This window comes from Cryptomeria japonica, chromosome 3 (genome assembly GCF_030272615.1).
Source record: "Cryptomeria japonica chromosome 3, Sugi_1.0, whole genome shotgun sequence".
NCBI classification, from domain to species: Eukaryota; Viridiplantae; Streptophyta; class Pinopsida; order Cupressales; family Cupressaceae; genus Cryptomeria; species Cryptomeria japonica.
This window is the reverse complement of record NC_081407.1, coordinates 449,129,740-449,418,097: the sequence shown is the minus strand read 5'-3', so window position 1 is coordinate 449,418,097 and position 288,358 is coordinate 449,129,740. Positions and strand designations below refer to the sequence as shown.

The 288,358-nt window shown below is 37.0% G+C and overlaps 1 pseudogene; it reads left to right on the top strand.

The window, feature by feature from the left end:
- Nucleotides 1-114,193: 114,193 nt before the first annotated feature.
- Nucleotides 114,194-266,703, top strand: LOC131056691 (photosystem I P700 chlorophyll a apoprotein A1-like; annotated as a pseudogene).
- Nucleotides 266,704-288,358: the final 21,655 nt, after the last annotated feature.

Below are 288,358 nucleotides of genomic sequence, written 5' to 3'. Positions count from 1 at the left end.
ACAGCATTTGGGCTTAATGAGTTTACAAACTTTCTAGAACAAATAAACTTCATAGCATTGGCCCAAATTTACGGTGCACAGAGGAGTCATCTTAGGAATGGGCCTCTCAAGGAACTTTTTGTGAAAATAGGAGGGTTAACAGTTGTAGGACCCAACACACAAGAGCTCTTCTCATTAAGTATGTTTACCCTAAGGGCTAAAGGAATGTATTGGGCACTTTGTCAAGTTTTAGGAGAAGATGCTGAAGCAAATATGCCAAATCATTACTTGTTAATGATTGCTCAGATCCTGAATCCTTCTCTTGCTATCACATTTGATTATGCCTCTTTCATTGCCGATGCTATCCATGGAGGGTTGATAGGAATTAAGAATGGAAAGGTGGACAGACCTTTCAGATGGTATTCACTCCTAATGCATCTTTTTCTCTTCAAAGGTGGTGACTATTTTGCCAGTGGACTAGACCTGGTTAAGGAGAAGGAAGGAGAAAAAATGCCAGTACAATTATGGAGTACTGTGTTGTCATGGGACAGAGAGGATGCTAGTATTTTGAAGTTTGATAAATATTTTGCATCCAAAATAAGGATTCTCCACTGCTCTGATAACCCAAGAGTCCCCAAGGTTCTTCTGGAATTCATAAGACCAAAAGAATTCGTAGAGAATATGAAAATTGTTCATAACTGGGGTGACATTTATTTATATCCAGTCTCCACAGTTTTCAGAGTTTTTGGTTTCAAGGGCACCCCATTTTTGTTACCTTACCAGGTTCCTCTCAAAGTAGGAATCGTAGAGATCCTTAGACAAATTGGTGGCTTGCAAGAGGCAGAGTTGACAGGCAGGGGTAAAGGGATTATTTTCCCTGCAGCTACCATAGCTCACCAATTTGTAATAACAAAGGGAGGCTGGAATTGTTTTGAGGATTTCCTCAAACCTTATCATCTATCCACTGCAGTGTCCAGGTGTGCTAATCCAGAGGACTTCTTCAATGGTATGTTTAGGAAGAAGGTAGCATGCAAAGGTAGGCCTCATCAATTCCAGTTTCCTGAGGACCTCATCAGAAATGAATTTGATCTAGATGAGCAGGAACTAAGAAAAGAAAAGTGGGTGGCTTATAAGAAAGCCCTGGATTTTGTGCATCAATTTGATGCTAGCTATGACCCATTGTCTAGCTTTTTCCCACTAGAAGAGAAAATAAAGTTTTTGATTGTTTGTTTTGAAGATGTGATGCAGACATTGAAAGAGAAGAGGGAAGCTATAATCAAAAGCAACCCTGAGAAAGCTAGAGTGATCCTTGGTAGGTCAACTTCTAGCAAGCCAATCCGTCCTGGTGATTACACACTGCATAAGAAATCAGGTTACAATGTGCTGGTGCCTACAACAGGGGAGCCCTCCACCTCCAAAGGAAAGAGGAAGATACAAGATGTCATTGACATCCAAGAGAGCCCAAAGAAGCAAAGGGTGGGAAAAGAAGTGTAGTCAGATACACCTTTGTATTCCCCATCTCAATCCCCTATCCATATAGGAAATGAACAAGCAGCAGCTGAGCACCTCTTGTAGTTGGGGAGTTTAGGGGAAATTGCATACACCTATGATGAAGTGGAGGAAGGGATGCCAGAAGAACCCAATGATGCTGACATGGATATCACCTCCATTGAACTTAAAGGCCAAGAGTGGGATCCTGAGATAAAGAAGGCAAGTAGTGCCTTTCTAGCTGATAACAATTTTGTCACATCAAAAGCATTCATGCAGTTTGTTTGGAAACAGCACATAGATAAATATAATGCTAGATGTGAAACAAGAAAGGCTGAGTAGCCCAATAAAGATCCAACCTCAGTGGAAGAGGAAATAAAGCAAGAGATGATGCAAGAGTTTAAAACCATCACCCCTGAGCAGGGAAGAGATATGGTAGCACAAGCTGGAGTGCTTATCTTACCAGAATGGGATATTGCAGATGCCTTGGTATTAGATGCAGTAAGAAAAGAGACTAAACCCATGGAAGGGGTTACTTTCAATAAGGATAATGCTGCACTAGTCATGTGGTCTCTCAAGAGAAATGAGAGCAAGAAAGGCAAAGACACCCTAGGGTCAAGTTACCTTGGTGGAATGATGGTGAAGAGAGTACAGAGTACAGGGGTAGTAGAGGCTGCCAGCACTGTGTTGGAGACTACAAAATTCAGTGTTGTAGTAGCAGAGAAAGAAGCCAAAGAGAAAGAGGCCCTCCAAATTAAGTTGGAAACAGTTTTAAAGGCCTATAACAATGCCAAGGAGGAGGTAAGAGGTAAAGATAGAATCATTGCTAAGTTACAGAGCCAGTGGACGGGACAATACCAACAAGGTGAGTCTTCAAAACTGATGATTTCCTCTTCTCCTACAAGACCTCCGCCTACTGGCCCTATCATTGAATTTCCACCATCTCCAGCATCCTCCAGCTCTCAAATGATTGAAATCACTCCCCAGGAGTTAGAAAACTTGAGACAGGCTCAGGCTCTATATGCAGAGAAATATGAGAAAATAAGGGCTACAATTTCCAGTTTTGCAGATACAGTGAATGCCTCATTGCTTTATAACAATGTAGGTAAAATTATGGAAATATGGAATGAGTTGAGGAGAGACAAGGCCATTTTGACACCTATTTTTGATAGATGGAGGCCTAGGGAGCAAGATCTAGAGTTCATGTGTGTATCCTGTGATGAAGCAAGAGCCAATCCCATCATCAAATCCACTTCTAATGTCGCTAAAGTCTTAATGCAATTGGCAGCAGAGGTGGATAATGTGGATAGGAAGGTTAATTTGTGCAAGGAGTACACTGATCAAGTTTTTGAGTTGCTCCCAGAAATTTTTGCTAATCAGGATCAGTTAAAAGACAAGAAAATATGGCTTAAGGAGATAGAAGCCAAATTGTCAGCAAGAGTTAAAGGAATCATTGATCTTGATGATACTTCTTTCTTTGTTGTGACAATACAAGAGATAGAGAAAATTAAGTCACATTATGGTTTTCTTAATTCAGAAGTCAACAAACTGAGGAATTCTTGGAAAAGGTTGACTAAAATTAAAGATGATGTGATTAATTTTTCATGGCCGAGAGAAGAGATATATAGTGAGTGGGCAACTAAATATGCCACCCATGATCCAGAACAGTTGGAGAGCGCCCCTGGAAAGATAGAAGAGGTTGCAACCGAATAGCTTGTTGAAGAAGCTGTAGAGGCTAAAAAGAGCTTGTAACTATTTTTTTTGCGGAAAACTTGTAACCTCTTTATTGTTGAAAAGAAATGATTGTAACAAACTCTCCTCAAGAAGTTCGAAGCTTTGTGCATCCATATTGTTATAAATGGATACCAGGACTAAGGGAAAAGGGATCACAAAAAATTGTAAGAAAACGCTGCAGAAATTTATTTGAGCTTTTCTAAGTATAATGGAGAATCAAAATGTATTGTAATATTTCTTGAACCAAATATCAATATACAGACCATCGGTTTTGAGCAAAGCTTTGTGTTGTCTTCAAGTTTGTTTACAAATTTGTTTATTGTTTTCATTCTGAATAATCCAGGGTTATTCTGTTTGAATGGAATTGCAAAGCAATTTTAGTATAAGTGTTCATTAGCTTTTCTCTTTAGGAGGAAAATTAAAGAGGCAGGGATCACTTATACCAGTAAACTCTCTAGAAGGAATTTTGAATTCTAATGACCATAGCTTGGTTTATAATGCTTGAGTTCTTGTAGGTGTTAGGCATACACAAGGATTGACAGAAGCCAAGCCGATGGGAAGCATAAAGATGTTTTGTTTGAGAAGTCTTATTTGAGTTTAGATGACTCTGTGACCTTGGATAAGGCACTGGTATTAATTGAAGTCATTTATTGCATGCTTTGTTGATCGAAATGCTGAACTTAAATACTATTTCCACTTTTTGTTTTTAGTTGATTTCAAGGTGAATAGACCCGCTGGTTTTCTGGACTGGTTTGCTGTGGGTTTATGTTTGAAAGTGTGAATTTAATTCACAAAGGTATACCCACCTGGGCTCTGAGTAAGCCCGAAGTGTAGAAGGTCTAATCAAACCTTGTCATATGTTGTCTTGAGAATTTCCTTATCTTTGATGTCTTTTCTGCACCAAGCTTGAATCATATTATTTTAAGGATGTTAAAGGGAATCATATTTTGAAGACAACAGGTCCTCCATCTATTAACACTCTTTTTACTCAATGTTTATAGACTAAGACTTTGATATGGAGTAGAGTGTTATGCGGATGATTCAAGGAGAAATTATCATGTCCAAAAAAGGTAAGGTTATGAGGCCCTGTCATATGAGCCACTATGGCTTGGAATCTATCAATGTCTAGATCTTTAGGAATGTTTGTTTCAACAAGTGCTTTCTCTAAGATGTCCTTGTGTTTTGGCAAGATTTTGAGTAACTTGAGTATGGATATTTGAGTGAGATTTCTCCTCAGTTGATCAACCAGATTATATTGAGTCTTGGGGACAGTTGTAGATGTGGATGTATTCCCTTTCAAGATGTATTTTTGCACTCTGGTGGTCACATTGATCGACGCATGTTCTTTTTTGTCCTGATTTTTATGACATTTACTTGGTTGCCATCTGTCGATATGTGATTGATGGTGTTATTGTATAGGTGATTTATATGATCTCCTCCAGTATCGTTTGATGTTGAAGCTCCTCCCTTGTTATAATTTGGAAGAGGATTTTTAAAGGCATCATGGTCACAATTTGTTTTGAGACCATCAACTATTAAATCTCCTCTATTGATCATGTCCTGAATGATGTTCTTAAGCCTCATGCAATCATTTGTGTGATGTCCTTTGTTTCGATGAAAATCACAAAAATGAGAGTCATTCCACAAAGGTGGTTTGACCTGGGGTTCAAATTTGTTTATGGCTGGCAATGTGATAATCTTATTCACTAAGAGTTCTCAAAACATTGATACTAAGGTTTTCCCTAATGGTGTGTAGATGTGTCTATACAGGAAAGTGTTGGTGTTGCCTCTTTGGTTTGCATTATTCCCTCAGTTAGTATTGTTGCCCTAGTTAGTATTGTTGCCTTGGTTATTGTTGTTGGTGTTTAATGTTGAAATTCCTTGATTGGTATTATGTGTGTGAAAAGTGGAATAAGGATCTGTAAGCTATAAGACATAACACTTTAATTAAGTCATTGCATACATGGTTAGACAGATATAATCATGAATATAAAAACCATAACAAATAGACCTATTGCCTTCTAAAAGATGCGAGTATAGACTTGCTCTTAGATTTGTATAAGCAATACCAGTGACTAGACTACGCCAAGATGAAGGATTTAATCTATATGAGCATAAGAATAAGCTAAATGGATGCATGATGGATGCAAGATTATGCTAGATGAATTCAAGCAATCATAATTGAACTAAATATGCAAAAAGCTAAACTAAGATGCAATCATATCAAAGCACGATATCTTCAATGTCTCTAGAGCAAAAACTGCATAATAACAATAAATCTCTAGGGTGTTTTGAATGAGAGATGAAGGCTGAATTTATAGGAACTCAAAAGAAAGACCAAGGGTCAAGATCAATTAGCAATGAGCGGTTGAGATTATTCAAGAAAAAGTACAATTTAGGATAATTGAAATAATTGAGAGATCAGAATTAGTTAACCTTGAGATAGATTCCAATTATAGTTTGATTGAAATGCATTCAGCTTATAAGTTCGAGTTTGCATTGGAAATAAAATTTGGTTGATTCCATGCACTTGAGATAAAAATAGGTGATTCCATGCACTTTTCTTTATTTTATTAAAAAAAAAAAGCCTTTTCAATGCAACTGAACTTCTTTTCTCAAAAGCTTTGAGTTTTAATTTTAGAGAAGATGATTAATTCAATTAAATTATTTTTCTGATTTTTCAATTTATCTCAATTTAGAAAAAGAAATATCTTAAGTTTTATTTCTTTTCTTTTATTTTCAATTTAACTCTTTCTTTTATTTTCAATTCCTCTTTTTGTGCTAAATCTCTTTTTGTAAATTAATTCCTTTTTTATGATTAAATGACAAATTTATTTATTAATTAAATACTAGGATATTTAATTAAATAAATATTTAATTAATATAGAGTGATTAACTTGCCATCTAACATTAATGAATGAAGAGTTAATTGATTAGGTACTCAAGATTGATTTAATTGCCTTTTGGTTAGGGCCTTGGTGATGTTGTTGAGATTAGGGGCCCATGGTTTAGGTGACCATTTTTAGGGTATTTAATTGATCAAAATGATTTACTTGGAATGATTTAATTAATTAAAAAAATATTTAATTAATATAGAGTGATTAACTTGCCATCTAACATTAATGAATGAAGAGTTAATTGATTAGGTGCTCAAGATTGATTTAATTGCCTTTTGGTTAGGGCCTTGGTGATGTTGTTGAGATTAGGGGCCCATGGTTTAGGTGACCATTTTTAGGGTATTACATTTGCACCTCTTTGAATCAACATGCGAGCAGTGTGTTCGTTCAAAGAATAGTTGATATCTAGGAGATGCCAGTTTTGAACTTGATTGATCACGAACTAGATGAAGAGTGAGATGTTTAGCTTGATTTCAAGTGATGAAACTGAATAGATTTGATTAAAGCGATACTGATCCCGAACTTGATTGAACTAGAACCGATGAAGAGAAAAGATATCGAACTTGAACTTGATGGATCAAGAAGCGGATCTAACTTATCTAGGACTTGATTGAACTAGATGCAACGAGTGAAGATAAAACCAATCTTGAACTTGATGGATCAAGACACGATGAGAGAAAAATAAACTATCCAGCTTTATTTGATGTGATGAAATTGAACACCTTCTTAGATTGAGCGTGTGATCAAAGATACTCTTTAAACCCTTGATTGAGTTTAAACGAATAATCAGCTTGATGAAAAGCGATGAAACTGATTAATGTTAAGAGACTGATTCAAATGAAGACAACATCAGCTTGATTTGATGCAACGAAACTGATATTGCCTCTAGAGATTAATTTGATTCAGATGATTGAGAAATCTCAACTTGATATGAAGTGATGAAGTTGAGATGCTCCTAGTGATAAGGTCTTGTTTATTGTTCTATAAAGATTAGCTGTTCAACTTGTAATGAAGATTTTGAAATAAATTCTCGACTTTGAGGATATGATCATTGATGATGATGATGATATCATGAGTATGCCCCCTCAGAAGCAAAATCAAAATATAGCAAGAGTCAATGATTTTAGGCAATTTTTAGCGATGATAATGATTTCAGCATGAAGATTGATTCAGAGGATCATTTGAAAATTTCATGTTGATCGATGAGAAATTAAGTGCAAATTGAAGAAATAATGATCATTTGATGAAAGTGCTAAGTGGTCTTAGTTGTGTGAATTTGACTAGGACGATGATCTCGGATTTTGATTTCAATTCTAAAAATGGAATCAGGATGGTCAAATTAGTTAAGGGTACAGTTTTCACGTCCATCGGAGAAAGTTTGAAAATTAGGGTTTAGTCTTTATAAGGGGCTCAAGTGTCATTTTCAATTCATTTTAACCTCTCCAAGTTTTAAATTTTAAAAGCCCTCTACGAAGAAAAATGGCCATTCTGATCCTGGAGCATCGATTCAAGTGCCAAAGATGACATAATCGACTGTAGAACTATGACACAATAGTAAGTGATCTATCTTTAGCTTATGCATTTCCTAAATTTTTTATTTTTGTTGAAATTTTTCCATTTTTATTTTGTTGAAAAGTTGTTTCATGTCATTTTGTCGTGTGGTAAGACATTGTGTCTCGTACGACAAACTGTCTTCTTTCTATTTTGTCATTTGAGCATATATGTTTTGTCATTTAGTGTTATCCTATTGTTCGTACGAAATTGTTCTTCATAGACCATTGTATTGTGCGAGAGGATACCATTTCTCATATGGGAATGTTTTATCATGTGGGATGTAATCCTTACTCGTATGATTTTCTGCTAGTTTGTGGAAACTCATATGAAAAATAGAAAGCATTTTTAAGAGTGAAGACATGAATTTTTTATTTTTTATTTTGTATATTTGGATTCACGAGCATGTTTATCATATGTTTAGCGCAATTTGGATGACTCGTTGATAATTTGTATGTTTGATTTTGCAGATTCGATTGCCAAATATTGTGTTTCAATGTGTATATCCACTGACGATGAGGCTAGTTCATGATTTATTAGATGCAGATAGAGCACATATCGATTTATGTAGTTTTGCGTACCTTTTACAGATGTCAGATATTCATGTGAATCATAGGATGCTGACTGTGCTAGTTGAGCATTTCCATTCAGAGCATAACACTTTCCATTTATAGTTGGAGAGATGACCATTACACCGAAGGATGTGTACAAGATTTTAAGGATTCTGTTTGCTGGGGACAAGGTTGACTATGATTCTACTCATCGACCGAGTGTCTTAGCACTGAGATGGATATTTCATGATGAGACCATTCTGGAGCATGTCATCATGTGGGATGATATGATGAGCAAATACGGTGATCAACATCCTCTAGCATGCATTCTAGCAGGTAATATTGGTTGCTTTGTTATGCCTGATAGAGGACAGCAGGGTTTTCTTTATGGTTGGACTAGGATGCTTGAGAGGTTGTTGACTCAGCCTAAGAGATTAGGGTGGGGATTGTGTTTACTCACCCACATGTATCATGAGATGCATGAGATCGCCTATAGAGGGGAGAAGAGTATGACGGCAGGAGTTTTGGTTCTGTAGATTTGGGTCTGGGAGCATATCCCAGTTTGTAGGTCGATAGTAGATGATTCATGAGAGGATGGTCAACCCATTGTTTATAGATATTTAGGATATGTTACTCAGCCCCACCTGGGCAAGACAGATTATTGGAGGAGATAGCTCAATGATTTGATCATGGTGGTGTGGAGACTGTATAGGGGTCTGGAGCTATGGGATGATTGGAGAGCTCAGAGGAGGGACATGTTCATGACTTGACCTCTCATTGGCCAATTAGTATCTATCATTGGGTGATTTGTGGTATCTAGAGTGATGAGGCAGTATTGGAGACCACGAGGTATATCCTAGGAGTTTACAACTTATGCCTGATATAGGGATGAGGAGAGACAAGGATGGGCCCCGAGACAATCATATGTGTTGAGCATGCAGGAGTTAATGATGTTACAACTATAGTGATGGGATTACTTGGAGGATTTTGCAGATGTGGGGGTATTGTCCCAATACAGGGATTGGTTCCAGAGGCATCCTTTTCCTCGATTCATGGATCCTGGATAGCATGTACCTCTTATAGAGGAGGCTAAGGATGAAGCCCCTGCATAGGCAGAGGTATAGGGACAGAGAGAGGAGGTTCCTAGGTGGGCAGGAGGTGATCCTGGTGCTAGTAGCAGTAGGGTACCAGCTGAAGCGAGACATCGACAGAGAGGGGAGGGTTGATCTCTAGGGGCTATTGGGGTTGAGGCCAATGGTGCCAGGGCAGTAGAGGGTGGAGGTGAGGAGGAGAGAAAAGCTCCTAGGTAGGTGAGACAGCGAAGAGATGAGCAGGGAGGTGGAGAGGGAGGCAAAGAGCCTATGAGAGAGCAGGGTGCACCAAACGCAGTATGGTCTCTGAGGGCTAGATTGGTAGGTTTGTAGTCACAGTTGACAGTGGCGCAGACACAACTTGTAGAGTGGGACCAACAACTTGCTGAGTTCAGAGCAAAGCGAGATACTCTCCAGCAAGGTTTTGCATCAGACAAGTTGGGCAACCTATTATGTTGCCGAGTATAGTGTAGCAGTCCCAGTGGCACAGTAGGTTGTTCCATATTCTCAATATATGGCTCGATTGGAGGGAGATAGGGCACCCAGACAGGATGTCGGTTAGTAGGCACCACCTCCTCCACCTAGTGATGAGGGAGAGGTAGAGAGATAGCTTGTTATATCTCTTAGATTTTGTTATATATCCCATTTTTGTAGCCTATACGATTCTTGCTCCGATGAGACATTGTATATGACAATTGATATCATTTGTACTCTTAAGACTTTTATGATGATATATATGAGATCTTGGTTTGATTTTATCATACTTGTGTTGATTTATTATGAGATCTCTTTATATACACTTTATTAGATATGTAAGCATATCTTTTTCAGTATGAATGAATGCAATGGATGTAATATGGATGTTTATTTTTGTTTCTTTTTCATATGCAAATGGATGATGAAAATGAGTAACTAGTAATGCAAATTTTTAGTTTTCTTCATGAAATAATATGAATGCAAATAAGTAATAATGAAATATATGGATCTATATAATATGTTCATGTATGCAGCTAACATCTCAATACACAAATACTCTATCATAGAAATGATGATGAAAAAGAGACCACTTAGCTTAGAAATGATGATGCTTCAAACTCTCATTCAGAAGATAAAGAGATCATTGTTATCATGCCAAAATCACTCGAAATGCATAAAATTTAAAATTAATGCAACCTAAACCTAGTCACTAGATATGGAATACTTAGTTTTCATCACTAGGCATTTACAAACATAGTAGGCAAAATAGAGTTCATTCCTTTATATATGAAATATTAATTATCTTGTCCGCAATGACCCTTTTTTTTGTTCATATCCTTGGACAGATTACACATGCATCCGAATTGCACATTAAAGAAATTTCCTCAAAATAGACAAAGAAATAATGCCAACCTCCCTGTAGCATACAAATAAGCAGAGTTGAGGTATGTGTGGTGATTTCACCTTGAAGTGAAGACACTTATCACAGACACCCAGTTGATTAGATGTTTCCAGATCATTGAAATCATTCCTACAAGCAAAAAACAAAGAAAAAATATTATGTCCCCAATCCTTGCTCCTCTTAGTCAAGATAGACTTCCTCAAGTTACTCAGAGGGAATAATAATTGAAAACCAATATAAAAGATAGCACACAAAGAAAAATTCATGCATATCTCAAACAGTTTAGTGGTTGTTTTCAGTTATCTTGTTTTGCTTGTTTACTTAGTGATAAAACTCTTCAGTAGCTTGGAGACAAGTGACTGACTCGGATTGGATGATCGAGTACCACTAGCAGAAAGATGACTTGGTTGATACTGCTTAGGACATGTAAATTGATCAGTTGGTTGCCCTAAGACTAGGACATTGATTGGTTTCAAGCCATGAGGGTTCCAAAAGAACTAGATGTCACAAAAGTGAGTGAAAGATATGTACAAGTGAAAAGATGCAGCAAAGCAAGAATGAATAGGAAATGCCAAATTGGAGTTGATAGATGGATCACTCAAGTACAACAGGTGCCTGTTTACCAAGTTTTCACCTGCTTGGCAAAGATGCTTTTTTTTTTTTTCCAGGACATTTTAGGATTTTTAGGTTTTTTTTAAGGACATTTTAGCTGTACAGGTTGTTGGAGCCGAGAATACTAAGTGAAGAATTTCTTCAAGTGGATGGTGTTGATCGATTCATGGAGCTTCTCTCCTTCTGATGTTGAGAGTTGATAGGCACCAAAGCCAAAGACTAGAGTAACGATGTAGGGACCCAGCCAGTTGGGTTCAAACTTCCCTTTGTTGTCTCGAAACTGTTGATTTTTTAGGATTTTCTCTCAGAACAAGGTCACCAACCTAAAATTCTCATTGTCAAACTTTCTTATTATAACCTCTAGACATTCTCTTTTGATATGCTCTCAGATGATCAAATGCCACTTGTCAACGTTCATCCAGCAACTCGAGTTCTTGTTGTTGTTCACCAAAAGTGATAACCCAAGAACACCTGCAATTGATCTATGAAGTAGCCAATTCAATCTATGAAGAACTTCAGGGCTTGGACAACATGACAAGGATTTGAATCCATCTACTCTTCAGGCTCTGCAAAACCTAGGCAGGTATACCTTTGATGCTTAGAATTAAACCTATTACACACCTATGACAGCATCAACATAAACAGATAGATCTCACTAAGGCTCCAAAACAAGTAGTTTATTGCAGATGGGCTAGATCTACACATAAAAATCAACTATACTTGAGCATGAGATAGATGAAACATTTCAAAACATAACACAAACTAAAGGTATTCTGATTGGATTTTAAATTGGTTTGAGAACCCCTTTAATTGCAAGATCAGTGCCTTACCCAAGAGAAACAGAGTCATACATCAAACTATAAATGAAAGCTTCGATTGCAAATCCATCTTCATTATTAAATATTCATGCATTAATGCCTTGCATAAATGCATTACTAAGATCACTCACAAAATCATCAGATCTTGAAACTATATTCCATTTTTTTATGATTTATTGTAGAATTTAAATCCTTCCTTGAAGAATCCCTGCAAACAATCATAACTATCTCCTTGAGATAACAAATTTCATCTGCCTTGAGGATCTGATTTGATAAAATGGAAATACAAATCTAGAGACAATCCTGTGTGAATTTATATATGCCTTACATACACAAGACCCTGCAACTAAAAACACCTATAGCAAGAATTGAACTCCATTACTGAAGGAAAAGCCCTGCCCTATACAATCTTCAAGAACGCTCAAAATTGGAAGCCATGAAAACTGGAGCCATTCTCACAGAATTCTGGAACCCTTACAACTGAGAAGAATTTGGAATAAAAAGAGGAGAGAAGAAAATCAAATCTGCAACTGAATTGCCAATTGTCTCCTCTCTAACTGAATTTTGTTCCCATGGAAACTACTTCTAAAATATCTCACATTTGTCAAAATTAACTTCATAATTGGATTTCTCACTCTGAGAGCTTTCCGAAAACATATAACACTTTATACTTTGGCAAAAAATTGAGCCCTGGGCTAATTAATCCTCAACACAGACCCATCATTTAAATTTTTCGAATTTCTCTATAGTTTAAACTATATCATTTAATCATTTTAAATTTGATTTTTGCCTCCATTTGTGCTCTGACGCCTTGCCACATGGTGGGATCTGATTGGTCGATGGGGTTGATCGGATGCCACCTAGGATGACACCTCATCTTTTGCCACTTGTCGGCCACGTCATCGCCACTGGGTGCTTGCTTGTATGCCACGTCATTGCCACTGGGTGCCACCTCACCGGGACCCGCCTGCTGGACCGCTGACTGTACCCGCCACCTGTGTGCCACATGGACGGCTGTCGTTCACTCTCGCTATTTCGTGGGGTTTAAACTACTTGCATCTTCCTTCGCGAAATAGCGCGAGCCGTTGATCTCTCTTGAACTTGCTCGCTCGTTAACCCGGCCTTTGTCTGCAAAATTTTGCACATTTGCCTCGAGAAGTGTGCCTGCATGGGGTCCACTTGGTCTTCGTCTAGTCAACTCCTCCATCACCTCGGGAAGCATGCTCGTACGTGGGCCCGCCTTGGGCACCCATGGGCACCTTGTGTCAAAAGCCTTTATGGCTTAGACATATTACTACTATGTGTTCTTGCATATAAACATTTAAAAATACCACTTCCCAGCCAATGTGGGATAAAGCTATTTGCCTGGGAACACATTTTGAGCTTTGCCTGAGACTTTCATGGCTGCCAACGGTATTTGTTTGAAGAATTTGCATTGTTTGAAATTATCTAAGCTTCCCCAAAACCACTCACGCCACTCAGGAGGAGTTCTTGGCATTATGCTTGCTAATGGCTTTGCTGGAGGGTTTCTTAATGCCCATTCAATGCCGCACAGGAGGGAATTGGCTGGGCTTCATGTCTGGTAATTACAATTTTTTTTAAAAAAAAGTTCCATTGCTGCACCTCACATGACTCTCCATCTTGCCATTTGCATTTCTTTTAGAATTTAAATGGCTTCTAATGCCACATAGGAGAGGAAGGTATTGGCGTTGTGCTTACCAATTGAAAATGATTTTAAAATTTCTGAATCTTTCACCCAGCTTACCTCTCAGAGCAATATGTTTTAAAAATTTAAATGGCCCCCTTTAAATACACCCATTTTACATACTATGCAAGGGATAAGGGATGACTGCTGTTGAAATTGCCATTTGTTTGGGGAATTTTTGATTTGTTGTTGCTGCCACACAGAGGCTTTCACGTGGGGCTTTGGAGTGTTTTCATTTTCTTTGAAAGCCTCGGTGGCCTTTGCCAAAGCCATTTTGGAAGCTGCAGAGAAGGTTAACTCCACTCCACAACCTGCCATTGTTGCATTTGCTTGAGTTCCCTTGGTGCTGCTCACACATGGGAGGGAGAGTGCTTCTGTCATTTAACATGCTGCCCACTTTTGCATACCATGTCCAGCTTCTGTTTGCTTTTGCTTTGCATTGGCATTTTAACATAACTTCTTCAATGCAATGTTCTTCTTTCCAATTTGTTTGCCGCACAAGGAATGATGGTTTGCAGTTGCTAACATATTTGCATTGACTTTTAATTGCCTTCACTACATTTGCTGCTCTGATTTTATCCGCGAATGGTAAAAAGAAAATTCCAAATGCATTGTTGGTGCTATGCTCCAACCTGGTGTTCCTCATCAAATTTATTTAATAGCTCTAGCCTCAAGTGTATTCTCATTCTTTCATTACTCTCTCCTGGAAAACTTGCAAGTAATCTACTCCAACTATGGATGTCAATATCATTCTGGAATTGCTTAAAGGGCCAAGTCGCCAATAAAATAATAAGGCACAGGCATGATCTAGGTCGGGCCCCAAAGTGGGTCCGACTAAGTTCTTTATTTTGATTTCACGAAACTAACCTCTGGAATGACTCAGGAACTTGAAACACACCTCTGGAAATGATCGACATCATTTTTAGATCAGCCGACTGAATTTTGCAACCTCCAGGCGATTACGCCACATTTTTCGCATTTAATCGCGAAGACGTAATTTTCAAACCTGTCAAAACACCTTTCTAGAGCTCGCCATCTGACAGGCGTGTACTCTAATATACAAGGATGACTTCTACCAAATGGTTTCTCAAGACGAGTCCCGAGTGAAGAGATATTAATTTCTGAAAATGACCAACTGGCTTTGTCGACACTGCGGACCTGATGAAGTCAATGTTCTGGCAACACATGATGCCTTTCTCAAAAATATCAACACATGTTCCGTAGGCTCTCAAATTCGGAACATAGGTACCTTTAAGTACATATTAAATCTTTGAATTCTCAGTTCGATCACCCGACTGACAAGATGCAAACGGTGCGCTTACCAAAACGGCTACATTAACTGATCTAACACTGGAAGTGCGGATAACTAAATTTGATGGCAAAATGAGTCCTTTTGAAAACTGATCAAACGGGTTGATAAAAGCTTGAAATTTGAAATGTAGCTCACCATTTATACCAATATTATCCCGGAACAAACATTCTGACATGACATTCATGGGACATTTTTACACTTGTGCAAACCTCACAGACTACAAACGGATTTGGCTATGAAAACGGAGCAAACGGATTCGTTATGACTTGAAATTTTGTAGGCTGACTCACATTTATGCATATAATTGAATCCATTTTGAATTTCTCCATGACGATCAACAGGGCAAAAGATATAAACACCCAAAGTAGGCAACTTAATAAAATTTGCACTTGTGCCTAGAATGCACTTTCAGCTCACCCCTCGAAATGGGTACCTAGTAAACTTATCCAAATTGAATTCTGAAAGTTGCACATCACTAAATAGGCCAAATGAAAGGTGTGGGACATGAATCCCGAGCCTTACCCTCTGAAGATCAACCGGCTCCATTTTACCCCCTTGCTAACTAGGCATTCAAACTGACTTATTTAGGTACTTTTCTGACATGCAGAGCAAAATTTTGAAATAGGCCTATAAACTTGACTCAGATTTAAATACTCCCAACACTTGCAATCTAGATATTATGTAGTCTTCATCAATAACAAGACTTTACAAAGAAACTCTCAAAGATGATATTTCCACCTCAATAGGTAAGACTGCTTCAGATCCATACACTAAAGAAAAAGGTGTAGCCCCAGTAGGTGTTTTGATACTTGTTCTATAAGCCCATAGTGTAGGATTGAGCTACCGATGCCAATCATTTCCAGATTTATTTACTATTCTGTGTAAGATAGTTAGTAGATTTTTGTTAGATGCTTCAGCTTTTCCATTACCTTGAGGGTAATATATGTATGACCAGTGTTGTTTGATTTAAATTTTTCACAAAGATCATCTAGATCTTTGTTCTTGAAACGTCCTCCATTTTCAATCATAATGGATGAAGGTATCCCATACCTACAAATTATATATTTAAGGATGAATAGAGCTACTTGTTTACCGGTTCTTTGATGAGTGGAACCACTTCTACCCACTCAGTGAAGTACTCAGTGGCAGTTATAATAAACTTGTGTCCGTTAGATGATGCAAGATATATTTGGCCAATGAGATCAAATGCCCATTGTTGAAAAGGACAATGTGTAATGAAGGGTATGAGATCCCTTGCTGGAGCATGTATGAGGTTCCCATGTAGCTGATACTTCTCACAAGTTTTAGCAAATTTGATAGCATCTTTCTCCATATCTGGCCAGTAGTAGCCAACACTTAGTAGTTTCTGAGCTAAAGTTAGACAGTTTGAATGAGATCCACATATACCTTCATGAACTTCAGATAATACGCATTGGGACTCTTTAGTTTCTAGACAACTAAGAAAAGTACTATCCAAACCTCACCTAAATAGGTCATTAGCGATGATGACATACCATGAAGCATTTCGGATTAGGTTCCTTTTCTCATTATGGGTAATATTAGTAGGGATAATTTGGTCACGTAGGTAAGAGTAAATGTGGCTATAGTGAGATGAGTCATGTCCAATAATAGTACAGACCATCTGGGACTCAGGAGAATCATAGGTAGGATAATGTAACTCTTCCACCAGGAATTCAAAGCAAAAATTAGATTCTTGTAACTTTGTTATAAATGCCAAGGTGGCCATAGCATCTGCTGCTTTGTTTGCTGATCTGGGAATCTACTGAAATCATACAAAAGTAAAATATTTCTTGAGATCATCAACCATTATTTTATAGGGCATCAGTTTCCTATCTCTAGTCTAATATATATCATTGATTTGGTTGATGATTAGTTGAGAATCTCCATAGATGTGTAATTCAACAACCTTCCATTTGATAGCCAGCTTGATCCCATTTACCAAAGCTTCATATTCTACAATGCTGTTTGTGCAAGGGAAGAGAATCTTGTAAGCCTTTGGGCTTGAATATTTTTGAGGAGTAATAAAAAGTATTCCAGCACTAGAACCATGTTGAGTGAAAGACACATCAAAGAACATCTTCCATGATCATTGAGTGAGGTGCATGATGGATTCATCCATAAATTCTATGTGCAAAGGTTGATTGTCTTCAAGTGGAGCATCAACAAGTTGATCTAAAATGACTTGTCCTTTGATGGCTTTGCATTCTATATATTCAATATCAAATTATGTAAGAACCATGACTCATTCAGCCAATCTTCCTGTAAGTGTTGCTTTATTGAGAAGATATTTGAGCGGATCAATCTTAGCCACTAGCTTAATAGAATGTGCTAAAATGTAGTGTCTTAATGTATGTGATACAAAGACTAATGCCAAACAATATTTTTCTATTATAGTATACTTCATCTCATAGGACACCAAGGTTCTATTGATATAATATATAGCTCTTTCCTTTTTATTTTCATCCTGTTGTGCCAGAAGTGCCTTAAGTGATGTATTAGTAGTCGATATGTGTAGAATCAATGGTTTACCTTGAATTGGTGGCATCAATATTGATGTATTAGAAAGGTATTCTTTGATTTGTTGAAGGTTTTGCTCACATTCCTCATCCCAGTTGTATGTTACTCCTTTCCTTAATACTTTTGTGAAGGGTTGAGCTTTATCTGCTAGCTGAGAAATAAAACGTCTTATTAATTGGAGACGTCCTTGTAAACTTCTCATTTGACTGATATTCTTTGGAGGTGGCATTTCCATTATGACTTGGACCTTCTCAGGATCAACCTCAATTCCTTTCTTTGAAATAATGTAACCAAGCAATTTCCTTGATGTTCATCTGAATGCACACTTTTTAGGATTTAGCCAGAGCTTGAATCTTTCCTTTCTATCTAGAATGAGGCCCAGTTCTTAGATATGTGTGGATCTCTTCATGGTTTTTACTAGGGTGTCATCTACATAATCTTCCATGTTTTTATGCATCATATCATGGAAGATGGTGGTTACTACTCCTTGGTAAGTTGCTCCTGCATTCTTTAGTCCAAAGGGCATGACATTCCAGCAAAAGGTTCTCCATTCACATGTGAAGGCTATCTTTTCTTGATCCTCGAGAGCTACCTTGATCTAATTATAACTAGAGAATCCATCCATTAATGAGTATATCTCATACCCAACAGTCATATCCATTATCATATAAATATTGGGCAATGGAAAATCATCTTTTGGACATGCTTTGTTGAGATCCCTTAAGTTTGTGTAAACCCTAATAGATTTGTCTGCCTTTGATACATGTACTATGTTTGATATCCATTCTGCATAGTCTATAGCTCTGATAAATCCAACTTTTAGCAATTTTTCAAGTTCAACCTTGAATAGCAATGGCACATGAGGATGCATCTTATGGAGTTTTTTCTTGACTGGTTTAACTCCTCATGTAATAGAGAGATGATGCATGATGAGATCGGGATCTAGGCCTTGCATATCAAAATATGTCCATGCAAAGTTGATCTTCTTTTCTGAAAAGAGGTTGCTGAAATCTTTTAACTCTTTTGTTGATAGTGATTGAGCTAAGTGAATGATATTCGGTGTCTCTTGACTCCCAATATTTACTGGTTGAGTTGGTTCAATCAATATTGAAGACCTTTCCTAGAAGTGACTTGGTAGTATATCAAGTATCTCACCCTTAGGTACGTCCTTTATTTTTACTTTTCTTTGTTTTGATACTGCCACAATGTAGTTTTTTCCATTAGAACTTTTATTTTTCTTTTTTTGATTTTTGTGACTTAGATACTTGATGTCTATTTCAGTCATATTCTCACTGTTCTCACTAGTGGAAGAGTCCATTGGTTCAATTGCATTAAGATAGTAGGCTAACGTGTAATCATTGCCAAAGATAGGTACATTCAAAGGTTGGTTTTGAAGAGTGCAATCAATTAGTTTAGGATGTGCCAAGGATAAGGTTTGAATAGGTTCAAGGGAGTTCACGGTATAACTATCATAACTTCGGACCAACAAGTCGAGTTCCAGAAGACTACTTTGCGTAAGTGTCTCGAAACCAAGAAGAGTTACAACATGATCATCAAAGTGCACGTTAATATTTAGTTGACCTAATCCAACAGACCTACTCCTAGCACCATTCTCTGCTCCAGACTGGACTACATATCATGGTTTGATAGTAACAGGGTCAGTAGCCAGAATCTCGACATTCATGATAGAGTAGTCATAGTTTGATGTCGAATAGGTATTGTCATAAATAGAGCTTATGTCAAATTTATCAGAGTCATAAGATGAAGTTTCTGACTCTTCTTCAAGTGATTGAGTAAAAGTATGTATAGTATCAATACCTACATCTTTGATTTTGCAAGTTCCTTCGTGATTTGGTTCATGGATCACTAGTATTTGACATACTTGTTGACATGGCTTTGATGACTCTGTTAGTCTCTATCATCTTTTCCATTCATCTTCCTCTAGACTAATGAATAGCCCTACTTTGGTAGCCTCTAATTCTTCTTTTGTAGTTCCATACCTAATTTGTTTCATCTTATTAGAGGGAGAATTCGCTTGTGATCTTCCTTCTTTCAACTATTGTTCATAGTCTTCTTGTCTTTTTTGTCTGATTTCTTCTATCTCCTTTTGTAGCTTTAAGTGTATCATCTCTTGTGCTTCATCTATGATATCACTAGATTCTTCAAGAGTTTTTGTAGTAGATGTATCTAAGAGATGATCTGGACCCCATTCATACACATTCAAGTCTATTTCTGAATCATTTATTTGTTGTCTACCTGTATATATGATCAGAATATTCAGTGGTGCAAACAATTCTTTAATTCTTTCTACCTTTTCTCTCATATCCTCTGGGACTTCTACTCCTTGTAGTGTTATTGTTGATACAATAGGAACTTGATTACCAACTACTTCTATTCTCTTGATTGCCAATTCTTCTTGTTCATTTTCATGCTCTTCTTGAGTTTGTTGAGTATTGATTTCCTGTGGTGTTGAAGGTAGTATCTTTTTCCTCCACTTACTATGTTTCTGATCTGATGACTTTATTGGATTGTATCCTAGTCCATCTTTATAATGTGTAGACTTAGTTTGTATCTGAATAGGTTCAACAATATCTTCTTGGTGCTTGCCTAGAGGACCGGTACCTGAATATCCCATTCGTTCAATCATCTTATAGCCTGAACCATATTGTGTCGGGCAAATTTCACAATGGCGTACTTCTTTGTTTTTACTATCTTCTTTGAAAAGCCATTTGAGAACAACATCCTCTTCTATTTCATCTGCAAGGGAAGTAGAGGATTGTACAAAGAGACCATCATAAATAACATTTGGAGTTGAAGTTTGTGGTTTCATAACCTCTAATGGTTTTCTTGACTATATTGGTGATGGAGGGAGAGAGATTAGTGAAAGTATAGGTTTTATCTTGTATCCATCCATGCTAGTATCTATGATTTTCAATTTCCTTTCTAAATCTTTCATCAAACTTTCTGAACTTTCAGCAGTAGAGGCTTGTCTATTATGAGGAACAAAGCTATCAGCACTCTGAGTTAATGCATTACAGGGGTAGCTTGTATCGGTAGGAATACTGACTTCAACTTTGATATAAGAAAAATTCAAGCACTGATGATATGTAGATGGTACTGCCTTCATTTCATGAATCCGTGGCCTACCTAGTAAGATATCGTATGAAAGAGGAAGATCAAGCACTTGAAAAATAGCATCTTTTTACAGGTCCTACCCTGAATGGTAATAGTACCAGACCTTTAGAGGTTATTTCTTCTTCATCATAAGTTTTGATTGTTATTTTCTTTGTTGGATCAATGACATTTTCAGAAAAGCCCAACTGTGTCAGTAGATTGTAGGTACAAATATTCAACCCAGTGCCTCCATCTATCAAAACACATTCGACTCGATGTTTGTGGAGCATAGCTTTGATGTGCAATGGCTGGTTATGTGGGTGATTCAGTGAGTTGTCATCTTCTTTAGAGAAAGTGAGATAATGAGGCGAAGTCAGGTGAGCCACCATATATTAAAACCGATCGACATCTAAATCTTTTGGGACATTATTAGTGAGTAAAGCTTTGTCAAGGATGATGAAGTTAGCTGCTTAGATTTAGTTGTGATTGTATCTGGTTGTCTATTTGAAGAAGTCGATAGGTTTGATGTTGTTTGATCAGGAGTTGAGGAATTATCTCCTTGGAGAGTAACCTTCTTTTGAGAACAGGTCATAGCATTTGTAGTTTGTGCTTCATTTTTTTTGTCTTTGATTATGATCACATTGCAATATTCAGGTTGGGAAGATTCAATCATGTTGATCATATTGTCATTGTTAGTGTAGGTGTAATTGACCTTGGCACCTCCTTTTGATTTTGAGGAATCACCTTATTCATAAATAGGTAAGGGATATTTAAAATATTTGTGATCAGAATTAGTCATGTGATTTCCAACAACAATTTTTCTAGCGTTGATGAGGTCTTGAATCTCATGTTTGAGATTCATGTAGTTGTTTGTTTGTATGACCCTTGTTTCGATGGTATTCATAGTATTTGTTTTCCCTCGACCATTTAGGTTTAACTTCTGGATCATATGGCCTAGAGTTGTTTGGAAATGTTATCAGATCATTTGCTAATAAAGTTTTAAAAGCGGATTCATATGATTCTTCCAAAGGAGTAAAGTTGTGTTTAGGTTTTGAAAGCCAAGGTTTCTCTGTAAACCACTCTTTTGATTTCTTCGGAGGATTTTATGTTGTAGTTTCAGTTGCTTTGAGTGCTTGTGTGCCACTAGCTAAGTAAAATATTGTGGATTTTGGTTTTTCTTTAACAGTGTCTACCACTTCGTCATTAACAATATTTTTGTTGTTATCTTTTCTATATTTCCAATATTTGTTCTTTTATTTGGAACTATAACTTTGTTATGTTTCTTTCCAAAGTGAGATATCTCCTTTCTTTATAAGAACATCTTCCATTCTGAGGGCACTATCTACCATTTTGTTTAATGAAGGATATACTTGCATTTGGATACTATATTTCAATTTAGGGATCATGTTATTGATGAAGATATCCATCTTCTCAGAATCTGGAATAGGCCATGAATATCTAGAGAACATCTTTCTCCAACATTGAAGAAAAGTGAGAAAGGGCTCTCCTATTTTCTATTTGGTATTGCAAAGCTCAATCATGGTGACTGGATGATGAATGTTATAGGAGTATTTTTGTAGAAACAATTGGATTAATTCCTCAAAAATTTTGATTCCCATAGGTAGGCTTGAAAACTATTCCATAGCTTGCCCTCCTAAACTTCTCGAGAAAAGGCGCATGAGATGTGTTTGTTCGTGTATGAATTCCATACATAAAGCACAAAATTCTCTGACATGGTCTTGAGGATCTGCATTTCCATCATATTTATCAAACTTAGGAATCTCAACTCTTGAAGGAAATGGAGGCATGTAAAGGTTTTTGTCAAATGGAAATAGGCATATGGTGTCTACAGAATATTGCTTTGATGATTTATCCTTGTTTTTCAGTTCTGTGATTTCAGTCTGTAACATTTGTAATTGTTTGTTTACCATTTCTAAGGGTGTCTCTTCCTCTTTAGTGATAAGGGTTTCAACGTTATAATCAGTAGGAAATTTGGTGCCTTGTTTTGCTAGTTCTAGAAAATAGTCTTATTTTTCTCTAGCCATGATAATCTTCATCATATTTCAGAAATGTTTATCGTTTAGACATTTATTTATAATAGTTTTTGTACGTTCATAGGCTTTGGAATTGCTTGATTATGAATCACTATCAATAGCATGTATGCTAAGGTTGTCATAAGTATCATGTTTAGCAGCTTGTCTTTCTTGCCTTGCTCGAGACATGGTGGGAGATAAGGGTTGATCAAAAACTAGTATACTTGATGATGAAGGTTTATTAGTGATAGGGTCCTCTACATAAAATGGATTATCTTGATATAAAAAGGATGGTCCTTTGCCTCTGTCATCTTTTTTATGAGAACTTCTGGTTCGAGTAGGCATTTATGACTGATGTGAACTAGAGATATATGTGATGCAAAAGTCAAGATCAAATTGGACTTAGTTGTTCATTTTAATGTAGTGATTGAGAGAATAAATTAAGATTTAGTCTAGTTTTAGGAAAGATCTATCCTATGTAAGACGTGGTCTAAGCACCTTAGGTTTGATAAGTAGTTGATATGAACTAGCTGAAAGATGATCGACAAAATCATGCAACACAATGACAGGGGGTACACTATCAATATTTTTTATGCTCAGGATTATGATAATCAATTTTATGCTCAATGTAGACTAATTTAGGCAAGTTTGACTATTCTGGACTGACAAAATCAAGAATTTGTATGATAGAGTTTATAGACCCAAATGATAGTTTAGTGACTTTTGAACAATAAAGACAGTTTCTCGTACGAGTTGATGCCTAGATTCGTACGATAGGTTGGTAGCCTCCAGACAACAATCCGATGGGTATGATGATTATTTGTACGATAGAAAATAGAGGATCAAATGACAATTCCCTAAACCCGAACAACAATTCTAACAGGGCTAGATAACAATTTTGTAGTTTCGTACGACAGTTTTTTATAGAGGCAGTTGACAAACTGATAGGATCAATGAAGTATTGTACAATAATACCTATGTAGTAGGACAATAATTTAGAAGACTCATATGACAGAGGACTAGATAGAGATGAGATTCTGACAGATAGAGTTTCAATGACTGGCGAAGACCAGTTTTGGACACGGACAGAGTTTTGACGACTAAGGTAGACTAGTTTTTGACATGGACAGAGTTTTGATCATTGAGTTGTTTATTGTTTTCTCCAGTTTCAGTTTCAGGGATGAAAACACAATAAACACGCAAGATGTATAATTACTTCAATCACAACACGCTAACCCTATGAAATTTGGCTTAGAGAAGAAAATATTTGCTTTTTGACTTAGGTACACACCCAATAGCTAATCAAAATATGGCCTTTGAGTCTCATGCAATGGATTCTCAACGCCGTATTAGCCAAATCCAAATGTTAATGGGGGCACGATATGGCAAATGTCTTGGGAGAGTTACTATCTCTCTTGCACAAAGATTATCCCCCTTTCAGAGGTGAATTGGGTAGTCTCTATCTTATAGTTTTTAGTTAGGAATTTCATTCGAAATTACCCCTTGAAGTCACACATGTTGGCATTATGTGAACCGGTATGAGGACATAATGACACTGTATGTTGTCATTGATGTCAATATGATGAAGAACTAGTATAACACTATGAACCAACATTTGTGCCAAACTGGTATAACACTGTGAACTGGCATTTGTGTCAAAGTGAAGCGGTGTGCTTGTTCATGATGAACCAGCATATAGTTATGGGAACCGGCATATGGAAGTATTGTATGACTACTGGTTGGTATTCTCAACTTTAGGGTTTCTGGTTGATGTGCTTCAATCTTGTGTGGCTCAATCGATGATATTATGTGATGAGTTAGCATTGTAAAGAAGAACAGATCATGTTGCCATGCAAGCCTATGTGCGTGAAGGATCTTGCATGAGGAAGATTGTTCCTATCTACCTTGTGAATGTGAAAAGTCTGTAAAATGGTGAAAACATGTGATGGGTTATCAACCGCCATAAGATTGGTGGAAATGGATGATGGAGAATGTCTTGAGTGTGGATCAAGATCTGCTGCATTTAATGCAGTGTGCTCAATGATCAGGATTGAACCATTTGAATTCCTTAACCTAACAGATTTAGGGTTTAGGGTTTATGCTACCAACCTATCTGTTTTCCTATAAAGTTGATGTTGTGTCTCTTTCTGAGGTTGTTGGCAAAAGTTGTGTGTGTGTATCCAAGAGAAGGGATACGTGATTCTTGCCAGACCAAAAGGAGAGAAGTGATACCTGCAGAGTGTAAGTGCAGAAGGTAAAGAGGAGCCTAAGCAGATCTGCATTCGCATTGAGTGTTGTTACCAGATCATTGTAATACCTGTTGATCTCTAACCACCTCAACAGTTGGAAAATCCCTTAACAGGGTAGCCTTAACCGGCTTGCCAAAAATCCTTTAACAGGGTAACTCAGAGCTACTGAATTCAGAATCCTTTAGCTATTGAGTTCTTGAAATCCTCTAACAAGGTAACCTTTAACAGGGTTTAACCCCATCCCTTAACCGAGTGATCTCTAACAGGATCGGTTCCTAGAAGAACCTTTTGTAATGTCTCTAACCAAACAAGGCTCCTAACAGAGAAGACTTCTAAAGAGTTCAAAAATAGCTTGTGGGTATTCATCCCCATCGTGGTTTTTTCCCAGTTGGGTTTCCACATGAAAAATATGTGTGTCATGTGTGATGCTTTTATCTTGTGATGCTTTGCTATTGTGTGTCAAGCATATGATGGTTCTGTGTTTTATGCCTGTCAATAAAACATGTTGAACTAGCTGTTATTATGATCTAAAGATAGATTACTTGTTTATGCATAAGGGTGAAATGGTAGTGTAGTCTCAAGTTGAGTGAAAAGCTAAGTGAGTAACCGGTTAATGCTTGTCTCAGACATTCTTAGCTTTACCGGTTACACTCTGTTTCAAACCGGTGTCACTGTCTGCTAGTCATTTGAAGTGTTTGTTGTCAAACTAGTTTTGGACTGTATTTTTGTCTGTACTGACTCACCCCCCCTCTCAGTACTAGTTTGGTACTATTCATTCATCATTAAGTTATCAATTGGTATCAAAGCATTCTCCAGGTCCTCTATGCTATAAGCTTAACCGCTTTAGGTAAAGATCCCAGTCTAATGATGAAGAGGGAAGGTCCAAAGTTTAACAGAGAAAATTTCAGTATATGGAAAGATGGAATGAAGATATTCATCATAAGCATGGGTGCTCAACACTAGAGATATGTTGAGACTATCTATGTTGCTCCTACCGGTACCCTTACCGATGACCAAATGAGAGAGATGCAGGAGAATGGGCAAGTCATGGAAGCCCTAATCAGTAGTTTATCTAACACTAAGTTTATTGATGTTCAAGATAAGGTATATCCCAAAGAGGTATGGGACACTCTTGAAAATATCTATGGCGGTGATGAGCATGTAAAATAGGCTAAGGAAGCAATCCTTAGAGGGAAGTTTGAAGATATGTGGATGGTTGAAGGTGAGACCATTCAACAGTATGGAATAAGGATCAAAACCGTTGTTGGAGATATCAAGAGTGTAGGTGGTAAAATAGAAGATGCCACTATTGTAAGCAAAGTCCTGAGATCCCTATTGTCGGTCTATGCAATAAGGGTTGCTGCTATTGAGGAGATGAGATCAATAGACAAGACTAAGGTATCCTTAGACTCCATCATAGAAAAGTTGACAGCCTATGAGCTAAATAGTTTTGATGGTAGTGTTCAAAAGACTAAATTGACTTTTAAAGCTTCTGCTATACCATCCAGAAAAGGAAAAGAAGCTAGCACTAGTGGTGAACCAAGACAGAGTAGAGAAATGGATGATGAGGAGATTTTGATGGCATTTGAAGCTCTCCTTGCCAGAAAACTTCCTAAAGGAACCAGAAAATACAAAGGTAAGCTACCTTTGAAATGCTTTTCTTGCAACTGGATAGGACATATTATTGTAAATTGTCCTAATGGAAACAACAAGGACAAATCGGAAAGGTTCAAGAAATTCAAAGGAGGAAACTGGAGAAACTGTTTTGTGGCAATTTATGAAGGTGTCACGGATGAAGAATCAGAGGATGAAGAAAATGAAGATATTGTGTTTGTTGTTGTCAAAGAAGATGTGTCAGACAAGAAGGCTCTTGTCTCCCGGTTTGATAATTCCAATGAATTGGATCATTGATAGTGGCTATTCTCACCATATGACTAGTGATCAGAGCAAGTTTCTATCCTTGGAGGAGTATGATGGTGGTGTGGTTTGCTTTGGCAATGATGCACCATGCATGGTCAAAGGCAGAGGGTCCATCTCTCTGAATGGAAAGAGTAGTGTTGACAATGTGTATTGGGTTGATGGTCTCAGACACAATCTTCTGAGTGTTGCCCAACTGAATGACAGTGGCCTCACTCTAAAATTCAAGAATGGAATTTGCAGAATCAAAGGAAAGAATGGTGAATTGGTGGCCACCAGCATGCAGACCAAAGGTAGCCTATTTCATCTGAATGCAAATATAAGTACATGTCTTATGGCCAAATTTGATGATAGCTGGATATGACATAGGAGATTCTGCCATGTAAAATTTGATAACATTGTAAAGGCCAATAAGATCAAGGTAGTTAGAGGGTTGCCAATGCTAAGAAAACCAGATAATACCTTGTGTAGAGTGTCAATTGGGGAAAATGTCTTCCTCAACTTTTAAAGGTAAATTTTTCACTACTGACAACTTGCTTGATCTTGTGCATACTGATTTGTGTGGTCCCATGAAAACTAGAAGTGTGCAGGGTGATAGGTACTTCATGATTCTCACTGATGACTGCTCAAGAATGATGTGGGTCACATTCTTGAAAGACAAGTCTGAAGCCTTTGTAAAGTTTAAATCTTTTAGAGCTTTGGTGGAGAAGGAAAGTGGTAAAAGGATCAAGTGCCTGAGAATTGATCAAGGAGGGGAATTCACTTTCGATGAATTCAACAAGTACTATGAAGAACATGGCATCAAGAGGCAATTGTCTACCCCCTGGACTCCATAGCAGAATGGCCTGGTAGAGATGAATAACCAGACTATGGTTGAAGTAGTTAGAACCATGTTGATTCAAGGAAAGGTAACTCACACCTTTTGGAGAGAAGTAGTGAGCACTGCAGTCTACACAATGAACCGAGTACTCATCAAGAAAGGTAAGGAGAAAACTCCTTATGATTATTGGACTAGTAAGACACCTGTGGTTAGCTACTTTAGAGTGTTTGGTAGCAAATGTTACATCAAGAGGAGTGAACACCAGAGCAAATTTGATGCGAAATGTGTTGAGGGAATATTCCTTGGATATTCCACCAAGAGCAAACCTCTCAAGTGTTTCAACAATAGGACTCAAAGAATTATGGAAAGCATCAATGTAAGAGTTGATGAAACCTCTGAGAAAACTAAGGAAACCGATAGTGAGCAAGCGGTAAATGAACCGGTTGCAACCTTCTGGGAACCGGTTGTCAGACAACCTAGTACCAGCAACAGTGTTCCTACACCAACAAATGTACATGTTGATACTGATGGAGATGAGGATGAAGAAAAAAAGCAAGAGGAATCTATCAAGACCATTCCTCGGTATGTCAAGCTAAATCATGATCCTAATTAGATCATAGGAGATAAGGATGCATGAATCCTTACAAGAAGAAAGGTCAGAGAAAACTCATGTATGATCTCTAAATTTGAGCCTAAATCATTTAAAGAGGCACATAAAGATGAAGACTGGATCAAGGCAATGGAAGAAGAACTTGACTAGATACAGAAAAATTGTACAAGGTCTTTGGTACCCAGACCGGAGCATAAAAATGTCATTGGTACCAAATGGGTCTTCAGAAATAAGCTGAATGAGGATGGCACAGTGATTAGAAACAAAGCCAGATTGGTATGCAAAGGATATGCTCAAGAAGAAGGAGAAGACTATGGAGAAACCTTTGCTCTTGTAGCCAGATTGGAAGGAGTTCATATGCTTCTTGCATATGCAGCTTTTAAAGGCTTCAAAGTATATCAAATGGATGTAAAATCTGCATTCCTAAATGGTCTACTTGAAGAGGAGGTGTATATAGAGCAACCAGATGGGTTTTCCCTATTTGAAGGCAGTGACATGGTGTGTAGGCTACATAAAGCCTTATATGGTCTAAAACAGGCACCTAGAGCATGGTATGAACACCTGCATTCCCATCTTGTGAAGATTGGATTTGAGAGAACAAGTGAAGACAACAATATCTACTTGAAGTCTAAAGGAGATCAGATCCTGATCTATGAGGTATTTGTTGATGACATTATCTTTGGTGGATATGACAAGATGAGTCATGAATTTGTAGATGAGATGAAGAAAGAGTTTGAGATGTCACTCATAGGGGAGATTAAGTTCTTCATTGAACTACAGATCCAGTAGATGAATGATGGAATCTTTATCACTCAGTCCAAGTATGTCAAAGTGGTGTTGAAGACCTTTGACATGGAAGATAGCAAACCGGTTGGTACACCGATGGTGACCGGTTGTAAACTATCCAAAGAGGATGACTCAGCATTGGCTAATGAGAAGGAATAACGATCAATGATTGGTAAATTGCATTATGTAGTGCATAGTAGACCGGATATTGCACATGCAATTGGCATTACTACAAGATTCCAGAAAAGTCCAAGAGAATCCCACTTGGTTGTAGTCAAGCGGATTCTTAGGTATCTGAAAGGAACTATTGACTATGGGTTATGGTATCCATACAATAATGATTTTAACCTGAAAGTGTTCACAGATGCTGATTGGGCTAGTAATGTAGATGACTGGAAGAGCACAACTGGTGGTGCATTCCTCCTTGGTGGTAGATTGGTCTCATGGATGAGTAAAAAGTAGAGTTGTATCTCTCACTCTACAGTGGAAGTGGAGTATGTTGCAGCTTTCATGAACTGCACTCAGACAATTTGGATGAAGCATGTATTGAATGGCTTCAAAGTTCCTGTATCTGAACCAGTAAGTATATTTTGTGACAACACTAGTGCAATTAATATCTCCAAGAATCTGGTTTTACATTTTAGAACCAAGCACTTTGAGCTTAAGTATCATTTCTTCAGGGAAAAGGTTCAGAACAAAGAGATTGCACTGGAGCATGTTTCCAGTAAAGAGCAATTAGCAGACATATTCACCAAGCCTCTCCCAAAGACTACATTCATATACTTAAGAGGTGAATTAGGGTTACTGCCCCTTCAACAGGTGAACTAAAAGCATATGCTCCACATCAGTCAGGTATTGCATAGTCAAATTTATTTTGGATTGATGTGTTGAAGGATGCTACTCCTCAAGGGGAGCAGCATAATGGAATAGGGTAGCTTGTGCCTCCACTTTGGCATTGTTGTCAAAGGGGGGGAAGATGTGAAGCGGAGAAGATATCTATAGAAATTGGGGGAGAAGATGTGAAGCAGAGAGATATCTTTGTATATTGCCATCAATGCTAAAGGGTGGGATTGTTGGCATTATGTGAACCAGTATGAGGACATAATGACACTGTATGTTGTCATTGATGCCAATATGATGAAGAACCAGTATAACACTGTGAACCGGCATTTGTGTCAAACTGGTAAAACACTGTGAACCGACATTTGTGCCAAAGTGAAGTGGTGTGCTTGTTCATGATGAACCGGCATATAGTTATGGGAACCGACATATGGAAGTATTGTATGACTACCAGTTGGTAGTCTCAACTTTAGGGTTTCTGGTTGATGTGCTTCAAGCCTATGTGGCTCAACCGATGATATTGTCTGATGAGTTAGCATTGTAAAGAAGAACATATCATGTTGCCACGCAAGCCTATGTGCATGAAGGATCTTGCATGAGGGAGATTGTTCCTATCTACCTCAGGAATGTGTGAAGTCTATAAAATGATGATAACATGTGATGGGTTATTAGCCACCATAAAATCGGTGGAAATGGACGATGGAGAATGTCTTGAGTGTGGATCAAGATCTGTTGCATTTAATGCAGTGTGCTCAACAGTCAGGATTGAACTGTTTGAATTCCTTAATCTAACAGGTTTAGGGTTTAGGGTTTATGCTACCAACATATCTGTTTTCCTATAAAGTCGATGTTGTGTCTCTTTCTGAGGTTGTTGGCAAAAGTTGTGTGTGTGTATCCAAGAGAAGGGATATGTGATTCTTGCCAGACCAAAAGGAGAGAAGTGATACCTACAGAGTGTAAGTGCAGAAGGTAAAGAGGAGCCTAAGCAGATCTACATTGGAATTGAGTGTTGTTACCAGATCATTGTAATACCTGTTGATCTCTAACCACCTCAATAGTTGGAAAATCCCTTAATAGGGTAGCCTTAACCGGCTTGCTGAAAATCCTTTAACAGGGTAACTCAGAGCTACTGAGTTCAGAATCCTTTAGCTATTGAGTTCTTGAAATCCTCTAACAAGGTAACCTTTAACAGGGTTTAACCCTTAACCAGATATTGTAGCCATCCCTTAACCGGGTGATCTCTAATAGGATCGGTTCCTAGAAGAACCTTTTGTAATGTCTCTAACCAAACAAGGCTCCTAACAAAGCGGACTTCTAAAGAGTTCAAAAATAGCTTGTGGGTATTCATCCCCACCGTGGTTTTTTCCCAGTTGGGTTTCCATGTGAAAAATATGTGTGTCATGTGTGATGCTTTTTATCTTGTGATGCTTTTCTATTGTGTGTCAAGCATATGATGGTTCTGTGTTTTATGCCTGTCAATAAAACATGTTGAACTAGCTGTTATTATGATTTGAAGATAGATTACCTATTTATGCATAAGGGTGAAATGGTAGTGTAGTCTCAAGTTGAGTGAAAAGCTAAGTGAGTAACTGGTTAATGCTTATCTCAGACATTCTTATCTTTACCGGTTGTACTCTGTTTCAAACCGGTGTCACTGTCTACCAGTTATTTGAAGTGTCTGCTGTCAAACCGGTTTTGGATTGTATTTTTGTCTATATTAATTCACCCCCCCTCTCAATACCAGTTTGGTACTATTCATTCATCATTAAGTTATCAACACAAGCATTATTGAGGCCTATAGCCCGACAAGGTACCAAAACAAGTTGTAGTCATGTAAACATGATTGAGACCGTGAGGCCCTACAAAATGCTTGATATGAGAGATCTCAAAGAGAAAACTCAAATAATCCCATCCTCTGAGACTTTAATCACCAGAGGCCTATTTATTAAAGTGATTTGGAATGTTCAGGTCTAGCTATACTCACTTGGGTCACTCTCATAGGGTGATTAATTTTTCCCACTGTGATAGGCCTGCTAAAGGTACACAAATCTCAAATTTAGAAAAAGCCTCAAGGGTCTAGATTTCTAATTGTCTGTAAAAGACAAGAGCATACTCTCCTACCTCTTTGATTTTTCTTCAAGCACAAAAGATAGATTTTTTCATTAACCACATAGCAATTTAGGTGCCTAAAAAAAATGAATTTAAAGAAGACATGATGTTCACTTGAATTTCCTCAGGCAACCTGCAAAGACAATGAATCAGTAGTCATATTGTCTTTGTGCGACAAGCATTTTCTTCGACAAGAGTTCTGCAAAAAACTAATTAGGTTGTCAAAATTTCTCAGACAAACAAACAACAAGCCAAGGTCGGCATTAGTATCATAAAATTTGAATAAAGAACCTTAAGACTACAATCTATTTTTAACACAAAAATATAGAATAATGTATGAAAATTCTCACCAGTTCATACGATAATTCGCACATGACCTTACGATACCTGCAGTTTGTCATTCGGGTCTGTGGGAAAAATCGTACGAGTTTTTGCAGTAATTGTATAGACCAAAATCTAAAAAATAAATCTGAAAAATGAAATAAAGTTAATCTGCGAGGCCAAAAGATGTAGTCTTCTGCCCCACAGTGGGTGCCAAAAATGTGTGTGTGAAAATTGGAATAAGGATCTGCAAGTTGTAAGACACAACACTTCAATTAAGTCATTGCATGCATGGTTAGATAGATATAATCATGAATATAAAAACCATAACAAATCAACCTATTTCCTTCTAAAAGATGCGAGTATAGACTTGCTCTCAGATTTATATAAGCAATACCAATGACTGGACTACACCAAGATGAAGGATTTAATCTATATGAGCATAAGAATAAGCTAAATGGATGTAAGATTATGCTAGATGAATTCAAGAAATCATAATTGAACTAAATATGCAAAAAGCTAAACTAAGATGCAATAATATCAAAGCATAATATCTTCAATTACTCGAGAGCAAAAACAACATAATAACAATAAATCGCTAGGGTGTTTTGAATGAGAGATGAAGGCTAAATTTATAGAAACTCAAAAGAAAGACCAAGGGTCAAGATTGGTTATCAATGAGAGGTTGAGATTATTCAAGAAAAAGAACAATTTAGGATAATTGAAATAATTGAGAGATCAGATTCAGCTAACCTTGAGATAGATTCCAATTATAGTTTGATTGAAATGCATTCACATTATAAGTTTGAGTTTGCATTGGAGATAAAATTTAGTCGATTCCATGCACTTGAGATAAAAATAGGTGATTCCATGCACTTTTCAAGAAAAAAAGTATTTTCAATGCAACCAAACTTCTTTTCTCAAAAGCTTTGAGTTTTAATTTTAGAGAAGATGATTAATTCAATTTAATTGCTTTTCTGATTTTTCAAGTTATCTCAATTTAGAAAAAGAAATATCTTAAGTTTGATTTCTTCTCTCAATTTAATTCTTTTCTTTTATTTTCAATTTAAGTCTTCTTTTATTTTTAATTCCTATTTTTGTGCTAAATCTCTTTTTGTAAATTAATTCATTTTTTAATGATTAAATGGTAAATTTATTTATTAATTAAATATACTAGGATATTTAATTAAATATATAGAATAATTGATCAAAATGATTTACTTGGAATGATTTAATTTATTAAATAAATATTTAATTAATATAGAGTGATTAACTTGACATCTAACATTAATGAATGAATAATTAATTGATTAGGTGATCAAGATTGATTTAATTGCCTTTTGGGTAGGACCTTGGTGATGTTGTCGAGATTAGGGGCCCATGGTTTAGGTGACCATTTTTAGGGTATTACAGGTATTTTGTGGATAAGTGTTTGTGCCTTGATTAACACTTTTTTTTATTTTTGTTAGATGGTGGGTTACCTGGTAAAGCCAACACTGGTTGTTTGGACTTCACATTATTAGCATCAACTACCCCATCATTAACAATGTTTTTGTTCCTTGTCCAAAATCTAGATTTGTCTAAGGTGTTGTTATTTTTTGGATTGTTAAAGGGGTTAATGTTTGATGAGTTAACTCCTTCCTTAAAGAACTTCAATGTTCCTTTCTTGATGCAGGCTTCCTCCACTTGGATTCCGTTTTCTATCAACTTGGCAAAAGATGGTATGCATTGGAGCTTGAGTTGATAACTCATCTCACTATTTAGATTATCGATAAAGATCTCTATATTTTCCTTTTCAGGCACATCTCAAGGATATCTCAAAACCATGCATCTCCACCACTAAAGAAACACCATGAATGTTTTGTTGTTCTTTTGTTTGGTGTTACACACATCCAACATGGTGACTGTGTGTTGAATGTTATAGGAGTATTGCGTGATAAATTTTTTTACCAACTCATCAAATGATCTAATGGGAGGTGTGAGTTTAGACAACCACTCCATGGTTTGCCCTCCTAATCTTTCTGCGAATAGTCTCATTAAGTAAGTGTCATTGTCAGAAAACTCTAGGCTTATGGTATAAAATTCCTGAACATGATCACAGGGATCACTTTTACCATCGTACTTGTCATACTTAGGTATATCTGAATTTGGGGGAAAAGGTACCATGTTCAATCTCCTGTCAAAAGGATAAGGATAGATCTCATCCAAGGAGTATCGCACCTTGGTTCCTTGTTGCATGTCCTACATTTTCCTTTGCAGTGTTTGCATTTGTTGTGTAAGAGCGACCATGGGTGCATTTGTACTTCGAGGGAGAGCTTCCTCTCTCTCATTAAGATTGTCCCAATCGTGGGCATGGTTGTGTTCGTGGGTGTTGTCTTGTTCGTGTGTGTTTCTTCTTCTCATTGTTGGTCTTGATAGGCATAATTTCTAGACCTTGTTCTTAAAATGTTTTCGTCTGTATTCCTTAAGTTTTCGGTATCAAAATCTTCATGAAGTCTAACTCCTTTTCTAGTTAGCATGAGTAGATATTTTTCCTTGTCTTCTTCAATAAGTCTTTCCATGAGCCTTTGGAATGATGGGTTTTCTTGACACTCTTGGAGAAGTTCCTCGGTGATCTCTATTTTACCCATATTAGCATACTCATCAAAAGGGTTGGATAATCTACGACCCATACTTGATTCTGGTTGTGATTCTCTTTGTTTGTTTCTCTAAGATCGAGTGACAATGGGCATTTAGTAAATTTCTACAATGATGAATTCTTTGTCTTCTATGGGAGTTCTGGGTGGTGTTGGCGGTTCAGTTTGAGCTTTGTTATATGTGATATAGAATTGTGGGAATAAAGCGAGGTGATCCTTCCTCCACAATTTAGGCATTGGTTGAATGTCACTTTCTAAATATAAGCCCTACTTCTTAAAGGTTCCTTGTCAAACTCCTTTGTTTTGCCTTGGATATACAATCGCATGTGACGCAAGAATGAGAAATGTGATGCAAAGAGTTGGCGATTGATATAGAGAAACTTATTCCTTCTTGCAAGTGCCTTAGAACTAGGTTATCTCTTCTTCAACTTAGTTTTGTGATGAAGACTTATTCTTCTCAAAATATGAGTCGTCATACACGAATGATCAAAGTTTAACATTGATGTTGGATTTGGATACTTTGTTTGAATACTCAAGTTTACTTTATCAAGTAGAGGTTTAGTTAGATTCGCCTCCATGACAAAGTGTGTCAACTGATATAGATAAAAAATTTCTGATATGGAAACTTGATTTGACAACTTAAGAATTAAACTAGGTATGTTGTTTTGATAGAAATCCGTTAGATGGTGGAACCTTGATCACTGTTATGATACTGCTTGATTTTCTTGGATTGAGTCTTATCTCGAGCTAGTTTAATATTTGAAAAACTTGTTCTAAGAATGTTATTTTGAGTTTGGAATTTTCTCACTGATTATCGGATTTGAAGTTTGACTTTTGAGTTTGCTAAAGGACCTAAAAGGGTGTTCAACATTATCGATGAAATTTTCTTGAAATGCCTGATTTGTTCTCTATTTTTCTTAGTTTTTTATCATGCGCTAAGATAGGGACCAGATGCACTAATGAATTTTCCAGATGTGCCACGGAAGATTCTCTATGCGCTAAACTTCCTTTCCTACGCATTATTTTAGAATGTTTAAAACTGACTTGGTTGGATGAGTTACGTGCTAATATGTCATGTTTAAGCATTGTTGTTTGATTTGAAAGTACTATGATATGTCTTGAATGTGCTATGCTGATATCTGAATGTGCTAGACTGATGCTAAAAAGCACTACTAGAAATTTCACTAGTAAGATACTGGTTATGCACTAATATGACTACTGAAAGCGCTAATATTTGGTTGAAATGCGCTACAGAATGGTTGCTACATGCCAGGAAGTTGCTCCTATGCGCTAATCTGCCCTGATTTCTTTGCTTCTGTCATTTTTGAATTTTTAACACTTGTGTTTTTTATGGATGACTTTCTGAAAAATAATTTGCAAAAATGACACATAAGAGATAACAAATTTTGCCTATGCTAGACAAGTAGTGTATGTTATGTGAGGATGTGTTCAAATCCTCGATGTTTTCACTGGTTTAGATAACAATTAAGACAAATCAAGCAGACTTTTTATTCAAAGGTTATCAACAACATCATAGCCCACCAGTCTCGATACTTTGTCAACTCAAACAACCTTGTCACCCCCTAGAGGGCACCCATTTTTTTGCCTTTTGCCAAAATTTAACAAAGTGAATTTCTTTACAATTAAGTAGTTATCTTGGGAGATATATGGTGAGTGATCTTGAAGGCAGATTCTTCCCCACCCTTGCACTATGATGTTAAAAATGACTAGTAACTGAATTGGCTCAAAGTTTCTAGTGCTAAGGTTTTTAATTAGGCTTTCATTCAGTATTCAATGATAAACTCCCTCGGGAGGCTTCCCAACCTTTAGAAAAAATGCTTTACGTATCTTAAAGATACTGGGGGAAGGCTAATCACTGAGCAAAACCATTAAAGGGGACTTTTGTCGGCCTCCACATTCTATTATAGTGGGTTGGAACACTCGATGATAAAGTCATTTCCTACTTAGGTTGTTCCCCTCTCACCGGCCATTAATGGCACTCTAAGAGCAACTTGGGAGGGCAGGCCTGATAAAGGATTTAAATGTTTGAAATAAAGAAAGCATAAGAGTGGTTTGGCTTTTTGGTCACCCAATTAAGGGGAGAGCATATACCTTCCACTTTCGAGACAAAGCAAACAAGGTTCTTTTTATCCTTCAAGACAATGATTTTCTAACTTCTACATGGCGATTTTGCTCCAAAAAGCATGGTGTTCTTTTTAACTTTTCATAGCAATGATTTTCTATCTAAAAAAGTGAAATCCTGGTCAACAAAAGAAATCGCGATATTGGTCAACAAAAGGTAAAGTCGATAAATGAAAATTTCTTTTGCTTTGCACAAAATAAAGTAAGGTTCTTTTTATCCCTTGCAAATGAAAATGAATTATTTTTATACACCAAAGGAAGATGAAGTTCTTTTTACCTTCTATAAATAGAAAAACAACTTGTCTTGTTCTTTTTAAACCCAAATTTGAAGCTTTTTTGCCTAACTTGCAAGAATGAAAAGTTTGTTTTGTTGTTCTTTTTATCCAACAATGAGATTCTTTTTAAATAGCCAAATGAAGATGTGGTGAATTTTAAACCCAAAAGACCAATGAGATTCTTTTCAAATTTAAAGAAAGTGAATTCTTTTTATCCAACCAAAAAAAGTTAGAAAGAATTAAAATTCCTACTTTAACTTCTTCTAAACCTGCAAGAAAATGGTTAGTTACCTGTAAGAAGAAAGTTAGTGAAAAATAGAATCTATGGTGGGCTTGCACAAGCCTAAATTTTCTCCTTTCAGTTACAGTTTTTGTCTTTTCTCTATTAGAGTCATGCACTAGATGGTTGCATAGATGCACTACAAGATGGTGCAGATGCACTACACTGGTTACTGAATGTGCTATGTTGGCTACAAAATGTGCTACACTGTTGTTCAAACATACAAAATAAAAATTTGAATGTTATGCACTAATAGAGGGTCTAGATGTGCTACGGAATGGGTGTTACATGCTAAACAGTACATTGAGGGCTCTTTGTTTGCTCTGAATGTGCTAATGAAAGGTATTGACGGGCTAAAACAACATTCCCGCGTGCTTGCAATCTTTCTCCTACATCAAAAACAATATGATTAATGGGGTCGGGCCCCACGGTGGGTGCCAAAAATGTGTGTGAGAAATGAGGGCGACATAAACATGAAAGTTAGTTTCAAAGATCCACACACCAATGAGACTCTCAGTGCAAGTTATAGGAACTATATTGAATAGCTCAACTTCCCAAGGGGTGTCCCATTATTCTCTATCTCACAGGATCCCTGAAGGCAATGCCTTTTCTCTTAGGTCACTGAGCAAAGTGACTTCAAAATGACAACTCCTAGAATGAGTGATATTTGATTATAAACATGAATGCATTCCTAGATATGTATGCTATTGAAACTATGATGACTAAACTAGCATAAATATGATGATAAGATTAGCTAATTATCCTAGCAATGATATACTAGTCTAACATAGATATGCTATGATATTAGATTGTTTCTAAATTCTATTAAGATGATTTATCAAAGAGAGGCTAAAATGCTTAGTAAAATGACTATAAGTTCGACACACAAAGATTTCTATATCCAAATGAGAGAATGAGAGCTCTATTTATAGGAAAAATAGGGCAATGGATGGTCAAGATTGGATAATCTTAACAAGGGCTAGGATTGAAAGTTAATCAATCCATGTTTACAATTCTTACCAATGAAATGGTGACAATTGTCAACAAGAGGTTTCTTGAGAGGAGATGAAAGAAGAATTAAATGCTTGAGAATATATGAAGGTTACCCTAGGAGGTAAGGGTTAAGGTTAGGCTAGGGTTATCCATTGGATAAAGCTTTTACCCTAGAGGTAAACTCTTGTGCAAGGGTTAAAGCCATGAATGCTTGATAGGACCCTTGGGTTAGATGAGGGTTGAGTTAGAGAGAAAGTCTCTAATCATGCAAGAAGGTTGAGTTAACCATTAATGGTTATGTAAGAGCCTTAAATGGTCTAGAAGACTTTGAGGGTTAACTTGTTGAGGACATAAAGCCTTTAATGGTTTTCAAAGACTTTGGAAACTTTGAGAAGTAACTTCTCTTTGCTTATTGTTGTGACAATATTTAGGAGATGGATTAGGCTAAATTGGAAGTGATTAGAAGAATCTAGAAGGGGTTTAGAAGGCAAGTGGGAGATGCAGGAAAATGCAAGTGGAGGAAAAAGGTTTTTAATTAAAATAAAATTACTTTATTTCAATCAAATAGATGCAACTTGCATAAATACAAGTGGGAGACATTAAATAAATAAATTAGATTTATTTATTTGTAAAGATCAATTTAATTAAATGTAAATTTAATTAAAAAGGGACAAAGGCGAATTAATTAAATAAAGTGACTTATTTAATTAAAGCTTAGAAAAGGCTTAGTTGAACTTAATTAAATAAATTGAGTAACTTATTTAATCAAATAGATGAATATGGAGAAATTAATTAAATAGAATTTAATTAATAAGGGGAATGAGGTTTAAAATGAATATTAAATATTCACTTAGGAAAGTGGTCAAATTTATACATCTAAAATAATTAATTCAAATCACAACATACTTTATAAATTGGGCCCTTGACTCTAGTTGTGCCTTTTTATCATTTTATCCTGATTTATCCTTAATCGTACCCCAATTGCATCTTCCAAAACGCATCTCGCATATTTATACATAATGGTTTGAGTCATCAGACTAGAATTAGGATTAGAACATCGTTATCTTGCATCCCTAGAAATTCAGGATAAAGTTGTCGAGACTTGAACAATTCACTCCCCTTGGTCATGGGAAAGTTTCCTTGAATTTCCACTAGTAGAAAAACAAAAATAAATGACTAAAAAAACTAATAAAAATTGCCTATAAATGACTAAACTTGGTGATGCGACCAGTGGTATTTTATTGTCGTCCATTTATAATGTGACCAAATTTATGACTAAACCATTTTAGTCATTTATTGGTTGTTTTGATTGATCAATTTGGTCATTGGTTTAGTCATTAATTGGATCACTAATTTAACCATTAATTTGGTCATTGATTTATTCCTTTTTTTTATCGATAAAAGGTCGAGGCCAAAGAATTTTATTAATTTAAAAATAGATAGAATTACATATACACCTCCATTCGGTGTGGCCACCAGTAGGAAAGAATGGAGGGAAGAAAACCTCCGATCTAGCCCAGATACCTCAAGGGTTAGAAGAATGTGATACATAATGGAGATACAAGATCACGATGAGAACATGACCAAAGTAATGAAGATAGTATGTAAAAATCCTCTGGGAAAAGCTGAGCATCAGTTTGCCCATCAGAGTTTACTTTAGTGGCAAATATTCACCAATGGCGAATTTTTCACGTTGGCCATGTCAGAAATGGCGAATATTTTGTACCGTCTGGGGGTGGCCATGTCGCCAAAACATTATCAATTTCTATCAAAGTCATGGCCCGATCGCCATATGTTTTATGCAAATAAATGTTTCTATGCGATGATTTCGCCAATACAATATATGGTGGACACACGGTAAATTTAATTGTTTTGCCTACACTCTTCAAGGTTGTCTTAGTAGATGACCTTAATTCGCCTATAGGCATGTGAAGATTTGTTAGCCAGGGGGACCCAATTCACCTGACATCTTGCTGATGCATGTCTCCATTCACCCCAACTTTCACCAACTATATTGTATTCGGCTATTATTTGGATGACCTATAATCGCCTCAAAAATTACATAAGTCATATTTGGATGACCTATAATCGCCTCAAAAATTACATAAGTCATGTTATAGTTACGCGGGATTCACCAAATATTTGTATACCATATAAAATTCCCATGGAATTCACCATATAAGGATTGGTATAAATACATGCAAAGATTAGATCTATCTCAACACAATCTAGTGGGTTCTAGGTTCTAAATTTTGATCAATAGCGAAGTTTCAAACCAAGGAAAATCATTGTTGTTGAGTCGTTGACTGTATTGACGACTGCTAGTGACCTAAAGCCTAAAGGTGAGCAATCATATTTTTGAAGTGGTATATTATACATTATAGCCTATTATTGCTTCTTTAGCAAATTGATATTTTTTTGGCAGCCTTTATTTCATTGGAGATGTCGAATAGGAAGAGGGGTAGGAAACCTGAATGTGGGGAAGGCTAGGAGAGGCCAACAAAAAGCAGAACGTTGTCTTCATACTTTGGCATTGGATGTGAAAATCAGGAAGGTACATCATCACAAGTACAAGTACAAAATTTGCCACCTGCACTGCATGTTGAAGATGGCGGCGAACCTGATATCTCAGATCAGGATGATCTTGAAGAAGATTATCTGGTAGATACCCAAGTTAGCCGGAATGATATAATCGACTTGGGTGATAATGCCATTGATGATAATGCACAGAAGGGGAAAAGAAAAGCCATATCAAAAAAGGGTGAACCACAATCAAAAAAGGATCGGGAGTGGGATATGTCAGTGAGGAATTTTTAAATTAATTAGGCATCAAAGTATCCATTCATTGAACCAGTCGAGAATCCAATTGAAGGCAAGCCTCCAATAGAATGCAAGTGTAAGATTTGCACTTGGAAACATAACAAGGAAATTAGGTTGCAGCTAAAATTTGACACCATAGAAAAGCATATGGGTAAAGTTTATGAAAAAAAAATGATAGATGGGGTTGAAAAATCAGTGATAAGATGGAAAACAAAGGATGAATGTAAGCATGTGAGGAATGCCGAAGAGTATTATTTTCATGAGAAATTACAGACAAAGCCTGCTGAAGTTAAAGGTTCTATTGAAGTTGTTTTTGGAAAAGCAATGCAAATAGAACAACTGGGGAAAGTTGTTCAGTTAAGCATTGTTTTTCATATTTTGAGCAGAGGGCGTGCTATGACAGATTTCCCATCAATTAGTGGTTTATTACACTTTTTGAAAGTTCCTAACTATCCTAATAGACACTAGTCAGTAAACAGTGGATGGAAATGGGCAAGTTGTCTTGCTGAGGTTGAAAAAGAAGATGGACAAGAAAAAATAAGAAAGTCAAACTTCATTGCATTTTCTTTAGATGAAGTTACCGCAGTAGACAATACTTCATGGGTATGCATGCATGTTTATACTATAGAGAATCATACCCGCCAACCTCATCTACTATCTGTTGCTAAAATGAAGGAGAGTGTGATAGCAGAAAATTTATTTCAACTAGTAAAGAGAAGTTTAATTGAATATGGAGGTATGGATGACATGACGGTAGCCAAAAAATTGGTTTGTGTTGGAGCAGATGGAGCTTCAGTAATGCAAGGTCATAGGAACGGACTTTGTACAAAGATTGAAACTTCATTTGCACCATACATTATTGCAATTCACTGCATGGCTCACAGAATGAATCTAGCTTTTGGAATTGTGAGCAAGTTTGCTTCAGTTAAAAAAATTGAACTTTTAATCAAAGAGCTCTACTCACACTTCTGTCGAAGTCCCAAGCGATTTATGGAATTTCAAAACTTTGTTGATGGATTAACTGATGTTAACAAGCTTCTCAAGGATAATGATACGAGATGGATCTCTTTGGATGGTCCAGTGTATCAAGTGTTTTCAAAATATCCATCCTTGATTGGACTATTTCACACAACTCACGACGAATCAGATCAATCAAAATTTCCTGAACTTCTTGGCAGGTTAAGTAATTTAGAGACACTCTTAACTTTAGCAACTCTTCTGCCCATGCTAGAGGAAATGAGGAATATTATGAAGGTTGCCCAAAAAAGAGCTCTGTATATTGCAGAATATGCTACGCTGCGTAAGATGACATGTCTGACCCTCAACAATCTCTATCGAAATCAACCAACACTATTTGATGAAAAATTTGTTAAGTGGTAGACACTCACAGATTTGAACAATCCTGATAACTTTTTATAAATTGATGCAGATGGGGAGGTATGTGCCAATGTATGAGGAGTTGAGATACCAATGCACTTCTATACCACGGTCGACCCCGAGGTACCAGGAAAGCACCCCAGGAAGAAACTAGCAAGAGTTACAAAGGAAGATTTTGACAAGATTGTTGAGACTGTAACTACTTCTATGAAGAAAATTGCATATGATCTTTCCTCACAAATTAGAAGCATATTCCCTCCTGACAACCTACTCGAAGCCATGTCTATTGTGTTTCCTCATTATTGGAGCCTCAACAGTGCATCTGATTTTTGAAGTAAGCTACTGACTTTGGTAAAACAATTTTGCATATCCAGAGAATTTAATGGAGTAACTATAAGTGGAATATTAGATGAAACTCATCTCTGAGAGCAATCAGCTCATTTTGCATGCATTATGAAAGAACAATATGCCAAAATGGATAACCCCCGCGAAGAGGGATCAGTAACAAGGGTTTGGAAATATATAGCTGAGAACAAATCCTTGTGTGATTCAATGCCAGAATATGTGAAGCTTCCTGATTTATGTCTTACCATGATATTGGGTTTGGTGGAAGATGAAAGAGTTTTTAGTGCTTTGGAGTTCCTAAAATCAAAGCTAAGAAACAAACTAGACAAAAATTTGAAAAATTGCTTGAGGCTCTATACATCTAGGTATGATGTCCACATTTTTCCTTATGATAGGGCACTGCAAATTTGGAGGTCCAAATGTGAAAGAAGAGGTTTGAGTAACAATTCAAACCAAAGTGCCAGTGGGACTACTGGAGCTACTGGTAGCATTGAGATGCAGTTCGGCAAAGATATGCAGACTCAGACTCAGAGTGAAGAAACCACAGGCGAGAATCAAGAAAGCACTGAATTTGATGAGGATGAATGGCAACTGTAAGAGATTGGTATTTATTAATCTTATTAATGTATCTCATCATTCATATTACAAAAGCATATTACTTTTTGCAATTAGAATTTAATATTGATTTGTAATTATATTTTTCAACTTTCTATTTCTAGATTTAAAATAGCATAATAAAAAAAAAACCATAATGTGTTTATTGATACAGAGATGTTTAGTGTTTATTTATACATGTTTGAGTCTCAAATCTATGTGATACATTTCAAAACCATATGATACAATTCATTCAATAGTAATACACATGTCGAGAACTTAGATTTTCATTAATTCTTTCAAAATATAGCCATATGATACAATTCATTCAATAGTAATACACCAAATTCCAATCTGTGTGATTCTCCATACCAATTGCAAAAGTGAATACAAAGTTTCATAACCCTTTGAAAATGACCCTGAATTCCCTTTTATAAAAACAAGAGAGCAACAACAACTCCTATGTGATTCTCCAATGTCCATGCAAAAGTGAATACAAAGTTTCAGAAGTAGAACCCTTTGCAAAATTGCAAATGACCCTGAATTCCCTTTTATAGAAACAAGGGAGAAACAATAGCTTCAGGTCGAATTGCAAGTTTACAACATGTGAACACTAAACATCCAAATCACAAACTCAGCACATATTTATATGGCCATCACAGGCCGTATTAGCAATTTAACATCTGCTACATGTTTGATGTCTCCTGTTCAAAAAACAGAGTTCAAAATTAAATATTAATTCACGCCATGACAAATTAAACATAGATAATAGCAGTGCCTAAAACCTACTAATCAGAAATAGAGAAATGCATAAATGTTAAAGAAAGGGAGAATTTGAGAATACAAATTTACTAGCTGAAGTTTTGCACTGTGCATTAGCGATAGCAAAATAAGAAAATTATTCATAAAATACAATTCATTCATAGGCTGGATTAGCAAAACAACAATAGTGAGTGTTGTTTTATTCCTATTCATAAAATAAATTCATAGGCTGGATTAGCAAAATAGCATTAGCCAGCGCATCATAGATTCATAGGCTGGATTAGCAAAATAGCAAACAGAAAAAACATAAAACCTTGAAATTAAGAATAAAAGAAGAAAATTGTGCAATACATACTATGATTCTTAAGAATTTTGTGCTAGTTTTTGTAGGGTGCTCCACTCTTCGTCTGATGGAAGGTCAATATTCTGTAAACTATGGAAAGTCAACTACAACTTCGTCAACATTCCATATTTATAAGATTTACTTGACATCACTGTTTCATCCAATACCATATTTAGAGTTGTAAATGGTTGGATGAATTCCAGAAAGCTTTTGGGAGTTGTGTCCTTTGGAAGCAAGTCTAATTCAGACTTCATTTTTATCTCCATGATTTTTTTGTAAGCTTCTTCTCCAATGAATTTATTTGATGTGTCAACAAGCTTAGGCAAACCAAGTTTAATCAAATTATTTTTCTTTTCTTGCAGCTTCACTATCTTTTTTCCACAATTGTCCATAACTTCTGATGTTTCCCTTAGCTTCTGGCATTTTTGAATGATAGATGATGTCTTAACTGTGGCATCAATGCGGCTCTAAATTCCCTTGGATGCCAAGTAGCTGTCACTGGAACTATAGACTACTTTTAGAATCTTTTTTGCCATTTCCTCTTTTGAATAAACATGTGTGCTCTTTTCATAGTGCCCTTTGATTTTTATAAAAAATTGTCTCATACTTTTAGTCAATTGAAACCATTCACACAACTTCTCACTACTCTGCATTATTCACCACCAAATGTTTTCTTGTATATACTTCATTGTATTTTTCATATTATCTTTCAATCTATCCTCCAAAGTTTTTATTTTATCATTTGCATTGTGCAGGTCTTCTTTCATTTGTGGACATTTTTTTCTTTCTTCCTCTACTTCCTCTTGCAAATGTTTTTCTTTTTCCTTTCCATGATCCAATAGGTCCTGTAACTTTCTCATTTCAGCGGCAACAGACTCATAACTTTTGTATAATTTTTGAAAACTGGCTTTTTCCTCAACAATTTTTTTACTACTTTTAGCCAGTTTTTCAGTCAGGTCCTTCAATTCTGCATCCTTCTTCTCCTGCTCTGCAATTTCTACTACAGAGCCCGAATTTTTAATCCTTTTCTGTAAATCATTGCACTTGCTATCTACTGCTTTCCTCCTTGATTTTTCATTTTTCAGGTCTGCCTGTAACTTTTCTATTTGTTTCTCCAGTTTATTTTTTTCTCTCTCCACCTTTAGCAGTGTAGTGTAGACCACTTCGTTAGTCCTTTTTGACACACTAATTTTGTCCACATTATGTACTTTGGAAAAATCCATTTGGAGGGTGCTAACTTGAAATTGAGAGGGATCTATCTAACTATGTGGTGGATTTTTATCTTTAGATGTGTCCGAGGGCATAACAACCATGAACTCCGTCATATCTTTCTGTGGGTCATATGTTGGAAATACCCTATTCCTTGCAGGTTGTTCGTTTACAACTTCAGACATGAAATTCCTATGAAATGCTTTCTTTTTTCTTTATTTGCTTTTGTTGTGTGTTCATATTTTTCATAGTAATCACGAAATTGAAAATCTGGGCTTGCTAAAGCAATTGAATGTTTGAAAGGTGACATAGGAATACCATAGGCTCCAGTTCCACTTATTCCTATGGTTTTATCTAATGCTTGACTAGGATTACCAACAATAGTTCTTGATGTTGTCCCACTCCCACTGACACTTTGATGTGTAGTTTTCATAGTCTTTTGAGGTGTGTGATCTGAAGCTGCAAATGATTGATTTGTAGTATCAGTGGCACTTGATATAGGATTCTCAATAGTATGAGATTGAGTATCTACCTCTAGTGGCCTCTTGCGAGAGATATTTTGTTGTTTCCCTTGTCCAACACCAAAACAACTAGTATCAGTAGTAGACCCCATGCCAACCCCACCAATCACAATGGCACTTGATTGAACAATAATAGGAATACTATCCCTAGATTCCCCGCCAGTGGCAGTGGCACTTGATTCACCACCAATGGGAATACCATGATGTGGTGGTGGTTGTGGATTTAAACCTGAAACAAATGAAGGTGGACCCTGAGGGTAATGAGTAGTACCTATCCATGATGAATTTGAAGAATCAAGTCCAATGACTGGTTTATAACAACCTTTTGATTTTGACTGTGATGGAAGTTGTACCTGAAGTGGATACCAAATGCCATCTCCTCTGGCACCTAGACCACCACCTTCAAAACCCATTTTGTCCACAAGGTTTGCCCCTTTTCTATATTTTTCTTTCATGGACTCACTGACTCCACCTGATATTTTTGGGATTATAGTAGTTGTTGGAGGGGGCTCAATGACAACCTCATGCTCATCATCATCATCTTCAGTTCTACCATGCTCCATAACCCACAATTTGCTAAACTCTTCATCCTCGACGATGCTCTCAAATTCTGCACTTGTCTTTGGTTCACCGAGATTCCTCCTCATAGTCCAAAAATCATTTATTTTGGTTTGAGTGAAATAATTCTCTTTACATTCATGCAGAATTGATTTGGGAATAGATTTTTTAGATGGATTAGCACATTTTAGGTAGAAATTGTAGGACCTCCTATTTTGGATGCCCTAGCCCTCCTCTATTGTCCTCTCTATGTGCATTTGCAATGCCATAATTTATGATGAAATTTCTTCTATTGAAATGAAATTGTCAGCTGCAATTTTCTCCATCTCTTTTTTAACCTCAACCCAGGAGTCCTTGTTTCTAAGCTTTTCTAGCAATGGTTTACTTTCATGTTGACATAATGCTAAAGAGTTCCCATTTTTCTTAAGCCTTGCTTGAACTACACCGATTGGATCATATTGCCAGAGACCCTCATCGCCAAAGTTAAAAACTGTCAAGAAATCATGTGCCACAATGAATGTTTTTCTCTCAAATGTGAACCCTCCACATGAGAAAGGCAAGGAAGGAAATATGCTCTTCTTTTGCTGACCATGGAAGTGTCTATCTGTGCTCTCCAATTGCCGTACATACTCTAATGCAAATACCCTCTCTATCACATGTATTGGAAGTCTGTATGGTTTTACTGCCGATCCGTAAAACCTTAACATAGTGAATTCTTCCATGAAGAACCAGTCAGCCAATTCTATTTGACTTCCGAGTTGAATGCAATCTCTACAAGACACAGGCAACCTAGGCATTGGAGTGCTTGTAATTTCATTATACATTGGTGCCAAAAAGAAGTCTACAAAATGTTTGTAGTTCTTTCTGTTATCATGCATCCTTATCTTTGGGGTCCAATCATATATTGGACACTTTGTCCTATTCCCAGTCTTCTCATCAATCTTATATCTCACAATTTGAAGCTTCTTGGTCTCAAATATTGCATGATACTTGGATAGAAGGAGATAGCACAAGTAGGATGAGAACCTAAATGTCTTACAGGAACCTTTTTTGATCATTAGTAATTGTTTTTGCATGGATTTTACAATGTGCTCAATAAAATTATATCTTACTGGCTGACCTGCACAATGGATATTATAAATCATTTCAAGAAAGCTTGCACCCACTTCCCTATCATTTTCCAATCCCAAGCAAAACGACAGCAAGGAAATAGTATCCCCAACCCATGGAACAAAAATTTTAGAATCATAAGGAGGCTTATGACTCTGATCCAACACAATACCAGTACCAATCTTTATTAGAGCTTTGATAAATGAATCTCTGCGACTTGGATCAAGACTCTCATAATTCTCTGCTAGCTTTTCAAGGTCAATTTGGACGTTTGAATTTTGGGCTTCAAATCCTAGGTTCAACAAACCAGCAAATTCTCCCTCGTTTATAGATAGAATTTCCTCTCTCATAATTTTTGGTTCAGACCATGACAAAATTAGGGCAAGGGAATACTTCAGGTAACACCATGCTTCCCAATCCAACATCCCACGATGCGATTTTATTTGTTTTTTGTTGTAACATTGGGTTGAAAACAGTAAATTTTGCCCTGGATGCATCTGCCGCCTTACTAGACAATGTATATCTAATATCTATGCTATGCTTTTCACCATGGATAGTAGGGTCATAAATATCATGGTATTCATCAGTGAAACTTGGTGTTTTAACCAGTTTGGTTCGGTACATTTTGTTTTTCACTTGGCTTCTTGTTGAACTATTGCTTCCCGTTTTCCCCATCACTATTATTGTTAATAATTCTAAATAATGCTAGATAAAAACCTGAAAATGCTAACCCTCAAATTGGACCACGGGATTACCAAAAGCAAAAAAGGCGGGATGTAGGTGTTCTAGATTTTATCCAGAAATTGGAATTTCTATTTCACTAGATTGGCACAGACAGTCTCTGTTGCAACTTGCATTTCTCAATCTAGTAGTTGTTTCTGAATCTCCCTCGATTTACAGGTTTGTCCAAGAAATGAAAGACGATTATGATTTATGAGTCTCTTATTTTGAAAACTCTAAAAAGTAGAAAAGTAAAACCTAAATGGCAAAATATCAAGAATCATGTTGTAATTTTATTAATTACTATTAATAACTATTCGATACCGAAGGACAAAACATTCATTACTTCAGTATAAATTCCGAGGACATTAAGAATCATGTTGTAATTTTATTAATTATTATTAATAACTACTCGATGCCAAAGGACAAAACATTCACTACTTCAGTATAAATTTTGAGGACATTAAATGTAATACGTTCAATTCTGGGCGAAGTTCTCCCAAATGTGTTCACTTCCCACATTCGAGCTGAAATCCACCCTAAGCCATTGATCTTTGCTCATCCAACGAACGAGGGACCAAGGTAACTGTTGTGACTTTACGGGTCTATTTTTTAAGTCTATTTAATAATTTTAAACTTCCGTCCGAAAAATTGCTTTATAGACTTACTTATATTTAATTAAATTTAAAACGTTTCAATTTTGGCTGAAGTTCTACCAAATGTGTTCACTTCCCACATTCAAGCCGAATTCCACCCTAAGTCATTGATCTTTTCTCATCCAATGGACGATGGTACCTATTGTTAGTTGTCGTGGGTCCCATGACTTCTACCAGTTTTCAGGCACGTCACCATACTCATGTCACTTTTCTGAGCAAAGTTCTCAGAAATTTGTTCACTTCCCACATTCACCCTGAAATCCACCCTAAGTCATTGATCTTTGTTCATCTAACAGTCGATGGCACTTGTTTTAAGATGTAGTGGGTCCCACGACTTCTGCCATTTTTCTAGCACGTCACCATAATTGTGTCACTTTTCGGGTTTGATTTCTAGTCTATTTAATCATTTTTTACCTTCGGTCCTCCACCCAAAAAAAAAGATTTATAGACTTAATTATATTTAATTACATTTAAAATGTCCAATTCCAGGCAAAGTTCTCAGAAAGGTGTTCACTTCCCACATTCAGGCCGAAATCCACCCTAGCTGTTGATCTTTGTTCATCCAACGGTCGATGGTACCTATTTTAAGATGTAGTGGGTCCCATGACTTCTGCCATTTTTCTGGCACGTCACCATACTCGTGTCACTTTTCCGGTTTGATTTTTAGTCTATTTAATCATTTTAAAATTTCGCTCGGAAAAGAGATTTTTAGATTTAATTATATTTAATTAAATTTAAAATGTCCAATTTCAGGCGAAGTTCTCAGAAAGGTGTTCACTTCCCACATTCAGGCCGAAATCCACCCTAGCCATTGATCTTTGTTCATCCAACGGTCGATGGTACCTATTTTAAGATGAAGTGGGTCCCACGACTTCTGCCATTTTTTCTGGCACATCACCATACTCGTGTTACTTTTCGGGTCTTTTTTTAAAGTCTACTTAATCATTTTAAAATTCCGCCCGAAAAAGAGTTTTATAGTCTATAGACTATAGACTTTCACTTAATTCTATTTAATTCAATTTAAAATGTTCAATTCTGGGCAATAGTTTGAGATAACTATTAAATATAATGTTAATACTATTTGTAATTAAAGATGTGCAATAGTTTGAGATAACTATTAAATATAATGTTAATATTATTTGTAAAAATTTTAAATTCAAAAATAGTATAAAACATGGAACTTAGTTTTGAGAATAAAACAAATAACTAAATAAAAATATAAATTTTGATATGCAATTTGAAAGGTAAAAGTTTAATATTAAAAAGAAAACATTCAATATTAAATCTAAAATATTAATTTAAAGTTTAGCAAAATTCTTTGAAAATATGTTTACGATATATAATTTTCAAAAATAGTTTCAAAATATATATAAAATTTCAACATAAATTTAGTCTATTAATTTAAAAAAATGTGCAACTGCAGTTCTCAACCTGTTAAGGTGAGCAAATTTGGAAAGTACAAATGCCAAGGTGGCGATTAATTATTGCACAAGGAGTTGTCTGCGGCATGCCGCATGAAAGGAGGAAGGGGAGGATGGCAAGAAATATTTTTCCTGATCTCATAGCATTAATGTCTTATCGTGCACATTCATTACCCAGCCTATAAGAGTTAAGACGGAGGTAGATTTTTTTACCTTTTGATCTGTGTACCACTTTTTTCTTTGAAGCAACTGCAGAACAAATTTGTAGTTCGTAGAGTCGTGCCTTCTATAAGACATTTTTTGCAAGAAGTGATTTTGAAATTGCAGGTGAAAATGGAGGCCAATTTCACACTTCGAACAGACAAGAAGTTGGTGCCCTTTTTGGGCAAAGTATCTGATAAACAAATGCAAGGATTGTTCAGGTTTAAGGAGGAGAAGTTGTGGACAGCAGCTCGACTGATGCTTGCAGAGGAGGTGGCACATATCAGTCACCGGTATCAAACTAACATGGAGGTTTACTCTCGGATTATGGCGTGGGCCTATGAATTCGAACCGGAGGTGGAAAAGGTAAAATTCACATTGGTCAAATTGATTGATGGGGAGTTTTTGATTAACCTAGATTCAATCTTGGAGTGGGTGGTGTTGGGAGTTGGAATTCGAATTATGGAAGGGAATGACTAGGAGGAATTGCTTCCTTTTATTCATGGCCCAGAGGATGAAATCAAATATCAGTGCCATGAACGAGCCTGAGTGGGGTGAGAAGCGATGAAACTCTTTGTTAAATTAACGAGGGTGGATGAAGTCCTGAATGCTTTGTATGTGGTGGCAAGGATGGAGGTTGGTAGGGCATTGAGAGATAGGGCTGAAGAAGGAAGGGCCATACAGCTATTGGCAAGCTTGGAGGGTGACCCTAACTTCAGGTTCCTAAACTACATTCCAAAAATGAAAGCTGAAGCGGCAAAAGGGAAAGCCAAAGCATCGACCTCCGAGGAGGGAAGGGACTAAGAGGAGGTGACCCAGGGGGATAGTGAGACTAAGTGAGCAGCCTATCAGCAATGAAATAGTTTTTTTGTATGCTTGCTATATGCTGTGGACAAATTTTGTATCTTGAAACTTTTCAATTAATTGAATGAAAAAACCTTGACCGATAAACTTTTGTATCTGGCAACTTTTGAAATTTTGTATTTTGAATGACTATATAGTAATAGTATATATTTATAAAATTATAATCAACCATAATTAATGTACAAATAATTAATGGAACGAATTGAATTTTTTTTTTTATAGCATTACATAAAAAGATCACGGTATTAAATTTATTTCCATTGTTTAACAAATAATTGAAATAACATAGCTCATATACAAAAAGCTTTTGAAAGAAATTAATTAATAAAAATGAAATAGAATTATAGAAAGCATTTTTATACAAAAAACATTTGAAAGAAATTAATTAATAAAAATGAAATAGAATTATGGAAAGCATTTTTATATCCATAAGATTGTAAGAGGCAAAGTGAAACAAACTGGAATGTGAAAAATTATCATTAATATTTATGCTTTTGAAATTTACAATTTTTTCGTCAGAGACTTGAGTCCCCCAAAAACTTAAAAGCCAAAATGAGTGAGCCACTGGCACTCAGCCTATTAGGGTTCAAGGACATAGTAAAAAAAAACTACAGGAAGTGGAATTGTTTACAATTTTGCCCTAAGAATCTGGCCCTCCTTCCATGTAGAATTCTTCAAACAGCATAAGTTGAGAGAATTCTTCAAGCCACAAGTAGTTTGGAAAGTTGTCCAGGAGGAACCATTTCTGGAGGAAGTCCCTACCAATCTACGCCCATTTTCTGTGACGCATCAACTGCTCTATATTCAGGTTTAGGAGAAACGGTTGCCTGGCCACTAGCAGTGTTTGGTTAGGGAGGAGAAGCTTGGATAAATCACTCGCCCAAGGGATCCCCACCCCTACTTTTGCAAGAACGACAAGAGTAATGTCATCTACAAGGAAGTCTTCCTTATAAACCTTCCTCAACAACATCAGCATATCCACCTTGTCTCCTCCCAAGTCCAGAAGAGACGCTAAGAAGTGGGATGTAAGGTCCGTGTTAACATAGTACCTATTTTCATTTCACAGAAATTCTCTGCCCAGCACCATCTGCACAGCTTCATTGGTGAACGACCCAACCTCCTTGCAGACTGATTGGAGGGTTGGGTCTCTAACAGATCCTAGAAAGGCCCTTTGGTCTTCTATAGAAATGCTTCTCAAGTGGATGGGAGTGTCCATCTTGAGAAAACAGATTAACAAATTAAACAACCTAAGCAGTGAGCCTATAAACCTAAAATACTGTGAGCTCTGACGATTTATCTACCAAATGGCAAAGGCTAATTGAAGATGAAAGAAGTAGATATCGTATATAAATTGTTGAAGCTCTTGATTGTAATAATTACTTCTTTAACAGTATTAACTGCTATAATTTTTTTTTTAATCTTTCATATCTCTGCAAATCTTTCCCATAAATGCACGAGTGTGCAAAATTGGAAACAGCTATGAACCAGTACCAAATTCGCAAGTATCACATTAGAAGTCGTGGGGATGGAGTGGATTGCCATAAGTGAATAGAGGGAATGAAATTATCGATCGTGATTCGTGACATTTGATACATGTCTATTGAATCCAATTCCATTCCGGGCACTTTCTGGTGAGCTATGTTCTCTTCAGAAAATTGGGCCAAAATAAAACTTCAGCCATTGATATACGATCATCAAACGGTTTAAAATCATTGATAGATTTTAGGTATGTGTCACCCTTTACGTGTCAAAGAGGCCACGCTTATTAATACATCATGCAGAGTCTAGACTCAATGTATTATGTGATGTGATGTACTGATGTGATGTGATGTGCCTTGTCTATTAATGGCAATGAATTTATGAAATCGCCAATGAATTATATATTGTACCATAAATAACAAAATATTCGCCAAAACAAATTAAATAATTTTCAAGTGGTGGATAAAAATCGCCAATACATTTAAATAATTTTCAAGTGGTGGATAAAAATCGCCAATACATTTAAATAATTTTTTCTTCGGAGTAAAATTTTTCGCTCATACAATTATATATTTGTTTTTTTCAACAATAATTATTTGCCTCCCACAATAAATATTTTCCCCATAGAACAAGGTATTATTCGCCAGAAATTTATGGCATTTTCGTACCCTAGAAAAAAAATCGCCAATACAAAATAATTTTTTCGTCATTTAAAATTTTTTTTTTGCCATTGATATGAAAATTTCCCCCTGAAAATAATGTCTGATTCACTAGGATTTTACACAGTTGCCCAGGGGAGGGTTTCTTAAAGTTATCCCTGTTGCCCATCTCATGGGGTGATGTTGTCATTTGTGCACTGCAGTTCTTGCTATTACTGAAACACATGGTCAAGCCTACTCTACTACTTATGCTGCACAAAATCTTAAGAAAATCTCTCACCAGAATGTTAGAAAAACCGAACAGGTCAACTTATACAAAATATCATACCTGCTTGGATGGTCACCTGTTAGGATACATAGCTCAAAATATTAGTCTCAAAAAATCTCCAGAAACATAATGCGAGAGTGATTACCCATCAAAGAGCATAAACTTAATATATATTAACGAGGCAAATTCCATAAATAGAGATGAGGATAGCTAGGTAAGTGTAAGTCCTACAAGAAGGCAATATCTACATAAATAATAATACCTATATATCCATGTTCACATATATCCGAGAGCAAGATATGCTAGCATGTTTATATACCTATGCTCATTAAAGTAAGGTATTGCCTCCTTCTAGTCTTAAAGCTTATCCTAGTAGAGCGGCAGTACTAAAAAAGCTAAATCTAGGAGTGATCAAATATAAGGAGGAAATACTTAAACATCTGAGAATGAGATGGGTGCCCTTAAGAATTATGAAGATTTCGATGAAAATGAGGAGATCAGTGAAACCACAAGGCTCATGGACGATGGCAATGGTTTCATCGAAACAAAGGTAACGATAAAACATGAGATTTTAAAGGAAGATAAGTGATGCCGCCTGTTGAGCATCCATTTTGAATAATTATCTGTGGAGTAGCCACTAATTAATAAAAGAACATTTTCATTAATACCATGGTGGCCCACAAGTCATCAAACGGGTACAATAGCAACCTATAAGATAACCGGGTCCAAATAAAATCAATGAGACCAACAATGTCTCATTGAAAAAGAGGGGCCATCGAAGAAAGGAGGCACCGACGAACTTCAGAAAAGACTCATCGAAGACAGTGATTTCATCGACAAAGATATCAAGGAAAGCAGATAAAGTTTTCATCAACGGGAAAGGGACTTCGAGGAGACAATACCATCGGTGCAACATAAAAGGGGCTCATTGAAAGGAATGTTCCATCAAAAGAATAATGTCGATCAGATAAAAGGCAGCTCCATCAATAAAAGATGTCGATGAGGAAATAGGTTTCGAGGAAGCTAAAAGGGAAGCCTCTGATATGCATGGTTTCACTGATGCGACTTTATCGGTGGAGAAAGGCTTCGGTGAGACAAGAGGTCCACTCACCGATAGAGAATGTTGATTTTGATGGAAGAAGAGATTCAATGGAACAAATAAAGGAGGTCACCGAAGCCCGAGGCTTCTTCAACATAAAACCCTAAGGAGTGCAAATAATATCGATGAGACCCAATGGTATCTCATCGATGTAGAATGGCCATCGAGGAAAGGAAGCATCAGTGAACTTCAGAAAGATTCATCGAAGATAGAAATTCCATCGACATAAGATGTCAAGGAAAGCGGAGATGGTTTTCATCGATGGGAAAGGTCATCGAGGAGATAATACCATCGATGCAATATGAAAAGGTCTCACCAAAAGGAAAGTTCTCATCGAAGGAATAATGTCAATTAGGCAGAAGGCAGATGCATCGATAAAGATATCGATGAGAAGATAGGTTTTGAGGGGACTAAGAGGCATTCCTCTGATACACAAGGTTTAACCGATGCGACTTTATCGGAAGAAGAAGATAAGGGAGGCTAAAGAAAGGCTACGGTGAGACAATAGATCCAATCACCGACAAGGCATGATGATTTCGATGGGAGAAGGATTTCGGTGGAGCAAATACAGGAGGTCACCCGAGCCTGAGGATGCTTTGACATGAAAACCTAATGGAGTTCAAATAATATCAATGAGACCCAACGATGTCTCATCGATATAGAAGGGCCATCGAAGAAAGAGAGAGTCGATGTACTTTAGAAAAGACTCATCGAAGATAGAATTCCATTGACAAAAGATATTGAGGAAATCGAACATGGTTATCATTGATGGGGCAAGGTATTCGAGGAGATAATAGCATCAGTGCAACATAAAGGGGCTCATCGAAAGGGATGTTCTCATCAAAATATTACTATCGATCAGACAAAAGGCAGCTACATCGATAAAAGATATTGATGAGGAAATAGGTTTCAAGGGAGATAAAAAGGCCTGCCTCCAATATGCCTGGTTACACCAATGAGACTATATCAGTGGAAGATGAAAAGGGAGGAAAAATAAAGGCTTTGGTAAGACAATAGATCCATTCACTGATAGGGCATGATGATTTCGATGGGAGAAGAGTAACGGTGGAACAAAAAATATTTAAACTGAATGTTTGTCTGAGTATCTATATGTAAGTACAGGGGGGAGGAAGAGGAGTAAATAAGGGATTAAAATAGAGTTTGGGAAAGAGAAACATAAGGGGTAGAAAGGAGAAACATGCTACTGACACTTTAGGACATGAAGACAAAAGAGGGGGGTGCCTTAAGGTGGCACAAATAGGAGATTGATGCCATCAGCTCCCAAGTTGGCCAACTCATCTGCTCTTGTATTGCCCTCCCTATAAATATGATTGACTATGAACCTATCAAAATCTCTGCATAAGTCAAGAGCTTTTGATAGAAAAGTATTTAGTCTCCAATTAGGCATACTACCTTTCCTCAGAGCATTGACAATTATAGTCGAGTCTCCTTGAATTTCTAGGTTCTTAACTCCTAGTTTCTTGCATAAATATAGACCCTCCACCAGGGCCATAAGCTCCGCCCAGTTGTTGGTGTTGATGCCAGCCGGAGATGCAAGGGTTGCTAGTTCCTTGCCTTCCCAATTATGAACAACACATCCTAACCTTGTTTGCCCTGGGTTGCCATGGGAAGCCCCATCAAAGATTAGCTTCATCCAGCCTTCGCCTGGGGGCTGCATCTACAAGCATCCCTTGATCGAAGACTTGATATAGGACCATCTCCTACAAAGGGAGGAAAGGATAAGCCTTCCCAATGTTTTATCATCTTTTCATCCCAATAAGTGATAGATGCATTCTTCAATGTGCCTAAAGACAGTCGATTGTTCATGAGCTCAATGATAGCTAACTCTATCCTATTAATGATTCTGGGAACCTCTAGTTTTTCATTCTTAAAGAGACATCTATTTCTCTCCTTCCATAGTTCCCACATAATGGAAGAGGGAAGAGCTATCCATAAACCTTCAAAGAGACATCCACGCTTGAGGATTGTTGTTGATTGGTCATTTATTTAGTCATTATAGCCATTTATTTAGTCATTCTAATCATTAATTTCCATCAATTAGTAGAATATTTTGTTGGTTCCCAAACGGGTTTACACTGCGAGAGGCAAAAAACAAGTTCATTCTTCAAATATCTATGGAGAAGCCAACTCCAACAATTAAAATCCTCAAGAACTTGGACCAACCGAAAAAGATTCAGACAAATCCTTCTACACTTTGGGCTCTGCGAAACCCGGGAGGGTGATCCCTTAGTGAATTTTATTATCTCTACACCATACTCAAAGATTCACTAAAACAAAGCAAATGATCTCATATGCAGGCTCAACAAAAGGGAGAATGCTCAAGGATGGCAAGTCCTTCAATGATCCTCAACCTAATTGGAGCATGAGATGGGTAGAACACACAATAACATACATGAATTGAAAGGTATTCTGATAATCAACAATTTGTAACAAATATAGATGAATGGAGCATAAGATTGACTGCAAAGACTTAAAACAAGCCAAGATCGGTACCTTATTCCATTGGGTGCTTGAATTCACAAGACATGAAATGATTTATAACAAAATTATATTTAATAGCATTTAGATCTAAGAAAGTATTGCCTTACAATATTTCTTATCTACAATCCCAACCTAGACTACTTATCAAATCTCTTAACAAGCCCTACCACTCTGCAATCTTGTTTTAGCATTTAATTGATCCCTTGGATTAAAGCATAAACAAAAATTGCATACATCACAACAATGCACTGAATGAAAGAAACCCCTTGATTTACTTCATTCAAAAGATGATAGAATTGTACACTAGAGAGAAATATATCATAATTGTATTTCTATTGAATAAATTTTCTATTTCTATCATAAAACAATTTGCATCTGACTCCTTCAAGAACCTGCAAAAACTAAGACACATGACTCATTATATTTTGCTCTGCAAAAGGACTTTACACTTTGCTCATTCCACCTAAAATTTACTACTTGGGACCTATGACTCTGACCAAGCAAAACCCAGTACAGAAATCAAATTTGGAACCATGTCTCATGGCCTTGAATTCCCTTTTATAGAAACAAGGGATAAAATAAGCTACGGGCCAGAGGAGAAACCTGTCATTCAAAAATGACCAGTCACACCTGATTCTATTATAAAATATTTCATAGCTTCTCAAAATATCCCAACTACTTGCAAATATTCTATATGCTCTTTACCATCCTTATTGTTGTGTCGATGAAAATCTGATATGGGCTCACAACATACTAGGTTCGCTCCCCAAGGAAACAACCGTTGCAAGAATACAAAACTACCACACACACCAGAAAACCCTAACACTGCACTTTGAAGGCCCATTTCAATCATTTTAGGTTCTCAAAAACTCTTTGCCCTCAATTGAAAACCTTTGGTAATTAGAAAAGAGCATAAAATACTCTTTTACCACCCCTCTGTGTTAGCAGACCAAACCAGGTCTACCATTTTGTTCTTGCGTGCAAAGAAATGGAGCCAAACTACATTTGAAAGAAGTTTAAATCTGAACCGTTGATCTTCCCTCATGTTGGTGCATCAAGCAATCAAAACTAGTCAATCTGACATTGACCATCAACCATGGCAAGTGGACTCGTGAAAGTTATGACGTAGCACCTCCAAGTCACCACCACCTTATTGTTGTCTCACCACCATCAGTGACCCCATCGTTAGCTACCTCGGCTCACCTTGGACATGTGGCATCATCTCGTGATGTCGCGGTCCTTAAACTTCGTTCATCTTCCTTCATGAGGTTATGATGGTTGTTAGATCTGTTTGAGCTTTATCTCACTGCCACTATGACCGCCTTCTTAATCCCCTTAACAGTCAAGCAACCTTTATGCAAAAAAGAAAACATCTTCATCCATTACAAACATGTGCAGATTGATGAACCATTAGTAACTCAGACCTTACCCGCTAGGAACCGGTAACATCAAATGGTTGAAAGGTTAAACCGCCGGCTCACCCTACCCACTTAGGACACATGGCATCATCTCATGATGTCGCAGTCCTTATCTTCCTTGCACCTTTGACTGTGGGGAAGTGTGGGCCATAGGATCTGCTTGATCATTAATATAAAGGCTGAAATATTTATAAGTTTAGATAGGAAAACATAAAGGTGCTTGCTAAAAATAATAAAGGGGGCCTGACCATAGGGAAACTAATGGAGATAGGAAAATACTAATAGGGGCCCAACATTTAATAACTTTAAACCTGGAGAACACAAGGCCCCACCAATGAACTTAGACCCTCAGCTTTAATGAAAAAAGGTAATGTGGAAATAGAACAATCTTAGGGTTTAAATAAAAGACATAAATAAAACGCATAAACCCTAAACCCTAAACCCTGTGACAGAGAGCAAGACTAATTCAAAATGACCAAAATTTTAACTAAGGCATGAAGATTTTTTGTGCAATGATTTTTTAGGGCTATCATATTTAATCACTAATTTTCGTCAATTGGTAGCATATTTAGTCACCGATTTCCATCAATTGGTAGTAAATTTAGTCATTGATTTCCATCCATTGGTAGTATATTTAGTCATTTTAATCATTATTTTGTCCTCAACTAGACATATATTTAGTCATATTTATTCACTGATTTCTGTCAATTGGTAGATATTTAATCAATTTAATTATTAATTTAACATTAATTAGTAGTATATATAGTCATTTTATTACAACATGCTAGAAGATAAAAGATTTTTCTATTAATTATAAAGAGGGCACCATACAATAAGTCTGTTACATTAGTTGTGTAGTACATAACCAAAAAAAATCTCACAGAAGATAAAAGATTGACTCAACATCATGATAAAAAAAAAGATCATCCGAAATAAAAATAAATAAATAAATGCAATTTTAATCAACTGTAAGCAATGGGTATGTTACTTGTAACCTTTAAAATATTTACATTTGCATCTCCCATTCCTTTCAAGTTGACTCCATGTACAATAGATAGTGAGTGAATCTGCCCAATTCCCATAGCAACACCATCAAATGGATCCAATACCATAACTTTATCCCTTTCTTGGAGTTTATCAACACATTTCTACAAAAAACAAAAAAACTACACATCATATTGAGATAGAAAATATTTGATAACTGTGAGATTTTGCCAAGATCAAGAGGCAATGGAAAGCACAAATAAGAGAGACAAAATATATGATAGAAATAAACAATATTCTATCAAGATGAAAATACTGATCAACTGGATCATCAATCGATGTTGCATACAATGAATATGAGCCTGCTTATATAGGCAAGGCTATATGGATATGTGAGCACACAAACATGACATGTGGATCAATAAGAAACAATAGTAGGTAGGAAATAGGTGTGGGTAGGTAGGAGAAACAATATAATATTCCACATGAGGTGGATCATCCACTAAATGTGGAGTGTAACAACAAGATCACATCATAAAAGGTGGAAATTCTCCTACACACACTATACCAATGTGGCACAAACACCCAAGTGTCTCATACCCAAACTACTATGAAATGCATTTCCTAAGTAAACTTAAGTAAGGTGTAATAATATCCAAGATGAATAATTATTTACACCAACAGCCCCCCTTAAGTGAAACTTAGGGGAATGCACTTAAGTCTACAATGCAACTAAGCAATGCAAGATGGGTCCTGGCTACGAGGCCATGTTAGGTACCCATGTACAAATGCAAATGCATGCAAAACAATGCAAGGAAATCTCTCACAAAGCAAGGAAAGAGAGAAAAACCCAATGGGAAAAAACCCTCCCCCAAAAGAGAGATGAAAACTAAATACAAAGAACTCTCATAGAAGTATGTGAAGGACAAAACCCCATGAGGAAAAAGTCCCCCCCATATGAGAGAAGAAGAAGAGAGACTAGGAAGCCCCCCCTCAATCTAGAATCTACACCAATGATAGAAGCTCGAAGATGAATGAAGAAACTACTCCATGAACGTCAAACAACATTCCTCCCCTTAGGAAGAAACAAAACCAAAGGTGTATCCATGAAGTCTTCCCAACCATGAAGGGAAGATGAAGCAAAATACTCATGATGAAAGGAATCTCTGAAAACTGCTCAAGTGTCCCCATGTTGATGTTGAAAGGTAACCCCTCCAAAGGTGGTAAACTGTGCCACACTGCTAAAAAAGGCACTCCAAGTTCTAGTGGAGATGAATGTAGAACAATATCCAAAGAATCATATGTCTCCTCAAAAGATAAAGAGACCTCCTCCAAGTGTTGTACAAAAGTATCCACAATCATGTCAACCTCTAAAGATTGATCACGTAGAGAATGCACAAGAGGGTTAGAGTTATCCCTCGCAACAATCAAAGAAGGATCATCTTTATCAAAGAAAAGATGAATGTCATGAATGGTGTCTCCCAAATCTACAATGTAGGAGTCCACAACCAAACCTGCAATGTCTGTCAAGTAGGCATCCCAATCAACTGAAGCTGGAAGACATGAAATATCCTGCTGCACTGAATCATAAGAAGGCAAAACTGTTGCACTAGCTACATCATCAGGTGCAATAGGTGGTGTGATATCAATAGAAGGAGATGAAATGCAAGGCTCAAGAACGGGGTCACATGTGAGAATCCCCAAGTTCAAATGCCCAAAGTTCTCCTCAAAATCTGAATCATCAACATAGGAAGAATCAACCTCATCAATATGACCAAAATCTGAAAAAGAGTACAGCCAAGATGAATGATCAACCACCCCAGTCACAATGATTGCTCCACTCTCCAAGTCTCTAATGATAACTGAATCAGGTGTGAACTCCACAGTTTTCCTAGTTGCCCCATGTGTGATTTGATAGATGGAAAGAAGGTTATTTGTCAAGTGGGGTACACACAACACATCATTGAAGGAGTTATCCCCAATGGAAATAGATCATTTCCCAATCACATCCATGTATGTATGATTGCCCATCAAAATTTGTGGCATGTGGCAAGGCTCAAATGTAGAAAACATAGACTATGAAGATGCCATATGATAAGAAGCCCCTGAATCTAGAAGCCATCTCCCTAAATCATGACTTGTAGTAGCACAAAGAGCTTGTCCCTTTCCTTTATATGTCCCAAAAGAGTGATCCTTTCCTTTATCCTTGGAAGAAGAAGCCGATGTAGACATTCTAGAAGGTAGGTTGATTCTATTCTTCTCAAGAATATTCTTCAACTCATCAATATCCTTCTTATAACAATGATGTTCATCATGTCTTGACTTCTTGCAATATCCATAAAAAATATTGTCCTTATATGATTTCCTCTTAGGTGAGAATGGTGAATCACCTTGTTGTGGAGAGGAATATTGTGCTCCATCTTGTTGTGGTTTAGACTTACATTGCTTTTGATTCTTGTCTTTTCCTTGATTACTTTGATTCCCTTTGTTAGCCACCAAAGCTTGTGACTTTGAAGATTTGAGAATCCCCATTGTGGTCAACTTAGATTGTTCAAGTATCAACATCTCCGTGAATGAGTCAAATGAGGGAGAAGTGTATGAGGAACTTTGAGCTAACCTATGGGTGTGAAAGCTAGATACAAAGGTTGCATACTCTGAAGGAAGCTTTTCCAACAAGTTATAAACCAATTGAGCATCCTTTTTGTCAATTCCACAATCCTTTATCTTTTCTCTTAGCTCAGTTGCTTTTGTGACATAATCTTGGATTGTATCAAAATCCTTTGGATCCAAAGTTGTGAGCTCACTATCAAGCTTGTAGCCCTTAATCTCATCAACTTGACCATACAATTTCTTAAAAATATCCCAAGCCTCTTTAATTGTTGTACACTTATCAATGTGAAAAATGAGCTCATCTGATACATACTTTCTAAGAGTTCCAAGTGTCATAGCATTCTTAGTAAGCCATTCAATTTGAGTATTAGGATCAGCCTTAGGATTAGGTGGTGTTGTTATAGCTTCATTTACATAATGAATGAGTCCTTTTTCCATTAGTTTACTCCATGCCTTAATTTTCCATGATGCATAATTATGAGGAGTTAAAAGTGGAAATTTAGGAGAACCCATAGCACCAAAATGAAAAAACACAAGATAGAGAGAAGCACAATCACACAAGACACCCCCCAAAATACTCAATCGAGAAATACCCCCAAAATGGTGATTTTGGCACTTTATACTTAGTGCGTATACAATGGGCCACTTGCAAAACAAGGAAAAGTGGACTTCTGATTTCAATTTACAACTTCTCAAAATGAGATCTAAGAGACTTCAACAAATACTGCTAGTGATCTAAACTAAGATCCAAGCAAAATGCAAGTACCAAATATGCCAAAAATGGCCAAATACTAAAAGTACAGTTTCTACTTAAAATCACTGCAAATAGATGGAAGATTATGAAAGTAGATGAAAAAATATGCACTTTCAAAAAAAATGGCACCTGAAAAGGAGTCCATATGAGCCCAAACGAAGCCTCCAAAGTTGTAAAAATTGGGATTTCATGATTTTTGAAAAACCTGTATCCAAAAATCAGAAAACTCCTACACCATTGTACATTTCATGAAATTCTACCCCAAAACAAAAAAAAATTCTCAAAAAAACGAGTCTGGATGAGTGAGATATCGCTATTTGAAAAATGTCTACAAAATTATAATTTCTGGAAAATTTCCGCCGCAGCGTCAAACTTCAAATGCCTCTAGATTTGGCCTCCGAAGTCTGATTTGGATGAAACAAAAGGCAAAACTGACTTTCTTGGACCTCCTAAATCCAATGGTAACCTCATATTTGACCCAGCAAGCTTCAATAAAAACCTACAATATAAATCTCCAAAATACACAACCCCAAATAGCATCAAATTTCTCTCAATTAGCAAACCAATGACACTCTAATGGCTCTGATACCATGTGAGATTTTGTCAAGATCAAGAGGCAATGGAAAGAACAAATAAGAGAGACAAAATATATGATAGAAATAAACAGTATTCTGTCAAGATGAAAATACTGATCAACTGGATCATCAATCGATGTTGCATACAATGAATATGAGCCTGCTTATATAGGCAAGGCTATATGGATATGTGAGCACACAAACATGACATGTGGCTCAATAAGAAACAATGGTAGGTAGGAAATAGGTGTGGGTAGGTAGGAGAAACAATATAATATTCCACATGAGGTGGATCACCCATTGAATGTGGAGTGTAACAACAAGATCACACCATAAAAGGTAGAAATTCTCCTACACACACTATCCCAATGTGGCACAAACACCCAAGTGTCTCATACCCAAACTACTATGAAATTCATTTCCTAAGTAAATTTAAGTAAGGTGTAATAATATCCAAGATGAATAATTATTTACACCAACAATAACAAACAGATAAAAATTCGATAAATATTTATAAGAAACTGAAAAATGACAAATCATTTTTTCTATGTGCTTTTTTTGTTCTATTGATTAACAAAGAAGCAAATTTATCCTCTTGGGTCGAATTTGATAAAATAGGATACCAAAACATGACTGGAACTGCTAATGCTACTAACTAAAAGCTAGCTACTATAAGACTACCTAATCCATATGCCACCCATATAGGCCTCAAACAACAAAGATCCATTAATGGAAGCCACAAAGAGTACCTACAACAACAAATATCAATAATTTTCAAATTTAGGACAAGCATTTTCTGATTTATAAAAAGAGAAGATAATAGTCGTAGTCAATAGGACAAAGATGTATTAACTCAGAATAGTAAACAATGAGTCTCAAGGATGAACAATAAATAACATTGATGGCCATTAAGTCTTCAATCCAATAAAATTGAAATGAAATTCCTAAAATATAAAGCATTTACAGTTTTACATGGATTTCCCTCTTTAGATCATTTGCTTTTATAGAAGGATGGAGTTTCTACTGAAATAGAGCAACATGCAAATCTTCATCAGCCTTTTATACCACCAAAAAATCCACAAATTGGGTGTTGATATAAACCATATGAAGATTTGTACATAATAAGGACAACCCTAAAATCTTCAAGAAGTTGTTGTAGAATGATTTAAAAGAGTGTTTGACCGAGATCTACATTGAGTTGGGATCTGTGTGTTGAGGAGCTTTCAAGGCCATTTTTTGAAGTCATGAATATGTTAGGTTAGTTCCTTATCTTGCATTTATTTGAGTTCATTTATGTGTGATAATATCTTGCAATTATTGAGCATAATGGTCTAGAAAAGTTTGTTGAGGAAATAGTATCTTCCTCATTTGTTTTAGATCAACATTCAAGGGTTTAAAAGATAGTCTTAATACCAAGAATGTAGTCTTTAGAGAACAATATCTCTAAGTCCTACCCGAAGGACAAAATACTCCATTTGCAGTCACATGAGGTTATTGAGGTTTTGAATGAAGTAAGGGCAGTCATACAATCGAAAGACCAAATCAGGTCAAGATATGAGAACTTTGGATGGAGCAGCACATACAAAGACAAAGAAAAGATGAAAAGGTAGTCTTTGGCATGAGGAAAGCTATAACCAAAATATTAAAAGCAATGATACACAAGATTGATCACAACAATAACACGAATGAGATAACCATCAAAAAGAGCAGAAATCACCGTCAAGATACAACAATGAAGGCATGAGGAAAGCTACAACCAAGTGTACAAAAGAGCCATTCATAGTGATAGGGAAGAGGAAATAGATAATGTCTCACCATCAATGAAGGATCTGAGATAAATAGAAAAGAGTGTAAGGATAGTGAACGTTCCTTTAGAGAGAGTTAATAAGGATAGTTTTGAGCTATAAGGACAAATGCCTATATAATAGTGAAAGGACCTTAATCTAAGATAGCAAAATAATAGCCTATGTAAAAGTTCAAAGCCCAATGAATAAGGACAATGAACTAAAAATTAAATACACAGTCCATTATTCAAATTTGGAGAAAGAAAAAATTTGGAACATTATGGTCATAGTCATGAAGATAAGGGGCTATGAAGAAGGTCCAATACAAGAAAAGTGGATAGTCATGATCATAAATAAATGATATACATTGCAATCATAGTAAAGTTATAAACAAAAAGTGAGAACATTCATGGAACAACTTAAGGTTTGATAGGCCAGTGAGGAGAAAGTTCATAGAAGCCATAAACCTCATCACATTGACAGTCCTTCAAACAATTTGTGGGTCTTAAACAATGCAAGGTGTCTTGACTATTAAGATTATTCATAAGTAAAGGAGAAAAAATCACAATTTGGAAATCAACATCACATGAAGACAAATTAACTATGGACAATGATAGACTTAAAAGGTAGTGTTGGCAACTGAAGTATAAGAACATGCAACAAGATAGATAGTGCATATATCATTACTAATGAACAAAACTTGGAGGTAAAAAATGTAGTCCCTTACAGAAAAAGGAAGTCTTATTGACTATCTTAAGTTAGTGAGCTTATAATAAGAAACAATTAGTTCAAAGATGAAAGAGAAAGAGCCTCCTAACTTAGTAAAGTGAGCTATACCAGTTAAGGAAAACATGGTAGACTTTTTATTTTGAGAGCTTTGCATAAGCCTGATGTTTTCTCTTCTTATATACCCACAAATTTTACTTGCATCTGAGTATAGAAAACATGTCACTAATCAAAGGATGAAGGCTTTTTCTATTGTAGGCCTAGAAAGATCACTAAAAGATGAAATCGCATATGAGTTCTAAGATAGCATTGTGGCAATCTTAGTATACATAACAAAACTCAATCATAATAAGGAAAGTGCATTCAAGAAAGTGTGAGTAATGTTCCTAGTCCATATTAAGAAATCTTAGGACAATGAAAATGTTTCAAGAAATGATTGCTCTAGTTCAAGAAATGACTATCATAAAGGTAAAGGTTGTAGTACAAATGATCTAAGTAATATCGCCATCAAGGTAGAGTTTTTTTCCAAATGGTAAATATAAACTTGTTAATAAAATGACAGTGTATACATGGTCTACCAACAACATGAGCATACATAGAGTAGTCCATTGATGAATATGGCAATCAACTACATGAAGTGCAAAGCCAATGCCATCAAATGTGCAAGTGTAAGGTGATAAGGTTTTCTTTGAGTAGTAAATGATGAGGTATTTGTAGTCACAAGCTGAAGAAAAAGTTAAAAGCTTCCATATTAGTAAATACCTCAATCTTAAAAAGGGTGCAAATAAAACAATGATTCTAATAAGAAAAGTCACAAAGGACTTACATGAAGAGGCTACTAGATTCAAGAGATAGGGTACATGCCTCATAGTAGGATAGAGCAATAAGAGACAGTGATAGAAGTCTCTATAAAGATAGAGAATTCCAAGTCACAGAGGTGCAAATAGTAGTCCAATCAAATCATCAAGAGCACAGTTATATAGCATACCCAACTTGCAAAGAGAAATTTTTTAGACACTATGCACCACTGAGAGGGGGAGGGGGTGAATCAGTGGTTCTCAAATCTTTTCCCTTTAGCTATCCTATGTGAGCATATTAGTTATTAGATCTAACTATGAACAGACTTACCGATTAGTGAGGATACTAACTCAAATGAAAACACTCACAAGGGGACATCACATAACACCAGCATATACAAAGAAAACTCAAGATGGGAAAAACCTCAGTGAGCAATGTTGCTGGAGTCTACTGCTCCAATATAGCCTCAGAATGGAAAACATTGTTACAAAGTTTAGGGCACCAACCCAAGGAGCACCAACCCAAGGAGATGCAACCCCTACATGATTTATGGGTTACAACCCAAAGGAGCACCAACCCCTGACTTTAGAGCACCTACCCAAGGAGCACCAACCCCTGACTTTATGGGCTACAACCCCTGCACCGAGCTACAACTCAGTGTTCTTAACGAAAACTTCAAATACAAGAGTAGTAATCTAGTTACAAGTGAATCTTGTAACAACTCAAAACAAACTTCCCTATTGGTAAGGTATCTCCTCAGCCTTACCAGTTCTTTGCTTTCTCCAACTGAATCTCTCTTCTCATTGTTGCTGCTCACCGGTTTACCTTCCACTTTTTCATTTCTCACTCCTTTCAGCTGCTCTGCTACACTCCATCAGTACTACACTCAGTTGGTTCTATGTTTGCCTTCTCTTCAATGTTTTCTTCTTCTTTGTCGGTATGAACACTACCAGGTCTGCACTTCTACCAGTTGACCTCTTCAACCTGGTCTTCCCTCACACTCAATCTTTCCTCTATCTTCTTGGTGATTACTTCATTGATATGCATGTAGCAACATGATCCTCTTCTGTTCAACAACCCTTGACAATTTCTTAGGCTTTTTTTTTTGTAACCTAGACTTCCTACCAAAAACCAATTCAAACTTGGCACCTTAGGGTTTTCTTCACTGATCATGAGACATATTGAATCCACTCAAATGTGATCAGATCTCAATACAAATATGTCTATCTGTACATATCCACTATTTTCGTGCCTTCCAGAACACACCTTCCTATTTCAACAACCTACAATCAATCTGTCGGCATACTTCTTGGTCAATCATCATTAATGGCATGTTGGATTGCTTCAACTACTTTGAACTACTTGATCAGTTGATCCTCAATCTTCTCTTGTCCATTTAATCTTGAGCCGCACTTCTACAACTCCACCTTGAGCTTTGCAGTCATCAATAATGTCAGACCAATCACAACTACCTCATCAACCTTACTTCATCATCCTGTGCATGTTTCATCCGCCACTTCATGCAAGTTTTCCACTTCATATTCACATGGCATCACAGTTGGTATCCACCTCATTACACTATTCTATCGGTTCATGCCTAGTCACCGAACACACAAATAATCGGTTTCATCTACTCGTAAATAAACCCTACCGGCACATAACGCCTTGCCAGTAAACCTTCATGCCTACACCATTTTAATTTTGCTGGTGTAATACATCAACTAGACAACAACCATGTAAGTCCATAGTAGCTATCAGGAGTAACTCATCATGTGTAACTCCATCATATGAAATTCTTCCACTCTTTCACATTTTGCTCACTCAGCTGCACTCCTCTTTATCAGGTGAGAAACTTATCTTCTGTGTTTCTTCTCTGATGATTCACCAGTTGACATAACATGTCAACTAACACCTATGTAGAATCAGATAGATGTGTCTGTCGGTGGACAACATACTTTCCTTCTTGCCAGTGAGACACATTGATGGCACCAAGTCATCATGCTCCAACTACTCTACATCAACCTTCCTTCAGCATCTCGGTATCCCATGTATATTCTTGCAGACATACAATCATTCTTCTCCATCAACCGGTTCTCCTTTCATCTCGTTTGTCAAGATGACAAACACACCATCTCAATTCCTCATTCTTCCTTCACTGTCCTAGTAGCACACCTTTATTGCCTAGTGTGTATTTCTGATCTCATACCTTGGAAGCTTCCTCATCTTCCATTTGTATAACTGATCCCTTCATTCAATCACCTGCCTATCTCAGGGAATCATTATGTCGGTACAAGTGTAACTTTGCTGAGTGGAGGATACATCATTCACATGACATATGTCATCCTGCACATAGAGGGAACATACTTTGTCAACCTATCACCAAGCATGTGATAGCTTCTTCATCTGGTGGGAGTCCTTCTAGTTATCCTTACACTAGCAATTTGGTGGCCTGATCATACTTCTACTTCTCCTATAGTATTTTGCCACTTCAGCATGACCAATGCTCATCATATAATCTCTTCATCCTGGTTGTATGCAACACCATATCAATACCCTTTCTATAGAGTGATCAGTTTAATGCACATATTCTTCCTTTTGCAAGAGGATGGTCACTAGGTTGTCATCAATGACAACACATTAATTCTTCTCCCAGACCAATCCATCTTCTATACCGATTGACATCAAACTCCAATGCCAACAACATCTTGTTCACTAGCCGACATCAATGTCAGTAATATTAGTAACATCCTATACCGGTTGACATCAATGACAACACAATGCCAACAATCTCCCCCTTTGGCATTGATGTCAACTCATGTAGTATCTGGTATACTAAAGTAACTTTCTCCCCCTTTGACTACAATGGCAAAGGGCACTATAAGGATAACATTTCTCCTTGCATTTACTGAGCACTGACAGGAATCTTTCTCCCTTTATTATTGGGTGCATCTCCCTCTTTGAAGATTATGCACAACATCATCTCAAATGTCATGCCCAAACTTTTGGGCAAAAACGGAACAACAATTTTTTTTTAAAACATCATAAAAATACTAAATACTCTAATGTTTAAAATGGAATAAATAAGTTTTGTCTTAACAAAAGGTTGACTCGGGATTAAATGGAATGGTTTCCTAAAGTTGATTTAATCAACTCAATCATTATAGCGTCAATAATTAGAGTAGACTAATTATTCCCTAAAAAGGGTCATCACAACTTAATTAATAAATTAATTTTCCCTAATTAAAATTCTTCAAAAAGAATTGAGAGATATTAATTATCTCAATAGTATTTAAAATACTCAAGGCTAAATAAAATAATGTTAACTCATATTAAAAATAATTAATTGAACATACATGAATACGCTTTTAAATTTTAACTAATAAAGTTAAACAAATCAATTATAATATTTGCCAAATAAATTCATTTCATATTTAAGATGAATTTTCATTCCCCCTAGATATTAAATATCAACTATTGGCCTAATATGTTTAAATAAACATTTTACTTTTTGATAGAATCCAATACTTAAATTTACAAAGAGATTTTAACTTAACTTAAATATATATATATAATTTAATTTAATTTAATTAAATACAAATGGGTTCTACCCATTTCAAATTGAAAAGGAATTTCACCCTCATTTTTTTTATATATTAATTAAATATTTGGAACCCTAACTAGGGTTGAGAAAACTCTATAACTAAACTCCCTTTTTTATTCTTTTCAAAATTTGCTTTATCAAGCTAACCCTAACCCAAAATTGGGTTAGGGTTGCTTGTTCTTCATTTTTTTTTTGTGTAGGGAACCAGGGCATCTCGTAGAGGAGGCCGAATAAGGGAATGGTGAATGGTTTGAAGGGGGGCCATGGGGGTTGAAGTTGGAGGCAACGATCATGAAGGTTTTATACTAGCGCAGGAGATTTGTGAGGCGGTTGGCACCTATGACTGCCGCCCCACAAGTCGGCCGGGGCGAGCCCGTGGGTCACGGCCCACAGTGGCAGCCAAGGTCGCTGATGTGGGTCGTGGCCCATAGCGCGACCATGGTCGCCGCCCACAAAGACGGTCGAAGCCACTTTGTGGTTTGCAACCACGGTCGCTCTACGGTTCGCCGCTCATAGAGACGGCCGAAGCTGCTCTATGGGTTACAGCCCATAGTGCGGCCGGGCCAACTCAAGCCTCTCCCATTTTTTTTTTTATTATTATTATTTTATTTTTTAAAAATAAACTCTAGAAATTTTACAATGTTCATAATAATATATTTAATAATATATATGTATATATATTAAAATATATATACATATATATATATATATTAAAATATATATACATATATATATATATATGTTATTATATATATTATTAAATATATATGTTTAATCAGCAGAATGCATCTTTTCTTTTTGTTTCAGTTTAATAATAATACCTTAAATATATACATTTTAATATAAGTGTAGCATATACATTATTCATTCTTCTAAAAAGAATACAACAGTTTTAGAAGAAAAATTTAAAGACATTAAACTTAACTCTTATATATATGTATATATGTATATATATATATATATATATATATATATATATATATATATATATATATATATATATATATATATATATATACTTGTATTCTTAAATGACTTAAACAACATTTTCAAACTTAGAGTAGGATAATTTTGTTTTCTATCAAAAACACATAATTAACATTTAATTTAAAATAACCAGATCTAGATTTGTTTACTTTCTACAATACATGTATTTACAGATTAGGAAAAATATGACAGTAATAGAAATTATTAACAGCTACAACTATCTTTATCTAATTTATTTATTTTTCTTATCATTAACAGCAAGATGTAAAGTAGATTAATATTAACTCTAAAATGCCTATTTATTTATTTTGTGTTTAAACTGTAGACATAAGCAATATTTCATTTCTTTTACTAATAACTGCACTAAAACATTTTATTTATTTCATTTATTTTTACAATAGCTAGTAGGCAGAAATAAATTCCATTTCTAATCTATTCCAGGCATAAAATACCAATAAAGAATAACTTAAATATCTATAGAGAAATAACTTCAAATTTTATTCTTTCTTTGCAAGATCATACTCTAATAAAAATACATCTTATTTCATGATAAAAATTAGTCAAATAAATACATTTAATACATCATGGTATTTTCTTACAAATAGGTAGATACAAAACCTAGCCTCTCATTTCTACTAAACAAGAGCTTCCCAAATACACTTATTTTCTTTTTTTTTCCCAACTATTAAAATAAACAATACGATCAACCATAGATTTTTTTTTTCCCAAGCAAACGTGCAATAAAAACTTGTAGGTTGTGACCATGGAGGCTCACCTCCCAACCTAGGCTTACAAGAAGCCACCCCCGAGCTAGGATAAACAAGGCTAGATGGGATCCACACAATCAATACACATACAAGTAATAAAACTCATAACAACATTAACACTCCCAACCCAAGGATAAACAACATCACTTATGTGACTTTGCAAGTGGGATGAAAGTGGACTAAATACCTAGAGGAGAATTATGCAAGTAGGAGAACATGATGTCATTGCAAGGCTACCAAAAAGCACATCCAAAAGTTCCAAACGTATCCCAAACAATTCCTTACGTCCCCCAAGGCATACAAGCCAAGAAACTCCCCTTATGACCCCCATTGCATAAACAAAACACTATGCAGCAAGGGTCCCATAATTCTTTGTAAATCACTCTCTTCCAAAGAGAGCCTCTACACTCATAGGTTGTCAAACAACCCTTCACCCCAAGGGTGAGTATGGCCTTGAACACCCAAAATAATATTATAAAACCACAATAACACAAACACAAAAGGAAGAACTCAACATCTTCCTAAACATACTAAGAAATCAACAATGGGAAATGGTGCAGGAGCACCCAGGCCAACCTACAAAACTGAGAAGACAATGAAGATACCAGAAAGATTTTATGAAGCAAATCAAGTTGATTGGAGAGTTTTAGAGCCAATAATGGCTTTTGAAAGCAATAAATCATATGTAATGTGTAAAAGTCCTAAAGGTCCTGATAAAGGCCCTAGGACCAAAATGCTATGTAATTGGGTTAATGATGCCTAGGAGTCTAGATAGGTTGAATAAGGGTCTAATATGCTTTAAATGATCATATCATGATTAAAACCCATTGATTTGATAGGTTTTAGTTGATTGAAGTATTAGAAATGAAGTTTAAAATTAAAAACTTGATTTCCAACGGTTAGTTCCAGTTTTGGAGGGAAAGTAGATTATGACTTGTTTAAGCACTTTAATCATTCTAATCAGTTGGGGATTGGTTGCAGCTAGTTGGGGAAGGACTTATAAAGTCTCTTATATCATTTTTGTGTGGTTGGATGATGCTGGTATGGATTTGTACGAACTATTCCAAAAAAGCAATAAAAATCTCTTTATTTCCTATCAAATATTGTGTTATTCATGATTTCTTTGCATTGATCGGTTAAGGGGTCACCATTGTTGTACATTGGGGGTTTATATATTATTCCTTTCATGTTTTTGAGTTCATTTTGAAGTCTTGAAAGTTGCATATTTACATTTATTGTTGACTGTCCTAAGAAAACCAGGGATTTCTCACTAATTTGTGAGACTCCAAGCATGTGTGGATCCATCCTATGAATGCACAGGTCTGATTCTCATAGGGTGGATGCCTAATCAAATGTACAATAATTTCCTAACCTTTTATTTATAGGAAGGAGTGAAGAGTGCAGGTGTACACCATGAAAGTTGCATGAAAGTTGAAGAAAAATGACTGAAAATGTGTGAAAATGAAGGCTAGAGTGTAGCAACAGAGAATCTACTTGAACAAGAGGGGTGTTTTATGTATTGAAGTGTCTAGAAACACCATGGTGAAGGTGTTTGAACTTTGGTTGAGCCTCAGAAGTGACTGGAGGTGGGATTTTGAGAAAGCCCTAGTTGTAAGGTTGATTTAGTGAGGTTTTTGGAGTTTGGGTATCTAGGAGTGCAACCAAAACTTAAAACCTAGAAAATACTTGGATTGAGACCATAACAAGAGACTGTACAGAAGGGTTAAGTCTGGAAGTGAGTTTGGATTGTACTTCCTTCACAAAAGTGACCTAATTAGCCCTCACAGTGACTAGGGACAACAATTTTTTGAAGGCTTTGTTACAAAACAACCATAGGCCATATTTTGGGTGTTGATAGAGGTTGATATTGGGTTTCTAAATCAGTCATAAAATTGGTCCATGTTTTGGGAAATGTGTGTGAAAAGAGCCAAAAATAGTCCACCAGGCTACTAGGAGACTAGGCCTAGTGAAGGGCTAGATTTGGGTTTCTGTATTAGTTGATGAGTTGAGGGTTTGAAAACCTTAGAGACATGTTGGTTGAAGTTATTTGATGAGTGTGGAGGTGGAGGAAACACCTGATTAAGGTGAAGACAAGTTTTGAGCCTATTGAGGCACTTTGAGCATTTGAAACACCATAGGAGTGTTGGGGTTTGGGTCCATATTCCACTTAAGTTACAAGTTTACAACTAAATCCTCCATCCTATGCATCAAGTGGTATCAAAGCATCAGTAAAAGATCTGGTGCAAGTTTTTTAAAGTTATTTATGGCACCTAAGAATCAGTTGGCAAGAGAACTAGAAGAATTGAAGGAAATCCTAGAAAGGGAAAGAAGGGAAAGAAGGGAACAAGATGCAACAAGAGAGCAGGCTAAGGCAAGAGAAGAAAGACAATGGAGAAGGGAGAGAGAAGCTATGCAATCAAGGATAGATAATCTTGAGAGGAATAGGAGAAGAGAAGAGCAAGACAACCTAGAAGGCAATGTAAGGAAGTAAAGTAGCGGAAACAACTTCCTACAATAACCTTGAGAGGAGGGTAATGCAAAACTTTTTCAGATCATTACAACAGTTACAGAAAATAGAAATAGATATAATAGCATTCATACCACAACATAGTGATTTACGTGGGGAAAACCCTTTCGGGAGAAAAACCCCACCCTCCAAAAGCAGCTCAATATTTTATTCAGCAATCAAAACAGATTACAACATACTTGCAGAGCAAGCTCTTCGCAGGAGTACCACTAATCAGAGATTCAGAGGCAACTCAATAGCCATAAGACTCTTACACACAACCTCTATCTCACACACCTCATAAATAGGAGATACAATACAAGAAACCGTCAAACGGTATTACAAAACCATGGGCTAAAACCACCCAATAAGGTGTAGCCGACCTTATCTCCCTTCTAGATGCCCTATGACATGTTAAAGCACACATCAACATGTGTCGCTCCCTTTTTACAGCTCATTTATGTATTTGATACAAATTATTTTTCCTATTTCAGGAGTACAAACTTCCGGAGGCCATAACTTGAGAACCGGGTGTCCGATTAACGAACCGTTTGAAGTGCCGGAAAGCTCGCGAAGTGCTCTATCACCTTGTAACCCGCTTCGCCGGTTACGGCAACTTTTCAGGGCGTTTCGGAGCCTCTAAAGTCCCCAAAATCAAGTTTAAACATTTTATTGCACCCCTCCAAGATGAAAACTTTAATATCTTCAAAACTAGCTGTGACCTTGCGACGCAACTTTACCGGAATGCTTATCTAGCCAACCAGAAGCTTCAGGGAGAGTTTCGCACCATTTCGTGCTCAAATAAAAACTTACTATAAATAGTAACCTCGCATAAATGCAAGGTTGAGACACCATTTTTCCCAACAAATCTCCCACTTGTTGAACACCTTGCATGAGCGGAAGGGAATGTCAACACAATGAATCAATTGCTAGGGGCCATAAGGCCCATAGACTCTGAACACCATCTGAACTTCTCTGTGCTCACAGCCTTAGTTAAAGCATCTGCAACATTCATCAAAGTGTCCACCTTAACCAGCTTCACCCTACCATCTTCGACCATATCTCTAACAAAATGATACTGAACATCAATATGTTTGGTCCGGGCATGAAATGTCGGGTTCTTAGCTAGGCTAATTGCACTCTGACTGTCACAGTAAACTGTCACTGTACCTTGTTTTATTCCAATATCCGAACACAGTCTCTTAAGCCAAATGGCCTCTTTACAAGCATGAGTAGCTTCCATATACTCTGCTTCAGTAGTGGATAAAGCAACCACAGCCTGTCGCTTACTCATCCAACTAATTGCACCACCAAACAAAGTAAACACATAAGCACTGGTGGATCTTCTGCTATCAATATCACTTGCCCAATCTGAATCCACATAACCATGGATATCAAGGGAAGTCATGTCTCCAACTGAATTACCATGATAACACAAAGAATACTCTGAAGTACCCTTCAAATATCTGAAGACTCTTTTGACTGCATCCCAATGAACTCTACCAGGATTAGACATATATCTAGAAAGTACTCCCACTGCTTGGGCAATATCTGGTCTAGTACAAACCATAGCATACATCAAGCTTCCAACTGCACTCTGGTAAGGCACTCTGCTCATGTCTTCCATCTCCAATGGGGATGTAGGACAATCTGAAACAGATAGTTTCGTTCCAACTGTAAAAGGAACACTCAATGGTCTACAATTCTGCATGTTGAACCTCTGTAACACTGAATTCACATACTTACTCTGGCCTAGCCATAGCTTTCTGTTCGCCCTATCTCTTCTAATTTCCATCCCAAGAATGTGCTTTTCTGCACCAAGATCTTTCATTTCAAATTTAGCAGCGAGCTGAGACTTCAGTTCTGAAATCATACCTTTCCCTTTACCAATGAATAACATATCATCAACATACAATGCAATGAATAAGAAATGATCACCATAAGATTTATAATAAACACAGTGATCTGATTTAGAACGTTCAAATCCCAAACTCAACACATATGTATCAAATTTCTGGTACCACATCCTAGGACTTTGTTTGAGGCCATACAAAGATTTCTTCAATTTACAGACCAAATTACTTTTGCCTTTCACCACATAGTGCTCCGGCTGTGTCATATAAATATCTTCCTCCAAATCACCATGAAGGAAAGCAGTTTTCACATCCATTTGTTCAACCTCTAAATCATAAGCAGTAGCAATAGAAAGCAAAAATCTAATAGACGTCATTTTTGCAACAGGAGAAAATATCTCACCGTAATCAACACCCTCAACCTGAGAGTAGCCTTTTGCAACTAACCTTGCTTTATACTTCTCAATGCTTCCATCTGAACCAATCTTTTTCTTGAACACCCATTTACAACCAACAGGTTTTCGTCCTTCAGGCAATGGTACAAGATCCTATGTATCATTCTTTTTCAAAGCTGCCATTTCTTCCTCCATAGCAATCTTCCAGGATTCTGCATCATTCATACCTAATGCCTCTTCTACAGATTTCGGTTCATCCACACTAGTATTCAAAGCAAAAATACATCTCCAATCATCAGGTGAATACCTTTCAGGTGGTTGTCTATGTCTTGTAGACCTTCGAACAAGCTAAGTTGGAGGTTCTTCCTCCTCTTCTGAAGATTCAGAGCTAGACTAGCTCTCCTCAAATTCTTGCCTATCTAGGGGTCTCGATTCAACTCTTTCAGGTGTAGAAGGAAGTTGAATCACATCTTCTTTTTTAGTCTGTTCTGGCTGTAATGTAACAGAAGGAGACTTAATTTCTCTAAAAATAACACTTCTACTGTGAATTACCTTTTGTGCAACAGGGTCCCAAAGCTTGTATCCTTTCACACCATAACTATACCCGATGAAGATACATTTCACAGCCTTGTTCTCCAACTTTGTTTGCTTCTCCTTTGGCACATGTGCATATGCCTCGCAACCAAAAACTCTAAGATGTCTCAATGAAGGCTTGTGACCTGACCATGCTTCCATAGGCGTTTTATCAACAAGAGCTGATGTAGGAGACCTGTTAATCAGGTAGCAAGCAGTGGCAACAGCTTCAGCCCAAAACTTTTGTTCAAGACCAGCACCACTCAACATACTCCTAGCCTTTTCCATCAGTGTCCTGTTCATTCTTTCTGCAACTCCATTCTACTGTGGAGAATACGGAGTTGTCTTCTGCCTGTTAATTCCACAGTCTTTACAGAATCTATCAAAATCATTAGAGCAAAACTCACCGCCATTATCAGTTCTCAAACATTTTATTTTCTTTCCAGTCTGCAACTCAACCATTGCTTTAAATTCTTTAAAATGACTAAAAACTTCATATTTACTCTTTAGAAAATATACCCATGTCCTTCTACTAAAATCATCAATAAATGAAACATAATATGTGGATTTTCCAATCGAAGAGACATCTACTGGACCAAACACATCAGAATGGATAAGGTCCAAAACACCACAAGTTTTATGAGAACTCGAGTAAAACTAAACGCGGTTTTGTTTTCCATAAATGCAATGCTCACAGAAATCAAAGTCAAGATTACAATCATTCAAACCTTCAACAAGGTTTTTATTTTTCAAGGTCCTTAGACCTTTTTCTCCAATGTGGCCAAGTCTCTGGTGCCATAACATAGTCTTCTCTGCAGGTAACTTTGCTTCAGATGAAAGTGCACCCTTAGGTACCCAAAAACCATTTCCATCTGCTGAAGGTGAAACCTTCAAATCTTCCAGTGAGGTATCCATAGATTTAATTTTTACAGAAGTGCTATTACACTCAACAGTGTATGCTTCAAGCTTATACAAAGTGCCAAACCTGACACCTCTAGCAACTACCATAGCACCCTTAATCATCTTACATCCTGTTTCAGAAAAGACTACCTGCACACCTGCATCTATTAGTTTGCTCACAGATAACAGGTTTCGTTTTAATCCAGGGATATGCAACACACCGTTAATCCTTTTTATTCTACCATCAGAAAACCTGATTCTAACTTTACCTCGACCAACAATGTCTAAATGTGAATCATCACCCAAGTACACCTTACCTCCATTAAATCCTTCATATTCAGAAAACCAATCTCTATTGGAAGTCATATGAAAAGATGCACCTGAGTCAATTAGCCAGGCATCATTACCTGCATGAGTCGCCAAAGCCGCAATAAATGCATCGCCATCTTCCTTGTCGGACTCAAAATCAGAATCGAACTTTTTCTTTTTCTTCTTCTTTTCTTCTTTGCAGTCCTTACGGATGTGACCCGGTTTACTGCAATTCCAGCAAATGACTTTGGACTTTCCAGGAGATTTCGATCTCCCTTTGGATTTGGACTTGCCGCGCTTCTCATTCTTCTTGCCTTTCTCCTTAGGTCTTCCACGAACGGTTAGGGCTTCCTTTGAACCGATGGATACCTTCCTTCGCATCTCTTCACCAAGTAGGGCACCCACCACGTCTTCAGATTTCAAAAACAATAGAAGTACTACCGATAGCCATAACAAGAGAATCCCACGAATCAGGCAAAGAACAAAGCAAGATCTGACATTTCTCCTCCTCATCCATCTTAACACCGACAGATACTAATTGAGCCACAATCATATTGAATGCTTCTAGGTGGTCTGCAATTCGTCCACCCTCTTCCATCTTCAAGGAATACAATTTCTTTCTTAAGAAAATTTGATTTAATAAAGATTTCACTTGATACATCTCACCAAGCTTAGTCCATAGCTTCTTTGCAGAGTTCTCTTCATGGACATTGATTAGAACAGAGTCTGCCAGGCACAGTCTGATTAGACCCTTGGCTTTTCGGTCCATAACATCATACTGAGCTGCCGCAGTAGGATCTGAGGGCCTTTGGACATTCGCATCAACAACATCCCAAAGATCTCGATCTATTAGCAGATCTTCCATCTTCAGCTTCCACATCTCAAAATTACTTCCATTAAATTTCTCCACCTCTATTCTCCCTGACGAACTCGCCATCTGAATATTCCTGCAACAAGATCAAAAAGTGTCTTCTGCACAAGCTCCCACTCAAATCTGGATTAGTTCAAAAAACCCAACTGCCCACAATTGAAACCAAAGGTGATCAGGCTCTGATACCACTTGTAAGGAAGTAAAGTAGTGGAAACAACTTCCTACACTAACCTTGAGAGGAGGGTAATGCAAAACTTTTTCAGATCATTACAACAGTTACAGAAAATAGAAATAGATATAATAGCATTCATACCACAACACAGTGATTTACGTGGGGAAAACCCTTTCGGGAGAAAAACCCCACCCTCCAAAAGCAGCTCAATATTTTATTTAGCAATCAAAACAGATTACAACATACTTGCAGAGCAAGCTCTTCGCAGGAGTACCACTAATCAGAGATTTAGAGGCAACTCAATAGCCATAAGACTCTTACACACAACCTCTATCTCACACACCTCATAAATAGGAGATACAATACAAGAAACCGTCAAACGGTATTACAAAACCATGGGCTAAAACCACCCAATAAGGTGTAGCCGACCTTATCTCCCTTCTAGATGCCCTATGACATGTTAAAGCACACATCAACACGTGTCGCTCCCTTTTTACAGCTCATTTATGTATTCGATACAAATTATTTTTCCTATTTCAGGAGTACAAACTTCCGGAGGCCATAACTTGAGAACCGGGTGTCCGATTGACGAACCGTTTGAAGCGCCGGAAAGCTCGCAAAGTGCTCTATCACCTCGTCACCCACTTAGCTGGTTACGGCAACTTTTCAGGGCGTTTCGGAGCCTCTAAAGTCCCCAAAATCAAGTTTAAACATTTTATTGCACCCCTCCAAGATGAAAACTTTAATATCTTCAAAACTAGCTGTGACCTTGCGACGCAACTTTACCGAAATGCTTATCTACTCAACCAGAAGCTTCAGGGAGAGTTTCGCACCATTTCGTGCTCAAATAAAAACTTACTATAAATAGTAACCTCGCATAAATGCAAGGTTGAGACACCATTTTTCCCAATGGGCAATGATGAAGAAGAAGTGAATGAGATAGCAGATCAAGAGCAGCGAACAAATGACATAGAGGACCCTGAAGAAAAGAGATTTGTTAGATTGTTGAAGGTAGTACAAGGTAGTGGAGGTAAGAGTCATATTGATTTACCTATCTATCAGGGGAAGATGGATAGTGAAGAGGTGTTAGGATGGCCGGATGCCTTAGATAACTATTTTGAGTTTGAAGAAATGGAAGAGGAGAAGAAAGTGAAATTTGCAAGGACTAAGTTGAGAGATACAGCATTGACATGGTGGACTAGTTTTCAGAATGATAGTATGTCAAGAGGATTAACAAAAGTGTCTACATGGTCAAGAATGAAAAGTTTGATGAAAGAGCAGTTCCTACCATCTAATTATACCATTCATGTGAAGAGGATGAGACAAAATCTGAAACAAAAAGAGATGGATGTAATGGCTTATACTGACCAATTTCACAAGCTTAGTATCAGAGGAGGATATGAGGAAGAAGAAGAGAAAGTAGCCAGGTATATAAATGGCTTAAGATTTAATTTGCAAGATGAGATTGGTCTACAACTACTAAAAACAATAGGTGAATGTTATCAGTTGGCAATTAGAGTAGAAGAGAAGGTGAAAAGAAAACAAGAAAGATCAGGTAATGGTGGAAGAGGAGACATTTCTAATAGAGGAAGAGGTATAGAGATCAAGGGCAAGGCAGCAATGAGAAAGGTAAAGAAATTTTTTCAGAACCAAGAGGAGGATACAACTATAGAGGTGGCAGATTTGGAGGAGGAAGAGGAAGTGGAATCTTTACAGGTAAGTGTTTTCATTGCAATGAGATTGGGCACCAATCATTCAGATGTCCTAAGTAGATTGAATCTGATCAAGGCAAAGATAGAAGAGTGAATATGGTACAAAAAGATGAGAAGAAAGAAGAATCAAAGAGAGCAAATCCTATCCTTGAAGGTGACTTCTTGATGGTAAGGCAAGGTGAGAAACTTCAGCAAGAACCAAAGGTAACAATCTTCAGAACTACTTGTTTATGTAAAGGAAAGATATGTAAGGTAATCATTGATTTAGGATCACATTGTAATCTTGTGTCTCTTGATATGATAACCAATTTAGGAATTGTACCATTTGACCATCCTAATCCCTACAAGGCCACTTGGGTTACCCAATAGCAGCATGTAGAGGTTAGTTTGAAGGCTTATGTGAATTTTTCTATTGGTCCATATCAAGATAAGGTATTATGTTATGTGGTTCCTATGACTTGTGCACATTTGATATTAGGAAGACCTTGGCAACATAGTAGAAGAACAATACATGATGGTTTTGATAACACATATTTGGTTCATAAAGATGGTCAGAAATATAAGTTGAATCCTTTACCTTTGGGGAGCATTTACCAATGATAAGGCAGGTTGAAAAAGAAGAAGATACTGGTTGGAAGGAAGATGTTAATTTGCAGCAGACTATGAGGAAGAATAGTCCTCTTCATGATGATCTTTGGGATTTGAGTTTTGTGCAAATTGGTTCAGTCAAATGTCCTATTGTTGAGCAGGGATATGTGAGTGTGAAAGAGAAGTTGCAGGTACAACAAGTGGATTAGAGAAGAGAAGATGTATAGATTGGTTATGAGCAGCAATGTCCTAAAGAAGAGCAGCCAAATACATGTTTTGTTTCTAATCTAATGTGTGATGTGACTAGAGGTTTGAGAAGTAGAAAGAAGGTGACTTTTGGGGATTATTTCATCCCTCAATCAGGATTTGTAAGAAACCAATAGCAATCTGATGTTTGGAAGCAGCAGCATCACTCTTGGGACAAGAGTATTTTAATTGGTGGGGAGTATGGTGCAGGAGCACCTAGGCCAACCTACAAAACTGAGAAGACAATGAAGATACCAGGAAGGTTTTATGAAGCAAATCAAGTTGATTGGAGAGTTTTAGAGCCAATAATGGCTTTTGAAAGCAATAAATCATATGTAATGTGTAAAAGTCCTAAAGGTCCTAATAAAGGCCCTAGGACCAAAATGCTATGTAATTGGGTTAATGATGCCTAGGAGTCTAGATAGGTTGAATAAGGGTCTAATATGCTTTAAATGATCATATCATGATTAAAACCCATTGATTTGATAGGTTTTAGTTGATTGAAGCATTAGAAATGAAGTTTAAATTTAAAAACTTGGTTTCCAATGGTTAGTTCCAGTTTTGGAGGGAAAGTAGATTATGACTTGTTTAAGCACTTTAATCATTTTAATCAGTTGGGGATTGGTTGCAGCTGGTTGGGGAAGGACTTATAAATTCTCTTATGTCATTTTTGTCTGGTTGGATGTTGCTGGTATGGATTTGTACGGACTGTTCCAGAAAAGCAATAAAAATCTCTTTATTTCCTATCAAATATTATGTTATTCATGCTTTCTTTGCATTGATCGGTTAAGGGGTCACCATTGCTGTACATTGGGGGTTTATATATAATTCCTTTCATGTTTTTGAGTGCATTTTTAAGTCTTGAAAGTTTCACATTTACATTTATTGCTGACTGTCCCAGGAAAACCAGGGATTTCTCACTAATTTGTGAGACTCCAAGCATGTGTGGATCCATCCTATGAATGTACAGGTCTGATTCTCATAGGGTGGATGCCTAATAACATGTACAATAATTTCTTAACCTTTGATTGATAGGAAAGAGTGAATAGTGCAGGTGTACACCATGAAAGTTGCATGAAAGTTGAAGAAAAATGACTGAAAATGTGTGCAAAATGAAGGCTAGAGTGTAGGAGCAGAGAATCTACTTGAAAAAGGGGGGTATTTTATGCATTTAAGTGTCTAGAAACACCATTTTTAAGGTGTTTGAACTTTGGTTGAGCCTCAGAAGTGACTGGAGGTGGGATTTTGAGAAAGGCCTAGTTGTAAGGTTGATTTAGTGAGGTTTTTGGAGTTTGGGTATCTAGGAGTGCAACCAAAATTGAAAACCTATAAAATACTTGGATTGAGACCATAAAAAGAGACCGTACAAAAGAGTTAAGTCTGGAAGTGAGTTTGGAGGGTACTTCCTTCACAAAATTGACCTAATTAGCCCTCACGGTGACTAGGGACAGCAATTTTTTGAAGGCTTTGTTCCAAAAAAACCATAGGTCATATTTTGGGTGTTGATAGAGGTTGATATTGGGTATCTAAATCAGTCATAACATTGGTCCATGTTTTGGGAAATGTGTGTGAAAAGAGCCAAAAATAGTCCAACAGGCTACTAGGAGACTAGGCCTAGTGAAGGGCTAGATTTGGGTTTTTGTATTAGTTGATGAGTTGAGGGATTGAAAACCTTAGAGACATGTTGTTTTAAGTTATTTGATGAGTGTGGAGGTGGAGGAAACACTTGATTAAGGTGAAGACAATTTTTGAGCCTATTGAGGCACTTTGAGCATTTGAAACACCATAGGAGTGTTGGGGTTTGGGTCCATATTCCACTTAAGTTACAAGTTTGCAACTAAATCCTCCATACTCTACATCAGGAAAACAACCACAACAAACAATCTTTTCAAAATTCAAACCAACAACATGAGATAGTAAACCAACAAACCTTAAATCTGCCAAAAGGATGAATAGAAGTTGTAGAAGAGCTGCCCAAATCCACTATCTTTTTCCTCTCAAGACTTAGCCAAAAACTTCCCAATCCAAGAAACAAAGTCAATAAAATATCTATCTCCAAAAATGGAGAGTGGGTGATCAAAATTTTCTCTCCCAAACCATTCCCTAAGAAGACACTCCTCACTCTTTCCAATCCTCTTGGGAAGGGTCAGGGATGTTCATTGGTTTGTCTTCCCAATACCTTACAAACTCTCTAGCCAAGGCACCTCAAAAAGGTAAAAATAAATGGGGAAGAGCAATTTCACTCATGAGGAGGGTTGTCTAACCTAGGTAGGATCCTCAAAAGTTGAAATTAGGCCAACTTGGAAAACTCAACTTTTGGGGTGACTAAACAGTCCCTAAGGAGTGGACACATGGCTAAATTTGGCCTTCATCCATAGGTACATCATATGGCCCACTAAAAATTCCCCTAACTTGACCCTAGGAGTTAGTTTAACCCTCTAGAAACTCACCCAAAGTTTACCTACGGGTCAACCCTGAGTTGACCTTTCTAATGGCTCCCTATCCAAGACTTTCTTGGGACCATACTAGGATAATTGAAAAATGCATTGATAAAACCAATTCCTTCTAAGGGACATGTCATTGCCAACTCACTTTACAACACATATGTCAAGTGACACCACAAAAAGAATTACACATCACTAAAATACACATGCCAGTGTCCCTTTTTTTGGAATTAATAAATTACACAATTTTAAATTAAACACACATCCAAGCATAAACATTCACAAATTAAAACACAATTACAAATGAGGTGTTGTCTCTCCAAATAGACAACCCTTGGCTTCACAAACGCACATAGGTCTAGGCTTGATTCTCCGAATAGTTTCCATGGTCACATGGAATAATTTTCCAGCACATCTCACTTTGCACATTAGTAATTCCAAAAATCACATATAATATTATCATATGAAAAGAATAAACAAACATTGCATACAATTTCAATTATAATAATCAAGTTTCCAATTATCTAATAACATCCATATAAAATAATCTACTAAATGGCGTCACCATAATCATCATGAAATTAATCATTTATAGAGCATGCATCCATAATTTCTAGCATCAAAACAAAGTACTAAAAATCAAAGTAAATGACATAATCATATCAATGTTATCCAAACACTGAATTATATAAAATCTATGTCTATAATGCATCAAAATATAGTATCAATAGTAGGTCCAACATGAAAATAATTGAAATGCTATGATGGCTCGGGGTAGGGCCTCACATCAAACAACAACACTTGAGATGGGAAGCTCAGGTACCAAACAACCCTTTATAGAAAACATAGACCTCTCTCCTTCTTTGCGCATCTACTCGATCTGCTTCTATGTTCAGTCTATTTGATATCAATTTGAGGATATAGCTCTGAACTCCCCCTAAACCACAACTTTCTGGTCTTCATTTCTCATCTACCAGATTTCAAAATGGTACTCACCTTAGTACATTTAACCTCTACCATCATGACCACAATGCTAATTGCAGGTCACCTATCCAACCGATTGACTCATAAAGATGCATCCACATGAGATCCACTACTAGATCAATACATGTCATTCAGGCTATCAGAGTTACTGCAATGATCCCTCAACTCATTGACTTACATAACTTAGCAACACTAATCAACATTCGTTTCAGTAACATGCTTCACATACTAATCTCTTGTCTCTACTAGGTCACTTTCCTATTTGCCTTTGTTTCTCAGTTCCAGTTTCCTTTGCTACCATTCATTTCACCTGTAGCAGTGGACCATCTTCCATGTGTAGTCAAGGCGGTAACTACACACACACACTGCCATCTTATTTTCTTCCTCTTATGAGTAGCAGTTTGTTCATCTCCTTGACCACTTTCCACTAAGGGGTGAATGATCTGATCAATATGTAACTCCCCCTAAGTCTTGCATCTCCTTTAAATTGTAGGAGATATCACTTGTGCATTAAATGCACAATGTCAGTCCATGGTCCTATTTTCCTGCTTCTTCCTCCATGTCTACTTGGTCTCACTTTTCCTCCCCTTTTCAATCTGGGGAGCAGATTTCTTTTTCTCCTGCTGATTGATCCTTGCACTTCTAGATTATTCATTACAGTCAAAAGTAGTGCTATAGTAGCATACAACATCCATCCCAACCTCATGATTGGGGAACCTTCTAGCATATCAGTTACCTCTTCTTCCTTTGACCAAGCCATTTTTCCTGGTTACCAATTTCCTTGAATTCCTTGCATGTGTAGGAACACTTTTCATTTTGTTCCATGCAGGTTTTTGCTGCTCATATGTCCTATAATTGCCTCTGAGTTGATTAGGATGCTTCCACTAGTTACATAAGAAGGTGAGTTCTTCTTCCCGCATTCATAATTTTTATGGCCAAATCCATTGCAGTCATAGCATACAACATTTGCATTTCTCAGAGGAATACCCTGTCTATTCTTAGGCCTCATTTTATATTCATCTTCCCTATGACCAAATCCTTTACACTCAAAGAAATAACCTGAGAAAGGTGGCTTATTACTTAAAAATTTGTTCTGCCAGACGTGAGGTGATTTTACCAGTTTGGCCTCACTATTTCTACTTCTCTGAGAATGGATCTAGGGTTATCCATTCTCTATCGGTCTTCCATCAGATCCCTCCTTCTTCCACACTTGGCATGATGTGTGGGGAGCAACATCTCCTTGTCTTCTATTGGTGAAAGACCTTCTAGGTTGCCTTCTCATGTTCTTGCTTCAGGTGAAGCTATCTTCTCCCATTTTTCCTGTTCCTTTCAGATCTGCATTGTTCCTCCAAGCAGCACCATTTTTTATTCTCAACTTCATGACCTCATTGGTTGTAGTCGGATCTATCTTTTTCTTTAGAGCATTTTTTACAGTGAAGGTCTGATCTTTTCCTTTTCCATTTGAGGAGACAAATTGAATATCTTTTTGGGAGGTCTCCTTGCTTGTAGAGCATTCACCAGCAACACATCCTAATCCTCCAGTGTCCTTGGAATGTTTTTGTTTACTTTACATTTTGTCCAAGGCCTTAGTACTACCACCATACCGGATCCTTATTTTGAGCTCATTTTGACATTTCTCAAGGTCTTTCATGATGCTCTCCATTTCCTCTTTCAGCTTCAGATATTCTTTGTCCTTTGTTTCCACTTCTTGCTAGAGATCCTCACATCTTCTCTCCTTACCATTGAAGACTCATTTCAACTCACCAGTCAATCCTTTTGCCTCTTCAAGTTGAGATGTCAATATGCAGATATTGTTATTTGATTCTTCAAGACATATTCTCAACCAGTTGCATTCATCATGAACTGAATCTTTGTAATTTTTAAAATGCTTTCTAACACTTTGCTGCTCATCTAGTGCACTTACCAGTTCACATTCAAGATGTACTTCGACTTCATCTTCATCATCACTCCCACACACATCTTGTCAGTGGGATCTATCAGCCTTGTCACACTCGAATGTGTATGCATCACTTTCTATCTCTTGTGCCATGAAGAGATGATTTTCCTCTTCATTAAAACTGCAGTAGCTGATTGATCTACCGTCAATACTTCCACATGTGTCACCATTGTTGTCCTTCATGCTTCCACAATTTGATTCAATAGTGCATGGCTCATTTCCATAAAGCATATTCAGTCTATCCCATAGACTCTTTGTTGTTTTGCATCTGTCCACCTGTGAGGAGACATTACCAATGAGCCCACTGAATATATCCTTCATGGCTTCTTCATTACATAAATATCGTCTTTCTTCTTCAGTATCGATGGGGGGACATACATTCCTAGGGAGACCATTTACAACTGCCATCCAGATATAATAACCTAGGGAGGACAGGAAGACTTCCATTCTACAACTCCAAATAGCATATTTTGAACCATCAAACATTGGGGCAAGGATTGACACAAAACAAACCATTGTGTCCTTAGGCCAAAATCTACCCAAGTTGGAGAACACTCTTCTAACTGGGAACCTAGGCTCTGACACCAATTGTTAGACACAATACACCACTCAGAGGGGGAGGGGGTGAATCAGTGGTTGTCAAATCTTTTCCCTTTATCTATCCTATTTAAGCATACCGGTTATTAGATCTAACTATGAACAGACTTACCAGATAGTCGGGAGACTAAATCAAATGCAGACACTCACAAGGGGACATCACATAACACAAGCATATATGAGGAAAATGCAAGATGGGAAAAACCTCGATGAGCAATGTTGCTGGAGTCTACTACTCCAATCCAGCCTCACAATGAAAACACTGTTACAAAGTTTAGTGCACCAACCCAAGGAGCACGAACCCCCAACTTTAGGGCACCAACCCGAGGAGCTACAACCCCTACCTGATTTATGGGCTACAACCTAAAGCATCACCAACCCCTGACTTTAGGGCACCTACCCAAGGAGCACCAACCCCTGACTTTATGGGCTACAACCCAAAGGAGCTACAACCCCTGCACTGAGCTACAACTCAGTGTTCTTAATGAAAACTTCAAATACAAGAGTAGTAATCTAGTTACAAGTGAATCTTGTAACAACTCAAAATAAACTTCCCTACTGGTAAGGTATCTCCTCAACCTTACAAGTTCTCTGTTCGCTCTGACTGAATCTCTCCTCTCACTGCTACTGCTCGCCAGTTCACCTTCCACTTTTTCAGTTATCACTTCCTTTAGTTGCTCTGCTACACTCCACCGATACTACACTCAGTTAGTTCTATCTCTACCTTCTTTGTAATGCTTTTCTTCTTCTTTGTTGGTATGAACACTATCGAGTCTGCACTTCTTCCGATTGACCTCTTGAACCTAGTCTCCCCTTGCACTTAGTCTTTCCTCTATCTTCTTGGTGAGCACTTCACTGATCTACATGCAGGGAAATGATCCTCTTTTGTTCAGTAGCCCTTGACAATTTCTTAGGCTTGTATATTTATAACCCAGACTTCCCACCAAAAACCAATTTCAAACTTGGCACCTTAGGGTTTTCTTCACTGATCACAAGGCACATCAAATCCACTCAAATCTGATCGGATCTCAATACAAAGATGTCTATCTGTACATGTCCGCTATTTTCATGCCTTCTAGAACACACCTTCCTATTTTAGCAACCTGTAATCAATTTGTCGGCACACTTCTTGGTCAATCGCCATTAATGGCATGATGGATTGCTTAAACTACTTTGAACTTCTCAATCAATCGATCCTCGATCTTCTCTTGTCCATTTAATCTTGATCCATGCACTTCAGCAACTCTACCTCGAGCTTTGCAATCATCAATAATGTCAAACCAATCACAACTACCTCACCGACCTCACTTCATCATCCTGTGCATGTTTCATCTACCACTTCATGCAAGTTTTCCACTTCATCTTCACATGGCATCACAATCGGTATCCACCTCATCACAGTATTCTGTCAGTTCATGCCTAGTCACCAAATACGTAGATAACCGGTTTCATCTACTGTTAAATAAACTCTATCGGCACATAACGCCTTGTTGATAAACCTTCATGCCTACACCATTTCAATCTTTCTAGTGTAGTACATCAACTAGGCAAAAATCATGTCGGTCTACAGCAGCTATCAGGAGTAACACATCATGTGTTACTCCATCAGATGAAGGTCTTCCACTCTTTCACATTTTTCTCACTCAGTCACACTCCTCTTTATCAGGTGAGAACCTTATCTTCCTTGTTTCTTCTCTAATGATTCACCAATTGACATAACATGTCAACTAACACCTATGCAGAATCAGGTAGATGTGTCTATCGGTGGACAACATACTTTCCTTCTTGCCGGTGAGACATATTGATGACACCAAGTCATCATTCTCCAACTTCTCTACATCAACCTTCCTTCAACATCCAAGTATCCCATGTATATTCCTACAGACATACAATCATTCTTCTCCATCAACTAGTTCTCCTTTCATTTGGTTTGTCAAGATGACAAACACACCATCTCAATTCCTCATTCTTCCTTCATTGTCCTAGTAGCACACCTTTCTTGTCTGGTGTGTATTTCTGATCTCATACCTTGGAATCTTCCTCATCTTCCATATGTATAACCGATCCCTTCATTCAGTCACCTGCCTATCTCAAGGAATCATTATGTCTTTACAAGTGTGGCTTTGCTGAGTGGGGGATACATCATTCACATGACATATGTCATCCTGTACACAGAGGGGACATACTTTTTCAACCTATCACCAAGCCTATGATAGCTTCTTCATTTGGTGGGAGTCCTCCTAGTTATCCTTACGCTAGCAATCTGGTGGCTTGCTAATACTTCTACTTCTCCTATAGTATTTTGCCACTTTAGCATGACCAATTGTCATCATGTAATCTCTTTATCCTAGTTGTATGCAACACCATATCAATACCCTTTCTGCAGAGTGATCACTTTAGTACACATATTCTTTCTTCTGTAAGAGGATGGTCACCGGGTTGTCATCAATGACAACACATTAATTCTTCTCCCATACCTATCCATCTTCTATACTGGTTGACATCAAACTCTAATGCCAACAACCTCTTGTTCACTAGTTGACATCAATGTCAATAATATCAATAGCATCTTGTACTGGTTGACATAAATGACAACACAATGCCAACAAAATAATGACAGTCATCTTAAGGTACTGAATGAATAGATCTTTCAAAGGTTATTGTTCATGTGTATCTCAAGAAAATAATACAATCCTTATTAGTAAAAAACTAAAAGAATAGTGAGAATGATGGAATGACAACAAACTATCAAGAAGCCTATTACTTAATGAAGTGCTCCAACAATATTATTATGAGTAATATCCCTATCAAGACCAAAGTATAGTCCAAGATGAAGTCACAGTCAAAAGGTGTTCATCTCGGCCATAAAGACAATCTTACAAAGGAATGCACAATCACAGTATTAATTGAATGAAATAAAGATGAAATAATTAGTTGAGTTATCATACCAGCAATGGATCACAGTCAGTTATATCAATGTGATGAATTTTATGTCTCTTCGACCCTCGAAGGGAAGAATGTAACCAATTGTTGTGTGGTCTCAAATACATCAAGTGTTCTATCGAGATCAGAGAGATGTTATTCTTATCTCTTCGACCCCTGATGAAAGGTGATGAGAAAATAGGTGATCCCATATCCATTAAAGGGACTTCTTATAGTTTTGATGTCCTCTCAACTTCCAATAGATAGATGAAAGAGTTGGTCTATTGATGGACCCCACTCATTGAAGAGGGTCTTCGAGAATAAAAGAGATAAATTTTGTATGTCTTCGACCCCCAAAGGGAAAGATGTAACAAGTTGGTGTGTGGTTCCCAGAATACAACAAAGCATTCCATCAGGTTCAGAGAGATGTTCTTCTTGTATCTTCGACCCTTGATGAAAGGTGGGCCCATATCCATCAAAGAGACTTCTTCTATCAAGAGGACAGCTTTGATGTCCTCTTGACTTTTTATAGACAAATGAAAGAGTTGGTTTGTAGATGGGCCCAACTCATTGAAGAGGGTCTTTAGGAATCAAAGAGATATTTTTTTTGTCTCATCAACCCCCAAAGGGTAGGATGTAATTGGTTGGCATGTGAGAGACATAAGACATCATAATCAAAGGCTTTGAAAGGTCTGTGGTAGAGTTTTGAATGTGATATAAGCCTTTGTAATAGATAACTCATGATAAGTTCAATTTAGAATTTGATTGTCACTTGACAAATAGATAACCAAATCAGTTGTAATGAAATCAATAAGATTTGATTAACATTTTTTGGAAAAATGTAGAATGAAAGCAATATGGTTTCCTAGAGCTACTTCAACTTATTGTTCAAGTCTTGGTAGAAAATATCTCCAAAGGTAACATATAAATTTGTACAAGGCCATAACCTTGAATGATAAACGACCAAGGCAAAATTTTGTTTTCATCATTTTTCATAAATGTTATGAAGTTTTAATTGTTGATTTGTTTAATGTATGTGAGGCCGCATTTAGCATTAGCTTGCTAGGATACAAAATGAAGAGAGGTTTAATTATGTTAACTCCTAAATAAGTTCATAGAAATTTTAAAATCCAATCTCACATCTTGTTACATTGGGTACCATTTCCTATTGAAATGTTTGCAAAATGAGCCTTGCGATTAGCTAAAAAAGGACACACAAAATTCTCTACCAATTATTCAAAGAATTAATCAGTTTCTATGTCTCTATAAATTACACTTAAATACAATAGTTAAACTTTTAAAATTCCTTCTTGAAGTGTAAATAAATATATTTCTACACCATAATATATGTATCTTTAGCTTTCAAACTTGATGGGGGCATCAAGTTGGAATAAATATTGCCTCGCCAAGTTGTTGTTCAAATGTCCATAGAAAAAGTCACTTCTCAGAATCACATTTATCAATTCCTACACTAATAAGAGAAATACATATTTTCAATACATATGAAATTTATCCTTTAGTTTCTTTTTATGCTCTACATCCAAGTAAAGTGTATGATTGTGAATGGAATGAATGACCTAAGGTAGCATATTTTAGAGCAAAGATAAATTATTAAATCAGATGGGCAAAAATTAAAAAGTGTACTACTAAACTGAATAAATAATACTCAATAATAAAGAGCCTTCTTTCAATCAAAATGACAGTATCATGCACTGTAATAGCTCAAGAAGTCATTTTTATAAGCATCTTCTCTTTTGTTGCAGAATATATAAAGCATAGCAGACACTTCTCTCCTAAGTTAGGGATTCAAAACAATAAAGATATTGTTAAAGATACTGAATTAGAGAAGGATATATGGAGACTATCTTTTTGCCTTTTATGATCAGGACGGTGACAAGGCTTTAAGAAAAAGTGGACAGGTCTGAGAAGTATAGAAGCAGCCCTAAAGTCATGAGAACATTAGCAACATTAAACAACAATTAGAAAGGCAGCCCCAATGGAGTAACAGTAAGAAGTTATCAAATGAAATCATGAAGAGAAGCACTTGACACCACCAAGAAGATATGAGAGCAAAGACTCCAACCACATTCACAAAAATGGACAATTTTTCAAAAAACTACAACAATAAAGAAGGGCATAAAACAATAATAAAGCATGACAAATACCAACCTACACTAGCATGAGATAGTCACAATCATAAGAGAGATCAAAATAGGGTACCAATGCTAAGATGGAGTGTTTAATAGAAAATTAGAATAGTAGTGATAAGAGGCAAGTCATAGAAAGACACATAGCCCTAAGGTTGGGACATCAAGCACACAACATGCATTTACAAAAGCAGTCTTCCAAAACAGAGGTAAAGTCATGAAATGCTAGGGTTCTGTGATGAAATCACTATCACAAGATATAAATCATTGAATTTTGAAGAGATTTGCAGTCATGGAACAACAAGAAGAGCATCCAAGAAAGATAGAAAAAGATCTTAGATAAGTCAAAGTAAAAGAATCAAAGGCATGAGCACAGATCAAACAAATCATAATGATACTCATTGCAAACATGAAGAGATAGTGATTTCATTGTTGGGATGGAGATAACTCTAGCATAACCTTCACATTGCCAAAAGGAAATTTTAGTGGCTCTTGTAAATCAAGGAACCAAAACGCAAATCACCATAAGAGTTGAAAGACAGTTATGGAGCAGAGATACAAAATGATTGAACATAGTCATAAAAGGCATTAGTGGCTTTTTCAACTACTATGAAGGTAAGTAGCAAGAGTTTCAAGTCAGTAAGAAAAGGAAAGATTGCAGCCTCATGATAGTCATCAATGGTAGGCTTGTGATATATAATAAGGTTATAGATTTGGATTACCATAGAAATAAAAGAAGACCTATCATCTCACATAGAAGAAGCAGCCTTTATCATAGCTTTAAGGCACAAAACTCCATGAAGATAATTAAAGAGCATTGAATTTTTCACTACCATAAGATACAATGGTAAAATATTCATGCATGAAGGAGAGACCTAAACAAAAATGGCATGAGGTCTTTAATGCATTCATCAAAAGAAGGGACGGTCTCAACAAAAGGATAGCCATGAAGACCATCAAAAGACAGAATGTTCACAATAAGAAAGAAGATCTTTCTATCATGATGACAATTGATGGTGTGGTATCATAATAGTATCTAGTTAAAATAAAATCCAATTCATTTGTGATAGTGGTGTCAAGATCGGATAAGTAATAGACCAAGTAAACCAAGACCATAAGCCCAAGGTCTAGACACAACAATAGATTAGCGTGACTGTCATGAATGTAGCAGAGATCTACAAAGAAGACAGTAAAACAATGGCAGTAAGGTGCATGGTTTGCACAAGAGATAAGTATTTAAAAGATAATGATGGTCCATGTAAACCTTCCTATCTTCAATGATAAACAAGCTTGATAATAGATGATAGACCTCTATCTAGACAAGGTGATTGTCCAAGATATTGAAAGAACTCCAAAGATTAACAATGAGGAACAATAAATACATGCAGTCATGATAGCATAAGTACAGTCATTTATGATGCTCAATGGATAAACCTTGTTCTTTGCAGTCAACAAAGGTTGGATAAGTTAGTATATAGTCACAAAAAAAAATACCATAGGATTTAGTGACATAGGTAAACACATTGAAGATCAACATTTGAAGATACGTGAAATTGCTTAAATATGGTATAGTTGTATTTGCGCTATTAGATATGCATGCAAATATGTAGAAACATAGACAAAGAAATCAACTGTTTGACAAAACACTCAAGGAAATTACATCTCATAGAATAGAATGATTGCAATTTACACATAAAATGAGACTATTGAAAGGGCTTTAGTTGTATGTGGTTGTCATAGACATGGATGCTAATTGCAATGTTACATAACAACAATACTAAGTAAATGAATGCATTACTAAAAATCCTTACTATGAAGGTGGAAGCTATTCATCAAATATCATTTTCTAAACATCTCAAAATATAGAAATTATAATGGATCAACAATTTATTAAATTATTAGAAATTTCAAAAAAAAAGTTCAAACTATCTATCCAAAGAGAGGAAATCAATATATCACTCTCAAAAGAAAATAATATCACCTCCAAGAATGAGTGAAAATATGAATTTTGTTGGCACCAACAATGCAAGAAAACTAAGAGGGGGGGTGAATCAGTTTTCACCAAACTCAAACAAATTAACGTCAACTTTAGATCTGATCAAGAACAACAATAGCAAAGATAAACACCACATCAGCAACACACATAACACATGGATTTTTCACGTGGAAAACCCGGTTAAGGGAAACACCACTATGGGAACCTACCCACAATATGATGATACTGCAATAGTATGTGTAAATATTACAATGGGGAATGCACATGCATTCAAGCACACTGCCTAGAGCTCACTACTCAAAAACAATAAAGGGAAACAACCTTGGGAGGGCTCACTATCTTACAAAGATCAAACAACAATCTGAATTACATGAATTGAAAGAATAGCATCTCCAAATGCTTGATCACAGTTCTGGTTAAGTGTATTGTCTGCACAACAACACTTATCTTCTCTTCTCCACTACCAAAAGATAAATTCGCTCATTCACACATACAATACTCTCACAAATCATAGATACAACCACAAACACACATCTTATATGACTACAACACTTATTTATACAAATCATCAACCTTAACCTTAAGGTCGGCTCAACACATAAGACCTAATTACAAAATTACATCACATGATACATAAATCAATAACTGAACCAATACAATGTCAACAAGGACATATAATGGACCAAAATCAAATCCTCGAACACACAACACCACCAAATAATTTGCCAAGATCATCTGCAACACACTAAAGTGTCGAATATGTCGCATAACATGAAGAATACCGTTGGACCAATAAAATATTCAATAGAATGCACCACGATCAACGTGGGCCACCAAAATGCATACAACACAATCAGAGAACATCAACAAGCAATGTGAATTCCATCGCAATAATCGCAACAACTCGAATAACAAGAATAATCATTATTTCATCACTAAAGCTCAAGAACACCAGCAACAAACTAAAAGATATGCTTGTGAAGTTCCAAATCATGAACCACCTGAACTAAGGATACAAATAAACATCCCAAACATTCTCCAAAATCTGCACAACATAAAGAATCAATTCTAGAGCAATATAATCCAGAAATCACAACTCTGCAACATAGAACTAACAAAAAAACCAGCCATCACACCAGATCACATAACTTGACCAAATCACCTTCTGGAACATTGAAACTCATACTGATTCAACTGCAGATAAGTATCTCAAAACCCATTAATCCACATCAGCACATCTACAATAGATCACCCGAACCAACTCGACTCTCTACAACAAACCAATTCTTAGCAACACAAGAATATGCTAACATCAATGACAACAACACATTCCAACAACTCTAATATCCAACAATCTCCCCCTTTGGCATTGATGGCAACATATGAATGTGAAAAAAAATCAATACAAAGAAAGAAATAAACTCGAGAAATCTCCCTCAAAATCATAAGGATCGGCTCCCCCTTTGACAAACAACTCAAAGTACTTCAGGGTTTTCACATGCTTCTCTCCCCCTTTCATAGCAATGCCAATGACATATACAAATCATAATTCTCTCACTCTCAGATAATCTCTCTCCTTTAGAACAAACTTACAAATCTGAAAAATTGAACCACAAACAAACTACTCCCTCAGAGCAGCAGCATCCACTCGTCAATCTGGATAACAAAATAAGACTATGAAGTTCACCAGATAGATGCAACTCAATGCATCTAGTTCATAGCAGGAGGGGCAATCACCCCTAACTTCTCTCTCAGATATACAAATGTTTCTACAGGTAAAGGCTTAGTAAAGATATTTGCAATCTGTTCCTTTGTAGGTACATACTCCAATCTGACTTCCTTCTCATTCACCTTCTCTCTCAAGAAATGAAACTTGATTGATATATGTTTTGTCTTAGAATGAAACATTGAATTCTTAGAAATATTGATAGCACTAGAATTGTCATAATATATAATAGTAGGCTCATTATAAACAACTCTAATATCCTTCAACATCTACTTCATCCAAAGTACCTAAGTACAGTTGCTAGCAGCAACAATGTATTCAGCTTATGCAATAGATAAGGAAATGGCATTTTGTTTCATTCATGCCCAAGAAATCAACTTCTTTCCCAAAAAGAATGCTCCACTGGCAGTTCTCTTCTGATCATCAATATCACCTATCCAATCAGCATTAGTATAAGCATTTAAATTAAAGTCATCATTCCTCAAATACCACAGATCATAATCAATTGTTCCCTTCAAATATCTGAATATCCTCTTCACGGCAGTAACATGACTTTCCTTAGGATCAGCCATAGATATTACAACAAGACATACAACATTCATAATGTCGGGTCTAGTCTAAGTCAAATATAGTAGTCCACCAATCATAGATCTATACAGGGTCCAATTAGCCTTCGGAGATTCATCATCCTTTGTCATCTTGCATCCAGTCACTATAGGAGTTCCAACAGGTTTGGAATCATCTAACACAAACTCCTTCAACAATTCCCTCACATACTTTTATTAAGATATGAAAATGCCTTTGTCAATCTGTGTAATTTGCAATCCCAGAAAGAATTTCATCTCACCTATCATAGACATCTCAAACTCTTTTTGCATATCATTAGCAAACTTCTTACTCAAATCATCATCTCTTCCAAAAATAATGTCATCAACAAATACTTCAACAATTATAATATTATCATTATCAATCTTGAAGAAAAAATTACTATCAGCAGTACCTTTACTAAATCCCAACTTTATCAAATACCTGTCCAATCTGACATACCAAGCTCTAGGGGCTTGTTTAAGTCCATACAATGTTTTCTTTAATCTTCATACCATGTCTTCTTCATCTGTCAATGAAAATCCATATGGTTTCTCAATGTAGACTTCCTCTTCCAAATCACCATTCAAAAAGGTTGAATTTACATCCATTTGATATACCTTGAATTTTCTATGACCAACATATGCAAGAAATAATCTAACAGCTTCAATTCTAGCTATCGAAGCAAAAGTCTCCTCAAAATCAATACATTCCATTTGTGAATATTCCTTACATACCAATCTTTCTTTATTTCTAACAACTTATCCATCTTCATTTAGCTTATTCGGGAACACCCATTTAGTACCAATCACATTCTTGTCATTAGGTCTCAGAACAAGTTTCCATGTATTATTCTTCTCAATCTGATCTAACTCTTCTTCCATGGCTTTTACCCAATTTTCATCTTTACAAGCTTCAGCAACATCTTTAGGCTCAAATATAGAAATCAAACATGTTTCTTTAGCATAAATTCTTCTCCTAGTCATCACACCTTCATTTTTATCACCAATAATTTGATTCTCTAAATGATTTAATCTTACATACCTAGGGTTCTTCTGATAGTTCTTATTTTTAGTCTCCTGTAATTCTTCACCACCACCAGCATCTAGATCTACTGTCTCTTCTGGATCACTCTGCTTCATGCTCAGAGTCTACACTTTCTTTGAAGTAACATCTTGATCATCAGATTCATATCTGCATGCTCTAATTTTCTTCTCATGATTCTCATCGACTTTAACATTCATACTTTCCACTGTCTTTCTTAGTATTTTGTTGTAACACCGATAGGCTTTTCTCTTAGTAGAATATCCCAAAAATATTCCTTTGTCACATCTTGCATCAAACTTTCCTATATCCTCATCTCTTTTGATATAGCATATGCTTCTAAAGAATCTAAAATATCTAACTATAGGAACATGACCAGACCATAATTCATAAGGAGTCGTACCAAAATCGCCTTTTATATGCACCCGGTTGAATGTGTATACACTATTGCTAGCAGCTTCTCTCCAATAGATATGCAGAACATTTCCTTCAATCATCATAGTTCTAGAAACATCCAAAATATTTATGTTCTTCCTTTAAACAACTCCATTCTACTAAGGAGTTCTCGGAGCAGATAACTGTCTCCTAATTTCGTGCTCTTCATAAAAAGAATTAAACTCACTAGAGGTGAATTCTCCTCCTCAGCCAGACCTCAGACACTTTATCTTCAATCCTATCTCTGTCTCCACTCTAGCTTTGAATATTTTAAATTTGTCCATTTCTTCAGATTTCTCCCTTAGAAAAGTGACCCACATCATCCTAGAATAGTCATCAATCAGCAAAATAAAGTATCTATCACCCTGCAATCTTCTCACCCTAGATGGTCCACATAAATTAGTATGCACAAGATCTAATAACCTATTAGATGAATACAGTTTTCTCTTGAATGAAATTAGTGTTTGCTTTCCAATTTGGTATTCTTTACATACCGGATTAGTAGGCTTCACTATCTTAGGTAGATCTCTAATAGCTCGAGTAGAACTAATCTTAATCATGCAGTCAAAGTTGACATGACATATTTTCCTATGCCACAACCATATCTCATCAATCTGAGCAATCAAATAACTTTCTTCACCAACATTTAGATGAAAGATATTACATTTAGTTTTAGTTCCTGATGCAATCTCTATATCGGATCTATTTAAGATCTTACATCTCCCATTCTTGAATTGTAAATCATATCTCTTATCAACCATATTTCCAACACTCAAAAGATTATGCTTCAAACCTTCAACATATAAAACATCATCAATATTATGCTTACCATCAAGAGAGATAGAACCTCTACCATGGATTACACAAGCTTTGTTGTCTCCAAATCTCACTACACCACTATCAATCACCCGTTCATCTTTCTCATCAACCTTAGAAGCCAAAACTTTCTCTTCAATAATATAGCTTGTAGAATCAACAGATATTGAATCATCTTCCTTGATAACAATGAACACAAATTCATCTTTTGAATTCCCTTTCTTAGACTCATCATCTATCACACCTTCATCAGTAGCATAATAAAACTTCTTCTGATATCTATACTTGTGATTAGGCTTGTAAGGTTTATCATACTTTGACACTCTTTCAGCTCTTTTAGGACACCTAGAAGCAAAATGACCAATCTTATTGCATGAAAAATATTTCAAAGGTAACTTCCCTACATACTTACCAGCTCCCTTAGGCAATCTTTTGGCAATAAGTTCTTCAAGATCTTCCAATTCTCTTTCCTATTATTTCATTTCTCTCATTTCTCTTTCATATCTGGAAACCCTAGTTGAGCTTTCTCCTGGATCATAGTTTTGCTTCCCGGATATAGTAGCTTTAAATGTAGTCTTAGTTTTGCCATGTGATTCACCAAGTTTGCTCAATTCAAAAGCAGCAAGCTTACCAACCAACATATCTCTTGTCATAGTTGTCACGGTCTGGATCTCGTCAATAGCAGCAACTTTGTGTTTATAAGTAGAAGGAAAAGATCTTAACACTTTAGCCACAATTTCATCTTCTTCAAGGACTCCATCGGCACACCTGATGTTCAACACAAGATCATTCACTTTAGCCATAAAGGATGAAATATTCTCATATTCTCCCATTCTCAGCAACTCATACTTTCCTTTCAAGCTCTGTAATTTAGCAACTTTTACATGTTTATCCCCTTCATATAAGGTTTCTAACTTCTCCCAAATCTCATGAGTAGTCTACAATCCCATCACATTAGTCCTTTCTACATTAGTCAAGGCACTTAGAAATTCTTCTTTATCTCTTATAATATGTACAAGATCCTTGATCTCAGATGCAGCAATAGGACCATTCAGAGGAATAATGTATGTATTCTTTGTGATATTCCAATAATCTTCAAGACAATTCAAGTGAAATTCCATCTGAATCTTCCATTTAGAGTAATTAGTTCCATAAAATCCTAAACTCTCTTTCTTGAAAACAACAGTTGTCATACTGGATCTCCTCAAGTGGTCAAGCTCCTTCTAGAGGATATACCTCTGATACCAATTGTTGGTAGCAACAATGCAAAAAAACTAAGAGGGGGGGTGAATCAATTTTCACCGAACTCAAACAAATTAACTTCAACTTTAGATCTCATCAGGAATAGCAATAGAAAATATAAACACCACATCAACAACACACATAACACATGGATTTTTGACATGGAAAACCTAGTTAAGGGAAAAACCATGGTAGGAACCTACCCATAATATGATGATACTCTATAGTAGTATGTGTAAATATTGCAATGGGGAATGAAAATACACTCAGGCACTCTACCTAGAACTCACTACTCAAAAACAATAAAGGTCAACAGCCCTGGGAAGGCTCACTACCTTACAAAGATCAGACAACAATCCAGATTACATGAACTGAAAGAATAGCATCTCCAAATGCCTGATCAAAGTTCCGGTTAAGCACACTATCTACACAACAACACTTCTCTACTACCGAAAGATAAATTGGCTTGTTTGCACATACAATACTCTCACATATCATAGATACAACCATAGACACACATCTTACATGACTACAACACTTATTTATACAAATCATCAACCTTAACCTTAAGGTTAGCTCAACACACAAGACATAATTTCAAAATTACATCACACGATACATAAATCAATAACTAGACCAATACAATATCAACAAGGACATAGTATAGACCCAAATCAAATCCTCAAACATGTAACACAACCAAATAATTTGCCAAGATCATCTGCAACACACTAAACCATTGAATATATCACATAACACAAACAATACCACCAGACTTATAAAATATTTAATAACGCCCACCATGATCAAGGTGAACCACCAAAACACATAGAACACAATTAGATAACATCAACAAGTAACATGAATTCCACTGCAATAACCGCAACAAATTGGATTATTAATCCTATGAGGATCCGGTTAATACTGATAGGGGGGATGAATCGGTATTAAGACCAATTGAAACTTTAACTCAAAAACAAACTTATCTTAGATCTAAAACCATTTAAAAAATGTCTCAACTTCTGTAATCAAATCTAATAACCTCTTTATCAGATTTTCTTAACACATTGATCAAATCATTTACCACAACTATCAATACTTTCACCACCAAAGCAATTGTATAAACTTGATCATTTACCAATTCATTAACCTTATCAATAGGATCAACAAACTTTCTCAAACAACTTCTTATCAGTGCTAGTAATCTCTGATAAACTTCTGATAAAACATCATAACAGATGTCTCAGAAATAATGCATGAAATAAACAAGAACATCACATGAAAAACATTCCACACATGAACACCATAAGTTTTTGATGTGGAAACCCAAATAGGGAAAAACCATAGTCGGAGTTGGTACTCACAAGTATTTCTACTCTTACGAAGTATGCCCTTTTAGGAGCTTAGCCCTGTTAGGAGCTTACAATACGCTCGATTAAGAGCAGACCCTGTTAGGAGTCACCCGGTTAGGGGATTTGCCTTGTAGGCCGGTTAGGAGCTTGATGATCTATTAGGATCAACCTCATGAGAAGGTTTAACACTTTTTTGAGAGCTGCCCTATTAGGGGACTTAAATGTTTAAGGCCTATTAAGACCTACCCGGTTAAGGGATTTAACGTGTTGCAACTGTTAGGGAATAACAATGAAAGAATGATCTGTTTACTTGCACTTCTTTGCTTGCTTGATCAGATCCAATTATACACAACACTCTGCAACTCTTAGGCAAATCTCACATTTCTCTTGGACGGCTTAACACATTCTCTAAGACCAACGACACAATAAGCATCAAATGTATCATCCTAAATAGCCATCTCAACTAGGTCGGCCACAAAACCTAATTACATCATGAATTTACAATTCAAATCATAATAGATCATCATAGATCATTACAAAAAAATTCAATGCAATATCAATTGTTGGTTGATCATAACCCATTAGGAAATCTGATATGCATCCTCAAAACACTCTACTAAGTGTTTCATTGATTCCCAAGAAAATATTCCTTGAATCGCACCAAAACAACAATTAAATCTTTCATGCAGGTTGTGTCATGTTACTAACTTCATGTAGACTCATCGTCGATCACCGTCATAACAGAAATCATTACCGATTTGATGATTTCTTCACCAGTCTTTAAACCCTACTAAAACCTTAGCAAAACTTCATCAGAAATTTTAAACATGCCTTCCAATAATCTCCACAAGTTTTGATTCTGGTCATATACACCTTTTCATGATATAATTTCACCATCCAAACCACAAATCACCAATCATTGTCATTCATCTGATCCAATCAAAACAACTCTGCTTTACCAGCTAAAGTCCTATTTCCTAGACTTTAGTTCACTGCCAGTAAACCCTGTCTTCCAGTAAACTAAATCACTAAGATGAAAAAACAAAACATTAGGATCATTAGGAACATCAGGAACATCAGTTGACATCAGTTCCTATCAATGACAACACAAATAAATAATCATGTCATCTATTCATAGAGTCTCAATCTCTTCATCACAAGTAGACTTATATCCTTTACCAGTGCAGTCATCCAACTTCAACTGCATCACTTGTATCTATATCAGTTATGCCAAATCCCAACAATCTCCCCCTTTGGCATTGATGGAAATACCAATTGTTGGCATTATAATAGACAAGGGGAGATTGTTGGCATTTAAATAAGGATATTGAGAAGGTTGTTGATGATTATGGATATAACTGATTAAGGATGTTTACTGTCTTAATATTATTATTTTGTCATTGATGTCAAGAAATTGATTTTCTAATTCAGTATGATGTTGCCATATCTTGAGAAGTATGATTTGATGAGTATAATGATGTCGGTAAAAGACACAAAAAGAATATGATGAATAAGGGGAGAAATAAGTTATTCAATGGGAAACTATTACCGAGTTAGACAATGATGAGATCATGATGTTTAGATTGTTTTGACATCATACATATGTTATTGATTGTAAGGTTAATACTATACTATGTTACCGAGCAAAGAACCTAGTTGGTAAACCCTAAGGAGCCTAGTTGGTAAACCCTAAGGTTATTGCTATCGGTTAATGAAGCCAGAATGTCTACGGAGTGAAGTTTAGTATTTACCGAGTTGCAACTGAGTAATAACAAAATGCATTAAATGAATAAAAGCATTATTTAATGAAGGAAGCTGATGAGTTGGTTATGATTAAATGATTGGTATGTCGTGAATGAAGTTTGTTAAAGAATCTATGGGAAAGGAAAATCGGCAGGAAGATCTACAGCTCAGATTGAACCGCAATACCCTAGCACAAGTTCCAAGAAATGTATGCAAGTTCCTAGGTGGGGTAAAATGTTTTTAGATCAGAGGATACATTGAACCTGGTCAAAGTTTGAAGATCTGATGGCTATGATTGATCATGGGAAATGTGATCAAGGAGATTAAGCGGTTGGTGAATTGTTTATAAATAAGGAACTGATTGATAAATAATGTATGTGGGCAAGTGTATGCACAGGGATGCTACATAGTGATTACCGAGCACAAAAGCTTGAAGACTTGTTTTGAATAACAGAGTATAGGGCCCAGCAGAAGGACAAGATTAGTTCTGTGTCTATATTGTATTGAGCAAATAAGAATCTGCTTTAGCATTTTAGATGTGAAGTTGCAGATAGATTTTTATCACTGTTATTTTGTGCAGTGATAGAAAATCTCTTAACCGAGTGGACTTAACAGTCTTATTTGTAAAACCCTCTAGCAAGGTGACATTCTGATTGAGTGTTTGAAATCCTTTAACAAGGTCACTTCTAACAAGGTGAAGATCCTAACAGATTTGAGGGAAATCCCTTAACCGGGTCACATCTAGCAATGTGTTTCTAATCTTTAACAAGATTTGCTTTTAATCGAGCATACTCTAGAAGAGTATATTTCTTAGTGGATCTGAAATCCCACAGTGGTTTTTTCCTATTTGGGTTTCCACATTAAATCTGGTGTTATGAGTGTTATGATGTTTATATGCTTTTGAGTTTGCATGTTTAGCAGTTTTGTTTATATTACTGAAGTATATGTTACCGAGGTTGAATCTGATGTTTTTATGGAAAATTAAGTTTGTATGATTCACCCCCCCCCCCTCTCATCTTATTAGTTTGGCATCTGTACTTAACATTAAGTATCAGAACTATCACCAATCAGATATAAAATCAGAGTAACATCATCATCTACAACTTGCTTGCCGGTATCACATCTTTGTCAATTCTCCTCCTTTTGTCATTTCCCCCTTAACCAATGCTTCACTCAATCTGATCTTCAACTTCTCACATGTTTTCCATATCTGGTTTCTATTCTTCTCCCCATTTAACAATAATTCCAAAGATGTAAATACATCATTTATCTTCAATTTTGTTGCTCTTCCATCATCTCTGCTACTCAAATCAGAAAAATTATAACAGAGCATTAAATCAGAACTTTACATCAGACTCGATCCCCCAAAGGAGTCACATATACCTTCATCAATCCTTAGTAAAAAATAAACATGAAATCCATAGGATTGATGGATCGCCATCATTATAGTTCTTCTGGTGTAGGGGTCTAACCCCTAGTTTACCTCTAAGAAACTCAAAGGTAGCCTTTGATAAGGGCTTAGTAAAGATATCAGCTAACTGATCTTTACTCTTCACATATTCCATCTTCACCTCCTTTTCTTGAACTCTTTCCCTTAGGATGTGATACTTGAATGCAATGTGCTTGGTTCTAGCATGCAGTATAGGATTCTTAGAAATGTTTATTGCACTTGTATTATCACAATAGATAGTCAGTGATTCAAACATATCTATCTTGAATACTTCTAGCACATGTCTCATCCATATTACATGCGTGCAATTCATGGATGTAGCTACATACTCAGCTTCAGCTTTAGATTAAGAAACACACATTTTTTTATTGCTCATTCATGCCACTAATCTTCCTCCAAGTAGAAAAGCTCCACCAGTTGTGCTTTTTTGATCATCCACATTACCTACCCAATCAGCATCAGTAAAGACATCCAAAGTAAAATCACCTTTATTGGGATACCATAAACCATAGCCTACTGTGCCTTTAAGATACCAAAAAATTCTCTTCATAGCCACCATGTGACTCTCTTTAGGCTTTATTTGAAATCTAGCCACTAATCCAACAGCATGAGCAATGTCCAATCTTCTATAGACAACATAGTGTAGCTTACCAACCATAGATTTGTACTCTTTTTCACTAACAGTAGGGGAATCATCTTCCTTTGACAACTTGCAACCATTCACCATTAGTGTCCCTACCGATTTACAGTCTTCCATGCCAAAAGTCTGCAACACCTCTTTGATCTACTTGGTCTGACAAATAAAAATACCACCATCCAGTTGTTAGACCTGTAAGCCAATAAAGAACTTAATTTTGCTGATTAGAGACATTTCAAATTCCTTTTTTATTATATCATCAAATTTCATACACATATCATCATTTCCACCAAAAATTATGTCATCAACAAATACTTCTGCTACTTGTATCTTGTCTCCATCAGTCTTCAAATAAATTTTTTTTCCTCACTGGTACGTTGGAATCCAATTTTGATCAAATGTGCATGTAATCTTCCATGTGCTTACTTTAGACCATATAGTGCATTGTGCAATTTACACACCATATCTTTATCATCGGTCAAGGAAAATCCATCCGACTATTCAATGTATACTTCTTCTAGAATTCCATTCAGAAAGGGTGACTTGACATCCATTTGGTAGACTTTGAATCCCTTATATGCAGCAAATGGTAGCAACATCCTTACTCATTCTAATCTAGTAACAGGTGTAAATGTTTCACCATAATCCTCACCTTCCTCTTGAGCATACCCTTTGCAAACTAGCCTTGCCTTGTTTCTTACAATTCTTCCTTCTTCATCCAGTTTATTCCTAAAGACCCATTTTGTTCCAATTACAGTCTTATCCTCCAGTCTAAGAACAAGTGACCTGGTCTGATTCTTCTCAATTTGATCTAGTTCTTCATTCATTGCCTTAACCCAATCATCACCCTTTAGTGCTTCCTTAACTATCTTGGATTCAATTGTAGATATCAAACATGAGTTCTCTCTGATCTTTCTCTTGGTTTGCACACATGCATTCTTATCACCAATTATCTGCTCTTGTGAATGGTTCAGTCTAACATATCTAGGTATTGCCTATGACAGTTCTGCATCTTCTTCATCAGGTTCTTCATTTTCTTCCTCACTCTCATCGCTTTCCAATTGAGCATGTAGTTCTGCATTTGTCGGTTCTTCATTATTCATTACTTCTGGTTCAATGATCACAAACTTTTTCTCATTATCATCCTTTTTAGGTTTTGATATGCTTGTACCTTAAGAATTATCAGATAAATCATCAACTTTTACATTATCACTTTCAATCATTTTCTTAGTTCCCTTATTGTAACATTTGTAAGCTTTACTCTTAGAAGAGTAACCAAGAAAAACTCCCTCATTAGATTTTGCATTAAATTTCTTAGTGTATTTATCTCTCTTAATAAAACATTGACTTCCAAAAATTTTGAAATAACTTACACAAGGGGTTTTTCCATGCCATATCTCATAGGGTGTCTTATTGTTACCTTTTTACCAGTACCTAGTTTGGAGTGTATACAGTAGTACTGACCACTTCTCTCGAAAACATTTTGGATACATTACCCTATAATAACATGGTTCTTGCAGCTTCAACTATTGCTCTATTCATCCTTTTTGCTATGTCATTCTGTTGTGGTGTCCTCGGAGAAGACATATGTCTCTTTATACCATGTTCATCACAATACTTACCAAATTCATTAGATGTGAATTCACCACCTTGGTCTGATCTTAAACACTTCAAGTTCTTACTATTTTCCTTCTCAACCAGAGCTTTAAATAGTTTAAATTTATTAAATGCTTTTGATTTCTCTCTCAAAAATGTTACCCACATCATTTTAGAATATTCATCAGTGAAGATCATGAAATACCTATAACCGTAATATCTCTTTGTTCTCATAAGGCCACAGAGATTAGTAAGTATCAAATCCAAAGCATTCTCAGAAATACCATTCTTTCTCTTGAAAGAAATAGAGGTCATCTTACCGATTTGACAATCTTTGCATATCACACAATCTGGTTTGACAAGTTGGGGTAATCTTTGTTGGAAAATTCACACTCCAATGAGACATTGTAGGTGACTGAAGGTTTTGTCATTGATGGCAACCTTACAATCCTATGACACCAGCAAGGCAATCCACCGGCACTAGCAAGATCAGACTTTACACTGGCACACAGACCACTGGCACCGGTAGTAAAAGGAAGCATACCGGCACAGAGGCCGACAAGAATTTTGTTTGTAAATTATTTTGTTAATTATTGTAAAATCATTGTAAGCCGACTTGGAAAGTTGTAAAATGACTCATATATATAAGAGCTCATTATAGAGGAAGAAATAGAAGGTAATAAAAAAAAATAAGGTAGACCTATTATCCGAATTATAGGTTAAGGGTTTATGTATGAAGCAAAGCTATAAACCGGTATTGGATCTAGCATAGTAGATGATATTTTGAAGCAGTACAAGACATTGGATTTATATAATCCATTTTGTAAGATAGTGAGACTTCCCATTTTTGCAATTTAGTAGTGAGCTCTAGGCACTTGGCCTTCCTGCATGTGCAGGCCCCCCTATTGTAGCAGTAATATTCTCTTATTGGCCAGTAAGTGAATATTGTGGGTCACAAATCCCACCGAGGTTTTTCCCACACCGGGTTTCCTCGTTAAACTACTGTGTTATGGTGTGTTTTTCATGTGGTTGTTGTTATCTCTATTTATTGCACTATTTCTTGTTTACCAGCATATAGTATTAATATGCTTTACATGTTTTAAGTCAAGAAAATCCTATAACCGGTTAGATACTGATTCACCCCCCCTCTCAGTATCTGTAGGAATCCTAACAATTGGTATCAGAGCCTGGTCCTCTATTTTCAGAAGCCTAACAACTTAAGGAAGATCTTGACACCGGTAGAGATGGAAAACTTGATGAAGCAATTAGAAGAAGCTCTCTCAGACTATGATGCAGAAAAATTGAAAAATATCAAACTTGAAGATGATCTAAAAGTTGCATAGGATATTATTCAAGCACTTTAAGAAAATATTACCATTTCAAGAAACAAGAGAAGACAACTTTGTGAAAAAATGCAAAATGAGAATGATGAAAAGGAAACTCTTAGTGATCTGATGAATAAACTGAAACAAGAAAATATGACAACAAAGAATGAGATGGAGGATATGACTATGAGATTTTGTAAAGAAATTGAAGATGTAAAGAAGAATGAAGAAGACTTGACTAGAAGACTGAATGATGCTGCAAATGAAAACACAAGACTTAGTTATGAAAATGATATGTTGAAGACAGATCTAATGCATGCATAGAATGACTCAAATGAACTCATGAGACAAAAAGGTATCTTAGAAGGAGAATTGGCTACTATAAATCAACCTAAAGAAAAATTCAAGAAAAGCTCAGAAGAACTTAGTGACTTGTTGAAGAATCGGAAACCTAATGGTGACACTAATGGTCTTGGCTTTGCAACTGGTGAAAGCTCTGGTACTACAAACACACAGGATCATGGAAAACCGGTAAGACAACCTACTACTTATAAATTAAATGGAAAATGCTTTAACTGTAACAAGTATAGTCATAGAGAAAATCAATGTAGATCTAGAAATTATCAGAGTACCTACACCCACCGATCAATGTTCAAAATACAACAAAGTTGGTCATAATTCTGAAAATTGCAGAATGAATGTGAGATGTTATGTTTGTGGAAGATTTAGACACTTATCTAATCAATGTAGAACACAAACTGGCATAGGATATGGAAAAGCTATTCAGAAAAATAATGTGACTTGTTATGCTTGTAACAAGATTGGACATATTGCAAAATTTTGTAGAAGCAAGTCGTCACCGGTAAATAACAAAGGTCCTAGTTTGAAAGGTAAAGAAAAAGTTGAAGAAGTTAAGAAGGAATTATCAAAACAATGGATCAAGAAATCAGAACTAAATGTTGATAGGAACACTCCTCTACTGGCACAACAGAGTAACACTCCACCGGCAGAATAGAGTAACATTCCACCGGTAGGAGAATCTTCATCTAACTGAAGAAAATTTCTTTGAGGGTTTGGCAATAAAATGTGAAACATGCTATAATTCCCTTGGTTGATGGTGAGAAGTTGAAATTACTTCTATACTGGTAGATAAGTTAAGACATTACTTAACTGGAAAGCATTAAATGTGGTGGTTGGCAAAAATAACATTATAAATCAGTGTTTTGGCTCCAATTTCATTTCACCGAGCATTCAAACATTCAAAGAGCGCAAAAATTCTAGAGCAAAGACATTTCGAGCAAAGAAGCAAAGCAATTCATCAGGCAACCTTTTCTAAGGTAGATAAAGATATTTATAATCATGGCTTCTTCATCTGTTCATGAATTCATAGCAAACCCTATTGTAGTCGAAGTTATTAAACGCCCTAGACCCATATTTCAGTTAGTTCCCGAAATTGCTAAGAAGGATGATAATGTTGGTGCATTTTCTCAAATCCCCAAAGGAGTAGTTTTTGCAGAAGACCCTAGAATGTGCATTCATTATCACATAGAAGAATTAGGTGATGAGGAAATCAAGAGCATGTATAAGAATATAATTTATGATGATTCTGGTAATGTGAAACCTGAACACAAAATAGTTGAAACCCTAGGATTCACTGAAATCCTCAGTATTCTGAAATTCCCTAAGGATGTTATAAGGATAGTTCTAAGAAGGGTTCATGGTGAATTCTTTTGGTTAGACTCAGTTCACAAAATTACTAAAGAGGCAGTAAAGGCTGTGACAGGGTTACCTTCCATCGGTAACAGGCCTGATAAGACAAAGAAAGTCTCAAATGACCTAGTGATCAACCTAATAGGTGCAACATCTGACAAGCGATCTTTAAGAGTGAATGATGTAACCGACATCAATATCAGATTCATTAGCATGATTTTAGGCTACAAAACCACACATGCAAACAGGTTAAATTTAGTCTCTAGCCTATGCATAAAGAGTGCCCATGATATGATCAAAGATAGTGCAAAAATAGATGTGTGTGAATGGTTGAAAGATGAACTTATTGATAATCTTGGAAAAATTAAGAAAGACAAAAGGGGGACATTTAGATTTGGAAACCTACTTGTTTGTTTAATGTTGCACATAACAAAACAACTGCTCGTAACAAGAATCTTGGTTTTGACATACCGGTAGGCAAATAATTGTCTGATTTACTAAATAACATGGGTGAAAATAGAGAAAAGAATATAAATGAGTACTTTTAGGCATTGAAGGCCCGAATGAATAATAGAGTCAGACTTTCCCAAGCAATTGTAAATAAGTATAAGGATGAAATATGCTTTGTTATTAAGAAGGATGAGATTTGGATGGAGGCAGTTGTCCCAAGAACCATTTGGGTTACTGAAATGGGTTATGAAATTGATGACCACATAATTGAAACATATGCAAAAGCCCTACTGGAAGCACCTAAGGAACCTAAAGAAGAGGTATTTGGCAGTGCGGAAACTATTGAAAGTCAAATCCAATCAAAGAAAAGGGTAAAGAAGGTAGAAGCAACAGTAAGAAGAGGATCTAGGAAAGCAAAGGCTATCAAAGAAGATGTACTTAAACAAATCGGTATCACTGAAGAAGAGTTAGAAACACTACAGCCAGAAACTCACCTTTCACCAGTAGCAACTTCTTCGGAAAGTGACATGCTAGCTGCATTTAAAGGAGTTGTGAGGAAAAGAGAACCTTCACCATTATCTACACCTTCTCCTAGAAGAACCAGACAGAAACAATAGGCAGTAAGGCCCCCAGCTAAGAAGATAACTTCAAAGAAGAAGAAATCAACACCCAAGAAGAAGACTCAACAAAACATTGCTCCAATTGACAAACTACTAGATGAAATAATAGAGGATGGATGGCTAAAAAAAATCAACAAATTATATGATTCATTATCAGTTGATGACAAGGAGAAAGTTGAAAACATTGTAATTCTACACTTGGATATTTACAAGAAATTTCTAATGCAAGTTGTAGATGAATTACTGGTAGAACTGTTTAAAAGACTTGAAGCTAGAAGACAAGCTATTGTAGAGCTTGATAAGAAAATGAAAATTGAAAAACTACTTGTTGTTTATCCTGTCAACTCACCAAAAGAGATAGATGATCTGATCTCAGAGGCTAACCGGTCAATATTTTTGACTGCACACCAACATGTAGCACTTATGGTTGGTAGAGTAAATGAGCTAGTAGAGGAAACTGCCAATGCATGGGACATATTCCTTGTAGAGAAGGAAAAATGGGAGGAATATAGAAACCCTAAAGCCATCAAAGTATATCAGAAGGATAAGGATAGTTTAAAATAAAACAAAGAATACTTTCTATGGATCATTAATGAAAAAAATCTTTTCTCTATGGGCAAATCCCATCCAGAGATATAATTTATTAAATATTCATTAATAATTTATCAATTCAAAGTTCTTTTGAATTATGAAAGTGATCTGTAACATATGGGTCCAGAGATATGGATAAATAAATCTGGATATGAAGATAATGATTGTATTAATATTGATATCTTTTTTTACCACTCGACAGGAAAGACGTTTTATATCTCGCAACGGTCCATTAAGCACCTATCAGATATGTCATAATAAATATGAACACCTATCTCAAATCGACTTCCCTATCATAGTCACTCTAGTTTTGAACTGGGAAATAAAGAGAGGAACGAGTTGAGAATATATCTTTTTTTTTATTCGGCGGGTTTTTTCTCATGTCTCGTCTGGAAAGAGGAGAACTCAATGACCATTCATTCACCGGAACCAGAAGTAAAGATCATAGTGGATAGGGATCCTGTTAAAACCTCTTTTGAAAAATGGGCTAAACCTAGTCATTTCTCAAAGACACTAGCCAAGGGACCTAACACTACCACCTAGATCTGGAACCTACATGCTGATGCTCACGATTTTGATAGCCATACCAATAATTTGGAAGAGATCTCCCACAAAGTATTTAGTGCTCATTTTGGTCAATTAGCAATAATATTTATTTGGCTAAGTGGGATGTGCTTTCACGGCACTCGCTTCTCCAATTATGAAGCATGGCTAGGCGATCCTACTCACATTAAACCCAGCGCTCAGGTAGTTTGGCCGATAGTAGGCCAAGAAATTTTGAATGGAGATGTGGGTGGAGGTTTTCGAGAAATACAAATAACCTCTGGGTTCTTCCAGATTTGGTGAGCATCCGGAATAACTAGTGAATTGCAACTTTACTGCACCGCAATTGGTGCATTGATCTTTATAGCATTAATGCTTTTTGCTGGTTGGTTCCATTATCACAAAGCTGCTCCAAAATTGACTTGGTTCCAAGATGTAGAATCCATGTTGAACCACCATTTAGCAGGGTTACTAGGACTTGGCTCTCTATCTTGGGAAGGACACCAAATACACGTTTCTTTACCTATTAATCAACTCTTAGATGCTGGAGTGGACCCTAAAGAGATACCACTTCCTCATGAGTTTATTTTAAATCATGAGCTTTTAGCTCAACTTTATCCCAGTTTTGCTAAGGGATTGACCCCATTTTTCACCCTGAATTGGTCAGAATATTTAGATTGTTTGACTTTTCGTGGAGGACTCAACCCAGTAACGGGGGGTTTGTGGCTGACCGATACTGCACACCACCATTTGGCTATTGTAGTTCTTTTTCTAATCGCTGGTCATATGTATAGAACCAATTGGGTTATTGGTCATAACCTCAAGGATATTTTGGAAGCTCATAACTTATCCCCACCGCCTCTGAATACTCCACCGGTAGTGACTAATGATAATCAACCAGATAGTGAGAATATGAATATACCACAAGAGGACACCAAACCCAACTCTGAGGTATTATACACAGTGGACATTGATACTCAAAAGGTCAATATTGTGGTAGATAAGGATACAACTGAGAAGACAGATATGGGTAATGAGCAACCGGTAACTGATGGTACAGAAGGTAAATTGGCAGATGACAACACTAAGCAATAGGCTCACACAGAGCAAAAGGCTCCATCACAGCAACAAGTTCATACAGAGACAGTGCCACCGGCATCAGATGAGCAATCCAAACCTTTGCTTAAGGAAATGGAAACACAAACTGACCTACCAAAGGTCATCACAAGCAAGGAAACTGCTCCCACCGGCGGAATACAGATTATTGGCTCAGCAAATAATGTAATAGAAGTTCTTCTGGATTCCATTAAGAAGATAACTGACTGTAGCTCACAAGCATACAAGGCAATAGATGACACCATTCCAATTTTGAAAATGATAGCACCAAAATGTAATGTAGATAATAAAGATTCTTTGAGTCAACTTGATACTTTGTCTAAGTATATTATTGAAAACACTGTGATAGTTGAACAAATAAAAGAGGAAGCATTCGAGGAGAGATTAGAGAAGGAAAAACAAAATTTCTTTGAGGAAGAAATAAAGAAGTGTACAAGGCAGTTTGACACACTTCTACCAAAACTATGTAGCACATTGAAGGAATTCAAAACTTTGTATAGGGATACCTATAAAACTAACTTTTTGACAGTTGATATAGACAAGAAAATTAGCAAGATATAGGAAGAAATAAATCAACTAGCTGACAATTTCATTAATTCATCTGATTCATTATCAGTTTTTGAGCAGAAGATAACAGGTTTTGAGGAAGAACTATTAAAGTTGGAAAGAGAGAAAGAAAGAATAAAGGGAAAGGCTAAAGATCTTAAATGGAGACTTAGTCCAAAATTGGACTATCTCGCCTCCTTAAGGAAAGAAATATCTTATGCCTTGATTCAAGGACAGAAAACACCAGTAGAGAAAATGCAACACCTCACCGGTACAGTTCAGAGGATAGAGGCCGCAATAAAAGACAGAAAAAAGTTCATTGAGAGCTTGAATTTGGTTTTGGCAGATCTTTTTCAGATTGTAACCAACCGGTTACAAGGATGAAGGTAGAAACCACACTCAATTAACACTTTGACAACCTTTGTCATTGATGCCAAAGGGGGAGTAGTGGAATGATAAAAATAATCAGTAAAATAACTCATCAACTCAGGGGGAGTATACATTCTTTTGGTACACATTTTTGGAAAGACAATACCGGCAGATTCTTTTTGGATGATAGTTTTTTTTATTTTTCTCATGAGTGTTGCCATTAACGCCAAAGGGAGAGATTGTTGGAAAATGCACACTCCTATGAGACATTATAGGTGATTGAAGGTTTTGTCATTGATAGCAACCTTACAATCCTATGACACCGGCAAGGCAATCCACCAGCACTAGCAAGATCAGACTTTACACTGGCACACAGACCACCAGCAGTGAAAGGAAGCATACCGGCACAGAGGCCGATAGGAATTTTGTTTGTAAATTATTTTGTTAATTATTGTAAAATCATTATAAGCCGACTTGGCAAGTTGTAAAATGACTCATATATATAAGAGCTCATTATAGAGGAAGAAATAGAATGTAATGAAAAAAATAAGGCAGACCTATTATGCGAATTATAGGTTAAGGGTTTATGTATGAAGCACAGCTATAAACCAGTACTGGATCTGGCATAGTAGATGCTATTTTGAAGTAGTAAAAGACATTGGATTTATATAATCCATTTTGTAAGTCAGTGAGAGTTCCCATTTTTGTAATTGAGCAGTGAGCTCTAGGCACTTGGCCTTCTTGCATGTGCAGGCCCCTATTGTAGTAGTAATATTCTCTTATTGGCCAGTAAGTGAATATTGTGGGTCACAAATCCCACCGAGGTTTTTCCCACACTGGGTTTCCTCGTTAAACTACTGTGTTTTGGTGTGTTTTTTATGTGGTTGTTGTTATCTCTGTTTATTGCATTATTTCTTGTTTGTCGATATATAGTATTAATATGCTTTACATGTTTTAAGTCAAGAAAATCCTTTAACTGATTAGATACTAATTCACCCCCCCCCCCTCTCAGTATCTGTGGGAATCCTAACATTGTAGTGGAATATCATATTTTTCTAAAATAAGTTAATGGACTTAATCTTGCGAACTTATTTAACCCAAGTGGAACCTTTTATTAAATAATTTAATTATTATAATGATGATGACACATTAATTTTATTTGCTCAACTAATTAATGTTAATACATTCAAATTGTATTAATATTGAATTAATAGATTCAAGAATTAATTAAGATATAAATGAAGAAATTATAATATCAATGATTGGGGAAACTTGACATTTGATAAATAATTATTGATACAAGAAGTTGTATTAATGTCAACTTAGTAGAATTTGGGCAATTTAAGTATTATAAAATGTAACTAAAATCGAAGGGACTTTTGAGTGAATTTATTTAATATCTAAAAGGATATTGTCCTTATAAAAATTAATTTATTCTACTTTGATGATAGGAGTATCATAATTGATACGTAAGTAAAAATATAATCCTATCGCATAGGAGTTACAGTTGAAACCTAAGACTTCTAGTTAAATTTTAATGCTTCGCTCACCTTAGAATCCTAATTTAATATCAATTAAGATTTCATTTGGAACAACTTGTTAAGTTGTCACATCTAATTAAGCATAAGTCACAAGTAATTAAGTGTTCAAAAAAAATTTGTTGTTGTGTTTTTTGCCAAAATGTTTGGGCATGACAGTAACCTCTAATAAAATTTTGATAAAACATCATAACTAGTGTCTCAGAAATAATGCATGAAATAAACAAGAACATCGCATTGAAAAACATTCCACACATGAACACCATAAGTTTTTGATGTGGAAACCCAAATAGGGAAAAACCACGGTCAAAGTTGGTACCCACAAGTATTTCTACTCTTTCTAAGTACACCTTGTTACGATCTTAGCCCTATTAGGAGCTTACAATATGCCTGGTTAAGAGTAGACCCTATTAAGAGTCAATCAATTAGGGGATTTGCCTTGCAGCCTAGTTAGGAGCTTGATGATCTGTTAGGATCAACCTCATGAGAGGATTTAACACTCTTTTGAGAGGTACCCTATTAGGTGACTTAAATGTTTAAGGCCTGTCGGGAACTACTCTGTTAAGGGATTTAACCTACTGCAACTGTTACGGAACAACAGTGAAGGAATGATTTGTTTACTTCCACTTCTTTGCTTGCTTGATCAGATCCAATTATACAAAACACTCTGCAACTCTTAGGCAGATCTCGCACTTATCTTCAATGGCTTAACACATTCTCTAAGACCACCGACACAATAAACATCAACTGTGTCATCCTACATAGCCATCTCAGCTAGGTCGGCCACAAAACCTAATTACATCATGAATTTACAATTAAAATCATAAGAGATCATCATAGATCATTATACAGATCATTACAAAAAATTGCAATGCAATATCAACCGTTGGTTGATCATAACCCATCATGAAAAATCCGATCTGTATCCTCAAAACACTCTACTAAGCATTTTGTTGATTCCCAAGAAAACCTTCCTTGAATCGTGCCAAAACAACAATTAAATCTTTCACGTGGGTTGTGTCATGTTACCAACTTCATGTAGACTCATCATCGATCACCATCATAATAGAAATCGTTACCGGTTTGATGATTTCTTCACCGATCCTTAAACCCTACTAAAACCTTAGCAAAACTTCATCAAGAATTTGAAACATTCCTTCTGGTAATCTCCACAAGTTTTAGTTCCAGTCATATACACCTTTTCATGATACAAGTTCACCATCCAAACCGCAAATCACCAATCATTGTCGTTCATCCGATCCAATCAAAACAACTCTGCTTTACTGGTTAAAGTCCTATTTCACAAACTTTAGTTCACTGTCGGTAAACCCTGTCTTCCGGTAAACTAAATCATTAAGATGACAAAACAAAACATCAGGAACATCAAGAAAATCAGTTGCCATCAATGACAACAAAAATAATTGATCATGTCATCTATTTATGAAATCTCAATCTCTTCATCACAAATAGACTTCTATCCTTTATCGGTGTAGTCATCCAACTTCAACTGCATCACCTGTATTTGTATCAATTATGCTAAATGCCAACACGGATAACAAGAATAATCATTATTTCATCATCAGAGCTCAAGAACACCAACAACAAATTGAAAGATACACTTGTAAAGTTCCAAATCATGAACCACCTAAACTGAGGACACACATGAATGTCCCAAACATTCTCCAAAATCTGCACAACATAAAGAATCAATTTCAGATCAATATAATCCAAAAAACATAACTCTGTAATATAGAACTAACAGAAAAACCAGTCATCACACCAGATCACATAACTTGACCAAATCACCATTTGGAACATTGAAACTCGTATTGAATCAACTAGATATAAGTATCTCAAAACCCATTAATTTGCATCAACACATCTGTAATAGATCACCTAGCCCAACTCAACTCTCTGCAACAAACCAATTCTTAATAACATAGGAATATGTTAGCATCAATGACAACAACACATTCCAATGACTCTAATATCCAAAAAATTCTACCCCTCTTTGAAAGAGTTGGCCTAAAATTATTGTGAGAGCTCTTCTGTATTCATAGTTTAGAATCAAAATTTATCAAAAATTGATGTAACTCAAGAGTCAAGAGTAAGGAAAAATAATATTAGTGTATTGTCGAATGCTAAGAGTCAAGAAATTCATCCCTCCTTTTTAAGCAGCTATGTGCAACAACTTTTCATACTCCAAGGGTTGTTCCAAAGAAAACTACAGACATAAGAAAAGTGATTAAAAATAAGAAACAACTCAAACAACTTTTATTTCATGACCACCATAGTTACTTTTTCTATAGAAGAATTGCAAGCAACGTAGATAGAAAACTTAGGAAGTTGTATCCAAGTCACAAGCTCTATTAGTCAACTCCTATTAGATTGGCACCTATTTGCCTCCTAGCATATGTTGCTTCTTAAGTTTCAAAGCATAGATGCATACTTTTCCTAAGTAGTACGATAGCTTAACTTTGTTGTTGCTTATCATTTCTATTAAGAACAACTAAGGTCATGCATACAAGAAACTCCCATAGGATTATACTTCATGATTGACAACTTTTTTATGATTTTGATTTAGAACTTCATGTTCCTAACCATTTTCATTTTGTTTGAAAACTACAAGAAAAATAGTGTTCATAAGTTTTAACTTTACCGCAGAAGGTTGTATTTAAATTGTGGTCCTTATTGTTTTGTGATGCATCAAATGTGTAATGCATGATTGATGGTATTTTTAGGATTCTTAATTTAGAAGTCTTAAAGGTAATTTGAGTTTCAATTTTCCAAGATAAATATATGGAGGAAAATATTCTAGATTGTTGTTTATTTTTTATAAGATTTTGTGTGTCAAATCTGAGAAAGACATGTAATCAATTAAATAGATTCATCTTTTTAAGTTTGTGTTAAAAACTATTCTTTGTTTTTGAGGGAATTTGTGTTTATTGTAGACGTCTAAAATTAATTAAATTAAATATTTTAATTTAATTAAATTATCCTTTCATCATAGTTAATTTATTTAACTATGTTATTTATAATCTTCTCAAAGTTAATTAAATTTAACTAAATTAATCATGTCACTATAGTCCAATAATTGGTTTATCAAATAAATTAATTATTCTCCATTCTTCTAGAGTCATCTAAATAATTAATTCTTCTAAGTCCCCTTTAGTTAATTAATTCTTTGAGAAGTCCCATTATTCCTACAAATCACTTCTTCTAATCCTCACTTAAGCTAATTAATTATTCTAGAAGCCTCATTATCATTATTCTCCAATTTTTAATTCCCCCACTCATTCTCTCTCCTCTTGTCAAATCCTCCTAACTTGTCCACTTGCATCCTAATTCTCCATTATCCCACCTAATCTCCATCCTTAATCATTTTCACAATCCTAATCACCATGATTAGGAGCAAGTCAACCACTTGCCATTAATGGCTTGTCTACTCCCACCTTCCAAACCTTAAATACACCAACTTTGGTCATTTTCAAGATTTGAAATTTCTCCATTTCCCCATGCTCTCTCAATTCCCAAGGAATTTTGAATTCCTTTTCTCTCATCTTTCTCCCATGCAATCTATTATTTGAGAATTTTTAATTCTCTTGTCCTCTCCCAAGGAATTTTAAATTCCTTTTTATTCTCCTAATGTACTTGGTGATCTCTTCCCCATGTACCTTGAGGTGTGTGGAGACAAGAAATGCCTTTATGGAAAATCTCTTGCATCACACACCTTGTCCTCTCAATCCCTTTCAGAATTTTCCTTCAATCCTCACCCTTTATTTCAAATCAATCTTGGCCCTTGATTTCTTCCTTCTCAAATCTATAAATTGGGGTCTCATCCCCTTCATTTCATCATCCATCAATTATGAAATCCTATGTTGTTATTTTGAGTTTAGAATCATCTCCTCAAGCATCACCATTATATAAAATACATCCATCCTTAGTGATCTACCCATTTATCAATCCATCTTAGTATTGTTGTGTGTGGACAGAAATCCACAAATCCATTGTGGACCAATCCAAACAGGTTGAGGAGGGGCGCATCTTCAACTTCATCCAAGGTCCAATCAGAGCAACAAGAGGCATTCAAAGCAAAGGTAAAAGGTTTTTTTGTATTTTCTTTGAATTTTTATTTTTATTTGGATTTAAACTAACCTTCTCACCCTTGCATTGTTTTCCCCTTGGTTCATTTTGGCATGCCCAGTGGGACTCACATCCCTCTTACTAATCTTTTCCATGAGTTTTTGTAAAGTTTTCATTTGCGGGTCTTGGTTCAATGTCTTAGTTTGGAAAATGGTGTCTCTGCCTCGTTGGATTGACATTTTTGTTGTAAATCAGCGTTTGCGTTTTAAAATTTCAAATTTTCCCGCATGGTGTTTGCAGGTTTTGGCAATCGACGTCGGTGTTCTACACTTTGGTGTCTCCACCCTCAATGTCTTTTGACACTTTTTCTTGAGATTTTCTTGCATTTTTAATAATTCAAAAGCACAAAAACATTAAAAATCACAAAAACAACAACTTCGATATTTCTAGTTTCTAGTTTTTGGGGAAATAACATTTTTTTTAGGATAACTTAGTTTTTGCGAGTTAATCAACGCATCAACATCTGCATAGACAGTCAACATCTTTGCTATGGTTTTGCATCTCCATTGAGCCTGATTTCTCACTTTAATTCAAAATTTAAAAAATTGAATTTTTGTTTCCACATCTGTGCAGACGAGTAGCGTCTACGTTGTAGAACAATGTCTCTACAGGTATTAATTTCCTGTCAGTTTTTAAAAATTCAAGTTTATGGATTTTTCAACTTTATGCATTTTAATTCGTAGTTAGGTCCTACTTCGGTGCCTATGCGGACGTCCAACGTCTGTGCCTGTACTTCAGCGTCTGCACCAAGGTAACTAGGGTTTTGTTTACTGATCCAAATTTGAGCTTTGTAGGTTACTCTTCATATGTCCAAGATCAATTTTCAAACTACTAACCTATTTTTGCAACCCATTTGTTGAAGATCTCATTTTTCCAATAGCATTAGTTTGTTTTTTCGCAATCCTAGATTAGATAACACTTATCATGTGGGACTAACAGTTACCATTGTCTTTCATGTTTTGCACACTTGCGCTTGTGTAGGGTGGACCCATAGTCACACCTATTATCCTCTCCCCTCACCTTCACGGACCTTAGCTGATGAGAAAGGTGATTGACAACACCCGATTTTTCTTTTTGTAGAGAGGGTTATTCTTTAATGGGGATTTCATCACCCCACAAAGGATATCTTGATTTCGGACACATCAGGGATATTGACTCTCTCGGTATGATCTCGAGCAGGTTTTCCAAGCCGCTATATAAATATATATCAGTCAGGCGGTTGAAGTGTTCAGTGAATTTGATGTATGTGGAGGCCCCCTCTGCACAGATAAGCCCAGTTAAAGCCTTAAGTGGCTTGCTTTGAGAATCCATCGTTGGATTGGTGATCCCTCAGAATTACACTAAGAACTTTGTTGTAGTAGCCAAAAATCCCACATTCATACTGTAGGGGATGCAGATCATACCTCGAAGTTACCTCTCATGTACCCACTCAAGATGAGACAAGAATCCCTCGATTAAAGGATTTTCGGATCTCCAGGGTAGAGAATCTAGTATGCCCAAGAAGTGAGTGTGTTGTAAGGGGGAGCCAATGCTACCAGAATCTCTATTTTTCCACTCATTTGAGGTATCACTTGTTGGCCATTTGGAGGAATTAATTATGTGTTGCATTCATTTTTTGTCATTGATGTCAATACTAGTTGTTTGGATGCTTTACCGACACCCTTTTGGTCCGAGTAGTTTGAGTAGTTTCTAGTTGGTTTGGATCCACCATGATCCAGTAGGCTCTGGCATAGTTTGGTTATGGAATTGTCTTATTCATGATACTCATGTTCATATTCAGTAAGTTGGTTTTGGTCTAGTGATCGGATGCTATCATGTTTGCTTGGAAGCTTATCTTCTGGTTTCGGTGAGGGTTTCACAAGCAAATCTTTTGATGAAGATCTTTGATGAATTGCACAAGTGGTGTTGGTGCAGCTTCTAGTGGAGATTCAGGATGTTGTTGGTGATCATGTTTGAGACTTGGCGGATGGAGATCATTGTTGTAGCATGTGGACCTATACTAGGTCCCAATTGATCTAGGTTATGGACCGACTTTAATGTAACATGTGGATTGGACCTCTTGATGTGTTTCCGGGATGTCTTTTGTGTTGGATATTATTTGTTTGGTCTAAGGCCGGCATGGTTTGTAATTATGTAATTGGTTTATTGTTTGGTGGCTGACCTGATTGTTTATGGCCAATGCTTTGTATATATATATTATTAAAGATCTCATTGTAGATCATATTGTAGAGATATAGGAATGGGACATGGATATGTAATGTGCGAATAATGTAATATCATTCAGGCAGAGGATTTGGTCGATCATTGGAGATCAAATTGGGTTTATGTAAGATGATTTAGTCCTCCGATATTGAGCTTAATCAGAGTTGTACTCAAGCATAGGAGATGCTATCTTTGCAGTTCAAACACTTCTCTGGATTGTAGTCTAGATTTCTATGTAGTCAGTGAGGCTCCTTTTGTGATGAGCAGTGCTCTCTAGGTTGTTGGCCTTCCTGCAAGTGCAGGCCCTGTTGTTCTCAAAATCTGATTCCCTTCTATCCTTCCTGTAAGAAATATAATGAACTCTATTTGCATATGGAGAGGACACCAAGAGAATTAGAACTCCAGAAAAACATATAACAAGGTTTCAACAAAACCTTCTACACTACGAAGTCATCCAAAGTTCGGGTGGGTATACCTTCTGTGAAAACTTTCACATTTTGAAATTCGAGATCCAAATAAACCAATACTAAAACCTACGGACTTCATCACCTTAAAATTGAAACAATGAAGAAAAACTTATACTCATTTTTAGTATTGATCCCAAAGAGAAATATAAAGAAAACCATAACTGATACTAGTGCCTTATCTAGGCTACAGAGTCATCTAAATCAAGCAAGGATTCCAAAATAAACATCCCCATACATCTCATTACTTTTGCTTTTATTAACCTTATTCATGCTTGACACATATAAGAGTTCTTTCTTGTTTAACTAAATATTGTCTATCAAATTCAAAGTTTCAAACAAATAATCTACTGAGAGGGATGTTTCATGCATATTTAATTCCTCTCCTAAAGAGAAAAGCTAAGAACAGATCCATAAAGATTGCATTACAATCCGTGTTCAGTTGAATAACCCTAGACTATTCAAATGAAACCAATAAATTACTAAAGGCACACTAGAAGACAACATAGGTTTTAGGCTCGAAAGGTTATGATCTATATATTGATATTCATTTTTTGAAAAAATAATTTTACATGACTTAAAGTATCCTCTGTAATAGCTAGAAAAACTCAGATATATTTCTGCAGAGTTTCTTTACAAAAATTCTTGTGATCCCTTTTCTATTAGTCCTGGTATCCATTTATAACATTATGGATGCATAAAAGCTTCGGACCTTCCAAAGAAAAGTTTGTTACAAACCGCAATGTCCTCCAAGAAATAGTTACAAGTCCTTTTCAATATCAATGGCCTCTTTAGTTTGTTGCTCCACAGCAGCATCTTCCAACTATTATGGGTTTTCCTCCTCTTGCATTGCATACTTTTGGGTCCATTCTTGGAACACGTCATTATCAGGCCATGAGTAGCCAACAATCCTTTTTTCAAAATTAACCAACCTTTTCCAAGAGTTTCTCACTTTCCTAACCTCTGATTCCAAGAAACTGTAGTGTGACTTTATCTTTTCTATTTCTTCAATCATTTTAACAAATAGAGATGTGTCATCTTTGTTGATGATCTCATTCACCCTTAAAGACAATTTAGCTCCCAAGTCATCAAGTCATACCTATTTGTCCTTCAACTGATTTTGGTTAACAAAATCCCCAGGAAACAATTCAAATTTATGCTCAGTATATTCCTTCTTGTACAAGTTAGCCTTCCTCTCTACATTGGCTCTTCCTTCTGCTAGCTTGGTCAGAACTTTTTCTAACTCACATGTGGATTTAATAATGGCATCAGATCCTGCTTCATCATAGGATGCACACATAAATTCTAAATCCACTTCTCTTGGCATCCACTTATTCAAAATCGGCTCTAAAATAGCCTTGTCCTCATTCATCTCACACAAAGTATATAAAATTATTTTCATATTAGTGTGCACAGTGGGGGCCTCTACTATATCAGCAAACCTCAAAATTGTGTCCTTTATCTTCTCTTCATATTTATTCACAAACAAGGCTTAAGCTTGTTTCAATTTTTCCAACTCATGTTGAATGGTCTCAGATGGTTGAAAACTGAAAGGCATAGGAGAAGGGGGAAATTCTATAATAGGACTAGTAGGTGGAGGTCTTGCTGGAGAAGATGCAATAATTAGGGTAGAGGACTCACCTCCTTGGTGTTGTCCAGTAAATTGACTCTGTAGTCTAACAATAATACTATCCCTGTTGACTACCTCCTTTTTGGCTTCACTATAAGCCTTTAGAATTGTTTCTATTTTCACTTGCAGATTGGCTCTCTCTTTTGGTTCTTTCTCAGCCATTGCTCTCAAATTGATGAATGAAATCCAAACCCTTCTTATAGGCTACCCACTTCTCTTTCCTCAATTCCTGCTATTCCAAACTGAACTCATTTCTAATTAGATCCTTGGGGAAATGAAATTGATGTGGCCTACCTTTGCATACTGCTCTTCTCTTGAACATGTCGTTGAAAAAATCCTCAGGGTCAGCAAACCTTGTTACTACAGTAGGCAACCTATATGGTTAAAATAAATCTTCAAAGTACTTCCAACCACCCTTGGTGATCACAAATTGATGGGCCGGTAACAGTTGGGAAAATCGTCCCTTTTCCTCTATTTGTTAGCTCTGCCTCTTGCACACCTCCAATTTTCCTGAGGACCTCTGCAATTCCTATTTTTAATGGGACTTGATAGGGCAATAAATATGGAGTGCCTCTAATACCGTAAACTCTGAAAACTGTAGAGACAGGGTACAAGTATATGTCACCCTAGTTGTGCACAATCTTAATGCTTTTAGAAAATTCCTTAGGCCTAAGGAATTCTAAAAGAGCTTTGGGGATCCTAGGGTTGTCTGAACATAAAAGAATCCTAATCTTGGATACAAAGCATCTATCAAATTTTAAGTAGTTGGCATCCTCTCTGTCCTAGGACAAAATGGTACTCCACAGTTGTACAGGCATCTCTTCATTATCTTTCACCTTAACTAAATCCATTTCATTTGCAAAATAATCAGCACCTTTGAACAAAAACATGTGCATGAGAAGAGAGTACCATCCAAATGGTCTTCCTACCTTACCACTTTTTATCCCCATCAGTCCTACATGGATTGCATCTATGAGATAAGGTGCATAGTCAAGTGTAACTGCCAGATATAGGTTCAGAATCTATGGTATCATTAGCATATAATGGGTTGGCATGGTGGTTTCAGCATCTTCCCCAAACATTTGACACAGTGACCAATACACACCTTTATCTCTTAGAGTAAACAAATTCAGAGAAAAAGGTTCCATGGTACTAGGGCCCACAACAGTTAGCCCTCCAATTTTAACAAAAAACTCTTTCAATGGTCCACTCCTGAGGTGATCCCTTTATAGGCTCTAAATAATTAGACACCTCACTGATCTTAAAAACCTTTCTAAACTCATCATCATTGATCTTAATCAAGGCTCCTCCTTTCACATTCCTGATACATTTGGCAACTGGGTCATAATTGTGCGCAATCTGGGTTAACAAATCAACATCCATGAAAACCCCAGGGACTATGAGCTTTCCTATGTCCAATTCCCATATACTATTTATTGGGGCAAGGGCATGTCTCTGACTGAATCCTATTGAAAAGACCCAGACCTGATATCCCTATCTGTGGATCTCTTAACCAATTGCCCTTGTCATACAAACCATTTCCAATCCTTAGACGGGGGGGGCTTTAGGTACCAATTCTTTAATTTTGGCTACAGCATTTGTGGACATAGTCAATTGTTCCATGAAATCATCACATATGTTTCTATCCTGATAATTTACCTTCCCTGTGAAATCCCTTCTTTGTGCCATCCTGGTAATGCAATTATATCAATTAAGACTCAAACAAAACTCTTATAAGGCAAGCACACAGTAATTCCAATTTTCAAACTGTAATTAGCAAGCAAGACACAAAAACCTGTTACGTGCCTGAAATAAATCGCTATGCACCAGCTCTTCTGCAACAAACTCGTTGAAATGGTGTCGATATTCAATTTGATGTGGACTTTAATACGGCAACTTGGCATTGAATTGAGACATTAACCCTCATGCTTCGGCCATCAACTCAGAATTGAATTCATAATTGAATTCAAAAAATGGGCTCCAACGAATCGCAAGCTTTTCTAAGTATTTCGTTGTTTCATTGTTTCGTTGTTTTGCCATTTCATAGAGCTTAAAACCCTCGCACCTTTCCTTCACGAAGAAACAACGCCCATCAGATCTTGGAAACTTGCACTTCCTTTACTTCCCCCGGTCATTCTATATTGGTAATGTGCCCCACCCTTCCTTTGCTACTTCATGAAAGGTAAACCTTGCATACTTTAATCATATGAAACAGTGCTAGCCATATGATCAATCACTACTTGCTCGATCTTTACTGCTTACGGTGACCACCAGTCTACTTCACTAACCACGCAAAACCATCATTGCTAGTGGTTTTTGCTACTTCGTGAAGGCTAACTACCCAACATCTTTGGGCCGTGAAAAAATGCTCATCGTTGGATCAATCTCAAGATGTACAACCTTTAACGCACTTAAACCTTTAAACTGGGCCCTCGGCACAAAAACTTCCTACTTTTCTCTATCACCGATAAATGAATATTATGTGTCAGTCAGCTATTCGCCCAAGAACTCCATTGGGCTCCAATTTAGGACCACCATGTTTTCTATTTCACCATGGGTTTCAACACCATCATTGGTTAAATCAAAGTGGGCCCTCAACAATCCTTTGGAGCCACGTGTATCTGACAGGCCATCTTTTACCTCATCCAAGTGATCCACCTGTCCTACCACGTCATCCACCATGTGACTGCCATGTCATTTCACTACTTTGTGAATGGTAAACTTTGGTTGATTTGAGGCTATGAATCAACATGGGCCCTCCAATCAACTACAAGTTGATCGGTCTTTAAAACCATGACTTGCCTATCCTTCGAGTCCACTAACCTTTCGCTATTTCGTAGGCCTTAAACCTCAAGCATCTTTTCCTCATGAGCTAATGTGAACCATTGGAACTTGTCTAAGATGATCATCTGTTAATCACTTCGTGACCATCTTACCTGAGCCCTCCACCTTTTCTCTATTTTGCAAACAGTAAACCTCAGACCACTTCCGGCTGCGAATCCATGCGCACCATTGGATCAACTCCAAGTTGATCGGCCATTAACCAAAGAACCGCTTACCTCTGGGACCCACCCATTGTTTCGCTATTTTGCAAACTTTAAAACATATGCATCTTAGGCAAGTGAATCAACGTGGGTCATTTGATCTAAAATGAGATGCATTTTCTTTACCTTACAAACCATCCTTCTATCGGGCCCATTTTCCTTTTCGCTACTTCGCAAATGGTAAACCATAGGCATCTTCTCCCAACAAAACAACGTGCATTGCAGGATCAACTTTGACTTGCATGATTGTTAAGAAGCCTGACAAAGATTAGAAACAAGACATAGGTAAAGGCGTAAAAATTTAAAAGCATTTAAAAAAATGCCTAGGGAAAACCTAAAGGGGGGACACCTTCATGACGAGCCAACCCTTCCACTTAAGTGGAAAAGTAATATGAAAAAAGAACGCGGGAAACTCAAAATGGGAAAAAGGGAAAAAACAACTTCTTAAACCTTTGGACCTAAAACTCAAAGGCAACATGAAGGGCTTAAGCATACCATTTCACACCTTAAAGAGCTTGAGAACAAAATTATCCAAAAATTAGAACAGTGATAACAGCGGCTCTGACTGGGGATGGTTGATCGCAAGATCAACACAAGAATTACAAAAAACTCTGGAGAACAGACCAAACACAAGCCCAAAAACAACCAATAGAAACAAACCTAAATATATACAGACTAAGACCTACAGTACATGGACTTAAGAAAAGTAATGCTTCAGGAATTTTCCATGCACTAGAAATTCTTGTACCTCACCATTCATTTTCTGCAAAAAATATGAATCCTTTCCATTAAGATCATAAACCACAGAGGGGCCTATCCACAGTGACTCAATTTTTTTGTGTTTTCCTTTATCTTGCCCTTTCGCATTCCATTGAAGGACCATGTCACCAATTTGAAACTTCCTTATTAAGGTTCTTTTATCAAACAGATATTTGGATTCCAGCTGAATTTTCAAATTTCTCTTATGGGCCAAAGTCCTAATTTCCTCCACCTCCACCATTTGAATCATTTTGTCTTCCATAGGTTCAGATATCTCCATATCCTCAGCTTGCAGGAACTTGTATGCAGGAAGTAGATTATTAACTGGCACCCTAGATTGCATGTCATAAACCAACTCAAAAGGTGACACACGAATTGCTTTCTTGACAGTAATCTTGTCTGCCCATAGGGCCAACTTTAACTTCTGGTCCCAAGACCTTTTGTTCTCCTCAAGGATTTTCTTAATAATTTTTAGAAGGCTCTTATTGTTGGATTCAGCTTGCCCATTACCCTGAGGATGATGTGGTGAAGAGTAGGACATAATTATTCCATGACTAGTACAAAATTCAATGAACTCCTCTGATCTGAAGCTCATGGCATTATCCATTACCGGTTTCACAGGAACATCGAATCTGGTTACAACATTATCCATCAGGAAGTCAATATCAACCTTACTTGTAGCTCTTCTAGTGGGTATAGCTTCAATCCATTTAGTGAAATAATCAGTGGCCACTATGATCCACGTATGACCTCTTCCTGATTTCTCAATTATTTCTCCAATAAAATCAATGCCCCATTGGACAAAAGGGGCTTCTACTGTGACTGGGTTGAGGGGTAAGGCTCCCTCATACTTCAATTTGGATGAAAATTTTTGGCATGGGTCACATCTCCGAACATGTTCATGGGCATCTTTGAACAAAGTGGGCCAACACTAACCAGCCTGGACTATCTTACCAGTTGTGGTCTTGGTAGAGTAATGACCTTCACACACTCCATCATGCATTTCAGTTAACATCCTTTTAGCTTGGGATTTGTCTAAACGCATCAACAATGCCCCATCTCTATTCCACTAATATAGATCACCTTGAACAAGGGCATACTTTTGAGATTTTAGTCTCAGTGTCCTTCTCTGGTTGTGGGTCATTCCCTCTGAATATGTTGCATCCCTAAAGAAATGCACTATCTATGAATACCAGGGCTGTATCTCAATACTAGTGACCAAGATGTTCTTAATTTCAACATTATTCACCTCAACATCAAGAAGGTTTGATTCAGCCATCAGCTTAGCAAGACCTAAACCTTTTACCAATTTAGTGATTTTAATCTCCAAATCAAACTCTTGAATCCTAGTTATCCATCTACATCTTTTACCAGTGACCTCAAACTGAGATAAAATATCCTTGATGGCTGCATGTGGGACAAAAGTGATTACTTGTGCATTCACAAGATATGGCCTAAATGCTTTTATAGCCTTAACCAGAGCATACACTTGTTTCTCAATAATTTCATACTTTAGCTCTGCAACTTGTAGAGATTTGTTGTAAAAGGCTATAGGGTGTTGATGTCCTTCATTATCTTTTTGTAAAAGAACTACAGCCACTGTATGATATGAAGCAAAAGAAAAAAGAGAAAAAGGCTTACTGTAGCCAAGGGACTTCAACATTGGTGCCTCCTGGATAGCCTTTTTAATTTCACCAAATGCCTTTGAAGCTTCTTCATCCCAGCAGAACTTTGTATCCTTCTTAAGCAATCTAACAATGGGCTTGACTATCTCTGGAAAATTGGCAATGAACCTTCTAACAAAATTTACCTTTCCCAAGAAAGACTGGATACCTTTGACACTCCTCGGCTCAGGTACATCATTTATAGCTTCAATTCTTTCAAGGTCTATTCTAACCCTTTCCTTGGAGACAATATGCCCAAGCAACTTTTCCTTAGTGACAGCAAAATGACATTTCTTTGGGTTTAAAGAGACACCGAATTCCAGAGCTTTATTGAAAACCTTTTCCAAGTGTCCACAGTGGTCATCCGCTCTTTCGGAGAAACATGTTAAATCATCCTGATACACTATCATGATAATGTTAATGAATTCCTTGAAAGCTACATCCATTTCTCTCTGGAAAGTAACTCCAGCATTTTTTAAACCAAAAGACATTCTAACATATACATATGTTCCCCAAGGGGTGGTAAAAGCAGTCTTGAATTATTCAAATTCTTTTACTAACACCTGGTTATATCCTGAGAACCCATCCATCATAGACAATAGGTCATAGCCAGTTACTCTCTGTAACATTGCTTCCACAATAGGAGAAGAATAATTGTCTTTCAAAGAAGCAACATTTAGGTTCCTAAAATCAACACAGAGCCTTATGTCCCCATTCTTCTTCCTAACTGGGACCAAATTGGACACCCATGATGAATGCCTTATAGGCTTAATGATCCCCCCTTCCCTTAGCTTGGTTAACTCTTGTTGCATTTTAGATTACAACAGGGGGTTGATAGGTCTTTGTTTCTATCTGAAAGGCTTAGCATCTGGAAGCAAAGGGACTTCACGCTAAAATAGGTCTTGTCTATACACCTTCAGACCTTCATAAGACCAGGCAAAAACATGCTTATATTTCTTCAACAAATTAATAAGGTTAACTCTGACATGAGGAGACAAATTTTTCCCAATATACACCAACTTAGGGGATGATTTTGTCCCCAAGTTTACTTCCTCCAATTAATCTAACTTGGTGGTTGACTGTTGATGTAGATGACTATCACTGTAACTAAACATACCTTCCAATTCTACTAATCCTTTAGGTATTTCATTAGTTTCCAACTGAACCATGTCATTTCCAAACACAGTTTCTCTATCTTCCACTACTTCCACCAATGCATTGCAATCAATTTTTTGTCCATCATAGTCATCGATGCATTGTATGAATCTGAGAATATCTTCATCATCCACAAACACTTTCCAATTATATACATTATCATGAATAGCAGGCCTAGATTTTATCTCCACTGTGGATACACCGGTTAGTGTTATATCATCATTTTTTAATGCGACATTTGCTAAGAAAACAGCCATGATATTCTTTGATCTTTCTATCCAATTAATAGAGAATGCACTAAAATGTTCAATCACATCCCATACTGCATGCTTATATCTTTTCAAGCGATCATTTTTTGATGCATAATTAAATCTAACCTAAGAAACAACCAACTTTGAATCTCCTTGTACTCTTAACAACTAAATCCCATGCCTTTTTGCAACTTCAAGCCCCAATAACAAGGCTTCATATTCAGCAGTGTTGTTTGTACACTGAAAGGCTAGCAAAAAGGAATATTTGAAGCTTATACCTGATGGGGACACAAAAAGAACTCCTACCCCAGATCCTTCTTTAGAGCAAGCTCCATTAAAATACATGTACCATAAATCATGCTATTGAGATTCCAATTCAGTCACAATAGAATCAATATTTTTCAACTGGGGTAAAATTGGTTGTATTCTAAAATTGTCAAGATCCACATCAATCATATAGTTCAATATACTAGGGTCTATTTTCTCAATTACCCTAGGGGCACGTGGTTCTCTATACAACTTAACCTAGCTTCCATTGATTGGGATTGTAGTATATGATAGATCCAACTAAACATTTCCACCTACTACTGCAGCCCATTGTCTAGATAATAACATGCCATAGTGAGGTTTAGTATCTGTTACTATGACATCCATCTTATATGTTGCTTTAGGGAATGCTACTATTTTTACTTCCACATCTTTCATTGTACCTATTACTGGTACTTCTCAGTTATCCATAGCATAACACTTCCCATATATTGTGCTTACTGACAATCCTAATTCTTTCATGACACCATATGGCATCACATTTGTAGCTACACCAGAATCTATCATACAGTTCTTAATTAATCGGTTATTCACTAACAAAGTAACATAGAAAGGGTCAACCTATGAAGGCTCTTGAGTAATAGTTGTTCCAACATATACCTCTGGGGTTTGCAGCTCAAGATCCTTTTCATCTTTCATTGAACCTGAAGGCAAAGTTGTACTAATGTCAGATATCTTAGAAAACAAAGATAAACCAGCTTCTCTATGTTCCTTTATTTTAAATAGTTCTACCAAGGGGACTGTGACCTTCATCTAGGTAAGAGCCTGAGTCATATCAAAAGTGGAATTATTAATCAACTCAGTATTAGTCTTAACTTTCTCTATCTTAATTTGGCTTGCCTTTTTCATTGTGGTAGTTTCTTGTATATCACCAGTAGCATTATTATCCATACCCTTGGCTACATCTTTACTTTGGTTATTCTTTTCTTGACCATCTTGAGGCAAGGTGGCATTACTTGCTGCTTTCTTCTGGGATACTTCTTTAATGAACATTGAGCCAGGTTCACCTTGATCTCTGTCCTTCTTACTACTTCTCGAGTTGTAATTATGCTTGGCTTTGGTATGGCAGCCTTAGTAAGATTTCTTACCTCTTCATCACTGGGTCTTTGGAGATGAGCTTCTTCATCTTTAATAGTCACCACATTCAAAGTAGGATGCCAATCAAGTGTCAACTATCCTTGATAAGATCTATTACTATTTAACACATCACATTCACTAAAATCACTTTGCAAAGACTCATCATCACTTTCAATAATAGTTTCAAACATATTAATATCAGGCTCAGCCTCTTTTCTCATGGATTCTTTGAGGGCTTGAGCTAAAACACATTAACGAGGAGAATATGGTCCATCACAAGCCATGCACCAAGGAGTATTCTCCATATTATGAATATTTCCTCCTTTCAAAGGATCTGGGGTGTCTTGGCTCTAGGCATTTTTTGGCTTCTCATTTTGGGGTTTGCCGTCCTTCCAAGTTGTATTGTAAGGCATGTCATGCAATCTAGGAGGCCTATCTTGCCAATTATAATGAGGTTTTTCATTTTTACTTACCTTAGCAGTAAGATCTTTCAAGGCAATCATTAACTTTTCTATTTTGTCATCTTCCTTGGCAGCTTTATTAGGTTGTTGTTTTGATTCTTGCCACAACCTTCCATCAGTTCTTCTCCCTACTTCTCCAGATGCTTTCCTATTACTCTCCACATTAATGGCAATCCTAAAAGAATCTCTCAAACTATGTGGGTTTTTATCCCTCAATATGTAAGCCATTTTTGAATCAAAAGCATTATAATAAGTGTTTAAACACATGTTGTCATCTAACCTCATTACTTGGTAAAGCCTATGCATTGCTTTTTGAAATCTATGACAATCTCATTATCAAACTTTCTAATATTATTGAAATCATTGAGCATGAAGCTCACATTTATTTTTTCACCATATTTTTCTTGAAAATAGTTCTTAAAATCTTCCCAAGACCCAGTGCTATTCAAAGGGAGACCCCTATATCAATCCCTTGCATCATCAACTAAGGATTGTACAAACAATTTCATGATGACATCTTCATCTATAATTTCATAATCATTTATTAAGTCACTGAAATATTTTAGGTTCTCTTCTGCACTGATTGCATTATTGCTAGCAAATTTATGGAGTCTATCCCTTAATTTAGTAGGAACATGGTTAGGGTAGCCTAGGATTATATCAAAGAAGAGTTGTCTATATAACTCCAAGTTAATGGGTCTTCTTTGGAATTGATTAGTAGTAAGGTTATTTCCCATGTTCATTCTTATATTAGGACCATGAGTCAGAGGGATTTGGTTACCTTAACTAGTGAGAGGGGCTTGATTGGTTGGGACAGTTCTCACAGGCAGGGCTGATTGAATTTTGACTGGAGGGAGTGAGGCATGCTGAGGAGCAGGTTTATTTGGGTCTGTTGAAGGAAAAATGATAGGAGGATCCTTTAGATAACTAATCTTTCTTGTAACCTCTTGATTTGTTGCTTCCAATTCAGCCTTTTCTAACTCCCTCTACAAATCTTCCTTCTCTTTTCTCATCCTATCTATCTCTCTCTCATGTGCAGATAACATATCAGAGATTTTTGTTGTATTCTTAGATCCAAACCCATCTTCCATGCACATTTTTGTTTTCCTTTGTCAACATTATTTCTAACAGGTTGTGGGTCACTAAGGACCTCCCTACTTGGTTGCACAATAGACTTGTGTGCAGGGTTGGTTTTGGCAACTAAAATTTCTCTAATGACTGGACCTTCATCCTCACTCTTAGCTTTCTCTTGGGTAAACAAATCAAGATCAACAATTTGTCTTAAGAGCCTATCCATCTCCATCAATTTAGCTTTCACCTCATTTTCCTTATTTGCTTCCTTTTGTGCCCTTCAGGAAATTAAATGATGGACTTTCCTATTTAGGGCCTCAACTTCTTGGGATACCTTATCTTCATCAGGGAACATTTCTTCGGAGTCTGATACATTAACTTGGTCAATATCAATTAAACTAATATTTCCATCTATTGTTCTAGGTATAGAGTCCATCTTAATATTTGAACTATTCATGTCTTTCCCGGATAAACTAACATGAGAGATCCTCTGATTTGAAATCTGGACTTTCTCATTACTACCAAACAACCCAGAATGGAAACCCAAAATGTCCTTCTTAGATTCACAGGAAGAAGAATTTGAATTTTCATATATGGGTCTTTCAGATGACTTACCCATATTACTGCTCTTTTGTACCCAAGCAGCATTAGATGGCTCATGTACAACTGATCTTTTCTAGCCTCTCTAAGCCTATTCAGGTAATCCCTCTTGCAACGTCTCTTGAGGATTCCTCATGAAAGACCTAGTGTTCCTTCCTCTCTAAATTATATTTGTTTATATTTAAAGAGTTATACTTATTCAAATAGCACTGGTTATACTTGTCAGAGTCGCCACCCATACATATTGTGGGGAAATAAGAAAACAAGTTTTGACAAGTCTCTTGCAAAGATTTAAAAAATCAGGAGGATTCTCAGAGAAAAGGATAGCACAAATGAGAGATAACATGATCTGCCACAAACACACAGATATCTAAACAAACTTTTGAGCTAAATAAACCACCAATTTGTAACATAGATACACACTATGACTCTCCCCAGCAGAGTCGCCACTTTTGTTGTTCTCAAAATCTGATTCCCTTTTATCCTTCCTGTAAGAAATATAATGAACTTTGTTTGCATATGGAGAGGACACCAAGAGAATTAGAACTCCAGAAAAACATATAACAAGGTTTCAACAAAACCTTTGACACTTCGAACTCATCCAAAGTTCAGGTGGGTATACCTTCTGTGAAAACTTTCACACTTTGAAATTCGAGATCCATAATAAACCAATGCTAAAACCTATGGACTTCATCCTTAAAAATGAAACAATGAAGAAAAACTTATACTCATTTTTAGTATTGATCCCCAAGAGAAATATAAAGAAAACCACAACTGATACCAGTGCCTTATCCAGGCTATAGATTCATCTAAATCAAGCAAGGATTCCAAAATAAACATCCCCATACATCTCATTAGTTCTGCTTTTATTAAACTTATTCATGCCTGACACATATAAGAGTTCTTTCTTGTTTAAATAAACACTGTCTATCAAATTCAAAGTTTCAAACAAATAATCTACTGACAGAGATGTTTCATGCATATTTAATTCCTCTCTTGAAGAAAAAAGCTAAGAACATATCCATAAAGATTGCATTACAATCCATGTTCAGTTGAATAACCCTAAACTATTCAAATGAAACCAGTAAATTACTAAAGGCACACAAGAAGACAACACAAGTTTTAGGCTTGAAAGGTTATGATCTGTATATTGATATTCATTTTTTGAAAAAAAAATTACATGACTCAAAGTATCCTCTGTAATAGCTAGAAAAACTCAGATATATTTATGTAGAGTTTCTTTACAAAAATTCTTGTGATCCCTTTTCTATTAGTCCTGGTATCCATTTATAACATTATGGATGCATACAAGCTTCGGACCTTCCAAAGAAAAGTTTGTTACAAACCGCAATGTCCTCCAAGAAACAGTTACAAGTCCTTTTCAATATCAATGACCTCTTTAGTTTGTTGCTCCACTGCAGCATCTTCCAACTGTTCTTGGTTTTCCTCCTATTGCACCGCATACTTTTGGGTCCATTCTTGGAACACATCATTAGCAGGCCATGAGTAGCCAACAATCCTTTTTTCCAACTTAACCAACCTTATCCAAGAGTTTCTCACTTTCCTAACCTCTGATTCCAAGAAATTGTAGTGTGACTTTATCTTTTCTATTTCTTCAATCATTTTAACAAATAGAGATGTGTCATCTTTGTTGATGATCTCATTCACCCTTAAAGACAAGTTAGCTCTCAGCTCATCAAACCATACCTGTTTGTCCTTCAACTGATTTTGGTTAACAAAACCACCAGGAAACAATTCAAATTTATGCTCAATATATTCCTCCCTGTACAAGTGAGTCTTCCTCTCTACATTGGCTCTTCGTTCTACTAGCTTTGTCAGGCCTTTTGCTAACTCACATGTGGATTTAATAATGGCATCAAATCCTGCTTCATCATAGGATGCACGCATAAGTTCTAAACCACTTCTCTTGGCATCAACTTATTCAAAATCGGCTCTAAATAAGCCTTGTCCTCATTCAGCTCACACAAAGTATCCAAAATTATTTTCATATTAGTGTGCACAGTGGGGGCCTCTACTGTATCAACAAACCTCAAAATTGTGGCCTTTATTTTCTCTTCATATTTATTCTCAAACAGGGCTTGAGCCTGTTTCAACTTTTCCAACTCATGTTGAATGGTCTCAGTCAGTTGAAAATTGGAAGGCATAGGAGAAGGGGGAAATTCTATGATAGGACTAGTAGGTGGAGGTCTTGCTGGAGAAGATGTAATCATCAGGGTAGAGGACTCACCTCCTTGGTGTTATCCTACCAATTGACTCTGTAGTCTAGCAATAATACTATCCCTGTTGGCTACCTCCTTTTTGGCTTCACTATAAGACTTTAGAATTGTTTCTATTTTCAATTGGAGATCGGCTCTCTCCTTTGCTTCTTTCTCAGCCACTGCTACACTAAATTTTGCAGTTTCCAAAACTATGCTAGTAGCTTCTACCACTCCTGTATCCTGAACTCTCTTCACTATCATACCTCCTAGGAAACTGGATTTTGAGGTATCTTTCCTCTTTTTACTTTCATCCCTTTTCAAGGACACTCCCTCCATAGGCTTGGTCTCTTTCCTAACTTCTTCAAGTACCAAGGCATCTTCTATATCCCATTCAGGGAGGAGTAGACCACCAGCCTTTAACACCATTTCCCTTCCTGCTTCAGGAGTGATGGCTTGAAATTTTGCCATCATTTCTTGTTTCACTTCCTCCTCTACTGAAGTTGTATCTCTGTGAGGCTGCTCACTCTTCCTCTTTTCACATCTTGCCTTGAACTGCACTATATTTTTCTTCCAAACAAATTGGATGAATGCCCCTATTGTGACAAAATTACTGTCAACCAGGAACTCCTCACTAGCTTGCTTGACAGTAGAGTATAACTCTTTACCTTTGAACTCTTCAGCAGTAGGTGCCACTTCTAGCATCCCTTCTTGTGTTTCCTCATATGTGTAGGCAATCTCCCCAAGACTCCCTAACTGCAATAATTGTTCTTCTACTTCCTGTTCAACACCTATATGGACAGGGGATTGAGATGGAGAGTTTAGAGACTCACCTATTTGCACTTCCTTCCCCACCCTTTGACTTTTAGGGGAGTCTTGGATGTCAATGACATCTTCAATTTCTCGCTTCCCTCTTTAAGTAGAGGGATCACCTGTTATTGGCATCAACACACTATATTTGGACTTCTTATGCATTACATAATTGCCCAGAGGGATGGCTTTAGCAAAGATAGGCTTGGCTAGAACCAATTTAGCCTTATCAGGATTATCTCTTATTATATCTTCCCTCTTTTCCTTCAAAGTTTGCATTAAATCTTCAAAATAAAGAATTAAGAATTTGATATATTCCTCAAAGGGATTAAAGCTAGATAGAGGGTCATAATTACTATCAAATTGATGAATGAAATCTAGACCCTTCTTGTAGGCTACCCACTTCTCTTTCCTCAATTCCTACTATTCCAAACTAAACTCATTTCTAATTAGATCCTCGGGGAAATGAAATTGATGTGGCCTACCTTTGCATACTGCTCTTCTCCTGAACATGTCGTTGAAAAAATCCTTAGGGTCAGAAAACCTTGTTACTACAGTAGGCAACCTATATGGTTAAAAGAAATCTTCAAAGTACTTCTAACCACCCTTGGTGATCACAAATTGACAGGCCACAGTAACAGTTGGGAAAATCATCCCTTTTCCCCTATTTGTTAGCTCTACCTCTTGCACACCTCCAATTTGCCTTAGGACCTCTACAATTCCTATCTTTAATGGGACTTGATAGGGAAATAAATATGGAGTACCTCTAATACCATAAACTCTGAAAAACTATAGAGACAGGGTACAAGTATATGTCACCCTAGTTGTGCACAATCTTAATGCTTTCAGCAAATTCCTTAGGCCTAAGGAATTCTAAAAGAGCTTTGGGGATCCTAGGGTTGTCTGAACATAAAAGAATCCTAATCTTGGATGCAAAGCATCTGTCAAATTTTAAGTAGTTGGCATCCTCTCTGTCCTAGGACAAAATGGTACTCCACAGTTGTACAGGCATCTCTTCATTATCTTTCACCTTAACAAAATCCATTTCATTTGCAAAATAATCAGCACCTTTGAACAAAAACATGTGCATGAGAAGAGAGTACCATCCAAATGGTCTGTCTACCTTACCACTTTTTATCCCCATCAGTTTTGCATGGATTGCATCTGTGAGATAAGGTGCATAGCCAAATGTAACTGCCAGAGAGGGGTTCAGAATTTGTGGTATCATTAGCATATAATGGGTTGGCATGGTGGTTTCAGCATCTTCCCCAAACATTTGACATAGTGACCAATACACGCCTTTAGCTCTTAGAGTAAACACATTCAGAGAAAAAGATTCCATGGTATTAGGGCCCACAATAGTTAGCCCTCCAATTTTAACAAAAAACTCTTTCAATGGTCCACTCGTGAGGTGATCCCTTTGTACATTGTAAACTTGGGCCAGGGTATCAAAATTTATAGGCTCTAAATAATTAGACACCTCATTGAGCTTAAAAACCTTTCTAAACTCATCACCAATGATCTCAATCAGGGCTCCTCCTTTCACATTCCTGATACATTTGGCAACTAGGTCATAATTGTGTGCAATCTGGGTTAACAAATCAACATCCATGAAAACCCCAGGGACTATGAGCTTTCCTACGTCCAATTCCCATATACTATTCATTGGGGCAAGGGCATGTCTCTAACTGAATACTACTTTGAAAAGACCCAGACCTGATATACCTATCTGTGAATCTCTTAACCAATTTCCCTTGTCATACGAACCGTTTCCAATCCTTAGACAGGGGGCTTTACGTACCAATTCTTTAATTTTGGTTGCAGCATTTGTGGACATAGTCAATTGTTCCAGGAAATCATCACATATGTTTCTATCCTTATAATTTACCTTCCCTGTGAAATCCTTTCTTGGTGCCATCCCGGTAATGCAATTATATCAATTAAGACTCAAAAAGAACTCTGATGAGGCAAGCACACAGTAATTCCGATTTTCAAACTTTAATTAGCGAGCAAGACACAAAAACCTGTTACGCGCTTGAAGAAAATCGCTCTGCACTAGCTCCTCTGCAACAAAATCATCAAAATGGTGTCGATATTCAATTTGATGTGGACCTTAATATGGCAACTTGGCATTGAATTGAGACATTAACCCACATGCTTGGGCCATCAACTCAGAATTGAATTCATAATTGAATTCAAAAAATGGGCTCCAACGAATCACAAGCTTTTCTAAGTATTTCGTTGTTTCGTTATTTCGCCATTTCATGGAGCTTAAAACCCTTGCACCTTTCCTTCATGAAGCAATGATGCCCATTGGATCTTGGAAACTTACACTTCCTTTACTTCCCCCAGTCATTCTATATTGGTAACGGGCCCCACCCTTCCTTCGCTACTTCGCGAAAGGTAAATCTTGTGTACTTTAATCACACGAAACAGCATTGGTCGTCTGATCAATCACCACCCGCTCAATCTTTACTACTTATGGTGACCACCAGTCTACTTCACTAACCATGCACAACCATCACTGCTAGCGGTTTTCGCTGCTTCATGAAGGCTAACTACCCAACATCTTCGGGCCGCAAAAAAAATGCCCATCGTTGGATCAATCTCAAGATGTACAACCTTTAATGCACTTAAACCTTTAAAGTGGGCCCTCGGCATAGAAACTTTCTACTTTTCTCTATCACCAGTAAATGAATCTTACGTGTCAGTCAACTATTCACCCAATAACTCCATCAGGATCCAATTTAGGAGCACCACGTTTTCTATTTCACCATGGGTTTCAACACCATCGCCGGTTAAATCAAAGTGGGCCCTCAACAATCCTTTGGAGCCACGTGTATCTGACAAGCCATCTTTTACCTCAGCCAAGTGATCCACCTATCCTACCATGTCATCTACCATGTGACTACCATGTCATTTTGCTACTTTGCGAATGGTAAACTTTGGTTGATTTGAGGCTTTGAATCAACACGGGTCATCCGATCAACTACAAGTTGATCGGTCTTTAAAACCATGACTTGCCTATCCTTCGAGTCCATTAAACTTTCACTATTTTGGAGGCCTTAAATCTCAAGCAGCTTTTCCTCATGAACTAATGTGAACTGTTGGATCTTGTCTAAGATGATCATCTGTTAATCCCTTCATGACCATCTTACCCGTGCCCTCCACCTTTTCGCTATTTCGCAAATGGTAAACCTCGGACCACTTCCGGCTGCGAATCCACGTGCACCATTGGATCAACTCCAAGTTGATCGGCCATTAACCAAATAACTTCTTACCTCTGGGACCCACCCATTGTTTCGCTATTTTGCAACCTTTAAAACATATGCATCTTAGGCAAGCGAATCAACATGGGTTGTTGGGTCTAAAATGAGATGCATTTTCTTTACCTTACAAACCATGCTTCTGTCGGGCCCATGTTCCTTTTCGATACTTCGCAAATAGTAAACACAAGAATCTTCTCCGAGTGAAACAACGTGCATTGTAGGATCAACTTTGACTTGTATGATTGTTAACAAGCCCGACAAAGATTAGAAACAAGATATAGGTAAAGGCCTAAAAATTAAAAAGCATTTTAAAAAAATGCCTAGGGAAAACCTAAAGGGGAGACACCTTCATGACGGACCGACCCTTCCACTTAAGTGGAAAAGTAATATGAAAAAAGAACGCGGGAAACTCAAAATGGGGAAAAGGGAAAAATCAACTTCTTAAATCTTCGGACCTAAAACTCAGAGGCAACATGAAGGGTTTAAGAATACCATTTCACACCTTAAAGATCCTGAGAACAAAATTATCCAAAAATTAGAACAATGATAACAGGCCCCTCAATTATAATACACATACTTACTGCAGAAGTATTATCTAACTATGGGTAGCCTTCCCACCATGGTTTTTCCCTTTACCAAGTTTTCCATGTATAAATATTGGTGTCATGTGGATGATATTTATTCTGTGATTATTTTTTATGCTTAATTGGTTTAATTATTATTCCGATATTTGGTTTAAGCATTCTGGTATTAAAGTTTTAATTGTTAATGATTCTAGTAATCTGTGACAACTGATTCACCCCCCCCCCCCCTCTCAGTTTTCTTCTATTTATTTGAACTATCTAACAATTGGTATCAGAGCTTTGGTCCTCTCTGCAAAAAGCTTAACCGCTTAAGGAAGATCTTATGGTGACTAACAGTTCAAGTTCATCTAGTTCATCTGGACCTATCTTTGGGAGAGATATTCCTAGGCTTGATGCAACAAATTTGGTGCAGTACCACCTCATGACTAAGATAATAAGAGAAATAAAGGCTAAAGGACACACATGAGAATGTGACCTTTCAATCTATGTAATAGGGTAGTCTTGTTTGTTTGATGTTTGATTTGTTTGTAATAAACCCCACCTTGTTACCCAATGACATAAATTTGGCAAATTGATAAGCCACCATGGGAATATGGTCCTAGGGGTTTTTGGTTGAGTATTTTTCTAGGTGTTTATGTGTTGGAGATGTCTTATGAAGGTTTAGGAGATGTTGAAGCACCTCTAGGTAGTCGAATTTAACATATGTCAAAAGTTGCTCAAACTTGACAACTTTTAATGACAACTTTTGGTTGCAAATAGCAACTTCCTTCCAATGGTCACCTCGGTTCAAAGGTGGTTGATAACCTTTGAGGAAGGTATAAAATTTCATCCCCAATCATAATTGAGAGGATAATTAGGGGAGAATGACTTTGTAAACTTTGGCATCATTGAAGTAATATATTTCTAAGAATTTCCTGCAATTCCGTTATTCTACATGGTGTATTGCATTGTACGATCATTTTTTAACTAGGAAACTAGTGGGATGTGTTAGAGTGGTCAATCACCTTTTAGATGCATCAAGTCTAAGGTCCTAATTCACCAAGACAAGGAAGAAATCGACAATTTTCTGGAAGTGTTCTAGATTTGACAGTTTTGTCTAGGGTTTTGCAAAGAAATGACCTTATCTTGCTGATCCTTCATTGGTGATTCATGGTTGTGGAGGGGATTCAAGTATGGCCAATTTATTTTAATATTTTAAAGGAATTTTGTAGGTTAAGACCAGTTGGAGGTGAGGGTTTTATGCATTAAGGTGGGCAACTCCATGTAGTCATCGTGCAAGTGTAAGCAAACAGGTCTCACGTCAGGGGTTAAAGGTCTGATCATGGCCTAAGAATTAGGAATTGGTGTATTTACAATGGCTTAAGAGTATTCTTGAGTCTCTTTGGTTAGCTAAGGTCTATGTCTACAGACTCCTTGGTAAAATAGGCCTAATTGGGGCTATATCGGTCTCCTAACCAAAGTAGGGTTTGGATTCTTGTGTTCCCTACCGATAAGAACTCTTAGGATATGTTTTGTAACTCCCAAAAGGGTATCCAAATCTGGGATTTTTCATTTGGTCTTTTGGAGAAATAAAGAGTTAAGTGTGGAAAACCGTTCTGGCAGGGCTACTTGGTTTTGTAGGCCTTGTTACAGTAGTTACCCAAACTGGTAGAGGGGACCTAAATTCAATGATTGAAGGAGGTCTCCTTGACCTAAGGGACTTCAAATCAAACCTTAAATAGCCATTTTTGCATTGGAGAAGGGACCAAACCATTGCTAACCGTAAAGTCCTGGTACCGATAAATGAAAGAGACCTTGTACCAGTAGTCTTATGTTTAGAAGAAAGTGATGTGGGACTTCTCAAAATGATGTTCCTTAACCCCTAGAGTGTTGTGTGATTTCTTGGGTCCTTGGTGTGCTCTTGGATTAGGGGAACCTATCCTATACCGGTACTGGGACCTCTACATCAGTTTTGGTATCAGAGCGAAGGAGGAATCCTTTTGCAAAGAAGAATAGTACATGTTAGCAGAATAATCAAAGGGTGAGGCTAGAAGAATGCCTCCAAAGATGAAAAATGTGGAACTTGCCAAGATGGTGCAAGAGAATAGAGAAGAAAATAACCGGCTTAGAAGATTGATTGAGAACTTGGAAGGCGAGCTAGAGAGAGGACCTGATGGCTCAGAGGAAGTGGGAGAAGAGGAGAACCCACAAGGGCAGGAAGAAGAGGAAGTTCCTGCAGAGCATAGGTACTTGGTCAATGCCTTGAAGTCTATGGAGAGGAGAACCATGGACCAGAAATTAAACCTTCCTATTTTTAGTGGGAAGATGGATGCCAATGGAGTTATGGACTGGATAGAGTCCTTAAACAACTTCTTTGAATGTGAAGACATTGCTAACAACCAAAAGATGAAGATTACCAAGTCAAAAATGCAGGGAGCAGCCCTGGCATGGTGGAATTTTGTGCAAGGAGAAAGAGTGAAAGAGGGAAGAGGAATTATCACCTCTTGGAAGAAGATGATTACAGAGATCAAGGGAGTATATGTATTGGGGGAATATGAAGTCCAATTACACAAGAGAAGGCAGAATCTCAGACAAAAAGAGATGGATGTGTGTACCTATACTAGAGAATGTCAGAAATTGAGTATAAAGTCTAAGAAGGTTGAAGATGAAAGAGAAATAGTGGAAATGTATCTAAACGGCCTAAGGTGGCACATACAAGAAGAGTTGAACCTCTTGTGCCTTGACATTGCTCATAGATTCTATCAAATAGCATTAAAGGTAGAGGAGAAGCTCAAAAGAAGACAAGAGCAAAGTAGTAGAGGAAGGGGTAAGCAAGCAAGAGGAAGGAGCAACTTTAGAGGAAGAGGATCACATTTTGAATTCCAAGGAGAGAGTAGTCAAGACTCCTCAAGAAATGATAGCAACAACAAAGGCAACTTCAGAGGTAGAAGGCCAAATTTCAAAGGAAGATCATCAGGAAGAGGAGCAGGACCAATAAAATGTTTTAACTGCAACCAAGAGAGACACATTGCCAGCAGATGCCTAGAGAAGATGGGGTCTAGTTCCCAAGGAGAAAGGAGAGCCAATCTAACCCAAGAATCAGATTACCAAGGTAGTAGTAAACCTAATTCATATGGTTATCTAGAGACCGGAGAGGCACTAATGTTGAGAAGAACCCTTTTGAAGGTACCAACACCTATGGAGCCACCTTAGAGGAAGTCTATCTTCCGCACCACTTGCCAATCAAGAGGAAAGGTATGTAAAGTTCTGGTTGACTTAGGGTCTACTGAGAATTTAATGTCAATATAAATCATGGAGAAGTTGAAATTGAGGAGGATACCCCATCCATACCCCTATAAGGTGTCTTGGCTCACAAAAGGGCAACAAACTCTTGTAGAAGAGCAGTCATGGGTAGAATTCTAGATAGGAGCTTATAAAGATAAGATTTTGTTTGATGTTGTTAACATGGATGCTTGTCACCTATTGTTTGGAAGACCATGGCAGTATGACCTCAAAGCACACCATGATGGCTTTAGGAATACCTATTCCATCACAAATAATGGCAAGGCCATAGAGCTACGTCCGCTGACTGAAAAACAATGAAGAGCAAAAAGAAACTGAGTCCAAAGTGATGATGATGAAGGGAAAACCATTTGTCAAGGAGATAAAGATGGAAGAAGGAATATGCTTTGCATTGCTTCCAATACCAACCTCAAAGGGGAATCTTGCTACATATCACAGAGTAGAAGGAAAGGACAAGGATCTCAGTCTGTAAGTGAAGGAGATCATTGGTAGATACCAAGGCATAGTTGCAGATGGAGTGCCAAGGAGTTTTCTGCTACTGAGAGAGATCAGTCACTATATTGACTTGATCCCAGGGGCTACATTGCCTAACAAGGCTGCATACAAACTCACACCACAACAAAATGAGGAGATGGAAAAGAAGATTTAAGAGTTTCTAGATGCTGATCTGATTGGAAAGAGTCTTAGCCCATGTGCAATACCGGTAGTTTTGGCACCCAAAAAGGATGGAACTTGGAGGCTTTGTACTGACTCAAGAGCTCTCAACAAGATCACCATAAGGTATAGATTTCCAATTCCTAGGATAGAGGATTTGCTTGATTATTTGGGGGTGCAAAATATTTTTCTAAAATTGATTTAAAGAGTGGATACCACCAAATTATAATTAGGCCTAGTGATGAGTGGAAAACAGCCTTCAAAAAAAATGAAGGGTTGTATGAATGGAAGGTTATGCCATTTGGGTTATCTAACACCCCAAGTAAATACATGAAACTCATGAATGAAGTTTTGAAAGAATTCACATGGAAGTTTGTAATAGTGTATTTGGATAACATCCTAGTATTTAGTAGGACAAAGGAAGAACACTTAAGGCATCTAGACATTGTTTTGAAAAGGTTGAGTGAAGAGGAATTGATGATCAATATGGAGAAGTGTTTGTTCATTGTAGGCAGAGCTCATCTACCTAGGATTTGTGATCTCCAAAGGTCACTTGAAGATGGATCAAGATAAGGTAAATTCAATTCTTTCTTGGCCTACTCCTAAGACTATTGGTGAAGTTAGAAGTTTCCATGGATTAGCCACATTTTATAGAAAGTTCATAAGAGGTTTCAGTCAGATATGTGCTCTAATATTGGAAACCATAAAAGGTGGTCAAAAGTGCAGGTTTTCTTGGACAAAGGAGGCAGATGAGGCATTTGAAACTCTCAAGAAAAAGGTAGCTCAACAACCGATACTTGCTTTACCTGATTTTAACAAAGTGTTTTAGATTGAATGTGATGCTAGTCATGTGGCCATAGGAGAAGTCATAAGCCAAGAGGGAAGACCTATAGCATTCTTTAGTGAAAAACTCAATGAGGGAAAGATAAAATATTCTTCTTATGACCTAGAAATGTATGCACTAGTTCAAGCATTGAAAAAATGGAGACACTATCTGCTACCAAAGGAATTTGTGGTATACACTAACAAGCAAGCCTTGAGTTTCATTAATAGCCAAGAAAAGTTAAGCCATAGGCATATGAAGTGGGTAGAATCCCTACAAGCCTATACCTTTTCCATAAAACACAAGAAGGGAGTAGCCAACAAAGTGGTTGATGCACTGAGTAGGAGAGTGCTAACCACATATGAAATCCAATTAGAAAGCATTGGGATTGATGCAATGAAAGACATGTATGCTATAGATGAGGACTTTAAGGAGATTTACAAGGCATGTATTGAATTTGGTGAAAGGTATCATGTGGAATTTTCTGATTTTCTAATCCAAGATGGACTTATTTTCAAAGGTGGGAAATTGTGCATACCAAAATGCTCAATGAGGACTAACATCATCAAGGAAAAGCATAGTGGAGCTATGGCAGGACATTTTGGTTTGGACAAGACACTTGAATTGGTAAGAAGGCACTAATTTTGGCCCAAATTGTAGGTTGATGTAAGAAGGTTTGTAGCTACATGCACCATTTGCCAAAAGGAAAAAGGAAGAGGAACCAATGCTGGTCTCTATCAACCCTTACCCATTCCCTCAAGACCTTGGGAAAGTGTGGCAATGGAATTTGTAATGGGTTTACCTAGGACCCAAAAGGGGCTTGACAGTGTATTTGTGATAGTGGATAGGTTTAGTAAAATGGCACATTTCTTGCCATGTAAGTCCACTAGTGATGCATCTTATACAACAGATTTGTTTTTCAGAGAAGTAGCAAGGATTAATGGACTTCCATTGAACATAGTGTCTGACTAGGATGTCAAATTTGTTGGCCATTTTTGGAGAACTCTGTAGAGGAAACTTGACGCCAATATGTCCTTCTCATCAACCTATCATCCACAAATGGATGGGTAGATAGAAGTAGTAAACCGGTCATTAGGGAATTTGTTGAGATGTCTTACAAGGCAGCATGGTGAAAAGTGCGATTCAATCTTACCTCAGGTTGAGTTTTCCTTGTTGGGAATCATTAAAATTTGAGTCAAGTTTTGAGGCCCAATTCAAATTTTTGCTTTGCATTTCCAAATGAGTCAGTTTCAATGGCCTAGTTAGAAAGGGGGTAAAATGGAGCCAGTTGATTTTCATGGGGTAAGGCTCAGGAAACATGTTGTAAACCTTTCATTTGGCCTATTCAGTGATGTGCAACTTTTAGAATTCAGTTTGGATAAGTGTATCAGGTACCCATTTCGAGGGGTGAGCTGAAAGTGCATTTTAGGCACAAATGCAGATTATACTAAGTAGCCTGCTTTGGGTGTTTATATCTTTTTCCCTATTGATTGTCATGAAGAAATTAAAAATGGATGGAATTATATACATAAAAGTGTGCCTCCATGCAAAATATCAAGTCTTCATGAATTCATTTGCTAAGTTTTCAAAGCTCAATATGTTTGTGTTACCTTGTCATTCATACCTTATAACAAGAGTGAGTCGCCTTGCAAAATTTTTAGTTGAGTCCTTGTCTTAATAAAAATTTGTTGGTTCAATCCTTAATCCACCTGTAAATCATTTCTAAATCCTTAGTGTTAAGTTTCAATGGTCTATTGAACCTCATAAACCTCATGAACCCCTTGAACCATCTTGAACAGAGTTCATAGTGTTCATTTAGGTACCGTGGGTTCTAAGTTGTGTCTAAGACATTTTCAGGCTAACGTTCACTTAAGTGTTTTGTAGCAATTCTATTTCATGGTCGCAAGTGATATTTCATATATTCTTTCTCCAAACTATGAACCATTTGAACCTAGTTCAAACAGTTCAATGATGTTCAAACTGTTCGATGAAGTTCAAGGTTCAAGCTCTGCAGGTCTGATTTTATGACAGTCATATAGACCCACACACAGTAGCTCGTATCTTTTTACTCAGACATTATTTTTGAAATATCTCTAGTCAGAATGCAGAAAACTAGGTTGCAGCCAACATATCCAAAATTGAGAAAGATCCAACAGTGGAAACAAAAGTTATGGCCCCCGTACCAAGACAGACTTTGACTGTCACAAATATTTTCAGTCTACCCAGCATAATGAATATTTTCATTTTGGTTTAAATTATTCAAGTGCCACCTGTCCAAATATTTAATAAACTTTAGAGAATTATATTTCTAATGTTTATAAATATTTGATGTTATAAATAAGAATAATGAGGAAAGTGAAAAGTAGAAGTTAAAAAGTTTTTCAAGATTCGGTTATAAAAACTGAGTAAAGATTTCATGTAACTATTTATTGTGAAAGGATTGAAAGAGGAAGGGTTCTTCTTCTTTTTATTTTCTTTCAGCAGCCTGTGGGTGAGGGAGAGTAGATTTTTATTTGTAAGGGAGGATTTGAAGCTTTTCTAAGAAATGCTTTGTACAGAAAAGATCAATCTTTGAGTTGATTTTCAGACATGAATAGAATGCAGATGATATCTTCAATCTTTGTGTTGCTTATATTCTTCTCATGGCTGTAGCTAGACTTTGAGCCTTTGCAGTTGTTTATTAATGTCTTTTCTATTATAATCAATTGTGTGTGTGGATTTATTACAAGTCTGTGTGCTTGAAAGTAAGCCATATTGGAGCAACGACTTTCTCTGTTAGTTTTTAGTCCAAATGTTATCCATAAGTGCAAAAAATTAAACTTTGATTTAATGGTCTTCATTTATATCTGTTTTGTAAGTATTTGGCATTCATTTTCATGGCTATGGATGAATGTTATTTTCCTTTATTGATTTCTGGTTAAAAGTATATCAACAATTTAATTCCTTGTAAATCTTCTAAGAGGGAGTTGTACCTCTCAATTCAGAGGAAGATTATCACATCATTGATAATCTATCCAACTGTTAGTACTTTTTGTCCTTCATTCTAGGCATTTTGAGTTTATTTGTATAGTTATCTTCGAAGCACAATTATATTCACTAACAATTTGCAATTTGTATGGTTTGACTAGTCCATGTTTCAGCTACTAGTCGGAGCCCTGTTTCGCATAAGTGTAAAAATTGCCTCAATAAGTGTTGTGACATAATGTTTGTTCCGAGCTATTGTTGGTATGAATAACAAGCTATGTTTCAAGTTTCAAGCCTCTGCCAATTCATTTAGTCGGTTTTCAAAAGGGTTCGTTAAACTATCATTTTTAGTGATCCGTACTTTCAGTGCTATATCAATTAAAGTAGCTGTTTTCATGAGCGCGCCATTTGCACCCAGTCAGACTTTTTGTCAAACTGAGAATTCAAAGATTTAATATGTACTTCAAGGTACTTGTGTTTGAAATTTGAGGGTCTATGAAGGTTGTTTGATATTTTTAAGAAAGGCATCATGTGTTGCCAGAACATTGACTTCGTCAGGTCCGTAGTGTCGACAAAGCCAGTTGGTCATTTTCGCCAATTAATATCTTTTTTCTCGGGATTCATCTTGAAAAACCACTTAGTAGAGTTCATCCTTGTATATTAGAGTACACGCTTGTCAGATGGTGAGGTCCAGAAAGGTGTTTTGACTAGCTTGAAAAATACGTCTTCGCGATTAAATGCAAAAATGTGGCGTAAGTGCCTGAAAGTTGTAAAATTCAATTTTATGATCCAAAAATGGTGTCGATCGATTCCAGAGGTAAGTTTAAATATTCCTGAGATATTCAAGAGGTCAGTTGCACGAAAACAAAAAAAAAATTTAGTCGGACCCACTTTGGGGCCCGACCTAGCTCATGTCTGTGTCGTATTATTTTATTGGCGACTTCGTTTAATAAAGGATTTTCAGAATATCTAAATACGGATTGTGATTCTAAGGCATGTTATATGAGTGATGATGATAGAATTCATCTCCTGTGCAGTCGCTATAAAGAGGCAATAATGAATTTTCCAAAGCAAATGTAATTGGTAGCAATAAAATGCCAATTTCCCCCTTTGTTGTGCGTGGAAATAGAGAGGGGCAGCATTGAAAATCATAGCATAGAACACAAATAGTAAATGCAAAGGGCAGTGATGAAGCTTTTTAGCAAATAGAAGATATTGAATCCCAAATCAAACCCATCTCTTCCCACGTGGTATGTTCAGCAACAGCAGAGACTTTCAACATGGAGCAAATGCTATGGCAAATGATAATTGCGAGGTTTTGCATGATATGGTGGAGGCATAGAAACTTTTAAACAAATGAAATTTTGCAGCAGTATCCTTCCCTAGTGTGGCATTGGAGAAGGCAATGAACTTCAAACAGCAGTTTAGTCTCTTGCGTGGAGAGTGAGGAGGCTTCAAAGAAGGTCATGGCATTATGGTGGGTGTTTGGAAGACTGTAGAAGCTCCAGCATATGAAGTAGCAATCCTCTCCTCCATGCTATGGCTGATTACGTTTTTGGCAAAGGTGCTGCAGGAACAGCAAAGTAAGCATTCCAAACTTGAAAACTAGCATCCTCCTTTCCCTCACGTGCCATGGTGTGGAATGTGGAGTTTGGAGGGCAGCGATCTTTTGTTTTATTTAAACACCAGCAGCCTCCTCGTCAAGTGCTCTCCCTCTATGTGGGTTACACAGCAACAGTATGATTCAGGCAAATAAAACGAAAATGGCTGAGGATGAAGAAATATTTGATGAAAACCATGTTCCAACTACTGTGAAGGCACTTATAAATATTTTCAAATAAATGCAAGTGGAGGGTGTAAGACCAGTTCAACGCCCCTTTTCCAGCAGCCCTCTCCACCATGAGTTCAAATATGGATGGAAGAGGTGTTAACTTTCAGTAAAACACCATTAAAACCCAAGAGGTAAGCTTCAGAAGTGCATTTCTATGCAAAGTCTTTAGTCCCACATTGGTTGTGCACTAAGAGTTTTTAATGCTTATATCCAAGACCTTACACATCTAATATGTCAAAGCCATCAAGGCTTTTGATAGATGGTGCCCGTTGGGCGCCCAAGCGGACCCCACGTGCATGGGCACAGATTCCAAGGAGACTGAAGGAGGCTGATAGATGGCGACACATGGACCCCATGCAGGCATGGTTCCCGAAGCGGGTGAATTTTGTAGAGGAGGGTCGACTTAACCAGTGAGCAAGTTGCAGAGGATCCGACGAAGCGCATTGATTCACAAGCCAAAGATGCTTGCCAATTAAACCTTGTGAAACAGCGAAAAGAGGTAAAGACCCTGCAGGTTTGAAAGATCAGACGGCTTGTGTGGCGAAAGTGAGGAGTTAAAGATCGAGCATGTCCGCGGAGATCCAATGGCTCGCGTGATTTCGGAGCTCGAAGATGCACGAAACTTACCCATCGCCAAATGGTGAAAGCCAGGTGGCAGGTCCGGTTGGCTATCCAGCAGGCGGGTCCCGGGGAGGTGGTTGTCCAGTGGCGATGAGGTGGTGGTGACATGGCGTACAAGTGGATAGACAAGTGGCAGTGACAAAGCAGACACATGGCGGTGATGAGGTGTCATCCGAGGTGGTGCCCAGTGGATCCCATCAAGCAATCAGAGACCACCACATGGCAGGGCGTCAGGGCACAAAAGGAGCCAAAAATCAAATTTAAATGCAGATTAAATATATAGTTCAGACTGTATTAAAAATTCAAAAATTTAAATGATGTGCAAACATGAGTGATTAATTCTCCCAGGGCTCTATTTTTACTCAAAAATGGCAAGTATTATATATTGCCAGAAAGCTCTCGAGATGAGGAATGTAGTTATGAGGTTTGTTTCAACAAATTTTGGATATTTTGGGAGCAGTTTCCATGGGAAAGAAGAAGAAAGTGAATTCAGTTAGAAAAGAGACACTTGGCAATTTCAGTTGCAGACCTAATTTGTTACCTCTTCCTTCTTATTCCAATTTTCTTCTCATTGTAAGGGTTCCAAAAATTTGGAGAAGGGCTCCATTTTTTTCATGGTTTCCAATTTTGAGTATTCTTGAAGATTGTACAGGGTAGGGCTTTCCTTTCAGTAATGGAGTTCAATTCTTTGTTATAGGTGTTCTTAGTTGCAGGGTCTTGTGTATGTAAGGCATGCACAAATTCGTACAGAATTTGTCTCTGAAATGTAATCCCATTTTATTCAAATCTGATTCTTAAGGAGGATCAAGTTGGTCATGAACAGCTGTGTCTATGAGTGTAATGTTGGTTTCTAGGTAATCTTCAAAGAAGATTTTAAACTCTGTGAGCAAACATTAATAAAACAAGGTTTATGTTTCTGGATCTGATATTTTCTGTGGATGAGCTAAGTAAATGCATTTATACAAGGCATTAAATAAAGGAATACTTAAGAATTAAGATGGATCTGTAGTAAGTTTTCATCTATAGTTTGATTTGTGACTCTGTAGCCCTTAGATAAGGAACTAATCCTACAATTAAGGGGATTCTCAAACCAATCAAAAATCCAATGAGAATATCTTTAGTTTATGTTATGTTTTGAAATGTTTCATATATCTCATGCTCAAACATAGTTAATTTTTATGTGTAGATCTAGCCTATCTGTAGTAAGCTACTTGTTATAGAGTCGTGGTGAGATCTATCTGTTTATGTTGATGCTGTCATAGGTGTGTAATAGGTTTAATTCTAAGCATCAAAGGTATACCCGCCTAGGTTTTGCAGAGCCTGAAGAGTAGAAGGATTTAGATCCTTGTCATGTTGTCCAAGCCCTGAGGTTCTTCATAGATTGAATTGGCTACTTCATCGATCAATTGTAGGTGTGCTTGGGTTAATCAATTTTTATGAACAACAAAAATGGCAACTCTGTTGGGGAGGTGTTGTAATAACTCATGTTGAATCGAATCCCAGAGTTGTGCCTATCCAATTTGAGGAAAGAGTCATAAAAGTATTGTAAATTTGAAAGCATTTTCAGATCTGTAGTTATTTGCCTGGTAGTGTTGTGTGCCAAGTGTTGAAAATTTTTTATCCTTTTATCTTTGTGTGAGTCCAAATCTGTTCATGTTCTACAAATGGTTTTATAAATTCTCACAGCAGTGAGTGGTGACTCTGAAAAATCTCTGCACCAGTGTTCATTGTGGTAAAAGTTTTAAAATATTTGGTGAACTTGCATCAAAGATTTAGCAGCTACTTGGGGTTTAATGATTGTAGATCCCAAAGAATGTATTGAAGATATTTTCCTCCGTGAAGGAGGTGGGGACTCTGTATGAAGATCAGTGTATAATATTAGAAGATCTCAGAAAGATCTTACCGAATAGCAAAGTAGCAGTAGCAGCAGCAAATTTTTCTCCAGGTATTCCTCAAGGTATTCATGAAATAATTTTGTTCCTTACAAGGTGAAAAAGTCACCATAGAAAGGAAAAGAAATTTGCAGTATGCATGCTTCATACTTTGAAATAAATTTCAGTTAAGTGAAGGGAGAAGTGTGTATAATTCTGAAAATTAGTGACTGCAATATTTTGAAAAGAATTTATGAAATAGTAAAATGCATCAGCATAATAATTGTTCAGTAGATGTTATAAACCTAATGGATCTAGATGTAGTTCCTAGATCTGAAAATCCTTTGTCAAATCTACAAGAGATTGATAAAGAGATTGTAGTATGTCTTCAAAAGATCCGAGAGAAATTCATCTGGTTTTTAAGAAAGAAAATAGGGAAAAGAAAAGAGCAAGAGTCATCATGTATTTTTTATTAAAGATTCATATCTACATTAAATGAGTTTCCAGCTGATGCTAGACCCCATGAGTTTGTTTTGATTGAATTATTTTTAGAGCTTGATGAACCTAACTCAATTAATTGGTCTACTACCTTGAGAGAAGAAAGTGTTGTATGTATTAAGGAATGGATATATGAGATTGAAAGAATGAAATATGAAAATGTACACAGGATTGAGGATAGTGAGGGAGATGAATCCGTGAGTGGATATGCCTCTTATGATGCTGAAGGTAACTCTTATTCTCAGCATGATAGTTTAGATGTGTATTCAGAGCAAGAAGAAATTTGTGAGAACATAAGTAATTGTTCAACTAATCATGAGCCCATTGAGGTTTCAGATTTTAATTTGTTAAGTTCAATCCACAAAAAGTTTGCAACCTCGGTTATGAAACTATGTTGCAACATATAGCAACACTTTATGAGCAGCATGATAAAGGTTATGATGTAGATGCGAGTTGTTGTAATTATGAAACAAATGTGCATAGAGACATGAGTACTGCTGATTTAATTCCTTTATCAGATTGGGACAATGTTTACAACTCAGAGGATGAAGCCAAGGAAAATGGAAATGAAGAAGGTTCACTAAGTAGTGAACAAATTTTAGAGCTCCTAGCTGCTGATTTTCAGAGGTATGCATCCAAAAATATGCCCAATCCCTAACGCCCAACTAGTACCTGTTTAGATACTGATGATGTTTTTGAGGGTGTGAAGTATGATACGTATGTTGATTCTTTCCCTATATTTGATTTGAGTGATGGACAAGATAAAAATGCATATAAGATTGATAGGTGTGATAAAGTAGATTCATATGTTGATATGAACTCAGATTTTGGTATGCATTGTGTGGATCTCGTTGTTAAAAGGCATGACAAGTCTGAAAAAAATTTCTTGATTTGCAAGTGGGAAATGAACCATTGACAAGTGACAATCATGTATTTTCATGTGTGCAAAGTGCTGATAGAAATTGTGATCAGTAAGTGGAAGTGCAATCATGTTATGAGGAAGTTTTCCTCTCTAGTTTGCAAGCCATCATTGTGGAAGAGTGTTCATCATTTGAGCAAACTAGCAATAGAAATGTGCCTGATGTTTTCAACTTTCAGAATAAGTTAGGCCACTTTTCATTTCAGTTGGGAAAGAGTGGTAAAGAGTATGGCACTCTTATGTCACCTAGTGATCAACCCTTTCAACATTCATTTGGTTTCCAAATATTGATTGATTATGAACATGTTGATGATTATGTTTTATGTGATCGGCTGATTAGAAGTGGAAGTGTTTTTTATCAGGCAGATAATAATGAAACTTTCAGCTTACCTCCAGTTTGTGGAAATGAAAATCATGTGTTTGACAGAGGTAAGAATTGATTTCAGTTTTGATGGCCGGGCCATTTATAAGTTGTATATTTTGTACAGTTGCTTTGCTTCAATTGTGTGGTTTTCAATAAAGTGCCCTGTTGTTTGGGCGGAATAAGGAAGCCCTGTTTTTTAGAAGAGCAGTGATTCATTTTTTGGGTGGTTTGCTTAACCATAGATTCTATGTTCTTGTGTTGATCTTGCAATCAACCATCCCCAGTCAGAGCCACTGTTGGGACTCATTAAAATTTGAGTCAAGTTTTGAGGCCCAATTCAAATTTTTGCTTTGCATTTCCAAATGAGTCAGTTTGAATGGCCTAGTTAGAAAGGGGGTAAAATGGAGCCAGTTGATTTTCATGGGGTAAGGCTCGGGAAACATGTTGTACACCTTTCATTTGGCCTATTCGGTGATGTGCAACTTTCAAAATTTAGTTTGGATAAGTGTATCAGGTACCCATTCCGAGGGGTGAGCTGAAAATGCATTTTAGGCACAAATGTAGATTTTACTAAGTAGCCTAATTTGGGTGTTTATATCTTTTTCCCTGCTGATTGTCATGAAGAAATTCAAAATGGATTGAATTCTATGCATAAAAGTGTGCCTCTGTGCAAAATTTCAAGTCTTCATGAATTCATTTGCTAAGTTTTCAAAGCTCAATATGTTTGCAATTTGTATGGTTTGACTAGTCCCTGTTTCAGCTACTAGTCAAAGCCCTATTTCGCACAAGTGTAAAAGTTGCCTCAGTAAGTGTTGTGACATAATTTTTGTTCTTGGATATTGTTGGTATGAATAAAAAGCTATGTTTCAAGTTTCAAGCCTCTGCCAATCCGTTTAGTCGGTTTTCAAAAGGGTTCATTAAACTATCGTTTTCAGTGATCCGTACTTTCAGTGCTATATCAGTTAAAGTAGCCGTTTTCATGAGCGCGCCATTTGCACCCAGTCATACTTTTGGTCGAACTGAGAATTCAAATATTTAATATGTACTTCAAGGTACCTATGTTTCAAATTTGAGGGTCTACAGAGGTCGTTTGATATTTTTAAGAAAGGCATCATGTGTTGCCAGAACATTGAGTTCATCAGGTCCGCAGTGTCGACAAAGCCAGTTGGTCATTTTCGCCAACTAATATCTCTTTGCTCAGGATTTATCTTGAAAAACCGCTTGGTGGAGTTCATCCTTGTATATCAGAGTACACACCTGTAAGATGGCGAGGTCCAAAAAGGTGTTTTGACCGGCTTGAAAAATGCATCTTCGCGATTAAATGCGAAAATGTGGCGTAAGTGCCTAAAAGTTGTAAAATTCAATTTTATGTTCTGAAAATGATGTCGATCGATTCCAGAGGTAAGTTTAAATGTTCCTGAGATATTCCAAAGGTTAGTTGCATGAAAACAAAAAAAAAAATTAGTCAGACCCACTTTGGGGTCCAACCTGGCTCATGCCTATGTCGTATTATTTTATTGGCGACTTTGTTTAATAAAGGATTTTCAGAATATCTAAATGCGGATTGTGATTCTGAGGCATGTTATATGAGTGATGATGATAGAATTCATCTCCCGTACAGTCGCTATAAAGAGGCAATAATGAATTTTCTAAAGCAAATATAATTGGTAGCAAAAAAATGCCAATTTCCCCCTTTGTTGTGCATGGAAATGGAGAGGCACAACATTTGAAATCATAGCATAGAACACAAACAGCAAATGCAAAGGGCAACAATGAAGCTTTTCAATAAATAGAAGATATTGAATCCCAAATCAAACCCATCTCTTCCCACGTGGTATGTTCAGCAACAGCAGAGACTTTCAACATGGAGCAAATGCTATGGCAAATGATAATTGCCAAGTTCTACGTGATATGGTGGAGGCGGCATAGAAACTTTTAAACAAATGAAATTTTGCAGCAGTATCCTTCCCTACCATGGCATTGGAGAAGGCAATGAACTTCAAACAGTAGTTTAGTCTCTTGCGTGGAGAGTGAGGAGGCTTCAAAGAAGGTCATGGCATTATGGTGAGTGTTTGGAAGACTGTAGAAGCTCCAGCATATGAAGCAGCAATCCTCTCCCCCATGCTATGGCTGATCACATTTTTGGCAAAGGTGCTGCAGGAACAGCAAAGTAAGCATTCCAAACTTGAAAACCAGCATCCTCCTTTCCCTCACGTGCCATGGTGTGGAATGTGGAGTTTGGAGGGCAGCAATCTTTTGTTTTATTTAAACACCAGCAGCCTCCTCGTCAAGTGCTCTCCCTCTGTGTGGGTTACACAGCAACAGTATGATTCAGGCAAATAAAACGAAAAAATATTTGATGAAAACCATGTTCCAACTACTATGAAGGCACTTATAAATATTTTCAAATAAATGCAAATGGAGGGTGTAAGACTAGTTCAACGCCCCTTTTCCAATAGCCCTCTCTGCCATGAGTTCAAATATGGATGGAAGAGGTGTTAACTTTCAGTAAAACACCATTAAAACCCAAGAGGTAAACTTCAGAAGTGCATTTCTATGCAAAGTCTTTAGTCCCACATTGGTTGTGCACTGGGAGTTTTTAATGTTTATATCCAAGACCTTACACATCTAATATGTCAAAGCCATTAAGGCTTTTGACGGATGGCGCCCATTGGGAGCCCAAGCGGACCCCACGCATGTGGGCATGGATTCCAAGGCGACCGAAGGAGGTTGACAGTTGGTGACACGTGGACCCCACACAAGCACGGTTCTTGAAGCAAGTGAATTTTGCAAAGGAGGGCCAGCTTAACCAGTGAGCAGGTTGCAGAGGATCCGACGAAGCGCATTGATTTGCAAGCCAAAGATGCTTGCCAGTTAAACCCTGCGAAACAGCGAAAAGATGTAAAGACCCTGCAGGTTTGAAAGATTGGACGGATCACACAACTTCGTGAAGGAAAGAAGCTCGCGAGTTAAGGGCTGCGAAATGGCAAAAAGCCCAGGCTGAAAACGCAACGAAAGTGAGGAGTTAAAGATCGAGCATGTTCACGGAGATCCAATGGCTCGCGTGATTTCGAAGCCCGAAGATGCATGAAACTTACCCATCGCGAAATGGTGAAAGCCAGGTGGCAGGTCCAGTTGGGTGTCCAGTAGGTGGGTCCCAGGGAGGTGGTTGTCCAGTGGTGATGAGGTGGTAGTGATGTGGAGTACATGTGGTGTACAGGTGGATAGACAAGTGGCAGTGACAAAGCAGACACATGGTGGTGATGAGGTGTCATCTGAGGTGGCGCTCGGTGGATCCCATCGACCAATCAAAGACCACCACGTGGCAAGGCGTTAGGGCACAAAAGGAGCCAAATATCAAAGTTAAATGCAAATTAAATATATAGTTCAGACTATATTAAAAATTCAAAAATTTAAATGATGTGCACACATGAGTGATTAATTCGCCCAGGGCTCTATTTTTACTCAAAATGGCAAGTATTATATATTACCGGAAAGCTCTCGAGATGAGGAATATAGTTATGAGGTTTGTTTCAAAAAATTTTGGATATTTTGGGAGTAGTTTCCATGGGAAAGAAGATGAAAGTGAATTCAGTTGGAAAAGAGACACTTGGCAATTTCAGTTGCAGACCTAATTTGTTCCCTCTTCCTTCTTATTCCAATTTTCTTCTCATTGTAAGGGTTCCAAAAATTTTGAGAAGGGCTCCATTTTTTTTATGGCTTCCAATTTTGAGTATTCTTGAAGATTGTATAGGGTAGGGCTTTCCTTTCGGTAATGGAGTTCAATTCTTTGCTATAGGTGTTCTTAGTTGCAGGGTCTTGTGTATGTAAGGCATGCACAAATTCGTATAGAATTTGTCTCTGAAATGTAATCCCATTTTATTCAAATCTGATTCTTAAGGAGGATCAAGTTGGTCATGAGCAACTGTGTCTGTGAGTGTAATGTTGGTTTGGAGGTAATCTTCAAGGAATATTTTAAACTCTGTGAGCAAAAATTAATAAAACAGGGTTTATGTTTCTGGATCTGATATTTTCTGTGGATGAGCTGAGTAAATGCATTTATGCAAGGCATTAAATGTAGGAATACTTTGGAATTAAGATGGATATGTAGTAAGTTTTCATCTATATTTTGATTTGTGACTCTGTAGCCCTTGGATAAGGCAATGATCCTACAAGTAAGAGAATTCTCAAACCAATCAAAAATCCTATGAAAATATCTTTAGTTTATGTTATGTTTTGAAATGTTTCATATATCTCATGCTCAAACATAGTTAAGTTTTATGTGTAGATCTAGCCTATCTGTAGTAAGCTACTTGTTATAGAGTCATGGTGAGATCTATCTGTTTATGTTGATGTTGTAATAGGTGTGTAATAGGTTTAATTCTAAGCATCAAAGGTATACTCGCCTAGGTTTTGCAGAGCCTGAAGAGTAGAAGGATTTAGATCCTTGTCATGTTGTCCAAGCCCTAAGGTTCTTCATAGATTGAACTGGCTACTTCATAGATCAATTGCAGGTGTTCTTGGGTTAATCAATTTTGATGAACAACATGCCTACAATGACACTGTAAATAGAAGCAGAGGGAAGTGATCATTTCAGATTGTGTATGGGTTACATCCAAGAGGGGTATTGGAGCTGAGAAAACTACCCCATAAGAATCCCATCAGTGGAGATGGTGAGAGGTTTATTGAAGCCATAAAAGTATTTCATGAGAAGGTCAAAATACAACTTCAAAAGTCATCAAAAAAATACAAAGAACATGCAGATCAAAAAAGGAGAGAGGTACAGTTTCAAGTTCGAGATTTGGTTTGGGCAAATTTGAAGAAGGAAAGGTTACCCAAGGGTAAACACACTAAGCTCCTGCAAAGGAAAGTAGGACCATGTCAAATCTTGAAGAAGTTTGGCACCAATGCTTATGAAATTCAATTGCCATTAGACCTTGGCATATCTCCTATTTTTAATGTTTGTGATCTAATTCCTTTTAAAGGTGACTCTAATGCAGGTAACTCACAACAGGTCCTAGAAGAAGCAGTAGATATAGATTTTCCCAAACATGAGCCACCTGAACTTGAAAAAGTGTTGGACACCAAGATTGTAAAGAAGACCAGGAACAATGAGTACAAACAATACTTGGTCAAATGGAAAGGAAAACCAGAATTTGAAGCCATTTGGTTGGATGAAGATCAGATCAAGAAGCATGGCACTACATTACATGACCTCATCTCAAGTGGACTTGAGATTCATTCACCTTGGGAGTATGGTGCAGGAGCACCTCATGACTAAGATAATAAGAGAAATAAAGGCTAAAGGACACACATGAGAATGAGACCTTTCAATCTATGTAATAGGGTAGTCTTGTTTGTTTGATGTTTGATTTGTTTGTAATAAACCCCACCTTGTTACCCAATGACATGGATTTGGCAAATTGATAAGACACCATGGGCATATGGGCCTAAGGGTTTTTGGTTAAGTATTTTTATAGTTTTTTATGTGTTGGAGATGTCTTAGGAAGGTTTAGGACATGTTGAAGCACCTCTAGGTAGTCGGATTTAACATATGTCAAAAGTTGCTCAAACTTGACAACTTTTAATGACAACTTTTGGTTGCAAATAGCAACTTCCTTCCAACAATCACCTCAGTTCAAAAGGTGGTTGATAACCATTGAGGAAGGTATAGAAATGTCATCCCCAATAATCATTGAGAGGATAATGAGGGGAGAATGACTTTGTAAACTTTGGCATCATTGAAGTAATATATTTCTGAGAATTTCCTACAATATCGTTATTCTGCATGGTGTACCATACTGTACGATCATTTTTGAATTAGGAAACTAGTGGGAGGTGTTAGAGTGGCCAATCACCTTTCAGATGCATCAAGTTTGGGGTCCTAATTCACCAAGACAAGGAAGAAATTGGCAATTTTTTGGAAGTGTTCTAGATTTGACAGTTTTGTCTAGAGTTTTGCAAAGAAATGGCCTTACCTTGTTGATCCTTCATTGGTGATTCATAACTGTGGAGGGGATGCAAGTATGGCCAATTTATTTTAGGATTTTAAAGGCCTTTTTCAAGTTAGGAGCAGTTGGAGGCAAGGGTTTGATGCATTAAGGTGGGCAACTCCCTGTGGCCACCGTGCAAGTGTAAGCAAACAGGTCTCACATCAGGGGTTAAAGGTCTGATCATGGCCTAAGAATTATGAATTAGTGTATTTAAAATTGCTTAAGAGTATTCCTTGAGTCTCTTTGGTGAATTAAGGTCTGTGTCTACACACTCCTTTGTAAAATAGGCCTAATTGGGGCTATATCGGTCTCCTAACCAAAGTAGGGTTTGGATTCTTGTGTTTCCTATGGGTAAGAACTCTTAGGAGATGTTTTGTAACTCCCAAAAGGGTATCCAAATCCAAGATTTTTTATTTGTTCTTTTGGAGAAATAAAGAGTTAAGTGTGGAAAACCGTTCTGGCAGGGCTATTAGGTTTTATAGGCCTTGTTGCAGCAGTTACCCAAACTAGTAGAGGGGACCTGAATTCAATGATTGAAGGAGGTCTCCCTAACCTAAGGGACTTCAAATCAAACCTTAAATAGCCATTTTTGCATTGGAGAAGGGACCAAACCATTGCTAACTGTAAAGACCTTGTACCGGTAAATGAAAGAGACCTTGTACCGGTAGTCTTTTGTTTAGAAGAAAGGGATGTGGGACTTGTCAAACTAATGTTCCTTATCCCCAGAGTGTTGTGTGATTTCTAGGGTCCTTGGTGTGCTCTTAGATTAGGGTAACCTATCCTATACCGATACCAGGACCTCTGCATCAAAATTACATAGTATGGAAGATTTGGATGGAGACTCATCTGAGATGTCTTGGCAAGGAGATTTGGGAGATTACATAGAATGGTGTCACACCTTATAATATGGCATCTAAAGTTCTGAGATCCCTACCACTATCTTACAAGATGAAAGCTACTACTATTAATGAGTTGAGAACAATGGCTAGTACATCTGTCAACAGAGATAGCTTGGTTGGGAAACTATCTGCTTTCGAGCTTGAAGAATTTGGACCTTCTATAGCTGTGAAGACTAAACATGCTTGTCATGCATCTGCATCAGCAACCGGTAAGCAAGATTGGAAATATTTATATGCAAAGGAATTGGAAGATATGAAGAGAGAAAATGATGAGTTTGAGCAACTCGAAGCACTATTTTCTAGAAGAGTACCTAAAGGACCGGTAGGAAGTAAGTATAAATGAAAAGAAACTTTTAAATATTTTGCTTCTAATAAGATTGATCATTTTGAATCTAGATGTGCTGAAAGGAATTCAATATTTGAAGAAAGAGTTAAAATATCTTTTAAGGCTAACCCTGGATATTAGAACAAGTATAAGTACAGGAAAAACAAAGACAAATCATACTACATAGCGGACAAGGAAGCAATTACTGATTCTGATGATGAACCAGTAGAAGACTCTACTAGTGGTCTTGACAATGGGAAGGAATGGGTGTTCCTGGCTATCAAGGAAAATGTTCCAGCATTGGAAGAAAATGTACATGAAGAGAAGGCACTTGCTGCTAAAATTGAAGACAAGGATGAATGGGTAATTGACAATGCTTGTTCATGTTGGAAACCAATAACACTGAGAGGGGGGGTGAATCAATGTTATACCGGAACTAAAGATTTTAGCTTTGACAAAACATACATACACCAACTAGTATACCAGTGTAGACATAATTGGAAGAAGTAATGCAACCAATAAGCCAAACATATAAATGAGAACCATAACATGCAGATTTATACTTGGAAAACCTCAATGAGGAAAAACCATGGTGGGATTTGTGGCCCACAATATCAATTCACTGTCCATATGAAGAGATATTACAATATATGTTGGGTCTGCACTTGCAGAAAGGCTTATAGCCTAGAGCACACTACTCATCACAAAAGGAGTCTCACTGGCTACATAATAATCCAAACTATAATCCGAAGAATAGTGAACTACTTACTATAGCATCTCCTATGCCAAAATACAGTTCCAGCTTAAGCTTTGTCTATTCCGGTTTAAACCTCAGTACCAAAATAACCCTTACAATGAATTCCTCACATACATAGTCTCTTTGATATATTTTGCATTACACTACATCCATAACCTTATTCATCCATTCATTTTTCTATCAATGCATATCCTATATATACCCTATACAAATTTATGTCTTATGTCGGCTTACAAGGATATACATAATTATATAATACATGTCGGCCTTATAACATAAATGAATAAGCATTAAACAAGTTGTCGATGCTGGATCCAAGATGTGTCAGCCTTCAATACCGATATCCTTTATTATACCATGTCGGCCTGTTGTTGGGACTCATAAAATTTGAGATTTTGAGAGGCCCATTTTCAACAATTTTGCATCTGCACTTTAATTTTGGCATGGCTTATAAACCTTCAGCAAGTGCATTGGCTGCTGCAGTGCCATTGAAATCTTCAGACAAATGCAAAACCATTTATCCCACATTGGTAGTGGGGAGGATATTTTTGGCATTTAAATATAAAGCCATATATAACTATAGTGTCAAAGCTTAAGGGCTTTTGGCAAGTGGACGCTCAGCGACCCGGTGGGCCCCCACATGTGCGTGCATCTCAAGGCATCCAAATTTTGGGACAAGCTAGCAAGAAGAAGGCTAAAGGTCGAGCAAGTCAGGCAGATCGGATGGTGATCAAAGATGATCAAACGATGGATGCTAGACCAGGATGGGAAACTGGTCGATGAGTATCCATCATGACTTGGCGACTAGGCAAGCTTAGGTTCAGTAGAAGGTCCAGCCTAAGGTGATGTGGTGGTTAAGGTGGCACCCACTTGAATCCAATGGCGAACCAGAGGCTAACACATGGTGGGCTCGATAGAAGGGGTGAGCGGAAAAACACCAACTCGAGACCTCACAATTTCATTAACAATCTCTAGGTCGCTAGCATAAAATGCTAACACCCAAAAAACTAGAGACCTCGCGAGTGAGCAGATCCAAAGAGGATCCAACGGTGGTCGCTAGGTCATGATGGGGAACTATTAGAATATCCATTGCGACCCAATGACAAAGAAGAGCTTCATTCCGGTGGTTAGTGAGGTCGTGCTAAGGTTGCAGGGTAAGGACTCTGGAGCCAATCAGGGGGTGCCAAGTGGCAGAGAGCAGAAGGAGGAAAGGGAATAAATCAAGGTTAAATATATAGTTCCAACCATGCAAAAATTCAAAAAATTCAAATGACTGGTAGTGTAGAAAGGCATCCGAGATTAATTCATTGGACGAGTCATTTTTACTTGAATATACAAGTGTGATATACCATTGGAAAGCTCGTGAAATGAGTGAAATGAGGAGTCCGTTTCTATAGTCATTTGTAACACTTGTCTTTGTTTTGGAGAGCAGTTTCCATGGGAATTGCAAAGAATATTTTCTATTAGGGAAAAGAGGACACTCGGCAATTCATGATAGAGATCTGATCTTTTTCCCTCTTCTATATATTTTGAGTTCTTCTCTTTTGTAAGGGTTCCAATTTTTCAGAAATTCTCGAAGCGAGATTTCCAAGAGGGGTTCCAGTCCTAGGCATTTAATTTTCTAGGTTGTAATTGTTGAACATTATTCTGTCATTGAATAGATGCATTTAGCTGTAAATTCCTAGTTGCAGGTCGCATATATGTAAGGCATTTATGCAATTCCATTGGATTGTCTTCAGGCATTTTTTCAAATTCAATAAATCCAATCTTCAAGGGAGTTTGGGTTTATCCTCCCATGAGAGAGTGTAATTCCTATTCTTAGGTATCCTTTATAGAAAGGATTTAAATTCAATGAGCAGAAATTGTGAATTCTGAATTAATATTTGGATATGTATGATCCTCTATTTGAGTTTAGAATTTATTAATGTCAGACATTAATACAGGGATATGTTCTCAGTAAATCTAATTTGCAGCTTGGATTTCATTTGTAGCTATTTGTATTGACTCTATGCCTGGTGTGGACACCCAAAATTGTCCAGTCTAATTAAATAAATATTTTATTTATTTAATTAATTTAGCCTAATTCTTCTATTAATTAAATAAATCCTTATTTATTTAATTAATTCATTTATCCTCTTCTAGCCTTATTTCTCATTTAAATAAATACATTTATTTATTTAAATTATCCTTTTCCTAAATTAAATAAATATTTTATTTATTTAATTAATTCATTTATCCTCTTCTAGCCTTATTTCTCATTTAAATAAATACATTTATTTATTTAAATTATCCTTTTCCTAAATTAAATAAATATTTTATTTATTTAATTATCCCACTTCTTCTATTAATTAAATAAATCTTTATTTATTTAATTAATTCATTAGCCTTTTCTACCCATGACACATGTCATTCATCTCTTAATTCATACACTACCTACCCCTTTCATTATTTTATTATTTCTTTTACCTACCCTCTAATCATAGCCGACCTCCTTTTACACCTCTCAATCTTATCCCTCTATTTCATATAGTGTCTTCTATATAAGGAGATGCTTCCTTCATTATCAAACCCTAATCAATTTATGCACTTGACAACACTACGCTTTTGAACATAGGCGATCCTACTTGCAACCACATTTCCATTCTTTGTTGAGCTCTTGTGCACATAAAATCTGAGAGCAAATATATCAAGCAAGATCAATAGAGATAGGAAGAATGGAGATCCTAACCCTATTGGACATGTGATGGTATAATCTTTGTGATTTCATTTGATTTGCATTGTCTTAGGTAATCTTCATATGTTATGGTGGATCTTTGTTGTTGTTAGGCTAGGGTTTTGTGGTTGAATTCATTTAGCCTTTCAATATCATTATTATTGTTATCCATTTTCACCATATACATTTTGGCACGCCCAGTGGGACTCTTGTCCCTTTTGCATTTAACATTTTTATTGCAGATTTTATGTTTTGAAGTTGCAGATCTGACATTTCTGACAACATTTCGACATTTTTGTGCCTGCACACTTTCAAATCATGTTTTTGTTTTTTTGTCACGTCTGCGACATCTGGAATCGCGTCTATGTCTTCAACAGTATTTCACCTTTTTTTTGCAGATTGTAGGGTCGCGTCTGTGAACCTCTGAACTGCATCTGTGTTTCTGGTAGTATTTTCATTTTCCAAATTGCAGGTTTTCATTATAGGCACGTCTGTGGGCACTTTAATCGCGTCTGTGAGATCTAATCACGTTTGTGATCATTTTAATCACGTCTGTGTCTTGCAAGATTTTTTATTTTGCATTTCTTTGCAGAAACGCATCTGTGAGGTGTTAAAATGCGTCTGTGTTGTGGAATCGCGTCTATGTAGGGTGGAATCGCGTCTGTGTAGGGTAAAATCACGTATGTGTCTTGCAAGATTTTTTTGTTTTGCATTTTTTTTGCAGAAACGCGTTTGTGTTATGGAATCATGTCTGTGTAGGGCAGAATCACGTCTATGTAAGGTAAAATCGCGTCTATGTTATTAAAAAAAATAAAAAATTAGGTTTTCATTTTTCGCCATTTGGTCTTGCATTTAGGGTTTCAGATCCGGTTTATTTTGAGCTAACATTTTCTGATCTAGCTAACGAAATTGGTGCAGCTTGTCTTGAAAGCAAAATTGTTTTGTTGAAGGCCCCTATATTCACAAAGTCTTTTGGGTTTAAAATTTACCTAACTTGTGTGCTTGTAGGAAGGGGTGATTATTTCAAACAATCCAAACTACTAACAAATCTTTGTTGCAGGACCTTGGCAAGAGTTTTTGGATTTTTTTTTATTGTGTGCCTTGTTTTCATAGACTAGCAAACACTTCAATTGATGCACTAAAATTGAATCATTGTCTTTTGTGTCTTGAGCAATAGGCTCGTTTTGTTTAATCTTTAGAGGGCCTGTCTTCTCATGTGGTCATTAGGACTACTAGTGAGAAGAGAACAACCCAAGTGGTAGCAAAAGAAAAGCCATCTTCTTCCAAACCACTATAAATAATTGTATTCATGGTGAAAACTATGAATAACGTGTGCTGATTAATTCATACCGACACTATGTCTCCCCATAAACTCGTTTGATCAAATTTATTTGATCAGTTGTAGGGCATAACTCCTATTGGCTGGGAGCCTTCTGTATTTACAGAGCTAAAAGTGCCGCATGTATGGCCATACGAGCGGATGCCCTTACTAGCACCTTTTGGTTTTAGAAGCCCAAATCCTTCTAGTTGTTGAGGCAGGAGGTCAGACCTCTGGTAGCGGCCCACACACATATGGTTCTTAGTAGAGATACAAAGTTCACCACGGGGAGTTTTCATGGGGACTGATGCTTTAGCTGACCCGAGAAGTGAGTGTCGAGGGTGGAGCCAGTGAGGTCAAGCATCTAAGTATCCGCTCTGAATAGCGTAGCCTCGGGGGTAAAACTCCATGTGGGATCAACAACTATTGTCTTGGCCAGCCATAAGAATTGTGCTTGACTTATTTTAAACATTCAAAACATTCAAAGACCAAACAACAAAAACATTGTGTCTTTTGTGTCTTCAAGTGTATGCAAAACATTTTTTTACATCAAACAACACACTTTTCTTGGAGTCATTTTGAGTCTAGACACTTGCAAACATTGGTTCTTCATCAACACTGTGTCCTCTTGTCATGAAAAACAGTCAAACAGTCAGATTTGGTCACAATAAAAACAACTTCACAGATTGGAAAAAATTGCACAAATTTTGTAGAAACGTGTCTGTGTCAGACATAATAGCGTCTGTGTTGTATAAACGCATCTGTGAAGGGCAGAAACGCGTCTATGTTCCCAGAATCAACATTGCAATTTGCACAAAAAATCTCAGAAACACGTCTGTGTTGAACAGAACCATGTCTGTGTCAGGAAATCGCGTCTGTGCAGTATACAGGCGCATTTGTGCTTAGAATTGAAAAAACAAAAACTTTTACAGTACAGCACACAAACACAGTCAGTTTCAGAATTCTTGAGCTTCCTAGGTCATTTCTCCAGGGTTTCATTTAGCATTCAACCTGTCTTTGGGTCTCACACAGTCCATCATTGCTTCACACCTTACATTACATTCACATCTGTCTAAAATTGAGTCAAAAAGGTCACTTGCTTGTCCTCATCATACTTTGTCAACACACTACATACAACAACACTTTGCTAAGGGGTCCCTCATCAAGCTCTATCACCTTTGGGGTCTCATTTGGTCTTACTTAGAGTCAAGGTCAACTTACCTCATCAAGAGAAACTATCCTCTCTTTGGAAGTCACACCTACTCTACTACATACATACTTGGTCTTACACTTTGGACATTGCAAGAACACCTTGAATTCATTTACATTCCATCCAACTCTTGGTCTTCCATACTTCTTCCATTTTCATCTAATCTAACACATCTTGGTCAATACCTAGTTCATGGTTGAAACCCATCTTCAAAAATCTAGGAGAGAAACTAAAGAGGCTCAAGAGTCTGCAAACATGAGTGTCTATGAGTATGACAATGATGTCTTTTTCAATACTGATCATAACACATTACCTGACATGGATGCCTATAGAAACATTCCAAATGTTGAGAACATGGACACTACAAACAACAATGATACACAAAATGACAGTATGGACAACTTTTCCATACATTCAGCAGATGTGGAAGAATCCATTATGGACCCCCGCTTCAATTGATTGATTGAGAAAATAATGAGGAGAGATAGAGAATACTTCTTACAAATGATGGCACAAAGTGGAGCCAAGATACCTCATGATTTTGACATGCTTAAATAATGGAAAATCGACCTTTGCAACAAACTCACTCCAACATGGATCAAAGGAGACCTAATAGTGGAGGCAATAGAGGACCATATATGGTACCTGAATCACCATCATCTTTGTTTCAAAAACCAGAGGTCCCATACACACATGGTCAAGCATATGATACTCACCTTCACAGACCATCATGGAAGTCTTATGCAGAAAGATATGCTCAATCACATACTAATGCTAAGGATCAACCACCAAAGCAATTGGATATTCAAAGGCATGCTCAAAATTTGGACACAAGGAAACCCCGTGTCAAATTTGGGGGCAACACATTAGAACATGACATGCCTATAGAGTATGGTATACATGGAAAAAATAGATATTTTGTTCCTCAACATGAATCTATACCAAGCGGTCCATATATGCAGCATCATTATAGGCCTCCTCCATATGAGCATGTGTATGATCAATATCATCCATATATGCAACATGCTCCTCCTCCAATTGGTGCCTCAAGCATAGGGTATGGTCCAAGAAGTCGATCTCCACCTAAGAGAAATTTGGAACAACAAATCAAGGACTTACAAAAGAAAATGGAGGACATAAATACACCAAAGCTAACATACACAATGAGAGACATATGTTCTTATCCATTTGACAAGAGCATTCCAATGCCTCCTTTTCCTACACACTTTGTGACACCTAAGTTTGATAAGTACAGAGGCAAAGGGGATCCTAAGGCACACATAAGATAGTTTTTCATAGCTTGCATTGAGGTAGTAGCAAAAAAGACATATTTGATGAGATTATTCCCACAAAGCTTAGGTGATCAAGCTATGGAATGGTTCACTCAACTTCCACCTGATATTAAGTCATGGGGTGACCTAGCAGAGGCATTTATTCAGCATTTCTCCTACAACATAGAGATAGACATATCAGTCACTACTCTATGCAACACCAAGCAAAGGGAGGGAGAATCTTTTTCATCATTTTTACAAAGATGGAGAAATCTAGCCAGCAGATGCTCTTGTGAAATTCCACAAAAACAAATGGTAGAGATGTTCACACAAAATGTTAACAAAGACATTGGCTATGATCTAAGAAAAGCTTGTTTGTCTACCTTCAAGGACGTCATTGAAAAAGGCTTAGCAACAGAGAAGGTCCTAATTGAACAAGGAGTCATTAAGATATTCAAGGAAAACAAAGATGATTTTAAAGGAAAGGACAAGCAAAGATTTTGGAATAAAAACAAGAACACGGTCAATGATGGTGTTGTTGATGCCAACACAGTGCAACCCAAATTCATTTTTCCAGGATCAAGTTCTACGAACAATCAGGTGAATACTCAAACAACTTCCAGATCATGAAGGAAGTACACTCCATTGGGAGAACCACTCGAGTCAGTTTTCAAAAAGCTAGTGGCAAACAAGGTAATCACAATTCCAGATTTTCCTCCTTATGAGCCAAAGGTGAAACCAAATTGGTGGAATGATGACGAGTATTGTGAATTTCATAAGAGCAAGGGTCATAAGATAGGAAATTGTCATCGACTGAAGAACATCATACAAGATCTTATTAATAGAGGTGACATTGAGATTGAAGGACACTCATCCAATCAAGAACATGAGATGTTTAAGGAACCATTCCCAAAACATGACAAGGGAAAAGCTAAAGCCACAAATGACCAAACCAACTATACCAGAGCAACCTATAACTATGATTCAACTATCAATCACATTTTGATGGACAATTACGTCTCTACCATTATCATCAAGGACAAAAACCCTGAGAATTCTACCCGGAGACCCAAGATTGTCCTAAAAGGTGTTGGATCTTCTTCCAAACCTACCTCTGAATGTCATGTTACAACCCATCGAGGTAAATTCACTTTGCAAGGTGCTCTAGCCAACAACACCCCTTCTTCATCAACCAAGCCTGGGTATGACCTTGTAGAACAATTAGGGAAAACACCCGCGCTCATCTCCATTCTTGAGCTCCTACGCATATCCCCTACACATAAGGCTATTCTTGACAAAATCTTGAGAGACACTGTCATTCCTACTAATCTGCACGTGGACCATTTTCAAGCTATGGTGGGATACCTTTCCATTCCACATTCCCTTACATTCACAGAAGTCGACGACGCCTCTGTAAGTCAACCACATAATGCACCACTACACATCGAAGCCTTCATACACAAACATTGAATAAAACGAGTCCTGATAGATGGAGGAGCTGGTCTAAATATTTGTACATTGAGCACAATTAAACAATTGGGATATTCTGATAAAGCTGTGAATTCTACAAATAAAATCACCATCAAGCATATGATGATGAAGAGCGTTCATCCAAAGGCACGGTCACCTTACCTCTCAGAGTTGGGCCGGTTATGAAGGATGTGGTTTGTCAAGTACTTGATCTGGATCTCACATACAATATATTACTAGGACGTCCTTGGATTCATGAGATGAGCATAGTCCCATCTACATATCATCGATGTATCAAGTTTCCTCACAATGGAGTTGAAGTGACTGTCAAAGCTAATCCAAATCCATTTATATATTGCAACAATTTGTGAACTAGATTAGAAATAACAATCCCAGTCAATAGAGAAGCTATTCCTTCATCAGCATATGTGGATCCAGAATCATTAAAAGCTTCTACATCAAAGCAAGCAGAGCTCAAAGAAAAATTCAAGATTAAAGACATGGGATGTGGTGAGTATATCTTTCATGTTGATCAACTCCCATTATCTCCTAAGGTATTCAGTCAACAAGAACAACCTACAAACGACTTGCAATACCAAGGAATTGGGTGTGAACCACCTAGTGTTGTGGCTACTAAGTCTGAAGGCAAATCTCCTCTAGTGGTGCAAGCACCTCTTGATATCAATAGTCCTAAGAGTGGTTCCAACAAAGAATCTATTGAGCATATCACTAGCCCTCTTGAGAACTCACATAGCCTTACCATTTCATCAACTCCTTCCATTTCTAGTCCTCTCCTAGACTTGGATCAACAAGAATTACAAAAGCCCTTATTCATTGGGGATGAAAAATCAAGCTATGAACAAAAAAATCTAGAAGTCAAAAATAAAGAAAAGTCCTTTAGTCCAAATCAAAATCAAAAGCTATTGGATTCTAAAAAAATTAAGGTCAAGGATAAAAATCCTATGAAAGAAAAAGAACAAGAGTTGATCTCCCTTAATACCAAAATAACTGGGGGCAAAAGTTCTACAATTTTCAATAAAAAAGAATACTTTTTGATCCTAAGTCTCCATCATGCTATCCTACTTTCACTTCTTTTCACAATCATAAGCCTTCATCACTCATCCACTTGTTCCACACATCCTTTCCCTTCTGGCAATACATCATGGACCTTTAATGGAGCTTCCTCAAGGGACTTTGTTATTAGGGATGCCCAAACTTCTTCAGGTGACATGCATACGGGCCTGTGTAGTCCACACACTAGTAATTCCATCTCAGTTTTGTCATCAAGGAAGACAGTCACTCGAGATACACATCATTCAGTCAAAGAACGTTGCAGTTACAATCATAAGGTTAAGCCTCACACATTCGGGGTGGGTGACTTAATTCTCAGAGAAAATCCTAAAAATGAGCAAGACAGAGAGAAGAAAGGCAAGTTCGAACCAAATTGGCTTGGTCCTTACATCATTACAGCAGCATATGGATCTGGGGCATATCAGCTCTCAACTACAGAAGGTGAACCTTTGGAGGATCCTATCAACAGCATGCACCTTCGCACATTTTACACATAGCTTTTCAGAGTATCCTAATTCAAAAATACAAAAAAAAATTATAAAACAAAAAAAATCGTTACTTGGTGAAAACCTGGCAAACAGGCGCCTTGTGACACAAAAAACATTGAAAAATAGAAAAAAGTAAAGAGAAATAATTTCGTCCAACGGTGAAAACCACTTTGGTGGCGCCCTAGGCAAGTACCATGGTGAAAACTGGGTCACTAGCCCCATGCGTAGAGACATTGCTCCTCCCTCCTTCAGGATTCACTTTCATCCTTTCACTTTGCACACACTCACAACCTATTCGTTCATAATAAACTTACCCGTTCCCATCATGGCTTGTTATTGATCTACCTAAGATTGGTTCACCATTCATAATGAACCTCCCTTTTCATCCATAATAAATCAAATCCTATCTATGGCTAAGGCAAATCCTACATCTAGTGATGGGTGTGGAACTGAGAACATCACATGTTTCGAGGAGTACAGTTTCTTCCAGCTTTCTTCAGTCTATCCGCGCACAATCCGCAATAAAGCAACATTTGCATCGTAGATCTATAATAAAGTTTCATCTTCTCCATAATAAAGTATCAATTTCATGGATTCAGTCAGTTTCAGATGTGACACAGCAGCAACAATGGGCTTCAACAAATCAAATCTTTCAACAGACTTAGACAACATATGGTTAAGTGTTATCTATCCTTTCTGTGAAAGTAAACATTGTGACCACAATCAAATAAGACTTATACAGGTGACAAGAGACACTAAATTTGAGGACTACAGTGGATGTTGGTGTCGAGTCTTGGTTTTCTTTTGATTTTATCTTTTGGTGACATGTCTTTTAGCTTTTCCAGGATGTCTCTGACTAGAGATTCTATCTCCAGGATGTCTTTGACTAGAAAGGCGAGGATGGGGTATCGTCACCTATTTGTATTTGCTATTTGTGGATTGTCTCTTAGTAATGCTATGACTAGTCCAAGGATATGAGGACACTGTGAGTCTAGTGTGAACTGGGGCATTCCTTGTTTGTGATTGTCTTATCTCCATGCAAACAGGTACAATGACTTTCTAGGTCGAACATATGCCTCGATTGTCATAACCTACTTGCCATAATAAAGCTCCATGATGATAACACACAAGAAGCTCTTTTCACTTTCATATCTTTTGTCTTTCATCCCCCTTTCTTGATTGACTTCCATCATCCTTCTCGAGTCCGCGTAGCCTACTATCACATGACTGAGTATAATGACACACCAAAAACATTTGCATTTCATGTAGTTGCACCTGCATTACCACATATAAGCATTTCATACATACATATAGATATCCCAACTACATCACATCCTGCACACAACACCTATTAGGCCAATTTACATTTGCATTATCATATTCCTCTGCATTCCATACATTCACATTTGCATCATGCATACACATATAAAACATAAAAGAACAAAAATATTGCATTGCCTTATATACATATTTGCATCCATATCATAAGCATCACATTAGAACATCTCATCACATAAGTACACATGCATATAGCTGCCGCAAAGAAGAATCATCTCATATAAATCAAAAGTGTCATGATACAATGATGTCAAAATCATATGGCTACAATCACGCGCAGGTGTCTACATCATCATACAAAAATGATACAATACCGATACATAGGGAGCCCTCTACAGCTATGATGAACTCCCTCCCTCGGAGCCGCCTGGCCTCGATGGAATCTGAGCCCCTGAAGGACCCACCCCAGGATCATCCCTCATATCCCCTCTATCTGGTGGTGGTGGAGGACCCATAACCCCACTATTGGATGCCTGTCGCCTCCAGCTCTCTCCCGTAGTTGTTGCTATCTGCGATGGTCTATGGAAGCTCCTCGCCCGCTGATTAGCTGGCACTGCACCATAATAGAGATCCCGCCAGTAGCCTATCTCCTCCCCTGCCCACAGGACGTAGGCATATCCAGCCCCTGTGTCCTCTGTCGCTTGCCTCCCAGCCCTCAGTGTTGTCTTAGCCTCTATGTAGTGTTGAATGGCCTGGTCCCACTCCCGCTCAGTATCTCTGAGCCACCTCCTAAGTCTATCCCTCTCCCTCTCCAAGTCCTAGATCTCATCTACCTATCCCTGGCAAATCTCCCTCAGCTCAGTCAACTCATCCTCCTCCACCTCAGCCCCCTATGGGTCTGCCTGTGGCTCCCCCTGTACGGGTGCCTGCCCCTGTGCCTGTGCTTGTACTGGTGGTTGTACCTATGCCTGTCCCTGTACCTATCCCTGTACCTATCCCTGTCCCTGCACCTATCTAGGACCCTGTGCTGCTGGCACCTGTAGCGGCAATCCACCGCGACCCCTCACTACCCGAGCCTGTCTATCCTCTCCACCCTCCCTCCGTGGTGCCACCCTCCTCTCTCCAACTGCCCCCCTCCTCCTCTATTGGCCTCTACCCCCATCATCTCCATCATCATCACCATCCCCACCACCATTTCCATCTAGTAGCTCTCCTAGATCTGTCAGGTGTGGGAACGGATGCTCAGCCCAATAGTTTGTGTACTCAGCATCCATGTCGGCATCCTCAATCTCTAGCCATATATCCCAAGGTAAGGACATCATCTCCACTAGCTATGTAACAGCCTGATCATATGATAGTAATGGCCCAAACTGTGCCTAATCCCTGACAGTCCGTGCATACATGCCTGAACCCTGTGGCATCCACTGGATCCTGCCCACCCTGTCCACCAGCTGCCTCTCCAGTACATAGGGCGTTTGCCCAATCAGATATCTGCTCTAGAAGGTGTAAGGTAGCTCTACTGCATCATCCTCCCACTGCTCACATCTCAGGTATGGCCTCCATATAACCATATCAATGTCATCAATAACCCGCCGCCAGTGCTCTAACCTGCCAATCCGTGGCTGTGAGGTGATCATGTCGTTCAAATGCACAAAACTGCGTCCATGACCTCTACCCCTGAAGTGTATCGATCTCATCACTAGTAGATGCTCATAGGCCCACACCTGTAATAATGTGACCCCACAGCCCAATCCCACTAACCCATGGTACACAAACTGATGCAGCTCATAATACAGGTGTGCCAGCACACATAGACCCCAAGCATATCTTGTGTGTTGTGTCACCAGTGTCTCCAATGCACCTCTCTAAACCACAGCCAACCCTCATGTCGCTCTATCTGGACACAAGAACCCACTGATCACTCCTCCTATCACTACCGGTAGTGCCAATCCTGTCTGTGTCATGGTATCCCATGCCACATGCCCTGCCCTCATCTCCAGTCCTGGGTCCCGGAACACTCATCTCAGGGCCTCCTTGTCTCCATCTCAATCGTAAGGAATCAGCTCCCCATCGATTGGTATCCTCAAAATCCTGTATACATCCTCCAGGGTGACTGTCATCTCACCCATCGGCAAATGAAACGTGCAAGTCTCGGAGTGCCACCTCTCCGCCAGTGCAGTCAGCAGTCTCATGTTCACCCGAAACTCAGGCACATATAGAATATGTCTCAGACCCATAGCCTCAATAGCCACTCGAATCTCGAAGGTCAGCTCAGGTTGCAATCTCTGCGTCGATGGGAATCTCTCCCGTGACTCCAACATAGGCAAATACTCCTGCAGTCAAGCAAATCAATCATGTCAGTCATAGTGGCATTCACTGGTCATCACAAAATGCTACTTTTTATCTAAGTGTATATGGTACTCTATCCTAGTGACACTCCCTGTTCATCACAAATTGTTGCTTCTATCCTAGTGGTACTCTTTGTTCATCACAAAGTACTACGTGTTTGGCACTCACTGTTCATCACAAAGTGTTGCGCACATTTGCACTCACTGTTCATCACAAAGTGTTGCTCATATTTTACTACTCCTTGTTCATCACAAAGTACTATATCTTGGTACTCACTATTCATCACAAAGTGCCTTGATCTATCTTATCCTAGGGCCTATGCTTGAGTGAATCCTCTTGAGTAGTTTCCTAATTGGCAATGTATGTTCTATCACAGAATTGTCAATCCTAGCCCTATTTGCTATCCTAGTTCTCCCTAGAAGACCTGCTTGAGTGTATCCTCTCAGCAGCTTATCCAATCGATAGCATATGTTCATCACAGAACTGCTGATTTGACCTAGAAGACACAAATTCACATTTTTTTGGACATAAACGTGCTTTCCTAACATAAACGCGCTTGAAGACTACATAGACGCGCCTATTTTACATAGACGCGCCTGAAACACACAGACGTGCCTTCTTGGCATAGACACGCTTGGGCGACACAAACGTGCCTTCTTGGCATAGACGTGCCTACATAGCATAGACGCGGCCGCATTTCGCACAGACGCGTTTTCTAGCACAAACGCGCCTGGCACAAACACAGATGCGCCTAGCAAGCACAGACGTGCCTGGCACCAACGCAGACGCGCCTGGACTTTTTGACATTTTTTGGACCCTAACCTAGAGGGCATTTATTACCCTGTCTAGCATGCATTAATGACAACAATAAATGCAACAAAGTATATGGAGGTTTTATGGTACTTACCGGCTCTCCTGCCTCTGCTGGCCTCTGGAATCGGCGAACGCAGTCGAATCTGTGAACCAAAGCCATCGCTGCTGACTACTGCTGCTCTTTTTCGGCACTCTAATCTCTTGGAGGTGTAGATGACAATGAGGATGTATTTCCCTTGTGGTCTATCTTATAGACTGCCCTAGCCCTCGTTTCTCGAGTCAGTCTTCATTATCCCGTGACTCTATCACTTTATCCGGTCAGTCCATTCTATCCTGTCTTTCTTATCGAGAGATTGTCTGCGATCTTTTCAGACATTTTTTCATCCAATCTCTTGAGGGGGCATATCATTCCCATCTTGGGGCAACTCTGTATCAGTTCATCTTATCTTCTTTGAAACAACGCAACAAGCCACATTGTCTCAAAGAGGGGCAAAATGTAGACACCCAAAATTGTCCAGTCTAATTAAATAAATATTTTATTTATTTAATTACTTTAGCCTAATTCTTCTATTAATTAAATAAATCCTTATTTATTTAATTAATTCATTTATCCTCTTCTAGCCTTATTTCTCATTTAAATAAATACATTTATTTATTTAAATTATCCTTTTCCTAAATTAAATAAATATTTTATTTATTTAATTATCCCACTTCTTCTATTAATTAAATAAATCTTTATTTATTTAATTAATTCATTAGCCTTTTCTACCCATGACACATGTCATTCATCTCTTAATTCATACACTACCTACCCCTTTCATTATTTTATTATTTCTTTTACCTACCCTCTAATCATAGCCGATATCCTTTTACACCTCTCAATCTTATCCCTCCATTTCATATAGTGTCTTTTATATAAGGAGATGCTTCCTTCATTATCAAACCCTAATCAATTTATGCACTTGACTACACTACGCTTTTGAACATAGGCGATCCTACTTGCAACCACATTTCCATTCTTTGTTGAGCTATTGTGCACATAAAATCTGAGAGAAAATATATCAAGCAAGATCAATGGAGATAGGAAGAATGGAGATCCAAACCCTATTGGACATGTGATGGTATAATCTTTGTGATTTCATTTGATTTGCATTGTCTTAGGTAATCTTCATATGTTATGGTGGATCTTTGTTGTTGTTAGGCTAGGGTTTTGTGGTTGAATTCATTTAGCCTTTCAATATTGTTATTATTGTTATCCATTTTCACCATATACACCTGGATTGAGGCACTGATCTGTTATAGTTAGAGGTTACTTGCAACATTTTACAAGAATCAAATCATAATACCTGTAATACCCTAAAAATGGTCATCTAAACCATGGGCCCCTAATCTCGACAACATCACCAAGGTCCTAACCAAAAGGCAATTAAATCAATCTTGAGCACATAATTAATTCTTTAATCATCAAATATCACATGGCAAAATCAATTACCCAATATTAATTAAATATTTATTTAATTAATTGAATTATTCCAAGAATATTCATTTTGATCAACTATCCTATTTTAATTTATTAAATATCCTTGCATATTTAATTAATTAATATATTTGCCATTCAATCATGCAAAAAGAATTAATTTACTACAAAAAGAAGAATTTATTACAAAACAAAGAGTTGAATTAAAAATTAAATAAAATAATTGAATTGAGAGAGAAATCAAACTTGAGATATTATTTCTCTTTCTAAATTGAGAACTTGAAATCAGAAAAGCAATTAATTGAATTATTGAATATTCTCTTAAATTGGAACTCAAAGCTTTTTAGAAAAAGAAGTTCAGTTGCATTAAAAAGATCTTTTTCTTGAATAAAACAAAGAATTATCTATTTTTATCACAAATGCATGGAATTAATTTAATATTATTTTCCAATGCAACTTGAACTTCTAATTTGAATGCATTTCAATTAAACTATAATTGGAATCTATCTCAAGGTTAACTCAACCTGATTTCTCAATTATCTCAATTAATTCTAAATTGAGCTTTTTAATCATCTCTCTTGTGATTCTCTATAAATTCAGTCTTCTGCTCTCATTCCAATTTACCCCAGAGATTTTTGAGAAGACATCATTATTATACTGATTTTGCTCTGGAGTCATTGATATATTGTGCTTTTTTTAATATTATTTGCATCCATTTTTCCATTCATTATTGCTTGCATCCATCATTGCTTGAATTGATTTTCGCTTGAATTATTCATTATTGCTTGCATCCATATAGCTTAATATCATATAGATTAAATCCTTCATCTTGGTGTAATCTAGTCACTGGTATTGCTTATAACAATCTGAGAGCAATCTTATACTCGCATCATTTAGAAGGCAATTGGTCGATTTGTCATGGTTTTCTTATTAATGCTTATATCTGACTAACCATGCATATAATGACTAAATTGAAGTGTTGTGTATTGCAGATACAGCTTCTTATTCAACTTTTCACACACATTTCTGGTGCCCACCGTGGGGCTCGAGACTACATTTTTCGGCCTCCAAGATTGATTTTTTTTATTTTTTATTTTTCAGGTTTTTCGACTTTTCAGATTTTCGGTCGTACAGCCTCTGCATCATCTCGTACGACAATTTTTATAGGCTAAAACAATAAACTGTAGGTGTCGTACGAATGACAATATTATATCGTCGAGTAGATATTTTGTCGTACGAGCAGAAATCCTCTATCGTACGAGCAAACATCATCAGCAATTCTATCTCGTGCGATACTAAATCCTGTCTCGTACGAATCAAGAGTCTGTCGTATGATTCTATATTTTTTGGTAAATGAGGCAAATTTCATGATTTTATCATTTTTTTATTATTCTGATGACTGACCTTAACTGTTTATCTGTCTGTCTCAGAATTTTTCACAGCCTAACTAGTTTTTGCAGAACACTTGTCGAAGAATCGCACAAAGACAATATGACTACTGATTCATTGTCTTTGCAGGTTGCCTAAGGAGGATCAACTAAACATCGTGTATTCTTTAAATTCATTTTCAGGCACCTAACTTGCTATCTGGTTAATGAACAAATTCTATTTTTCGTGTTTTAGAAAAATCTGAGATGTAGGAGAGTATGCTCTTGTCTTCTTTTAGACAATCAGAAATCCAGACCCTTGAAGTGCTTTCTTAAGATTGATTGCAACATCTTTAGTAGGCCTGCCCTCCCGAGGAGCTAATAACTCTATAGCTTTTAGGGCCGGTGAGAGGCGAACGACCTAAGTGGGAATGGCTAGACGCCAAGTACTCCAACCCACTATAAAATAAACGTGATTTGATGAAAATCAAGTCAACGGTAGTGCTTGGGAATAGCTCTCCTCTGTACCTTCGGGTATATTAAACCTTGGTTTTCAAGGCTGGGAGACCTCTTAATTGATTTTATACCTCGACGTGCTGAACAGACCCCTTACTAAATCCAATTAAAATTAGAAGCTACCCGATTCACCTCTGAAAGGGAGATAATCTTTGTGCAAGAGAGATAGTAACTCTCCCAAGATACTTGTCATTTCGTGCCCCCATTAGCGTTTGGAGTCAGATAATACGGCATTGAGAATCCATTGCGTGAGACTCGGTAGCCATGTTCTGATTAGCTATTGGGTGTGTACCTGAGTCTACAAGCAAAGGTTTTCTTGCCTCACCAAATTCCTTAGGGTTTGCATGTTGTGATTGGAGTTACTATACATACTACCTGTTTTCTGTGTTTTCATCCCTGAAACAAAAATTGGAATACCAAAATTGGAGAAGACAAGAAACAGCTCAGTGATTTGAAACTCTGTCCGTGTCAGAAACTAGTCCCTCCTAATTCAAAACCCTGTCCATGTCAGAAACTAGTATATCCTAAGTCGAAACTCTATCCGTGTCAGAACTAGTCTATCCCAAGTCAAAATTTTGTCCAAAATCAGTCAATCCCAGTCAAAAATCAGGCCACCTCAGAATTTGTCATACTCAGTAGTCAGAAAACTCAGAATTTTTAGTCTCTACCCTATGAACAGTCGTACGAGTCTGCTAATTTATCGTGTTGCACCAGTCTTGTGTCGTACGAGTTTACTGATTTGTCATCCTATAGTAGATTCTCTGTCGTATGAGTCTACATCATTTATCGTCCTCCACTGTATACTGTCTCATACGAAACAGAATTGACCTCAGTCTTTTGTCATCCTGCACATGCCCATCAGTCATACAGTACAAGGTAGCAACTCGTACGGAACAGAACTTTTGTCATCCTATAACTGCAAAATTGTCATCCAGTTCAGAAAACCCAGTTGTACGAGTCTCTGGTTTTGTCAAACAGAACAGTCAAACTTGCCAAAAACACAGTCTACAGCGAACATAATACTGGTTATCATTTTCCTGAGCATAAAACAGATCAAGATAGTGTATCTCTGCCATTTTTCTTGTTGCATGATTTGGTCGATCACCCTTCAGCTGGTTCAAATCAAACTACCTATCAAACTCAAGTCACTTAGATAACGTCTTACATAGGATATATCATTCCTGAATCAGACTGAATCTTAGCTACTATTCTAGAATCAACCCAGGTAAACATCTTATACAGGATAGATCTTTCCTGAAACCAGACTAAATCTCAGTTGTTTCTCTCAAACAATACTTTAACCGAACAAACTAGCACTGAAATTGATCTTGACCTTTGCATCACAAAACAAGCTTTGGATCACACTAATCCGTAAAGATTCCTACACAAACCAAGAGTTCCCGTAAGAAAGAAGCCAAATGCAAGGAACCGGTCTTCACATACCAACATAATCCATTTTACCAAGAAGACCCACTCACTGACATACCTTCGTCCTTAGGAATACCGATTTTTGATGAACCTCGACCCCCTCCTATAAATGAGATGGTATATGACAACAAAAATAAGGACAATAGTAATGTTCATGGAAGAGATGATTCCTCCTCCAGTGACGCTGATCAAGATGTTGAACCTTCCGAAAAAGAAATTCTTGACTTGCAAAAGGACAAAGACTTTAGAAAAGTGATGAATGCTATCCTAGCTAGAGAGAAGGAAGACTACATCTTAGAATTAGCAAGACAAGGTGCCAAACTTCCTGTTGGATATGATGTTTAGACACTTGTCACCAAAAAGGAAGATTCACCTATCCTTGCAGTACACAAACAACTACTAGCCTTGAAAACTAAGATCACAGAATTGAAGAATAAGGATAAATCCCCGAAGCAAATTTCCCTGGAGACAATATTCCCATTTCCATTTGACAAGAATCTATACATGCCTCCATTTCCTTCACGAATTGAAATCCCAAAATTTGACAAATATGACGGTATCTCAGATCCCCAAGATCATGTCAGAGAGTTTTGTGCTGCCTGTATGAAATTCATGTACGATCACACCTATCTCATGCATCTTTTCCCGAGGAGTCTGGGAGGACAAGCCATGGAATGGTTCTCAAGTCTACCTCAAGGAATAAAATCATTTGAAGAACTAGTCCAACTATTCTTGCAACAATACTCATACAACATTCGACATCCTGTGACTATGATCGATCTTTGCAATACTAAACAGAAGACGGGAGAACCTTTTCTCACTTTCCTCCAGCATTGGAGAAGGATGTTCTAGGTATCCACGACATATCTTAGACTCTGAGAAAATAGATATATTTGTCAATAACTTGGTCCCAGAACTGAAATATAGTATCCAAATGCAAGTACACCCATCATTTAACAAAATGGTAGATAATGCCATTCGAATGGAAGATGTGCTCATCAAAAAAGGGGATATTTCACCTTGGAAGGAAACACAACCAGGATCTAGCTCTAAAAAGAAGAACAAGTATTGGAAATTTGGCAAGGACAAAAACAAGAATGTTGTTAATGATGGAGTAGTAGATACTGTTAAAACCACCTCACAGCCCACAATATTCAACTTGGCTAGTGGTACACAAGCACTCAAAGCTGCTGAACTACAATAAAGAATACTCCTGAGAAAAAAGAATGGTTCAAGGAGAAACCTTGGCTCTCTAAACCTAAACGTGATTTTACTCCTCTCAAAGAATCATATGAATCCTCTTTCAAGACTCTATTGGCAAACAACCTGATAACGCTACCAGATAACTCTAGACCATACGATCCAGAAGTCAAACCAAGATGGTGGAGAGAAAATGAATACTGTGACTTTCATCGAAACAAGGGTCATAACATAAACAATTGCCTAAAACTAAAACATGAGATTCAAGATCTCATAGACGCTGGTAAAATCATTGTCAGAAATCACCTGACCAACACTGATCACAAAGTATTCAAAGATCCTTTACCTATTTATGAACAAGGTGATTCATCAAAGACCAAAGGAGGTGCCAAAGTAAATTATACTTATGCCAGCCAGGACAATGTTATCAACATGATTTAACCTTCACACTCGAAATATTGCAATGTGATTATAGTTCAAGATAAACCAAATGAATCACGATATGCAAGAGCTCTGACCCAATCTCAAAAGAAAGTCACTCTCCAAGGAGGTAGTTCTTCCACTCCAGCTCAAGAAAACTCAATAGCCTTACCAAATAAACAAAAGGAATCAACCTTCGACAAATTTAAAAGGTTAACTTCGTCATCATCCTCTGGATACAGTGTAGTTGAACAGTTAAAAAGGACAAATGCTCAAATTTCAATTTTTGAATTGCTACAACTCTCATCTGCTCACAAGGAAATCCTAGACAAAGCATTGCTCACTACCAACGTTCCAAAAGATTTAGACATTGATCGGTTTCAGTCTATGGTGGGTCATCTGACTTCACCTCACTATTTGACCTTCTCTGAAGAAGATGACAATTCATCAAATCATCCACATAACCAACCATTGCATATTGAGGCCATGATCCACAAACATAGAGTCAAACATGTTTTGATAGATGGAGGCGCGGGGTTGAATATATGTACTTACCATCTGCTTACAGAACTAGGATTCTCTGAAAATGTCATTGATCCAGGCAAGAAAATAACAATTAAAGCCTATGATGAGGAAGAAAGGACCTCCAAAGGTCTGGTATCATTACCAATCAGAGTGGAACCGGTAGAGAGAGATGTCATTTTCCAAGTTCTTGATATTCCATTGTCATACAATATTTTACTAGGCAAGCCATGGATTCATGAAATGAAGGTAGTACCGTCAACATATCACCAATTCTTAAAGTTTCCTTATAACGGAGCTGAATTTAGTATTCTTGCTGATACAAATGTCATATGTAATGCATTGACAAAAGGTGCAGATACTTTTGTGCCTCATAATAGGGAAGCCTCTCCAAATGAAGATCCAGAAACATTGATGAGAGACTTAGAAAAGAGATTGAAGATTACAGATATCGGCATGGATGGCTACAAGATAGAACTGGTACTATCATTAGTTTCTCTTCCCCCATCACCAAAATAGTTGGGCAAGCCATCGAAGAACATGAGAACACAGAATTCAACTCCTAATGTCATATATGATGGTCTCTTTGTACAATCTTCCACTTCCCTAGTAGATGAAATAGAAGGAGATGCAGTTCTTAACTGGTTTTTTAAGGAAGACAACCAACATGAAGAGGTACAACACTATGAGATTTCTCCTACTCAGTATGGTCCTGGTTACAAAATGATTCAACGTATGGGATACTCAGGTACTGGTCCTTTGGGCAAACAAAATGAAGGTATTACTAAACCAATTCAGCTACAAACCAAATCCACAAATGATAAGGTTGGACTGGGATATAATACAAAAAAGACATCAAACCAAAAACATGTTTCTAAGTCTAAGTGCTCGAAAAAGATGTTGCCTTTAACATTACATGAAGCAGACACTAAACAAACAAAAGTAGAGTGTAGAGAAGAGAAAGAGGAATCAACAGTCAAGAAAGAAGAAATAGTCAGTGCTCAGGCTTTGATGGTATCAGCTATGATAATACAAGAAGTTGAGGTTCCTAAGGATATAAGAGATGAAGTGGTGAGAATTAGAGAATTGTTCGCACCATTAAAAGTTCCAGTCACATATACTGGTAGGCAACAAGTAGATGATTCAAAGACTGATTCAAACGAGTATGAATGGGGTCTTGACTACCTTTCAGACACATCCACTAAAGAAACTCTAGAAGAATCTAGTGGTGTCATAGATGATACTCAAGAGCTGATGCGTATAAAACTAGAGACGGAAATACAAGAAATTAGACAAAAGAGGCAAGAAAATTATGAACAAGGATTGAAAGAAGGAAGAATACTAGAAAGCTTCTCATCTATGTGCCCGTATCCTAAAACAAAACAAATTAGATATAGCACTACACACGAAGAGTTGGAAGCTACAGAACAAGAACCAGTCATCAGTCCAGAAGAAGCTTAATGGAGTAGACGATAACAAATTATAGAAACAATGAGATCATGTCAACAAGTTTGTCAGATACAAATGACAAATGAACCACAACATGAAGGAACTTGTAGCATTAAAGATGTCAGAATTGATACCATACATGTGCTTACTAAATCACCTGAAAGAGGCTTGGAAACTTCATCCAATGACTCTGATGACTTTAATGACTCTGACAACAATCCTATTCATGATGATATCCACTCAGCCTCAAAATCAGAATCATCAGATGCAAATAATGAAAAGTTGCCTACTAGTCTTATTGCTGTTAAACCATGATATGAAGTCCAGTCTGGCGTAGTAAACGACGTTACAAGTATGTCTATTGGATTAGATCGATTGAATATTAACATGAACTCTAATAATCACGATCTGAATTTTCCCGGTCTCGAGACACTTACGCAAGGTATACTTCTAGAACTCGATTTTTTGATCCACAGCTATGATAACAATACCGTGAATGCTCTTGAACCTATCCAAAATTTATCTTTAGTACATCCCAAATTGATTGTCTGTACTTTACAGAACCAACCCATGAATGTACCTACTTTTCCTAATGACTATACATTATCCTATTATCTCAATGCAGTCGAACCTATAGACTCTTCCATCAGTGAACGAAGTGAAAATATGACTAAAGCAGATATCAAGTATCTTAGTTGCAAAAACAAGAAAAATAAAAATAAAATATTTGATGGAGAAAACCACATTGTGTCGGTATCAGAATCTAAAAAAGAGAAAATAAAGGATGTACCTGAAGGTGAAAACCTCTTTGAGGCGCCTAAAGGTGAGATGCTTGATATACTGCCAAGTCATTTTCAAGAAAGATCCTCCATATTGATCGAGCCAACTCAGTCAATGAACATCGGGAGTCAAGAGACACCACAAATCATTCACTTAACTCAATCACTATCAGAAGAGGAATTGAAGCATTTCACTCAGCTATTCTTAGAAGAAAAAAAAAATTGCATGGACGTATTCTGATATGCCAGGCTTGGATCCTGGTCTCATTATGCACTATCTCTCAATCACACCAGGAGTAAAACCAGTTAAGCAAAAACTCCATAAGATGCACCCACATGTGGCACTACTAGTCAAAGCTGAATTAGAGAAGCTGCTCAAAGTTGGATTTATCAGAGCAATAGATTATGCTGAATGGATTTCCAACATAGTACCTATGTCGAAGGCAGATAAATCTATCAGAGTTTGTATAGACTTTAGAGATCTCAACAAAGCATGTCCAAAAGATGACTTTCCATTGTGAAATATTGATATGATAGTCGACATGATAGTTGGATATGAGATGTACTCGCTAATGGACAGATTTTCCAGCTACAATCAGATTAAAATTGCTCCTGGAGATCAAGAAAAGACGACTTTCACCTATGCATGGGGAACCTTTTGCTAGAATGTCATGCCATTTGGGCTAAAGAACACAAGAGCAACCTATCAAAGAGCAGTCACTACTATTTTTCATGATATGATGCACAAGAATATGGAAGACTACGTTGATGATACTTTAGTGAAAACTATGAAAAGATCAACATATATTCAAGAGTTAGGTCCTATCCTCAATAGAATGGAAAAGTTCAAACTCTGGTTAAATCCAAAGAAGTGTGCATTTAGAGTGATGTCTAGTAAACTACTTGGATACATCATTTCAAAAAAAGGAGTTGAAGTTGATCCTGAGAAAGTCCAAGCCATAATGGAAATGCTGCCTCCCAAGAATATCAGTCAAATGAGAAGTCTACAGGGACGTCTCCAATCCATTAGAAGGTTCATTTCTCAGCTAGCAGACAAGGCTCAACCTTTCACGAAGGTACTAAGGAAAGGCATATTATATAATTGGGATCAAGAATGTGAGCAACATCTTCAGCAAATCAAAGAGTACATGTCTAATCCACTGATATTGATGCCACCTATTCAGGGTAAACCACTAATCTTATATATATCAGCAACTGATTCATCACTGGGGGCACTTTTGGTGCAACAGGATGACAACAAAAAGGAAAGAGCTATCTATTACATCAGCAGGACATTGGTGTCTTATGAAATGAACTACAGTATAATAGAAAAAGCATGCTTAGCATTGGTCTTTACATTGCAAAAGCTAAGACACTACATGCTAGCATACTCAATCAAGTTGGTGGCTAAAATTGATCCACTCAAGTATCTTCTTAGCAAGGCAACACTCATAGGAAGATTGGCAAAATGGGTCATGATCCTTACAGAATTTGACATTGAATATGTGGAACATAAAGCCATAAAGGGATAGGTAATTGCCGATCAACTTGTTGAAGCTCCACTAGAAGATACTCAACCACTACACATTGAGTTCCCAGATGAATCATTAATGCATCTTACTCAACAACCTTGGAAGATGTTCTTCGATGGGTCCTTCACTCAAACTAGTTCAGGTGCTGGCATATTATTCATTACTCCTCAAAAGTATTCCATCCCAAAATCTTACAAGATTTTATTTCCCTGCACAAACAATATTGAAGAATATGAAGCCTTGGTAAATGGGATAAAGCTAGTCGTTGAATGGAAGGTTGCTAAATTGCATATTTATGGAGATTCTTAGCTGGTAGTCAATCAAATCAATGATACATACCAGAATTCATATGAGAATTTGATGCCTTACAAGAGAATGGTGGACGATCTCAAGAAGTACTTTTCTTTTGTGTCATTCTAGCAGATTCCAAGGTCCGCTAACAAAGCAGCAGATTCTATGGCCACACTCGCATCCATACCTGAGTTACAAGAGTTTAATGCTCGCTTTGAATTCCTAGTGGAAGAGTTACGTTACCCAGCTTATGATTCCCCTGAGACCCAAATAGTCTGTTCCATTATTGGACATGACTCATCCCAATACAACCACATCTACTCCTATTTACGTGACCAAGTTATCCCTGAAAACCTTACTCATAATGAGAAAAGAAACCTAACTCGAAATGCTTCATGGTATGTTATCATAGCTAACGATTTATTTAGACGAGGTTTGGACGATACATTGCTTAGATGTCTAGAAACTGAAGAGTCTAAATGTGCATTATCAGAAGTCCATGGAGGTATTTGTGGATCTCATTCAAATGGCCTAACTTTAGCACGGAAACTATTATGGGTTGGCTACTACTAGCTAGATATGGAAAAAGATGCCATAAAATTTGCTAAGACTTGTGAAAAATGTCAGCTACATAGGAACCTCATACATGCTCCAGCTCGGGATCTCATACCATTTACTACACACTGGCCTTTTCAGCAATGGGCCTTTGATCTTATTGGCCAAATTTACCCTGCTTCATCTAACGGACATAAATTCATCATAACTGTAACTAAATATTTCACCAAATGGGTAGAGGCGGTTCCGCTCATCAAAGTAACTGGTAAACAAGTCGCCTTGTTCATCTTAAACTATATCATCTGTAGGTATGGAATACCTTCCTCCATTGTGACTGATAATGGAGGACAGTTCAAGAATAAAGACCTGGATGAACTCTATGAGAAATTTAAAATCAAACAACACTGTTCATCAGTATATTATCCTCAAGGCAATGGACAGGCCGAGGCGTCTAATAAGAACCTATTAACTATCTTGCATAGAGGAGTGAACAAATCAGGGAAGGATTGGGATCTGTAGATAAATCCTGCATTATGGGCTTATAGAACAAGTATCATAACACCTATTGGGGCTACACCTTTTTCTTTGGTGTATGGGTCCGAAGCAGTATTGCCTATTGAAGTAGAAATAGCATCTCTAAGAGTTTCGTTGCAAGGTCTTGTTACTGATGAAGATCATAGAATATCTAGATTGCAAGAACTCGAATTGCTGGATGAATGTCGGCAAGTGGTGTTTGATCATCTCAGAGTGTATCAAAAGAGAATGTCCAGAGGATATAACAAGAAGGTTAGACAAAGAGAATTTCAGGTTGGAGACCTAGTACTAAGAGAAAATCCAAAAAATCAACAGTTTCGAGACAATAAAGGGAAGTTTGAACCCAACTGGTTGGGTCCCTATATCGTTACTGCAGTCTTCAGCTCTGGTGCCTATCAGCTCTCAACATCAGAAGGAGAACAGCTCCGAGAATCGATTAACACCATCCACCTGAAAAGATTCTTTACTTAGCATTCTCTGCTCCAGCAAATTGCACAGATGAAAAAGTCCTGAAAAAAATACTAAAAACAAAAATCATAAAATATCCTGAAAAAATTCCAAAAAAAAAAAAGGAAAAGAAAAAAAATATATAAAGAGAGAAAATGCCCTGGTGAAAACCTGGTAAACAGGCACCTTGGTAAAAAAAAATTGATTCTCTGCCAAGCAGGTGAAAACCTTGTAAACAGGCGCCTCTTGTACTCAAGCGCTTCATCTATCAACGCAACGTTGGCATTCCCGCTTTCCTACATATTTGCTTTCGCTTGTACATATTTCAGTCACTTTTATGACACCCTGGTTTGTTGGAACCCACATGACTTGAAGCTAATCAATGCCTAGTCTTAGGAAAATCGACAAAGCACATTCTATGTCCTAAGCAGTATCAAACAAGTCATTTTCCCGTCAGTGAAAACCAGTCATCCACTCCAAGTCAGTCATCTGTCTCTTGACTACTATAGAGTTTTTATCACTGAGTTAACAAGCAAAACAACATAATAGAAAACAATCACTAAACAGTTTGAGCTATGCATGAAAATTTTCTTTGTATGTTGTCTTTTATATTGGTTTTCGATTATTATCCCCCTGAGTAACTCGAGGAAGTCTGTATTGACTAAGAGGTGCAAAGATTGGGGGCATAATATTTTCTTTGTTTTCTTCTTGTAGGAATGATCCCGATGATCTGGAAACATATAAATTAGCTGGGTGTCTGTGATAAGAGCCTTCACATCAAGGTGAAATCGCCTCACATACCTTGACTCCGCTTATTTGTATGCTACAGGGAGGTCCATATCATTTCTTTGTCTGTTTTGAGGGAATTTTTTTATGATGCAATTCGGGTCCCTGTGAAATCTGTCCAAGGATATGAACAAAAAAAAGGTCATTGCGGACAAGATAATACATATTGCACATTGAAAAAGAAAGGAACTCTAACCTACCTGTTGTGTTCGTTATGCTCAGTGATGAATCTTAAGCATTTTAAATCCAGTGACTAGGTTTAGGTTGCATTTCGCATCTCATTTTGCATTTTGTGACTTTAGAGTGATTTTGGTGTGATAATAATGATCTCTTTATTTGTTCAATAAGAGCTGGAAGCTTCATCATTTCTCCGCTAAGTGGTCTCCTCTTCACCATTTCTTTGATCGAGTACTTGTGTTTTGAGATGTTAGTTGCATACATAAACATCTTATATAGATTCATTCATTTCATTATTAATCATTTGCATTCATCTTATTGCATAGGAAAAAACCAAAATAAAAATGGCACTATTCATTTTCATTCATTTATTTGCATATGAAAAGAAACAAACATAGACATCCATAATCATTTGCAATACATACATTGATGCTGAAATAAATGCATACATGTAGAATAAAGCATATAGAAACATCTCATAATCGAATTGACACAAGTACAATGAAGTCCAATCGGATCTCATATATATATCATATCAAGTCTAAGGGTACAAAATGATGTCCAATGACATGTACAAACTCCCATCAGAGCAAGAATCGTATCGGCTACAAAAAATGGGTGTGTCTACAAAAAAAATATCCTAGCTACAAAAAGAATCATCTAGTTGGCACCCTCTCCCTCATCGCCTGGTGGAGGAGGAGGAGCCTAATGTCCGGGATCATGTCGAGGTGCTCGTGCTCCCTCTGATCTGGCCATATAATGTGAATAGGGTTGCACCTGCTATGCAACAGGAACTACAGCACTATATGTTGCTATGTAATACGATGCCCTACTGCTCTAGAGAAGGACCTCCTGTCATAGAGACTCAATCTTAGTTCTTGCCTCTTCTCTCAAAGCCGCAATCTGACGATCTCGCTCGACCCTCACCTCAACAAGCTGGTGATCCCACTCAGTCCTCATCTCGGTCAGCTATCGGTCTCGCTCCGCCAGCTGAGTCTGTGCCACTGTCAACTGTGATTGTGGCTCTGTAAGGTGTGCCCTCATTGACCATCTGGTGTCTGTCCCCTGCTCTCTCATGGGACCCCCATCTCCACCCCCATCTCCACCTCCACCCTGCTCATCCCGGCGTTGTCGCACCTGTCTAGGAGTTGCTTGCTCCTCCTCTGCCTCACCCACTCACCCTAGGGATCCACCCTCGCCCCTCTACTACCTACCTGAGCTGGCACCCTGCTGCTGCTAGCACCTGGATCATCACTACCTCGTCGCAGAGCCTCAGCTCTTTGTGCCTAACCCTGCCTCTGGCCCTGTCTCTGGCCTTGTCCCTGTGTTGGTGCGGGGGCATCCTCCTTAACATCCTCAATCTGAGGAGCTTGATCACCTGGGTCTGTAAACCGTGGGAAAGGATGCTACTGAAAAATAATCTCTATACTAGGGCAATACCCCCGCATCTGCTATATCATCCAGGTAATCCCACCTCAAGCGATGTAAACCTGTCAGCTCCTGCATCGCTAAAGCATAAGATAGCTTAGGTGACCATCCCTGTCTCTCCTCATCGGCATATCGAGCATATGTTGTATACTCCTGAGAGATCCCCTGAGGTCAATCGTACTGCCTCATCACCCATGAAACGATGAATCGCTCCACAAACAGGTCCCTGTAAACTACCCGCCAGTCATCCCATGACTCCAATCCTCTGTATGGTCTCCATACAATAGCTATCAGATCATCAAGCTGCCATTTCCAGAAGTCTGTCTTGCCCAGATGGGGTTGTGTGATATATCTGGTATACCTATAAATGATTGGCTGCCCTGTCTCTCTGTTGTCTATCACTATCAACTGACAAACGAGAAGGTGCTCCCAAGCCCACACCTGTAAAATGTACACCCTGGCGGCCATGCTCCACCCATCTCTGTAAATAATCTCATGCATCTCCTGATACATGTGGGCCAATAAACAAGAGCCCCAACCAAGTCTCTGAGGGGTCTCTATCAACCACTCCAACATCTAGCCCCATCCGCTCTGGAAACCTTATTGCCCTCTGTCTGGCATCAAGAAGCAACCAATGAAACCTGCTAGGACACATGCCAACAGATACTCCTCACTGTGCCTACTCATCAATATATCCCAACTCATAGAATGAGTCAAGATATCTGGATCCTTGAATATGTTCCTCAATGCATGCAGTCCAGGTAACAATGCAGTATCATAATCCACCTTATCCCCGACAAAAGGGATACGAAGGATCTTGTACACATCCTCGGAAGTAATGGTCAACTCCCCAACTAGCAAATGAAAGGTATTATGCTCTGAATGAAATTGCTCTATCAACACCATGAGGATCCCATGATTCACACAGATATTAGGTAACCTCATTAGATAAGTAAAACCACACATATCAACATGAGCCTGCTCAACCTCAGACAAATCATGAACTAAAGCCATAATGGGAGGATAGACACATCTAAAGAGCACAGGAGGTAAGCACACCTGCAAAAATCCAACAATGAAGCATCAGAAAATATTCCAAATGAGCCTACAAGAGAAGTTAAACATCACACAAATCCAACTAAGTCAAATGAAAAACCAAAATTTCATGTTTACACTTTCAAAAATGGTCATTGTTTTTCGAATGACAAAACATAGTTAAGCAGCATCTCGTACGAGTTAGGAATATCTCTCATATGAGAAAACAACCTCAAATGATACTTTATTGGACTTAGCACGACCAAATGGTCTTCTAACTGACCTGTCGTACGACACAAGGGTGGATCCCATACGAAAAATCTAATGGCTTCAAACGATAAAATAAAATTTGCCAGTTTCTCGTACGAAACAGGATCCTGTCTCGCACGATAAACTATGACACCCAACCCAAAACCCATGAAAAATGTGAAAATGCATTAAAAAATTCAAAATTGGAAACATAAACAAGCTTAATATCAATCACTTACTACTGGCTCGTAGTTTTGGGCTCGATTATGTCTTCTCTGGCGCTCCAATCGATCCTGACGAGTAGGGACCACCATTTTCTTCGCAAAAGGGTTTTTGAATTTTCAAACTTGGAGGGTTAAAATGAATTGAAAATGACACTTTTGTCCCATATATAGCCAAAAATCTAATTTTTCAACTTGCTCCGATGGACATGAAAATTGTACTCTTAGCTAATGTGCCTACTCTGATTCCATTTTCGGGATCGAAATCAAAAATTGAGATCAACTTGCTAGTCAATTCCACAATTTGGACTACTTAGTGCTCTTTTCATCAAATGCTTATTCTGTCTTCAAGTTGCGCTCAATTTCTCAACAATCAACGCTGAATGTCAATTTCAATTCTACCAGTCAACTTTGCAATCAATTCAATCATTGCCAAATCTTCAATATTCTTCAAAATCAATTTGTGCTCAAATGACTACTGATCGCACAATTGCCTAAAATCAACTACCCTCGCTATCTTTCGATTTCGCTCCCGAGGGGGCATACTTGTGACCTTATGACTTCACATTCTTCAAATGTCGAGAAATTTTTTAGATTTTCATCAAAAGTCGAGCAAAAATCTTTTCAATTAAAATAAAATCAATTCTTATTTTTAAGGGGCATCTCAGCTTCATCGCTTCACATCAAGTTGAGATCTCTCGATCATCTGAATCGAATCAATCGCTAGGGGCATATCAGTTTCATCGCTTCAAATCAAGCTGATATTTGTCTTCATCTGAATTAATCTCTTAACGTTAATCAGTTTCATCGCTTCAAATCAAGTTGATTATTTGTTTAAACTCAATCAAAAATTTAAAGAGTATCTTTGATCACACTCAATCTAAGCAGGGGTTCAGTATTCATTTCTTGATCAAGCTGAACAGTTTATCTTCATCATGTCTTGATCAATCAAGTTCAAGATCGATATTTTTTATCATCACTCACTGTATCTAAGCTCAATCAAGTTCTAGATCAGTAAGATCCGCTTCTTGATCAATCAAGTTCAAGTTTGGTATCTTTGTTTTCTATCGTTCCTCAGTTCAATCAAGTTTGGGATCGGTATCGCTTTAATCAGACTTCATTCAGCTTTGTCGCTTCGAATCAAGCTAACACCTTGCTCTTTATCTAGTTCGTGATCAATCAAGTTCAGAACTGGCATCTCCTAGACATCACACATTCTTTGAACCAACGCACTACTCGCACATTAATTAAAAGAGGGGCAAATGTAATACCCTAAAAATGGTCATCTAAACCATGGGCCCCTAATCTCAACAACATCACCAAGGTCCTAGCCAAAAGGCAATTAAATCAATCTTGAGCACATAATTAATTCTTTAATCATCAAATATCACATGGCAAAATCAATTACCCAATATTAATTAAATATTTATTTAATTAATTGAATTATTCCAAGAATATTCATTTTGATCAATTATCATATTTTAATTTATTAAATATCCTTGCATATTTAATTAATTAATAAATTTGCCATTCAATCATGCAAAAAGAATTAATTTACTACAAAAAGAAGAATTTATTACAAAACAAAGAGTTGAATTGAAAATTAAATAAAATAATTGAATTGAGAGAGAAATCAAACTTGAGATATTATTTCTTTTTCTAAATTGAGAACTTGAAATCAGAAAAGCAATTAATTGAATTATTGAATATTCTCTTAAATTGGAACTCAAAGCTTTTCAGAAAAAGAAGTTCAGTTGCATTAAAAAGATCTTTTTCTTGAATAAAACAAAGAATTATCTATTTTTATCACAAATGAATGGAATTAATTTAATATTATTTTCCAATGCAACTTGAACTTCTAATTTGAATGCATTTCAATTAAACTATAATTGGAATCTATCTCAAGGTTAACTCAACCTGATTTCTCAATTATCTCAATTAATTCTAAATTGAGATTTTTCATCATCTCTCTTGTGATTCTCTATAAATTCAGTTTTCAGCTCTCATTCCAATTTACCCCAAAGATTTTTTAGAAGATGTCATTATTATACTGATTTTGCTCTGGAGTCATTGATATATTGCGCTTTTTTTTTAGATTATTTGCATCCATTTTTCCATCTTTTTAGCTTGCATCCATCATTGCTTGAATTGATTTTCACTTGAATTATTCATTATTACATGCATCCATATAGCTTAATATCATATAGATTAAATCCTTCATCTTGGTGTAGTCTAGTCACTGGTATTGTTTATAATAATCTGAGAGCAATCTTATACTCGCATCATTTAGAAGGTAATTGGTCAATTTGTCATGGTTTTCTTATTAATGCTTATATCTGACTAACCATGCATATAATGACTAAATTGAAGTGTTGTGTATTGCAGATATAGCTTCTTATTCCACTTTTCACACACACAATACCTTTCATTTCTATTTTGTGGAATTGGTTCGACTTATCTCATGTTCAAACCTATCAAGTTGTCAATGTAGATTTATCCTATCTACAGTACCCTCCTTGTCTTTGAACCTTTAATGAGATCTATATGCTTTTGTTGATGTTGTCTTCTATGTCATTGGTTTAATTTTATGCATCAAAGGTACACCCACCTAGGTTTCGTAGAGCCTAAAGAGTAGAAGGATTTTTATGCTTGTTATGTTGTCCCAAGCCTTGAAGTATTTCATTGATTGAAATTGGCTACTTCATAGGTAAATTGCAGGTGAACTTGGGTTTTCTCTTTTTTGAGAACAACACCTACATTGCCGATGACCAAAGAAATCTTCTATCCTGTCGGTGTCGATGTAGAGTCTGTGAAGTGTCTGTCGATATACCATATGAAGCCTAAACCCAAAAACATGTTGCCATCAATGACAACATAATGAAACTTAACCAGTAGAGTGTCAATTGCCAAAAATCTCCCCCTTTGGCATTGATGGCAACACTCATGTGAAAAATGGTCATGGTTTCAACTGTTGGTTTCATCCTACCTTACTCCCCCTGAGCTGAATATGCAAAATCCTTCAATACTCCAAAATTCCAAGAACTTTGTAACTCCCTCTAATGTATGAAACCCTTCATTCTTTTTCACTATGCAACCTTTCATTCTTTTTCACATGTATACTACTCCCCCTTTGACATCAATGCCCAAAAAATTATAGAAGGAAATGTCAAAGAATGATAATTATACACTGAATATCTCCCAAAAAAAGAAATGTCTTACCGAAGCTTGACCAATTTCAAGATTTCCGAGTAAGCTTTCTGTAATAACTCCACATAAGTATCCCAGTCAGTTTTGAGTGTGCCAAAGATTGATATAAGTCCACTCAATAAATATGCAAGTGATTCTTTCTCATTAACTTTTGCTGGTGTGGGCTTACCAAGTATATCCATGCATTCCCTCTTATGAACACCAAGTGAATCCAATCTTGGACTCACCAAACCTCTGAGACTTTTAACTCTTTGAATGATCTTATCTCTTTCTTTTTCAAGAGCAGAAATTTGATTCTCCAAAGTTAAAATTTGTCCATCTATATATGTGGTTAGTGAAATTAGTCCATCAAAAGAGTTAGCAATATTAGCAATTTTATCATGTACCTCTTTTATCTTTTCATCCACTTTTTTTACAAGAATCTCTATATTGCAACATGCCCTGTATATATTAGTACTTTGTTTCAAATAATTTTCTATAAAAATTAACTTATCCTCAATCTTTTTCTTCTCTCTGTCATCTCTGTGTCAATGATCTAATCAAAAGCAATTTTCTTAGCCAAAGTGAATTTTTCAAGTGCTAGATGGTTAGAGATCTGTTGTAATGATTGAAAATATTTAGAGATGTGTCCATTTATTATCTTAAGCTTTTCGGAAGGGCTCATTTCATTCCCAATCTTACATTTTGGGACCAATCTGTGCAAAATAGTTATGGATTGATCTATAATCCCTTTGTCTGCGGTTCCTTCCTTCATCAGTTCTGTGGAACTCATCTCTATGATGTTTTTCTTTTCCACTAGAGAAGTGTCAATTATTAATAATGATGTGTTAGTAACTGGTTCCCTACCAGATTCCCTTGTTTTCTCTGGTGATTTATCCTTTATTACCTCCTCACTTGCACTGGTGGCTTCGCCACTTGGTGCAATTTGTGCAACTACCAGTTCATCTCTAGGAATAGTATCCTCAACCTATACATTAGTATCTAGAGGACAAGTGTCCTCAATGTTAATATCATGTATAATGTTTTGTGTATTAACCAGTGTCTCTGTATTTGTATATGCATTTGGCTCAATTTCCACTATCTTGATATTCTTCAAAACTAAGGGTGGTGTACCCATAATTCTGTAACGTCATAAATTGTACGCACTTGCTAAAGCAGTACAATTTCACACCTAGTTTAGCACCCGCCTTGGCGCAATTGCATTTTGCATTGCATTTCCCCTTTAGCACTTAATTAATCAAATTAATTAGGTCTAAAGGTTCTATTTCATCATCTTCCACATCATAAAGTCGGTCCCTTTCATTAGAGCATGCCCCTTTCATTTTATTCCTCCAATACATCATCTAATCAAAAACCTTAATTAGGCCCTATTCTGAGCTTGGGGGCTTGATTTCGGGGGTCAAAACATCTCGAAATCACCTGTAACTTAGGGATTCTCTCTAAAATCATCATATCTGACGGCCCTCAAAATTTGTTGAAAAGTTGCCGCGACCATGGCGCCCGGAGTGCACACGGTCCCGGACATTTTTCCCGAAATTTTAGGAGCACGATCCAATCATAAAATAAAGCTTAACCCCAAGAAATTGGTGGGATATTCAATCTCTAGGTTGGCCAAAAGTTGGAATTAAGACCTAGGGTTTCATACATAAGAGCTCTCTTTCTTCATTTGAAGGGATCCGATTTTTGTTTTGAGGAACCTCATATGCAGTGAAAGAGTAGATCTTTTGAAGACTTCAACAACATTCAACATCCCTCTATCAAGCATTTATCAATTCCATTCATCCATTTAGGGCTTGGAAGACATTGAAGAACAATAGGAGATTACCGACTGAAGATTGGCTTGTACCTCTCCCTTGGGGGTTGGGTATGATTTCATGTTGTTTTCATGTCTTTGCATAAGCTTCAATATATCATTTATCCATGCTTTAGATCACTTTGCATCTTGATTTAGAGCATTTACATTATCATTTACAAGCAATTAGGGTTTACTTTCTAGGTTGCTCTAGTTTGCTTACTTGCATTTTAGATCTTGCACACACACAAGGTCTACACACACATTACTTTTACAATACAACTTGGCTATTCGTGGAGGTGGAAATCACCGAAGCGGGGGTTTGACTAAGGCAAAACCTTATATAGCCACCCAAACACCTTTTTCAGATACAAGTGCAGGTTTCAAGACTCGGACGATGCCGCAGGTTGCGGATCCGGGAAAAGCAGGTTGAGACAGCAACCCACACCAAATTGCAGAGAAAAAGACCAGGACAGGGGCGTGGGGCGCCCTGGTCCTGCCAAGACAAGGGCGCTGGGTGCCCTGGTCCCTAGAACAGAGGTGCTGGGTGCCCTGGTCCTCCTGACAGACAGCATTTCAGACAGTTTTCCAAAGTGCAAAACAGCAGTTTCAGGTGCGGTTCCGGGACAGAATCAGGACAGTGGTGCCCGCGCCCCCGTCCTGAACATTTTTAGTCAAATTTTGACTTCGGGTACGCATCTGCATTCTTGTCTTGTCTTTGTGTTTACAGCTTTGCCTTGTTTAAGTTCAATTCTGCAATCTTGTTATTAGTTCATACTTGCATTTTAGGGTTAGGAATTGGACTTGCATAATCTTACCTTTCAATTACAACAAAGGAATAGAAACCCTAATAGGTAGCCCGTGGCTCTCTCTTTCACCAAAAATAAGTAGCCAATTGTGCGATACCTCTAGGCTCTTTCGTATTCCATAATGTGTGACAAAAGGTAGGATTAAGACATGTTAGCCTAGTCTCGCTTTTTCCCCCACACAAATTCCTTTACCTTTCCCTTCAACTGGTATATCTACAGTATCAGTATTTATCTCTGGTGAAGTGAAGAATCCTCTATCCTCTCCCAAAAAATTTATCCAATCCTTTTGTGTTTCCTTTATTATCTCATTCATCCTTCCTAACATCAAGCTAGTTATTCTATGTTTCCTCTGATACCAATTGTTGAAAACCAATAATTGCTTGAATGACTTCCTTAGCGATTTTATAGGGTCAGTTCATCCATATGAATTCCCCATGTAATCTACTTAGTAAATATCTGACAATCTCATCCTTGAATTCCGGAATATCCAAAATATTAGTAAACCCTAGATCTTCGATGTGTTTATATGTCGGTTTCATTATATCAAATTCTCCCATGAGTTCATTCATATACATCCCCTTGATTTCTGAAATACCTAAGTCCTCTATATGACAATGAATATAAGCCCTAACATCTTCTGCATATACCACTCCCTCCGGGATGCGAGAAAATGCTCCAACTGAATCTTCCTTGGTAGCCACACGTGGATACGGTTTGAAAATTGGCCCGGGGCGGTCCTTAATTTCTACTACAGTTGGATTTGCAACAAAAATAGGAGCAGAAGATGATCCCAATTCCATTATTCAATAAAAATACCTTTAGAACTTTGTCGATGAAAACCTCTTATCAAATTCTTCCAGATATCGGTGTGATCATTCAAGATAAAATCTTATCGCCTCTGAATAGTTTCTGATTTCACTAAGTCACTCTGAATTGCTCTGAATGCTGGGTGATTAATAATGAAGTGCAATCAACCTTTTATCTATCAAGAAAACCCTAATTTTCTCTTGACATAAATGATTGTCAGTGAATGATACCGGATCTCACTCTGAATATATCAATGTCGGATAATCCTTTCCAATATCTGCAACATCTTCCAGAATCTCCTCTAGGGGCATATGCATAATCTTTCATGAAATTTTCCTAACCCTAAGGCATCTACCTTAGTTACCAGATGAGCTCACTGCAGGTGCAAAAGCAGCCTCTTCTGTTAGATAGGTAACCAGGACATTCCCATCTGATGATTGCTCTTCAGTCTTTCTGACCCATCTCTGAGTATGATCTTGTCGTATTTCATTAACCTTTTCTTTTCCTTTAGCATTTATTCCTCCATTGCCAACTGGTGGATTTTTGCTTCTACAGAACTTAGCAATATGTTTGACTTCATTGCATGCATAACATGTAACATTGTTCTTTTGAATTGCCTTGCTAAAACCAGTGAAATTACTTGACCTGCACTGATTAGCCATATGTCCAAATTTTCCACAAGCATAGCATTTTACATTCATTTTGCAATCTTTTGTCTTATGACCAATTTTATTTCATTTAGAACAATTACCGGGAGAAGAATCAAGATTCTGATTTGTTTTGTTTCTACATTGCCTAGCCATGTGACCAAATCTATTGCAAATGAAACATCTACCATTGAATTTATAAGCATTGAATTGCCTTACCGATGTCTTATGGTTTTGATCTTCATTAGCAGTACCAGAACTTTGTCCTTTCTCAAATCCAAGTCCACTGGAATCTCCAATTTGTCTCTGTCTCTTTAGTAACTCATCAAGTTGTGCTGAGCTAGTCTTGAATTTTCTTTCTACTCACTTGCAGCTGTTAAATCATCTCTTAGTACTATCATTTGTCTCTCAATCTCTTGCTCATTTCTCTAGGATTGTACCAAAGTAGACCTTAATATCTCATTTTCATGAGTCAACCTACCACATTCTTCAAATTTGTTCTTCAGGGATACAACAAGATTTTCTTCCTTTTTCTTTCTATCCTCAATATCCTTGGATAACCTCATAGTCATAGTTTGCATTTCATTCTTCATAACCATGTCCTCTTGACTTAATTTCTGATAGTGTTCCTTAAGTGCATCTTCATCATCTTGATTTTACAAAAGTTCCTTCCTCCTAGCTTAAACAAATGAAAATCTCTCTTGTAGGACAAGAATAAATTCTTTAGCAGAATTCAACTCATCTTGTAACTTTAAGTTCTTCAATATTTCGGCATCATAATCTTCAAGTGCCATCTCAAGTTGTTTCTCCAAAGCCATATTCAATGATTTTGGTTTCAGGATCTTCCTCAAGCTGTTAAACTTTCTCCAAGGTGCAAGGATTTGATACCAATTGTTGGAAACCAATAACACTGAGAGGGGGAGGTGAATCAATGTTATACCGGAACTAAAGATTTTAGCTTTGATAAAACATACATACATCAACCGGTATACCGATATAGATAGAATTAGAAGAATTAATGCAACCAATAAGCCAAACATAGAAATGAGAACCATAACATGCAAATTTATACGTGGAAAACCTCAATGAGGAAAAACCACAGTGGGATTTGTGACCCACAATATCAATTCACTGGCCATATGAAGAGATATTACAATATATGTTGGGCTTGCACTTGCAGGAAGGCTTATAGCCTAGAGCACACTGCTCATCAGAAAAGGAGTCTCACTAACTACATAATAATCTAGACTACAATCCGGAGAATAGTGAACTGTGTAGTATAGCATCTCCTATGCCAGAATACAGTTCTAGTTTAAGCTCTTTCTATTCTGGTTAAAACCTCAGTACCGGAATAACCATTACAATGAATTCCTCACATACATAGTCTCTCTGATATATTTTGCATTACATTACATCCATTCATTTTTCTATCTATGCATATCCTATATATACCCTATACAAATTTATGCCTTATGTCAGCTTACAAGGATATATATAATTACATAATACATGTCGACCTTATAACATAAATGAAAAAGCATTAAACAAGTTTCCGATGCGAGATCTTGTTGGTATTATGGATGACTTTGTCATGTGTTGCATTGGTTTTGTCATTGATGTCAACACTTGTCTTCTTGGAGGTTTACATTATGTTCACCAGTATGGTTAGTGGCTTATGCACAGTCATTGATATGTGTTCACCAATAGGTTATATGGTTCACTGGCAGCGATGATGACTTGTTATCATCTGGAGATCATTCGGTTATGTCGAAGACATGGATTGGAAGTTTGGTTTTGGTGTTTTTCTTATTGGTCTAATCGGGTTGACAGATTTGCCTTTACCGACAGATAGGTCTAGGTTATGGAATAATACATGTTATCTATTCCAGATCAGCATGGCATGTTATGGAGATTGTTTATTAATTGGATATTGTGGTAAATGTATTGAGCTGACATTTTGTATCACATCAAGACTTATTTGTAATTGATTTAAATGTAATATCTTTAGTGAGCCGGCCTATTCATTTGGTCTTAGGTTTTGTATAAATGATTGTAAGATCTTATTGAAGATCGTAATAATGAGTGTATTTGATTATTGAAGAGTGAAAATAAGCAGATCCTTATGCAAATCATGCAGACATTATTCGAAGGTTGAAGGAAGGTTATGAAGGTGTTTTGACACTCATGTTCAGAGCTTAACTGGTATTGAATCCAGCATTGGAGATGCTATTTTGAGCAGTACATTATCATTGGATTTAACCATCCAATTGTGTCATCAATGTGACTCCTAATTTGTGATTGAGCAGTGAGCTCTAAGCAGTTGGCATTTCTGCATGTACAGACCTTGTTTGTATAAACATACTATCTATAGTAGTATCATCTGATTGTGGGTAAGGTTTCCTATCGTGGTTTTTCCCTTATCGGGTTTCCACGTCAAAATCTTTGTGTTATGTGTTATGGATATTGTTTCTATTTTAGTTTCATGCATTAAGTTAAACCGGTATTGCTATAACTGTTAATTTGTTTTACCGGCACTTAAAATTTGGTTTACCGACATTTAAGTTTAAATTGAAATAACTTGCATTTGGATTATAATTTATTGGCAATTGGTTGACAACTTATTCACCCCCCCCTCTCAATTGTCCTTCTCAGGACCTAATAGATCCAAGATGTGTCATCCTTCAATATCAATATCCTTTATCATACCACGTCGGCCTGCATTGCCAATGACCAAAGAAATCTTTTATCCTGTCGGTGCCAGTGTAGAGTCTGTGAAGTGCTTGTCGATATACCATATGAAGTCTAAACCCAAAAACATGTTGCCATCAATGACAAAATAATGAAACTTAACCAGTAGAGTGTCAATTGCCAACAGTTCACATCATATGACCGGAGATAAAGGGAAGTTTCTATCTTTGCAAGAATTTGATGGCGGTCTAGTTAGATTTGGAGATGACAAAGCAAGTATGATCAAAGGAAAAGGAACTATTGGATGGTAAGACCAATACTGACAATGTTTATTATGTTGAAGGTTTAAGGTATAATCTTTGAGTGTAGGACAATTGGTGGATAAGGGATTTCAATTACAGTTCAAGGATGGAAAATGCAAAATAATTAGCAGATCTTGCTTGGAGATTGCAACCGGTACACAAATAAAAGGTAAAATATTTCATTTGAACTCCGGTGAGAAGACATGTTTGATTACACAAATTGATGGGAGCTGGCTATGGCATAAAACATTTTGTCATGTGAATTTTCATTGCATTGTAAAGATCAGTTCAACTAAGGCAATTAGGGATTTACCTAAGATTCTAAAGCCCTATAATTGGTATGTAAAGAATGTCAAATGGGGAAACATGTTAGAACCTCTTTTAGGAGTATACAAAATAAATCTAATGATGTTCTTGATCTTATTCATACTGATTTGTGTGGCCCTGCTAGAGTTAAAAGTTTTCAAGGTGATAGATATTTCATGCTAATCATTGATGATTATTCTAGAATGATGTGGGTTACTTTTCTAAAGGAAAAATATGAGGCATTTGAAAAGTTTAAAATCTTTAAGGCTAAAGTGGAAACTAAGATAGGATTGAAGATTAAAAATTTGAGGTTAGATCATGGTGGAGAATTTACATCCAGTGAGTTTAATAACTTTTGTGAGAAGCATGGTATAGGAAGACAATTTTCTGCTCCCCAGACACCTTGGTAGAATGGAGTTGTGGAAAGGAAGAATAAAACTATCTTGGATGTTGCTAGAACAATGATGATGGAAGCTAGTCTACCTCATATCTACTGGAGAGAAGTAGTGAGCACAACGGTTTATACATTCAACAAAGTACATATCAAAGGAGAAACCGGTAAGACACCTTATGAATTATGGTTTGGCAATACACCTACAGTTAAGTATTTCAGAATCTTTGGTAGTAAATGTTATATCAGGAGAGGTGATATCATTGGCAAATTTGATCCTACATGTGATGAAGGCATATTTCTTGGTTATTCTAATGAAAGCAAGGCATATAGATGTTATAACAAGAGATTGCAGAGAATTGTGGAGAGTGATAATGTCAAAGTAGATGACTTGAACAGAAGTCAAATCAAAGTTTATGAGAAGGAACCGGCAGTGGAAATGATTATATCTAAACCGGTAGCACCTTTACCGAAATAGAGTGTTGAACTAGTTACTCTGGTAGTATCATTAAATTCTACAGTAACTGAAGAACCGGGAAGAGGAACAGATAGTTAGAGGAATCCTAAGTATGTGAGATTGAATCATTCAGAAGATCAGATCATTGGGGATAAGAACAATGGAGTAATGACAAGAAGAAGACTGGCATCTAATGAGGTATATTTAATTTCACAAGTTGAACCGATATTAGTAATTGAGGCATGTAAAGATGAATATTGGTTGAAAGTTATGGAAGAAGAATTAGATCAGATTGAGAAAAAAAATGCATAAACTTTGGTTTCCGGGCCTAAAAATAAGTGTATTATTGGAACTAAATGGGTTTTTAGGAATAAATTGAATGAGGATGGTCAAGTTATAAGGAATAAGGCTAGATTGGTTTGTAAAGGATATTCTCGAAAGGAAGGAATTGATTATGGAGAGACATTTGCACCTGTAGCTACGATTGAAGCTATAAGATTATTTCTTGCCTATGCTGCTTATAAAAAATACAAAGTTTATGAGATGGATGTTAAACGTGCATTTTTTAATGGGATCTTGATGAGGAAGTTTATACTGAGAAACCTGATCATTTTTCACTATCAAATGATACAAACATGGTTTGCAAGTTAAGGAAAGCTTTATATGGATTGAAACAAGCATCTAGAGCTTGGTATGTAAGGTTGGATAAATATCTTTTGAAGCTTGGTTTTACTAAGGGTAATGTTGATAGTAATTTATATTATAAGATCACTAATGATGATATACTAATTATTGAAGTATTTGTTGATGACATTATTTTTGGAGGTGAAGATAAGTTGTGTAAGGAATTTGCTAACAATATGGAGAATGAATTTGAGATGTCTATGATTGGTGAGATGAAATTTTTCTTAGGTTTGCATATTACTCAGACTGACAAAGGTATTTTCATCTATCGAACTAAGTATGCTAAGGAATTGTTTAAGAAATTTGGTATGGGAGATTATAAACCGGTAACTACTCCTATGGTTACAAGTGAGAAATTAACAAGAAAAGATGCTTCTGCATCGGTAAATCCTACAAGATACAAATCTATGATTGGAGGTTTTCTTTATTTGACTCAGACTAGGCCTAACTTAATGAATGTTGTTTGTATTGTATCAAGATTTCAGAGTGATCCTAGAGAAAATCATGAGAGTGCAGTGAAAAGGATTTGTGGTACATCAGAATATGGTTTGTGGTACCCTAAGGATGATGACTTTACTTTATGTGCATATACAAATGCTGATTGGGTTGGAGATGTTGATGACCGAAAAAGTACTTCCGGTGGAGCTTTCTTTCTTGGAAAGAAGTTGGTTTCATGGATTAGCAAGAAACAGTCATGTACTTCTTTATCTACTATTGAAGTTGAGTATGTTGTTGTTGCTGCTAACTATACAACGGTTTTATGGATTAAGAAAATGTTGAAGGATATAAAGGTGGATTGTAATGCACCAGTAGTTATTCATTGTGGTAACTTTGCTGCTATTTATATATCAAAGAATCTAGTATTTCATTCTAAGACAAAGCACATATCTATGAAGATACAATTTTTTGAAAGAAAAATTGGAAGCAAATGAAGTTAAATTGGTTTATGTGAACACTAAAGAGAAGATTGCAAATATCTTCACTAAATCTTTGCCTAAAGAATCGTTTGAGTACCTAAGAGACAAATTGGGAGTTTTTGCCCCTCCAGTAGAGACTTGATTGATGAGGTTCGACATCAGTTTGGTATACACTATCAAAGATACTATTCATTTCGCCACTAATGTGGGGATGTTGTTGCTTAGGGGGAGTGGTTCACTTTGAGTGTCAGTGGCTTATGTTTTTTCTCTGATATTTTTGTTAGATTTTTGGCATTGATGTCATAGGGGGAAAGATATTGATGTGAAAAAGAAAACTTAAGGTATTGTCTACATTAGGGGAGAGATATATGTATATTTCAGAGATTTACAAAGATATGATTCACAGGGGGAGTTTGGCCTTTATTTCAGAACTGTATGTGGGAGATTGTTGGTTGTCTTCCATGGGGGGAGACTTGTTTGGCATTTCTTGGTACTTAGATGTTTTTCACATCTAGTTTTGCCATCAATGCCAAAGGGGGAGATTGTTGGACATTTGGAGGAATTGATTATGTGTTGCATTGATGTCAACACTAGTTGTTTGGATGCTTTACCGACACCCTTATGGTCCTGGTAGGTTGAGTGGATTTTGGTTGGTTTGGATCTGGCATGATCGGGTAGGCTCCAGTATAGTTTGGTTATATGGCTTATTCATGATACTCATGATCATATTCAATAAGTTGGTTTTGGTCTAGTGATTGGATGCTACCTTGTTTTCTTGGAAGCTTGGCTTCTGGTTCCAACGAGGGTTTCACCGATAGAGATTTTGATGAAGATCTTTGATGAATTGCACAAGTGGTGTTGGTGCAGCTTTTGGTGGAGATTCAGGATGTTGTTGGTGATCATGTTCGAGCCTTGGCAGATGGAGATCATTGATGTAGCATGTGGACCTATACTGGGTCCCAGTTGATCTAGTTTATGGATCGGCTTTAATGTAACGTGTGGATTGGACCTCTCAATGTGTTTCCAAGATGTCTTATGTGTTGGATATTATTTGTTTGGTCTAAGGCCAACATGGTTTGTAATTATGTAATTGTTTTATTGTTTGGTGGCCAACCTAGTTGTTTATGGTCGAGGGTTTGTATATATATGATGTAAGATCTCATTGTAGATCATATGGTAGAGATATAGGAATGAGAAATGGACATATAATGTGCGAATAATGTAATATCATTCAGGCAGAGGATTTGGTCGATCATTGGAGATCTAATTGGGTTTATGTAAGAGGATTTAGTCCTCTGGTATTGAGCTTAACCGAAATTGTACTCAGGCATAGGATATGCTATCTTTGCAATTCAAACACTTCTCTAGATTGTAGTCTAGATTTCTATGTAGTCAGTGAGGCTCCTTTTGTGATGAGAAGTGCACTCTAGGTTGTTTCCCTTCCTACAAGTGCAGGCCCCTCAATTGGAATACACATACTTACTGCAGAAGTATTATCTGACTGTGGGTAGGCTTCCCACCATAGTTTTTCCCTTTACCAGGTTTTCTACGTATAAATCATGGTGTCATGTGGATGGTATTTATTTTGTGATTATTGTTTATGCTTAATTGGTTTAAGCATTTTGGTATTAAAGTTTTAATTTTTATTGGCTCCGGTAATCTATGACAACAGATTCAACCCCCCCCCCCCTCTAAGTTGTCTTCCGATTATTTGAACTGACTAACATCACTTATGTGAGAGGCCTATTGAATGGTTTCAATCTTCCAACCTAAGTTGTATGCCTGATGTGTGTCTTCTTTTGTGAAAAACCAGTGATATTTTATTTGGGCTCATCTAGGCCCCCAATCACTTTCGTGCTTGTTATTAAGCATTTCCCTTGGCCAATGTGTATTCATTATCTGATATTTTCTTGTCAAGAGTAGACAAAAAAACCAATATTTCCCAAAATTGACCAAATTTAACTGACTTTCCATCAAAAAAATCATTTCAAACTGTCAAACTATCTTTTAGCATCTCCACCCTGTTAGTTCTGGGTGTTAACGTCTCCGCCTCCACTATTTTAGCATCTCTGCCCTACTTCAATGTCTCCACCTTGGTCACATTTCCCATCAGTTTCCTTCATGCACCATAAAACCAAGTTGTTCAAACATCCTAAGAAGTCCAGATACCACCAAGTCAAGATGAAGAAGCCTAGTTATAGGCAATTCCTCAAGCGTAACAAGTTTTTATACATCAATAAAAAACTCTTGTTGAAAGATAGGACCTTTTTAAATCATTTCCATGATTATCTTTGTGGTCACAACAATGAGTTTGATGAGGATTCTTTGAGAGAATGTGCCTTCTATCAGAGGTCAGGCTTGTCACAATCCATCAATAGAGGTGATCGTATCCCTTTGTCCAATTTGCCTTCTTCGCCAATCACTTATTGAGTCTTGGTGCACCTAAGGTAACCTTGCATTTTATCATATTTTTTCGTCCTCCAATCATTTTCCTTCCTTCCATAATCATTGTCATCCTCTAATCATTTTCACCCTCAATCCTTAAGGACTTAGCACAATCAATCAACTTCAATCAATCTCCAATCCAGTTAATCAAATCATCCAAATCAATCAAACAATCAACCTTATCATTGGGGTAATACCTTGTAAAAGTTAGATTTAGACCTTCATCCTTAATCAATTAATTAATTGGATTTTGTTCTTGGGAAAGAATCTCCGCTAAGTACCTTTGTCTAATCATTGTGGGCTTATCAAAACCTTTATCCTTTGTCTTATTTTACTTAGGGACATTAGTCTACCCCAAGTAGAAGAGGACTTGATCAATATCATAAGGTCTAAATTTTTACCTAGCTTGGTTGTCACCTTGCTTGTGGTCCACATCATCAATCCCCCACCTAGATCCTCATCCAAGGACTAAGATGTCATCCTAATCAAATCAACCTTATCCAAAATCAATCATATCCAAATCAGAATCAAATCAAAACTTGCTAAGTCTGCCCATCATTTCCTCCAAATCACTTCCAACATCCATCAATTCCTTCCTTACAGTTACCTATGTATGGTCTTGACTTACTCACAAAAATAAAAAATTGTCACCGAAGGCAATGAGATGTCTGAGACTAGTCACCACTTTGATCAAGATTCCCAATAAGAAGAACAACTTGTTGACCAACCTAAGCTTTCTTCATATGTCCAATCTTTTGTTGATGATCCTTACAATCAAGACATGATGGAGAGATTTTTCAAACATAATCATAATGGGCTTATAGCTCATCTCGTCAGTCAAGGGTCATTCCTTCCCCCAAGATTTGACATGTCTATCTTTGAAAGACCTCCGGTAGGTGACCTCATAGATCAACCCATCATTAGCGATGTCCTTCACCCACCACCTGCGACATCCACACCCATTGTTTCTTTACCCCCAATTTACATACCTCAAAGCACATCCAATCCAACCATATCTTAACTTCCCAGGTCGACCACGCCTCTTCATAACTCCCTCAATTACATCAACACATGTTTACCTCTCACTAGCACTATTTGTCGGTCACGTCCTCAAGTCACATCACAACCTTTGATTTATTCATACCAGTATATTACTGGTGGTGGTATTCCATCCTCGTCCAATCAAATTCTTAGGTCTAACATGGGTCATTATGTCCCTCATGCCCCTAATCAACAACCCAATCTTATGAAATAAATTTAGGACATGAAGGACCTTATCAAGAATCTCAATAACGGGACAAACAATAGACCCTACACTTTTGTGGAAATATATCCTTGTCCCTAAGATATTTTTATTTCATTCGCACCCTATCCACCTAGTTTTGAAATGCCTAAATTTGAAAAATACAAAGGTAAGGGTAATCCTAGAGACCGTGTTCGTGAATTTTACATATTACGCCAAGAGGTCACTTATAGTGACATCTACCTTAAAAGACATTTTCCAAGGAGTCTTAGTGGGGATGCCCTCGCTTGGTTTTCCACCTTACCCCATGGCTCAATCAAGTCTTTTCAAGACCTAGTAGAAAAATTTGTGTCTCACTATGCCTACAACATTGAGAATGATCCTTCTATGATGGACTTATGTAATAGAAAGAAAAGACCTGGAGAAACCTTTGCCAACTTCCTCCAAAGATGGTGACATCTCATCAAGAAATTCCCTTGGGACAGACCAAAACCGCACCAAGTAGAGTTATTTCAACTCAACTTGGTACCAGAGTTATCTAAACCATTGACTTGTCAATGTTTGAGTACCTTTGATGAAATATACAAGAAAGGCTTAGCCTTAGAGCAGGTACTCTTAGAGGAAGGAACATTAAAACATTATTAAAAATTGAGTTAAAATTCCTCTTCTTACAATGACAAGCCAAAGTATTGGTCCAAGAATAAGAACATAGCTAATGATGGAGTCACTGACACCAAGCGTGTCCAAACCATTGTCTCTCTATCCAAACCCACCACCACCAGTAACTTCTTCAATAATCAATTTGACCCTCTCAATCAATCCAATTCTCACAATCAATCACAACCCCACAAAAATCCCTTCATCCAAGGTCGACCTCCCCATCCCAACAATCAATCCCAATGTGAGTACACTTTGCTTTCAAAACCCATTGAGGTCATATTCCATAAGCTAGTCAAGGTTGGAGTTGTTGTCTTTCCAATATAATGCCCTTTTGATCCCACCTTGATGGTATAATGAAAATGAATATTTTGACTACCATCGTGTCAATAGTCATGATACACACAAGTGTATGAAACTCAAGAATTACATCCAAGACCTTATTGATAAGGGTGACATTGAAGTTGATATCGCCAAACCTGGTAACTCGAATGATAAACTTAAAATGTACCAAGACCCATTTCCTAAACATGGTAAGGAGAAAGCCTCATCATCTCATGCCATCAACTATGACTATTCCAATTATGCGTTTGGCTTTAGCTCCTTGGTAGGTTACATAGAACCTATCGATACACATGTTAACACCATCACAATCAAAAGAGTTGATCCCCCACGCACCACTCATAGACCCAGAGTCACCATTCAAGGTTTCCCCCCTCTACAATCCTTAAATCAATCCCCTCAATCGAAAATGGTCATTCAAGGTGTTGCACCACCAAATTTCCAAATTGACTGTAATGTCACCACTCACAGAGGAAGAGTAACTGTCTAGGGAGCTCCTCCCCCTCCCCCACAACCCCCCATGTCATCCACCCACCGATATGATATCCTTGACCATCTCAAGAAAACTCCTAAGACATCCCCCTGTTCACAAAGAGATCCTTGACAAAGACCTCCTAGAGTCCCTTGTCCCTGACAATATCAATGAAACCCAATTCCAATCTCTTATTCAAAACCTTTTTGTGCAGCATCACCTTGTGTTCACATCCAGGGATGCACCTATTGATGACCATCTCACAATAAGCCCCTCCACATTGAAGCTATTGTTTAGAAGCACAAAATCAAAAGGGTCCTTATAGATGGTGGATCTGGCTTAAATCTATGTACATACAAGTTAATTAAACAATTGGGAATCTCTAAAGACTTGGTTGATCCATTTGGAAATATCACAATAAAAGTATACAATGATGAAAAAAGAGTCTCCAAAGGCAACATAACATTACCTCTTCAAGTGGGCCTTGCAATAGTGGATACAACGTGTCAGGTCTTGTACCTTGATCTCCCATATAACATCCTTCTTAGTCATCCATGGATACATTATATTCAAGCCATCACATCCACCTACCATCAATTCCTCAAACTCCCATTCAATGGTAGAGAAATAACCATCCACGCTGACCCACAACCCTTCCAATATTGCAAACTTCTTGAAGGGAAGCACCCCTACCATTATCCACTTAATTCACCTGCTCCACCACCCTCATCTAATCTCTTAAGTATTGCCTCCACTTCAACTCAACCTGAGGTCAAGGTCAAGATCATTGATAATGGTTGTGGAGAGTACACCCTTTAGAATGCTCTCTATGTGAGTCAACTCCCACCCTCGCCTAAGTCATATGGAAAGCTGAAAGAAATCAAGAAACAAAGCAAGCCCATAGTGAAGTGCAAGAAAATGCCTTCTAGCAATGGGGCCCACTTGCGAAGAAATCCTGGAAACCAATGTCACCTCTTGGCTGTATCGGGAGGAAAATGAAGCACCAGTAAACATCCCCAAGTAGATGTATCCTAAGGAATCTGCCATGGTAGATAAGATGGGTTATAAAGGACATGGTCTCGAACCACAAAAATAGGGAATCAAAGCACCAATTTCACCCATCTCTTATAAGCATAATAGGGCCATGGGTTACTCACCAGTGCCTAAGATCACTATCATTGGTGCCCCGACAGAATCTCCTACCAAAGTTAAAGACTCTGATAAATAGGAATTCCATGAAATGCCTTCAGAGTACCTCGATGACATATTTGACGATTCTTATATAAACACCATCACCTCTGTCACCCCTCCCTCCTCATCTAAACTCCAACTTATACACCCTGAACTTATTGATTGGGGCCAATGAGGAAAACCTATTCATTACATTTGTGCTAATGGCAATGCCCTCCTAACATTACTTAACATACAAGAACTTGACAACCACACATCTATCAATGGGATTCAACTTCATCTGGAAGCCTACTTTGGTAATCAAGTCAATTCCCTCAGTCACAAGAATGAAAATAAAAATCAAAATCAAAAGTCCCCTGGTGAAAAACTCTCCAAGGCACCTTCAAACATAGAAAAAGTAAAAATAAAGGACGCATCTTCTAGTGAAAACCTATATCAGGCGCTAGAAGATGAGTGGCATGACCTCCCTACCATGGTTCCCCCACATCAGGAAAAATCCCCTTTACTCATTGAGGAAACAAACATAATAAATTTGGGTACAGAAGACACTCTGAAGAATTTTCTCATAGCCAAGTCTCTAACGAATCAAGAAAGATATAACTTTATGAGTTTTTTAGATGAGACAAAAATCAGTTTCACTTGGTCCTCTGCTGACATGACAAGCCTTGACCCTAACTTGGTAGTACATAATCTTGTTGTTCGTTCGGATGCTAAACCTGTTGAACATAAGCTACACAATATGCATCCTCAAGTGGCTCTCTTAGTCAAGGCAAAGCTTCAAAAGATGTTGGATGTTAGTTTCATCAAACCCATAGACTAACCTGAATGGGTTTCAAATATTGTACCTATTAGCAAACCTGCTGGGGGCATCAAAATCTATACCGAATTCAAAGAACCGCATGTCCGAAAGATGACTTTCCACTACCAAACATAGATATGATTGTAGATCTCACGACAAGACATGAGATTCTCTCCCTAATGGATGGTTTTTCTAGGTAAAATCAAATCAGAATTGCAAAAGAGGATCAACATAAGACAATATTCACAACACCTTGGGGCACTTTTTGCTATCAATTTATGCCCTTTGGTCTCAAGAATGCAGGTCCAACCTACCAATGAGCCATGACCACCATCTTCCATGACCTTTTGCACAACATAATGGAAGATTATAGAGATGATCTCCTAGGAAAGTCCAAAACAAGAGAAGACCATATTCCAGTCCCAAGGAATATTTTTGAAAGACGAGAGAAATATAAGTTGTGCCTAAACCCTAAGAAATGTGTCTTTGGGGTTACATCAAGAAAGCTCCTAGGGTTTATAGTCTCTCACAGAGGCATTGAGGTAGATCCCGCAAAAGTGAAAGCTATGATGGAAATACCTCCTCCAAAAACACTCATACAACTATGTATCCAACAAGGAAAGCTTCACCCCATTCACAAATTTATTGCACAGTTGGTAGATAAGTGCCACCCATTTGCACCTCCTACACAAAGACACTAAATTCAAATGGTGCTACCTATGTCAAAAGGCCTTCGACAAACTAAAAGAATACTTGGCCTCCCCTCCAATATTGATGCTGCCAATTCTAGGACAACCACTTCTTTTTTGCATATCAGCAACTACAATGGCACTGGGGTTATTTCTAGCACAGATAGACAACAAAGGCAAAGAGCACACAATTTACTACATCATTCACACTCTTGTAGGGTATGAGCTCAATTATACCCCCATATAAAGAGGTTGCCTTTCATTAGTCTTCAACCCATAGAAACTGTAGCACTATATGCTCAACAATAAGACTAAGCTAATAGCAAATATTGATTCCTTAAAATACTTGTTGTCTAAAGCAGATCTCACTGGATGTACAGCTAAATGGGTCATCCTCCTAAGTGAATTTGACATTGAATATGTATACTGGAAAGCAATCAAAGGACAACTTATAGGAGATCAATTAGCTGACGCCCCCTACAAGGTGATCACCCCCTTATCACATAGTTCCCTAATAATTCCATTATGATTGTCACCACATCTTCAAAATGATAGTTTTATTTTGATGGTTCCTACACACAAAATGGATCGAGGGCAGGAATTTTGCTAGTAACACCTCAAGGGGACTACATACCAAAGTCATACAAGATAGCCTTTGTTTATACCAATAATATAGAAGAGTATGAAGCAATCAATGGGCTCTATCTTGCTATACAATAGAAGATAATAGAAATACAGGTGTATGGTGATTCCCAACTTGTCATAAATCGGGCAAATGATGAGTATCAAACAAAGGATGACAAGTTACTTCCTTATCGCAACATGGTCAAATATCTCAAGCAACACTTCACCCTCATTTAGTTTGATAAGATCCCTAGGACAAATAATAGAGTTGTTGATGCTATGGCTATAATTGGTTCTCTTCTGTAGATGGTGGAAAACAATTAGAAGTGTGAGTTCTTGTTCAAGAAACTCCTAATATAGGCATATGATGTCCCCTAATCAGAAATGGTATGTGTTCTCATTGGTCCTAACTCCCATTGGTATCAAGAAACCTTCGCCTACCTATGAGACAATATCATCCCCCCAAACCTCACTAAAACCCAACAACAAACCTTCATCCATTGATCCATTCAATATAGTATCCTTGGTGACACCCTCTTTCGAAGGCATTTTGATGGATCCCTCCTAAGGTGTTTAGACAAAGAGGAGGTTGAATGGGAACTATGCGAAGTGCACAAAGGTATATGTAGAGCACACTCAAGTGGCCTCACATTTCCAAAAAAACTCTTGTGCATGAGGTATTACTGGCCTACAATGGAAGAAGATTCATATCACTACGTGAAGAAATACATCCCCTGTTAGAAGAACAATGACAAAATTCATGCACCTTCTCAAGATCTGCAATCGTTTATTACTAATTGGCCCTTCTCTCAATGGGGGCTTGATCTCATAGGGAATATTCACCCTGCCTCATCCAATGGCTACAAATTTATAATAACTACCACATAATACTTCACTAAATGGGTGGAAGCCATACCCCTCACCTTCACAACTGGCAAACAGATTTCCAAGTTTATCCTGAACTACCTCATTTATCGCTATGGAATCCCTAAGCTAATCATTACAGACAATGGTAGACCATTCAAGAATAAGGATGTCAAATAATTATGCTAGAACTTTTCCATCCAACACCGCTTTTCCACTCCATATTACCTGCAAGGTAACAGTCAAGCTGAGGCTTCAAATAAAACCCTAATCAAAATCCTTAAGAAAATAGTCAATGAAGTTGGTTGTGATTGGCATCTGTTGTTGGCATTTAGCATTATAACAGACAATGAAAGATTGTTGGCATTTCAATAAGGATATTGAGAAGGTTGTTGATGATTATGGATATAACTGATTAAGGATGTTTACTGTCTTAATATTATTATTTTGTCATTGATGTCAAGAAATTGATTTTCTAATTCAGTATGATGTTGCCATATCTTGAGAAGTATGATTTGAAGAGTATAAAGATGTCGGTAAAAGACACAGAAAGATTATGATGAATAAGGGGATGAATAACGTATTCAATGGGCAACTATTACTAAGTCAGACAATGATGAGATCATGATGTTTAGATTGTTTAACATCATACATATGTTGTAAATTGTAAGGTTAATACTATACTATGTTACCAAGCAAAGAACCTAGTTAGTAAACCCTAAGGAACCTAGTCGGTAAACCCTAAGGTTATCACTATCGGTTAATGAAGGCGGAATGTCTACCGAGTGAAGTTTAGTATTTACTGAGTTATAACCAAGTTGTAAATGAGCTGTAACAGAATGCATTAAATGTTTACATGCGTTATTTAATGAAGGAAGCTGATGAGCTGGAGTTGCTTAAATGATTGGTAAGCCATGCATGAAGTTTGTTAAGAATCTATGGCAAAGGAAAGTCGGCATGAAGATCTACAGCTCAGATTAAACCGCAATACCCTAGCACAAGTTCCAAGAAATATATGCAAGTTCCAAGGCGAGGTAAAACATTTTTCAGATCGAAGGATACATTGAACCTGGTCAAGCATGAAGATCTGATGGCTATGATTGATCATGGGAAATGTGATCAAAGAGATTAAACAGTTAGCTAATTTTTTATAAATAGGGAACTGTTGATAAACAATGTATGCGGGAAAGTGTATGCACAGGGATGCTACATAGTGATTACCAAGCACAGAAGCTTGAAGACCTATTTTGAATAACAGAGTATAGAAGCCCAACAGATGGACAAGATTAGTTCTAAGTCTAGATTGTATTGAGCAAATAAGAATCTGCTTTGGCATTTTAGATGTGAAGTTGTAGATAGATTTTTATTACTATTATTTTGTGAAAGTGATAGAAAATCTCTTAACTAAGTGGACTTAACAGTCTTATTTGTACAACCCTCTAGCAAGGTGACATTCTGATTGAGTGTTTGAAATCCTTTAACAAGGTCACTTCTAACAAGGTGAAGATCCTAACAGATCTAAGGGAAATCCCTTAACTGGGTCACATCTAGCAATGTGTTTGTAATCTTTAACAGGATTTGCTTTTAACCGAGCATACTCTAGAAGAGTATATTTCTTAGTGGGTCTGAAATCCCACAGTGGTTTTTCCCTATTTGGGTTTCCACGTTAAATCTAGTGTTATGAGGTTTATGCTTTTGAGTTTGCATGTTTAACAGTTTTGGTTATATTACTGAAGTATGTGTTACTGAGGTTGAATCTAATGTTTTTATGGAAGATTAAGTTTGTATGATTCACCCCCCCCCCCTCTCATCTTGTTGGCTATTGGATCTATACTTACATTAAGTATCAGAATTATCACCTGCAACTCCATCATTCCCTCTAGACCTACCACACAAACATTCACACACCCATAGGTGCCACCCCCTACTCCCTATTTTTCTTTTCCAAAGTTATCCTCCCCCTTGAGATCAAGATTCCTTCACTACGGGTCTCCCTGTAGAACATTCTTCTTGATGAAGAATATAGAGTTGCCAGATTGTAAGAGTGAGAACTGTCAGACAAAAGGTGTCTCAAGGCCTTGAACCATCTCTGGGTATACTAGAAACATTTATTGTTGAGCTACAACAAAAAAGGTCTGAACTAGTGAGTTTGACATTGGTGACCTGGTACTTATGGAAAATCAAAAAAATCTACAAGATCATGGGAAGAAAGGCAAGTTTGAGTCTAACTGGCTTGGACCATATGTGATCACATCAAAATATGGATCAGGTGCATATTAATTGGCCACTTCTAGAGGAGACCCTTTGGATGAGCCTATGAACATCATGCATTCAAAGAGATTCTATGTCTAATATTCAGAGGTGACTAGTTTTCAAAAAGCAAAAAAAGATCAAAAAAATCAAAAACAACATAAAAAATACAAAAAAATCATAATCATAAAAAATACAAAATAAAAATCAAAAATACAAAAAAAATAAAATTAAAAAAGCAAAAAGTAAAGAAAAATCAATTTGTCCATCAGTGAAAACCACTTTGTGGCACTATGGGCAACTACCTTGGTGAAAACGTGGTTTTAGGCGTCAAGGTAAATAAGATAGATCCATCATCTCAAAGGACAAACTAGCTTTCTAGGAATGAAACTAAAAGAATTTACACCTCCCACTTGTAGTTTTGTCATTTTTGTAGTGTTCGTGAGCAAAATTCGCTTCCTGGCTTCGCAAACCCCATTCCCTCCAACCACCCATCCATCCTCTATATTCCATTAGTGATGTTAGGAATTAATTCACCCTCAAGCCTCCATTTTCCTATTCATTTTCGTATCCATAATCTTTTAAAGTCATATGATGGGTTTACTCCTTTTATGGGCATCTATGCAAGATGTTCCCATTTTGACCATCTATCCTCTCCCTATCCAGCCTCCATATTCCATTAGTGATGTAGGAATTCATTCACCTCCAATTCATCATCTACTAGTTTGCTTCTATTAGTGACCATCCATAATGGAATTAGAATGATTTCTGAATTATCCGCAATTACTAAATTCTACACCCCTGCCACTTCACCTCATCTCCCCCAACGAGATGATGAGTCTTTGTCCGAACTATGAATAAGGATTGTCCCATCATACTGAGCTTTCGCCCCATCACACTAAGCTTATCCCATCAAACCGAGATTCTTCTTGACTTGCGCATCATCCAAACACCCATCCACATGAGCTTAATCGAGTCTTTGCAATTAGTCTCACATTTGCATTAACATGTGTCTACCATGTGTCTACCATTTTCTCTATTGCTTATTTAGTCCTGTCAGTTACCCTTGCCCATCGAGATGCATCCTTCCCATGTCCAGCATTATCATCCTAGTCTTAGTCCTACTCTTGGCAAGAGATGTCAGCTGGCCATGTGCATGTCATTTGCATGGTTTGAACTTTTTTGCTTTGATTTGCATCTTTAAGTCCCATGACTACTCCTATCTAAGGCTGCCATGATCATTCTATATCTTGGTATGTATGGGTTGTCTGTATACTTGGGCAGGTTTTTTGGTATGTCATGTTTGAGGGTCTCTCTTGTTTGAACTTGCAGTCATGTATCTACATCATCATGGTGTTTACGTGACCATGTGCAAGGGACACCTATTGTCTGAGAGTCTAGTCCACGCCTTAGATTTTCACCACATCCTGATTCCTATAATCAGTGATTTTAGATCATCGTTGACAATATCAAAACTAGGTTTTCTCTCCACATATATATAACAACAAATCCCCTCCACTTCATCCATTGAACTTCATATCATCTTGTCATTTCCCATTTTGGAGACCTCAATTTATTCACTTCTCCCCTTCTTCTATCTAGTCATGTATCATTGTATTATGGTTGGCACATTACAAAAAAAAATTATTATCCCATTATCATTACTATTTTTCATCACATATCATATAATCACATACACAGACCCTGTCTACCTCAACAATAAGAATAATAACTCTAATTGAAGTCTCAACCCAAGGTTTGGACATTCATATGGTAAAGTTACTATTTTAATGGCTAGTGCTCATTTGATTGTCAACCCAACGACATAATACTTGAAATGGGTCTACACTATATATGCACTAAGTTCCTTCAATAGCTATTCTACATTACTATAGCAACTAACATTATGCAAAAAAGGAAGGCAAGAATGGAAATTATGGAAAGGCTACAGGAAAAACTTCTCCATAAATTCATAAAAGCAATGCGGGAAAGATCTAATATGGATACACAAAAATTACTCTGTTCTGGCTTGGCTACAGGAACAGTCAGTGGATCTGTTTCCAGTGGCTGTAGGAACAATCTAAGCAAGAACTTCTACTGCAACTAAAGAAAGAAAACTAATTTTAATGAACACACAAGATCACTCACCAAGTGGGCCCCCTTGGATGAGTGATACCAAGCTTCCAAAAAACTACTTTTAACAGATCAGAACAACATAATTTTTTTTCATTGCTTTTTGAAAGTGATTACATATTTTGAAAAGAAACTCAAGAATGATTATAAAAAATCCTCTGCTCTATTCTTTTCTCGTCTATCTAACTTTAGAGAAAAAGAAGAGCTTGTTATTAAAGAGAAATAAACTACAATAGAAAACACAAATCACGCCCAAAAGAAGAGGCGGATGATTGACCAATAAAGAAGATAACTGGAGCTATGCTACGGGAAATATGGATCTAAACTAAACCACAGTCTTTGCATGTCGTGGCAGTATTTGCAAATTCAATGCCCACTGAAGTTAGACATTGGTAGTGTTGCTTGACTACTCCGCCTATGTCGTACCTTGTGCTTGCTCATCTCCTCTTCAGTTTAATCTTCAGCTATCTCTTACATAATCCTTCCTTCATCAAGCGCGATAGGAGAATATCCACCGCGACATCATTTATTACCTGCACTACAACAGAAACAACATACAAGGACATACATACGCATTTTATTTAATTAACACATCTATTAATTCACATATGATATTACCCTAAATAATCCACATGGCAACAGGAACAAATCACATGGCTACAAGAATAAATGGTATGGCTGCAGGAATAGACTGGCAAAGTTCAAACATGATTTTGTAAGTTTAAGTTTAACACATGGAATACATATAGTCAATTTACAATACATCACTACTACTATGCAAACCAAAAGATGTCAAAAACTTAAGAGTTCTGATGATAAAAACATGACAAAGTCTCAACTTATCATACCCCCCAACTCTAAGAGCTTGCTGATCCTATAGCAAAAGGAAAATTTCTGACTCTTGCAGTAACTCTCAAATCACCAATGGTGCCCTGACATGTCCCCCTTGAAGCCAAGTTCCAATAAAATCCCTTCATTTTTTCCAGCCTGGACCATCTAGCTAACTCTTCTATGATTGCATCTTAGTTTTGATCCATAGGCTAACATCCCAATCGCGGCCACATGAGGATTGGGGGCTGAAAGATCAGTGGTAGCCCATTGTTGGCTTTCTCTCTCCCTAACTATATATATCTGGGGGCTCTTTGCATAGCTGCCTAAAAATTCTGCAGTGAATAAGGTTCTCCCTAATTTAACTGTTCTGGTAAATTGTTCCAACGCTGAGTTAACCCTTCTATTGCAACTATCTTGTCAGTTTGAACCAAATGCTCATATGCCTGATAGATTTCTTCTCTCATTGGAAGCACTAGTTTTCTAACATCATTTCTTACCAGTAATTTTTGTCACTCATAATAAAGAACTCTTGGTTCTTTTGATTCTTTCCTTAATGGCAATGGACAGTCAAACTCTAATTTTTCATATGCCTTGGCTTGTGCCCCCATGTTAATCTCATTTTGGATCCATGACATTAAAGCTTTGATATGGATATCTCCAATATACAATAAAGGGTTCCACTCACTGTCTAAGGGTACAGCGTAGTTATGTAAATAAAATTCACATAGCAAATTCTTCACAGCTGGTGGAGAGGTTTGGTAAGCATAAAATAATTCTTCAGGTGTTTCTAAGGAGGGGATAAGGTCCCTAATAAGGCGGTTCAATTTGAAGTTCAAATACCGCTCCTTCAAGTGCACAACATAAACCTTTGGAGGTGACCTATTCCATCAACTCGGGAACCATACCAGCAATTATTTCCATCTTAGCCTCTAATTCCTCAATTATGTTATCCCTCTTTTCAATTTCTTTCTGTTGTTTATCAATAATCCCTTGCAACCTAGCCCTCTCTATTTCCCATTGTCTATAAAATGTTAAAGCAATAGATAAACCACTTAGGGATGAAGGAGGTCTAATAGGTGTTACCTTAGGCCGTGGGATTTCCTCAATAAATTCCTCAATCTATGCTGGCATCTCTCCAACATTTTCTTCAAACTGTTGTAAAGTGTCTCCAACAATCTCTTTAGGCTGCTATTAAATATCTCCAATGGTCTCTTCAAATTGCTCAGGAATCTCCCCAACAATTTCTTCAGACTGCTGTGAAATATTTCCAATAGTTTCTTCAAGTTGTAGTGCCACAAAAGCAAGATTTTATAGTCTATCCTCGTCAACTTCCACTTCAATTTCATCATCCGCAGGGCTTCCTTTTTCTTGCATTTCAATATCTCCAGGGCTTCCTTCTTCTGAAGTTTCCACCACAATAACCTCTGTCGGATTACTTGCAGGATGAGCCTTCTATGTCCTACTTCGTGTTCTTCTCACATAAACCTTTGGAATGGCTACATGAGTTGCTTCAGTTGTTGTAGGAGTTTTTCTTTTTGTCCTACGCCTCTTGGTTGTAGGAGGAATTTGAGTTGCCTATAGCTGGGCCATGGGTTCTTCATCTATTTCATCCCTTTCCAACTCCTTCCCTTTTCTCCTAGGAATTGGTGACTTTCTTTGAAGAGAAGTAGAGGGTTGTTCCACATTTGCTTCAGCCATCTCTTCCTCCACAATAATCATGGATCCTTCAGCAATAAGCAAATCATCATCTGCAACAACTACGAGGGAAGAGGGTTCTGCAACATTTTCTTCTTCAACTAGCGGATTCTCTGCAACAGGGGCATCTTCAACCCTAAACTACAGTATATCCTCAAATACTCCCCATTCCATTTGTGAAACGTCTCTTAGGGACCGTTGTACAAGCAGTTTAACCAATCCATGATGCCTAATGGAGTGATTTCCATTTTTTTGTGTCTCCTTAGCGCTTGTAGAAATGAGGTGGTATAGGAAATTAGGGACATTCACTCTCTGGCCATGTCGTAAATGACTAAGTAATTTAAAATGTGGTGAATGCAGATTTGAATATCTCCCTTCACATGTAATGTATTTCATAACATACAAAGCTACCTAAGGCCACTCTACTGGCAGGGAAACCCTTCTAGTTCCTTGTTTGTCCATCATTAGGGGTCCATCCATGGGAATTGTGAATTCTGCCCTGGCACTCCTTGCATCTTTTGATTCTAGAAATAGTTCCCCTTCCTGCGGCAACCCTATTACTTCTACTATTCGCTGCTCCGTAGCAATAACCCTCAAGCCTTTAATCATAGCTTCTCCTTCATTAAAGGAATGCATAAATTCTACAGCAATTTCTTCATTATAATCTCTGATTTTCAAGAAGTAATCCAACCAGCCATGGTGTCTAAAATAATGCTCACAAAGAGCATCATGTAGCAACACTTCATGAAGTGTTGGCTCATGGTGAATTGGATCACCACCCATCTCTTACTCTACTAGTATTGAACACTTTGTAGCTGAGAAATAGAAGACCAAAATATTTGACAGACTTACTAAATTGAAATTTCCATACATATCTCAATTTTGGCGGTATAATTTATTATTCTCTTGCATGAAATAATAGCATGCTAAACAATGATGGCAAGAAATCAATTCGAAGTACCAAAAAGGATGGATAATCAATCTTTGGAAACCAAACCATAAAGCACCCCCCCCCAACTTAACCTAGCACGTGTCCTCACAAGCTGATGAGATTTCAGGGAGTGGAGCGGATTTAAAAAGGTATAATCATAATGAAATAATAAATGCAAAATTAAAACAAAACACAATATATACATACCTGCAGTCGTACGAAAAATAATGGCAAAATGAACTGAAATGACAGATAAGAAAGTGGGATGGAATGACATGGATGGAATTTTATTTACGGAGAAGAATATTCCCATAAGATATGGAAATATTTTATTGTGAAGTGGCAAGAATGTTCACTGCAGAGGCTACAAGAACTTTACCTTTATTAACTTGCTTAGTTGTAGCAAGAAGCTGATGAGTTGTTGCAGGATCATCGTCAATTGCTGCATGAACCTTTGTTTCATCCTGTTGGGAAATTTACTGCAGGAACTCCTCTTTAGTGGTCATCTTATGATATAGATGCAGTTGGTGACCATTCACCAAGAGTTTAAATCAAACAAGATCAATTATGGTCAAATGAACAACTCCATTATTGAAAACTTCTTCTATCTCATAAGGACCTAACCACTTGGTTTGTAGCTTCCCCATAGCATCTTTATATCTAGAATCATACAATTTTTCCCAGTCACTAGCTTTGAACTTCTTTTCCTTGATATATTTATCATGCCACTTTGGTCTCTAATTTTGAATCAGTTCTGTCTATTGAATAGCTATTTTCCTCCATTCATCTAGAGCATTCAATTGTTGAATATGTTCTTTCTATGCTTCAGATAATGTCATATTTAATTGCAAAGTTGTCCTCAAAGTTTTATGCTCAAATTCAATAGGCATCATTGCTATTTTGCCATAAACCATCTCAAAAGGTGTAAAACCAATTGGTGTTTTCCAAGTTGTTTTGTATGCCCAAATTGCTTCTGAAAGCCTATGAGACTAGTCTTTTTTATGAACAGATAGAGTAGATTTTCTATGCCTTATATTATATTCATTGACCAAAGTTGTTATCAATGTTGAAGTAAATTGAAGTCCCTGGTCTGAAACAATTTCCCTTGATACTCCATATCTTGTAAATATCTCTTCATAAAGAAACTCAGCCACCTTATTATCTCTTGCATGTGTCATGGCATGAGCTTCCACCCATTTTGTTACATAGTCTGTACATACCAAAATATAGGATCTGCCATTAGAAGGTGGATCAATTGGGCCAACAAAATCTAATCCCCACTTATCAAATGGTGTAACTGATATTTGTGGATATAGTGGCATCTCATCAGATTTTGTAGGTCTTCCCATTCATTAGCATCTGTCACATTTCTGTGTGTATTGTGTTGCATCCTTGTGTAATGTGGGCCAATAGTATCCTATATTGAGTATTTTTAGTGTTGTTCTTTTGGCAACAAAATGGCCTCCACATGGCTCATCATGACATGCATGCAAGATGTCATATGTTTCATCTTCTTTGACATATCTTCTCATTACTTGGTCAGGCCCAGTATAAAACAGACAATCAGCAATCCATGAAAAGTTAAAACTTTTTTCAACTATCAACTTTCTTTCCTTAGGAGAGAAATAAATTGGCATCTTAGCAGCAGCTAAATAGTTGGCAATATCAACATACCAGGGAGTGTGAGCTTGGATAAGAAATAAATGTTCATCAGGAAAAGCATCATCTATCACTATAGAATCTTCTTGTAACTAAAGTCTTAAAAGATAGTCAGCAACTACATTAGACTTCTCTGGTTTGTGAACAACTATGATATCAAATTCCTGCATCAACAATAACCAGCGAGCCAATCTACTAGTAATTGGTGGCTTATTCATGAGATATTTGATTGCAATATGATCTGTATGCACAAATATGGGATATCTCGTGATATAGTGCCTAAATTTGTTAAGTGCATATATAACAGCTAGCATTTCCTTTTTAATGACTGTGTAATTCAACTTAGGTCCCTGTAAGTTCTTGCTAATATAATATATTGCATTTTCCAATTTGTCAATTTTATGTCCTAAAACTGCTCCTATTGCATAATCAGATGCATCTGTATGGATTTGGAATGGTAAAGACCAATTTGGGCCTTTAAGAACTGGTGCTTGAGTCAAAGCATGCTTAAGCTTTACGAAAGCTTCATTGCATCCTGGGGTCCATTTAAATTCCATATCTTTGGTAAGCAATGAATATAAGGGACTTGCAATTTTACTAAAATCTTTGATGAACCGTCTGTAGTATCCAGCATGACCAAGAAAACTTCTTACATCTTTTTGCTTCACAGGGGCATTGATATGCTGAATGACCTCAATTTTTGTTGGATCCACCTGGATGCCTTCTACAAAGATATGATGACCAAGGACTATTCCTTCTTGCCTCATGATGAAACATTTCTCACTATTTAATGACAAATTGTAGTCTTCACATTGCTGCAAAACTTTTTTTAGATTACCCAATGCTTGTTCAAATTCAGAACCATGAGTTGTAAAGTCATCCATATAGATTTCCATAATGTCTTGAGAAATATTAGAAAAGATACTAATCACTGCTCTTTGAAAAGTGGTTGGAGCATTACACAACCCAAAAGGAAGAATAGAATATGCATATGTGCCCCATGGACAAGTAAATGTTGTCTTCTCTTGATCCTCTGGGGCTATTTGAATCTGATTGTAACCATTGAATCCATCAATGAATGAAAGGTATCTTTTACCTACCAAGGAATCCAATACCTGATCCACAAATGGTAATGGAAAATGATCTTTTCTTGTTGCTAAGTTCAGGGTTCTATAATCAACACATACCCTCCATTTTCCTCCTTTCTTAGGGACTATGACCAGAGGTGATACCCATTAGCTGTCAGAGATAGGATAGATAAACCCAGCCTTTAACAACTTCTACAACTCTTCTTTAACTATCTCTTTTAAGGCAGGATTGATTCTTCTTTGAGGCTGTCTGAGTGGGCAACACTCTTCCTTTATATAAATATGGTGGGTGCAAATTATCGGATCTATCCCATGCATATCCTTGTAATCCCATGCAAAAGCATTTTTATGAAATTTCAGCAAGTCCACAAGGGCCTCTTTTTGAGTATCTGATAGATCTCTATTGATATTCAAACATTTATTCAACTCCACTTCTATCTTAATAGTAAGATCAATTTGGTTCATACCAGAAAAATGAGAAGAAGATACTTCCTGGGGCAACAGAGTATGCAATATATCAGTGGTTGCAGGAAAGTCCAAACCTGCAATATTTGGAACCAATTCCTACAATTTATGCTCTTCTATTAACTCATTTATCATAATTTTATAAAAAATTGATTCCTCATCATGTAATTGCATGAATTGCCCTCGATTAATCATCATAAGGTGATTAATAGAGTCAACTCCCTCATATTCTTCTCCTAAAATAGGCCAAACGGCTTGTTGTTGTTCAAGCTAGGGTTGTGCTAGAGAATACAAGGCTAATGTTTTTGTAGAACTCTCATCTAAAATAGTCATATCCCCTAATCTACATCCAATATATGCATCAGTTGTGGCAAGCCAAGGTCTACCCAAAATCACTGGATATCCTCCCAATGTTGCTTTTGGAGATAAAATCATAAAGTCTGCAGGGTATTCCCAGGAATCCAAAATAACCACTACATCCTTAATGATACCATCAGGTCTCATTGTAGAGCTATCAGCAAGCTATAGAACTGTGGGTGTAGGCCTTAAACTATTGATCCCAAGCTATTTCATTACTTCCCTTGTCATCACATTAATGGCTGCCCCTAAATCAATCAAAACATTTTTTATTTGACTGCCATTAATGACTATACTCACAACAGGACTACCTGGATCAGAATATTTTGGAATGGCAATCTTGCCTAACATAATATCTGCCAGTTGACCCATAACATGCACTATTTGTGGATCCTTTTTCTTCTTGCCAAGTTTTTTTAGACATGCTTCTCTCAGTGCCTTACCATATATGGGAACATCTTTTATTGCTTGCAACAATGGAATTTTAACACAAATATGCTTCAGTTGATCTATAATATCAAAGCCTTGTTGTTGTTCTGTAAGAACTTCCTTTTTCTTGCAATCTCTGGGGAAATGGTGGTAATATTTGGTTCTGAGGTATTGTATCTATTGGATTAGAGATTTCTTGCTTCTCTTGTACCTTAGTGATAACTGGATGAAAGGGTTTAGGCATAGTTGTCCTAGATTGGAGGTGAATGTCACTTAGAGATAGAGAATAAGCTAGGTATTGATTAAGATCAGTTGAATAAGCTTGTTTTTGTTGCTGAGACTTAATATTAGGATTTGGCAGCGGTTGAGTAGGCAACTACGTTGGTTTAGGTGGTACAGCAGTGGCTGCAGGAGGAGGCATAAGTGCAGGAGGATGTGGCTATTGAATAGGCTACTGATAACCAGAAGATTGGGAATTCCATGGCTGACTCCCCCTCCATTGAGAAGTCGATTGCCAATTCCCTTGAAACTGGTTTCCTTGACCCTGAGGTGGGTACCAGTTCCCTTGTAATTGTTGCCACTATGGCATTTGATTACCAAAATATTTCCCTTGGCCTTGAGAACCATACCAATTTTGATAATTACCAAAATTTTGAGCATATGGTGATTGCCATTGGTTATTTGGTGCATAAGAATTTCCACTATAACCAGAAAAAGAAAGTGGATTCGGAGGCATACCTTGTCTTTGGAAATTTGGTCTTCTTTGAGCAACATAGAAGACTTGCTCGTCCTCACCTTGAATTAGCTTGAAGTCAGGTACCTCCACATTTGCAACCATTTTAGATATGCAATCCTTCTTTCGATGTTTACAATGAGGGCAAAATTTTGCAAGAAATGCAAAAGCTTCTTCATGCTTCTTCTTAGTTGCAAGTGTATCCAACTGGGTAGCCATATTATTTATAATGTCCTCCTTAAAGTCCTTTAACAAATGGCTAAGTTCCAATCTAGAAAATCCAGTTCCAGATGCTGATGATGGTGCTCTTGGTTTAAAATGCATGTTCTTCTTAGAAGCAGATCTAGAATACTTCTTGAAAATTTATCCTATTTCAGCCCAAGTGGATTGTGTAATGTCGCCTCCTCCCATAAGATCCAAAGAATCAGTGCATTCATCACTGATTCCCCTAAAAAATATCAACTTAAGGGAATCTTCATTGAGAGTACTATGCTTGGACTTTTTGACACTAAACATGAACCTTTCCAGATAATATTCAAGACTCTCATCTTCTTTTTGTGTCATTCTAAAGATATCATCCTCATGATGATCAGCACCTCTACAATAATCTTTGTATTTTGCAAGAAACAACCATTTCATCTCATCCCATGTATTGATTGTGCTACTACCCAAGCTCATAAACCATCTCAAGGATGACTCCTTCAAGGTGGTAGGAAAAATTTTGAGTCCATGAGCATCTTTAGTATAGTCAAAACTCCTACAGAGAACATCGAACTCAAACAGAAATGTGTCTGGATCCTCTATCACCAATCCATATAATTTAGGGAGTGAAGATGTTGGAATGTTCTTGAGATTAGCATTATCATGTTGATCAGATATGGGGAACTCAAATGTTGGGCTTGGTGGTGGTGGTGGTGGGTTATTTCCACTAGGAGGTGGGTTCCCTTGCATTGGACTTGTGGGGGTTGTTACTATAGGAAATTCTTCTTCTTGAAGACCAAAGAGGAATTGAAGACTATCTTCCAGAAATTCAAATTTAGGGTGGCTCAAATTCTATGGGGTTTAGTAAAGTTCAGCAAAAGGATTTATATTTGGAAAATTTATCTTCTGCATGATTAGAATGAGTAGGTAGAAATCTACCTTTGGCATCTCTTCTTCATCTATGCATGCAGATTAATGAAATTTTTTGAACAATCAGGTATACCAAAAAAAACAATTAACTGAAAACTAAAAAGAATAATAACCATAGCAAGTTCTTAGTTTGACACCATCTGTGCTAATAGCGCCAAAAATGTCTACCCCAACAATAAGAATAATAACTCAAATTGAAGTCTCAACCCGAAGTTTGGACATTCATATGGTAAAGTTACTATTTTCATGACTAGTGCTCATTTAATTGTCAACCCAAGGATGTAATACTTGAAATGGGTCTGCACTATGTATGCACTAAGTTCCTTCAATAGCTATTATGCATTACTACATCAACTAACATTATGCGAAAAAGGAAGACAAGAATGGAAATTATGGAAAGGCTACAGGAAAAAATTCTGTATAAATTCATAAAAGCAATGCTTGAAAGATCTAATATGGATAAACAGAAATTACTCTATTCTGGCTTGGCTGCAGGAACAATCAGTGGATCTGTCTTCAGTGGCTGTAGGAACAATCTAAGAAAGAACTTCTACTACAACTAAGGAAAGAAAACTAATTTTAACGAACACACAAGATCACTCACCAAGTGGGCCCCCTTGGATGAGTGATACCAAGCTTCCAAAAAACTACTTTTAACAGATCAAAATAACATAATTTTTTTCATTGCTTTTTGAAAGTGATTACATATTTTGAAAAGAAACTCAAGAATGATTATCAAAAATCCTCTGCTCTATTCTTTTCTCATTTGTCTAACTTTAGAGAAAAAGAAGAGCTTGTTATTAAAGAGAAATCAACTACAATAGACAACACAAATCATGCCTAGAAGAAGAGGTGGATGATTGATCGATAAAGAAGATAACTAGAGCTATGATGCAGGAAACGTGGATCTAAACCAAACCACAGTCTTTGCATGTCGTGCTGGTGTTTGAAAATTCAATGCCCACTGAATTTAGACATTGGTAGTGTCGCTTGACTGCTCTGCCTATGTCCTACCTTGCGCTTGCTCAGCTCCTCTTTAGTTTGATCTTCAGCTATCTTTTACGTAATCCTTCCTTCATCAGGCACGATAGGAGAATATCAAGTGCGGCATCATTTATTACCTACACTACAACAGAAACAACATACAAGGACATACATACTCATTTTATTTAATTAACACATCTATTAATTCACATATAATATTACCCTAAATAATCTACATGGCAACAGGAACAAATCACATGGCTGCAGGAATAAATGGTATGGTTGCAGGAATAGACCAGCAAAGTTCAAACATGATTTCGTAAGTTCAAGTTTAACACATGGAATACATATAGTCAATTTACAACACATCACTACTACTATGCAAACCAAAAGATGTCAAAAACTTAAGAGTTTTGATGATAAAAACATGACAAAGTCTCAACTTATCACACCCTGCATCCACAACATATTAGAAACATCAATTAGAATCATAAACATACATATTGTATGCAGGATTTGTAGTGATAAAAATATCAAGATTGAGAACAAAATGGCCAACATACCATTGAGACTCTTGAGTGCAAGGATTAACTAGATTTTAAACTAGTTTAACTTCCCAAGGTGTGTCCCATTGTTCTATATCTCATAGGATCCCTAAAGTCAATATTTTTCTTCCAGATCATTGAGCAAATGACTTAGGAATGACAACTCCAAGAATAAGTGATATTATGATCTACATGCATGAATGCATTTTAAGACCTATATGATATGTTCAAAATATGATGTTAAGCTAAGATGAAGATAGTGATATGATAAAGATATTGACAAATTATCCTAACATGATATACTAGCATGGATTGTTAATGCGTGATAGCCTCGATAAGATAAATGATTGAATGAGAGATAAATGAAGTCTCACATTCAAACATTTATTATCATGAGGAGGCATGATCAAGTGATGTCTTGATCAGCCATGTCCAAAAGACGTGGCCGGTCAAGGCATCGCTTGCTCGTACCTAGCCCACTACATATACCAAATGAAATGTGTGAGAACGGACAATTTGAAAAATGCTCCTCCTCTCCTGCAACATAAAAGAAGACAATCAGATTTATACAACAATTCAGTGATAGATAATACATAGAACAAGATAAATTTTATTTTTGATCCACAAAATTAACCTGGTATCAGAGCCAGGTTTCCTTCTATAAAGCCTAACCGCCTAAAGGAAGATCCGAATAAGATTAGATTGATATCTCCTTGAAAGTCTTGAATATGGCCACATTGCAAGAACTTGTCCTCTCAAACTTAAACTACAAGCTAGTGAATACTAAGAGGGGGTGGTGAATTAGTATTCCAAAAATCTTTGCACTTAAACACTCTGCAAGACTGACAGTAAACCGGTAAAATAATTTAGCAGACAAACTGGTTAACAAATATGCAAACCAAATAGCTAATAATGCATTCACCCACAGAAGCACAAACACCATAACACAAGATATTTTGACGTGGAAACCCAAATGGGAAAAACCATGGTGAGATGGGACTCACAAGTAACTATCTACAGAATAGAAACCAGACCGGTTAAGGTCTTACAACGTTCTTTACCAGAACAGATCCTGTTAGGAATCTCAATCTTTGTTAGGAGATAAGTCCGATTAAAGACTACCTTGCTAGAGGATTTTAGATCCACAGATGTGAGCCACCTTGTTAGAGGATTTACAAGAGGCTTTTGGGCCTACCTAGTTAAGGGCTATAGACTTGTCGAGGATGTGAGTAATCAAGAAGTGAGTGATCTAGCAAATAGCACAGATTGCTTGGTTAGATCCTTGATAGCTTGATCTTAATGCATTACAGCATTACTTCGGTCTTCTACACATTCATACTCTCTCTAACTCTTCAGTTACCTTGAACCCTAGCAACAACATCAACCTCAACAACAACAACCTTAGAACCCTAGACATGATGTCCTTATAAAGGAATCTGATTTCATGTAGGTCCAATAGGATTACAATACAATTTTCTAGGTTCAATGCATCTAGACATATCTGGTAACACGACACAAAAAGCACCGCCAAAGAGTCAGCACCGTCAAACGATTGGTGGATGGTAACTCATCACAAAATGTCGATTGGTAACTCATCATAGAGTATTACCGGTTCATACAAAATATCGGTTGCTGGTTTGTCAAAATGAAGACTGGTAAAAATGTGTTATGCCACTTTAATCCCTCGTATCGCTTGGTATCCACGAACGGCTTGAGGTCAACATGTCGCTTCAGACCGGTAAACACATTCTGCAAAACATCAATAGTCTAAAGACTATAATACAACATACTGGTTGGAACAAATACCGGTTGTGCTCTAACTCACACATATGAAGAGGATCTTAATGCAAGTGTGTGTCCATCAATGACAATCACAACATGAACATCAAAAATGCCAACAATCTCCCCCTTTGGCATTGATGGCAACACTTAGGAAAATAAAATTTTGACATCTAAGTGTTTTACAACAAAAACATGCCATTAGCAAAATTGCTCCCCCTAAGCATATACACTATCCCTTTAACAATACGATGTATAACAATTTTGCATATAGAGCATAAACATTGAGATATCAAAGCATATATCAAAGTATATAGCAAAATTTTAAATCCAGATACTTCTCCAAAATAGATAGAGTACTTCTCCCCCTTTGCCAACAATGACAAAGTACCGCTGAACAACCCTGTTTCCATTTGATATTAAATAATAAAAGTTTATGACAACAAGGAGTAATACTTGTCAAAAATAGATTTATAGTCCTACAAGAACTATTTCATCGATAGAGACCAGGACTCTAGTAGGGAGGTGGCTACTTATTTCTATGTTTGCATCTGGGAGACCTATTCTTCCATGGCATCAACTGTGCTCATCTCTTGTGTAACTATCAAGGCATCTAGGTTCAGATAACACTTCTGAAGAATTTGTAGATGTGGGAGTAGAACCAGTTGTAGCTCTTGCAAATCTCTAGACTATGTGTTGATCTCTTGCTCCATTTTGGCTGACTAGATGTGAAACCGGTGAACTGTTTGCCCATAAGTTCCAAAGGAATCATAAGGCATCTTGAATGTGCTCATGTAGGATTGTAAGTCTGTTTGAAGCTTTTGCTTCTGAGCTAGCACATCATCATAGAATAGATGGGGTTGACAGATTTTGCTAAGTAGCATATTTCCCTCATCCAAGGCATCCCTTATATCCTTTTTTTCTTTCTTCAGTTCAATATGGAGCTCATTCAACTTCTTCACTAGAGCTATATTAAGAGCTTTTTGATGCTCCTTCTTGAAATTAGCCTATATTGCCTCTTCAAGGCTCTACACCTAATCATCTACTACTGTGCATAGGAGCTTAATTCTAGCTAGTGATGAATCAGTGTTTGGAAGATTTGTACCGGGTATCAAACCAGTAAGCGTATCCATAGCTGCTTGGATTACATCCTGCTCCTTCTTCTGTCGAATGATTTCAAGGCGCTCTTGAGCTACCTTGATGCTCTGGATTAGCTCCATTTCACTTGCAGACTGGAGATCTATAGGACTGGTGAGATCAGCTGGTTTAGCTTGACTCCCGGTTGCCTTCAGAGTCTCCATCTGGGTGCTCTTCACCACTTCTCCTGCCTTGTCCTCTTCCGCTTTCTTCTTCTCTGCTTCTCTCCTCTTCTCTGCTTCCTTGTCTTCCTTAGCCTTTTTCTTTTCTGCTTCCTTTTGCTTATCCTATTCCTTATCTTCTTCTTCCTTCTTTTTCCTCTCTGCTTCCTTCTTCTTCTTCTCCTCTTCATCCTTTTTCTTCTTTTCTTCTTCTTCTTTCTTCTTCTTCTCCTCTTCATCTTTCTTCTTTTTCTCCTCTTCATCCTTTTTCTTCTTTTCTTCTTCTTCCCTCTTCTTCTTCTCTTCTTCATCTTTCTTCTTTTTCTCCTCTTCATCCTTTTTTTGCTTCTCTTCTTCTTCCTTTTTCCACTTCTCTTCTTCTTCCTTTTTCCGCTTCTCTTCTTCAAAATTCTTCCTCTGCTCGACCTCTTCCTTTGCTGCTTCTTATTTGTCCTTGGCTTTCTTCTCCTGTTCAGCCTAATACTCCTGTCTTGTTGCCTCAGATGGTATCTCTTGTGTAACATCCTCAGCATCCAAAGCATCAACATCAATGGTGTTGATTGGTTCAACAACCAGATTTCCTTCATCATCAAATGCTTCATCCGGTTTGGATATAACCGGTTCTTTCTCAGCTTGTCGGTTGGCTTCAGCCACTCGATGCATCTTCAGAGCATCTAGAGCATGAGTGTGTGAATCCTTGAGCACTTCCTTACCTTTTCCTTCCAGTAATAGGAGTCTTCTTCTTCTCATGAAGAAAAGAGCCTTTGTATTTGTTCATTACATCGAATAGTTCCGAATTTGATACATCAGGAAAATGTTCAGCAAAAACTTTTTCTCTCATTTCCTATTCCTGCTCTATGGCAATGCGCCATTTATTTTCTAAGGACTTATACAAAGAATCTGGTGTTTCAGATCTAATTTCTGAAGGGGACCGGTCATTAACACATAAATATTGAATTATTTCTTTTTCCACCGCCTCCTTTTCATCATCATTAAAGTCATCAAAATAATCAATTAAATCATTCAATACTTTTCTCCTAATGTTTTTTATAGTTCTTTGACAATGTGTCAAAGGTTTGTAGGAGGAGATATCAATATTTACTGGTGCAGATGATGTCGGTTCATTCTTTGTTTTCTTTCTTGCTTGTCTTGCCTTCTTGGGTTGCTCCTCAGACACAGTTTCCTCTGAGTCTAGAGAGTTGCTTTTTGTCTTCCTTTTCCTCTCGAAGACTTTAACCGGTGCTGCTTCCAGTTTCTTTTTGGCTGGTGACCACTTGGTCACTTTTGGAGTCGCAGTAGTAACCGGTGCGAACACTGCAGGCACTGCCTTTACCTTCTTTACTGCAGGTTCTTTTCCTTTCTTTGTTGGTGGTTCCTCAATCGGTACTATCCTCTCTAGGTAGGTGTCGGTTCTCTTTGCCTTAGGATCAAGCGGTGAAGCAATAAGGGTAGAGGCATACCCTTCCAGCATATCGTACATCACCTCATAGCCCATTGGCTCTACTTCTTCCTGTCTAGGCTCAACAACCTCCATTATGCATTTATCTACTTGGATGGTGAAGCAAATATTGTCTTCATATTTCTTGACGATGTCACCTGATATCCTCACTCTTTGGCTCATCTTCCTTCTGAACTCATCAAAATACTTGTTCAGAATATCAAGGTAACTGGTTCCAAGTGCTTCAATGCTTTCCTTGATTTGCTTGGTTACCGGTTGGTCACCAAACCACTAAACATCTCCTACTCCTAGGAAGTAGCCTTGGAAATAGAAGAACAACCCAACCAGTAGTTGTTCAAACTTAAACCTAAGTGCATTATCCTGTTTGATTGCCTTCAGATTCAATAGGAGTTGTCTCTGCATACCGGTGCACAGATCAAATGATGCATCCTCCTTTATCATCCAATAAGCGGCATTTACCGCTGCAGCAGATACAGAGTTAATCCTGCTAGCTGAGAATGTCTGATATCCAATCACCATACACACATACTTCACTAGATCATCCTTGATAGAATTTACTGTCATGCCTCATGAGTCGCTCATCGAATCGATGAGCTTGGCCATTTCAGTTTTGCTTACCGTTCTTAGGGCTGGCACTTCCTCTATGTTGCAGAAACCGGTGATTGCATGAATTGCCTGTGGCGTAATATCATGCGTCCTCTCCTGGTACATCTTGTCACTGTGGACTCTGCTCAAAATGATCCTTATGTGATCTTCTGTAAAATCTTCCAGGAAGTAGACAGCATTGTGGAGTTTCTTCTTCTCCAAGATATTATACTCCAATTTGATTTTCTTATCCTCGCCACAAAACAAACCTAACTGGGAGTGGATAGCTAGAGACCTTAGGTCTTCAATCTTACAGTCTATGTAGTCAGAAATTCCCTCTTCTACTATCACACTAGCTGGAACTTGTGATAGAGCATTATACTTGGACTTTCGTTGAATAAAACTTTCAAATTCAATAGATGCACTAGAACTGGTATGAGATGCGGAAGCCATGATAGAAACTTTAAGAACTTCGAGAAATACCTTTTTAAAACACATGAATTTAGGGCTTTTCGATTCTCCTCCACTCCACACTCCGTCGATTGCTGAATCACCACTTTTTGTTCTCCACTTGACCGTTTGCAGTTTGAATTTGAATCTCCTTCGCGGTTTGTCAATTTCTCAAGATCTCAGCTCAAATTGCCTCTTCATCGCTCTGCTCTTTGAAAAACTTTTCTTCACTCAAAAATAGATTGTAAGAAATGATTTGAAAAATGCCTTTAAACATATCTCTCACCTACCATCATTAATGCTCCTCTATTAGGGCATAAACCCTAATTTGCCTTTTTACCATTTTTGGTCTTCTACCAAGTGACAGGTATCACATACCGGTTAAGGTCTTTTACCAGTGTAAACTGGGGGTTCGAAACATTTCGCCGTTTGCTCCCCCTAAGCTTTTCTGAGGCTTAGTTTGTCAGTTTCGATATTTCCACACTAGGTGCGGAAACTGGTTCCTCTTGTAACACCACTGGTTTCTTCTTCCAAGTTTTGTTCATATCCACTTGAACGGTGTCAACATCAATGTCTCCTTCCAGAGTGACTGGTATATCATCAGATATGTTCTTTCTTGATCTACAGAATCTAGCAATGTGACCCAGTTTGTTGCAGTGATAGTAGACCAATCCAGGTGCTCTCCAAGGTCCATTGTTCATGTTTCCATTCTTCCTTTTGCATGTTGCAGCAGTGTGACCATGACCATGACAAATCATACAATTTGCTCTCCATTTGGTTGCCGCTTGATAGCCACCGCTTCTTGGCTGATGATTGAAGACATTAAGCCGGTTGTGATTCCGGTTCTCAAAAGGTTCAGGACCAACTCCTTGGGTCCTCTGAGGATATCTTCCAATTTTATTCATGATAGACCTACATTCAAATGCTCTATGCCCATACTTGTTGCATGCATAACAGTTACCATTGAATCTATAGGATCTAGGCTTATCATTTAGGAAATAAGGAAAATTGTTGTAAGCCTTACTCCTACACACATATGCAGTATGTCCTTCTTTAAGACAGTTAAAACAAATAGGTTTAAACTTTTTCTTACCTTTATCCTTTGATGTTGGTTGTTTCTTTGATGCTCTAGCATTTGTACCAGAGGTCTCACCTTCCTCATGACTGGAATAACCAAGTCCATTGGTATTCTTGACCGGTTTGGCAGATTCAAGCTTTTGCTCAAGCTTAATAGTATTCTTGTTGAACTTAGCAAGTATTTCCTTTGACACAGAGAGTTCTTTGGAAATAGCAGCATTTGCTTCCATCAGGTTTTCATTCTCAGAGATGACATTGTTCAGTTCACCTTGCATGTCATCCTTTTCTACTTTGCTAGCATGGAGTTGAGCAGTTAGGGCACTGATCTCTTGTTTTAGCTTGGAGATCTCATGATCTCTTTCTTTCACCAGATCTTTAGCTTTCCTCCGGTTCTCAAGCTCTTGACACATCCAGATAGTCAGTCCTTCCAACTCCTTTCTCAGGATGGAGTTTGATTCATTCAACTTGTTTACTTCTGCAATTAGGGCTTCCATGTCTGCTTCATCTGCAGAACTATTTTCAGATAGCTCCATCAGCTTTTATGCATGTTCTCTCCTTTTTGTTTGAGATGCCTTGTATTTGACCATAAGATCATCATAGGCTTGCTCAGACTAAGTGAGCTATTGAATAAGTTCCCTCAAGGTGTATTCCCCCATATCTCCTTCCAAGTGGTTAAACTTATAGAAAGGTAGGCTCTGATACCAATTGATGAATACTAAGAGGGGGGGTGAATTAGTATTCCAAAAATCTTTGCACTTAAACACTTTGCAAGACTGACAGTAAACCGGTAAAACAATTTAGCAGACAAATTGGTTAACAAATATGCAAACCAAATAGCTAATAATGCATTCACCCACAGAAGCACAAACACCATAACACAAGAGATTTTGACGTGGAAACCCAAATGGGAAAAACCACGATGAGATGGGACTCACAAGTAACTATCTACATAATAGAAACCAGACCAGTTAAGGTCAGACCGGTTAAGGTCTTACAACATTCTTTACCAGAACAAATCCTGTTAGGAATCTCAATCTCTGTTAGGAGATAAGTCCGATTAAACACTACCTTGCTAGAGGATTTTAGATCCACAGATGTGAACCACCTTGTTAGAGGATTTACAAGAGGTTTTTGGGCCTACCCGGTTAAGGGCTACAGACTTGTCGAGGATGTGAGTAATCAATAAGTGAGTGATCTAGAAAATAGCACAGATTGCTTGGTTAGATCCTTGATAGCTTGATCTTAATGCATTATAGCATTACTTCAGTCTTCTACACATTCATACTCTCTCTAACTCTTCAGTTACCTTGAACCCTAGCAACAACATCAACCTCAACAACAACCTTAGAACCCTAGACATGATGTCCTTATAAGGGAATCAAATTTCATGTAGGTCCAATAGGATTACAATACAATTTCCTAGGTTCAATGCATCTAGACATATCTGGTAACATGACACAAAAAGCACCGCCAGAGAGTCGGCACCGTCAAACGATCGGTGGATGGTAACTCATCACAAAATGTCGATTGGTAACTCATCACAAAGTATTACCAGTTCATACAAAATACCAATTGCCGGTTTGTCAAAATGAAGACTGGTAAAAATGTGTTATGCCGCTTTAATCCCTCGTACCCCTTGGTATCCACGAACGGCTTGAGGTCAACATGTCGCTTCAGACCGGTAAACACATTCTGCAAAACATCAATAGTCTAAAGACTATAATACAACATACCGGTTGGAACAAATATTGGTTGTGCTCTAACTCACACATATGAAGAGGATCTTAATGCAAGTGTGTGTCCATCAATGACAATCACAACATGAACATCAAAAATGCCAACACAAGCATCCCTTGCTGAAGTCAAAAATTCAAACGTATGTTCAGAAAAATATGTTCTCTAGAAGAAACTCAAGATACCTTGTGATTGAGAGGGAGCTTACTAATCAAGATTGAGCACATCTGAGGTAAAAATTGTAAATATTGATTATTATTATTAATACTAATAATTATTTTATGGGCCCTATGTAAATCATAAGGAAGTGACAACTTCCAAATGATTTCCTCTTGTATTTTTGAGGTTATTGGAAGGTGACGATCTTACAATAACTCAAGATTGTGGATAGAATCGCCAACTGAGGCAATCCACGTAAAAGATTGTGGATACAATCGCCAATAGAGGCAATGCACACAAGAGCTCATGGATAGAATCGTCGACTGAGGCAATCCACGTAAGAGCTTGTGGATAGAATCACCGACTGAGGCAATCCACGTAAGAGCTTGTGGATAGAATCACTGACTGAGGCAATCCACACAAGAGCTCATGGACAGAATCGCTGACTAAGGCAATCCACGTAAGAGCTCATGGATAGAATCACTGACTGAGGCAATCCACGTCAGAGCTCATGGATAGAATCGCTGACTGAGGCAATCCACACAAGAGCTTGTGGATAGAATCACCGACTAAGGTAATCCACACAAGAGCTTATGGATAGAATCGCCGATAGAGGAAATCCACTCAAGATTTTGTGAATAGAATCACCAACACAGGCAATTCACATCTTGAAACTATGGTCCCAAGATAAGCATCATACGATTTATGAATATTGCTCCCAATACCTTTTACATTTATCTTACCTAGCTAAGAGGGAGTGTTAATGCATGATAGCCTTGGTAAGATAAATGATTGAATGAGAGATAAATGAAGTCTCTCATTCAAACATTTATTATCATGAGGGGGCACAATCAAGTGATGTCTTGATCAGCCATGTCTAAAAGACATGGCCGGTCAAGGCATCACTTGACTGTACCCAACCCACTACATATACCAAATGAAATGTGTGAGAATGGACAATTTGAAAAATGCTCCTCCTCTCCTGCAACATAAAAGAAGACAATCAAATTTATACAACAATTCAGTGATAGATAATACATAGAACAAGATAAATTTTAATTCTGATCCACAAAATTAACATGGATATACTATGATATGAAATATTTCTAAATGCTTAAATGATATTCTAACAAAGAGAGGCTAAAATGCTTGATACAATTAGACTATAATTTAGATGCATGAAACTTGGATCTCTCAAAAATGAAGAATTTGAGCTCTATTTATAGAGGAAATGGGAAATTGAATGGTCAAGATCGAATAATCTTAACAAGGGTTAGGATTGAAGGATAATCAATCCATGTTTACAATTTTCACCAATGAAATGGTGATAATTGTCAACAAGAGGTGGCTTGAGAGGGGATGTAAGAGGCATTAAATGCTTGAGAAGACATGAGGGTCACCCTAAGAGAGTGTGGTTAGGGTTAGGTTAGGGTTAACCAATAGATAAATCTTTTACCTAAAGGGTAAACTCTTGTGCAAGGGTTAAATAAGATAACCAAGGTCAAAGCCATGAGTGCTTGATGAGACCCTTGGGTTGGATGAGGGTTGAGTTAGAGAGAAAGTCTCTAATCATGTGGCAAGGTTGGGTTAACCATTAATGGTTTGGGAGACTTTGAGGGTTAACGTGTTGAAGGCATAAAGCCTTTAATGCATTTTGAATACTTTCCTCCAAACTTGAGAAGTGACTTCCTTAAACTTAGGGAAATGACGCGGTTAGATGAGTTAAGGCTAACTGATTAGGATTAGATGAATATATAAGGCTCTAGAAGAAGATTAATCATGCAAGTGGATTTGTTAGGAGAATGCAAGTGGGAGAAATAAAATTTTAATTAAAATAAAATCCTTTATTTCAACTAAAATAGATGCAACTTGCATAAATGCAAGTGGGGGGATATTTATAAATAAATTTGATTTATTTATATGCAAGGATCAATTTAATTAAATGTAAATTTAATATAAAGGAAGAAAGGGGAATTTAATAAAATAAAGTGATTTATTTAATTAAAGGCTAGATAGGGGTTAGAATTTAATTAAATAAATTGAATAATTGATTTAATCAAATAGATGAAAATGAAAAAATTAATTAAATAAGTTTTAATTAATAAGGGGATGTGGTTTAAATAAATATTAAATATTTATTTAAGAAGGTGGTTAGATTTATACCTCTACACATATCATATAGATCATACACATCCCGCATCACAAAATGTCAATATACATGCATCATCATCATAATAAAATCCAAATCATCATCCATCACATATAAATAATAATAAAGTCTATCAAAAATCCATACACATCTCACCACCAAAAAAACAAAATGCATCTCATCTCATATATGTCAAAAAATAATAATGTGTCCAAATATAGTACAATGGTATACCTCGAAGGGTCAAAATTTCAACATATATATGCACTAGCCAATGCTCTCCCTGACGCTCGCTCCTATACCTGCTCCTGAGGTACAACCTGTTGTTGCTCATGGTGCCCTCATCCCCACAAAGGCACCCAACTGTTGGCTATGGGCCCTATGAGACCTAGTTCTCTCCGCATATGAAGGAGCTCTATCATCCCTTAGCAGTGCTTGATGGTAAATATCTCTGTAGTACTGAATCTTGCAGCCCATCCTCTCTGCCTATTGCCTAGCACCTATGATAACTGAAAAGGCAGGTCCCAATCCCCCAGGAACCAATAGTTGTTGGGAAATATATCTCTCCCCTCTTAATCTAGTTACATCTTCCTTGTCTCTTCTCAAATGGGCTCGAAGAGTCTTAAGATCGTCATCCATCTATTGCATCCCATCCCATAGTTGCCCTATCACCCCACCACTCCTGGCCTCCTCTAACATCTGCTCTACCTCATTGGCCTTTGTCCTCAAACTCTCCCAATATGTGATGGAAATTTGTAGATCCTATCTCAAAGAATCCCCCTCTCTCCTCATCTGGTCCATCTCCTCCTGCAGACTATCCTCTTGAGCTTCTCCTGGTCCACCATCTCCCTCTCCATGGCTAACTGCTCCTCCAAACTCTATGCTCTATCCCTCTCTATATCTTGCTCCAAGTGAGTCTGATCCAAAGAAACATGTCTGCCCTACCCATCTTGTCCTCCTGTCACTGCATCCCCTCCCTCCTAGCCTCCCTCCCCCACCGGTATGTCCATCGGTTCAACCCCCTCTCCGGCACCCTAATCTTGAGGTGGTGCCCCAATCTACTCGTGCTACCTATTGTCCCCTCCCTCTCCTCCTCGGCACCTGTCACCGACCCTTGGATTCTCCAGCACCCTTCCCCTCTCCTGGCCCATCCCCCTCACCGACAAAGATCTCATCAACAGATGGTGCTACCTCATCTGGCTCCAAAACTCCAGGAATCGATAGCTGAACTGGCTTGTGTGCCTCCCACCAACATGCATATGCTCCTGTGCATCTTGGATCCTCTCCTACCTGCAACCTCTCATCCCATTGCACTATATATCACTCTCAAAACAAAATAATATCATCTCCAAGAATTAGTGAAAATATGAATTCTACCCCGCTTTGAAAGAGTTGGCCTAAAATTATTATGAGGGCTCTTCTATAATCATAGTTTAGAATATAAATTTATCAAAATGAGATGGAACTCAAGAGTCAAGAGTAACAAAAAATCCTATTAGTTTATTGTTGAATGCTAAGAGTCGAGAAATTCATCCCCCCTTTTTAAGCAGCTACGTGCCACAACTTTTCATACTCCAGGGGTTGTTCCAAAGAAAATTGCAGACAAAAGAAAAGTGAATAAGAATAAGAAACAACTCAGACAACTTTTATTTCATGACCGCCATAGTTATTTCATCTATAGAATAACTACAAGCAATGAATATAGAAAACTCAGGAAGTTGTATTCAGGTCGCAAGCTCTATTAGTCAACTCCTATTAGATTGGAAACCTGTTTTCCTCCTAGCATATGTCGCTTCTTAAGTTTCAAAGCATAGATACACATTTTTCCTTAGTAGTATAGCTCAGCTTTGTTGTTGTTTATCATTTCAATTGAGAACATCTAAGGTCATGCATACAAGCAACTACCATGGGATTATACTTCATGATTGAGAATTTGTTTATGCTTTTGATTTAGAAATACATGTTTCTAACCATTTTCATTTTTTTTCAAAACTACAAGAAGAATAGTATTCATAAGTTTTAAGTTTTCCACAGAAGGTTGTATTTAAATTGTGGTCCTTATTGTTATGTGATGCATAACATGTGTAATGCATGATTGATGGTATTTTTAGGATTCTTAATTTAGAAGTCTTAAAGGTAATTTGAGTTTCAATTTTCCAAGATAAATATATGGAGGAAAATATTCTAGATTGTTGTCTATTTTTATATGATTGTCGTCTATTTTTATAAGATTGTGTGTGTCAAATCTGAGAAAGACATGTAATCAATTAAATGAATTCATCTTTTTATGTTTGTGTTAAAAACTATTCTTTATTTTTGTTGGAATTTGTGTTTATTGTAGACGTCTAAAATTAATTAAATTAAATATTTAATTAATTCATCCTTTCTACATAGTTAATTTATTTAATTATGTTATTCATATTCTTCTCAAAGTTAATTAAATTTAAATTAATTAATTGTGTCACTATAGTCCAATAATTGATTCATCAAAGAAATAAATAATTCCTCATTCTTCTAGAGTAATCTAAATAATTAATTCTTCTAAGTACCCTTTAGTTAATCAATTTTAATTAATTAACTTAAGTCATGTGATTCCTACAAATCACTTCTTCTAATCCTCACTTAAGATAATTAATTCTTCTAGAAGCCTCATTATCATTATTCTCCATTTTTTAATTCCCCCACTCATTCTCTCTCCTCTTGTCAAATCCTCCTAACTTGTCCACTTACATCCTAATTATCCATTATCCCACCTAATCTCCCTCCTTAATCATTTGCACAATCCTAATCACCATGATTAGGAGCAAATCAACCACTTTCCATAAATGGCTTGTCTCCTCCCATCTTCCAAACCTTAAATGCACCAACTTTGGTCATTTCTTGGATTTCAAATTTCTCCATTTCCCCATGCTCCCTCACTTCCCAAGGAATTTTGAATTCCTTTTCTCTCCTCTTTCTCCCATGTTATCCATTATTTGAGAATTTTTAATTCTCTTTTCCTCTCCCAAATAATTTTAAATTTCTTTTTATTCTCCCAATGTACTTAGTGATCTCTTCCCCATGTACCTTGAGGTGCGTGGAGACAAGAAATGCCTTTATGGAAAATCCCTTGAATCCTACATCGTGTCCTCTAATCCCTTTCATCATTTTCCTTCAATCCTCACCTTTCATTTCAAATCAATCTTGGCCCTCCATTTCTTCCTTCTCAAATCTATAAATTGGGCTCTCCTCACCTTCATTTCATCATCCATCAACTGTGCAATCCCGTGTTGTTTGAGTTTAGAATCATTTCCTCAAGCATCACCATTATAGGCAAATGCATCCATCCTTAGTCATCTACCCATTTATAAATCCATCTTAGTGTTTTTGCGTGTGGAGAGAAATCCACGAATCCATTATGGACTAATCCAAACAAGCTGAGGGGCGCATCTTCAACTTCATCCAAGGTCCAATTAGAGGAACACGAGGCATTCAAAGCAAAGGTATAAGTTTTTTTGTGTTTTATTTGAATGTTTATGTTTATTTGGATTTAAAATATCCTTCTCACCCTTTCATTTTTTTCCCCTTGGTTCATTTATACTCAATGTTTAAAAATATACATTTGATATTCAAAACCTGTTCTCTTGAGAAAAATTTGGTTGCCCAATTCTATTTTTTTCAGACTTTTGGATGGATTCCTTGGGGATCCCATTTTTAATTAGTTGTAGTGAAAACTATGAAGGGTTGGTTGTTGGGGTATCTCTTTGTTCTCTTTAACAAAATATGGTTGCCCAATTCTCTTATTTTCTATTCTTTCAGACTTTAATGGGCTGTAGTAAAAACTATGAAAAGATTCATATCATTGAAACATTTGAAATAGTAAAATAGATTACTTCATTTATACTCTAATGATAAGATTCATATTTGACTTGACCAACCTTCCTTCACTAGTCGTATTTATGCAACTACTACTTATAATCTCCTTAACTATACATACCTATTGCATTGATAGGCTTCATAATTTTGGTTGATATGGTTGCATAGTGTGGTATCCCTTGTATTTTTCATTACACTCCCATACAAGCTTTAGAATTCATAAAAGCACACACACTCACATATTTTAAATTGCAAAGAAAATTGACCTGAAAAATCATCGCAACGAGAACTTCAATGCATTGCAGGCACCCAAATACTCTTCTTAGCAACCGACAATCCCAACACACGCAATATTTTGTAAGCATCAATTCAGGAAAATCACAAGTTTCCTTCACATTTAAAAACATGGTTTTGAAACGTACTTGCCTAGATTCAATACAGGGGCTATGGCACCGATGCTAATTTACGAGAATAAAAACCTATTCAATCCTATGAAAACTATGGCACAAATGCTAATGTATGGGAATAAAAACCTATTAAAGATACATAAACCCCTAGAAAACCAGATCTGGTGAATGTGCTTGGCATGAAGGGTAGAAATGGAAATTGTAGTTATGCCCTTGCCATCCATTGGAAAACCCCTACATGAATTGTGTCCTATTAGTGAAGTCGATGGGAAAATATGGGAAAAGTTTGCAGGATAAAACCCATGCTATTCATTCCCACCATTGAAAATGCATGCCGAATATGATGTTGCATGGGAGAGACAACGGAGTTGAGTTAGAAGAAATTAGAAGAGAGGAAAAAAAGTATTTTTTTCTATTGTCCTAATTTGAGACAATTAAAAATATAAGTTAAACATAAAATATATATTTAAGACAAAATATTAATCTTGTCTTAAATACCTCTATTGTGTAGTAGTGACTAAAATCAAAATAAATTATAGCTCTCCACTATCCTAGTAGAAATTGTACTAAAGATATATTTTAAATCCACCATCTTCAAGAAGCATTTTTAAAAATGTTTTATAACATACCTCTCAATGTATGTCATGAAAGATCATAAAAATAATATGGAATACAACATACCATTCATGCACAATATAAACCTCTTTTAAAATAGGAGGATGAAACCCCACTTAGAATAGCCATGAAAGAAAATCTCTGGAAACAAAGACTCTCGTGAATAAAATCAATCTTTACAAAGGAAACAACTCAAAAGAGCACTATAGATAATAAGATAATATCTACACTTTCGGGGGTTTATGATTAAGGCATTGATGGAAACATGTCAAAATAAACCCGAAGGTGATGGACCGATCAAAGGTGAGAAAATCGAAAAATCCATTTTTTGGTATTTCTCCTATGTTTCAGTATTTTGCATTTTCAAAGGCCTTTGAAGAAAAATTTGGGGTCGAAACTGTCACCTGTCCGTTAACTCAATAACCAAAGGCATGGTGTTAAGGGACTTAAATTAGAGTTTTTAAAGTCCTTTCCAATGGTGTAAGCGGCTTAAGATTTTGAGCACTGAGAGAAAAGTTATAATTCCGCCAAGTCAAGGCCAATTTATTGTTGTTCATGGAGAATAGGTACAAGGAAGCCACGTGTTAGCATGGCATGGTTTTTAGCAAGTCTGTGGCTTCTTTCTCTTCCAAAGGTGTGCGAGAGTGACACATGTCAGCATCGTGGGGCTCTCTAAGGCAAAAGGGAAGGGAGGCTCTAAAAGCTCCACCAACATGTTGCATGTCAATAGAGCATGGGCCCAGAGATTTTTTGAGCCTGGGGAGATTTCAAAAGTACGCCATTGTTTCTTTTGAGGGCGGAAGGCCACAAGAGGTGTCGCATGGTGAAACCAGAGGGCATGAATGAATAAAAAGAAAAGGCCTACGTGATCTAGCAGTTGCAACAGAAAAAGTGAATTTCCAAGTGGCAACCATGTCGTGCACACAAAAGAAAATAGTGATGCAAAGATCAAGCTCACAACAGTTGCAACAAACTCTATGATGACAGTGAACACACAGCGAGTATGCAATGTTAGTGTAGGTTTTTTATATTTATTTTTCCTACACATTATTAAGCATACTAAGGTTATATTAGGATGGTTTATGTAAGGACACGTGGCATAGCCTACATTCACATATGTCATTCACACCCACATTTGGGTCGTTAAATGTCACACCCTCTTTTGGACTCATTTTCTACCTCCCCATAACCATTTGTTTGTCCCTACCTGAGTTTGTTTGCCACATGTTTGGCACTTTCCAAGTAGGCACAACTCCCACCTAATTTGGTTATTTGGGAGTTATTATTCCTCTTGGAATTATGTGCCCATATTTTTTTTATAATTAAAACTCACATCTTCCTTATGAGTTGATTAAGAGCTAACTCATATGAGTTTATATCAACTCAGTCAATACAAGGGAGTGTTGATTCATATTGTATCATTTGAAGTGTGATAATATCATTATTCTTGTGTTGACTTGAATTTCATCATCAGAGTACTACCTGCAACATATTAGTTTCACAAAATACAAAGGAAATGCTATAGGAAATCCAAACTCAATCAATGAAACTACATGAAATGAATATTAAAATAATAATACTATTTTTGCCTTCATGATTTAAGTCTCATTGTGTCCTAACTCCATTGTTTATGGTTGCATATGATGTGCTCTCAGACAAGCACTGGTAGCTTCCAAGATGGCATATGAAGAATGGACTTAAAACTGATAGTTAACTGATACTATGATATGCAATGCAAATAATTATGCTAAATGAGAAATGCTAAATGATTATGCTATTTGCTTCAAGATTAAAAACTCACAGAAGCATAAGTTTTCACAAATTGTTAACTTGAAAACTCACTTGAAGACTAACTCTTCCTCAACTCAAACTCCCACATTTATAGACTTTGAGAGGATAAGATGATGTGGCCTAGATCAATGGTCATGATCAAATCTGCAGATTTGGATGACTGTGAGCAAAGGTGAAGGTTGAGAGAAAGGGGGAAGGAGAAGACAAGTGTCACTCATCTCACCTTGACTGGGTTGTTGACTAAGGAAATCTAGGGATGGTTGGAGAAGATTTAGGCATGAGAGGACAAGTGGACTCAAGTCCTTCCGAAGATGTAGGAATGTTGGAGATAATATAGAAGAAGGTTAGGAAATATGGGTACATACACAATATTTCATTTATTTTGGAAGTTGGAGATAAGTGGCTAATAAATGTTTATTATTTTAATTTTGTTTAATTAATTTAGCCACATGATGGATGAGTTGGCAAAAGAAAGATGAAGTGGAGATGGGAGATGAGTTGGAAAATGAAATTAAATAATTTAGAAATCATTTAATATTTGAGACTATAGGATAGAAGAATAACCATTAAATATTAGATATTTAACTGATTGATTAGAAGAAAAGGATAAATGAATTAATTAATAAAATATTTCAATTAAATTAATTAATAGAAAGACATGAATTGAATTTAATAAATTAATCTTTTCAAATTAACTATTTAATAGAAGAATAATAATTAAATAAATATAAAATATTTATTTAATCACTCATAGTCATTTTTATGCGTATACATTTTGCCCCTCTTTGAAATGATGTCAAGACAACATTGTTTCAAAGATTAAATCAAGTCTTGATAATGCGTCTGATGGAGATAAAAATCCTGATTGTGTGCCCCCTCAGGAGATTGATCGTGAAATTGTTGAAATTTTTTGGATAAGCGATTGATCTCACGATAATTGAAAAAGTCCTTCAATTAAATTCATTTATGAAAAATAAATAAAATTCCCCCATTTAAAAGCATTAATTACCTTTCCAAATGGTAAATATAAACTTAACCAAAGATAATTTTAATTTCATTTACATCCTTGTCAGCTTGTGAAGAGAATTGTCTTTAGTGAGGTGGTGAAATAGTGATCTCGTTCAAGAACCATCGATTTGAGTGCATTAGAAGATATCAGTGACCTCCTGACTATGGTTATCCGGTATGTACCTTATCCCGAGATGTTTTGCAACTTGTCATACGATTTTTGTTGCAGGTCGATGCGTGTGAGGCTATTTTGAATTTTTTCAATTTTTGGCTTTATGTTTTAATGCTTTTGTTTTGCATGTTAGCTTTTTGCACTAGATGTTAACACTTTTGATTGATTTGGTGCATTTGTTGGTTTTGTTCATGCCTTTATGATTAATGTTAGTGCCTTTGTTAAGTCGACGCTTATGCTTTGAGTGTTTGCGCATATGTTAAAAAGGGTAGCGCATTTGACTGTTTCACACTTTTGTTCCAAGGGTTAGCGCTTTTTGTAAAAAAAGGTTCACACATATGTGTGTTTCAGCACCTGTGTTTAATAGAATAGTGCTTTCGTTAAAAAGATTAGCACTTTTGTTTCAGATGAATTTGTCTGATGTTGTTCATGTTAAAATTCATTTTGATGATATGATTGATGCATTGTGATGTGCAATTGTGATTGATAGGTATTCGATTGATGTCTTGATTGATAGAAATTTGATAATGTTGATTGATAGGATAAATGATTGATTGATTTGATTTGATTTAATTGATAAATTGATAGATTATCTCTAAGAAACCGATTCAGTGTCTGGTGAAGAGCATTGCAGAGTTTGATTGAACTCATTTGATTGATAGAAAACCATGATTGATAGTTTTAGGTTGATTTGGTAGCCTGATTTGCTTCATTTGAAAAGATGTACCAATTGTTGATGTGATAGATTAGCAATCTCTTTGATCTGATAGATAGATGAGTGACGATTGATAAAAATCAAATTCTCTTGTTAAACAGGAGAAACTCGATGTTCTTTAGTGTCGGGAGAAATTCCTGGTCATGTGCCACTTAGTACTAGAGCTTACACAGGATGAGATTAGACACATAGATGCATGTGGATTACGCCACTTGTTATACATGCCTGATATTACCCATAATATGGGATTGTTGACTGCCTTAGAAGAGAGATGGCATAGCTACCATAACACTTTCTACCTGCCCACTGGTGAGATTAGTGTGACGCTCGAGGATGTGTACAGGATTCTTCACATCCCTGTAACTCATGAGTTAGTCTAGTATGATTTTCAGGATCATGGAGGGACAGAGGCTTGTAGAGCTGTATTCGGTTATGAGAGAATTTCTATAGGAGAGATCCGATGGGAGGATATGATCATGTATTACGAGACTCTCCCAATGATTCTTGCAGGTTTGATTGGCGGAATCATCTGTCCAGACACGAGATCTTGAGGTTTTGTTGTTGGTTGGGTGAGATTCTTCAGAGCATGATGCAGCATCAGACTTGATATAAGTGGGGTGTTTATATGCTTGCTCATTTGTATCATGATCTTCATCAGGTTGTCTTCGACGAGAGTGCTAGTCTGTCAACAAGATGCATACTTTTACAGATCTAGTGTTGGGAGCACATTGCTATTACTCGGCCTATTCATCATAGAGTTTGCAGTGAGAGGCAGCCATATGTCTATTTATATGCAGGTATCCTTACTCAGCATAAGCTGGGTAAGATGGAGTATTGGTGTTCGATTCTGGATTCACTAGATAGTGTTATTTGGAGACCGTATATCGACTGTGAGCCATGGATGGATGATGCAAGGGCATTACCATATATTATGCATAGTAGATATCTCATTGGTCAAACTTCATACATTATTGAGCGGCAGTTGACTAGTCATATTTTGAGACAGTTTGGTATCATTCAACACATGCCTACTGGTGTCACGATATATGCATGATGGTACAAGGATAGGCAATATTGGGGATCATCTTTGTCTTTTGAGATAGCACACACAGAGTTTATGGTTACTCCTAGGGTGGTTTATGATTCGAGATTACACATTCTAGATCTTGGGGTGACTGCAGATTATGCTCAATACATGCTTTCACACCTGTTTCCTCGTATTACTGATCCAACAGATCCTCCTCCCATCTCAGGAGATGAGGAGGATGATTCAGATGATCCCATCATTAGGAGTCGATGGAGACAGAGATGAGAGCTTAGAGTTGCTCAAGAGGCCAAAGGTGATGGAGATGAGGGAGGAGATGGAGGCAGAGGTGGTAGGAGACCCGAATGAAGAGGAGGTCAATTGAGAGTTCATGGAGGACCTTTTGGACCGGTTGGTAGGATTGGCAAACCACTTCCCATGGGTGGGAGAGATGTAGGACGGATTGGGAGGGATACTGGTAGAGCAAGTATGAGATTAGTGAGAGGGTTACCCTCTACAGGAGGAGGCAGGATTAATGGACTAGATGGGGGTTGCAAGAGAGGCATTGATTTTGGTTAGATTCAGCCAGACCTTAGGGTTATTGCAGCTCATGGTGGAGAGGAGGAGGATCCAAAGGATCATGTTCCAATTATTAGACGATGGGTTTTGAGAGCTACTCGGGCTGAGATGCCAGCAGGTGGACAGGGAGGTGGAGATGAGGGGATTGAGGGTCATGTGCCAGAGCAGGAGACTGTGGATAGTCTCAGAGCACATATAGAGTATCTTAGAGCACAGGTACAGACACTCATGATAGAGAGAGACATGGTTTTTAGGAGACAACATGATACTTGGGGTCTCCTTGATCACATTGAGAAAGTTGGATCGAAAACTCTCTCAGCTGATACCGTTAGAGCGCTATTTCAGGTCAGGAAGGAGACATCACACTAGTGATGATTATATGAGGATTTAGTCGCAGAGAGCCAGAGGGAAGGTAGCTATCATACCACTGTGAGGATAGATACTAGCAGCGGTGGAGTCATGGGACCTCCTCAGAGGAGTGGTGATCATGTGAGACAAGCATCTGGAGGATCTTCTCGCCCATAGCCATAGAGATGAACAAAGTCAGGTGGTAGTGGCACAGGACAACCTTGACTTGATTTATATTGATGAGGCACTTGTATTTTTTATCTGATATCATTGTATACTTGGACTTTTTATTGTTTTATGATGATCTATATGCAAACATGGACTCTATATGATGATCTTTGGTTTATTATGCATGTTACTTTATATGATGATGATCTATATGCATTGATTACATGGATGATGTTCTTTTCTTTTTACGATGATGATGTTCTATATGATGCAATGATGAATGCTTTTGATTTTTTTTATTTTAATGACCTTGGATGCAAATGCAATGATCTATATGGGAATGCAAATGAATGATTGATTTTATTTCATTTTTAATGCAAAGGATGATGTAATTGCAATTGATCTACATGAAATAATTTTTATTTTTATATGTAATGCTTCCAATGATTATGAATCTAAGTGCAAAAATGCAACTAAATGATCTTAACAAACTTCAATGATAATGCAAATAATAATGATGATATACTACATGATTTTAAATGAAATGCACTTAATGGAAGGCAAACTAATGCAATGATTCAAATGCAACTAAATGAAATGGATGATAATTAAAATGATTCTAAAAATGAATGCACTTACAATGATCAAATGCAAATTGTTTTTGTTTGTCCAAGTATACTCAATCTTTATTTATGACTGTTGATTTATGAATGAAATGAAATGCTTATAATTCAACTGATAATGAATGCTTATAATGGAGATGAATAATGAGCTAATCTAAAATGATATTGTCATTCTTCATATGCTTGTCTTGTAACAGTGCTTGATTTCATCATTGAGCTTTTAAAATGTTGTAAGAAAATACAAGCAACTTGATATAATGATTTAAGCTGACCCAAGTATTTCTTACATGGATTTTGATATAGCAAGTTAATACAAGCAACTTGATATAATGAATCAAGCTGACTTGAGTATTTCTTGCATAACAGACAAGGATCATCCCCTTTCATGCATGACTCGGAATGTCCTCCTTGATCTTTTGCCGATCATATCCTTAGACAAGTACATACCTTAATAAGAGATAAATCGCAGACATCAATCAAAAGAAAATAACCATGCCCCATCATACCTTCTTTAGTCATGGACATCCTTGAGTTGCATAGAGTACATTATTAGCAATAAAATTAAGATATAAACACTGAATCTTGTATGTCATTCACACGTTCTCATGCTCATTAACCGATATAATCATCTTGATGAATGATCATTGAAAATTGGTTATTACTTGCTAGTTGAATCTTTGTATCCTGAGTTTCATGATTCAATTGTTATAAAAGGCCTTGATCTTCGTTGTTTTGTTGCTCATTATCTGTTTCAAAATCCTAGATGTTTTTGGTTTTTCTAAGTTTTCCGAATGTTTTGTATTTTCAAAGATTAAAAAGATCACCTTAGCAAAAGGAATTAGGATTTTGCCCCCAGCGGAAACAAAACTTAATTATGGATGTACAAATTGATCAAGATTCAAACCATGGCAGGATACAAATGTAGATTGATTGATTTGGATAAAATCTAAGATAATGACCATGCTAAGTATGTCAAAGATTGATAACTATTGGTAAGCTGCATATTTCCTGCTAATGGTTCAAAGCAATACGAAAGATGAAAAAATGGATGAGCTAGATAGATGGAAGCGGTAGATGTGATATGATGGAGTGGATAGATGCACAAAGCGATCTCCTAGATGGAAGAACTCACTTTTTAGATAGCGCATGTTTACCAGGTTTTCACTATCTAAATTTATTGCATTTTTTCATATTTTGATTTTGATTTTTTTTCTTATTTTCTGCTATTTTATGATTTTTAGGGATTTTCTGCTCTTTCGATTTTTACTGATTTCTTTAGGGCTTTATATGCTTTTTATTGATTTTTTCCCAGACTTTATATCTCAAGCATAGAATTTCTTGAGATGGATAGAATTGATAGGTTCATCAAACCAATCACCTTCAGGGGTAGATAAATTGTATGCTCCTGAGCCATATGTTGCTACTATAACAAAAGGACCTAACCAATTTGGTTCAAATTTACCCTTATTTTCTCGATCTTGCTGATTTCTCGGATTATCCCTTAGAACTATATCTCCAATTGAAAAATGTTTGGCTTGACTCTATTATTATAACTTTTTTCCATTCATTGTTGATATACCTTCAAATGATTTGTTGCATTTTGGTGGCGTTCCTAAATCAGCTCAAGCTCTTGAAGTCTAGAGACTCGTTGTTCTTCTTCTAATATAAGACCTTTCAAGGAAACTTGTAGAGAAGGTATCTCTACTTATATTGGTAATATGGCTTCTGATCCATAGACTAAGCAATATGGAGTTGCCCCCGTTGGTGTGTGGATGTTGGTTTGGTATGCCCAAAGAGAAGGATTTAGCTGAATGTGCCAATCTTTTCCAACTTCATTGATTGTTTTCTTCAAGATTTTCAAGATAGTCTTGTTTGATGCCTCAACTTGACCATTTCCTTATGGATAATATGGAGTAGAAAACCTATGTTGGATATGGAATTGCTCACATAGTTCCTTCACATCTTGATTCTTAAATGGTCATCCATTATCAGTGATAATGGTCATAGGAACTCCATAGTGACAGATTATATAATTCAAGATGAATGATGATATTTGTTTTCATGTCACTTTTGTCAAAGGTACTACTTCAATCCATTTAGTGAAATATTCAGTAGCAGTCAGAATGAACTTATGTCCATTAGAGGATGAAGGATTTATCTTACCTACAAAATCAAGGCCTCATTGACAAAATGGCCATGATCCTCTCATAGGATACAATTATTGTGTTGGTGCATGAATGAGATTCCCATAGATCTAGAATTGTTTGCATTTCTTGGCATATGTGAATGAATCTCTCTCCATAGTAGGCCAATAGTAACCCATACGAAGAAGTTTCTTAGCAAGTGTTAATCCACTTGTGTGTGGGCCACAAATACCTGTGTGAACTTTGTTAAGAACTTTCTTAGATTCTTCTTGTTTGAGACATCTCAATAAAGTGCTATCTAGACCTCACCTATATAAGGTATCAGCAATAATAGTATAGAGGGATGACTGACGGATAAAATTTCTTCTCTGATTACGAGATAGGTCAACAGGAAGGATATTCTCTTTTAAGTACTGATAAGTTTGGTCGTATAAGGATTGACTAGTTCCTGATATATGGCAAATCATGTAGGTATGTTGGGATTGAATGGTAGGGGTTAAGATATCTTCCACCAAGAATTCGTAACATTGTTGATTCTCTTGATTCTACAAGAGAGATGCTATTGTAGCCATTGCATCTGTTGCTTTATTCTCATTTCTTGGGATCTGAGTTAATGATACTTCTTCAAAGTGTTCTTTAAACTCTTCTACCAACTATTTGTAGGGCATGAGCTTGTCATCCTTAGTTTGAGAATCATCATTTATTTGGTTGATGATAAGTTGTGAATCACCATAGACATGTAATTCCTTGATATTCCATTCAATAGACATTTTGAGACCAATAGTCAATGCTTCATATTCTACAGTATTGTTTGTGTATGGAAATTGTAGTCTATATGATTTTGGAATTGTTTGTCCCTGAGGTGTGATGAACAAAATTCTCACGCTTGATCTATATTGTGTATAAGAACCATCAAAGTACAACTCCCAAAATTTTGTACTTATTGTCAGAATGTTTGCATTAGGAAATTCAATGTGCAATGGTATGTCATCTTGTAAAGGTGCTTCAGCTAATTGATCAGCAATGACCTGTCCTTTGATAGCTTTTTGATTAACATATTCTATATCAAACTCACTCAGCACCATAACCCACTTTGCCAGTTTGCCTATCAAAGTTGACTTGCTCAGCAAATACTTTAGTGGATATATTTTTGCTATCAGTTTCATAGAATGAGTCAACATATAATGTCGCAGCTTCTGAGTTGCAAATACCACTACTAGGCATGTCTTCTCTATTGATATATAATTCAATTCATAGCCGACAAGTGTTCTACTAATGTAATACACTTCTCTTTCTTTTCGGTCTTCATCATGTTGTGCCAAGAGAGCTCCTAATGATACATTTGTCGCTGAGATATAAAGTAACAATGGTTTCCCTTTGATTGGTGATACAAATATTGGAGGATTCATGAGATATTCTTTGATTTGTATAAAAGCCTCTTCACACTTCTGATCCCATTTTAATGGAACGTGCTTATGTAATAGATGAGTGAATGGATGACATATATCTACTAATTGAGAGACAAATCTTCTGATTGATTGCAATCTTCCTTGTAAAGAACAAAATTGACTTATGTTCCTAGGTGACTCCATTTCCATGATAGCTTTGACCTTTTCTGGATCTACTTCAATTCCATGAGCTGATATAATATACCCAAGAAGTTTTCCAGAGGTTACTCCAAATGCACATTTCTTTAGATTTAATCTTAACTAGTATCTTTCAAGCCTATCAAAGATCTTGCCCAAGATGTTCAAATGTTCTTTTCTTGTATGAGATTTTTCAATTATATCATCTACATAATCTTCCATTAATGTATGCATCATATCATGGAAAATTGTTGTCATAGCTCTTTGATAAGTTGCTCATGTGCTCTTAAGCCTAAATGGCATAATATTATAGCAATAAGTACCCCATGCACAGATGAATGTTGTCTTTTCTTGATCTTTAGGGGCAATTCTTATTTGATTGTATCCTGAGAATCCATCAATTAATGAAAACATCTCATGTCATGTTGATAAATCCACAATTATATCAATGTTAGGTAGTGGGAAATCATCTTTGGGACATGCCTTGTTCAAATCTCTGAAATCGGTGTAGAATCTTATGCTTTTATCTAGCTTTGACACTAGAACAATGCTTGAAACCCATTCTGGATAGGCAATAGGTCTTATGAAATCCACATATAATAGTTTCTTTAGCTCAGCTTTTACAAGGAGAGCGATGTGTGGATGCATCTTCCTTATTTTTTGTTTAACTGGTTTTTCTTTTAGATCCACATTGAGATGATGCATGATAAGATCTGGATTTAGTCCTGGCATGTCTGCATAGGACCAAGCAAAATTTATCTATCTTTGTCTGAAGAATTTTATGCATTCTTTCCTCTCTTCATCTGATAATGATGCAACAGAATGAAGTATCTTGGGATCCTTTGGTGTGCCAATGTTTATTGCTTTTGTTGGTTATATTAGAATAATGGATCTCTTGTTTACAAGATTCTTCTTCTCTTTTGATTGCAAGTTATTCTTGTTGTTTCTCATGTTCTTCTTGTTTTTGCCTATTGGCTACTATTTATGCTGCTTGATGTAGCTTTTCTTGCCATTGTTCTTCTTTAGGGACTGATTTCTTTCTCCACTTTGGCTGTTGATAATTATGTTCCTTTTGATTTGATTTTAGATATCCAAGTCTTGATTTATCTTCTTTAGATTGTGACTGTGGACAAATAGGTTCTAAAATACCTTGATGTCGCTTACCAATTGGTCATTTTCCTTCATATCCCATTTTTTGCATGATCTTATAACCATTGCCATGTTGCTCTATGGGAATATTGACTTCTGTAGCTATTGCTATAGTTTCATTTTCATCTTTGTACAACCAACCAAGAATATCCTTGTCTTCAGTTTCTTCTGCAAGTGTTCCAGCTTTAACAAATGCTCCATTAAACATTTATTTTGATTTTTCTAAGATTCGTGGTTGGATATTTGTAGGCTTTCCATATGATTTAGGTGAAAGTAGAAAATCATGCAAAGAATATTTTCCCATTCCTTCATCATTTAATTTGAGCTTTTTCTCAAAGGTTTCCCATAACTTTTCTTGAATTTATTTGGTAGGATATACTGATTCTCTGTTATGGGGAACTCTTGTATCTTGTGTTGGCTTCAGATTATTGCAATATTGGCTTGATTCTGCAATTATAGTGACCTCTTGTCCCTCATGAGGAAACTTTACACATTGTTAATATGTAGAAGGAACTGCTTGCATGTTGTGAATCCATGGCCTTCCCAGAAGAATGTTATAAGAGAGATTCAAATCTAAAACCTGACATAATTATTCCTTTCCACATGTCCTATTTTGATTGGTAAAACCACAGTTCCTTTAGAAGAACGCTCCTCTTCATCATAAGCCTTAATGTTTATTTTCTTCTTTGGATCTACTGCATGTTCTGAATATCCTAGAGCCTTTATTAAACTTAATGCACAAATGTTTAAGCCAACTCCACCATCTATGAGTATGCGTTTGACATGAGTTTTATTAATGGTGACTTCAACATATAAGGGAGCATTATGAGGATGTTGCAAGGGTGCATCATTATTTTCAGAAAATAATAAGCAATGAGGGGCTATAAGGTGTCCCACCATGTTTTGGAACTAATCCACATCCAAGTCTTTTGAAACCATTTTTTCCGTTAGATATTTTTTCCAAAATTTCCTTATGCATAGGTTAAACTTTGAGCAGCTCTAAAATTGATATTTGAGCAGGTATTCTTTCCAATTGTTCCACTAAGTTATATTGTCATGAAATGGATGTTGATTCATTTGTTATACCTGGAAATGTGACCTTCGCTTTGCTTCTCGTAATAACGTTGATTGGTTTTGAAGGTGTGTTATCTTTAACGATGATGAGATTTACCACATCATCATATGTATAAGTGTAGCTCACTTTGGCTTTGCCTTTGTCATCTTTTGATTTATATTGTTCACCTTTTTCATAGTTTGGAAGTGGAGTTTTGAAGTCTAGGTGTGATTCGTTTGTCTTGTGACTATCCACTGTTATAGTTCCATTGTCAATTAAATCTTGGATAAGATGTTTCAATATTTGACAATCATTAGTTTGGTATCCTTTATTTCGATGGTAATTGCAAAAATTATTGTCGTTCCAACAATTAGGTTTGACTTGTGGTTCATAACTTCTTACGTCTGGTAAAATAATCAGTTTGTTTGCAAGAAGCATTTTTAAAGTTGATTCCAAGGGTTCTCCAATATTTGTGAATTTCCTGCGAGGATTGGAGAAGACTTGGATTTATTGTTTTCTTGATTGTTATTGCTTGGTATTTGACTCGATAGATTAAAGATTGGTTCTTGTCTCGTAGCATTATTGTCATGATTTCCTCCATTGATGGCATTCCTATTCTTTGACTAGAACTTGGGTTTGTCATTGTTGTTGTTGTTGTTGTTGTGATTGTTGTTGTTGTTGTTGTAAGAAGTATTGTAAATCTTTAGCTCTCCTTTCTTTACCATCGCGCCTTCTGTTTTCAAACCATTCTCAATCATCTTGGCGAAAGGAGGAGGACATTGCATTTTTAGACGATAACTCATTTCATTGATAAGATTATCAATGAATATATCCATCTTTTCTTGATCAGGTGCATCTCTTGGATACCTATTAAACATTCATTTCCATTGCTACAAGAAGATCATAAAAGATTTACCATTCTTTTGTTTAACATTGCATAAATCTAGCATTGTTATCTCATTCCTTACATTGTAGGAGTATTGTGAAATAAACCTATTCACGAGTTCTTCAAAATATTTGATTCTAGATGGTAATCTGGAGAACCATTCCATTGATTGTCTATTTAAACTCCTAGGGAATAGACGCATTAGGTAAGTTTCATCATGTGCAAATTCCATACTCATAGTACAAAACTCCCTAATGTGATCTTGAGGATCATATTTCCCATCGTATTTATCATATTTAGGAATCTCGCAATGCTATGGAAATGATATCATATTCAAACTTTTATCAAAAGGATACGGGCATATATCTTCCAGTAAATACTTCTTGGAGCTTGTTCCATCCTGCATATCTTGTATCTATTGTTGTAGAGTTTGCATTTGTTGAGTGAGATTTAACAATGGATTATCCATACAGTTTCTCCTTGTCTCTTTGTAAGTTCTTCTATTACTACGCTCTCTTCTTGTGTCATCATGTTCTTTTCTTGTTTCTTCACGACTTTCTTTGTTTATATATTCATTATTTGGATCATCTATGTTTTGATTATTACTTGTTTCCGCATCTTGTTTGAAGCCTTCTATGTTAAAGTCTTGTGGCAATTTATCTCCTAATTTTGTCAACATCAAAAGATATTTTTCTTTTTGCTTTGCAAATAATTTTTCCATTAGTCTATCAAATTTGAAATCTTGCTCAAGGTCTCTCTTGGTGTTATTGACCGCTTCTTAATCAACAGACATATACCCAAAAGTGTGGAACGTTGAATTATCTTCTTCTTCCATTTATTTGTTGTTGTTTTTTGAGTTGTTCGTATTGAGCTCTAGTCCAAACTAGCATGTGATTGTTTCAAAAAAATTTGAAGTTTTCTAAAGACAACTCAATAGGTGATTATTAGTTTAGGAAGGTATGCTTTGTTGATTTTACCACTATTGTTTGTTCGTTGTGATAAAGCGTCTCTTTGTTGAAAAGCACGTCCTTGCAAAATTTCTCCATCAAATTCTGTCCTGCAGCCATGTAAATAGTGACGAAAATAGTGTAGGAATGTCCTATGTTTTAATAAGATCTTGTGATTGATATACAATAATCTTATCCTTTTCTGAGTAGCTTTATAATTGGGTTTTCTTTTCTTAAGGTGATACTTAAAAGTCATATAAGCATATGATAGTTTACAAGTTTACTTGATTCCAATGTGAGCACAATTCTGATTTTGATATAACCTAGGTTCAAAATAGGAAAGATATATCTAAGGTAATGAACACAAGGTGGATTGATCAAGTTTCATGATAGAGGATTTGATATATCCTGATGAGAAACTGATAATGATGTTGATTTTTGCACTTAAGATGTTTGAATCAATAGCTTGTTGAATGTTTTATGCTTATGGAAACCTTTTTGGAAATAACATGTTGGATTGGTGACCCAGTTATCGAACTAGTTTGAAAATGTGTGAGAGTTTAAAGACAATTCTACTCAAGACGTGTTTTGATATTGATTTTGAAATTTTGGTTTGATATGATTTTTTTGGTCAAAAGTGTTAACTTATGGGATACAAGCGCTATTTTGTTGCTTGAAAGTGCTACTCTGACTATGTTTCAAGGATTCTTTTCAAATTTTCCAGCAAGTTGTTGGATCTTTGCTCATTTTTGGATGATGACTTTCTTCAATTTTTTACCATTATGAGCATATTATAGACATAGAAGACACGATGTTTTAAAATAAAAAATGCATAAGCAAGTACAAATCTTATGGCAGACTGAGACAATAATTGTTGAATCTCACATGGGGTTTCCCCTAAGGCTACGCTATTCAAAGTGGATATTTAGATGCTTGACCCCACTGGATCCACCCTCGACACTCACTTCTTTGGGGCAACCAAGCACCAGTTTCTATGAAAACTCTCCATGAGAAACTTTATATCTCTACTAAGAACCGTATGTGTGTGAGCCGCTTCAAAGGTCTGACCTCTTGCGCCAACAATTAGAAGGATTTTGGCAACTAATACAAGTGGTTTTTAGTAAAGGCTTCTGGTCATGTGGCTATACATGCTACACTTTCAGCTCTATAAATACAGAAGGTTCCCAGCTTATAGAGGTTATGCTCCATAGGGTTTATGGGGAAACATAGTGTCGGTATGAACTTATCAGCATATGTTGCTTGTGACTTTCGTCACAAAAATGATTTATTTAGAGTGGATCGGAAGGACTCCCTATTAGCCTGTTTCCACTTTGAATCGTTCCCCTATCACTGGCCCCCTCAAGGAAGACCCTCTAAAGGTTACACATAAAAGAAAGTAGGTTTGGTTTTCTGATCACCGTATGAGGGTGAGAGCATACTTACCTTCTACTTCATCAAGCACGAAAAACACAAGTTTATTTTAGCCTCCTAAAGTCTATGTGCAACTACATTAAAGAAGTCACTCAAAATGCAAGTTGCATGTTGTCAATTTATTCCCTTAGTTAAGCTAAATGAGAAAGATATGATGTGTTACTTTCTAAAATAAAATCTTAATTAACTATGTGAGAAAATGCATGAAATTTGCTTAAAAACAATCCTACACATAGATATGTCAGTAGTTTGAAAAATTTAATTCTTGGACATTCGGACCTGCAGGAAAAGTTTATTAGTTGTAAATAAAAGTGTTGTCCTAAAAAATGTGTTGTCTTTCACCTCAAAAGCCCTAACCTAGAGGACAAAAGCGTGAACCTGCGATACAAAAGCACTGCTATGTGGACTAAGAAGTGAGAAATCACTGACAAAAGTGCTAACCAAACACATGCGGTAACCTGTAGGACAAAAGCGCTGCTCTAAGGATTAAATGTGTTTATTTGCAGACAAATGCGCTAACTTAAATACCAAATATGCTAACCTGCAAGACAAAAGCGCTAACCTATTAAATAAAAGTGTTGTCAGAACTCACACAGACATGAATCTAGATTACAAATGCGTTAAATTTATTTTTGCGAGAACTAGATAGGATATTAGAAAGCTATATGCAAGGCTCCAGCCCCACGATGGGTGCCAAAATGTGTCGACTTGAATTTCATCATCAGAATACTACCTGTAACATATTAGTTTCACAAAATACAAAGGAAATGTTACAGGAAATCCAAACTCAACCAATGAAACTACATGAAATGAATATTAAAATAAAAACACTTTTTTTACCTTCATGATTTAAGTCTCATTGTATCCTAACTCCATTGTTCCTGGTTGCAGATGATGTGCTCTCGGACAAGCACTGGTAGCTTCCAAGATGGCATATGAAGAATGGACTAATAAATGATACTATGATATGGAATGCAAATGATTATGCTAAATGAGAAATGCTAAATGATTATGCTATTTGCTTCAAGATTAAAAATTCATGGATGTATAAGTTTTCACAAATTGTTAACTTGAATACTAACTCTTCCTCAACTCAAACTCCCACATTTATAGACTTTGAGAGGATAAGATGATGTGGCCTAGATCAACGGTCATGATCAAATCTACAGATTTGGATGGTTGTGAGAAAAGGTGAAGGTTGAGAGAAAGGGGGAAGGAGAAGACAAGTGTCACTCATCTCACCTTGACTGGGTTGCTGGCTGGGGAAATCTAGGGATGGTTGGAGAAGATTTAGGCATGAGAGGACAAGTGGACTCAATTCCTTCCTAAGATGTAGGGATGTTGGAGAGAATTTAGAAGAAGGTTAGGAAATATGTGTACGTACACAATATTTTATTTATTTTGGAAGTTGGAGATAAGTGGCTAATAAATGTTTATTTATTTTAATTTTGTTGAATTAATTTAGCCACATGATGGATGAGTTGGCAAACGAAATATGAAGCGGAGATGGGAGATGAGTTGGAAAATAAAATTAAATAATTTAGAAATCATTTGATATTTGAGACATAGAAGAATAACCATTACATATTAGATATTTAATTGATTGATTAGAATAAAAGGATAAATTAATTAATTAATAAAATATTTCAATTAAATTAATTAATAGAAAGACATGAAATGAATTAAATAAATTAATCTTTTCAAATTAACTATTTAATAGAAGAATAATTATTAAATAAATATAAAATATTTATTTAATCGCTCATAGCCATTTTTATGTGTATACAATTCTTTTATTGCACCATATTTCAACATTTCATCCTCTTTGTTTCTCTCATGTAGAAGGTTGATCTTGGTTTTGCAAGTGATTCCAAGAGATTGAGTCCATCAGTGACTCTGACATGCAGAAGCCTGTTTGGCTGAAATTGTCATTTCAAATCAATGATATTTTCACCATAAAAGCCTGAGGGTGCATTGTAAAAGGGGTCCTGAACTTTAGTTTACTAAGGAAGATATAGACAAGTTTTCTCGGCAGGAATTTGGCCTCTAATCTGTTATTGTATTTTTGGAATAGGATAATCGAACTGTGCTTGCAGCCTTTATGATTACCTTATTCGGTGTGCATTGATAGGTTTTTGTGCATCTTTGAGATTCTGGCATAACTTTAGCAATATATGCTTAATATTCTACCGATTAAATCATGTTTTTATACTCTTTATCTAGTAGATGCATGTTGTATGTGTTGGCAAGAACAATGAAGGAAAACTGAGAGGGGGGGTGAATCAGTTTTCATCGGATTATCAAACTTAACCTTTAAAAAAATCTGATAAACTGCAATAACAACAAAGATAAACAAATTGACAGCACAACACACAACACCAATATTTTGACAGGAAAACCCAATTAAGGGAAAAACCCATAGTGGGAACCTACCCACAATACGATGATACCCTGTAGTAGTATGTGAAAATATTACAATGGGGAATGCACCTACATTCAGGCACACTACCTAGAGCTCACTACTCAAGATACAATAACCTGGAAGGCTACAACCCTCAGGGAAGTCTCACTAACTTACAACAAGATTCAAACTACAATCCAGAAGGAATGAACTACAATAATAGCATCTACTAATGCCTGATGACAGTTCCAGTTAAGTACATTTGTCTACCCCACAACAATCTATGCTCAATACACTACACCGAAAGATAAATTTGCCTTTATTCACTCATACACCACTCTTTGATAATGTAGACACTACACCGATACACAATTTACATGACTACATCACCTATATATACTAATCATCAACCTTGGCAATAAGGTCGGCTAAACCCTCATCTCATAATTACAAAATTACATCACATGATACAAAGATCGACCACCTGACCAATATAATGATATACATGATATAACATGGACCTAAATCAAATTCTCAAACACACAACACCACTGAAAAATATGCCAAGATCAACCGCAACACGTTAAACCACCAAGAATATCGTATAACATGAAGAATATCATCGGATTAGAAAAATCACCAATACCGCGCACAAGGATCAATGCAAACCACCAAAACAAATAGAAAATGATTAGGAAACACCAACAAGCACATTATAACTATCTGCGATAGCTACTCCAACACCACTTATCAAATCTTCATCGATCAACATCAGAAACTCAAGAACACTCAAACAACAACAACTCGGACTAGAAAGATAGTTTATGGAGCACCAACTCATGAACCATCTGAAATGTAGATACACATGAACATCACAAACAATCTCCCAAAATCATAACTCAAGATATGATCACACCAGAATATACCAGAGGAAATACTGAACTCTGCAAAGTATTGATCAGAAAAACCAAACTGCAAACCGGATCAATAAATCATAGGAATTTGTTGACATCAATGACAACATCGTAGCCTTGCAGCAACAATGTCCAACAGTATATTGCTTTATGTTAAATAAATCTTTGGATATATTTTGATTAGCATTCAAGGCATGTAGATTGTTGAATGGGTCTCAGAATGACATGCATTTGAAGTTCCTTGTGCTCCTAGTTTGATAGGAAAATCAATCCAGCGTATCTCTTTAGAACATATTTACTTTTAATGTTTCTTTCTTCCCCTTTTCTCTGAAAAATGAATGAAGAGTTGGCTTCTAAATTCCCAAAGGTCACTCAGTGAAAATGCATAATTCCCCCATCATTGAGTTTCCCATAAGGTTGTTTTCCTAGGAGCAATTTTAGTGATCAACAAGCACATAAGCATTAGAGTCTTCATGAAACCCTACCCATCACCATTTCTCTTCTCTTAATGATTGGTTCAGAGCCTAATTCCCTTAAGGCTTAACCACTTGGGAAAGATCCCTAAGGCTATCATGGGGGATATGAGTTATAGAGAGCTATCTAACCGACTTGAAGAATTTGAAGAAGCCCTAGATAGATTGAAAGGCAAGTATAAAGCCTCACTTGCTAAGAGAAGAGAGCTTGCAGAACAATTGATGGAGTTTACTAAAAAAAGTTCTTCTGATGAAGAAAACATGGATGCATTGGTTACTGAAGTTGAAAAATGGAATGATGAGAAGGCAAACCTGAGGAGAGAGTTGGAAGCCCTAACCATAAGGATGGGTCAAGAGCTTGAAGCAAGGAGGACAACTGAAGACAAGATTAGAGAAAAAGAACATGAGATCTTTAAGCTAAACCAAGAAGTTGGAACCTTGTATACTCATCTTCATGAGGAACAAGAAGAAAAAAAAGAAATAAAGGTTGATCAAGACATGGAAATGTCTCTAAGAGAAAGCTCGATGAAAAAGAATGAAGATCTTACAAAGGAACTTGTTGATGCTAATGAAACACTTGCGAAGTTTAACAAAAATTCTACTATGCTTGATGAACAGATTCAATCACAGAGGACGAAAGGTGAGACACAAGGCTTGGGCTACACTACTTTTGAGAAAGGTGAGACTTTTGGTACAAAGGATAACATTGAAGAAAATAAATTTGCACCTAAGATCCAGAAATCCACCGGTAAGAAACCCTACAAACCAGTATGTTTTAATTGTCATAAGTCGGGACCTACTGCTAATGTTTATAGATCTAATTCTTTTGATGGTTATAGACCTAATGCCTATCAAGGATACAAACCTATAACCTTTAATGGATATTGTTACACTTACAACATGTATGGGCATAGAGCTATTGAATGCAGGTATGGACCAAATAATCTGACACCCTACATAAATTAGAGATCTGGTGGAGATTGGCAAAGAACTTTTAATGACCGGAGAAATGCAAACTGATAGATACCCTATGCTAACCGGTCTAGTCCCTATGAGATTGAAAAGAGAATGAATATGATTTGTACAATCTATCATAACTATGATCATGTAGCTATGAATTGTAGAAGAAGGACTGGTAGAGGCAATGTTGGACCCTGAAGAGTATCTGTTATGGCATGTTTTCATTGTCACCAACCAGGACACCTTGCAAAGTTTTGTAGAGCTAAAATGAGTCAGCCAGTAAATCAACTTGTTGACCAGAAAGGGAAGAAGAAAGTTGATGTGGAAGAGACCAAAGCAGAGATGAACAAGATCTGGAAAAAGAAGAGTGATGAGAAACTATCACAAGATCCTAATTCTTCACCTAGTGTGGAGAACTCATCACCAGCAAACTAAGTTGTTAAAAGGCTTAGGGGGAGCTTAATGTCAGATCCATTTCCAAACCCCCCTATATGATGTACGATAAGATAAATCTACATATCTTGATGCATTATGATATTGAGAAGTGTTTTTATGATCAAACCAATAGGTTTGATGTGATATGAGAACCGATAGTATGCTTTTGGGTTGAATGGTGTTTTAGGGTTTATTTTTTTATACAACTGATAATAGCATTTAATGTGGTAGAGCAAATAAAAGGACTTTTTGAATATCATTTGTCACTTTGCATTCTTGAGAGAACTTGGAGAGCGAAAAGAGTAGAGAAGAGCTTGTATGAGCAACATTTGATCAGATTAACAAAATATTTGGAATGATCTACGACGGTAATCGGTGAAAGTGCATTCTCAGTGTTGAAACCCTAGTTATGGAAGCGTTAAAAGGTATTTATCCGACAAAATCTGTTATCTATTTCTATGTCCGAATCTCCAAAGATGGATGCACCACATCTTGTAGATGTTACAGTCAAGCCTCATCCAAAGTTTAAGAGGCACCCTTTTAAATCCATTGAAACCAATCCCGTTGGAGCCCTATCCAGAGTCCCATATGGAGTTTTGCATGTAGAGGATATTAGATCATACATTCACTGTAAATTGGAAGATCTTGGAATTTTTGCTATATTTGATCAATATAGGGTAATGTGTGACAAAGATGGAGAATTGAAAGAACAGTATAAGAGGGTTACCAATAAAGGTTTTCACCAAGCACTAAATTCTATTGATAATTTTGAAGATGATCTTGTGAGATATGTTTTGAGTCGTGTGCATGACCAGTTTATGTGGCTTGATTGACCATATACGATCACCAAAGAAGCGATTCATGCAATAACTAGATTGTGTTCAACCAGTGAAGTCCTAGTACTGAGATCAGTTCCTAAGAATGATGTTGTCAAGCTGAACAAGTCACAATGGGATGGAAGAGCTATGACTATTAATGAGATTGATGATCTCGCAGTAAAATTTGCTTCAATGGTCATTGGATACTGTTGGATTTTGCCAAGATCAAGAAGTCATTGAAATGTACATGAAAGAGACATAATATGGGATAAGAATAAACTGTATTCTCATCAATAGAAAATGATCAATGATTGTTCAATAGTTGTTGTTGTTACATACAATGTAGATGAGCCTGCTTATATAGGCAAGGCTAGGGATATGTATGAGCACACAAACATGACATGTGGCTCAATAAGAAACAAGGGTAGGTAGGAAATAGGTGTGGGTAGGTAGGAGAAATAATATAATATTCCACATGAGGTGGATCACCCACCGAAGGTGGAATTATCACTCCACAATAAGTGGATATGATAGTGTAATAACAAGATCAACACCATAAGAGGTGGAATTTCTCCTACACACACTATCCCAATGTGGCACAAACACCCAAGTGTCTCATATCCAAACTACTATGAAATGCATTATCCTAAGTAAACTTAAGTAAGTGTAATAATATCCATGATGAATAATTATTTACACCAACACCCCCCCTTAAGTGCAACTTAGGGGAATGCACTTAAGTCTACAATGCAACTAAGCAATGCAAGATGGGTCCCGGCTACGAGGCCATGTTAGGTACCCATGCACAAATGCAAATGCATGCAAACCAATGCAATGAAATCTCTCACAAAGTGGGGAAAGAGAGAAAAACCCAATGGGAAAAAACCCTCCCCCAAAAGAAGAGAAGAAAGCTATACAAAAGAACTCTCAAAGAAGTATGTGAGGAACAAAACCCCATGTGAGGAAATAGTCCCCCCCATACGAGAGAAGAAGAGAAGTCAAACTGTGAGCATCCCTCAATGAAGAATCTGCACCAATGATAGAAGCTCGATGTATGAAGAAACTGCTCCACGAACGTCGAACAACATTCCTCCCCTTAGGAAGAAACAAAACCAAAGGTGTATCCATGAAGTCTCCCCAATCATGAAGGGAAGATGTATGAAGAAAACTCATGATGAAAGGAATCTCTGAAAACTGCTCAAGTGTCCCCATGTCGATGCTAAAAGATACCCCTTCCAAAGATGGTAAACTGTGCCATACTGCTGAAAAAGGAACTCCAATATCTAGTGGAGATGAATGTAGAACAATGTCCAAAGACTCATGTGTCTCCTCAAAGAATAAAGAGACCTCCTCCAACTGCTGTACATAAGTATCCACAATCATGTCAACCTCGAAAGAATGATCATGTAGAGAATGAACAAGAGGGTCAGAGTGTGCCCTCGCAACAATCGAAGAAGGATCATCTTCATCAAAGAGAAGATGTATGTCATCAATGATGTCTCCCAAATCTGCAATGTAGGATTCCACAAACAAACCTGCAATATCTGTCATGTAATCATCCCATGAATCTGAAGCTGGAAGACAATGAATATCCTGCTGCACTGAATCACATGTAGGCAAAACTGTCGCACTATCTGCATCATCAGGTGCAATAGGTGATGTGATATCAATATGAGAAGATGAAATACAAGACTCAAGAACTGGGTTACATGTGAGAATCCCCAAATTCAAGTGTCCATAGTTCTCCTCAAAATCTGAATCATCACAATAAGTGTGATCATCATGTGTAGAATCATCAAATGTGAAATCATCATCATCAACAAAATCTGAAAAGGAGTATAACCGAGATGCATGATCAACCACCCCAGTTGCAATGATAGCTCTAGTCTCCATGTCTCTAATAAAAACTGAGTCAGGTGTGAACTCCACAACTTTCTTAGTTGCGCCATGTGTGATTTGATAGATAGAAAGGAGATTGTTTGTCAAGTGGGGAACACACAACACATCATTGAAGGAGTTATCCCTAATGTCAATAGATCCTTTCCCAATCACATCCATGTATGTATGATTGCCCATCAAAATCTGAGGCATGGTGCAAGGCTCAAATGTAGAGAACATAGACTGTGAAGATGCCATATGATGAGAAGCCCCTGAATCTAGAAGCCATCTCTCTGAAGTATGATTTGTTGTAGCACATAGAGCTTGTCCTTTTCTTGTTCCAAAAGAGTGAGTCTTTCCACTTGTAGAAGCCATGAATGCTTGCCCTTTTCCTTTTGAATGTGAGGAAGTGGAAGTTGATGAATCATCCTTCTTATAGACTTTAGGCAAATCAATGTTATGCTTTTTGAGGATATGTGTGAGCTCATCAATCTTCTTAGTATGGCAACGATGTTCCTCATGACCAATCTTTTTACAATAAGCACAAGTAGGTCTCTCTCTCTTTGGTGAATTATCTTTCTTGGAAGAAGATGAATCTCCTTGTTGTGGAGAAGATGATGCTTTATCCTTAGGCTTTGATTGCCATTTCTTCTTGTTTGAGTTGTCCTTTCCTTGATTTCCTTTGTTCCCTTGATTTGCCACCAATGCTTGAGACTTAGAAGAAGTCTTAAGAATGCCCATGCTTATCAACTTAGTTTGTTCCATCATCAACATTTCATTGAAAGCATCAAATGTAGGCATTTTGTAGCTTGAACCCATTGTCATTCTATGAGTTTGGAAACTAGAAACAAATGCTGCATATTCTTGTGGAAGCTTCCCTATCAAGTTGAATATCAATTGAGTATCCTTTTTATCAATGCCACAATCTTTGAGTTGTGCCCTCAACTCATTTGCCTTAGTGACATAGTCTTGTATAGTATCAAAGTTCTTGGGATCTAACATGGTGAGATCACTATCTATTTGATATCCCCTAATCTCATCAACTTGACCATACAAGTCTTGAAACTTTTGCCAAGCATCCTTGATTAGAGTGCATTTCTCAATATGAAAAATGAGATCCTTTGATACATACTTTCTTAAGGTACCAATTGCCATGATATTTTTAGTGAGCCAATCTAAGTGACCAACTGGATCAGCCTTAGGATCAGCTGGAGCAACAATAGTTCCATCAATGTAATGAGTGAGTCCTTTTTCCATAAGTTTACTCCATGCATCAATTTTCCAAGTAGCATAATTATGTGGAGTTAAGAGAGGAAACTTAGAAGAACCCATAGCAGCAAAAAAGGAAAGAACACAAGAGCACAAAAGCACAAGAGACACCCCCCAAATTCAATCAATCAAAGTACCCCCCCAAAAGTGATGATTTTGGCACTTTATACTTAGTGCGATTACAATGAGCCACTTGCAAAACAAGGCAAAGTGGACTTATGATGCAAATTTTACAACTTCTCAAATGAGATACAAGAGACTTCAATCAATAGTGCAATGAATCTAACTGAGATTCAAGCAAATATACAAGTACCAAGAGAGCCAAAAATGGCCTAAATCTGAAAGTACAATTTCTACTTACAATGACATCAATCTGATAGCATCATGTGAAAGTAGACGAAAAAATACGCACTTTCAAAAAAAACGGCACCTAAAAAGGAGGTCGGATGACCCCAAACGAAGCCTCTGAAGTTGCAAAAACAGGGATTACTCAGGGACAGTCACCAAAAACTGCATTTTCTGAAAAATCCGTGCATCAAAATCGAAAAATTCTTTCACCACTGCGGAGAGCACGAAATTCTAGCCCATTTCAAAAAAAATTGCACCCAAAAAGGAGCAAAAATGAGCAAGTTATGGCCATTTGAAGTTGAACTGCAAAATCAAAAATGCAAATGAGAGGGGGTCAAAAAATTTCCAAACCCTGCTGATGTGGCGCTGACGTCAGCAAAACACAGGGTTAAATTTGACGGCCGTATGACCGTCGCCAAAACTTCGCCTATCTGGCTAACTGGGCGTCCGTACCGTACGGACAGACTGCGTGGCAAGCTGGCCGTGTATTCCGTACTGTGCAGGCTGATGTGGCTGCTGATGTGGCAGTCCGTACGGATGACTGTGTGTACGGTATATCCACGTGGCACAGTACGGAAGCGGCTGACTTGTCGTACGGAGTGTACGGAGGGTCTGATGTGTCTGTTTGTCCTGTCCGCGTGGCAGTGTATGCGGGCGTACGGAAATCCGCGTGGTGGTTGACTGTGTCCACGTGGCACCTGCCGGTGGGCCGCGGAGGAGAGGTTCTGTCTGCAGTAAGAGGGAGGCGGCGGAGCCGAGAGGAGGAGGCGCTCGTGGCGGAGCTGAGCCCGGGGACGGCGCGGACAGACGGCGGAGAACCGGCGGCGATGTTGCGGAGGCCGCTGGGAGATGTGGTTGCCGGAAGCGGCTGAGCGGCGTCGGACGGTCGCTCGGGGTTGCGGTCGGCACGGTACGCTGCGGCAGACGAGGTATGGGCTTCTGCGGCAAGGACAGTCGGGTGCAGTACGATGCCTGCAAAAAATGTACCTGCAACACTGCGAAATACGGGGTACGGCGAGCGCAGGGGGGGGTCTGCGGACCCCCCAAAAATGATTTTTTTTCTTTTTTTTCAAATTTTTTGATCGAATTTTTCAACTTTTTGATTTTTTTTTTTTTGAAATTTTTTTGACAAATAATTTCGGAAAAAATGAAATTTTTTTTTTTTGAAAAATATATATAAAATTCGAAAAATCCGTACGATTAGCAAAATTGGGGAAAAAAATTTTCCTCACCAAAATAGGCCAACTTTATAACCAAAATTCATGGAAATGGCTTTCCGGATGCAATGGAGAGGTCGGATCTGGTCTAGGACGCCTCCAAATGACGATGCTCCTCAGATCTGCCTCTTGACGTCACAATAATGCCTCTTCAAGACGAATCAATGAAGCTCCAATAGCTCTGATACCATGTTGGATTTTGCCAAGATCAAGAAGTCATTGAAATGTACATGAAAGAGACATAATATGGGATAAGAATAAACTGTATTCTCATCAATAGAAAATGATCAATGATTGTTCAATAGTTGTTGTTGTTACATACAATGTAGATGAGCCTGCTTATATAGGCAAGGCTAGGGATATGTATGAGCACACAAACATGACATGTGGCTCAATAAGAAACAAGGGTAGGTAGGAAATAGGTGTGGGTAGGTAGGAGAAATAATATAATATTCCACATGAGGTGGATCACCCACCGAAGGTGGAATTATCACTCCACAATAAGTGGATATGATAGTGTAATAACAAGATCAACACCATAAGAGGTGGAATTTCTCCTACACACACTATCCCAATGTGGCACAAACACCCAAGTGTCTCATATCCAAACTACTATGAAATGCATTATCCTAAGTAAACTTAAGTAAGTGTAATAATATCCATGATGAATAATTATTTACACCAACAGATACTGGGTATATCATTCTAGCAGAATGAACAACATCCATGTTATAGCCATCCATACTTCTTACTGGATTATCAAAAAAAATGTTGATTATGATTTGTCTGAGGCATTGAGAATTTAGTTGGTGCTCAATCTAGAATCCATCAAGAAAGACAAAAGACTGAAGTTTAAATATGGACAACTGATTGTTGGATTGTTCTTCTATTTTCAGAATTTCTTTCCTGGTACCGGTGATGTTCAGTGTTCTAAGGACACACCAACATTATTACAGATGAAGAACAACATCGAGATGTTGGGTAATGATTTTGGTAAAGATTGCTTGGGGTTATTTCAAAGATTTTCAGAAAAAGATGCATGCAAGAGAGAGGATACTGGCACAGGTTGTCAGTAGATATGAGATTACCATCTATTTTTTGGTTGACACAGACACATGTCAGATGGAGATAGTTGATCCTAGAACAACTTGGGTGATGCCTATTGGCTACGAAGTTGAAGAAGATCTTTTGGTTGCTTATGTTGAACACTTTCTAGCACAACTGGTAGATACTGATGCTGAGAGGTTTGGGACTTATAAGGATAAATCTATTGAGGTGCATTATGAGCTTGCCAGACCAATGATTGCAAAGAAAGTGAGAAAGGAAGTTGAGTAGTTTGCTGAGCAACAAGGATTTAACAAGGAGGCAATAGCAGAGGCTAGAGAAAAATTTGAAGCTAAACAAGCAGGAGCATCTAATGCCCCAACCGGTACTAGCACCAGTAGACAAACAAGGAGTATAGTGGTGAAGGAGAAACCTGTAGAGGCAAAGAAGGAGAAACCTTCTAAGATACAATTCAAGAGAAAAGGGAAAGTCAATGAGCCCCCTGCACCTAAGGCACCTGTAGTATCCAATAAAAGGAAAAAGGAACAAGCAAAGAAACTGTTAGCTGATGATGAAGAAGAAACTGAATCCGAAGATGAGAAGAAAGCTATGAGAGCTAGTGGCAAAAATTCAAAGGTTGTAGGAGCATCTACTATCAAATGCATGAAGAAATTGGTAACTAAACCTACACTTTTTGAAAAGATGTTAATGCATATTAAGGAATATGATGTTCTTAAGGGTTTGGATAAACTCTATGATAAGTTTAGTGAGGATGAATAAAGGCAGATAGAGGATGCAGTTGTTTTTATGATGAATAAATATAGTAAAGCCCTAATTGCAAGGGCAAATTTCAAATTATTTGTATGATAAGCTTGATGCTAGATGGCAGACAACCATTAAACAAGATAAAGAATTTATCGAATTTATTCTTAATAACTTGCAACCTGAAGCCACAAAGGAGGAGATAGATGAAATTCTTGCAAAGGCTAAACCACCTTTAGATCTAAGAAAAGGTTGACAAGACTGTTAATTGGTGAGACCCATTCAGTTCATATGGAAACTAAGCAGATATTAAAGAAGTTACTGGGTTTGATACTTGATGAGGAAGAAGAGCAACCAGAGAAGTTTAAGGTAGAAGATATTCTGGACAATGTTGATATCATTGATTTTACACTTGATGAGATTTTTATGGGAAACCAACCGGTAGATGAAGAAGAAAAGACAGAACCAGTAAATGTACAAACTGAAACAGTTATAATTCCAAATGTTGATACAAAAGTTAAGGTAACCGGTATTGAGGAGGAAAAGAAAGATCACATTGAGGATATACAAGATGCAGATGTTCATATGACTAAACAACATGAACAGGAACCAAAGAGAGGAGAAGAAAATAAGACTAAGAAAGAGCCATCGGTAATCACTCAAATAGTTGATACACAAACACCATCGGTAATGGACAAGGAGAAGATAGAAGAGAAGAAAGAAGAGGAAGAATTGAAATCAGAACCTAAAGTGATATCTGTATCACTTACCTCTAAGAAGAAAATTGATGATGAGGAGGACAATGATTCTTTAAGTATACAAGGACCCATCAATATGAATGAATTAAGTTCTACAGAACTAATGGAGATTGAATTTGCCATGCAATTTAGAGCTAAGAAGAAAAGAATGAAGGAACAACAAAAGGAAGCTCAATCAATACAATGTGCAGTTGAGATTTTGTCTAGTCTGTTACCAAAGACAGACACAAATAGACAGTCTACATCGATTGATAAGTTAGGTCAATTGGTTGCTGATGCTGGTGAACAAATGAAATTTTTTGAAGATGCAACATATTTGAATGTGGAAAAGGAATTTAAGAAGAAAAGAATAGAGTAGTTGATGAATGATATTGATAAAGACAAAGTTGCTTTGACAGTTAATAAAGATCATACTAAAGATGGAATTGAAACCAATAGTAAAATCCTATCCACTGTTGCAAAGTTTTCATTATTTTGTGATGATTTGATGAAAAGGAAACAGGAAGCTAAAAAGGAACTTGAAGTTCTAAGTGAATCATTTAGCCCCCTAAATGATTTTGCTATAATTTATGGTAGATTGGTTGTTGAACTTCAACAGAAGCTAAAAGCTTATGACAATGAACAGGTCAAAAGGACTAAGTCACTGCAGGAGCTACAAACACTTTTGATCCCTAAGGTTGAAATCTTGCATAAAGGCTACAAGGAAACTGAAGCTATTCTATCTACACCTGATATGAGTTCAATTGATGCCATGGAGGAGCTGGCTTGCTAGATAAGAACACACATTGAGATAACCGACACTCTTTTGGAAACTTGGCGCAATGACTTGAAGCAGTTACAGTCTCATTTTGGAGATGCATTTTCTAAGACGGCATTGTAAAACATTTTGAACTTTTATATCTATATATGATAATGCAAATTTTGATGTATATTGCATTTATCTTTCATGTATTTTCTTACCTTTGCCATTGTTGTCAAAGGGGGAGTAGTAGTATGAGGTAAAATTTTGAATTGCAATGGGGAATAGTAGTATATATGTTTGTAAATTTTGCACTAGCATGCAATTGCTAAGGGGGAGTATGTGTCATGAGTTGAGTCAATTTTTGTATTGCACACTTAGACAAAAAAAATTCCTAAGTGTTGCCATCAATGCCAAAGGGGGAGATTGTTGACTTGATGACGATGATATGATGTAATAGGTTGATTGATGACTTGTTTTATGTTGTCATTGATGGCAACTATGTTTTGATAGTCATCTAAGTCTTTTAGGCCAACTGATAAAGCATAACCGGTAGAGGAGACAGTTTATCAGTGAACCAACAAATAGGACTTCAACTGGTAAACAAGAACAGAGTGTTATTCAAAGTAACCGGTATGGGCAATCAATGAAGAGTTAGGTGATGTGGTTCTGCAGGAGTGTTGGAGATTGTATTAGGTAGCTATGTGTAATACCATAGCAACAGATTCAATAGGATGAGCGAGTTATGTTGTACAGAGCAGTCAATCATGAAGAACAGCTAACCGGTAGAACAAAGTCACTAAGATCGGTAAACCGGTACACAGTGTTTTATTTTTGAGTTGTTATGTCAATGGTCGACATAAGTAAAGTGTGTAGTACAAGATTGTCCAGATTCATTAAACCTAGGAAATCGTTCCAAGGTTTTTAGCTGACTAAGTTGATGCTTATAAAAAGTGTGATGAGTTATGAGATGTTTTATGAGATCATGAGAGAATATTGAGAGTTTGATTGTACGGTAATCTAAGAAGCTCTGTATTGATGTATTGAGTGGAACTAAAGCAAATCTTATCAAGCACAAAGGTGCTATATGCATATCATTTTACTGTTGTTTTCCTAACAGTTGCAGTAGTCAAATCCCCTAACCGGGTAGGTCCTAACAAGTCTGAAATTATAAATCCCCTAACAGGGTAGCTCATTAACATGAGTCTAAATCCTCTTGTGAGGTTGCTCCTAACATGGCAAAGCTTTTAATAGGACTGAGGTAAATCCCTTAATCGGGTGACTCCTAACAGGGTCTACTCCTAACCAAGCATATTTGTAAGACCTTAACCGGTCAAAGATTTCTATTCTGCAGATAGTGAATCTTGTGGGTATTAACTCCCACTGTGGTTTTTCCCTTTTGGGTTTCCACGTATAAATCTTTGTGTTATGTGGAGCTTGATATATTGGGTGTTAACTTATGTGGTGATATTTATTTTATGTTTATTAAGCTCTAAGTTATTTAAAGTGGTGATCAGATTTGTGTTATTGTTTTTTCTTTCACTGATTCACCCCCCCTCTCAATGCCTTATAAGTTTATCATTTTAGTGATCAACAAGCACATAAGCATTAGAGTCTTCCTGAAACCCTACCCGTCACCATTGCTCTTCTCTCAATGATTGCTTGATCTCTTAACCTTAGCTGCTATTCTCTCATAGATTTGTAATTTTCCCTTGATTTCAATAGTTGTTCCTTTCAATGAACTTGCCTCATTCTTCTTTAAAACTGTTGTCATTTTTTTTGTGAGCTACTAATACCACTATGATTTTAGGGCTCTTCTATGAAACTATTGCTTATGCTTTTCAAGGGAAAACTAGTGTTTTTGTTTTTGGACTGATTTTTGGAAATCCCCATTGACGACAAGTTAGGCTAAGGGGCTTTGACAAAATGAAACTCAAGTTTCCCTCCTAAATGAAAGCCACACAACTTTCCTCTTTTTTTCACCTTTCAATAAGACTTTTACAAGAAAAGAAAATAAAATGAAAGGGGAATTAGATATTTAAAATAAATAACAAAAGGACCCCCCACCCCCCATGCTTAGAATTTGATGGTCTATATGGCCATTTTTCCACTTTTGGATTGCATATGATAGCTTAAAATTTTATTGGACTGTAGAAATTGACTTGCTATATTTTTATAAAACTGTATATATGACATTCTAATTTACTAATAAACTGTAAAAATTTGTTATAAGAAATATAGCATTCTAATTTATAATATTAATACATATTATTTTAAAATATTTATTATAAAAAATTAAATTTATTTAAAATGTTATAAAATGATAGGATATAATTGTTTCTAGTTTTTAAAATATTTAATATAAATTTTTAGAATAATTTTCTATTTTCTTATATGAATTTAAAATCTTAGTCAATTTAATTTTAAATATTTTTAATAAAATTGTCTTAAATGTAAATTTAGAAACTTGTTTATATTTTAAAATGATAGGATATAGTTGGTTCATAAATATTTTACCATGAATTTTTAGAGTAGTTGGTTCTGAAATATTTTACCATGGATATTGTTGTCCAAGAATAAACCTGATGTTTAGTTGTAATAGAAGAGTAGTAGTCATTTATTTAGTCATTTTTATTTGTGTGACTAATTATTTAGTTGTGTTTCTTACTCGATGACCAAATTAGTCATTTATACTTGTGTTGCAAAAAATGATTAGAATTTAATCATTTTTAGTTGTCATGACTAAAAGTTTTATACACCTCATAATTTATTTGCCATATTTATACTATTGTTTGAGAGGATAATGTGGTGGTCTCAATCAATTCAAATCTCACTTCTTGTTAATAAATAGAAAACATAAGTCATCTTTTCATCAAATTCAAACCTAGGATTTCATATATAAGGTAGTTCACTTTCTCATTTGTGAAAATATTTTGTCATCTTTGCAGAGAAACAATTATGAAATTGAAGTTACCCTTAAAGGAGTCTTAGATCTACAAATCTATTATTTCTTCATCAACAATAATTCAACCATGGAAGCTTCAAGAGATATTAGAGGATGATAGGGAATCACCAACTGATGATTGGATTGTACGTCTTCCTAAGGGCTTTGGTATGATTTCATGTCGTTCTTATATTTTTATCATTGAGCTTTAGATCTACATTATATTTAGCTTTAGATCTACAATCTAATTGTGCAGATTAAATAATTTTAATTCAATCATTCTCATTTATGGTTTACTCTAATACAATTGAGTAGGACTCTAGTTTGCATATTAGACACTTTAGCTCATAAAAATCTTGGACACACTTAAGAATCAAGAGAAAACACATTATTCCAATTTCACTTTCGACTATTTGTGGAGGTGGAAATCACCAAAATAGGGGGTTGACCAAGGTAAACCCCTATATACCCACCACCATACCATTTTCCATTTTGCTAGTTTAGCTACAAGTACCTAAGAAAGCCAAGAAGTCTAAAATAGAATCAAGAGATTGTCCCAGACCTCCTCCCATAATTCAAACCTAATTTCCTAGAACTAGGGTGGTTAGGGTGCCCCTATCCTTAGTATTTTGTACCAAATTTGACAACTAATTCTCAAATAGTTTCAGGTTGCACGTTTTCACACAACTCATTCTTAGAATACCAGGGCCTTTTGAGCATCCTGAACCTATGGAATCAACTTTAATTTGCAGCTATAGGTGCACAGTCAATTTTCCCATCCTTTTATGTATCTATTATAGTATCTTAGTGTTTTTATCAGTCAATTACAATAGCATAAGTTTTTATTTACTTCAAACTTTAGCCTTAGTTTTACATTACCTTAACCTATCTCCATCCATTTCCGTAATTCATTAACTTTCTAGAGAAACCAAGGAATAGAAACCTTAGAAGTGTCATTTGACTCTCTTTAACAAGAGTCAGACAAATACAATCACTCATCTAGGTGATTTTGTATTCCAATGTATGTATGAAAGTGGTTCTTGGTCTTAGTCTTACCTGATTCCATTGTCAGTCCTTACACTAGCCCCTTTTGGCATAATAGTTAAGTATTGATTCCCATAACTTGGATAATTCTATAATATGTGTCCTTCAAATAACCTTCAAAGATATTAATATCCAAGGCTCTAGTTCACAATTAGGGATCATTTTGAGTCCTTGTTCCTCTCCCTTTATCTTATAATGTGACAACCACTTTTTTATTGTAGCTCAATATATGCTCATTGTATTACATAGCAAGGGTTTGTAGAATCAATGTTTCTTATGCACCAAAATCTGAATGTAACACCTTTTGGAATAGTTGTTTTTTTACAATAAAAATATTATTTCCTTGTGTATATTCCATAATATGGGTTTTATTATCATACATCTTTGTAGTTCACTAAATAAACTTAGAGCCTACAAAGTAATTTGGTACAACCACTTTCTTAATATCAAATATCTAGGTGTTACATATTCTTGTAAATTAAGGTGAAGAAAGCTTGCAATATGAACTTAAATTGAAAGTTATTGCAAATCTGAAACTAAAGATTAACCCTTAATAAGGTGACTACATAATCAAAACAAGAAGAAGAAAAGCATAACACATGAAGCTCAAATGGAGGGCAACCCTTAGACTTCTACAATGTGGGTGCCTCTCATTTTTTATGCTAGGCATAATTAAAGGAATAGAAAACACCACCAAAGGTTGTGTGGTCCTTGACAAATATGGAAGCCTACCCTAAAGAATGGGCATGTCATTAACTCCTAATGAAGAGGGAGTGAAAGATGAAGCACAATGATGTACGAGAGTAGATAGAGATGAAAAGGTAGACGTAGGAGGAGCCAAATAAATAGTAGGTTGGACCAACTTAGGTGTTAAATCCTTGTTCTTATACTTATAATATGTTTTATACAGTAGATCTCCATAGTCAAGCATGGGTCTAATTAGAGAAGGCCACAAATGATCAAGATAAAAGCCCCCATGTGACACCAGTGCTCATATATAGTATACTAGATAGCATGCATTATTCCCTCATGGGGAAACATTAAACATTTGTGCTATTGAGGAAACTGCATCCATAGAAACCAACCACATAATGCCTAACTTTACCTGGAATAAGTCAGATTTAAGAATGACAAAAAATATAAAAGTCAGACTTAAGAATGACAAAAATGTGTTAGAAACTGCCTTGGGTCCCACAAGGATTGTCAAGGCACTCCATCCCATGGGAGAGACAAAAATTTCATTATGTGTAGGTATGGTGGCCCTACACTCGTTATATTTCATACAACTCATTGATGAAAAGGGCCTCCTTTGTGATCACATCGACTCTACGAAAAGGATCAACCATAACACTTGTGATATTGTTACCATTGATTTTAGTAGGGATATAAAGAGGATTGAGTTATCCATAGTGCAAAAAGTCAAGAGGTGTCAATGATATATAAATATTCTTACCCTTCTGACTTGGTGATGAATTGGAGTGATGGTGACCATGTTCACATAAGAATAGTCACTTGGTGGAGGATAAGATGATGGAAAAATAAAATTAGTTGAATGCAGAGGGAATAGATTGGTGTAGATTTGTATCGCACTATTGGTCTTATCAACAAACTTGTTTGATTTCTATTTCTTATCCCTAACCTGGATGGTACCACTACCTATATTGTCTTGGACTATATTTCTCAAACACATATAGCGCTCAATATGCCTAGGTACATGATGATATTGATAGAATTTAGAATCATCATACCAACAAGGGTATGGTCTATTGTTTGGGGAGGTCTTATCTCAAGAAGGGTTACTATATTATCTTTTAACAAAAATTGCAACACACTTAGATAAGAATCAAATAGTTTAGTAAACACTCATTACGTTGAGGCTTCTGTGTGCTTTTCTCAATTGCCTAAGGAATTGTAATTACATTTGCAATATCCTTATGTTTCTAGGACCCACCCGAGGAAGACACAACTCCAAATTTATTAGAACAAGAATTCAAAGTAGAAGCTCCAAATTGAGCCAACATATGTTGGTAATCAATGAGTGTAGTACAAAGATTAGAGAAAATACAAAATCTATTTAAAGAGACTTTCTCCCCTAGCTAGTAGGTTGACAATGAACATCCTTTGGAGATCACCATTAGGTAGGGCATAAGGGGTCTTAAAAGATACAAATTGATACCTTGAAATCAAATAAGTTAGTTTCTCATTAGGTTGTTTACAATGAACAAGGTTATCTATGATGACCTTGCTACCAATGCTAGCCTAAAACTGTCTGAGAAATAAATGCATAAATTGGTTAAAGGTCTGAATAGAATATTCAAGTAAAGAGTTATATCATTCTAGCATGACCCCTTTAAAAGATTGAGAGAATAGCTTGGATGTCCAAATTATGGAAATCATTACAAAGAGTAGTGAAATAATTTATATAGAGTTGAGGATCTCTATCACCATTATATCGATCAAACTTAAGAATATCAACCCCTTGGGGTAAGGGAGAATTAAGGATATGAAATGCATGTGAGCTATGACAATAGTATGGAGGAAGCAACTACTGATTAACAATATTTGTGATATTAACAATTTGTTGTTGTAGCTACCCCATATTTTATAATATGGTATCAGGGATGAGATTGCCAATTGGAGGAGGTGGAGGCAAATTACCCATGCCATTAAATACCTAGGCAACAAAGAAATTAATTGACACTAGTAGTAGCACCAACACTAGCACCAACAACAACACCAACACTGGCACTGACACCAACACCAACAACAACACCAACACTGGCACTGACACCAACACTAGCGCCAACACCAACTACATAAGTATGAATAGTGGAAGTGCCAACAAAAGAGCTAGGAGTTGGAACAATATACTCGAAGGGAATCTAAGAGATATTAATACTAGGAATTTATTGAATCAACCATATGTACTAACACCACAGACATAGCAACATCATTTGGAGGACTAGTGATGCCAGGCTAAGTGTCTTGAGGCTTAGGCATAATAGGAGGCACATGATACCATAAAGTCATAGATAACATGCCCTAAACACCTCAAAGACCTTATGATATGAGATAAGCACCTCTCTCAGATTATTGATGACAACTCACCAGCCCGAGGGAGGATATTCTCTCAGTTTAGAAAACCTTCAAAATCACTTAGGTTCTTCTCAAGGGACTGCATCTGATCAAATAAAACCATTAGAGAAGATTTGTGATCCACAAGAGGAGGATATCCAAGAGGTGTATTCGACAAAGTTTTATTTTGACAATTAAGTTTAGAACCAAATGTAGATGAACCTCATAAACCCGAAGGAAAAGATTGAGGAGTAAAAGGATCATTAGGATCCACATTCCTCATGAACATTAGACCAGGTCCTATATGAATATATCAATTAGTGGGAAAGCTAGGTCTTGAAGTCCTTCTCACCACAATCTCTTAAATAGTCAAGGTCGTAAATCTCATAGAAGAGTTTCACAAGGCTTTGACAACCTCACGAATGAGTAGAAAAGAGATAGACCAAGAAGGTGGATTTTTAAAATTGGAAAAAGTTTTTACAAGAGTTTTTAACAAGTTGCAATTAAGAGGCGAGTTCACGTCGGGTTCACCAAAATGTAGAGGAGGAAAATTGAACTACTATGAAGGGTGGTAAGACCCCATGAGGACTCAATATCCTTTTCTCCACTCTGAGGAAACCTTTGGGGTACCACAACCTTTGATTTTTCTCACTTAGATGATAGCGTGTGTAACTTCAATATGTTAGTAGGTAAAAATATTTTAACCATAAAGACTAAAAATATAGGTTTTCAGGACCACCTAGACAATGTTGTATGCTCTCTATTTAGGATGTATGTGTGGCTCAAAGAAGACACCATGACACACACATGTCTTGTATGAACAAGGCATAAGAGTTCATACCAAAAGTTACAAAATAACATTGATATCACATTCTATTATAAATGTGATGAAAATATTAAACAGTAAACTTAACAGGACAAAATAGATTGATGAAAAGACAAGAAGAGTAAAGAGAAGCTCACAAAAGGTTTAGCGATGAAGCTTCCAACATGCTCCACATCCTTCTTCATTATACTTGCACACATACAACCAAGGAAAAAATGTTGGGGTGGTAATGATTATAGGTTTTCCATAGTCAAACCCTCACTTTCTTATTTCCACCTCTAGAGACAACTAGATGGATAAATGTGATAAAAAAAATAAAGTGATACAGATAGAGATAAACGATAATAGAATAAAAATGTATATGTTGAATAATGAAAAAAGAAAACCTAGGAAAGAAACACTTCCCTCAAACACAAGAAACCAAGAGCTTGTTGGAGTGAAGAAAAATGTAGACTTCCCCAAGTTGACAAAGCTTCATTGTATGTAACAATGAAGATGAGAAATAGGTGAAAATACAATAAGTTATGAGAGATAGAGAACTTGAGAGTTCAAGAGAATGCTAGAGAGAATGAATGTGTAACCAAAGAGCCCAAAATGAGATGAGAATGGCAAGTTAAAGGGGCTAGGAGTTGTCCTGACATCGATGTGAGCCCAAAGAGGCATTACACTGCTTGACTTAGCAAGTGTAGCATCTCATCAACCACCTTCAACCCCACATATTCACAGTACAAATGTGTGACACATAGATGCCTCTGCAACATGCACATGTTCATGAGTAATCCAAACCAAATTGTCTGGAAGATAGGCATCACAAATAACAAGGAAAGTTGAGCAAGCTGATGGGGGAGAAACTCAATCATTGTTTTCAATTTGGCTAAAGTGGAGGCCTATGCAACGCAAAATTTCATAGAGTTAAATTTATGACATTACATTTTGTAATGAAAGTTAATAAAATTTATTATGAGTTGATTTTTATACATTCTATTGTATGCGTGAGTTTTTGATCTTGTTAAATGTTAAGAAATTTTTGAGGCCGCATTTCCAGTAATTGTTACACAAAGCTACCAAAAACCTTAGAAACATTTAATACCCTAATTTCCTCTTCTATTAGGTTCACCACCTCGCGTTCCACCATCCAATCTCGCCTTCGTATTTGTTGGTCCCTACCGATGGCTGAGAGGGGGGGTTGAATCAGTCACGTACTAGTTTCACAAAATTAAAACCCTTTTACTCAAGTCTGCACTAACTTAATATCCATCAATACAAACAGTTATTGCAAGAGAACATGCATGCATGAAAAGATACACAATAACACCAAGAATTATCTCGTGGAAACCCAAATGGGAGAAAACCATGGTGTGAGTTGATGCTCACAAAATTTGTACTCTTATGGAGTACGCCCAGTAAGGAGCCATCCCTATTAGGATATTTATAGAGACACTGTTAAGTGCCACCCGGTTAAGGGATTTGAATCTAGGCCTGTTAAAGCCTTTACCCCGTTAAAGGTAGCCTGATTAAAGGACTTAAATCATTAATCAAGATGACACCCGATTAAGGGATTTAAACAACAAGACCTATTAGAGTCCACTCGTTAAGGGATTTTGAGTTGCAATGGTTAGAAAGCAACAAGAAGTTGATCTGTTGGTATAGATACTGATAGCTTGATCAGATCATAATGAATCTCACACTCTGTTTGCACCGAGTGTGTCTGCTCTGCACTACATCGGTTCTCTTCTCATACCCTCGGCTCTGCACTCTACCGGTCTACTTCATACACACTCTGCTCTGCTAAATCACTTAGCACTTCCTCACTCTTCACTCTTCACTTTGGATCGCCTCTCACAGGATTTGCACTTTGCAAATTTTTTGATAAAAAAT